This window comes from Barbus barbus (assembly GCF_936440315.1).
Source record: "Barbus barbus genome assembly, chromosome: 22".
In the NCBI taxonomy this organism is placed as follows: domain Eukaryota; kingdom Metazoa; phylum Chordata; class Actinopteri; order Cypriniformes; family Cyprinidae; genus Barbus; species Barbus barbus.
Genome location: NC_136750.1, coordinates 14,268,425 through 14,532,141, shown reverse-complemented (window position 1 = coordinate 14,532,141; position 263,717 = coordinate 14,268,425). Strand labels below are relative to the sequence as shown.

Genomic DNA, 263,717 nt, shown 5'->3' with positions numbered 1-263,717 from the left:
AGACAGACACGTATTCATGCGTGTGGCACATCGGATGGAGTGTTGAATTAAGCCCTCTAATCCCAGGGCATCATCAAAGGCGGCAAGTTGTAGACGGAGGTGAGGTGCCAAACCTTGCCGGTAGGCGGTCAACAGGGCTCGCTCGTTCCATCCGCTGGCCGTGGCTAGGGTTCTGAACTGTAAGGAATATTCTTGGATATTGTTATTGCCTTGGCGTAACTGATAAAGTTGATCACAGACAGAGGAATCATAAGCGGGTTTACCGAACACATCTCTGAAGTGTTGGATGAAGGCTTGGGAGGATTGGGTGACACTGCCTCCTTGTGTCCATATGGTGCTAGCCCACTGCAGAGCTCTACCCTGGAGATGCTGGATAATGAACGCAATCTTGGCCTTCTCAGTGGAAAACAAGTGGGGCTGCATCTCGAACGCCAGGTCGCATTGTAGCAGGAAACCATTGCAATCTTCCGCCGAACCAGCGTAGGGCGCTGGTCGGACTGTCGAGTGGTTCGTGGGCAGCGAAGAGGAGATCGCGGAAGCACCTGGGCTGGAAGGGACCGCTGCTGGAGCGAGTGTTTGTCTTAAAATGTCAACCAGGTCCTGGAATGCGTCCGGATTGCTCATGCTGTTGATCGTTGATGTTAGGGTCCAGTCTTCTGTTATAATGAGAGGACAGGAAGACAGAATCACAAGTGAAGGTAGGTTTAATGATCAACAGAGGTAATGGTAACTGGTGAGTGATGACAGAATCTGGAGCCGCTGAACGAACAGGTTGTTGATCTTGGGTTTCCTTCTTGCAGGAGAAGAGAGGGATAGGAGAATGTGTCAGACACACACCGCAGACTTGGGGTTAATCCGGAAACGCTCTCGGAACGGATGTCACTGGAGCTGGGTCTGGAGATCGTCTAGGAGCGAGCAGAACAGGTAAGTAATCAACAGGTAAGTTTCTTAGGTAGGTACTGCACTATGACTGAGCGTAGTGAGTTAGTCCTCTTCGTAGAAACGAGACTGGACGACTGGTGTTGGGCGGTGTGTGTCTTTATACTGCGTGGGTAATGAGAAGTGAAATGAGTGACAGGTGTGCATGATCAGTATTCAGGTGAGGGTGAGCGTTGTGATTGGGTAGCAGAACCTGGCCGATCTGTAACAGCCAGGTAGATTACTAACAAATTGTCCATTACTGATTCCAAATCAGTAACAACAAAAATTGTTGTTAGAAATGTAATCCATTACATTACATATTTTAGGTAATATAATCAGACTGCTTTTTGATTACTTTTAGATTAATTTTGAGTTTGTTTGTCAAATTGGTTTATTTAAACAGGACAATCTTGTACCATACTGATATAAAAATACAAAGAAAAAAAATGTTGTTATTAACAATATGTAGTGTTCATAGTTGATGCAATGTTGAAATTTTGAGAAAACAGTTGTAATAAAATTGAAATGATTTTTGTAAATTCAGTGGTTAAATGCTGTGTGACCGTTCACTTTTCTGTGTTTTAGCCAAATGACTACTGACTGGTCTTTGTGTGAATGTCCACAAAATCAGAAGACTTTCTGAATATATATAAGCCATCTAGGCTATTTTAGAAAGGAAAATTCAAAAGATGAAAAAGAAGAATTAGGGAGAATCAATAAATTGTCCTAATAATTAATCATTTATTGCTATTGTATGAATAATATGTAATCATGTAATCAATAAAAATGTAACTGTGATTACAAGTATTTTAAAATGTACTATTATCTAATTACAAGTACTACATTTTTTAAATCTGATTACATAATTCAGATTACATCCAATCAGTTAATATCCAGCTCTGTTTATAACGTTACAAAGTGACAGTAAAGAATAAATAAATGCTATTCTTTTAACCTTATGATCATCAAAGATTCCTGAAAAAAGTATCACAATTTCCACAAAAATATTAAGCAGCACAACTGTTTTCAACATTGATATTAACAAGAAATGTGTCTTGAGCAGTACATCGGCATATTAGAATGATTTCTGAAGAATTAAGTGACACTGAAGACTGGAGTAGGTTCTTAGTGAATTAAAAACACAGATGCAGCCCAATTCTTAAATTAATCTTATGATCCATTTCTTTCAATGACTAGCTCAAAAAGACCAGTCTGAATCTGCCTGAAACACTGCTCTGTCCATTTCACAACATTTGCAGAGAATCTCTTTAAGCAAAATGGACTACAACAGAAATATACCATAATGAATCAGAATTCAATCAAATTAAATCAAAACCAAAAGCGATACTCAAATGTCCTATATGACAACTCACTCTTCATTGACTTTTCATTTGCACTGACGTCACTTTGGCTTCACAGGCTGTTGAATATAATAATTCAAATCAATAGGCAATAGATATTTAGGCATCAAATTCAAATTTAGCACCATTCTCATATGGAACACTCACTTTTCACAATCCAGTCAATTCTCAATAATGCACAAAATCAAACCCTTAGGTGAGTAAACAGGGTCATTTTGGATTTGATGCAGACTTTATTCATGTTCATTCTATAGAAAATCCATCCAGAATTTTTAATCCATGGCAGTAAGCTCTTCATTTTGTTTTTACCCCTCTGACCCACATCTAGATGCTGTTTTTGTAAAATTAAGATTTCTGTTCAATATAGAGAAAGAAGCAGGAGAAAAACATTGTGTTCTGTCCTGGATTTTAACATTAATACGATGGACCTCAGGGGACCCCGATTTGGATAAAGCTGAGTGCTGGGGATGGACATTAGTAATCAATAAAAATCCTCTAGGCTTATCCGGCCTGCTTTCTCCCCCTCCCCTGCCTGCACTGCCGGAGTCTTTCATGTGGCTGTGGTGTTGTTGATGGGAATAGGTCAGTCAACGTAGTGAATATGATGCTTCATTTGTTTGGTGGAGTGCATGGTTAGCATGGATCAATAGCCTTTCCTCTTGCTCACTTCACCCTTTCTGACAACAAACACGAACACCATTTACCTCACACACAAACCAACACGACAAGGGCAGACAGATGAAGAGGGTGAGGTGGGTCAGGGGTGCAGATAATTGGGGAGAACTAAGGAGCGGCTACATATAGAAATACACATTTGCAATGAGAAAGACAGACTGAGGTGACTTTTGTTGATAGATGTGATGAGTACATGAACACATGAACATAATCACCAGAGCTCCTCTGAGCATCACTTCATGAGCATTTTTACAAACAGAAACTTAAATGCCTTTAGTTACTTTAAATTATAGTAACATGTAGCTTGGCAAGTGCTAACAGGTTTAACCAATTTAGTAAACCAGAACAGTACTCCCTATTAATAAACTGCAAAGAGAACACTGAACTCTAAATCCATCCTGCAGCAGAAGGCCAATGTCATGACGTATGCGGTGGCACGCTGACCCATCTCACCCACGCCTCTGAAGAGGTCAAGGTTATTTATTCAGGTGATTAAAGCAGTAATCCATATGGGAAATATGTGATGCTTTTATATGCAGGAGGATAATAGGGAATAGAGCAGTTCAAATTAATTGACCTCACTCCCACATGCAAAAGCTCACGCACACACATAAATGCACAACCTGCATAGATTGAAATGTATGGCAGTGGCATATGTGAGTGCACATGCTGTTTATTCTGGCACACAGAGAGCAGACAGCCTGAAATAATCCCCAGCGACAGCAGAGAGAGCTCACACACCTGACAACACCCAGACAAATGAGCTCAGCGCTCAGCTCCACTCCTGCTCATTACATTTGGATGCACAGAAAAGCACGCACAAGCCTAAAAGAAGACAATAACCTGAAACTGTGAACGTGCATGGAAATTTGGAAATGTTTGGAATGCATATACAGATAGACAATGAAATATCAATATGATCAGTACACTTTTTTTGTAAAATATCATTCAATTTAATATATATATATATATTTTTATGTGCAAACAGGAGCCAGGAGATGGCAAAAAACATCTCTTCACAACTCTTCATTTTATACTGACACATTAATTTCACATTTCACTTTTTTCACATTTTCTGCACTATTTTGGGCAATAATCTGCATTTAAAATGGATGTAAACATGGTGAAATGTGTTAAATGTAACTCTTAAGCTCATTTGACACCTAAAGCGTTAAAGCGACCAGACATCATTCCTTTTCAAACACAGATTATGATTACCAGCAATATGATGACAGTGGTATTTTGTGACATGATGTGTGTCCAGCATCTTGGCAAGTTGAGAAAACTAAGTTTAACTTTATGCAAATTAACTGCAATGATGCATTGAAAATACACTGCAATTCATTCGTTGATAATTGTTTATTGTGTACGTGACATAATTTATTATGAACTGCTGCAAGTTATCGGAAGACATTTTCAGCATTTTCACTCTTCATTGCTTGTAAGTGTACAGTGCCTTCTCTCAGTCAGCACATGCTGCAGTTCAGATAGCTCCAGTTAATGACTTGTCACATTACAATCCTCTTAAGGAAGCTAAGCTGAATCCGGCTCGTTTCCCACTGGTTTCCTGACCCTGTTGTCTAGCATTACACCCACACACACGCACAAACAGCGACCTCAGCAGCATAAAGACCATCCAACCTCACCAAGCTCATTACCAAATCAGCAGCTGAACCAACTTACTCAACACATACTCCATCCCCACAGCACAACATGTGTAAATTGTCTCACTGCTAGAGCAACAAAATGGCACAGCACTGCTGCAGGGAGAGATGCTCCTCCACAGACCCTGATCTAATAGAGCATTTCAGACCTGATGACTTCCATACCTTAAGAGGGTTATATTAGAAGTTTAAATATTACAAATAAAATTCTGTCATTAATTACTCACCCTCTTGTCGTTCCAAACGCGTAAGACCTTCGTTCATCTTTGAAAAAGGTATTATCGTAGCTTCATAAAATTAAGGTTGAACCACTGATGTCACATGGACTATTTTAATGATGTCCTTACTAACTTTTTGGGCCTTGAACGTGGTAGTTCCATTGCTGTCTATGGAGGGTGAGAAAGCTCTTGGATTTTTTCAAAAGTATCTTAATTTGCATTCTGAAGATAAACGAAAGTTTTACGGGTTTGGAATGACAAGAGGGTAATTAATGACAGAATTTTCATTTTTGGGTGAACTGTCCCTTTAATATAAATAGATACCATTCAAAAGTTTGGTGATGGTATGATTTTTTAAATATATTTTTAAAATAGTCTCTAATGCTCACCAAGGCTGCATCTGATTGTTAAAAAAAAGATAAAAATAAAAAATTGTTTAATACATTTCAAAATGTCATTCATTCCTGTTAAAGGCAAAACCATTCTGAATACATTTCAGCAGCCTTTACTGAAGTCTTCCATGTCAAATGATCTGAAATTATTCTAATATGCTAATTTGGTGGTCAAGAAAGGTTTCTCATTATTATCAATATTAAAAACTGTTGTGCTTCTTGATATGTTTGGCAAAAACAATTGAATGCATTGAATGCATCCTTGTTGGGGGAAAAAAGTAATATAGAAGTGAAGAAGTTTTGTTATTATGTGATTTTTTTCTAAATTCACTGAATTTCATGTGTTTTTTTCTGCTTCATTATAATATCAGACATTATGGCCCTCAAACAGGATACATTAATTTAAATTAATGAATTAAAATCACTTATCATACTTTTTTGTATGTTTTAATAAATTAACATATAGGACAAAAAAATGCATCTCTAACCCCAATAGCATCATTGAGCGAGCACCCTATTCAAGGATTTATTAAAAGATAATATTATAAATTATAAATCCAGCCGCTTCCAGTGACTTCACTAACAGTCTATGAGCATGTGCTGTTCTGAAACTATAATAGCTGCACAATAGCTGCACATTTCCAGAGTAGCTTTTGTTTCTCTGTGACCCGATGGCTATATTTTGATGTTTCTGTGGTGGCTGGTGCTTTAATCTTCACTTTCAAAGGGAATCAACTGATGTAGGCCCGTGGACAGACTTGCCGGTGACTTTGAGCTGAGACAAGAGCAGTTCAGTCATCCTCCCGTAGCTAAAACCAAGCCTAAATGCTGACAAAGAGTGTGTTGGTGTAAGTGTGTGTGTGTGTGTGTGGGGGGGTGAGCTGTACTGTGGCTGCAGGCTGTACATCACTGTGGAAGAGATGCTGTCTTTGTGCAATTTTCTGTTACATGCCAAGTATCAGCAGTCATCAGAATCACTTATCTTTCCTAGAATGTTCCAGCGCAGTTCTGTGCCTCAGGAGCCATGAATTATTTATCTCTAAAAGAGGGGGGAAAGTGAAAAATTGGTTGAAAGGATAATCAGAATGGAAGGATGGGATAAAAAAAAGAAATCCCACTAAAATCCCATTGCCTATCCAAATTGTTCAGTCCTCCTCTACGTTTCAATCTGTCCTATTCTCTCCCGGGCTTTACCCCCCTCTGTGAAGCTCTGATTATGTGCGTCCAAGAACGTGACTCGTTTTGTGAGGGATCAAGATGACTCCCATCAACAAATGTCTCGCACGCAAATACACAAACCTGCAAAATGGGGCCAGACCGCCTAGAATCGAAAGCGCATCTCTGTCCTCAATATTCAATATCACTCCAGTCATGCTCAGTCTAACTCACATTTGTTAGGTGTCTCATCCATGAAATTTGCAATTAAGGCATCGTGACGGTCAATATTTAGACAGGCTTCAGCTAACACAATCCATTTATGGAGCTCCCACAGGAGAGATTTATGACTCAGATGCTACTCCATCATATATCGGAAGACATACAGTAATAGGAGATCTCAGTTTTGTTCCATCTACTTATCAACGCTGTAAAAATAATATGATCAATAAGTCATGGCAACATGTTTTTTCATTACTTTAACTCATCAAAATAATTTAACCAATTTCAACTTCATTTTTTAAAGTTATACAAGAATCAGCTAGATTCATTTGAGTATAATTTAAAGGGATAGTTCACCCAAAAATGAAAATTTGTCATCTTTTACTCACCTTCATGTTGTTCCAAATCTGTATGAGTTTTTCTCTTATGTTGAACATAAAAGAAGATATTTGGAAGAATGCTCAAACAGTTGATGGTCCCCATTAGGGGCTTTCTACGGAGACCCTAAGAGCTCATGGTGGTGGAAAGATTTCGGGGTGGGTGAAAAAATTTTTGGGTGGGAGGAAAACATATTTTTCAAATCCTTTGCGTTCTCTCGCAAAACTTTTGCGTTCCCTCGCAAAACTTTGCGTTCTCTCGCAAAGATGTTTGCGTTCCCTCGAGAGAGAACGCAAAAGATTTGAAAAATATTTTTTCCTCCCACCCCGAATTTTTTTCACCCACCCCGAAATCTTTCCACCACCATGAGCTCTTAGGGGCTCCGTACACACAAGAGGAACCTTTTCATAATTCCTACAGCTATTGGTGGAAGTTTCCAATTTTTGGACTAGCTAGGAACTAGGAACGTATTTAGTTGTATGAACTCCATGTGGGGAACTAAATTAGCTCTTACTTCAGAGTAGGGTCTAAAACAGTTCTATAGGAACTCCCAGTGACGTACGTGTACGCTGATTGGCCAAATGCATACGAAACACCGGCTACCCGGCATGTTTAAAAAGCCATGTAAAAATATTTACTCCACGAACATGGAAAACAGCGATAATAACGGCGATTAGCTATCTGTTGTCTGCAGCGTTGTGTTCTTGTCTCAACCTCAATGATATTTAACACTGCAAGTTGTCATAGGAGATTTAGTCAAATTTTCGTGCTCTTTTAATCACATGGATTGTGTGTTTACATTCCATTGCTGTTATCACAAAACCCACGACACGCAACAATAACAAGAATCTGCCTATTGACTTCCATAATATTTCTTTCTCTATGGAAGTCAGTGGGGACCAACAACTGTTTGGTTCTTCAAAAATCTTCTAAATATCTTTTTTGATGTTCAACATAAAGAAACTTATACATGTTTGAAACGACATGAGGGTGAGTAAATTATGACAATTTTTTAATTTGTGGGTGAACTATTCATTTATGTGAACTTTTAAAACACTGCAATGACTTGTACAGCTTGAGAAAACTTAAAGCTGCAGTCCGTAAGTTTTGCCTCTTTGTCGCCATCTCTGTTTGAAACATGTAATTGCAGTTATTTGTGGAATTATCATCTTTACGTGTGTTGTGCTTTGGCACGGCTCCTCAGCTCAGACTAATCTAATGTTTTGAGTTTATGTGTGGCTCTCAGTCCCCGCCCCAGTGTGGATATTCACTGTACGTTGGATTCACAGATTCTATGTCTTAGAAGTCTGACCTAAGTAATAATTTTCACTGGATATCGTCATCTGTACAAGTAAGTAACAAGTCTGCCACTTTTGTTCTGACCAACTGAGGAAAAATAACATTACAATAAATCTCGCTACCAATGGTGATTAAATAACAATTGTTTAGCTCATATCACATCAAACCGTGCAAATTATTATTTTTGTTGTTATACTTTGTTTTCAAATTTAATGTTAACATCAGCATTGCGTGATAACATGTATATAGTGTATATTAGCGTTGCCTTTTTCGATTTATTTACAGTTGTCAGGTTGTTGATATGGTGTTTGCTGATATATTTTTATTTATTTATTTGTTTATTTGTATATTATGATATTTTTCCCATGATATTATGCTGCTTTTTAGATTTTTTATCTTCACAATCAAATTTTACTTAATCTAAACCTAAAATACCTTCATTGCTGCAACATAATAATTTATTCAGGTTAATTTAATCATATTATATATTGTTTCTGCGTTAAGTAAAACCGCTCTGGGATTTATGCACTCTTTTTAACACCCTGCAAAAACGTAAATCTGGTCGCTTAGAAACATAACAGCATCTCTCCTGTGAGCTATAATTCATTCATAAAGCTGAAGTGTATAATTTTTGCACAATGAGCATCAAACAGAATTGCAAAAAACGATTGTTTTCAAACACCCCCACCCTTGTTCGCAAGACTGTGGGGAGGACTGAAACGAGACAGAGAAAGATAAGCCTAAAACTGAAAGGGTCAAAGCATTAGAGAGACAAAATGTCAATTGATGTGTTTACTTTGAACATAAATGAGTAAAAGAAGGCAGATTAGAATGAATGACGCTCTTAAACAAAGGGTCAAATGGTGAACGAAAAAGCAATGTAGTCAGGAGAGCCAGTGAAAAGAGAAAAGGTTTGAGTGAAAGCCTGTGGGCAGCCTGTGGGGACTGAGTCATGAGTGCTTTTAGTCATCTCAAGAGCTATAACCCAAATTAAAGTGAGGCTGCTAATGATTATTTATTTAGCTTCACTCTCGCTCGGTTCATCCCACACAAACAAAACCAACGTCGCCACAGAGCTTTGGAGACATCTCTGCATTCTTATTATATCTCTGTTTTCTGCTATTTAGAATAACAGTAACTATGAAATAGCACAAATTATAAGAATATGGAATAACGTAGAAAGGAAAAATGTTTCAAATGAGTGGTTATAGACACTCAAAGATCATCAGTAACTTCATTTTGTTCAGCAAATTCAATGAGTGTCTCTCAGACAAACACAAATACACATTTGGCTGTGAGTCAGACACACATTGAGTTTCTCACACTGACATAATCGCATTACAACAGATGAGACGGAATGAAACACAGCTGAGAAATGCTGGCGAGGTAACATGCTTTAGGAGACAATACTGCTATTAGTGTGGGTCAGCACTGCCAACGATGATATAACTATCTGCTGCGCTCTCCTCCTCCTCTGCTCTCTCCAAGAGCAACAATTTTTACTTAGCACAGCAGTTTTTCTACTTTCCATTTTTTTTATTATTGTAGAATATCAGAGACTGAATCAGACAAATTTAAGATGCATCAGAACATTGAAACCTGAGGAGCTGGAATTCCACCGAGAGGCCCAAGGAAACAGGACGCTGTAAATCAGATTCCAACTAGTCTGAAGCAAGCAAACTAACCAGCAAGCCTCTTTCACAAAACAGCTTACAATCTTGAGACAAAAGAACACTTATTGATAATTTCAATTCAGGAAGGAGACTGTCAAATTTGGGGCAAGTAATCAGGACTGATGGTCAAAGAGATGGCTATCACATGGGCTCCACGCTGAATTCACGAGCTTCCTTAGACTGACTACCCCCACACATAGAAGACAAAGAACCCGACTGAAATTCCTTGGTTCACAAAGACTGTCTCCTTCCATATGCACCTAAAATCATCTTAAAAGACTTTCATTTTCAATTTTTAATGAAACTAATCATTTCTATGCATAACTGCATATTATGTATGTAACCCACACATTTGACTATCCTTGTTTTAATCACTCATTGTGTATGTCTTGCTTTTAATAAGTACTGAATAGCTTAAGCCTTAAAGGGTAATATTCATGTTTTGTATGTATGAGTTTGAAAATTCAATGCTTTAAATGTTTCTTCCAATCAATTCTTTGTCAAATGCATCATAGTCTTGTTATAGAAATCATGTTCAAAAGTATACTTTGCAAGAGCCTGTAAAGTTCGGACCTCTGACTGAACAGATAACATGTTGATTTATTAATGGGGTGGAGAAACAAAGCAATACCCCGAGCAAGGACAGTATCTAATTGGTCAAGACGTCCAGATCGGACGGTCTGAAAGCCAAGTTTAAAAACTCAGGACACCATCAAACTCTTTTCTTCTTAAAAATCTTCATCTTCTTAAAATGCTCTCTTGGTCCTCTCCCTTCTCCTCTTCTTCTCTTTTGCCACCGCGTTTTGACGCGGCTCTTTGAGCGTGCTCTGGCCCACGTGCCAGCTGCTACCACAATGAGAAGAAAACCACCTAGTCTCGTTACATCCTTTTATTCTTATTATTATTCTTTTACTTTAGTTTATTTTCTTTCCGTGGAGTTTCGTGTTCTAATGTAAGTTTGCTGCAAAGTCCAGCTCCGACTACACTCGCTTCAAACTTCAACCAGACCAACTCCGCATCCTCAGCCAACGCCCAAGACCTCACTTCAAAAACTACTGAACTCTCAACCAATCAGACACTTCGGGGAACCCCCCTGTCAAAGGAAACCCCTTAACATTCAAAGCAAGCAAGTAACACCTCCAAATTCTAACTGAATCAGGTGCAGTTAATATAATTTTAGCCTCATTGAGAAACTCAAAGCGAGGGTTAAATAAGTGATTGATGGTTGTTCAGGTCTATGCAATTGAACATATTGCTGTAAACTTGGGATTTCACATTTCCATTCTCTTAAACTCATCCTTTCCTCACTTTCTCTCTTTCTGCCACGTGTGAATGCTTGTGTTCATGTGTTAGATTAGCTTATGTCTTAGGTTTATATAAATAACATCTTATTTATATTGAAAAGAGAAGTATCTTGTGTTTTGTGCTCACAAGTTAATGTCTTAATCTGCCGATCTTGTTACTGCTATTAAATAGTGTTTTCACTATATTTTGGATTTTAATATCCAGTGCAGAGTTGATGTTATATGGCTTGGTCAATGAATCGCTGCCACCTCAGTGATCAGCCGTGAAACAGTGATTATGTTCAAATTCCCTATAAAATCATAAATGATTCCCTTTGAGCTAAATTAAACTATTTGCTTTAAATTACATATTAATATTACGTTTTTATTACGTTACATTATCCTTAGTGAGAGACCTCATTAAGAACAAGGAGAGAATGACAGCTCAATGGATTAATTCACCCCAAAATAATAATTCTAATGTCATCCTTTATACAGCCTCATATTGTACCAAATCCGTATGACTTTCTTTCTTCAGTGGAAAACTAAAGGACACATTTTGAAAATGAGACTGATCGTTCTGTAAATAATAAATGGGATCTAAAGTTTCAAGCTGCAAAACAAAGCATCATAAATATGATCCACATGACTTAACTAACCACTGCAACCAGATCACTGAGTCAGTGTGTTTAAGAATCATATTAGTCATAATACTGAATCAACCATTCTGACTACTTTTGTGAACTACTGTAGATACATTTAGCAGAAATATCAGAATTTTTTCATGATTCAAACTTGCCATTTTGGGCATCATTCATTTTCATTAAATTGATTAATTAGATAAGAGTAGCCAAAATAATTGTCAAATAAATCTCTTTTTGTGTCTTGCGGAAGAAAGTAAGTCAAACAAACTTGAAACAACATGAGGGTGCTCACTTTAGTATTTTTTTAAAGTACTGTTTTTTCACACACTTGCTGCATGATAATTGCAATTAAATGAAAATATATATAGTTTACATTTATATGAAATGCAGTTATTACTTTAGAGTTCTTTTTTTGACCCACTCTTTATATGTAATTGTATAGTACATGTACTGACAAGCATTTATGGTAAACTAAACTATAATGTCATTTCTATTGAACTTTGTATGCCATGTAAGCTATTTTTGAATATATTTGTAATCAAAGATTAAAACATAATGATTTCAAATACTTTAACGTAAAACTTTTAATTTGACATTATTACAAAGTGCACTTTTTACAAGTAGACTTAAGTGGACTTTTGTCATTATTATTTTCAAAATATGCTTTTAAAATTTTATGTACACTACAAGTCCCCAATACAATTAAGGACATTTATTTTTTAAATGAGTTAAAAGAATGCTATTTTGGGTATACTATCCCTTTAACAACGACAAACCGCATCAGACAAAAACATAAATGGCACGAGGTGATCTTGTAGCTCACTTTAAACCTGCTCTATAATCAATATGCCCTTGAGACTCACTCGTGAGGCTTTTTTATCCTCCCCTCCCAAACACACACCCACACAGAGTACAATGTGTGACTTTATTACTGTCTACCACACACAAACACACGCACGCACACACACACACACACACACACACACACACAGAGAGAGTTCTCAGTATGTGCTATTATCCCGCCCTTCCAAATTCACACACACAGTCACACATTCAAGGGATTTTGTGAGGTTTAGTGGGATTCTGATGCCTGCGAAGTAGATGAGAAATAATTAAATAAATGCCGAAGTGCCCATTTAAGGGGATTTGACTAACAATGGGAACACCTTTCAGAAGAGGGTGAAAGCGGTGTGTGTCTCAGACTCTGTGGCAATTAAAGTGATTAATACTGTGAACCAAGGAATGGAAGGAAGATTTGGTAATGGAGGCAGATTAAAAGTAATTGTCACAAAACCTGGCCCTGGAGAGGAGAAGAGAGACAGGCAGACAGACAGAGTGAGATGATAGAAAGGAAGACATACAGAAAGACAGGAAAAGAACGAATGATGGCATAAATCAAGGCACTATATAGATAGAGGGAATTGGAGAGAGACAAACTTGGGCTTAATGACCAGCGGAGTGATAAAGGGTGAATGAGAAAAGTTCAAACAGAATGATGTCTCTCCTTTAGAAGAATCTCTTTTTTCTGATTTCCCTGAGGGGGGAGTCTGATTTTTGCCCTTCATGTTGGATCAGAGAGAATAAGTCTGTTTTCTTACCGCTACATATAGTCTCCTAAGGCATCTTTACACAGCTTAGTAAGGCTGCTCTGAGGTGGCTCTGTGTTCTCTCCAAATTCTGTGGAAGGATGCAATGACACATAAAAACAGAACTAAATATGGCATATTTAACTATTAAATATATTTGCATTTAGTTTGTCCACAAGGTGGCAACACTGCCCAAAACCAATGTTTCACAGCCAAAAAAGAAACAGGTGAGATAGAAATGACAACAAACTACTATGTTGATAAGGGCTGAAGAGATTGCCACAAATCTAGTTTAAATAAACACAAAGACATTGCATTGGTCATAATTTCTGGAGAAAAAAAGAACAGACATTGGACAATCAGACACCTGTTTTTGCGCATACTATCGAACGAAGTATACTTGGAAAGAGTATATTTGGCTGCACACTTACACTAAGCATTCGCGTCAAAATTGGGAGTATAGTTTGGGTTTTAGAAAGGCTTTTTTTTGTTTCCAAATGAATCAGTGTTTAGAAAGAACTGGTTAAATCAATCATTCAATGACTCCCTCATTAGGTCATCACTCATCGCCACCTACTGATGTAAATATGTAAGATACAGAAAGACTCACTGAAAATAATCCCCACCATTTATGCAAAGTGCAAACAGACAAGCAGAGCAATAAAACAGTGAAAAGTGCAAGTATTGTTGAACTGCATCATCTATCACACCCACAGACTGTTGGCTGAACGTATCATGCATATCACACACAAAATTGGAAACACTCGAGGAGTTTCGAAGCTGTCCCTGGATTGGTTAAATTACCCTAGTGAAAAAAAAAAACTTAAATATGTTTGAAAGACATTTATTTCATGCTAAGTATACTACAAAAACATTTTTTATATGTATGTACTTAATAAAAATGTCCTGCAATTGTACTTTTAGTATACTAAACTGGTATACTTAAAGGAACACTCCACTTATTTTGGAAATAGGCTCATTTTACAACTCCCCTAGAGTTAAACAGTTGAGTTTTACCGTATTTGAATCCATTCAGCCAATCTCCGGGTCTGGCGGTAGCACTTTTAGCTTAGCTTAGCATAGATCATTGAATCGGATTAGACCATTAGCAAAGAGTTTCAATAATTTTCCTGTTTAAAACTTGACTCTTCTGTAGTTACATCGTGTACTATTATGCAGTGCCTGAAAGTAGTCCCCAGCTATATCATAACTAGTTACCTAGCTGGGGACTACTTTCAGGCGCTGCATAATATCATTGCACCTGCTGCACCCATGGTATGGCAGCAAAGTTTCTTGATTATTACACCAGAATGAGAGTATAGTTCCTAGCCATATCGGCCTAGAAAATCACAACTTTTCATTTTCCGTCGGTCTTAGTACACGATGTAACTACAGAAGAGTCAAGCTTTAAATAGGAAAATTATTGAAACGCTTTGTTAATTTTTGATGACCAAATGCTAATGGTCTAATCCGATTCAATGATCTATGCTAAGCTAAGCTAAAAGTGCTACCGCCATACCCGGAGATCGGCTGAATGGATTCAAAAACGGTAAAACTCAACTGTTTATCTCTAGGGGAGTTGTAAAATGAGCCTATTTCCAAAAAAAGTGGAGTGTTCCTTTAAAGTCTGCTAAATTGGAACAACTAGGATGGGGCCGCAGATGGCAGCTACTGTGCTTTGCTCTTCAGTGTTTGTACTGTTTTTGTTTGTTTTTCCTGTTTTCAGTTTCTCAAATACGATCAGTTTTACGGCAGAATACACCACAAAATTTTTTACCGGATTTTGACATTTTGTTGGACGTTGTAGTTGGCGGAGCCGTAGCTCTGGTCAAACGCTTCAGGACGCGCAAACGGGGGAAGCGAGCCAGCGCGCTTGTGGAGCTTCGTCAGCGCGGATTTCGAATGCCGTTGCCTAGCATCCATCTGTCGAATCTCCGCTCTCTACCCAACAAAACGGATGAACTCCTTCTGCTTTCCCGATTAAACAAGGATTTTTCTTGCTCTGTGTTTCATGGAAACCTGGCTGAATGGCGACATTTCAGACAGCGTGCTAAATCTGGCTAACTTCTAGTTGATCAGAGCAGATCGGGACGCGGAATCAATGGGGAAATCACATTGCGGCGGGACGTGCTTTTACATCAATGAGAGGTGGTGTACAGATGTAACTGTGTTAAAGAAGATGTGTTGTTCAGATCTTGAAACGCTTTTCATCAACTGCAAGCCTTTCTATTTGCCGCGGGAGTTCTGCTTGTTCATTCTCGTGAGTGTCTACATTCCACCGCAAGCGCACGTGAGCTCAGCTTTACAGAAACTCGCTGATCTGATCACAGACACAGAACAACAACACCCGGACTCTGTTTTAATCATTCTCGGGGACTTTAATAAAGCAAATCTCTCCCGTGAACTGCCAAAATACAGACAGCACATCACATGTCCCACCAGAGAGAGTAATATATTGGATCACTGTTACACAACAATAAAGGACGCATATCGCTCTGTCCCACAAGCAGCTTTAGGACTCTCTGATCACTGTTTGGTTCATCTTATTCCGACCTACAGGCAGAAACTTAAGTCTGCAAAACCTGTATTAAGAACTATAAACCTTGATTTACAAGCCTGTTTCTCTCTCACTGATTGGACTGTTTTTGAAGTTGCTGCCACCGATCTGGATGAGCTCACAGAGACCGTAACTTCATATATCAGTTTCTGTGAGGATATGTGCATTCCTTCCAGGACTCATTTAACCTACAACAATGACAAACCATGGTTCACTGCAAAACTCAGGCAGCTCCGTCAGGCCAAAGAAGATGCTTACAGAAAGAGGGATAAAGTCTTGTATAAACAGGCCAAATACACACTGGAAAAGGAGATCAGAGTACAAAGAGGAATTATTCTGAAAAGCTAAGGAACAAATTCTCTTCCAGTGATTCTGCTTCAGTGTGGAAAGGTGTGAAAGATATCACCAGTTACAAGACACCATCCCCCAGCACTGTGGAGAATCAACAACTAGCAGACGGCCTTAACGAGTTCTATTGCAGGTTTGAAAAAACACCCCAAACCCGCCCTGAACACCTCTCCACACAACCATTCACACCTCCAGCAACCCCCCTCTCCCCCACACCTACAATTCAGATCAGCAAAGATGACATGTGCCAGGTCTTCAGAAAGAACAAAAGAAGGAAAGCACCAGGCCCAGACGGTGTGTCACCATCCTGCCTAAAAATCTGTGCTGACCAGCTGGCCCCCATCTTCACGCAGATCTTCAACAGATCACTGGAGCTGTGCGAAGTCCCCTCATGCTTCAAACGCTCCACCATCATGCCCGTCCCAAAGAAACCCAAAATTACAGGACTTAATGACTACAGACCTGTGGCTCTAACGTATGTGACCATGAAATCATTTGAAAGACTGGTTTTGGATTATCTGAAGGACATCACTGGACCTTTACTGGACCCCCTGCAGTTTGCCTACAAAGCAAACAGGTCTGTGGATGATGCAGTCAATATGGGACTGCACTTCATCCTGCAGCATCTGAACAGACCAGGGACTTATGTGAGGATCCTGTTTGTGGACTTCAGTTCCGCCTTCAACACCCTTCAGAATAAACTGACGCAGCTCTCCGTCCCCACCTCTGTCTGTCAGTGGATCAACAGCTTCCTGACAGACAGACAGCAGCTAGTAAAGCTTGGTAAATTCACATCCAACACCCACACCATCAGTACTGGAGCTCCTCAGGGCTGCGTTCTCTCCCCACTGCTCTTCTCCCTCTACACCAACGACTGCACATCTAAAGACCCCTCTGTCAAGCTCCTAAAGTTTGCAGATGACACCACACTGATCGGCCACATCCAGGACAGTGACGAGTCTGCTTACAGATGGGAGGTTAAGGAGCTGGATGTCTGGTGCAATCTGGTGCAATCTTAACAACCCAGAGCTTAACACGTTCAAAACTGTGGAGATGATCGTGGATTTAAGGAGAAACACCCCTGCTCTCCCCCACTCACCATCTGTGACTGCAGTGGAGTCATTCAGATTCCTTGGCACCACAATTTCTCAGGACCTGAAGTGGGACAATCACATGGACTCTATTGTCAAAAAGGCCCAGCAGAGGTTGTACTTCCTTCGACAGCTGAGGAAGTTCAACCTGCCACAGGACTTGCTGAAACAGTTCTACTCTGCCATCACTGAATCCACCCTCTGCACTTCAGTAACTGTCTGGTTCAGCTCAGCTACCAAATCTGACCTCAGAAGACTACGGAGGGTAGTCCGGACTAGCTGAGTGAATCATTGGTACAACCCTCCCCACTCTCCAAGAACTGTACTTATCCAGAGTGAGCAAGAGGGCTGGTAAAATCACTCTGGATCCCTCACATCCAGCACACTCCCTCTTTGAACTGTTACCGTCTGGTCGACGCTACAGAGCTCTGAGCACCAGAACGACCAGACACAGAAACAGTTTCTTCCCTCAGGGAATTCATCTCATGAACACTTGACAATAAACGCGGAACACACAACTATTATACATTATTTATTCACCACACGTACTTATTTTTATTTATTTATTTTTTTTTTTTTTTCTCATTTCAAATTTGCACATATCAGACCTGTACACACATAATTGTCTATATTATATATTCTGTTTTTGCTGTTTTGTACATTGCCTATTTGGTTATTTGTATATTATTCTTTATTATCTGTGTCCTGTACTGTTGCTGTCTTTCTGTTGCACTGTAGAGCTTCTGTCACTATAACAAATTCCTCATATGTGTAAACATACTTGGTAAATAAAGCTCATTCTGATTCTGATTCTGATTCTAATTTTGTACTTAATGCACTTTAATTGTACAGAAGTAGTGCTGAAGTACGATTAAAGATATGCTGTTGTGCTAAAGTATTTTGCATTTAAAGTCTGATATTATTCAAAGATCATACAATCCTCATCAAAAGTGACATTAAAACACAGTTTAGACTTAAAATTAAGAAAAGTGCATTGTGCACAAGTAATATGCCAAGTAAAGATTAATTACAATTTTTATATCAGTAAGTCTCGAGTTATTCGTCAGTAAATATGTTAATAGATTTTGAAATAAATGTATTTTAAATATATGACTTTTTTACTAGGGTATACAGGGTTTCTGGGAGGCATGTGTGCCATGTTCTTTAACGTTCTGCCTTGAAACAAAGATGCTGTGATGCCAAACCCCCTTATGGAAGAAGAAAGTCATTGTGTTTGCAACTGTGATGATGAGCGCTTATCAGGATCAACTAAACGCTAGATTTTCAGTAGTGAAATATTTGAAGTTCGGGGCATAGAATCTTTAAAATATGTCCAAGAGTTTTACACACCGGTCTGCTATTGTGGGGACATTTCCATGCCCTAAACATGACGTGGCACAAAACGAAACGTGATTGCTTGCTTTACCTGTCAGTCATAAGGCCTCGTGGGTGGGCCTTGGCCATTCAAAGCGGCCAAGGTTCCCAGAACACCTTCTGCTGTCAGTCAAAAGGTCTGGCTATGTGAGACTACTCAAAAACTGGTGCTATATCTGTCGTTTATTGCTTAATTTCATGTTCCTATATTCAAAGTTTGATTTAAACACATTCATTTCATCGGGTATCATTCACTAATAATTGAGTGGATTATTTTGTATGTACAGGAGATCTTTGTCTTTGTACTTCCTATTTTTGCTAAATTTCTTGTAAATCTATAACATGCCTGTGCAATATCTCAGTTCCTGTGTATATGCACCTAGGAATATTTGTTTTACACTGATGTTTTCACTGCAATGCTACATGTGAGCACAACGGGATGGACTATAAAGTTGTGGAGAGAGAAAGAAGGGAAGTGTGGTTAGAGTAGGAGCAGGTGAGTGAGAGTAATAGATGGAAATGTGTCTCATGAGAGACATAGAAGAAGATGGAGACACAGGAAGAGGATATTTGTGGATGTGGAGGTCTTTAGCTGTGTTCTCCTCCACTTGCGGCTGCTGTCGTCCTGAAATTCTGAATGATTTATTAAAGAACGGTTGTGAGAGAGGAAAGGAGGGACGGAGAGGGCAGCCAGACAAGGCCTGATTAACCGGAGGAGGGAGAGAAGACAAGCATCCCTCTATTATTCATTACTCCAGGGGAACAGAGAGGGACAGGAGGGTGTGAAGAGCAGAGCTGGAGATAAAGGGAAAAACAGGGAGAGTGAAGAAAAGACAAAGATGGGAAGATATTTTTATATGGCACTCGCTGTCTCTTTTGCCCTATTTTGCCTCACTGACTCATGCATGCTGAGAGTGTATGTGTGTCATACAAGAGATGTTTAATATCTCTCCATACAGCGCTTATTGGGAGGGGGAAAAAGCGTGGCAGGGTTCATATTTTTTTTTTTTTTTTTTTTTTTTAATGCCAAAAATGAAAATGTAACAAGTACATAACAACAGGAACAAATAATAATAATAACAACAACAACAAAAAAGACATAGATCACGAAAATAAAGTGCCAGAGGGAAGAAAAAAAAAAAAGAAAAATTATACAAGGTTAAACATTGAAAGCAATCTTTGACTTTTCAAAGACGTTTTGTTTTTTATGCCCATCAAAGACAAAACATAGGAATTATAGTCTACTAGAAAAATAGACAGTAACGGGATCTTACCCAAAAATTTGCATTTGTGAATAAAAAATTTACCAAGAATCATAAACAAATTAACAACGTACTGAATATGAGAATTTGGATTATGATAGAGAAAAATAATACTAAAGGTGTTAATACATATTTTGTCATTTGTTTTTTCTGAGAGATAGGTACATAACTCATTCCAAAAAGCTTTAACACAAACACATTCACAAAAAAGATGTACAATTGTCTCTTCAGCATCACAGAAAGTGCATTTATCTTCTATGTTATGGATATACTTATTGAGTACACTATTACAGGGGTAACATCTATGTAATATTTTAAATGTAACTTCTTTTATCTTGTTTGTTAACAAATATTTGTGTGGAAGAGACCAGACCACTCTCCAATTAATATTGTATAACGCCATCCACTTGAAAGATGATACTGGAATAGATTTTCTGTTCAAAAGATTACGAACAAAATGGTTATTGAATTTGTCATCAGTAATCAAAATCCCTTCAATTGAAATAGAAGTGTTATATAAAGATGTAGGACTATAAGTTTGCTCTCCTTTCAAGAGAGTTTTTATACCACTAGGAATGGCGTTGAATACAATATTATATTCCTTTAACGAAGCCCCAAAAACAAATTTTCTGGAGAATTCTTGAAATGAATAAAACTGACCACAGTCATCCATCAGCTGACTAACAATATATACGTTGTTTAAATACCATTTCTCAAAAAACAATGATTTGTTTCTGTAAATAATATTCTGATTATTCCAAATAAAACAACGGTGAGGTGAAAAATTATGTTTGTAAACCAGTAACCATGATAATAAAACCTGTTGGTGAAATTTTGCTAATTTAATGGGTAGTTTACCAAGTGAGAAGGGGCACTGCAACAAAAATTCAATACCTCCAATTTTCTTAAAAACAAAATTAGGAAATACATTCCATATAGAGTCTGTTTTTTTAACAAATCTTTTTAACCAATTTACTTTTAACACATGGTTAAATAGGGTAAAGTCAACAACTCCAAGACCTCCATCACTAATCCTATTTCTTAGAACCTCCTTTTTAATTTTGTGTGATTTATTTTTCCATATGAAATTATATAATAATTTATCTAATAAGGAACATAATGACTTGGGACAATCCATTACAGAAAATAGATAAGAAACTCTTGATAGACCCTCTGCCTTTGATAATAAAACACGACCAGTATGAGATAAATCTCTTGCCAACCAAGAATTGAATTTCTTTTTAATTACATCTTTAATAGGGTTTAAATTAATTTCTGTTATAACCATATTTGAATTCAAGGATACTTTTACTCCCAAATAATTAATTACATCTTTAATTTGAATTCCACAGATCGCTGTTTTATCAATATTTTTTAAAGACAATATTTCACACTTTGAAATGTTGAGAGAGAGGCCAGAGACCTCAGAAAAATCTTGAATGGTCTCCAATGCTTTAGGAACTTCCGATTGATCTTTTAGGAAAATTGTGGTGTCGTCTGCAAATTGGGAGATTTTTATTTCTTTATCATGAATTCTAATACCTTTAATCATATTATTCTGGTTGATCATTACATTTAAAACCTGAGTAACTATCAAAAAAAGAAAGGGTGAGATAGGGCAACCCTGTCTTATTCCTCTGTGAATAGGAAATTTAGGTGTTGTTCCAGAGCAAAGTTTAACACAACTACTTCCTCTTACATATAATGTTCTCACTGCATGGATAAAATAATTATTAAAGTCAAAGAATTGTAATACACTAAAAATGAAATTATGGCTAACTGTATCAAAGGCTTTTTGGAAGTCTAAAAACATAATTATAGCAGGGTCCAAAACCAAATCACGATAATCAATCAGATCAAGAACTAACCTTACATTGTTTGAAATGTGACGTCCCTTCATAAATCCTGACTGGCACTCATCAATCAAATCATCCAGGCCATATTTTAGTCGTTTTGCCAGAACAGATGCCAAAATTTTATAGTCGTTATTTAATAATGTGATTGGGCGCCAGTTATCAATCAAAAGAGTGTCTTTATGGGATTTTGGTACTAGAGTAATAACACCCTCTCTCATTGATGGAGGTAGGCATCCATTGACAAATGATTCTTCATACACTGCCAATAAAAATTTAGATAAAGGGTCACAAAAAGTTTTATATAGCTCTGAAGTTAACCCATCACTCCCTGGAGATTTGTTATTTTTCAAGTTATTAATCCCTTCTTTAACTTCTTCCAATGATATATTTTTTGAACATATAGAATTAAAATCATTACTAACAGTTTTTATTGAAGTAATAGAATTTAGAGTAGGAAAAGGGTCAATAACATTAACATCCTTTTCATACAATTTACCAAAAAATGTTGTTATATGGGATGAGATAAGAGTTGTATCCTCACAGACAGCACCATCAATTTTCATTTTCCTAATCGCATTTACCTCCACCCTTCTTTTTTCAAGATTAAAGAAATATTTACTATTTTTTTCTCCCATCTCTAACCACTTCTTTCTCGATCTAATAAAGGCCCCCTTGGCTTTTTCTTCATATATTTTGTTAAGTTTATTTTGAAGTTTATTCAAAGTGGCCTGATCCTCAACAGTTAAAGTGTCTCTCTCCATTAAATTATTAATTTCAGCTGAAATTTCAATTAAGTCTGCCCTTCTTTTAATAGCTATTTTTTTACCATAGGTCCTAACAGCACACCCTATTTCAAATTTCAAATGTTCCCATTGTTTACCAAATTCACCATAATTAATTGCAGAGTTCCAGTGATTTTGGATAAGTATTTCTATAATGGATTTCAAAGGCAGGGTTCATATATAGTTTTAATAAAAAAATAATCTACAAAGATGTTATTCACTTAGTAGCTGCCTACAAATGATTAATATACACGTATAAATTTGTATAAATAATTAAATTTTTATTAACAATAAGTTGTGCTGCGAGAACAATAAACAGAGAGGCAATGTTTTCTAGAAATGTGATTCTCATAATCTAAATGTAAGTGCTTCTTGCCAAACAACAGAATAGCAAAGCGTTTGATTAAACATAATCTGTTCAAAATGGCATTATATTTGTTTCTTGAAATTAATAACATAGCAAATAAATGACATAACTAACCATTAGACTATAAGTCAGTCACCCAGATTATATATTTTTTCTCAACACTCAAGTGTTTTTTATTATTTAAATGGAAATTGCCAAAATAAAAACACTGTCATTATTTATCCTTTTATTTGATTTAATTACAAGTATTTAAAAAATGGGTTTTGTGTAAAAATATTTTGTTGCATTATTTAGACCTACACACGCACAATGTCTTCTCATCTGCAATGTTACTGTGCTGTGTACTTTGGTTTGCCATCATTTTATCATAGGGTTTGTGTTGCCACAATTACTGACTGCAGTCATGTAAATCATGTTAAACAAACAAGATCTAATTTAATTTTTTAATTAGATTCACTGAATTTGTTCACTGAGGCACAAGCATTGATTAAACACTCTTAGAGGAAACAGAAGCATTATAAGATGTAGTAAAGGCATAATTTGTAATTTTGCAGTCAATCAGAGTGTGTTTGTGTGACTCATGCCAGCCTCCATCTACGCATGTATGTGCGCCACTCGCTGCATTGTCTGTCCTGTGCATAATGCACTGAGAAATTGGCTTGTTTACAGAAAGATCTCCCAAGTGTCCATCTTATAAAGCCAATATCTTCTGTGGTAATTACTAAGCACATGATCTTTAATACTTTAAAGATGAACATTCAACATTTATGACTCCAGGGACAAGGATCTGAGGCAAGGAGGGGCCATCCGGGTGATGTGATAGCTTGCATGAGGGCCAGTGTTGTTATCGTTAAAGCTAAAACTATTAAACATCATTATCTGTATTTGAAATAAAGCTGACATATAAAATAAAATTAAATAATAAAAAATACAGAACTGTATCTAGCAACTAACTGAAAAAAGTCATGTTTATGCACTTAAACTGAAATAAAAATAAATTAAAGTTAAATATAAAATAGGATGTTAAATAGGATGTGCGTTGTGTCCAAGTAATTGTAATGCCCTGCCACTTCTGCCAGTGTTTATATAATTATGCAATATATTTAACCTAATCAATCAAAGCTAGAATTGTTTTGCGCTCCAAATATTTTTTAGTGAACGTTGAGATTTTTTTTTTTTTTTTTTAATGGACTTTTTTTTTTTTTTTTTTTGAATGAAATCAGCCATGTTGTTAATCAATATTTTGAGTTTTATCTGTGGTCATGTCATGTGCACATGTCAGATAATTAGAATTTATGATCCATTTGGTCATGTACGCCAATGATTTATCCCTCTGCTATTAATTTTAAACTCCAAATTATGGATTATCTTCATATTCAGCTGACAGGTTTCCCTTTCTCCATTTACACATGAAGAGGGAGGAGGAGATAAAGAAAGAGAGCAGCCTTTCATTTCACCGTGCATTTTTCCACTCTAATCGTTTTTCTTTTTCTCTCTCTTTTTTCTTTAGAGACATCGGAAAAGCCCATCTGTTGGAGGCTGATTACACATTTATTTGTTTTGAGGTGCACGTACACCGTCTTGTCACGTCAAGCGGGCCTGTCAGGAGCTGATGGGCCAAAATGCCATCTCTAATAATGGCCAGCTCATCTCTAGACTAACAGTGTGTGTCTGAGAAAGAGGAGGGGAAAATAGAGGGAGAGACAGACAGAAGAGTAAAAAAAACCCACAGAAGGAACAAGACAGTGTGAGAGAATCAAGAGAGAATGAAGCAGATGATGGCTGGCAGTGGAGTGGAACTCAACAAGGCAAAAAAACGAGGTATGGGAAATAAAGGGATGAGGTCAGAAAAGTGGGAGAGACTAAAAAAACAAAGCTGAAAAGCATTGAGGTGTGCCTGTGGATATGAGGTTTGTTTCAAAAGGGACACGCTCTCTCTGTTCGAGATTTCCAAAGCACTCTATTCTCTCTACCCTCCAACATAATGGGGTTCCAATGAGGCATCAAATGAGTTCTGCCTTCACACAATCACCATTCAATACAACGGCCCTTCCCAACAGCACCAGTCCTACATCAAACACACCTCTCACAGAGAGGAATAAACACTGGTTTGCTCTATGCATAGTTTATGTTATCTATACAATTGTAGTGTTAGAAGCAGAATACAATTAAAGGGGTCATATGATGCGATTTCAAGTTTTCCTTTCTCTTTGGAGTGTTACAAGCTGTTCGTGCATAGATAAAATCCCTAAAGTTGCAAAGACTAAACTAAATTTAAACACGCCCCAACATGTCTACATCAAGATGTGGGGGGAGGTGTGATTTATATTCTCACTGTAGTATTGTTGCTGCCACCGGCGCCATGTCCTGGAGATGCTGTGTTTCATTGTGAAAGGGAAAATACTTTGTTTGGGCTTACAAAAGAGGACACAACTAGAAATCAGTGATTAAGTTGTATTTACAACACTATTCCAGAACAGTTCAACCCAAATATTAGAGTGTGTGCAGTGCATTTTACGGAGGACTATTTCCTACAATGCTGGCTAGCACAAAGGCTGTTTCTATAAAGTGGGGCAATTCCAACTTTGCAAAGACAGCCTGGCACTTCTGACTCACAGCCTGTGAGTATGTTTTCATATGTAAAGAATTTGCCACTGACTATTCAAACGTGAGTTGAGCATTAGTAGTGCTTGTTGTTTTTCATTTCTCCGATCACAGATGCAGACATGGTAATGTTTACGCAGCGCGATGCAATGCATCACAACATGGTAAGGGGCATAACATTTCCGTCACACGCTTTAGGTATTCGGCCAATCACAACGCACTGGATAACTGGCCAATCAGAGCACACTTCGCTTCTCAGAACGATGAGCTTTGTAAAAATCGATGCGTTTCAGAAAGGCTGAGCATAGAGGAGCAACAATAATGTACAGTATGTGGAAAATAATGTGTTTTTTGAACCTTAAACCACATAAACACATTGCATTACACCAAATACAAAAAATAATGTTCTTTTTAGCAACGTCATATGACCCCTTTAGAATTTGCATTTGGATACTTTTTTGAGTTGTATGTTGCTTGACAGGAAATGAGATCAGATGCAGAAATCTGATGTAATTTGTAACAAAATGCTTTGAGAGATTTTCATTTGTGTGTTTAAAATACATGAATCATTATTAAGGTATGTAATTTTATTCTCAAACAAGACAAGAACTTCAATCAGCAAGCTTAAATGGACTAAAATGGACAGTTTTTGACTAGATGCAAGTAAATCACATGACACATCCTGTTGGGTCCAGCGAGCTGTGAGCAATGCTTTCCTTGACCATAAACTAAAAAGTTAGTTTCTTTGTGTACGCAAATTGACTTTAAGTGATAGTTCACCTAAAAATTACTTGTAGCAAGCTTTTCTTGCGAACTTTCCATTTCGCATTTGTATGGTAGATACTTCTTTTGCATGAGAAGTGTGTTCAACACAAGTGGTTGCTTTGCAAACTGTGGTAAATTGTCTTGCATTTGAGGTTATTACTTACTATTGAGAACAAAATGAGGAAGCAACAGCACATGTAATATTCCCTTCCAGGATCTCGAGCTGCGTTGGAACGCTAGGGGAACGCCTCCAGTGTGACCGCGCTCTGAATCACATGTGTAATCTGTCCAATGGAAGGGCGAGACGTCACGGGCGGGTGACGTAATCGATCAGGAAGCATAAAAGCACGTGCGGTGGAACCGGCGTTTGCTTTTTGTCATACAGCAACCGCTAGTCTGTGTGTGTGTCTGTCCATCTGTGCTGAGAGTCTTATTTAGTGTTGTTTATCCCTCACAATCACTTGAAATAAGCTCCACAATGCAAGAGCAGATCGCATTACAGGCTGTATGTTCCTCCCTGCAAACGTTACATCACTGCTGGGGATACACACAGTCCGTGTGTGGTCTGCTTGAGAGCAGAGCACGCAGAGTCAGCTCTCGAGGAAAAAAAAAAGCGGGACGGCGGCTGCGCTCGTGGGAATCGCACATGGATCAGGTGGAGGGAATGAAGACGGGCAAGCCCCTATCTTCTTCCTTTCCCATCAGATCCAGCGCCCGCTCTCTGGGATCGTAAGCCCGCCACACGGTTTCTTCCCCCCAGAGAGAGGGCTCGACGCTTCGCCTGTCTTCCTCTGAGGAGGTGGACGTGAAGGACGTCGATGAGCTTTGTAAAGCTGCAGTGTTTGCACAAGCAAATTATGAATGACGACGCGCTGTCCGCTCTAAAAAAAAAAAAAGGGGCTGATTGTGCTTCTCCCTGCCATATGATCACGCGGTCCCACAGCTGTTGAGGCACGGTGGCGAGTGAGATCGCAGGGATTGCAACATGGATCTAGCGGACAGGTTGGAGACGGGTTTGCCCTATCTCCACCTGCATTCCCCAGATCTACTGCTCTCGCTCGCTCGGTTCTTCCCCTTTTGAGTGAGAGCTCGCTGTTGCAGCACGCATTGCCGAGGCGAGGCGTCATTCTCATTCATATTATGAATCCTTTTCATATCATAAGCGATGCCTCGGGTGGAACAGACACTCACGAGCTATCTGTCCCCTGGCGCGGCATCGTCTCTGAAGGCTCCGACCTTGCCCAACAAGCCGCTGCGCACAACTTCAGCGCTGGTGGGCAAGGGGTACGCGGCTGCAGGTCAGGCTGGTGCGTGTCTGCACACCATGGCGGTGTTACAGGCGTACCAAGCCGACGCACCTGCTTAAAGAGCTAGATGAGTGAGAGGAGCTCAAATCTGCTGATCTCTGAGCTCTGTAGAACCTCTGATTTGCCTCTCCGTGCAACCAAGGAGACCACCCGTGCATCGGCAGGTCTATGGCAGCTCTGGTGGCTGTGGAGAGACATCTGTGGTTGACCCTATCTGACATGAAAGAGAAGATAGGGTCTTCCTCATGGACGCCCCACTTGCGCCTTCTGGCCTGTTTGGCCACGGCGTCAATTCCATCATCGACAAATACCAGGAGGCCCATAATCAAGCGGCGGCGTTCCAACGGTTCCTCCCTCGCCGATCTCTAGCTCAGGGGGCTGCTGGGCGGGAGCAGCCCTCGGCGGGTACCAGCTCCTCGTACAGAACAAAAACAGAACGTTGCTGAGGTGGCAAACGCTCTGGATCGGGGGCCTCTAAGACTTAGCCGGATCTACGGACCGTCCTTCAGTCTGGGAGGTCCTCGACCGAGAAACCCTGATGGGCGTGGCCCAGGGTTTACGAGGGCAGGCCCCTCTGGGGACGAGCAGGGTTACACCGCATTGCACGGTGTCCGTGTCGCCCTCAGTGCCCTCGGGAGACCAGTCTGCCAACCCTGCCAGAGTTCCAGGGCGCAGCTGGCTCCAGCGAGCGCTTCTCTCAGTTATTTCCGCCCGGAAACGTAGCGGAGCTGAGAAGCTCGCCACCCCTGCGGGGGTCTCTAGAGTAGCTAGTTCGGTCATCTCCTGCCGGTCCTCCGCTTCAGGGCACCGAGCTAGCAGCTCTAGGTACACCAGAGGCCAGTCTCAAGAGACTGGTTCCCTCAGTAGGCACTTGGCGATGTGGGAGCCCATGCCAAGCGTGTCTTATTGGGTCTTGCCTGAGCAGGCTCTGGTTCTATCAGTCTAGTCTTCCTAGAAATGACGCAGGTCTGAGGACCGTTGTTTCAATAGGAGGCTTCAGCTGAGGCAGTCATGATGCTATGGCCCAGGACTTATGAGGGCAGGCCCCTCTGGGGAAGAGCGGGTTACACCGCATTACACGGTCTCCGTCTCTCCTCAGTGCCCTCAGGAGACCAGTCTGCCAAACCTGAGTTCCAGGCCGCAGCTGGCTCCAGCTTTTCTCAGTCACTTCTGCCCGGAAAACGTAGCAGAGCTGAGAAGCTCGCCACCCCGGGGGTCTCTAGAGCTGCTGGTTCGGCCATCTCCTGCTGGTCCTCCGCTTCAGGGCACCAAGCTAGCAACTCTGAGTACACCAGAGGACAGTCTCGAGAGACTGTTTCCCTTAGTAGACTATTTGGCAGTGTGGAAACTACTGGCAAATGTGTCTCAGTGGGTCCTGCACACTGTAAAGAAAGGCTGCAGAATCCAGTTTGGTTCTCCTCCGCCTCTGGTGGGCCCCGAGCAGGCTCTGGTAATGGAACGAGTGGTAGAGTACTCTCTTGAGGAAGGAGGCCATCGAGGTGGCCCCTCCTCACGAAAGAGAGTCCAGGTTCTACAGCCGGTACTTCAAAGTTCCCAAGAAGGATGGAGGGTTGCGTCCCATTTTAGATCTGCATCAGTTGAACCGCTCAGTCAGCAGACTGAAGTTCAAGATGCTCAAACAGGTCGTATCTCAGATCAGGTCCGAGGACTGGTTTGTCACGAACGATCTAAGGACACACACTTCCACGCCTCCGTCCTTCCCACTCACAGGAAGTCTCTGAGGTTTGCTTTTGGAGGCAAAGCTTACCAATATCGGGTTCTTCCCTTAGGCCTTGCACTCTCACCCCGCACTTTTACATCAACGATTGGTTGATTCTAGCTCAATAGGAGCAGCTGGCAATTCAACATCGAGGTGTCATTCTCGTGCACATGAAAGAGCTGGGGTTGAGACTGAACGCCAAGAAAAGTGTGGTTTCTCCAGTACAGAGAACCACTTACCTAGATGTGGTGTGAGATTCGACCACGATGCAGGCACGCATGTCCCCTGCTCGGATCGAGTCGATTCTCACGTCAGTCAAGAGAGTGAAAGAAGGCCGGTCACTCACTGTCAAGCAGTTTCAAAAACTGCTGGGTCTGATGGAAGCTGCGTCCAACGTAATATCTATTGGCCTGCTGTATGAGACTCCTACAGTGGTGGCTCAGAACCAAGGGGTTCTCCCCGAGGGGAAACCCACTTCGCATTCAAGGTCACAAGGCGATGCCTACGTGCCTTAGACATGTGGAGACGTCCTTGGTTCTCGTCTCAGGGCCCGGTGCTGGGAGCTCCTGGTCGCTGCGTAATGCTAGCGACGGACGCATCCCTCACCGGTTGGGGAGCGGTCATGAGTGGCCACCCTGCCCGCGGTCTGTGGAGTGGTCGCCATCTCACATGGCACATCAACTACCTGGAGATGCTGGCCGTGTTTTGAGCACTCAAACACTTTCTCCCAGACCTAAGAGACCACCATGTGTTGGTGCTTAAGAGAGCAGACATCCTGTCAAGGCAGGGGACTGGAGACTGGAGGCTATGGTACAGATTTGGCCGAGGCTTCGTCTGTACGCCTTTCCCCCGATCGCTCTGCTCCCGGGAGTTCTGGCGAGAGTGCGCCGGTACGAAGTCAGTCTACTACTGGTAGCACCGTTCTGGCCGGGCCGAGTATGGTTCTCGGACCTGATTTCTCTCCTCGAGGGTTCTCCATGTGAGATTCCTGTCAGGAGAGATCTCCTCTCACAGGTTGGGGGCACTAACGTCCACCCTCGCCCAGAGCTGTGGAAGATGTGGGTGTGGCCTCTGAGGAGGCACAACTCATACCTTCCGGTCTCTCAACCGAGGTTGCTGAGACCATCCTCCAATCCAGAGCTTTTCACTTTTCACTTCATGGTGCAGAGACCGCCACCTCGACCCAGTTAACTGCCCGATTGGTACAGTGCTGGAGTTCCTGCAGGCCCGTTTCTCCGCAGGGGTAACCCACTCCACCCTGAAGGTTTATGTGGTGGCTCTATCGGCCTACCACACCCTTCTTGGTGGCCTCTCAGTGGGTAGGCACCCCCTAGCTAAATGTTTTCTCCACAACAAAGGAACCTGTACGGGGTTAACCCACTCCACACTGAGGGTCTACGTGGCGGCTATACCAGCCTACCGCGCCCTTCTTGGTGGCCTTTCAGTGGGTAGACACCCCCTAGTACATGTTTCCTCCAGAGGCTGAGGCCTCTGGCCAGAGAGCTTATGCTATGTGGTGGATCAGGATGCTATTCCATAGCCTCGAGTCCTCTGCCCTCCTCCTTCTTGGGGATCAAGACTCACTTCTCAGATGTTGGCCTTTGGGATGCAGGCCCTGCCCACTTTAGCCACTCATGGCCCCTTTTTTCTCTCGCCCTTGTTGTGCTCCTGAGGGATACACACAGGGCAGGGACTTGGAAGTCTGGCGGCATGGGCATCTCATAGCATTCCGACGCAGCTCGAGTTCCTGGAAGGGAATGTCTCAGGTTATGTATGTAACCCTGGTTCCCTGAAGGGGACGAGACGCTGCGTCTCAAGGCCATACTTCCGGCATCCCTGCCGGCGGTTGCTTCATTCCTAGAACGTGCTTTTATGCTTCCTGGTCGATTACGTCGCCCGCCTGTGATGTCTCGCCCTTCCAATGGACAGATTACACTTGTGATTCAGAGCGTGGTCACTCTGGAGGAGTTCCCCTAGCATTCCGACGCAACGTCTCGTTCCCTTCAGGGAACCAGGGTTAGATACGTAACCTGAGACGTTTTTCTACATGTTGTTTTAGATCATGCATAATTCTGTTAAGGACCTAATGGACACATGCACATTTCCTCAATCTTTCCATATTTTTGTATTTTCAAATCACAAATTACTTGTATTTTAATTATATAAATTTTAAGAGGTTTATTTTGCCACAATGACCGACTGACTGATGTACAAACCCGATTCCAAAAAAGTTGGGACACTGTACAAATTACGAATAAAAAAGGAATGCAATAATTTACAAATCTCATAAACTTATATTATATTCACAATAGAATATAGATAACATATCAAATGTTGAAAGTGAGAAATTTTGAAATGTCATGCCAAATATTGGCTCGTTTTTGATTTCATGAGAGCTACACATTCCAAATGCAATAAGAGCAATAAGAGGCCGCAAAAGTTAAATGTACATATAAGAAAAGGCTGGGGGACCAATTTGCAACTTATTAGGTCAATTGGTAACATGATTGGGTATAAAAAGAGCCTCTCAGAGTGGCAGTGTCTCTCAGAAGTCAAGATGGCAAGAGGATCACCAATTCCCCCAATGCTGCGGCGAAAAATAGTGGAGCAATATCAGAAAGGAGTTTCTCAGAGAAAAATTGCAAAGAGTTTGAAGTTATCATCATCAGTGCATAATATCATCCAAAGATTCAGAGAATCTGGAACAATCTCTGTGCGTAAGGGTCAAGGCCGGAAAACCATACTGGATGCCCGTGATCTTTGGGCCCTTAGACGGCACTGCATCACATACAGGAATGCTACTGTAATGGAAATCACAACATGGGCTCAGGAACACTTCCAGAAAACATTGTCGGTGAACACAATCCACCGTGCCATTCGCCGTTGCCGGCTAAAACTCTATAGGTCAAAAAAGAAGCCATATCTAAACATGATCCAGAAGCGCAGGCGTTTTCTCTGGGCCAAGGCTTATTCAAAATTTGAAGTTCTTTTTGGAAAATTGGGACGCCATGTCATCCGGACTAAAGAGGACAAGGACAACCCAAGATGTTATCAGCACTCAGTTCAGAAGCCTGCATCTCTGATGGTATGGGGTTGCATAAGTGCGTGTGGCATGGGCAGCTTACACATCTGGAAAGGCACCATCAATGCTGAAAGATATATCCAAGTTCTAGAACAACATGTGCTCCCATCCAGACGTCGTCTCTTTCAAGGAAGACCTTGCATTTTCCAACATGACAATGCCAGACCACATACTGCATCAATTACAACATCATGGCTGCGTAGAAGGAGGATCCGGGTACTGAAATGGCCAGCCTGCAGTCCACATCTTTCACCCATAGAAAACATTTGGCGCATCATAAAGAGGAAGATGCGACAAAGAAGACCCAAGACAGTTGAGCAACTAGAAGCCTGTATTAGACAAGAATGGGACAACATTCCTATTCCTAAACTTGAGCAACTTGTCTCCTCAGTCCCCAGACGTTTGCAGACTGTTATAAAAAGAAGAGGGGATGCCACACAGTGCTAAACATGGCCTTGTCCCAACTTTTTTGAGATGTGTTGATGCCATGAAATTTAAAATAAACTTATTTTTCCCTTAAAATTATACATTTTCTCAGTTTAAACATTTGATATGTCATCTATGTTGTATTCTGAATAAAATATTGAAATTTGAAACTTCCACATCATTGCATTCTGTTTTTATTCACAATTTGTACAGTGTCCCAACGTTTGTGGAATCGGGTTTGTACTTCAACCCACTTATTATACTAAGGCTGCTAAATACATAATTGTGTGGTAGTGAAATGAAATGTTAATTTGAGCAGAAATTAAGACACGAGAAAGATGCCACTAAAGGGACATGATGAGAAGGGAAGAAAATCTGTATTTCAGAGCTTTTGTGTGCACAAAATGTTACACTAAAAAACTTTGCAAACACAAAACTGGTGATGGAAATAATGTGAGGTGGGAAGAAAAACTGCATTTCAATGCTTTTGTGATAGAACTTTTCCTTCCATCTCATATTTTTTCCATTACCATGTGCCCTTAGATGTTCCATACATTAGCATGAAACAGGAGCAAATCCACCGGGTGAAAGTAAACCATGTTCACACCAAGTTCAAATGTACAACGATAAATATAACAATGAATATAAAGTTATAAAAATCATTTTAATTTTAGGAAAATATACAGGGATGTTCACACTACAACTATAATGATAACAACAAAGAGGAACAATATCATTATTAATTTTTTTTCAGCTCAAGAATGATAAATACATACAGCCAACGGGAATTCACCCAGCTTTAAAGAGCTTTGGGATAGGTGACAAAACTGCAGTGCATGCTTAAAGAGAATGCTAGAGAATGCCAGCTCAATAAATATAATGACTCACAATAGAAGATTTGAAAGAAAAAACAAACCTATTTTTGGTATATTTTAGTATAAACACATTGCTAGACAGGCAGTGAACATTGGCCATCCAAGATGTATAGCTAATAATGTTGTAAATAATGCTAATTTTTTTGCAAAGACCACTTGTGTTGCTTTATAAGACCTCAATGTATTGTCAGGACTCAGAAGCCATGGGTATTAATTTTGCGTTGCTTTATGTGCTTTTTTTTTTTTACTCTCAAAGTGATGGCAGCAATTGGCTTGCATTTTATGAATCAACAAGAACCATGGTTTTAGCTAAAAAGCGTATTTACTGTTCTACTGAAGAAAAAAAGTCACCCATATCTTGGATGGCCTGAGGATGAGTAGCCTAAATTAACAGCAATTGTACATTTCGAGGGGCTAAATAGTTTGGTAAAGTTGGCACGATATTCACAGATTCGACTTTTCCGGATCAATAACTCACGAGCAAAACGTTTTTACTACACAAATGACAACTATCTTCTTTCGTAGTGATGTAGTAAACAAGCTACAAGCATGTTTTCCTCAAAACAAGCTTTCCTCTGCTCTGTACAAAATACTGGCGTCCTAAGGGACCGTCTGCAAAGTGCGAAATGCAAAAATTTTTACTAATAAAATACTCAATAACTTCACAGTAACACACTGTAGTGTCACCAAATTCAGTTCACACATCACTGCTTTCCTGCTGGTTGTACTAGAACACTTATTTTGAAAATTATTGCTTGTACACATTTGTTTATGATTTCTTATTATGAATAGCCTAATAGTTATTAACTTCACTGTAGCACACTGCATTTTCACCAAATTCACTTCACACATCACTGCTCTCCTGCTATTTATACTACAACACTCATTTTGAAAATAATTGCTTATACATATTTTTTATGATTATTTATTATAAAAAAAGAGTTAATAACTTTACTGTAACACACTGTACTTTCACCAAATTGAGTTCACACATCACTACTCTCCTGCTGGTTATACTACAATAGGTTATTTGAAATTAATTGCTTTTACACATTTTATATGAATTTTTATTATGAAAAATAGTTAATAACCACTGTTATCGGACATAATAGTTAATAACTTTACTGTGACACACTATAGTGTCACCAAATTCACTTCACACATCACTGCTCTCCTGCTGATTATAATACGACACTCATTTAGATATCAGCAGAGCATTGATGTGTGCACTGAATATGGTTAAAGTACAGTGTGTTACAGTAAAGTTATTCATTATTATGTCCAATAGCAAAGTTATTAAAAATGGTTCATAATACAAATTCATAAAAATATGCCAAAGCAATTACTTTCAAAATGAGTGTTGTAGCATAACCAGCATGAGAGCGACGATGTGTGAACTGAATTTGGTGAAAGTACAGTGTGTTACAATAAAGTTATTAACTATTTTTCATAATAAAAATGTATAAAGAAATGTGCCAAAGCAATTACTTTCAAAATGAGTGTTGTAGTATAACTAGCAGGAGAGCAGTGATGTATAAATTGAATTTGGTGACACTACAGTGCGTTAGTGTAAAGTTATTGAGTATGTTATTAGTAACATTTTTCACGTTTGGCACTTTGCAGACGGTCCCAGACGCCAGCGCAGAGCGGAGGAAAGCTCGTTTTCTACATCACTAAAAAAGAAAAGAGGCGTCATTTGTGTAGTAAGTTATTGATCCGGAACAATCGAATCTGTCAATATCTTGCCAACTTTACCGAACTGGGCTAAACTATCCCTTTAAGAAGAAAAAAAAAAGGTCTGCAACATAAAAACGCGTTGTTAAGCCTAGTAGCAATTGGACTTAGCATTAGTTTACACTACAATACAACTTTGACTTTTCTATTATGTTTTCATACATTTTTTGTGTCTTACCGGGTTATTTACTTCAGAGCTGGTTTCAGGATACTCTTGAGCTTCTAGCCATCTCAAAGCTTTGTTCACCATAAAATAAATAATACTGAAGGGTTATTTTAACAGAGCCAGTAACCGTCTCACACGGAAAAAGGCGCAATTTCCTATTCAAATCTGCCTTTATGTAAGCGCATGCATGAAGAGCAGTGTTAATTTAGTTGACGAAGACGACGACGAAAAATATTCGTCAACTAACCTTTTTTCTGTGACTAAGACAAGACGTTGACGAGCTAAAACTATCTGATGATAAAAACTATGACGAAATTTATGCCACATCTTCCTTAACAAGACGAGACGGGACTAAAATGTTATTTGAGGACTACCGGACATTCAAAATACATCCTATAGGCTAAATTAACTGTCTTGTCATTCAAAATGTGGTCTCTGTCATTGGATAAGGGGCGTTTGCATGGCAGCCGCAGTGGACGGATAGGCTACCAAAACGCGAACTAGCGATCTGAAACAATGGCCTCAGCACCCGGGTTAGGGAGTGGGTGACCAGATGTCCCGTTTTTCCCGGGAGTCACAATTCATTGTCGATTAACTCAAAGTTTGTGAAAGTGCAATAGGCGGAAACGTGCTGATAGAAGTGCTCTCTCTCTCGCGCACGCTCCACTTCTTCAGTTCTCATACAGCGCGCGATCAGTTCTCAGTGCTCAAATACACACACAGCAGTCCAAATGTCTCTCATGTAGAGCATCTCACGGAAATACAGTCCGTTATGGTTTAAGTGAGCTTAAACAGGTGGGTGAAAACTGAATGTGTGTCAGTAGGCTATTACATGCACCTTCCGTCTTAAATGGACAGCATTCCTAATTATCTGTCAAAAATGTTAACCAACAAAAGATGTTAAATAAATGTATACTTGTTAAGTAAACCTACTGTATCTGAAAAATGAGTTTAATTTATATCTCTACCAAAAAATGAAAATTTATTCCAGTTTTTCCAAATTCAACCCTTGATTCAAATTTCTCATAACTAAGCTTAATTGATTTGGTCTAAAGAGAGAAGTATTGATGACTATTTTTCTTTGAATACTACATATATAATAGCTTCCAAAATAAATGTTGGCAACTGCAGTTTGACTAAAAGTAATGACTAAAAGTTGACAAAAATGCAATGTTTTCATCGACTAAAACTATGAAAGACTCAAATGACTAAAATGTGACTAAGACTATTAACCATTTTCGTCTCAAGATAAAGACTAAGACTAAAACAAAAATGCCTGCCAAAATTAACACTGATGAAGAGCGTTGATCTATTTGATATAAAATTATTTAAACAATAAAAATGTATACTTTTTACACTTAACAACAGTGTTTTTTTCACAATGCGCTGATATGTGCCTTTGTTATACAATAGGTTACAGATCTTTCAGTGATGTTTACTTATGGCTCTCAGAACACTGTATTCGGGAGAATAAAAGCCCCTCGAGGCTTATGTAATCTAACCACAAGCATAAAGATATTACAAGCAAACAGAAAATGAAAAACTTTGTTGGACGCTCCAGCTCTTGCAGTGTAGCTGGTGGCTTTAATTATGTTGGGCTATGCCCAGAATTATATTTGCATGAGTATATGAAATTCGTTCATTAAAGTAAGCATACATCTTTTGAGTGTGGTGGAATGAAAGAGGCTATCTGATAGTAGGCTGATCAAAAGAATCCTCTGGAACTTAATTAACAAGATTAATTACTAGCTTGTTTGGCCTTAATTAAACTAAAGTAAATATAATAATGCTAGATCATTAATTAAATATGCTTCAAATCATATATCATATTTTCCCCATCTCTATAGAATGTTTAAAACTCATTAATCAAAATACAGAAAACATAATAATGGATTTATACCTGACCAAGGGGGTGAGGAAAATTAAGCTCATATATCATATGCAGTCCTCGCAACTGACGTTTCCACGAATAAATAAAAATACTACTACAGTGACCTCTAGAGGTAAAAATGTATTTATAGTGATATCAAGATTGACTTAGCTTTGCCCTCTGCTGGTGGCTTTGATGCACAAAAATCATTGCTCAAATCAAATAAACACATAATCCTGTGAGCTTTATTAACAGTTATTATGCATGTCCTAACAAACCGCAAATCTACAATGAGTATTTATTTAGTTTCCTTTTGTGCAGAGAGTATTACAGAGAGTAACAATTTGTCATTGTCTTCATAACAGTCACAGTCAGTGGATTCAACAAGGCAAATAAAAGAAACACTCACACACCTCGAAAACAAACTTCCCTCACATCAAAGCAAATATTTCATATACAACCCACATGGAGAGTACATTGTTTCGAGAAGAAAACTTTCGCTCATATTTCATACTACATAAAGATCACTATGAAAATAGACAGGAAAAACTAGTTTAAAAGTTACATAAAGGCTAACGTTTTAGTTTGGAATACTGTAAATTATCCAAAGCTGAGCTAGGACACCAGTTATTCAAATACATTTCTAAGAAAACATTTTTGTATCTATGAAACATTAGTGATTAACAACTGATACACTAACATGAAAAGTATGCATAAACAAAAACAATACTGACAGACTGACGAATTTTCTTCCTGCTCAGTGCTGAAAAAATCAGTCAAGACAAAGAATGACCCTTTCCGAACAAATAAATTACGAGACTATGCATTTATGCATCAAATCCAGTTCAGTTTGTTCATACAATGAAACTGAATCCTCAAATAAAATAGGTAGAATGCTTAGCTTTACAAGCTGTTTTTAATGACAATTTTTCTATTGTCTAAGTCTATGTAAACCTGCATAACCACTATTCCCAGTGAAGCGACTTTGTCATGGTGGTCTATAGAGAAAAGTTGTACAGTGTGCATATTTAAAATCCCATCATAGCTGTTCATTAAACACAAAAAACTCACTAAAGAGAACAAAACCTCACATATTCAAACACACATGTGAAACAAACAGACTTGGCCTGCATGATTCAGATGCATTGATCGCTGTTGTTTTGTATGCTCGTGGATGCGCTCAGCAGAGTGATTAAGGCCGCACTTTTGGAAAAAGCTGCATGAGAGAGAACAAGAAGAATGAGGTTAATTGAAGACCTGCCAAACCTCACTGTCCACTGCATGCTTGTAATAGTATGACTATTAGGACATAAATGACCTTGTATTAACCAAGTAAAAATTAAGGGAACGTATGAAAGACAAAGGATTGTGACACTTCACCAGTCGAACGGCATTTTAAACACTGCAGTGGAAGGCACCAGCACGTTTTGTATTTTAGGTGACAAATCTGCATAGGAAATGTTTTCATGTTAAATTCTCAGTCGACTGGATTCCCAAATAAATGACTCTGTCACCTGCAAAATTTTGCAGAACAACTTTAAGTGTGTATGTACCCCTAGACCAGTGGTTCTCAAACTTTTTTTTTTTTTTTTTTACTTAAAGGCCCCTGATTTTCCAACAAAAATTATACGAAGGCCCTCTATATTGGCTCAAATATTTCTGTTGTAATCATGAAAACAATGCTGGTTTTTAAATCTTTTTACTACAATGATCTGGGAATTATTCAACCACAATTCATTTTGTGATCCAGAAGCTCCAAGACTTTGATTCGGTATTTTCTTTAATTAAAACTTTATAGAAACAACCCATATGTAGGGAAAGAAAAGAAGAAAATAACAGCTTGGGGAAAAAACATATGATTTCAGTCAATCTTGATTTTGTGTGTTTAGAGTTTAAATTAAAAATATCTTAATTTGAATTCAGGAGATGAACGAAGGTCTTATGGGTTTGGAACGACATGAGGGCGAGAAATTAATGACGGAATTTTCATTTTTGGGTGAACTAACCATTTACGTTACAATACATATTTAATTTAATAATTTCTTGTCATCCTATCCCCCCCTTTTGGAAGTTTGCCAAGACACTCTTTTGGAATGTTGACCCCTTGACCTCTAGCTGACCACTATTTTTCTTGTAAATGAGTGCTTCTTACCCCGAAGTAGTTGTTTGGTACGAAGCCCTCCCTGCCACACAGTGAAGCCAACCACCAGTCCACCCCTTCAGGCTTCTGCAGGATGGTCACCATGTCTCCTTCTCTAAAGCTTAGTTCGTCTGAAGCCTGGGCAGGATATCCCCACAGAGCGTACACCACCCCACTGTTCTGTACACCCATCGCTTCCTCCACACCTAAACAAAAACACACGCTTAGTGGTGGCTAAAGGAATTTAAACTACTTCATACAGTACAGCACTGTGCTCAAATTACTCATTGTTTATGAGTTAATAAGGGTGTATCACATGTCATCTCCACCCAATAGTTTATGAATTAGTTGACTTAGTACTGACAGTTGTTTCCAACCCATATGAGACGATGATACTATTAACTCAGGAATGTACAGCTCATTGTGACATGCCAAGTATAACGCTGGGAGTTAACACACATGTAGGTGTTTGCCTGTAAAAACTTGTTGCGCCATGTGGTTTACCGGAGTACACAAGTTTTCATTTTTCTCATGATATCATCCTCACCTCTCAGAAAGCTATCACACTCCTCGAAGCCCGGGGCGTAGGGGTCACACTTCTGCGCTGCTGTGGCCCCATCGCTGTCTGTCACGGCCATCACCGCTGCTCCGTTCCACACCAGAAAGCGACACATTTGCCAGTTATTACAGGATGCAGCACAATGCAAGGGCGTCCTGGCAGTGAGACGAAAGTGAATATGTACTGTACACGTATACATAATACATAAGAATTTAGGCTTGTTAAATAGATCATCTCACCAGCCGTGGCTGTCTGGAGCACTAACGTTAGCCCCTATCTGCACGAGGAACTCCACCACTGAGATGTGTCCACCACAGATGGCATTGTGAAGGGCTGTGATGCCTTCATCGTTAGCCTGGCTTGGGTCACTCACCTATACAGGGACACACAAGTGCAATCTTAAAATGACAAACTGAAGAATTATTTAACATTGTGAAACATTAACAAGTAGGATGCATTTTGCATTTTAACTACGTGAAAGACTTAAAATTTTGAAAATGTCCCTATTTTTTATTTATTTGTATTTTGGTTTTCAATACACATTTTATGTATTTTTTAAGCATTTTATATATGCAATTTTTTTTATTATTATTATTTTCATATTTATTATAATTTAAATTATTTTAGATTTAGATTTTATCTGTGCTTAAGTATTATTATTATTTTATTATCATTATTATTATTATTATAGATTTTTCGTTTCTAGTTAGAAAGGCCTCAGAACATTTTTATAAACATCACAAAATCAGTTTTTGTTCCCATTTTAGTGCACACAAGTAGTCATTTCTAAGTAACCTCAAATTTTTATTTTATTTCATTTTAAAAGAATTTGTAGCTAGCTAATTCACTGCTATTTTTTATTTGTCATTTGTTTAAATCATTTTTAAAAGATTTATTCAAAAGTAAAAGCAAAATACATTAAGACTTGGTCCGTCATAATATTAGATTTTTATTACACAATTATCGTGGTCAAGAGAATTCACAATAACAATATTATTGTGATATCTACATACATTTTTTTTTTTTGGGTGGGGGTGGGGTATTTTTTCTGTTTTTTGACAGATGGCAACCAGCATTATGATGCAAAATTCCTACGCACCATGTTGGAGTGTCAACCAGCTACTGGTGCTTTATTATTTACAGTAGTATTTTATGTGCAATAATATCATAGTATTTCATTTTCACTTTTATATATCTATATATATATATATTTGGGGTTGACATCAAAAGATGAATATGAGATGACAGATTAACATTTCAGCTTTTATTTACAGGTATTTTCATCTGGATCTGATACACAATTTAGAAGATAGCACCTTTTGTTTGAACCCACCCATTTTTCATGTTACCAAAAGTATTGGAACATGTGACTGACAGGTGTGTTTTGTTGCCCTGGTGTGTCCTATTAATTAATTATTCAAACAATAAATAGCACTGAATGTCTTAACTCAGTTCCAGATCCGTGCAGACTGCATTTATAGTTAGTTAGACGTGTAACCAACATGAAAACCAGAGAGGTGTCTATGGGTGAAAAACGAGCAATTGTGAAGCCGAGAGAAGATGAAAAATCAATCAAACCATTGCACAAACACTGGCAATAGCAAGTACAACCATTTGGAATCTCCTGAGGAAGAAAGAAACCACTGGTGTACTAAGTAACACACCTCAAACGGGTAGATCAAGGAAAACATCTGCAGTTGATGACGGAAACATTGTGACAGCTGTAAAGAAAGACCCTAAAAGAACTGTTAGTGACATCAGCAACAACCTCCAGAGGGCAGGAGTGAAGGTATCACAATCTACTGTTCGCAGAAGACTTCATGAACAAAAGTACAGAGGCTACACCAGAAGATGGAAACCGCTAATTAGCAAGAAGAATAGGAGACGAGCCTCAAACATTCTGGGACAAGGTTTTATGGACTGATTTTATGGACCAAAGTGATGGAAAGGCTAAAGTTTGGAGAAAGAAAGGATATGCTCATGATCCCAAACATACAAGCTCATCTGAAACACAGTGTACACAGGTGTACATTATAGTACACATTACACAAGTAATGTAATGGCTTGGGCTTTCATTTCTTCTTCTGGTACAGGCTCATTAATCTTCATTAATGATGTAACACATGATGGCAGCAGCAAAATTAACTCAGAAGTCTACAGAAATATTGTGTCTGATAATTTACAGAAAGATGCTCTAAACTGATTGGGAGATCCTTCATCATGCAGCAAGATAATGACCCAAAACATAGTGCCAAAACAACAAAGGAGTTCATCAGGGGCAAGAAGTGGAAGGTTTTAGACTGGCCAAGTCAATCTCCACACTTAAACCCTGTAGAGTATGCATTTTACCTGCTAAAGAAGAGACTGAAGGGAGTAACCCCCCAAAACTGAAAGAGTCTGTGGTGAAAGCCTGGAAAAGCATCACAAAAGAAGAATGCAAAAGTTCGGTGATGTCAATGGGTCACAGGCTTGATGCAGTTATCGAAAGCAAAGGATTTGCAACTAAATATTAAGTCTTTTTCACTTTAATATGTGTTAATTCTATCTGTTCCAATACTTTTGGTAACATGATAAATGGGTGGGTTCAAACAAAAGGTGCTATCTTCTAAGTTGTGTATCAGATCCAGATGAAAATACCTGTAAATAAAAGCTGAAATGTTAATCTCTCATCTCAAATTCATATTTTGATGTCAAACCCAAATGTTTTCAGTCTACAGCAAAAATAAAGGAATTGGCCTTACTGTTCCAATACTTTTAGAGGGCACTGTATATATATATATATTGTGACGAGTCGGCTGCCTCACCCCTTTCTATCATCACCACCCCGTCCCGTATTCGCCGCCCTTCACCAGGCTCCCGACGGGAGTGGGTGTGTGAGAGAGGAGGGGCGCTGAAACAGCCAGGGCTGGCGGCGTGTGATGAGGCGCACCTGATGTGAATAGAGCCTCATCACCGCCGCCGTTAAATGCCGAGCGCGCCTCTCCTCGGGAGACCGGTCTCTTCCCCCGAGCATGCACGCTGGTGTCCTCGTGGGTCCAGGAAGGGAGCGTTGAGGGATCTCCTGCCGCCGCCAGAGACGCGGGCCGCCGGACCCGCAGTCCAGATGACGCCGCACTCGTGATACGGCCGACGGGCCAGGAGGCCGGGCCGTAGAGTCCCCCAGAAGTGCCGCGGCCAGCTGAGGATGAAGCCGCCGCCCCTCGCGCCCCGGACCAGGAGGGGAGCGCGTGCGGCCACCGGACTCCGCCCCTTCCCTGGACCCTTCCCTTCTGAACACTGCCCTCCTTCACTAGCCCCGCAGCACGACGAGGACACCAGATCCCTGTTTATTTTGGACACTTTTCCCCCTTTGGACACTTTATTTTTAATATTTTGTTTAATAAAAACCTCTCCGAGGCGCCCACTGTGTCTGTCGTTTGCTCCTCCCGCCACAATATATATATATATATATATATATATATATATATATATATATAGTTATCGTCAATAGTGGTATATACTGACACACCCCTACCCTGTGTTTCACTCTATTCAGTTGTGTGGTGTCTGTTTTTTTAGTGGATTATGTTGTGTGCATTTACCTCAGACTGAAAGTAACCCTAGACAGTTCTGATGCAATTTGCCATCACCTCTAAGCTATCATAGTGCAAGGTACCAAAGCAGTGGGACATACCTCCTGCACAGCCCTCTGCACAGTTTCTAACTCTCCTACTAAAGACCCATCCAACAACAGCACCAGTGGGCTCAGGTAAGCCGTACGGCTGGAGGATTTACCGGTTTTGCTGCCCTTCCGTAAGATAGAATGAATACCCTGAAAGAGAAGACAGATTCAAATCAAATATCCTCTTAACGGTCACTGGTCTCTACTGTATCGGTGTAATCTGTCTGCCCCTAACCTTCTGGTCAGAAGACACCTGTATCTCTGTAATTGGTACTGGAACTATAGCTACAGCAGATTTGGAAGTGTCTTCTCCATCTGAAGAGCTGCTACTTTCAGCAGTTGGTTCTCCTTTGGCACGGATCGTCTTCCTGCGAAACAGTTTATTGATCATATGCTTGTAATGTTGGTGCGAAATGATCTGAGGAATTTCGACTGAGCCACGTTTCTTCAGGGCCCTGGGGAACTCGGCCCGGATACGCATTACTTCGTCAGTGTCCAAGTCCGCCTGTGGGGCCACCACGGGCTGCAGACGTGTGGGGCTGAGAGGGCGAGGAAGCATCTCTGTATCCTCCACTTTACCCTCTTCTTCTGCTTTCATGCCTTGGTCAGTCAAGTACACAGGGCCTTCTGTTTTGTCCTGTCTCTCAAGCTCAGCATCAACATCTCCAGGGTAAAGTACTGGTTATAAGAAACAAACAAAAACCATATATTTTTTAATAATTTCGCAAACACATACATATTTTCGCTATACAGTATGAGCCAAGTTCTTTGAAATGTGATCTTTGTATTAATGGTTTTAAAAACAAATGATTAATTTAAAAAGATTATGTTTTGGGGGAGTTGCACAACATTTTGAAACTAAACTTGGACATAAAATGTAACAATTAAATTATCTGATATTTTAATAGACTTACTGACCTTGACACAGTCATGAGGGTCTGCAGGGATCCACTATGATATAATTTCCTGATTTATTTTTATATTTCTATGCATGTTGGTTGAACCACATGATTGTGATTTGGCAGACAGTTCAAATATGAATAAATATACAACACTAAATACATATTAAATATTTATTTAATGAATTTTGAATGTTAATAAACAGAAATAATAATACAAGACTACATGATGTTTAATTTAAATAATTAATTTGAAGATTCCTTTAATGAGTTTTTAAATTGATTTTACTGTGTCCCCTCAGAAAATTGAAATTAATTTTATTTAAAAAAATAAAAGCACTCATGACATGTTGTTTCAAGTCACTGTACATATGAACTGCATTTGTTAATGTATTTTTGAATACATTAACAGATGCAGACAAAAAAATGTGTGCCAAGTCAGTGACTCGTATACGAGTGTCTGTCGGCCCACTCATGGCTTCTGAGTGAAGGTACCTTCTCTATAGTAGGGAGGTTGTCTTTGAGGTTGCTGAGGTTGAGGTGTCTGATTTAGAGGTGTCTGAAACTCTCGGAGCCGGGAAAGAGGCTGGTGAAAGATCTTTTGCTTGTGCTCTCCCATTGGCCCAGGGGCATTTCTGCTGACACCCTTGGCATAGTCGGGGTGTTGGAGACTAAAGATGACAGAAAGTGGGATCGACTTCTCCTTTTGGACTCCAGACCTTGCAGGTGGACTGGACATATGGGTAATGATTTGTTGAGGGATGTAAGGTGAGCTGGTGCTTGAGGCGTGTTCAGGGGGCACTGAGATACGAATGTTCCTCGGGAGCGAGCTGTGAGATGATGGGAGCGAACAGGACACAGTATGCTGATGAAAGAGACAGAGAAAGAAGCTATGAGAATTAGAGAACGACACATATTTTGTCTGATATTTTTTTTAAGTGATAACTTAAAGCTGATTTGTGACCCTGGACCACAAAACCAGTCCTAAGTCATAAGGGTCAATTTTGTGAAGATTTATACATCATCTGAAAGCTGACTAAATAAGCGTTTCACTGATGTATGGCTTGTTAGCATAGGACAATATTTGACTGAGATCTAACTCAAAATCTGAGAACACGATATTTACTTAATATACTAATGATTTTTGGCATAAAAGAAAAATGGATAATTTTGACCAAAACAATGTATTGTTGGCTATTGCTACAAAATACCCCAGCAACTTAGGGCTGGTTTTGTGGTCCAGGGTCACATTTCTGCCACAGAATAAAAAATAATTTTCGTAATTACGATCTGCAATTCTGACTTTTTTCCCCTCAAAATTCAAAATTTATATCTTGTGATTTTGACTCAAACTTCTGACATTTCTTTCTCAATTTTGAAGTTGCTCACACTTCTGCTATTTTTTTTTCCACAAAATTGCAAGGAAAAAATTACATTTTGAGTTATAAACTCAGAATTGTGAGATCATAATCACCTTTTTTATATTTGTATTCCATTCCAGCTTTAACAGGAGAGTGCAAGATAGTAAGTAACAGGCTTGTAAGAAAATGTGACAGCAGCTGTTGCCTGTTTCATATGGGAATAGTCTACACTTGTTTCTATGTTTCTTAAAACATAATTATATACAAACATGAGGTTTTTTTTCCTATTGGTTCAACCAGTCAGAGTGGTTAACAAGCTGGCAACAAACCACTGTAAAGGAACTAAGAAGAAAAATGTAAAAGTAAATGAAAAGACAGGTGAGAGAGAAAAAATAAAAATAAAATGTCAACATATTTGTTCTTAATCACCTTTGGCTCAGATCCCGAGTTGATTTGTTCAGTTAATTCAACAATGACATAGTGCCCTGAGCAAATGCACATACACCTACAAACATGTTCACACACAAGACAAAGTCTGCATACCTTCTTAGCGGCAGGAGGTGCGTCCTGGTTTGATTCTCTCCAGTTGCTGTTTGGTCTGATCAATTCATTCTCTACAACAAAAATAGGAAATCATGTGATTAAGAAATAATTCACATTGAGAGAATGACTAGACTACAGATGCTGGTTTGTGCTTACAGTCAATCCTCTATTGCATGATGTTACCTTGTGGTAACAGACACATTGTCTTCACATTGCAAGCACATGGTGATACATGATTCATAATGATGTATGGTTAAAATGGTTAATAATGGAGATTTGAATACTATCTTGGATTTTTTTTTTTTATAATTATAAAAGAAATTATAAAATAATAAAAGTTTAAAGATTGTGTAGAGCACTCTAGAGAAAAATAAATCATGTTTGTTAACTTTTAGTATATTAATTATAATATTGTAAACTTTTAGAGCACTGAAGTCATATGAATTATGTGTATATTATGAAGGCTTTAATTAGTTTGCTACAAAGAAGCAATGCTAAGTGACGGAGGCATAGACTGTAGAGAATTGATCATGTTTTATGTTTATTTAGATTTGTTTTGCACTAACTATTTCAAATATTTTCAATAGTTTTTTAACCTTTTACTTTTTTAGTATATACACTTAGCATTTTTGTAAAATTAAGCAAGTTAAGAATTCTGTCATGTAGCAGAAAAGTAAAGTCTGTTACACTGAAGTTTCGTTTAATAAATGTTTTTCTTTATCATTTTTTATTCTGATATCGATATAAAATAAAAAGGCACTCAATTTCAATGAAAATATTTGAATGAACAGAAACTGCCTCGTTTAATTGTTGCCTCCAGCTTTAGTAATGAGTAATGCAAATTCATGCAATCCAACGTGAGTTTAAAATGCTTTGGTCTTTTAATGTTGCTATCAAATAAACATGAAAAGTGTGCAACTTACTGTCATAGGTGTGGCGAGGCTTTCTTTCATATGATGCATTCAAGCTCTCATTCCACTTACGGGAGTTATTCTGCCACTGCATTCCTTCCTCTGAAAGAAGATAGAAGCAGCAATGAAGAAACAAATGATTAACAAATCTGAGAGGCTCTACATTGTTTAATAAAGAAACAAACTGAATTTCATTATAGCAAACACACAACTTCAACTTTTTCAAATGTGAGGGAAATTTAAAGTACAATGTGCAATAGAAACGTTTTATGGATGGAAAAGGTTCTTCATGGAACCATAGATAACTTTTATTTTTAAGAGTGTATATTTTTATGCATTTGAATACACTTAAATCCCAATTACCGAAGTTTTTGAATAGATGGAAGTTGCGTGGTAGCGTACTGGCTGCTGGTTGACTAAAAGGCCGAGTAGAAGGTGCTCGATCCAACCTTGGAGATCTAGGAATCGAAGAGAAAAGGCTCGCTGAGGGGTGCAGCGAGCTGCGAGGACTTTTGTTTTCATAGGTAGAGTTGGATAGCTCCCCATAGCTCAACGATCCTCTTGTGCTTCGATCTTGAGGCCTCAGCGGCATCTCTGGCATTCGTCTTATTGCATTTGGAGACATATTAGAGGGAGTCATGTGGTCAAAGGAATATCGTGAATCCGAGCTGTCTTTACGGTTTGAGGAATGCTGCTGGGTTAAAGGACTAGGAGATGAAGGCTTGAATTTCATACTGTCTAGGTGAGGTGCAGGAGATGAAGATCGATTTGTGACTGCAGGAGGAAGGTCCAGGTTGGATTCCTTCCTGCTGATGCCGGAGTCTGAGCTCAGGCTGCTCATGGAGCTCTGGGAAAACGAGAAGTTTGTACCGATGCTCTCATTTCTATTCTTGTTTGCGCTGTACAAACTGCTGTTGTCATTGCTGCTGCTCTGGGGTTTGGGGCCAGAACTCTACAACAAAAATACCCAGGGAAACATTCATACATGATTTCAGTGTGCAGATACACTAAAACAATATAGCCACATCTGCACCATCTAAAACTGCAATGTAGATGGAAACTCTGCAGGATTGTTTGACATTATTTAAAGGTGACATATCATGAAAATCTTGTGCTATAATCAGGTCCCCGGTGCATCTACCAACCCAGAAAACATGGGCTGGTAGATGCTACGCTAATATATTACTTCACAGGCATTACTGGCTTCTACCTTTACATCCATAATATTATAAATGTACAGTTTATTGCTGGTCTGTGTTTTTACACTGCTGTTGTTTTTTAAAGATTTCATATTATTTTAAGGTGAGCTTAAAGGGTGCACTACTATGAAAATGAGATCAATAAAAAAAAAGTATAATTTCATAGATATTGATAATAATACTTGTTCATTATCAAATATGTATTAACTTAATACATGACCTAGATTATCTTGTCATTTTAATAAATATTGCATGAAATGTATTGAAAATTGTTGCTGCTCCCATTAAGCTCAGTGTGCTCTCTTTAAGCTCTTCCACATTGAACGTCTATCGAAATACTTCATAAACAGACTTTAAATATTAACTGATGGTTGTCACTATAAGTTAATCTTTATAAAATTATTTTATTTTAATTATAATATTTTCACAGCTTTAAAATGACAAAATCTAGACATAACTACAGTTTATGCCAAAAGATGAAAGAGGCATGTAGTCCATTCAAAGAAGGAGCCATCTGTCCAGGAAAAAAGCAACTAAAGGCTGGAATACACAACATGACTTTTCAAATTTAAACCGATTTTTAAAACACTAGATTTCATAAACTTACTGACTTTGTAAATAGTTTGTTTGATTTTTGAATATGTGTTACTTAGCTGAACGTGAACTAGTCTAGATGTTGCAATGTGCTTAAATGACACTTCACTGTGAATATATAACTTTTAATGCCTTTTTGCATGATTTTAGTGTTCTGTTTTTTTGTGATTGATTTTGTACCTTCAAATAAAACATTCTTTCAATTCTTTAAAAAGGTTGTTTAAAATAAACAAGAATTTTTAATAAAACATGATGTGAGCTTAATAGGATCAGGGGTGTGCTTAAAGGGTACAACAATGTACCCATTACAGTTTTTCTCGATTGCTTAAACACATTTCTTGAAACTATGTCTCGTATTCTCAAAACAGTAAACACGAATCCATAACTTCTAACTCAATTCCCCAAACTTCCTATATTCAGGACAAAATGAAGCTCTCCAATCAAAACAACTCAATCTTGCTGAAAAACCAAACTTTGCTCTCAGACACGACACACAAACAGTCAAAAACACACACACTACAGAACAGTTTCACACACTGATGAGATCAATTCAAAACAATACTACAAAAATTAGTTATAAGTGTGGTACTTCCCAAATGTTTTATTTCTCAATTTACAGTTTTTCTCAATTGCTTTGGCACATTTTCCGAAACGGTCTTAACATTCTCTAAACTGTGAGCGCAAATGTCACAACTGTTTGTTGGAACTTCAGAACTTTATTGCATGTCTGCATAATGTAGTTACTCACCCAAAACATTTCATTCATGCTTCAAAACCTAGTTGTCGTGTCAGTAATTTGCCCAAGGCCACCAAAATATAAAGTATTTTTGTCATCGTGTGAGCCACATTGGTCAAAATGTTTAGTTGTTTTTTCACCATGACTGTAGAAAACTGTGTGTAGTATTACCTGAGGCACACTATGACAATAGTTTAATGACAGTTACTGTAGGCCTACTGAAACGCAGAAGGCTGCACATATATGTGGTGATGGCGCAGTGGATAAGACACATGCCTTTGGTGTGAGAGACCCGGGTTCGAATCCACTGTGAGATACCAATGTGTCCCTGAGCAAGACACTTAACCCCTAGTTGCTCCAGAGGCGTGCGACCTCTGACATATATAGCAATTGTAAGTCGCTTTGGATAAAAGCGTCAGCTAAATGAATAAATGTAAATGTAAATGTATATCCGTTTCAAAAGTACAAATTTACACATTACTGTATGTGGGATATTGATTGAAAGAGACTGTTTCGAAATGTTTGAATTATTGAGGATATGGTTGATCTCCCAATATTTAGCTGCACACTTCAGCCATTGTAAGGCCATGATTGACAACATGGTCCACAATAGTGGCCCTAATTTCATCTGATATGCACCTTTGTCCTTGGCCTCTTCTGCCTCTTCCTCTGTTTTACCTGTGTACCCTTTCACCATGCATTCCTCTCGGCTGTTGACCCTGATCATTCACTCACATTCACTCCCCCCACCTACAATCCCTGCCGGCCCGAGACTCGAACCCGCTACCTTTGGATTACGAGTCCGACTCTCTAACCATTAGGCCACGACTTCCCCTGACTTTCCCACGACTTCACGACTTCCCAAACATGCACCTTTGACCTATTTCAGAGAACTGGTTCTTCATTGGTTGATTTATATTCTCTTCATTAGTGAAAGTCAAGATTCACTTGAATTCATGCCAAATTTATTACAGTAAAAGTCTAATAGAGATGTGTAGAAAATATGCTTGACAGTTTATGACAACTAGATCAACCATTTTGCATTTACCGTAATGACTTATACGATGAACTAATGACTTTTGAGGTTTTGAGGGGTAAGACAATAGCACAGAGAACTATATAATACATCTTGAGCAACATGACAATAGCAGCTGATAATGTAGGAAACAGCAGTCAAATGTACATAATCAATTGCATGAATGTACCAAAGCAATCGCAACTTGTTCAAAAGAATGAGAGACTTTTGATGATGTGCACAAGTGACTAGATGATGTGGAGGTTGAACAAGTAGTTTTGAGAATTTCATTTCTGATCTGAGACATGCACCAAAGCCACTGAGAAAATCTGTAAGCTGACTTTAGCCCTTTATCCATCGAAGGTTCTGATTGGTGTGTGATACATTTTGACTCCTAGTGTTTCCACTTGGGTAATTGTGTGCTAATTGAGCTCAAACTGTGCAGACTTGAGTAAACAATATTGAATGCTAGTGCTTTCTAAATGGCCACATGGTGTAAGCACTGAGAAATGTAGGGATTTGTGTGTAGAATTTTGCAGTAACAGTTCACCAAATCTGACTCGTGTTAAAGCAGGGGAATAGTGTTTATAGTTCAGCAAAATGTGTGTGCTTTTTGAAAAATGGCGTTATGGTTTTGAAGTTTTAGTTCAAAAGCCTGGTTATAGTGTTTTAGCAATCAAGAAAAACTGTAAGCACAGCCAGACTTTTTGCATTTAATGATGTACATCTTAATTGAAATGCTTTTGTCATTTAAAATAAAATTAAATATTTTTGTGTCAGAGATTAATATTTTATTTTAACATAACTCCTTGTTCTGAAACCAATATCTTGTAAACTAAAAATGACTCAATGTAGATTTTGGTGAGCTTAATGGGTACGTTTACCCTATATTATATAATAGCATAATAGGTATAATTTAAATGATATAATTAATTCTGTACCTCTGAAGTAGTGGTCTGCACAACAGGAGTGGCTTCTGACAGGAGAGAGCTGAATTCCCGTGAAAGCTCATCTGCTGTGGCAAAAGATGCGCTCAGTTCATCGCTGATGGACTGAACTACAACAAACACACAAACATGGTGTAAACACCCAACAGGATGCAACAGGCCACTCCAGACCTATGTAGAACCATATATACCATTTTGAAGACACCCAAAAATATTAGCATGCTTAGACATGTAACCACTATTGTTACTGTTGCATTATGTCCAACCAAACATCGCCTACACATTGGAATGAAACATTGCTGGTGTAATAAAATACTCACACATCTGCCTGCTGCCAAAGCTGCCCTGGAAGTTCATGGTGTTTGCGTTTATGTTTGTGTGACCTCCAATTCATTCAACAAACAGCCTGAGTGAAAAGAAGAAAATCAGATCAATCTGGCATTCTCCATTACAACCTCTAACAGCATACCTGATATAAATGAATTGTATCATTGTTTGGAAGTTAATGGTTTCTGACTCAATGCAGAAATATTAAAATCTATAATATATAAATACATTTTTGTTGTTTACCAAGACAGATAGATAGCAGTGGGGATTTATTTAAGACGGCAAGGGAAGCTCGGCTTCCCCTATAATATCAAAACATTCATGGTCAAACACTATTGTGTTAACATTTTATTGATTAAAAATGCATTAGAACACGTTAATCTCGAAGACGTGAAATTCGTTCAGAATCAGCTACATATAGCAGGTGACTCGATTTCCTTCTCATATATTCCCGTAGCATCAGTGTATTTGCCTGTTGAAGCCCAGCGTCCATTGACTTCAATGGGGCTGCTTTGAACAGTTTTTTTCAGTGCTTCGAAACTAGACGCTCATTGGATAAATGCTGCGATTATGTCCCGCCCCCGGACGCTCAGCGTCTCTGGGGGTGAATGGAGGAGTGGGCGGGGCTGGACGCCGGGCTTCTGCGTGATGATTGGAGGGTCTGTCGAAAGACTGCATCTCCTTTTGATTGACAACGATTTTGTTCTATAAGAAGTCATTGAAGCTATTCGAGCTCAGTCCCATAGCGGATTTTTGCAAGAGTAGTCGAAAGAAACTGCTGCAACCTATTTCTTGGTATTTGATTGGCGAAATTGCCAGTTTTCATCATAACAGGAGAAAGCTGTGTGATTACTTGGTGTTCCTTAACCTCGCCTCACAGACATGACAAATACATGTATAGAAAGCTTGAAATATCTACTTTTAAATGAAATCACGTCCAAAACAAATATTCTATGTTAAAGTAATCCGTATGAAACCAACACAATGTCCAGTTTTCTCATCTCAACTCATTATATCTAGTGCTGTCAGCGGAAAACAAACAAGATACTTTCTGTTTCTGGAAGAAGATCTGCTGAGAGAAATAACCCAGAATTTCAAAATGTGTTGTTGTTTTTTCCCCTTCAGAGCACATAAACAATATACACTATGAAAATGCCAGGTTCAAAAGCTTGGAGACAGTATATATAGAAATGAAAACTTTTATTTAGCACACAAGTGATGATAAAGACATGTATCATGTTACAAACGACAACAATAATAATAATAATAAGAATAGTTTTTTTAGCAGCAAATCAGAACAGAATGATTCCTGAAGCATCATGTGACTGGAGTAATGATGCTAAAAAGTCAGCTTTGAAAGACAGTTTTGATTGTTCCTAATAAAATGTTTAACTGCACTCACAAGTGAATCTCAAGTTATTTTGTGTGATAGCTAAATATATACTTAATAAACTACAAAAAAAAAAAAATATTTTGTCCTCATATTCCTTCTTGTAACTCTTCCTCTCAGTCACATACTTGACTAAATGGCTCATTATGAAGCTCGTCATGCGGGCCTTTGTCTTCTCAGGTGTGAATGTGAAGGTTGACGCCTTCTCGCATAGACCCTTTTTACTCAAAAAGTGTCTTAGGAAATTTAAATCAATATATTGTTTTCTGGGAGCAAATAAACAAGATGATTTTAACGTTATTTTGAAGCAAAAATTCTAGGCTACAAGATTCAGTTCTCAGAAGTCTTGTGAACAAATGTTCTGTATGTTTTTATGGCTTTATTTCAGTGACTTCAAAATTTTAGTTTTTCACTAACCACACATAAACGTTGCTTTCTCAAAAACAAAATCAAGTACATAAATGCTGCTAACATATTATTATAGCCCAGTTTGTGCTGTTTACAGTGTTATTAGACTTTTATTTATATATTTATAAGCTACTGAAAAAAGCACAAATGTCAGGGCATGTCAAAAAATCTCCAGGCCCCCAAAACACCCTCAGACCCCAGAGGGTTAAAGACATGGAGCTGGACAGTGTTCTTTACAAACTGTTGTCATTAGTGGCAACAATTGGAGCTACATCTGCAGGTGTAGAAAGGAGCTTCTCCTGTTTAAAGCGGTTCAAGTCCTACACCCGTAACACAATGGGCCAAGACCGTTTAAGCAGCCTAGCTCTGCTGGCCATTGAGAGGACACTGGTCAAGTCACTGGAAAAGACGCCTAGTTGGTACGACAGCGTCACAGAGCATTTTCATGAAAAGGAATGTAGGGCAGAATTTACGTATAAATAAATGGACAATTTTTATGATGTAGGCCGAAAATGAGCTGCCCCTCTTTGAAAGACCAGCAGCTGCCACTGACAGACAGACAGACAGACAGACAGACAGACACACAGACACACAGACACACAGACAGACAGACAGACACACAGACAGACAGACACACAGACAGACAGACAGACGTTTTCTTGTAAATTTAGTAGTAATGCATCTCTATCTATCTATCTAGTTACTTTGAGTTACCAAGTAATGCAAGCCACATTGTTTTCCCATTTATTCACTGACACCTCTCCTTTCCTATGTTGGGAGCGAGATGCAGGTGCAGAGGCACTTAAAGGGTCTTTACTGTTGCCAAAAATATAACTTTTTAGTTTTTTGGTTATTAAAAATAAATAAACAAGCCCAGCTCAGGTGACGAAAGTAACACAAAAGTAATGCATTACTTTTAAAAGTAACTTTCCCAACACTGAAGGCAGATGTAACAGATTCCTGCGTCGTCATGATGTTATTCTGCAACTGTGAAAAGAAAACATAGCCACTCCTCGATCGACTCAAGATGGCGGCGCGATCAGACGCAGCGGCTGCTCCGAGTCCCAAAGACGGTGCTTTTATGTCTTTTAATAGTGTATGTATTTAATAGTTTATGTCTCCAAATAGTGTAAAATTACCGCTAACGCGCAAGGAAATCAATCCGAAACACATCTATGATCGCCAAAGCCTTTTGGATATCGGCAACGCGCACAAACAACAACTCTCGCCGGCGGCTACTGAGAAGCTACGAGGCCTTTGTTTACTGCTGGAGCCAGACCTCGAGACCGCGGCCTCGCCTACTGACGCTACCCGCACAAGGCAGCGTCACAAGCGGTGTGAGAGAAGACGGAAGCACGGTAAGCGCGGAGGTATACGAGCTAGGCTAAGAGCTAACCCCACAAGACCGGCTCTTCCAACACTAATGCTCTCAAACGTTCGCTCTCTGGAAAACAAACTGGACTTAATTCAACTCAGTCGATCTACACATGAGGCAAGGGCTTGTTGTGTGTTTGTTTTCACCAAAACATGGCTAAACGACAACATCCCGGACTCTGCCATTCAGCAGCACGGGCTAACCAGCTTCCGAGCGGATAGAGATTCATCTGGTAAGACCCGCAGAGGTGGCTTGTGTGTGTATATCAACAAAGACTGGTGTAACAATGCTGCGGTATTATCAAAACACTGTTTATCGCTGGTGGAGTTTATGTTTGTGAAGTGTCGACCGTTCTATCTGCCGCGGGAGTTCAAGGCCATTGTTATCGTCACGGTTTACATCCCCCCGTGTGCAAATACTAAAGACGCGCTTTGTGAACTGTACAGCGCCATCAGTGAACAACAAACAAATAACCTTGACGGCTTTTTCATCATAGCCGGTGACTTCAACCATGCAAACTTAAAGACAGTTTTGCCAAAGTTCTACCAACATGTGAACTTTGCAACAAGGGGAAACAACACACTGGACTTTGTTTACACAACAGTAAAGAACGTTTACAAGGCTGTACCCCGCCCCCACCTCGGGTACTCGGACCACATCACTGTTATGCTAATCCCAGCATATAGACCACTTCTCAAACTCGCCGAACCGGTTCAAAAGCAGACACAGTATGGCCAGACAATGCCACCTCAGCACTACAGGACTGCTTTCAGTGCACAGACTGGAACATGTTTAAAGAGGCAGCCACCTACAACAACCACACAGACCTGCATGAGTACACTGAAACTGTGACTGCTTACAGTTTGTGTTATTAGAGAATGCTTTCAGAATGTCCAGTTCTGCTTACAGAATGTCCAGCGCTCTCTCCACCCTCAATACCACGACTGAGGTGACCTTGAGCAAGACACCGAACCCCCAACTGCTCCCTGGGCGCTGCAGCATAAATGGCTGCCCACTGCTCCGGGTGTGTGTTCACGGTGTGTGTGTGTGTTCACTGCTGTGTGTGTGCACGTTGGATGGGTTAAATGCAGAGCACGAATTCTGAGTATGGGTCACCATACTTGGCAGTATGTCACTTCACTTCACTTACATCAAAAAGTGCACTGATGATGTGACAGTCACCAAGACCATCACCACGCATGCAAACCAGAAGCCATGGATGACAGCAGAGGTTCGTGGGCTGCTAAAGACCAGAGATGAAGCATTCAGATCAGGATATAAAGCAGCCCTCAAAACAGCAAGAGCCAATCTGTCCTGTGGCATCAAAAAATCAAAACGGTCATAAAAACGACCGGGTGCTCTGTCTATCTCCAGCCGATGTAAGCAATACCCTATCTAGGATTAACCCACGCAAGGCTGCGGGTCCTGACAACATACCTGGCCATATTCTGAGAGACTGTGCTGCACAGCTGACAGATGTCCTAACAGATATCTTCAACACCTCGCTGAGCCAGGCAGTCGTCCCCACATGTCTCAAATCCACAACAATCATACCGGTACCAAAAAAAAATCACCTGTGTCCTGTCTAAATGACTACAGTCCCTTTGTAATTGGATCCTGGACTTTCTAACCGGAAGACCTCAGTCAGTCCGTGTCGGCCACAACACCTCGAGCTCTACCAAGGCAAGGCAAGGCAAGGCAAGGCAAGTTTATTTATATAGCACATTTCATACACAGTGGTAATTCAAAGTGCTTTTACATAAAAGAAAGTGAAATAGACATTAAAATCAATAAAAACATGGAAATAAAAATAATAAAAACAAGGAATTTTAAAATGATATAGAAAATGATTTAAAATAAATTTAAAGAAAATGATTAAACCTCAAATTTATTGCAGTCAGTTCGGACATATAGCACAGTGCTCATTCAACAAATGCACAGTTAAACAGATGAGTTTTGAGTCTTGATTTAAATGTGGCTAATGTTTTAGCACATCTGATCTCTTCTGGAAGCTGGTTCCAACTGTGGGCGGCATAATAGCTAAAAGCAGACTCCCCTTGTTTTGTGTGAACCCTTGGTATTTCTAACTGACTCGATCCTAATGATCTGAGTGGTCTGTTCGGTTTATATTCAGTGAGCATATCAGCAATATATTTAGGTCCTAGGCCATTGAGTGACTTATAAACGAGTAAAAGTACTTTAAAATCAATCCTAAATGTAACTGGAAGCCAGTGTAAGGACCTGAGGACTGGTGTGATATGCTCAGATTTTCTGGTTCTAGTCAGAATCCTGGCAGCAGCGTTCTGGATGAGCTGCAGTTGTCTAATGGTCTTCTTGGGAAGGCCGGTGAGGAGACCATTACAGTAATCCACCCTGCTGGTGATAAAGGCATGAACAAGTTTCTCCAAGTCTTGATTGGAAACAAAACATCTAATTCTTGCAATATTTTTGAGATGATAGTATGCTGATTTAGTTACTGCTTTGACATAACTACTGAAACTAAGGTCTGTCTCTAGAATCACTCCAAGATTTCTGACTTGATTTTTAGTTGTTTGATCCCTAGAGTCAAGGTGTGCATTCACCTTGAGAACTTCATCTTTCTTTCCAAATGCAATGATTTCAGTTTTCTCCTTGTTTAACTGAAGAAAGTTCTGGCACATCCAACTGTTAATTTCATCAATGCATTGGCAGAGGGAGTCAATGGTGCTGTAGTCATTTGGAGATAAGGCTAGGTAAATCTGGGTATCATCAGCATAGCTGTGATAGGCAATTTGGTTCTTCCTCATTATCTGACTTAGTGGGAGCATATACAGGTTAAACAAGAGCGGTGCAAGAATTGAGCCTTGTGGGACTCCACATGTCATGGCCTTCCACTTAGACTTATGCTCTCCTATACTCACATAATAACCTCTCCCTTCTAAGTATGACCTGAACCATTTGAGTGCCATCCCAGAAAGCCCGACCCAGTTTTCCAGTCTCTCTAGAAGTATGTTATGATCGACAGTGTCAAACGCAGCACTAAGATCTAGTAGTACCAGCACTGATATTTTGCCAGAATCAGAATTGACGCGAATATCATTTATTATCTTAATGAGTGCTGTCTCTGTGCTGTGATGTGCTCGGAAACCAGATTGAAAATTGTCCAGGTATCCATTTGAGTTTAAGTAGTTGTTCAGCTGATTAAAAACTACCTTTTCAATAATCTTACCTATGAAAGGAAGATTTGATATGGGTCTATAGTTGCTCAACAAGGTGTTATCAAGATTGCGCTTTTTCAGAAGGGGCTTAATAACTGCAGTTTTAAGGGAGTTTGGAAAAGTCCCAGAAAGAAGTGAGGCGTTCACCACTTCTAAGAGATCAGCTTCTAAACAGTTAAGCACATTTTTGAAAAAGGATGTGGGAAGTGTGTCAAGATAGCAGGTTGAAGATTTAAGGTGCTGTACTATTTCTTCCAAAATTTTGTTGTCAATTTCTTTAAAAACACACATAGTCACTTCTTTTATAAATTTCGGTCGAATCTGTGTGACCTCTGCATAACTTGAGGATGTGCCAATCTCCTTTCTGATATTATTGATCTTCTCAGAAAAGAAGGAAGCAAACTCATTGCATTTGCTGTCGGAGAGCATTTCACTGGGAATCTGACTTGGGGGGTTTGTCAGTCTCTCAACAGTCGCAAAAAGAGTGCGAGTGTTGTTTAAGTTACTGTTTATAAGGTTTGAAAAGAAAGTCTGTCTAGCTGTGGCTAGTTCCACATTGAAAGCATGAAGGCTGTCTTTATAGATGCTATAGTGGATTTCGAGTTTCGTCTTCCGCCACATCCGCTCAGCTTTTCTGCATTGTCTTTTCATGCTCTGAACTGCTGTTGATTTTCTCCAAATTGATTTCTGTTTCCCCGTCTTCTTGCTGACCTTTATCGGGGCAATATCATCAATAACATTCTTAACTTTTGAGTTAAATGACTCAAGGAGAAGATCAACAGAGTCTGCAGAAATGCTTGGTGTTAATGATATTGCCTCCATAAATAGCGCACCAGTGTTCTCGGTAATGCATCTCTTTCTGATAGAGACAGATCTAGATTCAGTGGTGACTGAGATCAATATATCAAAGAAAATACAGAAGTGATCAGATAGTGCTACATCCTTGATTACAATGGATGAGATGTTTAGACCTCTACTGATGAGTAAATCTAAGGTGTGTCCACGATTGTGTGTGGGTCCGTGCACATGCTGACTCAGGTCAAAAGTGTTTAAAACAGTTATAATTTCTTTTGTAGTTTTGATTTCTGCATTATCTATGTGAATATTAAAATCCCCTGCAATAGCAAAACAGTCAAACTCTGAGGAAATCATTGATAACAGTTCAGTGAAATCATCAACAAAGGCTGGAGAATATTTTGGAGGCCTGTAAATAATGATAAACAGGGTGCGTGGAGCACCTTTCAGCACAATACCTAGGTATTCAAAAGATGAATACTGACCAAATGACATTTGCTTGCACTGATAAACATCTTTAAACAGAGCAGCTACACCTCCACCTCTCCTAACAGTCCTGCAGACACTTATAAAATTTAAGTTAGGAGGGGCTGTTTCAGTGAGGACTGTTGAACTGCAGCTGTCTTCTAACCATGTTTCATTTAGAAACATAAAATCAAGGTTGTTTGTGGTTATTAAATCGTTGATCAGAAATGATTTATTTTTAAGTGAGCGAATGTTTAAAAATGCTAACTTGATGGATTTACATTTTGTCTCTACAGCAATCTTAGATTGATGCATTATAGGCCGCAGGTTAGATGGGTCAGCCGTACGGCTTGAGAAGGCCTTAGACTTTCTATCGCGTGATAAAACAGAAATAGAGGAGGCTACAGGCACACTGGGTTCCCGCTTGTTCTGTAAACATTTGTGAATGTTGTGGCTAATATAGCGGGGACCCGACACATATCACTGAGAGCTGTTATCAGTTGTTTTTGGTTCACCTACACCAGATGGAGAGGGGTTTGGGCCCTGGCGGTTTGGCAGCGGCCGGAGAGCTCTCGCAGGAGGAGGAGGGTGAACTGGGCCTGCAGTCTTTGGTGGTTGTGGGGCCCGCCGTTTTTTAGTTGATATCTGGGGGCTTGCAGCGAAAGAGTGGGAGAGTTTGGTCCCAGCATACACCAGTTCCTCCATTTTCTGTGAGAAGCTTAGAAGTGGAGATTCTGGAGAGAGGGAAAGTGTGTCTGGTGAGCAGGGCTCTGGCTCTGGTGTTTCCGGTGGCTGTGAGATGCTGTTTTCCAGAAAGTCGTCCTTGGGTGCTGAGTCTTGGAGCTGTTGGAGCTGTTGTAGTACGTCACAGTCTGCATGTGATGAGCTCTGTGGGCAGGGCTCAGCCGGGATGTCCATGAGCAGTGCTTGTTGTGGCTGCGTGGTGTTATCAGTATCCTTGTGGGATGTGTCAACCACATGTTGACTCAGAAGCTGACATGAATTCCTGTGGTCACTCATATTCTGTCCAGGTGTGTGTGTGCCATTCAGGCCGAGTAGATTGGCACACACCGCTGAAGGATGACAGAAGGAGAAATAGATATTGTCCTTAAGCACTCTTGCACCGAGTCTGTTTAGGTGGAGGCCATCCGGTTTAAACAGTTGTCTGTGGCCCCAGAAAAGATTGAAGTTGTCGATGAAGTTGACTCCTTTTATACTGCAGGTCCTTTGTAGCCATGTATTCAGCCCAAGCAACCGTGAGAACATGTTAGTTCCCCTTGCTGGGAGTGGTCCACTGATGAACGACTGAACTTCAAGACTTTCAAAGAGTTTCAAAGAGTTCACTGAAATCCTTCTTAAGGAGTTCTGACTGCTCCTTCCGAATATCATTCTTCCCCACATGGATGATGACTCGATTTGCAGTCTTGTGCTTCATCAGAATGTTCCGAAGTTCTTTGTTCACATCAGAGACATTTGCTTGAGGAAGGCAGTATGTAGTTGTAGTCCTGCTACTGATGTTTCTGATAATAGCATCACCCACTATCAGAGTCCTGGGCTCGGCTGTGCTCTGAGCTGAAAGCCGCTGTCTGCTCGACCTTGAGCGCCTGTTAGTAGCGCTGAGCACAGGTGCCCCACAAGGCTGTGTGCTCAGCCCGCTGCTCTTCACACTGCTGACCCACGACTGCACTGCCAAGTTCAGCTCCAACCACATCATCAAGTTTGCTGATGACACAACAGTGGTAGGTCTCATCAGCAACAACGATGAAACGCACTACAAAGAGGAAGTGGCACAGCTGGCTGAATGGTGTGGCACTAACAATCTGTCCCTCAATGTGGAGAAGACAAAGGAGGTTGTGATGGACTTCAGGAGAAACTCCATTGACCACCCCCTACTGACCATCGACAGCTCGACTGTGGAGAGAGTCAGCAGCACTAAATTCCTGGGGGTGCACATCACAGAGGATCTCACCTGGACCACCAACACCATGTCACTCTACAAAAAGGCACAACAGCGCCTACACTTTCTCCGCCAGCTGAAAAGAGCAAGTCTCCCTCCACCCATCCTCACCACATTCTACAGAGGCACCATTGAGAGTGTGCTGACCAGCTGCATCACTGTCTGGTACAGGAACTTCAGTGCTGCTGACCGCAAGACCCTCCAGCAGATAGTGAACACAGCTGCAAAGATCATCGGTGCCCCTCTCCCCTCCATCCTGGACATGTTCCTTACACGATGCTCCAGCAAAACCAATAGCATCGTGAAGGACTTCACCCATCCCTCCCACAGTCTCTTCCAGCTCCTACCATCAGGAAGCATGAAACATGGATATGAATGAATGAATGAATGAATGAATGAATGTATATATATATATATATATATATATATATATATATATATATATATATATATATATGTATGTATGTATATATATATATATATATGTATATATATATATATATATATATATATATATATATATATATATATATATGTATGTATGTTTACATGCTCATGCACTACAAATCATCCTGCACTGTTCCCCAACCAGCGGCTTGACTCAAAATGTTTCTCCTTGCACATGTACAGTATTTGTGAAGCATTCGTATAGTTTGTATTTTTTATCTTTTATTTTTTAGTTTGTATAGGGTAAATACTTATATATAGTATACTTATAGTTAAAATCTGTCAGTAGGTTAGTTGTGTGTAGGTTTATAGTGTTTTTTACTTCATTGTTGTACGTCTGTATTTATGTAGCACCGTGGTCCTGCGAGGCACGACATTTCATTCCACTGTGTGACCCCACATGTAGCGGAATGACAATAAAGCTCAACTTGAACTTGAACTTGAAAAGCATGCCCAGCCTACTAAAACATTGACATACAGCAGGACTTGGGGGACAAGTGAACTTTTTTGAACCTCCAGTTCAAAAACTGCCTACAGCATATTGTACACAGAGAAACACATTTTGTGATTTATGAAGTAGTGTGCTGTCCACATCTGATGCTGCAACTCCTTCTTTATACTAGTTTAAATCACTGTGCGCTGAAGGCCTTTGAATGAAGAGATCCGACCCCGAGGCAAATGACAGAAACATAACTTCCGACTTTCACATGCTGATTAAGCCCATGTGTCTACACGCTTACCCAACATGTGTAAAAATTAGGGGTGTAACAATACACCAGTGGCATGGTTCGGTTCGGTTCACGGTTTTGGAGCCACGGTCCGGTTCAGTTCAGTTCGGTTTGCTGTGGGGGTAGGGTTCATGTCATCTTACCAGCAATGCTAAGGAACAATAGATTCACTTAACTCAATAATAACAATAACTTGACCTAACTTTTTCTTTATTAACTTTGGCTTCACATTTTTAGTGCAGTCAGCATACCGGAGTAAACAAAAATGAAATAAATACCTCCAATGTAGACTAGTCAGAATAAAACATTTGTCTCTTTAGTGAAGTCAGCTTACCTGAAGTAAACTAAAATGAAATAAATAAACTCCAATGTACTTTAGTCAAAAATAAACACTGGCTTGTCCACTCTAAGAAACATTTGGAAGTTCAATTAAGTTTCAAGTTATTTTTCAAAAACACCATCATGCAGCACATTCTGACTGAAATGCGGTCGCCTCATTCGCGCGAATCGCACCACAGGATGTCTATATTGCATCTTTGCATTGATTTAACATGTAAATCACTCGCACTTATCACGCTTCATTCGCGTCTGGTGTGAACGCACCATGAGATGTGTTTCCTGTCATATAAGGGGCCATTCACATATCGCGCCTAAAAACGCTTGGAAAACGCTAGGCGTGCCGCTTTCTCCTTTTTTTGCCAAAGCTCAGGCGGTTGCGCTCCGGAGGCGTCGCTGCGCTCTCCATTACAACAAGGAAATTTCAGCAATGGATTTCCACCACTGAAAAACCCTTGCTGTAACTCTGTTACAAGGGTTATTTACTACGAAAAGTAAAAAACGCTGCAGTGTTTGGGTGCACTCCATACTTCAAAAAAGCTGCTGAGGTTACAAAGTAACGGAAAAGGCGAGGATGCTGATTGGTTGGTTCTCGTCACATGACCTGCGGCATTCTGAAAAGTTGAGATGTTTTTATCTCGATGTTTTATCTGGAAAAAACGAGCGCGTCGCACCGCGACCGCGTCGCTTCCATTATGAGCGTGCATACCGCGCGTCTACATTTGAAGTAACGAACTTGAGCGCGCAAAAGACGCAATATGTGAACGGGACCTAAGAGAGTTTTGTGAAACAGTTACGACAGATTGTGTGCGCTTTGTCTACGACACGAATTCCATTCCTGTACTCCACTGGAAAACCAAAGTGTTCCCACACAGGAGACTTAAATGTGTCCGGGGATCTGCAATTTCAGTACTATGTGAAGCAGCCATCCTGCATATACTAGCAACCGAGTGTGACGCTCACTCCCAAGTCACGTGAAATGACATGCACTTGGAAAACAGTAACTTTAGAATATTTAGAACAAAATTTAAAAAGCTCTTATTAGTCGTTACTAATACAATTTAATCAAATGTAAGCAAAGAAAAATTTGTTTAAATTAATAGTTAGCTAGAGATAAGTGCCATTAACCTCAACAATGGGAAGCAGGGGGCGTGAGAGTACCGCGGTACGCGACGAGAGTACCACGATTCGTATCGTGGGTGGTGTATCGCAATCTTTCGGTACGGTTTGTGATATCGTTACACCCCTAGTAAAAATATAGACATGAGCACTTGTGGGACATTTAGACACAGATACAAAGTCATGCGTATATCGGAATCAAATAAGACACGTTTTGTTAGACTTTCACCCCTTTAAAAACATATGTTTATTAGTAATGTGTCTGTTCTTTGTGCAGTTTTCGATGAGCCAGTCAGTTCTTCTGGCTTACTCAATATGGAGCCACCCAGCTGGCAGAATAACTTTTCCCACACACAAGGTCAAGCTGCTGCAGGTTATAGAGAATTAGGTGTGAAAACATCAATCATCTTAAGTTAAAACATGCTACATCATGCCACTGTTGCCATTTGTGATAATAATGATTTATCAGAAACATTAAGCTTATATTTGGCGAATGTTGAGTGGGGTTATATGTGTTAATAGGGATGGGTACCGAAACTCGGTATTAAATCGGTCTCGGGGCTAAATTATGAAAGACCGGAGTATCGATAAGCTCTGACGTTCTGTCGGTATTGGAGAAATTAAGAAAACACACATACATTTATTGTTGCTCTCTCTCTCTCTATAGATATATATATATATATATATATATATATATATATATATATATATATATATGTCGCCAGCTGTTTTTATGTGCAATAATATTCAAACATTTGTCTATGATGCATTTTTGCTATGCGCAATTCAGAAGCCAGATCGCGCTCACGCGGAGGAGCTTCAGAACACGCAACATGAAAGTCCTGTTTAATTATGATAGAAGAGAGAACCAACTATTCAAACATCTGCTCACACTTTAGGCCTGTGGCTGTTATATTAAGCATTAAGCAAAGTATTTTTTTTTTTTTCGATTTTGGCTTCCAAGGATTATAGCCGCATTTCTCCCTTCCCTTCATAGCGGCGCGGATTCGTTCCTCCGAACCAAAACTTATCTGAATCAGCTCAATCAGTGATTGTTATAAAATGCCGTCTTTACTGTTGCTACATTGCAGGACATATTTGATAGTAAAACGTTGAGAGTACAATCTGAACAAGTGACGCTGTTCAGGCTGAAATGTGTGTGCGCGCGTGTGCCTGCGCGGCGGCGTGCTCCAAAACGGACAAGCAAAGTACACTTTGAGCTTCGGGCGCGTCGAAATAACACACAAAAATATGCCAAAAAAATACACACTGTGTCAAAATGGCCGGTTATGAGAGTCTTCACTTTTATGTTTTAAGTGGACGAGAACAGTTGGGAGAAAATCCGATGCGTGTCAGTATATTGTCTTAAAGTGTTAGACTGGAGCTTGAGCCATCAATGTTAATCAAAGAACAAAATGCAAAGAGAAAAATCACCCACAGCTCTTAATCTGAACAACGTTATAGCTTTAATAAACATAAATCTATCAGTACATGAAAACTATGCAGTGCTCATTTACATCTGATTACTTTTGCAACTATTACTTACCTGAACATTCATATTAGTAGACCTTCATGGAAAAATGAAAGCACTGTTTATTTCATTTCGTTTGTGTGTTTGTTTTATTGTATTTGTCAGTTTGTTTTACTTTGTTTCTTTGTTCATGTTGTTACTGTATCTTATCTTATGTATATAAAACACAAAAAATACCTGCACACTGGTGCATTTACAAATTGATGAAGTGCAGGCATTTTTAGTGTTTTATATACATAAGATAAGATACTGTAAGAATATGAACAAAGAAACAAAGTAAAACAAAAAGTACCGATAAGAATACCGTTAAAGTACCGGATCGATAAGAGTAGTAATACCGTTAAAACCTTAACGATACCCATCCCTATGTGTTAATAACGTTTAAATTAATTACCTGGCAGCTATTCACTTCCAGAAGATTCTTTGATTCTTTCTTTAATTTGGAACTTTCACAGAGTAATAAACTATGTGTACATGCGCCTTTTGTAATACACTCAAGCACAGAAGGGCACTGACTCAAGCCACTCTGTCTTGTTTGTTTTGTCAAGATCAATAGAGTCTACTAACTCTTACTGGCTTATTGACTCACATTTACAGCATGGCCTGGGTCACCTCCACAAACTCAACCCAAACCCCCCGCTCCATTCCTAAAGGTGACCAGTTTTCTTACTTGAGCAGTCAGTATATCACTGAAATTTTCAATCTTATCTTATGAATTGAAAAACATATAGTTTTATTTTGACCATAAATGTATAGGTTCAATGACCAACTCTTTGTCTATTTATGTCTGTCTCTGTATATAAAAAAAGCAGTTCACACATACAATGACTTGATTACACCTGATTTTAAATTAATTTTCATGAATTCCAAACCTGTTACATGCTGTGGAATTCATACTCTAGTTTGTTTGTATCAGTTACCGGATGTTGGGGTGATACAACTGTCTTCATATCATCATGAAGAACAAAGCCTTGTTAAAAGAATGAAAGCTTTATTTAAAGAGGTCATATGACGTTGCTAAAAAGAACATTATATTGTGTATTTGGTGTAATGCAATGTGTTTATGCGGTTTAAGGTTAAAAAACACATTTTCCACATACTGAACATTATTGTTGCTCCTCTATGCCCCGCCTTTCTGAAACGTGTCGATTTTTACAAAGCTCATCGTTCTGAGAAGCGAGGCGTGCTCTGATTGGCCAGCTATCCAGTGCGTTGTGATTGGCCGACTACCTCAAGCGTGAGACGGAAATGTTATGCCCCTCACTGTATTGTGATGCCTTGTCCTGGCGCGACGACACAAAAACAATAAAAACCCATTATGGCATTTGTTGCATCCAGTGGGGACATAATTACTGATTATAATGACTCATGCTGTCTTTTAACACGTCACATTGCATCATGCCGCGTAAACATTACCATGTCTGCATTTGTGATCGGAGAAGTGACAAACAACAAGCACTACTCTACACTGCTCAAAACTCGTGTTTGAATCGTCAGTAACAGAAACGTACATACAGGCTGCGAGTCAGAAGAGTCAGACTGTCTTTACAAAGTTGGAATTGCCCCACTTTATAGAAACAGCCTTTGTGCTAGCCAGCATTGTAGGAAATAGTCCTCTGTAAAATGCGCTGCACACACTCTAATATTTGGGTTGAACTGTTCTGGAATAGTGTTGTAAATACAACTTAATCACTGATTTCTAGTTGTGTCCTCTTTTGTAAGCCCAAACAAAGTATTTTCCCTTTCACAATGAAACACAGCGCCTCCAGGACATGGCACTGGTGGCAGCAAAAATACTACAGTGAGAATATAAATCACGCCTTCTTTCATTGCGTATACATTTGGGCGGTGTTTTGCAAATCTTCCCACACCGTGATGTAGACATGTGGGGGCGTGTCTCGCCCATGTGGGGGCGAGTCATGTCTCTTTGGTTTTGAGACTTTAGTCTTTGCAACTTCAGGGTTATTATATATGCACAAACAGTTTGTAACACTCCAAACAGAAAGGAAAACTTGAAATCGCATCATGTGACCCCTTTAATTTGTTTGGTATAATCTTTTATAATTATGTCTATTTAAAAATAAATAAATATACACACATATATATATACATATATATATATATATAAATTATTATTATTATTAACAGTGCACACCCACAACCATGCGTAAGCAGCTAGTGACAGCTAGTACACGAAAATGTTATGAATGCAACTAGAAGAATAACATGAGTCCGACATAAAATAATTATTTATATGATGTAACTAATGTAATAATCTAAAGAGACAGAAACTAGTAAATAACTACAATAACTTTTTACATGTGCTAGCGTTTAAAAGATTGGGGTCAGCAAGATTTTTCAAAGACACAGTAAAATTGTCAAACATTATTACACTTTTAAATGTGTCTATTTTAGTATATTTTACACTGTAATCTATTCCTGTGATTGGAAAGCTGATTTTCCAGCAGCCATTATTTCAGTATTCAGATCCTTCAGAAATCAATCTGTTCTGCTTAATATTTGTTTTTGTCAAAGGATCTGTTCATGAATAGAAAGAACAGCATTTCTTTGAAAGTATTAATTTGTAACAATGTTAAAAGAATTTACTGTCCCTTTTCATAAACTTAATACATTCTTGCAGAATAAAAGTTTAATTAAAAAAATAAATAAAGCCAAATATACTGTATGCAGAATGCAATTATCTTCTGTTCATTGAGTTTCAAGTCAAGTCAAGTCAAGTTGAGCTTTACTGTCATTCCGCTACATGTGATGCAGACAGTGATGCAGCTGGTCAGCACACTCTCAATGGTGCCTCTGTAGAATGTGGTGAGGATGGGTGGAGGGAGACTTGCTCTTTTCAGCTGGCGGAGAAAGTGTAGGCGCTGTTGTGCCTTTTTGTAGAGTGACATGGTGTTGGTGGTCCAGGTGAGATCCTCTGTGATGTGCACCCCCAGGAATTTAGTGCTGCTGACTCTCTCCACAGTCGAGCTGTCGATGGTCAGTGGGGGGTGGTCAACGGAGTTTCTCCTGAAGTCCATCACAACCTCCTTCGTCTTCCCCACATTGAGGGACAGATTGTTAGTGCCACACCATTCAGCCAGCTGTGTCACTTCCTCTCTGTAGTGCGTTTCATCGTTGTTGCTGATGAGACCTACCACTGTTGTGTCATCAGCAAACTTGATGATGTGGTTGGAGCTGAACTTGGCAGAGCAGTCGTGGGTCAGCAGTGTGAAGAGCAGCGGGCTAAGCACACAGCCTTGTGGGGCACCTGTGCTCAGTGTGGTAGTGCTCGAGGTGTTGTGGCCGACACGGACTGACTGAGGTCGTCCGGTTAGAAAGTCCAGGATCCAATTACAAAGGGAATTGTTAAGGCCCAGCAGGTTTAGTTTATTTATGAGCTGTTGTGGGATTATTGTGTTGAATGCCGAGCTGAAGTCAATGAACCGCATTCTAACATAGAAGTCTTTATTTTCTAGGTGGGTAAGAGCCAGGTGGAGGGTGGAGAAAATTGCATCGTCTGTAGAGAGGGAGGCTGGTTTTGATGTTGTGCATGACTAACCTCTCAAAGCACTTCATCATGATTTGAGTGCTATGGGACGGTAGTAATTTGTGGTCCCTTTAAAAAACAAAAGATGAATTCCACACTATACAGTGTGTGATGAATGATATAATGCTTCTTTTTAACAGGCATGTAGCATGTGACATCTAGCACATTAAGTGTTGTTTCATGTTAAGTGTTGTTAAGTGTTAAGATGTTTTGAAACATCAGGGACATTTCCAAGGACAGCACCAGCCAGCAACAGACGTCTAGTCGCCCTTTTCCTAAAAGCACAATAGTCTTCACCCCCCTGGTGTATTTGTTCTATCTATCCTCTCACATACTCTCTTTTTGTTCCCTGACAGATCTTAATCTCTGATCTCCACCTCTCATTCACTGATTCGCAGTTATTTGCCTATTGAGAGGTTAAGGCTTTGCGTGACTGATAAATTAGTTATTTTGTTGCAGTGCCGTTGGACTCAGGCCTGGTACAGTGAATCTGGAATGTGGAGTCGAGAGAGACACAGGTTAATAATAACTCTCGTCCTGTGCTGATAAGAAGACCTAGCCCATTCTGAGCCTGGGGCGGAAAACACAAAGACTAAAAGATTAAGGTGTGGTTACAGAAACCATTTGCTCATGTTCTCTCTTTCTCAACCCAATTTCACAATCAGTTGTTAAGCTTGCCCTTTGCCCTACTCTGCAAGATATTAAACAAAAAACTAAAATTAAAAAAAAAATTGCATCTTATTTACACCATTGTTTAATCTCAATCATTAACTAATTGATAATAATTGGTAATGAAATAAATCATGTTTTGATTATCAATTATATGCATCTGTGTGCAGTGCAAGGAATTCATCCTTGCATGTGTGAACGTGTGCTCCTTGTACCAGTTAACCAGTTTGCTTTTGTTTATTATAACGTTTACTTTAGTGATTTAAATTCTGCTTTAAGAATTTTTTTTTTTTTTAAATGTAACATTTATATGTCAACTCTTTTATGCATAATGTTTATCATAGCCTACATCAATACATTTACTATATTTGTTTTCAAAGCCTTCATATTGCACTGGGCAGGATGTAGAATAACATTTTTGTAAATTATTAATTAGTTTTATTATAACTTTATTTAATCACAATTATAATTTATTTATAACAACAAACAATTAATGCATTAATTTATTTATTAAAAACAAACAATTAATGCATTAAATAAAACTAAATAACTTTAATCATAATTAAAATGTATTTAGTTTTATTTAATGCATTAATTGTTTGTTTTTTGCCATCCAATTAACCAAAGAAATCAACAGATTAATTATCAAAATAATCATTAGTCAACCCAAGATTATGGCTGAGTATTTAGGCAGACAAGCTTCTTCTTGGTGGTGAATCATTGTGAATGGAATAATTATACAGACCAATCACTATCTTCAGACATGACAACAAATATTACATTTTCATGAGAATTTCATTCATCAGTATGTCACAATGAAACAACTGCTGTGAGACTGACATCATGTGGTATAATATACTGCTCAACCCAAGCTGCATTTAGATCGCCACAGTTCTCCAGATGCTCAATTAAAGAGATAGTCCAGTCACCATTTACTCACACTCAAGTCATTCTGCCTTTCTTCTGTGGAGATCAAAATATATTTAGAAAGATCAGATCAGTTTTATTCATCCTTGGAAATCAGTGTGGTCCACTGTTGATATGAACTCATTTGACTTTCATTGCATGTGCAATTCTTTTGTGACCAACAGAAGAAAGTAAGTCACACAGATTTGGAGGAACATACAAGTGAACCATTCCTTTAAGTCATAATACTAATTATAAGTAGCATATCTTAGACATGACGCTATCTCATGGCATTGAAACCAACCAAAACTGTCATTGTAGACCACAAGAGTGTTTCATTGTCTAATTGAGAAGAATGAATTAGAGCATGAATTCAAACAGCATGTAACAGGTTTGCAATTCATGTAAGGCCTTGCCAAAAAGGTGTATAACCAGCTATAAGACAGAGCAGATAGGAGTTTCATCAGATGAAGAATGAAATCTATTAAACAAATATGTCCAAATATGGCCTGTACAAATGCTCAGAACTTTAAAGAATTAAAAAGGATCAGCATTGATTACAAGGATCTTTTAGATGACAGCAAGTATCAGTGGAGCTTACAGGATTTCTTCGGAAGGTGAGCGGACACTCAAGCAGTTCATTCTGTTCTCAACAACCTTTATCATTACATGGACCACTGAGCGGATACAACACACTTGGATCTTACGAGCCTCACCCCACTGTCACACTGATGCACTCCTAAAACTGTGGGCGGAATGTTCCTGTGAAAAACGTACAAAAAAAATCACTTTCACACCCTCATGCTTTATTTTCAATTAGTCTGTGGAACACTAAAGAAGATATTTTGAAAAATGTCTTCAACTGAATCATTGACAGTCATCGGATGTTCTTCAAAACATTCCACAGAAGAAAGTCAGTCCGGTTTGGAACAAAATGAGGATGAGTAAATGATCAAATTAATAATGTGAAATAAAACTCCCAATACTGAAAAATCTACACAAAATCACACAGATCAGCCTACTGCATCTCCTGACACGGTTGAAATGTCAAATTATCAACTCAGAAATCAAGACATGTTATCAGATTTGGGTTAACAAGACTGGGGTGTGACTGGGTGTCAGGTTAAATTTCAGACAATGACGGCCATTGGAGAACATTCTGACAAAACCCCGTTAGTCATCCTCATACCATGGGTGGGTTTTATGTATATATATATATATATAAATAACTCACACTATGTCTGACCTATGATACTAGTTCTTCTAGTAACTTCTGTTTGCTGTTTGTTTTTGGGCAGCCCTGCGGCACTCTAATAAGGTCTCAAGTAACGTTTGCCTCTGGAATCTCTCAAGTCTTCAAAATTACAAGCTTAACATTCCTTGTGAATCGCACAAGATATCCAAGACACAAGAAATCCACCCTGCCTGCATCTAACCTTTAAAACAAACCACAGTGCACACAATGTCTGGCTGGCATGCTATTGAACCAACTTGCAAATTGTTAGTGTTTACAAAGTGCCAGAAAAGCCACAAGGGAGCCAGAAAACTCAGAACATGTTGTAGCAGGATAAGACAGATATGCAGCTCAGCTGGCTCCAACAGCTTTTAGTCAAATGGTAAATCAGGTTTGTATGCTGGACCCATTCCAACACTGCTCAAAAATGACATGAAGGCTACGGAGTCTGACCTGCTTCTGAGCAATGTATCATATTAGAATCAGTCAACATGTTTAACCCTGTGAAACCTTATAGTCAAGTCAGAAAAATCTGATTATTGAACCTTTATTCAAAATATAACAGAAAAAAATTGGCTAGCTATATAAAAAAGTAACATAAATAATATTTAAGTAACACTGCTAAAAACGTGTAACAAAAAGCATCTTGACAGGCCTTATATTTTCAGGACGCTTTATTACTATCCTGAACAGCACAACATACTACAAACTACAATATTACTAAATAAATAAAGGCTCGAATAAGCTTTTGGGGAATTCAAAGACATCATTCAGGTTGAATAATGAATAATATATGGTTCAATGAGCACCGACTTCAAAAGCTCATGCGAAGACATCTGCTTTGCATTAAAGCGCTCTGACTCCTCCTCATACACTTCTTTAAAAACACTTTCGATATAGTAAACATTTTTTTAAATAATCCTTAAAACGGTTGCTAAAAAAGGCCTGGCATAACAGACACGACCGAGTCCACTGTAAAAACCACATCGCCGCCTTCTTAAAGCCAAGTAAAGCTGCGAGCTGGACTTTCAGAGAAGACTCAAAAGCACAATAATATTAGTTTCCTCTAACGTTACCTGCAATAGCTGTAGTAGTTGTGAGGTTGTCGAGCCGTGAAATCCTAGCACTTAGTCCCGCCGAGCATGCATGTGTTACATGACTAACGTTAGATGGAAAACATTTCAGCGGTGTTTAACTCTTGTCTGTGAAGTCCTGAGATATTCAGTCCAGCCCACTGCTTCTGAAACCCGACCCAGGTGCTTCAGACGCACAGCTGGCGCAGGTAAACAATGCACTGTGATGGGCGCTGAGAGATTTATTTCATTTCTTTCTTATTTGTATCGTGATTGTTTTCATGCATTTATTTTAGAGCGATTTAGAATACATTGTTTTGTAAAACTGTTCATGTACTATAAATGTAAACTACGTAACAAATGGGGGAATGATCTTTAAATAAAAAAAACAAAAGGCGATCAGGGTTATATTTTTCCCTTAAAAACAACAACAATAATATTACCGGTAATAATATTGCGCGAAACGCGCGTTCTATATCTAATGAATATTAATACTGCGTCATTAATATTACACAGGAGCGTCGTCCAGATGACGTCCTTATCCTCCCGCCTCCTCAGGTGACGCATTTTCCGCCAAGATGGTTGTCGGTGCCTTTCCAATCGCAAAGCTGCTCTATCTGGGCGTACGACAATTGGGCAAACCAGTGGCTAACAGGATAAAAGCAGGCGCGCGGAGAAGTGAATTCTTTAAGAATTATGTCTGCCTTCCTCCGGCTCAAGGTAAGCTGGCTTTTGGTTGTTCGTGTTTAACGATGTGATTGTCAGTCCATATGATAAAGGCTTTTGTAGGCGTTAACGTCAAGTGAACACGCAGCCAATAGCCGTTTGCTTGTATTTGCTATTTAGCCAATCACAACTGCTGCGATGTTGTCATTGGGTGCTTTCAACAACAGATATACCGAGAGACCAATAAGATACTAGAGGAAGCTTCCCTTTAGACCAATGAGGTTCGGGTTTGTTTAAAGGGGGCGGGACTCAACTGTCATTGAGGTTATTGCAAGTGCCTAATGTCTTTGATCATTTCATATAACAAAATAATATCTAGTTATATTTATATATAATATGAAAGCAATACGAGTTGTTATACTATATGTAGTCTTGTTTGTACACAATGCTATTTCAGACAGAAGTAGTAATGTAATGTAATGAGTATGCCTTTTAAAAATATTTTTATGATTTTAATGTTTTTTTTTATATTGCAGTTTTTATACACTAGTCTGTCTTATGTAGGTTACCTTGAGCATAAAAGTAAAACCAAAATGTGTCTTAACGGTTTCTAGAGTGAATTGTTGAAATAAATCTGTCAAGTAATTCAATGTGGTGCCTCTTGTTTTCTCCATAGCATATCACTGGATCGAAATGAGAACAAAGATGAGAATTATGGGTTTCCGTGGCTCCACCATCAAACCCCTGAATGAAGAGTCAGCTGCGGAGCTTGGAGCAGAGCTGCTTGGTGAAGCTATCATTTTCATCATCGGCGGAGGTTGCATGGTGCTTGAGTACAGCCGTCAGGCCGCCAACTCCAGACGCAAGGAAGAGGAGCTCGCACAAACCATTAACAGTCTTCAGACACAACTAGGAGAGCTTGCACTAGCCACAGAGACACTGGATGCCCAGATCAGAGAGGTTAATAGACTTCTGTTGTCCCTCCCAGCGGCTCCAAGTACCAAGTAACAAAATGCATCTCTAAAATACGCCATTTCTAAGAAGGGCAAAGAGACTGATTTATTCTAACATATCAGTAGTGGTGCAGCACTGCCATATATACACACAAAGTCTTGGTTAAGCCATCCCACACACACAAGGAAACCCCAGGCTACATAAACGAGGAAGGAACAGAAAGTTTGTGTGTGATTGAGTGACTGGCCACCAGTATAACACTTCCTATTTTTATTTGTTTGGTTGGATAATGCTGTTTTCAATTGAAAGTTCTAGTTATTTGATGACTCTGTTAAACCATTGCCAATGTTTGACCACTTACTATTGTGCTCATCAGTTTGGACTTTGTCATAACATTTTCTTCATATTATATGCTGAGAGAGTTGGGCATTCATCATTTATTAATGATTTGAAAATGCACTTGAATTTTCGATACTTGAACGACAAATTTCATATAGTAAATATGGATGTGTCCCTCAATATAGGAAGCAGAGAGCAATCCCCATTACATTAAAAGACTGCTGTGTTTAATATGGCATGTGTATATGGGTGTATATGTATGATGGTAAAATAAAGTGAAATATCCTGATGCTTGTTTTTATTTTTCTTATATCTTGAATGTATTACAAAGGGTAAAAACATTGTAGTTGTGAAATGCCATTCTCAAATAATCACATGTGAATATTTTAGCACATCAGTTTCACTTTATTCAAGGCACAAAATTCTGTATTTACAAACTTTTTGTAAATACACAAAAAAGCTTTAGCAGGTTTTAAATGCTATGCAAACTGTGTCATACTTAATTTTTTTCTATATACCCCTGACGTGTGTGTGCGAGTGAGAGAGAGGGAGATCCTGTAAGGAAATATCCGTTTTGTCTGGTAACAGAACAACTACTCAGCAAAATTGCCTAATACCCAAAACCTGTGTTTAAGTCTTCTATCAGCCAAGAAGTTGACTGAGCAAAGCCAACTGAAGAGCAGAAGACGAAGTGATGATAATAAAGGCAAAAGCAATGGAAATTACTGCTTCTTGAATTTTCATAAATATTCGCTCTTACTCGTGAAGACAAACATCCCTTAAAACCTAGACTTGTTAAGACTAAACAACAATGGAAAAATCATATAATATAAAAGAATAATCGATTAATGAATCTATGAAGTGAGAATATAAACAGCTATAATGATTACTATAAATTATTGTACAATTAAATGGAATTTAATATAGACTTTAATTACAGAACATTAAGAGGTCACAAAGCATAAACTAGTGTAATAATAAGAAGAAAGACTTTTAATTCATTATTAGCTTTTCATCAGTTTACAAATCCCTGCTTGGGAAACTCTGACAATGTAATGTTTCATGCACTTCATGATGTGCTATATTAACAAAAACAGTTCATAATATCATTCATGTACGAAATATTAACAAATGCATATCTTATATTTAATCGGGTAGAATTAGATTAAAAAGAGTAACATTAGTAAACATTGACGGGGCTTGATAATGCTCATAATTGATAATGATAACTGCTCCGGGTGTGTGTTCACGGTGTGTGTGTGCGTGTGTGTGTGCATTTGTTCACTACTCACTGCTGTGTGTGTGCACTTGGATGGGTTAAACGCAGAGCACCAATTTCGAGTATGGGTCACCATACTTGACAATACGTCACGACTTTACTTTACTTTACTTTACTTTACTTTACTTTAATGAATAGTAAAGGAATGTATCGGTATATTCTAGATGTGTCCAGTAGTTGGCAGCACTCAAACACTATGGACAACATTCAGAATGCCTGTGTTCTCCTGCCTCGCGCTGATGTTGAGCTGAGGCCCGCGCTGTCCTGTGTTGTTTACACCACTCAAAAACTCACCTTCAACTAACCAAGAGCTGTGCTGTGGTAAGCCCATGACACCTTTTTAACTGACATTTTAGAATTTGCATTAGATAAATGCACGTCCATTTACATGAGCTGAGTTAGCTGGCATAGCTTGACAAAACAGTGCATGTGTCATTTCTCAATATATATTGCATTTACTGAATTACACTAGATGTGCCTGTTTGCTAATGCATTTACTACACAATTTATGTGTGCACATGATTTAGCAAATTAGCTGGGTAAATGTCCCACCCTGTCGGTTTAAACTGGTAGCTGTGTTTTTGGAAATGAAAGCTGGTTTCTATCTGGTCTAACCTTGTCATTAGTTAGGTATTAACTGATTAAAGCTGATAGACCAGCTATCACATGATCCTAAAGTGGTCTAGCTGGTTTCTAGCAAGTCTGAGCAGGTCATTACGTGAGGCCAGTGGTGTAGTCTAGTTTTTTTGTAGTGGGTATAATACTCTCACTCATACAATATGCCTCTACATGTAACTGAGAGCATTCTGAAAGACTGCTTATGTGATATCAACATGTCAATTTATTATAAGCAACAGAAGACTTTAACAGCCAATCACATTTACAGCTGGGGAGACTGGACTGATTTTCTACTGTTTAATGTTAATCATTTAACTCAGCCAGTTACGTTTATCTTAAGAATATGGTCCCTGGAGCACAGGGTTTATCAGCTGGCAATTTTCAATGCACATTTAAGAGTGCCTGTTTATAAATTCCCTTGCCTGACTTTCAATCCACAAGACGGGTCAGGAGTTCTCATCTCTCTCATCATCTGAAGCAAGGGTATAAGCATTGTATTAAGTTTAACTGCTGTACAAAGACACACACATTCTCAGTTTCTGTGTTATCTCTCCCCTTCTCCCACATTCACTAATCCACCACACTAATGTTACTGAAGTTATTAGCTACCTTGAGAAAGCCAACATACTGTTATGCTATTTAAATGTTGCCTTATTCTTCTGAGACTGTAATTTTCAACTGTACTGTATATCCTCCTAGGGCTTTAATGCTACAGGCACCAAACTCGTCAAGAGACCTTGGACCTGATCTCTAGTTTGTTTCTTTATCTTTTCTAACTGATGTGACTTACAGTTGTCGTATAAATTATTATCAGAAATCAAAGATTTCCCATAGACTTGCATTGGCTGAGCAAAGACGAAGTGAATTTATGAATGAACATGTGAAAGTTCTGTTACAGAACAATGTTGTTACGTATCATTGCGCTTTTTAAAGTGGGTATACGGAAATCCTTGACATTGTCTAGTGGGTACACGGCGTATACCTGCGTATCACGTAGACTACACCACAGCGTGAGGCCAACTTGGATCAGCAACAAGGTTGTTAAGCTGGTTTTTGATTCAGTCAGCTAGTGACCAGTTTAGCCAGATGCTAAAAATCAGCTAACATGTACTAAAGCACAGATGTGGATACTGTTTTGACAATCATAGTTCATTTTGGCAGGTTTGGGAGCAAGAGCTCCTTGCTATGTCATGCAGGATGAGTGTGGATGTGGAGAAACTGAAAGTGAACGAGCTGAAAGAGGAGTTGCAGAAGCGTGGGCTGGACACCCGAGGCCTTAAAGTGGATCTGGTGGAGCGGCTGCAGGAGGCTCTGGAGGCTAAAAAGGAACCCACCTGCAATGATGAGACAGAAGCAGGTACTCGAGTTTGCATGCATATGCAGATCATTTAATGCATGCTTTGACTAATGAAAATGAAAAAACATTCGGCTGAAACATTTGTGATCTCATTGCATGTTTGCCTGTGACAGGTGTTGCAGAGGCTGGGAATGAGTGTTCTGACCAAGGGCAGATGGCTGCTGAGAAAAAGGGCTCTGATATAGACCCCAGTGTTTCTGAAGTCTCTAAAGATGAAAATAAACCAGGGACTGTGGCTGTACAACAGGCAACCGTTGAGACGCACTGCAAAGAGGGTAAGACTGCAGCTGGCATTTGTGGGTTTGAATGCATTTTATCAGCAGTTTTGAATTTTGTGATTCGATGCTTGTTCATGTAACCCTAATTATGAGTTATGATATTTTCTAGCAGTCAAATTATGTAGATTTCTTTAGATTCTTAGAGAGCAGGGTGCCTGATGACTGATATAAAGCCGAAATATATACATGATATAGAATATAATTTTATAGGTAGCAAATAACACATGCTTTAATACATTTTTCATCCATTTTACCTAATGTTTACTGAATGTAGAATGAATCAATATGAAAAATTTAATTTTAGCTTGTTATTTTCACATTCTATTTTCTTAGAGTTTTCACAAATAAAGACACATTTAAAAACACAAATAAAAGGAAGTAAACACAGTAACCAAAAGTGCACTCAGTAATCTGGTAAATGTGTGGACAAGTCATGTTTACTCAAATAAAGACCAAGTAATTCTAATTTGACATAAAGTACACAGTGAATATAACAGCAGCCAACTGGATTAGCCAGCGTTGTGTATCGAGTGACCGCAGAACTCTCCTGTCTGCATCCAATTTGCACGTTCACGGCGCTGTAATAATAAAAATAAAAAATGATAAATATTAAAATCCCGCTTCCAACACTTATTGACCAAACAGAAAAACTTAAAGGCTGATGTCACTCATTAAAAAAATCCTGAATATCAACCTTGGTAATATATCAGTCTACCACTAATATTTTTGTCTCCACTTCATGGGATGTAAAAATAGGTAAAATTATAGTGTTATTTAATTATTGCAGATTTATATATAAAGTTTAGCATTTGCATTTCCTACATGTTATTTGTTTATTATTATTATTTTTATAATCATGAAATTAATCACAGTTTGCCTTTATTTTTTACCCTGAGGCCCCCTGTTGTTAACAAACATATTTGACCCCAGGACTCTTCCAGTTGTTTGTGATATTGTAGAAGAATTAAGGTTAACGATTTAACAGTTTTTACTCACAATTTCTGCCTTTATTTTAGATCTTGGCTTAATTAGAAATGTGTATTCATGATAAAAATAATTTTTTAAATTAATTTACTTTACATCATTTACTATAAGTTTTACTAATTTCAGTTGTTTTCATATAATTTAATGCTTGTTTTGTCATGTTTTAAATCATTTTAAGTCATTTTTTGAGGCCCCTTTGGAAGTTTGCTGAGGCATAGCTCGCTCTGCCCCCTTGGTTGAGAACCTCTGCTTTATATTGAATATTTTATTGTTTAACAAAACACGAAGGGGCACCAGTAAAGGTGAAAAATGAGGATGAGATGAAGACAGAGCAACAGGATCCGAGATCAGCGATCGAGACCAAAAAGGAAGGACATGCACATTATGGCCACAAGAGGGGCTATGATGAGAGCCACGGTTTCAGCTGTTATGAACACCATGAAGACAGGAGGTGAATTTACCACAATGCTTTTGATTTAATCCTATAACAGCATATTTGATTTAATGCACACTAACAAGTGCTGTTACATTTACATTGTGATTTTCTGTTTTATCACAGGTCCCGCTCATCTCTGCCACCTGCTGAAGAGGATGAGGAAGACTTTGATGGCACTCTTGTGGTCATTGACACTTGTACGTGAGGGCTTATTTTGTGTAATTATGATTTATGGTAGTCATAATAAGAATGGAATTCTCTCTGTAATCCTCGACAGATAACTGTGACTTGCACTTCAAAGTCTCTCAGGACCGTTGCAGCAGCTGTCCTTTAACCATCGAGGGATTTGCTTACCTATGGTCTGGAGCACGAGCAACGTTTGGTGTAAACAAGGGACGCGTGTGCTATGAGCTGAAGGTAATGTTTATACTCTTAGGCTTACCAAATCTGCATTTATTAGTCAAAATAGTAATATTGTGAAATATTATTACCATTTAAAATAACTGTTTTCTATTTCGATATATTTTCAAGTGTAGTTTATTCCTGTGATGGCAAAGCTATCACCATTGTTGAGTATTCAGTGTCACGTGATCCTTCAAAAAAATCATTCTCATACAGTGCTGCTTGAAAGTTTGTGAACCCTTTAGAATTTTCTATATTTCTGCATAAATATGACCCAAAACATCATCAGATTTTCATATAAGTCCTGAAAGTAGGCAAAGACAAGCGAATCAAACAAGTGAGAAAAAAATATTTTCTTTGTCATTTATTTATTGAGAAAAATGATCCAGTGTTACATATCTGTGCGTTGCAAAAGTATGTGAATCTTTGCTTTCAGTATCTGGTGTGATCCCCTTTTGCTGCAGTAAAGCTTCGTTCAGACTGTCAGGCCAAATCCGATTTTGTGCATATCCGGATGGAATCTGATTTGAATAACTCACTGTCCACACAGTATATCGCAAGAGTTCACATCCGATTTGTGTGTCCATAAGCGCTCTTTCGTTTTTACTGAATGTGCATTGGTTTCTATTGTAATGCCGTTGCGTTGTTATGCCTACGCTAAAAACAACAGTAACAGCAGTACAGTTTGCAATACAGATGTTGTCTTACCGTTGCGGTTGCGCTGTAGTATTATATTCTGTCTTGTGAGGCAGAGGCAGAAACGCAGGAAGCTTGAATGTGCGGCTTTATCCTGTGCTGCCGTCTCCGCTACTTTGCTTTTTTTTTTTGTCTCCACTACTTTCAAAACACAAAGAGGTACGTATACTAGCAGTATATTGTTTTTTTTCCACTTGACTTGCACTTCGCAATAACAAAGGGGTTGTTGTCTTGCTGAGACACGTTCTCTTGAGAATCTGTCCTTAAACAGATGTCCTGACGTTTTCCTTTAGAATTTGCTGGGATCATTCAGAATCCATTGTTCCATCAAAGATGGCAGGCTGTCCTGGCCAAGATGCAGCAAAACAGGCCCAAGCCTTGATACTACCACCACCATGTTTCACAGATGGGATGAGATTCTTAAGCTGGAATGCAGTGTGTTCTTTTCTCTGAACATAATAGCCTCTCATTTAAACCAATAAGTTCTATTTTGGTTTCATCCATCCATTAAACCTTTCTCCAATAGTCCTCTGGCTTGTCCACATGATCTTCAGCAAGCAGTTTTCTTTTTTGGAGAACAGTGGCTTTCTTTTTGTAACTCTGCCATGCACACCATGGTTGCTCAGTGTTCTCCTGATGATGGGCTCATGAACATTAACATTAGCCGATGTAAGAAAGGCCTTTAGTTGCTTAGAAGTTACCCTGGGAACTTTTGCAACCTTGCAGACTATTACATGTTCTGCTTTGGAGTGATCTTGGCTGGTCGACACTTCTCGGGAAGGTAACAGTGGTCTTGAATTTCCTCCATTTGTACACTATCTGTCTGACTGGATTTGTGGAGACAAACTCTTTAGAGATGGTTTTGTAAACTTTTCTAGCCTGATGAGCAACATCAACTCTTTTTCCGAGGTCCTCAGTAATCTCCTTTGTCCGTGACATGATTCACTTCCACAAACATGATCAGACTTTGATAGATCCCTGTTCTTTGAATAAAACAGGTCACGTACTGACATTTGATAGTCATTGCACTGACTGAACACACCTCTGCACAGATGGACTCTAATTTCATTTTTAAATTAACTGCTAATCCAAGAGATTTACATACTTTTGCCACTCACAGATATGCAATATTGGACCATTTTCCTGAATAAATAAATAACAAAGAAAATATTTTTGTCTCATTTGTTTGATTAGATTCTCTTTGTCTTCTTTCAGGACTTGTGTGAAAATCTGATGATGTTTTGGGTCATATTTATGCAGAAATATAGAAAATTCTAAAGGGTTCACAAACTTTCCAGCAGCACTGTATATTGATTTGGTGCTTAAGAAAGATTTCTTATTATTCTGAAAGTTGAAAACAGTTGTGCTGCTTAATAATTTGTGTAAACCGTGATACATTCTTAGGATTCTTTAATGAATAGAAAGAACAGCATTTCAAATTGTATTAATTTAATATGTCCTTGCTGAATAAAAGTATTAATTTATTTCCAATCTTACTTACCCCACACTTTTGGTAATTCAGATCAGTTGTTTCTCTTTAATTAAAAGGATATTTCTCCCAAAAATGAAAATTCTGTCATTAATTACTCGCCATCATGTCGTTCCAAACCCATAAGACCTACTTTCATTTTCAGAACACAAATTAAGATATTTTTGATGAAATCCAAGAGCTTTCTGACCCTCCATAGAAAGCAATGGAACTGACACGTTCAAGGCCCAGAAACGTAGTATGTACATCGTTAAAATAGTCCATGTGACATCACTGGTCCAACTGTAATTTTATGAAGCTATGAGAGAACTTTGCTGTCTATTGAGGGTCAAAGAGCTCTCGGATTTAATCAAAAATATTATAATTTGTGTACTGAAGATGAACGAATGTCTTGCAGGTTTGGAACGACAGGAGGGCGAGTGATTTCCAGAACTATCCCTTTAACTTTCAAATCTACTTAATAGTTTACATAATCTTGTTTTTTGTCTCCAGGTTATGGAGTGTATACCAGTCAAGCATCTTCCCAGCAGTGAGCCTGACCCTCATGTCGTGAGAGTCGGGTGGTCTCTGGATTCCTGCAGCACACAGCTTGGTGAGGTTTCACAAGTACACTCACATGGATTTGTTTATAGAAATGATCTTTCTGGGTTCTTATGTAGGGAATTACTTTGTTTCAGGAGAGGAGGCGTTCTCTTATGGGTATGGTGGAACAGGGAAAAAGTCTACCTGTTGCAAATTTGAAGATTACGGAGAGAAATTTGGTGAAAGTGATGTCATTGGATGTTATATTGTGAGGGCTATTCTTACTTATATTTTGGAATCTGTTAAATCAGTGTCTCTGTTGCAAAACCTGGTCAAACCTTTTCTGTATACTGCAAGATAAAGGTGCAGTCACATTTACCACTACTTTAAATTTCTCATACAAAATCAAGTCATGAAGAATTTAGCTTGATACACTTCCGGTGGTTAAGAAATTATATTATGTGAATTTTGCGTTGGTTTCAAATTTGTTTAACGTTCACACGAATTTACAGCGCTGAACAATTGTAAGCCTCTTGGTTTGGCAGTGATCTCTGTTTGGGCAGAGATTCGTAGCGCAAAGTAAAACCGAGGTTCACTCATTCTAGTAGTATCTATCTAGTTTTGTATTCACTTAAATATTATGAAGTGATGAATAAAACAGAGGCTATTTTGAAAGCACTTATTTAGGATTGGTTTGTTTGCTAGCAGGCAGAATAGCTTTGGATGTTTATTTCATCATTGTTTTTTTGTATCATTCGTTGTCAAGCACTTTCTTTGTCCTATGAAATTTTGTCAAGCAACAGTAAATGTGACCATACCTTGTCTCGTCATCTTACTGTATCTATCATCTTAACACCTATAAGAGACTGATTTGGAACAGACTACATAGGCCGCAATTTCCGGTGTTGCACAAATAGATTCTAATTGAGTCTAGCATTAGCATGTTGCTAAGCTAACACCATGACACACTATTCTGAAAATAAAATACATGAAATGCTCTAATTTTAATTTGATTGAACAGCATTGGGATGGGACCTACTGTAGGATGCCTTCTGTCTAGATAGGCAACTTACTAGGTTTTGGAATCGAGAGAATAATTAAATAAAACCAAAATAACAAGCATGTAGCCTCCAGTAGGTAGGTACCTACTGTACCTAAATAAAGTAGTTGGCATAAATATATACAGTGGGGATCGAAAGTTTGGGAACCCCTTGCAGAATCTGTGAAAATGTGGATAATTTTACCAAAATAAGAGAGATCATACAAAATGCATGTTATTTTTTATTTAGTACTGTCCTGAGTAAGATATTTTCCATAAAAGATGTTTACATATAGTCCACAAGACAAAAAATAGCTGAAATTATTAAAATAACCACATTCAAAAGTTTGGGAACCCTTGGTTCTTAATACTGTGTGTGGTTACCTGGATGATCTACGACTGTTTTTTGTTTTGTGATGGTTGTTCACGAGTCCCTTGTTTGTTCTGAACAGTTAAACTGAGCACTGTTCTTCAGAAAAATCCTCCAGGTCCTGCAGAATCTTCAGTTTTCCAGCATCTTTTGGATATTTGAACCCTTTCCAGCAGTGACTGTATGATTTTGAGATCCACGTTTTCACACTGAGGAAGATTGAGGGACTCAAACGCAACAATTAAAAAAGGTTCAAACATTCACTGATGCTCCTGAAGGAAACACGATGCATTAAGAGCCGGGGGTGAAAACTTTTGAACAGGATGAAGATGTCCAAATTTTTCTTATTTTGTTGAAATATCATATTTTTCCATTTAGTACTGCCCTTCTGACGCGACAGAAGATACTTGCATGTTTCCTGGAAAACAAATGAAGTACAATTTACCTTGATCTTCAAATTCAAAAAGTTTTCACCCCCGGCTCTTAATGCATCGTGTTTCCTTCAGGAGCATCAGTGAATGTTTGAACCTTTTTTAATTGTTGCGTTTGAGTCCCTCAATCATCCTTAGTGTGAAAAGGTGGATCTCAAAATCATACAGTCACTGCTGGAAAGGGTTAAAATATGCAAAAGATGCTGGAAAACTGAAGATTCTGCAGGACCTGGAGGATTTTTCTGAAGAACAGTGCTCAGTTTAACTGTTCAGAACAAACAAGGGACTCGTGAACAACCATCACAAAACAAAAAAACAGTCGTAGATCATCCAGGTAACCACACACAGTATTAAGAACCAAGGGTTCCCAAACTTTTGAATGTGGTTATTTTAATAATTTCAGCTATTTTTTGTCTTCTGGACTATATGTAAACATCTTTTATGGAAAATATCTTACTCAGGACAGTACTAAATAAAAAATAACATGCATTTTGTATGATCTCTCTTATTTTGGTAAAATTATCCACATTTTCACAGATTCTGCAAGGGGTTCCCAAACTTTCGATCCCCACTGTAGTCTTATATGTGTCTTTTGCAGGACTTTAATAGTCATGAGCAGGTGGAAATGGCTTTCTCAAAGAACGGGAAATGGCTTGATGTGGCATTTCACGTATCTAAAGAAGAACTGGCTGGTCGTGCACTGTATCCTCACGTCCTTGTGAAGAACTGCTCTGTTGAGTTTAACTTTGGCCAGCGAGTGGAACCTTTCTTTCCTTTGCAAGATGGCTACACTTTGATTGGGGCCGTCAACATAGAGAACAGGGTCAGAGGAACTGTTGGTCCCTTCAACAAATCTGATTGTGAGGTACATTTTCCTGATTAGCTACATACAGGTTGTGTGACCATTTGATTTTATGTTTCACTTTGCTTTTGCAGTGAAGTTTTATATAACATCTTTAAGACAAACATTGTCTAATTTGTAGATGGATGCTCTGTTCAAAATGTTTGGGTCAGTAAGATGTTTTGTTTTGTTAGCATCAAATCAGCAAACTGAAACTATTGAAAATGTAGCTTTGCCATCATAGAAATAAAATGACATTTTAAAATGTATGTTTTTTTTTTTAGTAGTTGTTTTAATTTAATAATCTGTTAATATTTCACAGTATTATTTTTACTATATTTTTTATCAAATAAATTCTCCCTAGGTGAGTATAAGAGACTTTTGAAAAACAGTAACAAAATATCGGTCCCCTAAACTTTTCATTGGTAGTAAATATGGTCTCAAATAAATGTGTACAGTCGAGAGAATATCACTTTTGTGTGTAGGTACTGATGATGGTTGGTCTTCCTGCTTGCGGTAAAACCACATGGGCCACTAAGCATGCAGAGATGAACCCAGAGAAGAAATATAACATCCTGGGCACAAATGCCATCATGGAGAAAATGAAGGTAGGATCACATGTTTAAATGTGTTTTATGGTTCACATTTGAAAAGAAATCATGTTCTTGGGTCCAAAAACAAGTGCAATTGAATGGAACAGGTGTTTGGTTTTTTACTTTATTTATAAATTTGTGGTGTAAATAATTGTATAAAAATATACATTTACTGTTAAAAAGGTTAGGCTCAGTTAGATTATTTTTTGTTTTTTGAAATAAAGAAATTAAAACTGTTTTAAATAAATGCTTTTTTTTTAACTTATTACTTTATAATATATTACATATTAAAATAGAAAAGTTATTTTAAACTAATAATATTTCACAGTATTATTTTTCATTTATTTTTGATCAAATACATGGTGAACATGAGACCTTGTTTCAAAAAAATATTTAAAAATCTTACCGACCCCAAATTTATTAACATTAGTGGATAATGCTTAAAAAAAAAGATGATCTTTTGATGTTTCTGTTATGATCTTAGGTGATGGGATTACGTCGCCAGAGAAACTATGCTGGGCGCTGGGACATCCTGATTCAGCAGGCCACTCAGTGCCTGAACCAAATGATCCAGATTGCTGCCTGCAAAAGACGGAACTACATCTTGGATCAGGTACTGCAAACGCATTCCTATGATTCCCAGTGAAGATATAACTGTGAGTGAGCTCTTCTGTTTTTCTTCTAATTTGTTATTTATTTATCTTTCAGGAGGCCACAATATGAAAGAGTAGAAGCAGCTTTTGATTGAATGTTGTATAATGCAGTGTCAGAAAAGTCATTAATGTCAAACATGTTCGTTTTTAGCATTTACATTATCTTGCATTTCCAATAACATTGAATTGTTCTGTGAGCCTCTCTGATAATGTGCCGGTAGCCCAAGACTGTATTTAGATGTTGAGACAAGTAAGCTCAGCCTGGTGAGTGAGAAAAACACATTTTGTTGCTATACTAATTATAAAAGGAATAGACTAAATGACCTCCATTATCCTGTGGGTTGTTGTTGTTATTGTTTCAGTAACAAGGTAAGTGGCTTATTGGATTTTCAGGGCATAGCTGGTTTTTAAGGTAGGTAGAGTCGCACGGCTCAAACTAGTCTGAGTATTCTCAGGTAAGTGATATATGCCTATATGTATAGACCTGAAGCACCACAAAGAGACGCATGAGTCAAGGCAAGTGAAGGAGACCCTTTTAGAATGGGAAAGCTTTTTTCTTAACTCTTATTTTAAATATTTTGTATGTATAGATGACATTTCCATTATATTTTAAGAAGTGTGCAGTTATTGTGTTGAATTGAATTTACAGTTAAACTGGTTATTGTACATGAGCTAGACAACATTCAGCGTTCCCATGGACATGGATAAACCTGAGAATTTAAAAAGTGAGAACTGGTTCTAAGTAAAATGATGATAAAATAAAAAACTGGAAACCAAGTTATTCTTTCTCATGGTGTTTTGTTTTGGAATATTGGTATTTTTTGCCAATGCAAAAATTCACTAATTTCTTGCAAAAAAGGAACATAGTTTAACATTGTGGTACATAGTTTACTTTGCACAAGGTGGTGATAAAATAATCTCTGAAATCTGATTATCAATTTTATTTTGTGGGCATGGTATTCCATAATAATTCAAAATTACTACTGATGGTCCAACACACAAACACATAAAATGTCCCTCTCGCAATGACATATGATCACAGATCCAGATTCCATTTCATGTCGACTTCAAACTAGAAAATTAAGCTTTCAAATATTGAATCGGTTTAAATATTGTTCTTTGTGCCCATTATTAACGGTTACAAAATATTAACTGTTTTCAAAGGGAACAAAGAGTAATCTTTCCTAAGCAAGTATCCATTAAGTTGGTTCAACTTTTATTCTTTTGACAATAAAAATTATAGACATAAAAATTTGTGTGTCCAAGGGTTTGGAAAATATACACTCAAGGAAAAACTCAACATCCAGTAATCCAGTAATCACGACTGAAAAGTTCGGGAGCCCTCAATAGGAATACATTTATATATATATATATTATATATTAGTGCTGTCAAACGATTAATCCCGTTTAATCGCATTCAAAAAAGTTTTTGTTTGCATATGTGTATACTGTGTATATTAATTATGTATATATAAATACAAACACATGTATGTATATATTTAAGAAAAAACATGTTTATATATTAATTATACTTATAATATCAAATATAAGAATATAAATGTATATACATGTAAATATTTTCAAAATACATACTTGCATGTGTTTGTATTTATAGCCACATAATAAATATACACAGTACACATACTTATATTATGGAAACAAAAACTTTTATTTTGGATGCGATTAATTGTTTCACAACATAAATATATATATATATATATATATATATGGCCAATTTAGAACTAAGGGTCTTTAAAGGTTTTTGTTCCAGGATCCAGGTCCTGACAAACACCTGTGTAAGGTAAGTGTGAGGTCTTGTAAAGGTTCATCAGTAGGTACAGGTAAAGAAAGAAAAACCACTCTCACTTCATTGCAGGGTTCCAGATTTCCTCCGGGGGAAAAGCAAAGCCACACAAAAGAAACAATAATGAACAGCTTTTACTTCTTTCTTTTCACTATTGCTAGACAAATGTATATGGATCAGCCCAGAGACGAAAAATGCGTCCTTTTGAAGGGTTTCAACGCAAGGCTATTGTAATTTGTCCCACGGATGAGGGTTTAAAAGACCGAACATTAAAGCAAACACATGAGGAAGGGAAGGATGTGCCTGATCATGCTGTTTTAGAAATGAAAGGTAGGAGTGCTGCTATATGGAAAACTGTAGAAATCAGAAAAATAACAGATTTTCGCACTTTTGCTTTTGCTTTTTGGTTTGTAAACTTTATGTACTGCATGTACTGCTTCATCAAAGAAAACAGCTTTATGTCTAGGACCTTTGTCCTCAGTTTGATTGGATCCTTTTGATCATCCCACCCTCACCTCCATGTCTTAATGATACACGAGATGCTGCAAACCAAGCATGTGCATTATCATTAAAAATGTCATTAAAAAATAAGAATTCATACTAATACCTTTGTCACAATACAGTGGTGGCCAAAATTATTTTCACCAGCTAAAAAATGGGTTTAAGTCAGTTATTTCTGTCTTTTGCTGTATAGTGTATCTGTAGGAAATATCAGTTTACATTTATAAACATTCATTTTGCCATTAATTGTAATAATCCAGTGAGATTTTTGTTTGCACAAGGAGTCTGATGACAGCCAGTGCTCCACACAGAGATCTGATCTCATCATCATCCAGTCTGTCTGGAATAGCATGAAGAAACAGAACAAACTGAGACAGACTAAATCCAGAAGAACTGTGGCAACGTCTCCAAGATGCTTCAAGAGATGATGAATGTTTGGAAATGTAAACTGATTTCCTACTGACACACTACAGCAAATGACAGAAATAACTGACTTAAAACCATTTTTTAGCTGCTGAAAATACTAGTGTTCTAATAATTTTGGCCACCACTGTAAAGAGAGACATCCTTTTTTCCAAGCATGTTTTTGAGACTATACTTGGTTTGCTCATGGTTGTGTTCATGATTTACACTTTTGAAATGAAAATATAAATTTTCCCATCTTCTTTTAGCAATATTTTGTGAGGTCATAATTTGATCAAGTTTCTCTTTGTGTCTTCTGGTGGTGTGATCTGTCCCAACTTCTCTCCCCTTTCCATGGCTTTGAAGCCAACTTTGTGCTGCCAGAGGTTGGAGACTTCCTGGATGAAGTGACCTTCGTTGAGCTGCAAAAAGAAGAGGCTGTTGAGCTGGTCAAACGGTACAATGAGGAGGGCCGGAAAGCCGGGCCTCCGCCTGAGAAACGCTTTGATAACGGGGGACACCGTAGACGCGAAAGTGGCTACCAGCGGTACGACAACCACAGAGGGTCGAGAGGAGGCCCTCAGAACAGAGGAGGACCTGGAGTAAGCTACAGGGGAGGTGAATTGACCTTATTAGGGTGTCAAATAATTTAAAAGTCTGTCATTAGTGCTTTTTGAGGTTTCACCTTGCTCTCTGCTTTTGTCAGGTTATAACCGTGATGGCTACAATCAGAACCGCTGGGGAGGGAATCACAGAGACGGGCGAGATGGATACAGCAGCGGCCATCAGTCTCGAGGAAGCTACAATAGCAACCGCTATAGCTCTTATAACAAAGAGGGCTATAACCAAGTGAGTCTGTAAATAGCTATGTATCTGTGACAGACATTTAGCTTCATCAGATGTGTTTGTGTTTTGTTTTGTTTTATTTTGTTCCAACATTTCTTTTAGAGCTATAACCAGGGTTACAATCAAGGCTACAACCAGGGCAACTATCGCCAGGGAAACTACAACCAAGGCTACAACTACAACCGGTACCCAGATTATGGGCAAGGTGGCCATGACGATCGAGGATCTGGACAATCATATAACCAGCAGAACTACAATCAGCAGTATCAACAGGTGAGTTGCAAGGAAGGATTAAAAACAACTTTTGCTCTGATAACTTCTCAAATAACAGGTTTGACAGCTTCTAATCTGCTTTTCTTGGGGAACAAAATAGGAATATGCATCAACTATCTATACTATCTAACTATCTATATATATATATAGTGTTGTGGATATAAATGAATGAAGCAATTTCTGAGAAATTGTATTATTGGTAGTAAGAACTCAGTTACTAAAGCTTACGGCAGATGGTCAGCACCCAAATGTTAATTTTCCAAAGGTATGGACAGTGCCCATCAATTTTAGATTTTGTAATGAAGAAAAAGAAGTCTTTAAAAACAATTCATCACTACCCTAGTAATAAATATTTCCGTTCAACCAAAACTTTTGTTCTTTTTGAAAATAGAAGAAAAAACTCACTGGTTCGCCGCCACATCTCAGATTTATCGGGCTCAGCAACTGACCCCACCCTCTTGCCACAGTCCTCTTCACACAGTGCCAGACCCAAAACGGACGAGTAGCTTGTCCGTGTGATGATGAAGGCTGTCAATGAGCTCGGGCTCGAGTGGTCTCCGCTGGGAGCCATCTCGTAGCAGGCTGGATGAGTGGTTTCTCCCGGGGCGCCAACAAGCCCAACCCCAACGGACCTGGCCCTGCGCACCACCAAAGCCACCGCCCGGGCCATCGTGCTGTCAATGTCTAGCGTGGTAATGTTGGAACGCCACATTTGGCTTACGCTGATGGAGATGAAAGAGGCAGCTAAATCGTTCCTCCAGCCCAGAGCAAGTCAGGCTTCTTCAGCCGCTACTTCCTCGTCCCCAGAAAACACGGTGGCCTGCGACCTATTCTAGATCTCAGACTCCTGAATCACGCCCTGGTAAAAAGGTCGTTCAGGATGATCGCATTGAAACAGATCCTCTCGTAAATATGCCCAGGGGACTGGTTCATGTCACTGTATTTGAAAGACGCAAATTTTCACATCCAGGTAGCCCCCCATCACAGACGATTCTTGAGATTCGCATTCGAAGGGGTGGCATATCAATACAAGGTGCTCCCGTCTGGGCAGTGTTAATGTCGTTGACGAAGACGACGACGAAAAATATTCGTCAACGAACCTTTTCTCTGTGACTAAGATGAGACGTTGACGAGCTAAAACTAATATCTGATGATAAAAACTGACGAAATTTATGCGCGTCTTCATTAACAAGACGAGAGGGGACTAAAATGTTATTTGAGGACTACCGGACATTCAAAATACATCCTATAGGCTAAGTTAACTGTCTTGTCTTTCAAAATGTGTGTCTCTGTCATTGGATAAGGTGCGTTTGCATGGCAGCCGCGGTGGGCGGATAGGCTACCAAAACGCGAACTAGCGATCTGAGACAATGGCCTCAGCACCCGAAGGGTTAGGGAGTGGGTGACCAGACGTCCCGTTTTTCCCGGGAGTCACAATTAATTGTCGATTAACTTAGTCAGTGAAGGTGCGATAGACAGAATTGCGCTGATAGAAGTGCTCTCTCTCGCGCACGCTCCACTTCTTCAGTTCTCATACAGCGCGCGATCAGTTCTCAGTGCTCAAATACACACACAGCAGTCCAAATGTCTCTCATGTAGAGTATCTCACGGAAATACAGTCCGTTATGGTTTAAGTGAGCTTAAACAGGTGGGTGAAAACTGAATGTATGTCAGTAGGCTATTACATGCATACCTTCCGTCTTAAATGGACAGCATTCCTAATTATCTGTCATAAATGTTAACCAACAAAAGATGTTAAATAAATGTATACTTGTTAAGTAAACCTACTGTATCTGAAAAATTAGTTTAATTTATATCTCTACCAAAAAATTAAAATTTATTCCAGTTTTTCCAAATTCAATCCTTGATTCAAATTTCTCATAACTAAGCTTAATTGATTTGATCTAAAGAGAGAAGAATTGATGACTATTTTTGTTTGAATACTACATATATAATAGCTTCCAAAATAAATGTTGGTAACTGCAGTTTGACTAAAAGTAATGACTAAAAGTTGACAAAAATGCAATTATTTTTCGTCGATTAAAACGACTAAAACTATGAAAGACTCAAATGACTAAAATGTGACTAAGACTATTAAGCATTTTCGTCTCAAGATAAAGACTAAGACTAAATCAAAAATGCATGGAAGCGGCTCTCTCCCCTCTGTGACAGATGGGAATCCGCATCCTCAACTACCTCGACGACTGGCTCATTCTGGCCCAGTCAGAGTCGGTTTCAACATCGCACAAGACCCTCCTTCTCAGCCACTTATATTGCCTGGGGCTCAGGGTCATCTTTGCCAAGAGCATACTGTCACCCAGCCAACGAGTGTCGTTCCTGGGGATAGCAACTGTCTCAGCTGAACGAGCCATGCCTGTTCAGCGCCGCACGGCCTCCTTCAAGGAAGGGACCGTCCACCTGCTCAAGGCTTTCCAAAAAATGCTGGGCCTGATGGCAGCAGCTTCGCCAGGACTTCGGTTGGGCCTGCTTCACATGCAGCCCATCCATTTCTGACTGAAGCAGAGGGTTCCAACTCTATGCGTTCCCTCCAATCGCTCTGCTACCGCAGGTACTCAGACGAGTCAGGGAATGACGGCACAGGCTTCTTCTAATAGCGAGGAACTCTGGAGGAACCAGCCGTGGGTGTCTGAGTTAGTCCAGCTGCTCGAAGCAGCCCCGTGGCCCATCCCCTTGAGACGGGACCTCCTCTCTCAAGCGAACGGCACGCTGTGGCATCCACGGCCCGAGCTATGGGCCCTGCATGTGTGGCCGCTCAACGGGAGCCTTTCGACCGCCCAGAGCATGTCTTAAACACTATGGCAGAAGCTAGAGCCCCGTCTACCAGGCGCCTCTATGCTCTGAAATGGTCCATTTTCTCAGCTTGGTGTCAAGACCGCCACTTAGATCCGGTCACCTCTGAGGTATCAGTGGTTCTTTCGTTTCTGCGGGAGATGCTGGATAAACAGCGTTCCCCATCCACCATCAAGGTTTACGCTTCAGCCATAGTGGCTTTTCACGCCCCTATTGCTGGCCGATCGGTGTGCAGAAATAGTGTGGTGGTCCAGTTTATACGAGGCTCCAGGAGAATAAACCCCCCGCGCCCTCGTACAGTTCCAACTTGGGACTTACCAACCGTGCTAAGGGCCTTGAGAGGCCCCCCGTTTGAACCATTGCAATCCGCGAGCCTGAGATTACTCTCGTTTAAAACCGCCCTGCTGTTAGCACTGGCGTCGGTTAAGGGAGTAGGAGACCTATAGGCCCTGCTTGCCTAGAATTCGGGCCTAACGACTCCAAGGTCGTCCTGAAACCAAGGCTGGGTTATGTACCTAAGGTGCTCTCCACTCCGTTCAGAGCCCAGGTCATAGCACTTTCTCCGCTGGCCCCCTCGACAGATGACCAGAGATTGTCCCTGCTCTGCCCCGTCAGGGCCCTCAGGGTATACATCGAGCGTTCCTCCTTATACAAGAGGTCGGAACAGCTTTTTGTCAGCTTCAGTAACTGTGCTAAAGGTCGCCCTGTTACAGAGCAAATGATTTCCAGGTGGTTAGTGGATGCTATCACCCTAGCATACTCCTCCTTGGGCTTGCAGTGCCCCATTGGAGTCAGAGCCTATTCCACCAGAGGCATCGCCTCTTCCTGGGCGTGGTCCAGCGGGGTGTCCATTTCGGAAATTTGTGAGGCGGCTGGCTGGTCCTCGCCATCCACATTTATAAGGTTTTATAAGGTTAAGGAAGTCGTGGCCTAATGGTTAGAGAGTCGGACTTGTAATCCGAAGGTTGCGGGTTCGAGTCTCCGGCCGGCAGGAATTGTAGGTGGGGGGAGTGAATGTCCAGCGCTCTCTCCACCCTCAATACCACGACTGAGGTGTCCTTGAGCAAGGCACCGAACCCCCAACTGCTCCCCGGGCGCTGCAGCATAAAATGGCTGCCCACTGCTCCGGGTGTATGTTCACGGTGTGTGTGTGTGTGTTCACTGCTGTGTGTGTGCACGTTGGATGGGTTAAATGCAGAGCACAAATTCCGAGTATGGGTCACCATACTTGGCTGAATGTCACTTCACTTCACTTCACTTTTACAACCTGGATGTCCCCGCCTTGCAGGTCAGAGTCCTTTCTGCTTAGTTTGCCGCCTCCGGCTAGTTAAGCAGTCTTAGGGGTTCACTTGACCAACATTGCTCAAGTCCCTCCCTCTCTTGGACAGTCCATATTATATGGGCACAAAGTGTCAATTTACAGGACGACAACCAGGCCACGGATTACCCTGACGGCTCAGCCTGTGCTTGGTGTATTTTTAATTCCCCTGGGTCTTCCCCATGTGAGTTATGGTTTTGAGTCGTTCCCCATCATAGCACGGCGTAATTATACAGGTTCCCATACAAGCGTCTTACAACGCAGTGTCGAAATATTGACAGGGAACGTACTCTGTTACTATCGTAACCTCAGTTCCCTGAGATATGGGAACGAGTACTGCGTTCTTGGCCGTGCTATGAGCTGCACGCCTCAGTCGCTTCATTCAAAGAAATCTGAGATGTGGCGGCGAAGCGACACAGTACTCGTTCCCATATCTCAGGGAACCAAGGTTACGATAGTAACAGAGTACGTTTTTAAGTGCTTGCCTCGGATTAATAGATACTATAATACTAGATACTGACATTATCATCTTTAAAAACATCCGACAATACTGAACAACTTTATTTTTCTTTTTTTTTTCTGTATTTCCTCACTTGTTCTGGTTCTCTCTAAATTCTTATTATAAATATGACCAGATTTAAACAATATTTGAACAAGCTTGAATCTGATGTTATGGAATCAAATCCTGTTGTAGCAAATCCTTTCACTCATAACCAGCTAGGAAAAAGAAACCTAGTTATTTTGGCTTGGTTTCCATATTATTAAACTAGGAAGTGACATACAGTAATACAAATAATGTGATATAACAGTCAGTGTTTACATAGTGGTGAGTTAGTTCCTTACATTCCACCTGCATTAATTACAAAGGTAATTTCATTGACCTAGAAAAGTAGTTTCATCTTAAATGGACAATTTAGACAACTTTACAGGTCAAACCTTTTATTGAATAACCTTGAGCAACAACATAACAAGCTTTCTACTTTTAAACCTTTTGATGCTGATTCTAAGTGCATTCATGTACATTATATGCATTTTCTGTCCTTTTTTATAAACTGAATGACTGTTCATAATTGTCTGCATGCCACAGCTGTTGATAGAGTTTACTTTATTTCTAAATATTCCTTGAATGTGTTGTATAATCTTTTTTGGTCTTGTAACATTTAAACTCATTTTGTTTTATTAGATCAGATGATTGAAATTTAAGACTATATTCATAAAGATCCCTATGTACAAACAGTAAAAGTTGCCCTTTTATTGATGCGTGATGTTTTTCTCCATTATGCACAGCAGTGGCAGCAGTATTATCAGAATCAGAACCAGTGGAACCAGTACTACGGTCAATATGGGAATTACTCTGGACAACAGAGCAGCCAGAGCTCACACGGATCACAGTAAACAGGAAGTACGCTCCGTTATCACAGACACCATGGTAAAGCTTATGTCAGCAAAATACATCCTTCCACTTTAACTACCATCATTTCATTCATTTTCTCTTTCGTATATCTTGTTAAACCATTTGCATATTTTTCCAAGACATAGTAAGCTGACTGTTATGTCAATGATTTTCGATTGAACTAAATGACTCTGTGTAAACTTCACTGAAGCAATTATACTAGCTAGTACAACCAAACCACTGCATTTGAAATAAGAGCAGAGATATAACTGATTTCTAGTATATGTGAAAAATACTATTATCGCGAGGTGCTTCTAGTTGTAGTACCACAAACAGCCTGCAGGTGTAGAAGCTGTGAGATGCTTCCTCAACACTAATTGTTTTGCCTAAATTCCATTTAGTTTGGAATGTAGATGCTTGTCATATCAACTATTTTGAGTCTTAATTTAACACATTAAGACGTGACCGTAAAACGCATTTTTTTTTTTTGTAGTTCAGTATTTAATATACGCATTGCCATCATAACCACACAAGATGAGAAGATGAAGAATGTTGCATTGAGAACTAAAAAGTTTTATTCATCTTGATAATACAAAATGCTAACCGTTATTAAGAGTGCTGATGATCATACTGTTTTTTTCGGAACTGTTAAGATTGTTTAATGACGTTATATGTTCTGTCTTGTTCAATCCATTTTTGCTTTGAGAATTAAATTATAAAACATCACCGTGACTCTGATGATGATGATGATGATGATTAAAAAAATTCAAACATGATTTACAATAGTGTCGTTGTTATAGCCGGACTCATGAAACCAATGAAACACCTCAAATGCTTTTTCATTTATATTTTAATCACAATCAGGCAGTGCTTTATGGAAAATACTTAAGCTTTATCATCCCTCAATAAATAAAAATCTATAGCTTAAACTCAAGATTTAGTAAAACAGACATTCAAGCTGGAGTTGACAAAAGATCTAACAGAAAACATATTAGAAAAACAATTTAAAATAGGTCCACAGTGTTTGTTTTAATCGACCCTTAATGTCACTCTCCCGCTCTTTTTCATTAATGCTCATGCTGTAATACACTGAATGGACACGAGCACTAACAAAGCAGATTGTGATCATTTTGAACTGAGACAGGACTATTGTTTGATCTAAACAGTGATATAACACCCTTTGTCTCCTACTCAATGAATTGTTCATTACATAAGGCACAGTGATGCATTGTGGATATTATATCAGCACCGAAATCACGTCCCTTAACAGAGGAGGTACATGCTTGCTCTTCAAGTTCAATACAGTTGGTCACAGTGTATATTTTCCATCAGTGTGAATATTAAGGCAACAGTTTTGTACTCAGTCGAACTGAACCTCGCTCTCCGTGATAAAGGTACAAAAGTCTGTCTGTCTCATATAAAGATGAGCGGTAGTGAGATCCATGATGTAGCAGTCCACTTTTGAGTACTTGTGGAGATGTGAAGTCCATTGATATGGTCTTCACTGGCAGTTGACGCTGGTGCATAGAGAGTTCTTACCATACGGATCCACCGACAGGGTTTTAAAGAACCCCGAGGGAGCGGGCCATCTGTAATTCCTTATATAAAATCCCTTCTGGCTAGAATTTAATGAACGTCATGAACAATCTGTTGAAGACAATAGAACAAGACAGTTGGCGAGAAAGATGAGGACATGTTCTTCAGTCTTTTCTGTCCAGTGTATTTAACAGTTCCACCACACACTAAACGGCCACATGCACAGACTAGTTCAGTCTGGTTCCTTTCGTTTATCTTTGTTCAGCTTCAGTTCATCCATTTTCTCCTTTAGGAGAGAACTAGGGGCAGATGAACCTTGCACCCTTGCTGGTAGCGTAGCACTCTGGGATGATAAGGCAGGCAGGTAACGTTAGTCTCAAACGTGTACTGTATGCTACCCAGTCTTGCTCACCAAATTAGCTTTCTATGCAATATATTATGAATAGATCCAACATACTCGCTGTGAAAAAAATTTAATAATATTTATGCAAGTTATTTTATGGCAATACCTTTTCAAGGGGTGGATGTTGTTTCTGGGAAGGAAGGCGATCTTTCCGTTTGGCCACCGGTGTCCAAACTCCTGGGTCCGTTTGAGTGGACCTGTCGGATAGTGTGGCCGCCTCTGCATCACTGTCTGATGAAGTTTGGCCCTTGGAGTGTTCGGATCCGTTTCCATTAGGAAAGACAAATGTTTCCTCTTCAGAACCTGATTGAAAGGCCGGGAAATAGGTTAAGAGCCAATAAATCATCTGCAAGCTTAATATTTCATTTAAAACTTGTGTGAATTCAGACCAAGAGTATTGAAATATTCTGCACTACATAGTCTTCTCTCCAACCAAATATTTTCTAGAGTAACAATACCATTTACAATTGAAAGCAAGTAATAGTTTGTAGCTGCATCCCAAATGACGCACAAAGCACTTATACACTATGTTCTCAACCATGTAGGGTATGAATTATATAAGGCTATTTTGTCATTCATAATTGTAGTCTGATAGCCCCTCCCCCTTCAATATAATAATTAAAGCTGCGACAGTTGAGTGCATGAAGTTTCCAACATTCCATGCTTCATTTTTCGATTGTTTAAGTGCATCATCTGTGCACTTTTTCTTTTTGGAATTTTCAGTGTGAACGCACTACTCACTCTATTTATACTACAAAATGTCATAGTGCATAAGTCCGCGGTTTGGGACGCACCTTATGTCTATCACATGGTTAAAGCCTATTAGCTATTTTATAGTGGCAATGCAATGGAAGTAACGATGGATGTTTTCTTTCGTATTGTGACTCTTCATCTTTCTTCCACATCTTTATATGCTTAAAATCCCCATTAAATAGTTTTAGTGCTGTCACACGATTAATCGCATCCAAAATATTTGTTTTTGTTTACATAATATATGTGTGTGCTGTGTATATTTATTATGTATATATAAATACAAACACAAAGTATATATTTTGAAAATATTTACATGCATTTACATGTATATATTTTATATTCATATCATTTATATTACATAAAAATATATTTAATATATAAACAACATTTTTCTTAAATATATACATGTATGTGTGTGTGTATTTATATACATAATAAATATACATAGTACACACATATATTATGTGAGCAATTTTTTTTATTTTGGATACGATTAATCGTTTGAGAGCACTAAATAGATGAATGAACAATAGCATAGTAGCATCCCTTACATGGCAGAAATTGTAAGACAAGTTTGCTAGTATGCCATTTCACATTCAGCCTGGCTTCATCAAACTATTTCATAGGGTTTATAAGTAGGCTTTAATAGAAGGTGCCGTGGAACACAATTATCTTTATTTTTTTTTATGACTTCTAAAACATAATTCACAGTTGTTCCTGGCAACCGATTTCAATCACATGACATAACGTAACAGTTTACAAGATGGCAATTTCGTATGATTTGATTTGTGTAAAAATTTACAGTTTTTAGCAAGCATCAAGGTCCACTCCAGACCGGACTGTAAGCGGATTGTACAAAAATGTAAAATTGAAAATCTGTGAATTTGAAAATGTAAAAATTTTAAATAGCAACAAATTGACATGAGTGTGTTGGTTTTCCTTTTGCTGTGCTAGTTTCATATTTCATCATCACCCCATGGTCTCTTTTTTGGTCCATAATAAAATGGTTCTCAAATGAGTATTTCATACCTATTTAATTCTTTATTTGATAAATAAATGGTATAGTTCACAGCCAAAAGTTAGCAAAATAAACCTCTTCTTGTACTTTTAAGTACAAGGTTCCTGCTATGATCACTCTTTTGGGTGTTATTTTGCTGTAACCAGCTTCATTAAAAAAAAATAAAAAATACTCACTCCAGCTGTTGCCCTTAGTGTGGAGGCCTGATATGGGGCCCGGGGTGCAGGGACAAGAGCTACTGGTCACCTGGAACCTCTTCATACACTCCATTCCCACCACATCCTTACAGTGCTTATGACAGTTTACTCCACAGTCTGCAGAGAGAGAGAGAGGCAGCAGGGTTACGATGGTCCTGAGGTGACTTCTAGATGCATTACATGTAAAGTAAATCATTTCAAAAGTTATTTTTGTTTTAATTTTGATGATTAGAGCTTACAGCTCATGAAAGTAAAAAATCCAGTATATCAAAAATATTAGAATATTTCCTAAGATCAATCAAAAAAAGGATTTGCCAAACAGAAAAGTTCAAGTTCTTTAAAGTATGTTCATTTATGCACTCAATACTTGGTCGGGGCTCCTTTAGCACAAATTCCAGCATCAGTGAGGGATGGCATGAAAACGATCAGCCTGTGGCACTGCTGAGTAACTACTGAGCTTTCAGCTCGTCTGGATCGTTGGATCGACTATTTCTCTTGAAAATATCCCATAGATTCTATATGGGGTTCAGGTCAGGCATGTTGGCTGGCCAATCAAGCACAGTAATATCATGGTCAGCAGATCATTTGGAAGTGGTTTTGGCACTGTGGACAGGTGCTAAAGTCCTGCTGGAAAAGGAAATCAGCATCTCCATAAAGCTTGTCAGCAGACGGAAGCATAAAGTGCTCCAAAATCTTCTAGTAGACGGCTGGATTGACTCTGGACTTGATAAAACACAATGGACCAAACACCAGCAGACGTCACGGCACCCCAAATCATCACTGACTTCAGAAACTTCATACTGGACTTCAAGCAGCTTGGGCTCTGTGCCTCTCCAGTCTTCCTCCAGACTCCAGACCTTGATATCCAAATGAAAAACAAAATGTACTTTTATCTAAAAAGAGGACTTTGGACCACTGAGCAACAGTCCAGTTCTTTTTCTCCTTAGCCCAGATAAGATGCTTCTGACGTTGTTTCTGTTTCGGAAGTGGCTTGGTAGCCCTTTTCCTGAAGATGTCTGAGCGTGGTGACTCTTGATACACTGACTCCAGCTTCAATCCACTCCTTGTGAAACTCTCCCAAGTGTTTGAATCAGCTTTGCTTGACAGTATTCTCAAGCTTGCGGTCATCCCTGTTGCTTGTGCACCTTTTGCTACCTAATTTCTTCCTTCCAGTCAACTTTGCATTTAATATGCTTTGATACAGCACTCTGTGAAGAGCCACTCCTTTCAGTAATGACCTTCTGTGACTTACCCTCTTTGTGGAGGGTGTCAGTGATTGCCTTCTGGACCATTGCCAAGTCAGCAGTGTTCCTCATTATTGTGGTTTCAAAGAACAAGAGATACCCGGAATTTATACTGTAGGGATGGTCATTTATTGAAACTCAAATGTAAATATTCTAATATTTTGAGAGACTGGATTTTTGACTTTCATGAGCTGTAAGCGCTAATCATCAATATTAAAACAAAAATACTTGAAATGTTTTATTTACATGTAATGAATCTAGAATTTTTTGAAATGAGTTACATTAAAAAATTAACTTTAACGATATTCAAATGTTTTTTAGATGCACCTGTATATAGGAAACTGATTGATAAGTACTGTATGTTCTAACCTTTGCAGTGGTAGCCTTGTTTTATGACTCCCCATAGCTAATGGAAAACGAGGAAAAAAGTTAGATAATGTACAAAGACAAGTCATAAACGCACAAATGAAATGGTCCTTAGTGAAACACTCACAAATCCTCCGCAGGTGTCGCAGAATGTGGGCCTTTTGTATGTGGTCTCATGGAAGTTGTGAAGGTTGTGGAGGTTGAAGCCGAGTTTAGCACACACCGACATCCCACGCATGAAATATGAAGTGATTTCCTCCCTACTGATCTCTCCTTCCCTGAAAATAAAGAACAAAGCATGATGAGAAGTGATTTGATTTCATTTAATGATTTAACATACAGTAAGTCAATCAGGTCTGAAAATTAGGATGTAAAAATTCACAGAAAAAAAAAAGTTAGATTTTTGTAATGTGATTTTTATTTTTTATTTTATTTTTTTTTTAATTTGCAAAGATTTCAAACAGACTTCATTCACGTTGTCATTATGGGGTATTGTTTGCAGAATTTTGAGGAAAGTAATGAATTTAATCCATTTCGAAATAAGGCTGTAACTGTGAAATGTGAAAGAAAAATATATATATATGACATTTTTACGCTCAAATTTTAAAATGATAAATCTTTAAACTGTGGGTATATACATTTTAGGGTTAAGTATTATCGATATCCTAGAATTTAGCTTCGCTTTGCCATAAAATGGTTAATCTGAAATTCCAAAGTTCTAGAGGGGTCATCTGTGATATTTCCTGTTTTATATTTTTCTTTGTCACATGACAACAGAATGGCTTCCTGCATGTTGGTTTCACAACACTCACCAACTTTGATTTGCCAAATTAAACTTCGCTTCAACTGCGTTTGAATAAAATAAAATGAAATAAAACAAAAATCAATTTATTTAAATACCAGCTTACACTTCAGCCTGTTAATAAGCATCTTGTTTATATATATATATAGTTGACTCCAGAAATGGAAAATATGTTCATCATAGAAGTTGTTTATGGGGTTTGGGGTTGGTTTTTTACTTTCTATTCATCAAAGAATCCTAATTAAAAAAAATGTATCTTGGTTTCCATAAAAATATTAAGCAGCACAAGTGTTTTCAACACTGATGATAAGAAATGTTTGTTAACGTTTCTGAAATCAGCATATTAGAATGATTTCTGAAGGCTCATGTGACACTGAAGACTGCAGTAATGGCTGCTGAAAATTCAGCTTTGCATCCCAGCAATAAATAACATTTTAATATATAATAAATTTGAAATCAGTGATTTTAAATTGTGTCAATAGTGACCAAATAAATGCAGCCTTGGTGAGTGAGCATACATATACATGACTTCTTTTCAAAAATCAAACCGACCCCAAACTTTTAAACAAAAGTGTTAATATATCAGTTTCATTTCTGTCATTATCACAACCCTGTTTGTTTTCAGTAGTCGTGTCTATCAGAGCGTTAAAGAACTCGTCTTACCTATCGCTCTCATGTGTGCAGAAAGAGAAGGGGAAATTTGCAGCGATCTTCTCAAAGTCCTCCAGAGAAATGTAGCCGTCCATGTTCAAATCATAATTCTTCATGATAGACTGTAGGGGGCAACAAAATCATTGTGAGCTTTAATGTAAGACACTGACTTCTAAAATTATCAGCCTGTGACATTTGGTCTTGAAGGGCCTACACTCTATTAAGGAAGTGAGAGTGGACAGCCAGGAACTGGCCATCGCAATGTCACACTAAGGAACTGGCCCTAAAAGTGGGAATAAACGCATGTTTCTCACTTACATCCACCATCTGTTTAACGTGTTTCGAGATGGTGGCGGGATCCAGACGCGGAGTCACTCCTGATCCCCACTCGGCTACCACCGGGGGCTTCACCGGAGCTACGGGCTACAGAAAAAGGGTGGTTAGAGACCTGACAGTTTTGTTTTGACACTCAACACCAACTCGCACAAGATCAGCAACTGAGAAACGTTGCTATGAAAACACTATACAAATGATGCTGGCTTATTTGTAAAACGCGAATGCTGTCACAGGCAGAGGCTTTATAGGAAACAATCAAAAAAAAGCTTGTACGTAACAACACCCACACTGAAAGCGACGAAGATAACGATCATGCGTCTTTCAGCAATGTGTGTCTTTTTTGTGGTTTTCTTTGAAGTGTGCTTGCACAAAGAGGAGTGCGCTGAGCCCTGTACCCACACATTAGCACGGGATACTCCCTGTCTATAAACAGGTCACATACAAGGTCAGTATATGAAAATACTGGCTAATGTTGTTAATAGCAGCCTGTTGCATATGTAAAACAAGTCAACGTTTGACTATGCAGTCTTTAGATGTTAGAGACTACTATATTTTCATATTTTCTGATGAAAATCGGAGTGCTGCTTGTTTCTGATAATGCCAGGGTGCTGTTTGAGGTTACCAGGGTGTTGCAATGTGGGTGCTAACATGTTCTGAGAGGTTTTAAAGGCGTTTCTATATGGTTGAGAGAGATTTTCTACTGGTTTCTTTCTGCTCCATGTAAAAAGAGCACACCTTTAGTTCTCTGATATGATGGCCCATATATATGGGATGTTTCACCTATGTTACTGTTCGAGTGATTAATGCACCCAAAAATAACTGAATTTGAAGACTCTTTCGCAAAAATTGTGATGCCATTTGCCATATTTAAATATAAATCTTTTTTCTTTTTTTTTTTTTTACAACGTGAACTAACCTCAACTTGACATAAAAGGTCAAATTATATAATATTTTAAGAGCCATTATGATATTTTAATGCATTTTCTATGTGTATGTGTGTGTGTGTATATATATATATATATACCTGTATATACTGTGTGTGTATAAAAGATGTGTATTCAAGTCATTGTACACTGCAAAAAAAAGTATTTTTGATGCAGCAAATAAAACTGATTATTTGGAGTACAAGAATATACTATTTCCATCTTTCAATATGTTACTTGTCATTTCTTTTTTAAATATGTGTGAAGTTTACTTGCAATCGTAGAAGTGTGGAAACTGTAATCAAAGTAAATCCTACACCATTTCTCCAGTGTACGTGTTAATGGCATTGTTTGTGTAATTGTTTTCCAATATAATTTGTAAATTAATATATAAAAATATGAAAATTAATATAAGAATGAGAAACATCATTGATGCTAATATCTACACTGAAAAAGAACTGCAGAATCAGTTTTCACTTTTTCTGAAATTGCTAATATGTTTCCCAATTAATTACAAAGAAACAGCAAGTAACATTACAATAAACATCAAATTAAAAAAAACATTATAATCACAAAATGTAAACAAAAGTAGAAAGACGGAAATGTTTTGTTATAAAACACTCTAATAATCTTAAAATAATGTTTCATTTACAACTTTGAAAAATAATTTTTTACAGTTAGTGTTGTGGGGTTAATTGAATCCTGAACCCTGAGCAGGACCTACAGCGAGACTATATATGTATGCAATATACAATGCAATGTTTATTTTGAAAGCCTCACCTGAATCTTGGGGTTTTTGGGCTCCTTGGTGTAGGAGAGCTCGTATATCTCGTCCTCCGTGTAACACAAGTCTAATGAGAGCTGTGGGCAAGGTGGGGCAGAATGGTTACACGTGAGAGGACACCCACTGTTTGTAATCCACATCTCTCAGTATCACACACAAACAGCCGGGCATAACCACAAAGATGCGGGCTGATTTTAAAAATACTCATTTAGACTTATAAATAGATGCAGGCTCTCTGTGCAATGAAATAAAGGCATGTTTACACGCTTCTAAATTAGGCCCCATCAGTACATGTAATAATTGGGCCTGTCAGGTATTCATAACCCACAGCATGAGGTACAACAAACACTTCCAAGAAGAGAGGCTTCCCAGTAACACATTTCTCTGACAACAAATCACTCAAACCACCGTTTTCCCTCTGTCTCACCGTTAGCAGGTGCAGCAGGTCTTTGTTGGCCTCAAACGGTGGGGTGCAGTCATGGATGGCCAACAAGTCGCTAATGTTGCTGTATAAATGCTGCATTTTCCCCAGGTTGATCTTATCGTCCTCGAGGTAGTCAGGCAGCGCCTCGTTGAGGGAGATCAGGTCTTTGAGGTGAACTCCCAAGATGGGCACCTTGAATCCAGTGCAGTCGTTGTACACGCGCCTGTAGTTTGAATAGTTGCTGTAGGACGACAGCAGCTCTGTGAGCTCACTGAGAGTCTGTGAGAAAACAACATGGATTAGATCAAGTTAGATCTCGTTTTGTTTTTAGCACTTTATGGCACTTTTTTAGTTCTTTATGGCACTTCTAACATTATAGTGTACTATACTAACATAAAATACCAATATATAAAACATGTTTATGTCTCGGTTAAGGTAAAGTCAACATATACTAATTAGTGTTGTCAAACGATTAATTGGGATTAATCGTATCCAAAATAAAAGTTTTTGTTTACATAATATATATGTGTGTACTGTGTATGTTTATGTATATATAAAGACGCACATATACAGCATATATTCTGAAAATATTTACATGTATATATTTATATTCATATAAAGTATATCATATATAAATATATTTAATATATAAACGTAATTTTTTTCTTAACTATACACATGCATGTGTGTGTATTTATATATACATAATAAATATACACAGTACACACACGTATATTATGTAAACAAAAATAAAATTTTGGATGCGATTAATCATTTGACAGCACTAATACTAATACATCAAATTTGAAGTTGTTTAATATTAATTTGAACAAATTAATATTAGCATAATGTACACTACTGTTCAAGCATTTGCATTTTAAAATATCTCTTATGCTGTAAAAATACTATAAAAATAGCAATATTGTGAAATATTATTACAATTTTAAATAACATTTTCTATTTTAATATATTTTAAAATGTAATGTATTCCTGTGATGGCAAAGCTGAATTTTCCAAATTTTTAAAACAGTTTTTCTGCTGAAATAGAAATTTGTAATATTATAAATGTCTTTACTTTTGATTCATTTTATGCTGAATAAAAGTATTTTTTAAACTTTTGAAACAAGAGGTAATGATTGCTAATTGTTAGTTTATGATACCTAATGCATTATTTAATATTAACAAATCTAGACTTTTTTTAAATTGTAATGTTTTTATGCTAAATTATTACAATTTTTATAACACATTACCATTTTTTCTTTATTTTTTGATATTTAGCATTTACTATTTAGCTTTTGCATTATGCGCCTTCATCAAACACCGCTTTGACATTTTTCTTTGCCAAATAACTTGTTTATTGTATTTTTAAAAGTCATTTATAGTACTCCTGAAGCAACTTGTGCTGTACCTTGCTCAAGGTCAAACAGCAAGATTGTTATTTCAATTTTCCATCCGAAATAGGACAGCAACTAAAACATTTGTGTAAGAAGCCTGAATCCTTAAGCATGAACAGGCCCTTTTTTTTTTTTTTTTTGCACTGAATTTGAGGATAAATCTAGATTTCTGTGGATTTGTCTCTAATAGACACCACAACTGCAAAAACTAATACTGAACATTGAAAACAGTGAAAATGATTCACTTCTGGTTGTTTTTCTGTTGAAAACGTGAACCAGTAGCTTTCATATAAATTTGAGATATTTTTGATATTAATATGAATGTATTGTATATGACTTTTTCGCAACGTGACCTCTGAGCAAATATTGGGATGCAGGTGTTTCTAACTAATCAAAGAATCAATATAAAGATCAATATACATCAATAGCTAAAAAAATCAATGGCGTAAGATCATGCCATTGGTTAAGCCCTTATAATAACAGTTGCATGAGAGCAAAAAGGATGTGGGTAGCAATTGTGGGGGTCAGACTGACCTTTGTGACATCAGAGGACAGCAGGCTGGCTGTGTCTTTGAGGCGAGAGATGGAACTATGACACAGACCTCCTATCACCGCCATCAGAGTATTGAAATTCTGTAGGGCTCTCAGCTTCTGCTCAAATGGGTACAGATGAAAAAAAAAACTGAATCGTAACCTTACATTCTCTCTATGAATGGAAGGCAACATTGAGTTGCTTACATCCTCTTTCCTGTAAAAAGCACTTGTAAGCAACAGTTACGCAACAGTTCTCCCAAGCCATTTCCCAATACATGAACATTACTCTCGATGGCACACTTATATTAGATTTCCTCACTATCAGATCATTTGACGCATTTGCTTATTTCCTAGGTGTTTTCTTTGGTTTGTCTTGTGGTGATGTTTGTGTGGTTAAAAGCAGGGCAGCACACAAAGTACATGTGATGTAATCTTTTCCTCTGAGCTAATACATCTGCTTCAGACATCCTTAGCGTGAGCTGTCTTACTGGCATGTCCTGATAGACGTCGATCATCAACCCATATGATGAATTTCAATTATTTTGAATGTTGTAATCCAATAAACGTCATGCCTTCAGTGTCATCCCCTAAAATGTTTTAAAATGAGTCAAACACCTCACGCACAGATATCACAGGCAACCTTAAAAACTAATTGCCCCAGGGTTGGAGTAAAACCACATATTTTGTCATGCCAGGGCCTCTGTCTACAGAGCATTATTGAAACATATGTGTTTCAACATGCGCTGTACAATTTTTTTCATTTTCAGATCCACAACATAACACAACATTGACTGCTCACTTTTGTAGTGACTTTGGTTGCGGAAGTATTTATACAATAAATTTTTATCCATAGGCATTTAAAAAATAAATAAATACATTTAAGGGTTAAAAGCCATGAACCAAACCAACCAGCTGTGAAATGAATTACACATTACAAATGTTGATTTGAAGCAAAAGTTTAAAAATCTGGGGGGGAAAAGACTATTATATTATATATATAAATATTATTTTCTTGTAAAATGTACACCAATTATCTTTGTTTTATCTACATCCCTGCTAAAAAAAAAAATCCTGAAACCAGCTCAAGATGGTGTATATATATCTATATACACATGTATGTATGTGTGTGTGTATGTGTGTGTGTGTGTGTGTGTGTATATATATATATATATATATATACATATATACACGAATATGAATGTATAAATGTACATACATGTAAATATTTTCAAAATGTATACTGTATGTGTGTGTATTTATGTATACATAATAAATATACACAGTACACATATATATTATGTAAACAAAAAACATTTATTTTGATGCGATTAATCATTTGACACTGACAGCATATTATATATTTTTTTGTGTGTGTGTGTGTGGGGGGGGGGGGGGGGGGGGTGTATGAGTAGTGTAGTTCTTCATTGAGAAATTGGCTGATCGACAGTTTTTTCCACAGAAACATACACCAACATTTAACTACCTCCGAGTTCATTGTAGGTGTCTTGAATATTGCATTCATATAAATGAATTTCTCAGGAGAAACTGAATGTAATTTGGTTATTTGTATTTCCTGAACGCTACCAATGCGCTTCGTTGAATGTATGTTTGTAATTACCTGTGCTACATGAATGAACTTGGTGAAGACCTCTGCTCGCTGCTGTGAGGTGTGTTTGTTGAGGATCATGAGCTGGACCCACTGGGAGACTCCGTTGCAGAGCATGACAGAGCGCTCGAGCGCCGGATTATCCCTCACAGAGCCATGGACCACGTAACTGCGGTAGTCCAGAAACTAAGGTGACACAGAACAACAACAGGCACAGCTGAATCTGAAATCCAGATGTGCTAAGCACTCACGAATGTGATCAGCAAGACATAACGATCCTCTGATATGAACCGACACGTCCAGGTATGATGAGTGCAATGGGTGTGATCATGGTTGTTTTATTAGTCAGCTTCAGCGCTATGAGACTGTGCCGTCACTACAGGGCCATACTGAGGTTAGACCATCAGATAAACTCACTTTGCACTAGCAACATCTGGTCAGAGAATCTGAGTGAAACTGTCATGATCCTTCAGGGTGAGTGACTTACTGAGACGTTGCAGAAGTTTTTGAACTCCAGGTAGCTGAGGTGTTCAGCCATCTCATCTGGTTCCATGTGGTCAAACAGCAGTGAAACTTTCCTTTTCTTCACAGAGGGAGAGGGAGTCTGGGAAACATTCACTGGAGGATTACTGTTTCAGACATAGTGATGGACAAACAGAAACCAAACAGATCATCACAAATCAGACAGGTGAAGACAAGAATACAGTCAGGAACAAATACAGTCCAAATTACTTATCGAAGAGCACACAAAACCATTTTTTCTTTGTTAATATGATAATTATTTAATTATATATATATATATATATATATATACTATGATTATATATTAATATAATTATAATATTTCCATTTTTAACAATTACTTTTACTTTAAATTATAATAATAATTTATAAATTTTCTGTAATGTCACACAAATGTTATATATACAGTATATATATATATATATATATATATATACTTAGTGCTGGGCAATGATTAATTGCGATTAATCGAATCCAAAATAAGTTTTTGTGTACATAATATATGTATATTTATTATGTATATATAAATACACACACATGCATGTATTTAAGAAAAATATGTTATCTTTATATATTAAATATATTTATATATAAAATAAATTATGTGAATAAAAATATATACATATAAATACATGTAAATATTTTATGTGTGTCTTTATATATATACATTATAAATATATACAGTACACATATATTATTCACAAAAACTTTTATTTTGGATGCAATTAATCACTGCCCATATATAAATATTTATTTAGTTATTTAACAGACTCTTTTATCCAAAGCGATTTACAAGTTTTATGATTTACATAATCCATAATATATTAAATTGATAAAGAATTTAATTACAGCAAAAGACTTTTCATTTGGTACAAAAGATTTCTATTTCAAATTGACACTGTTTCTTTTTAACTATTCAAAGAATCCTGAAAATAATGTATCATGGTTTTCATAAAAATATCAGGCCGCACAACTTTTTAAATTATAAAACTATTTTACACTACATTACTGTTTTACTACATTATTGATCAACCAAATATGTGACCCTGGACCACAAAACCAGTCTTAAATGTAATTTTTTTTTTAAATAAATAAATAAATAAGCTTTCCATTGATGTATGGTTCGTTAGGATAGGACAATATTTGGCTGAGATACAACTATTTGGAAATCTGGAATCTGAGGGTGCAACAAAATATCTAAATATTGAGAAAATCACATTTAAAGTTGTCCAAATGAAATTCTTAGCTATGCATATTATATATTTTTATATATGTTTTTATATATTTATGGTAAGAAATTTTCAAAATATTTTCATTGAACATGATCTTTACTTAATATCCTAATTATTTTTGGCATTAAAAAATCAATAATTTTGACCCATACAATGTATTTTTGGCTATTGCTACAAATATACCCCAGAGACTTAAGACTGGTTTTGTGGTCCAGGGTCACATATTGCCTTCGTGGATATAAGGACAAAAAAAATCTTACAGACCCCAAACTTTTAAATGGTTTTAAAGCCTATTCTAATTTGTATAATATCTTACTGTATATTGAATAAACATGGACTCTTTAAGTAAACCAAATAGTTTTCTGTCCTCACACTGTACTGGCCTTGAAAGTGAACTTTGATGTCCTGCAGGGTTGGAATAGCCACAAAAAGCATTTTTTTTATTAAATGTCAATCCAAAATGGGATCAAAATGACAATGCCAATATGTAAAAATCACCAACTGGCTGGTGGCAGGTGTTAATTTTATACCCTGCTTAATAATATATTAAAAATAGCATTATGATAGAACAACCAACTTATATATATATATGTATGAAGAGTTCAGATAAAAAAGCCTCTAAGTGGCGTTTTAAATTTTCTTTTAAAATAAGCATTTTTATTAGGCTACTATGTGTAGGTTCAGTAATTTCACTTTAATGGCAATGGATATGTTATTTTCATTGCCATTTAAGTGAAATGACTGAACATAAACATATGGAGGCTGACAAAAATGCTCATTTTAGAAGAAAATTTCAAATACCACTTAGAGGCTTTTGCATCTGAACTCTTCATACATATATATACATAAAGATAGTGGATGTTTAATACATGGAAAGTGTTTTGCCATATCAATAAAGCTATTTGAATCTCAAATGTAAAAACACTCACATGTATGGTGTAGTGATGAGATGACCGATTGGACTGATTACGTCACCCCTGACCAGAGCCCAGAGATCTCCCATCACTTCTTCTAACTGATGATCCACCTCAAACATTATTCGGAACTGATTAATCCACTGCCTGAGACAGACACAGAAGAAGCAGAGGACATGAATCCTTTCATTCATTTTGGGATCTTTAGGTGCACGTGTGAATGTTGTGGATCCACCAACCTGATGAAGTTGCAGATTTGTAGGCGCCTCTGTTCCCTTTTCTCTGCAGGACAATCCTTATATGTTATCACAAGTCAAGGAAGAATCACACAACAGCGAGATTACAAACCCTTACACTATGAGAAAATAATCCACCTTCAATAAAGAGGCTAAAGTAAAACAGGGCAGCTCTTGTTTCTTTGTCAGTGGGATTAAGAGCCATGTGAGGCTGCATGTTGCTGTGACTGAACCCTATGAATGATGGACTCAGCTGTTCTGGGATCAGTTCTGGGGTCAAAGTAAAATATTAGCAGTGGGGCTTGAAAAGGATATAGAGAAAGAAGCTTTTGGACAAAGATGCGGGATGGTACGACCCAGTTATGCATCATCAGGGTCATATGAACAAGCTGCGTCCCTCTGATCAGCTTCCCATCTGAGTCTAAAAAACAAAATATTTAGAATTAGAAACAAGATGGTTACAACATTTATATGTGGTTACAAAGATGTTACTGTGCTGCTATGCAGTTGCTACGGTGTGCATCAGGTGTATTGCTATCAAATGAGCCCAGCTTCAAGTCTGTGTCTGTATTGTCCTTCATGAGTATGGCTTGGAATGCTCCTTCAATAAAATCTTATTTCTTGTTATATGGTCCGTCAGCTAAAAATCACACATCTGATCACTTAAAAAAGTAAAAACACACCTCTCCTCACTATGCCCTTAGTGAACAACAAATATACTAAAATGTATTTGAAATATATTTATTTAATGCTAAGCATACTACACATAAATGTACATATTTATGTACTTAATAAAAATATCCTGCAGTTGTACTTTTGGTTTACTAAACTGGTATACTTAAAGTCTGCTAAATTGGAACAACTTATTTTGTACTTTTGTAATTGTGTGGAAGTAGTGCTGAAGTCCAACTAAAGATATATTTATTGTGCTAAAGTGGAACTATTGCAAGTATACTTTAGGTACACTTAAATATCTTGCAAGGTCTAAAGACCTTTTATTATTCAGAGATCATATAATAAATCCTCATCAATAGTGACATTAAAACATGTCGCTTTATATTAAGAAATGTACATTGTGCACCATTAGTACTCCAAATAAAGTTGAATAATAATTTTTATAACAGTAAGCCTCAAGCAATATGTCAGTAAATGTTAATATATTTGAACTATACTTAGTATAAAATAAATATATTTTAAACATTACTTTTTTACTAGGGGCTGCATGAGTTAAGGAATCATTCGTCCTTAGCAGAAATAGTGCAGGACGAGTTTAGTATTATTTTAAAGTTGTAGCCGATACATTGCTGATATTAAAATCGATTCTCTCTATTTCGACTAGTTCCCTTTCTTGTCAGAGGTCAGTAAAAATCAATACTATTTTATCTAAATAAATGGGGGGAAAAAAAGCTAAAACCATGTGTTTCCATTTGTGAATTTAGGCATCACAACATTATGTGTGAAAATGGATATTCCTTGTAAGATTTGCTAAAGTTTAATATTCAGTTATCTTTTATTAGGAAAAGGTCATTAGGAAATTGGGTAAATTAACATGAAATATAAAGTACTGACTGATATTTATGAATTAAAAACTCTTTAATATCAGTCAATAACCAATATAGTACAAATACATTGTGTATCTCTAGTCCAAAGACTTGAGCACATTTCAAATAAAAAAGGCATAAGGGGATGATTAAAAACCAAATGAGAGAGAGGGTAGGTCTGTGAAACCGAGGCGCACAATCAGGCTTTGTCTCATTAGCATAGAGAGACAAACACATTCCCAGGCCCTGAATGCTAGTAAACCAAAAGATTTCTCTCTGTTTCTCTTTCTCTCTCCCTCTCTCTTTGACAAGAGCTGCTGTCCCTCTGTCCCTCACACTACTCGGCAGACTTACATAATCCGGCTGGCACATGGAAACTGGGAAAGACGGGCACATGAGTCCAGAGACAGGGCTGAGAACCCCAGGAAAGTGGAATGTAGGAGATCTATGACTTTATAGATCCTTTAACTACCCAGAAGTCAATATTTGGTGATATTGTCTTCATGAAAACAGTGCCTGACAGATGTAAATGGTTGTCATGTAGGGTGGGGCTTATTGATTGACAGATAGAGGCAAGTTGGACACTGACCGAAGCAGTGGAGGCAGCGGAGGATGAGTTCATCCAGGCTGGCAGAGCGGAAACAAGAGTGAGTTGTTGGACTTTGAAGAGCCCGGCTGATCTCATGAGGACTGGGGCATGTCATCCTCCTCTGCACCGGTCTTCTGCTCTTTATCACACTTCCTCCTTCCTGACGGGACTTCCTACTGCTGGAGACACATGAAAAAAATTGAGTTTTGGGGCTGCTGAAATACTCAACTCCGTGCCAACAATGTACAGGTGTATTCAAACAACCAATGTGATCAACCGTAGAAGTTGGGCATGGATGCCAGCATGTATTCAAATTGGCTTTCACAAATAAACAAAACAAAGTATCCATAGCAACAGACAGTTTACGTAGTTTTAGCCACTTGTCAGACCACAGATGTTTCGCAGTAACCGCTTGTATTTACCAGACTAAGCAGTATTTTGATCTGTTTAATATTTGCGATGTTGATGTCGAAGACTTCATCTGTGGTTCTTTAAAGCGACAGTTCACCCAACAAAGGAACATTCTGTCCTCATTTACTCACCCTCAAGTTGTTCCAAACCTGTATGAGTAAAAGAAGATATTTCGACTAATGTGGGTAACCGAAAAGTTGCTGGTGACTTCCATTGTATTTTTTTCCCATATATCAATGGCGATCGCCACCTGTTTGGTTACACAAATTTTTCAAAATATCTTCTTTTGTGTTCAAAAGAAGAAAGAAACTTTCACAAAGATCAGAAAGAAACTCAGATTTAGAACAACATGTTATATTTAAATTATAACAGAATTGTCATTTTTGGGTGAACTATCCCTTTAATGTTGCACAGAAAACCACAGCAGTGATGGTTGGGCTTTGATAATGTTTGCATGTCATAGGTTATATGTAAAGCTGATGAGATCTGGTCATGAGAAATGCTCTATTTTGCTAAATCCATCCCCTAAGTGTTACCACATGCAGTTAAAGATACTACCACCTAAAGGCCAATTCACACCGCACAGACAAACGCCAACAAACTCCAACAAACAAGTTGGCCGTTGGATTTAGAATCTTATGAAAAATAACTGTCATGTTCACACTGCGCCAACAGACACCGACCAACTCTATATCTACAAGCATGTTCAGTCGGGTGAAAACAAACTCCAACCAACACCAACAGGGTCACACACTGATCCAACAAACTCCAACAGACTAGTTTGTTGGCGTTTGTCTGTGCGGTGTGAATTGGCCTTAACACGTCTGTCCAGTTAGTTTTCTCACAGATTTGACATTAGGTTTCACATGGCAGACATCATAAAAATGCTCATAGTCTAATACTTTAGGAGAAAAGCAAGTCACATTTAAGAGCGAGAATATCGTAGAGGCATGGCTCTTTTGACTTGGACCAATAAATAAATGTCTGAAATGTCCAAACAACCAGCTAAAACAAAAATATTGTACTTAGAAATGCCCTAGCATCCAGCCAAAACATCCCAACACCTTAGTAAAGTGCCAAAACACACCAACAACTACTTAGATATGCCCTAGTAACTGCACAGAATACTTTAGCAACCCGTTTTACATGCCCTAGCAACCATCCAGAACACCTTAGAAATCAATTATAAATACCCTATAGCAATCAGCCAGAACACCCTAGCAACTACTTAGAAACACCCTAATTGTTGTTAGTGTGGTTGGTCACACTATAGAATAGGTAACACTTGTTAACTATTAACTATGACTTTTCCCTCAATAAATTCTTAATTTGCTGCTTATTAATAGCTGGTAAGATAGTTGTTAAGTTTAGGTATTGGGTAGTATTAGGGATGTAGAATAAGGTCATGTAGAATAAGGCATTAATATGTGCTTAATTAGCACTAATACATGGCTAATATTCTAGTAATATGCATGCTAATAAACAACTAATAGATGTAACTGTAAAATAAAGTGTTACCGTGTGTTTCTGACAGTTTATTAGGGTGTTTTTAAGTGGTTACTAATATGTTCTGTAATATGCTCTTAGAAACACTCTAGTAAACTGTCATACCACCCCAAAAACTACCTAGAAATGACTTAACAACCACTTATAAACACCCTAGAAACCATCCAGAGATGCCCTAACAACCATGCTTTTTAACCATTTTAGCAAGTATTTATAAACACACTTGTAACCACTTGCACAAATAAACAGCCACAACACTCCAGCAACTGCTTAGAACCACCTTAGCAACCACTTAGAACTGCCCAAGCAACCTGCCAGAAATGGCACCATGATAAAGCCCCCTCAGAAGACCTTATAAGTGACTGAAAAGCAAAACCCTAGCAACCAACTTAGCACTTTTGCTGTGAGTTTCACACCAGCGCGCACAGGGAGTTTGATTGACAGGCGATCTGACCAATCATAACGCAGAATCTTCCATTTTTGTCCGTTGGATTACCGTTGGTGGACTTGAACTTGAAAAAAATGTATCAATGTCTTTGAAATAAAGTTGAAATAAAATACCTTCTGAAATAAAAGTTGAAATAAAATACCTTCTGATGTTCATTCATGTTTATTTCATGCTATAATAAGTCAGACACAGCAACAGTAGCTAAGGAGGGCAGATCTTTGCGAAAGGTCAGTTGTTTAGATTAAAACCTGTAGGTGCATTTACTTCAGATTTGAAACGAAATATCACTCAGATCTGCTGTAACATCCTTTTTTATATCCCCTGAAGCCTTTGACATTATACCTGAGAGCGACGGGTTCCCCTTGAAGTCTGCAGCACAGGCTTGTGTACATGTGAGACTGTTTGCGCCCTGCAAGCCCTACCGGTAGATCAGGTATGTTGATGTTTATATGTAAGGTTGTGTGTTGATATCTGCCACCCTATACAGTAGGTGTCACTATTCAGGCCGTCAATGTCACAGGAAGAGAGACAGTTAGAAAGTGTAGATAAGCATCTGTCTCATTGCTTTGCTCTATATTTTGTCAGTCACACAAAGAGAACAACAACATTACACTGTACATCAGGGTAACAGTCTTTAAAACTCACAGCTGCTGCGTAATGTAGATGCATGAAGCATAATGTCAAATTTAAAGGTGTGCTTTTCTGACTTGGACATTGAGTTGTGTCTGTGACAGCATCAGCATGAATCACTGTGGTCTGTGACGGCAGTGACATGAACAGGAAGCTGGCCGTGACTGCAGAGAAGTAGCGAGGAGTTCTTAGAACGTCCAAACCCCTCCTAACCACTCTCTCTCCCTTCCTCCTGCACCAGAGTCCAGTTCAGCACACTCGTTTTCAATTCTCTCCGCGCACAGACACACTGACGTTTACTTTCTCACCTCATTAAGCAAACCAAACACCTAACCACTGAGATCAGGCCCACACAAATACACACTCCAGACAAGAGCGTAAATTCACTTCGGTTGAAGTTTGTAGACTAGGAAGACATTTTCTTTTACATGGCCTAAATACACCTCATATTTCCTTCTCTTCGGTTCTTTCTATATCTGACAGGCCGAATATTAAACATGACTTCAATATGCAAATTCCCCATCGTATTTTCACCTTTCTCTCTCTCTCTCTCGCTTATTTGCATCAACCTGCTCTACAGCTGATGACAATACACAATACACACTCTGCAGCCCTCTCAGGCCTGAGAGAAGCACGCATGCACATGGATACAGACTCACGCATACAGTAAACAAATAAGGGAAAATGCACTTGGTTAATGTAAATGAATTTGTAAACAAGTCTATGCAAATTTATATGCAGCGTGGAATCAGCTAGGATCTGGTGATTTCGATATTTGGGTCATGATACAATAACGATATTATAAAGTTACAGCGATTCTGTTTGTTTATTAGAACACTGATAATTGAACTCAAAAACCAAACTGGTTTCTCTAACCTGTTTTAAAAATGATCGTAATTGTGACTTTATTTTTCACAGTTGAGACTTTATATCTTATATTGTGACTGAATATAAGATATGACTAGGTGGAATACAAGACTTTGTAAAAACCCAGTCTGCAGATTTGAGTTGACAGCTTTCATAGAAAACTGAACAGGGCACGTGTTTCTGTGTGAGTTTATTGTTTTCGGAACAACTTGGTCTGATAGTGTGCGATCCTCCATCGTACAGTTTTTTTTTTAACTATTTACAGTCAACAAGTGTGTGATGCCTAATATATTTTTTAAGTCATTCAGCCATTAGTATTGTGGTTTCATATCACCCACTTGTGACTTATCTGGTAATGTTTACTTTTTTTGTAAACAATTGCATAATTCCGTGTTTTAATTTTAATTTGAAGTGATATTTCAGTGAAATTTAGCGGACAAAAAGGTCACTTTCAAACCAAGCAGCTTTCTGATGGTCAACATGGAAAACTTGCATGACCAACTTCAAATCTGCATGGGAAACTTTATCACCCTCACACAAAACTAAAAAAAAAGCACTGATAGTCAATGAAACTGGATTTTGCCCAAGAAACATCGCAAACCAAATGTGAACACACAGGCAGAAACAGGTTTCCATAGTTTGGATTGTGGTCGACAATAAATAATTAAACATCTGTTGATCTAATGATCTAATATACAGTAGTATATATCACCTTGATTCTTTTTACAACAAATATTCATGTGTAAAAAGCTACATGTGCTGTTTTTAGCACAATGAACGTAAGATTTTTTTGGAGCAGCAGCATGGTTTGTTTGCATTCGCATATGACACCGTGGCATTTAGTATCATAATCCAATGAAACATTTGCAATCATACAGCGTATGAGCATTTCGGCCATGCATAGCACCTACTCGCTCACTTTCTCTTCCTCTCCTCCTGCAGCCTTTGCTCTATTCATGTCATTCAGAAAACAACTTCTCCTTTCTCTTTGGAAATCCCCCCAACATCCCCCTACCCCTTCCCTGCCACAGTAGCCAGTGTTTTACTCCCAGTTCCTGGCTACATCTCCAGCTCCATTACCCTACCCCCAACCCTCTCCCTCCTGCCTCCTACTTTCTCCTCATCTCCCTCTTTTTCGTTTTTTCTCTCTGCGCTAACACACACACACACACTCCTCCCTTTCTCTCGTTAATTGATTAATTGATGCCAGAGCCCTTTGAAGGCCTTGTTTGTCGCCCACCATGTACCTATAGATGTCATAGATGACAACAAAATATGTATATTTGACAAATACTGCTATTTATATGTATGAATTTGAAATTAATTTAAATACATTTGTTTTAAACTATTTATTTTAAACAATATACAGTTTTTTTTACTATATATAACATTAATCTTAGATATAACACTATATATATATATGTTAAGTATATATTAAAAAAAGTATTATAATGTATAATTATATAGAAATAAAATTCATATATATATATATATATATATATATACACACACACACACATTTGTATACACACATATTTATATATGAATTTAATATATGAATACCGTATATAAAACAAATGTATACTTTACAGTAAATGTGTTTAATATATAGTAACATGATACTTTTATTCATTTATGTATAGGCTACACACACACACACACACACACACACACACACACACACACACACACACACACGACCGGCCAAATGTCCTCACAAAGTCAAAAATCTCAGGCTTTACTATCCTTGTGGGGACATCTGGTCCTCACAAGTATAGCTAAACACGTACACACACACACACACACACACACACACATATGGGCATATTTTATAATATATCATATATTTAATATTCCACATTTCATTATATTTTAATTCTGAACATGAAATATTAAACATTAAATATCAAATATTACATGCTTGCAAAAACTTGCTTTAATAAGATTGTAATATGCTGATAGCATCACTGTAGTTGCTGCTAACTTGTCATTTCCAAGCAATCAGATAAGACCTTGAGATAAAATACACAAAACCGACGCCCCCAAAAGCTGCTAGTCGGAGCTATCGATTCTACCGTTCTCACGTAGCTTTATGTCAATTATCTTGTTATACCAGTAATTCTAGACAGGCAGAGTTTTTATATATACTGACACTCTCACATGTAGCCTATCATATATATTATCACATATATTACAATTTGACTCCATATGTAGCGTTGGCTAACTCACTGATTAAGTTTTCAATGAGTTGACACTAGCAATGTTTCTTCACAACACCAACCATTATGTTCCTGCTAATGCCTCTTATGTACTGTAAACACATCAAGCGAACATACCTCTATCCACAACAGGTCACACAGGAGAATAACTAGGTCAAAAGCAATTCTTCTCCCTAGTGCGAAATCCCCTCTTAAAGATCAGAGACAAGCACCACTGCTACTTCACAGCAAACACATGTGAATCTACACAATCTTTCAAATGCAAACCTAGTCTGAGCCCCAACGGGACAGTCTGAATGATGAATGTGCAGTTTGAACCGTTTTGAGAGTGACTAGCCTGTCTCTCGCAGAGAACTGAAACCTAAACACAAAGTTCTGAAGAACAAGTTCTGAGGAGAAACCACAGCATTGTCAGATAACCACAGAGATCACTTTGCAGTGCGCTGCAAAATGAGGCACAGACAGACTTATCAAACCTCAAATGTGCATTAAACCCAGTGACACGAAGAACTAAAGCAGATTTTTGTGTTGAGGCGACATCAAATCATTTCTAAAGAGCATGGAGACCTGTCAAAGCACAGTCAGAATTGAAAAGACAGTCAAAAGTATGTACCTCTTTGACTCCTTGCGATTCATGGTGCCAGATCTTGTCTACCGGTGTCCTGTTGGTGTCCCCCGGGCTGCTTAAACCTTTACTTGTCCCATCGGGTCTCTTGCAGTCTCTCTCCTCCAGCCAGAGGTACTAAGTGACCTCTTACAGGCTAGGACGCACAGTGGCTCTTCAGTCACGGCTGTCAAAACTTAAAACCTGAAAACCAGCTGCTCAGAGCTTTCTCTCTCTCTCTCTCTCTCTCTCTCTCTCTTTCACTCACTAACTCACTCACTCACTTACTCACTCACACCCCCTCTTTTCTTTCTCTGTGAATATTACCAGAGAATGTGAACCGCAGGGCACAGAGTTAACCAAAACAATAAATAAAAGAACCCCTATTCAATGATAGGGCATTAAAAATAAAGAAAAAATTAGAACTGTAGGCTCAAAAAGTTGTCAAAATCAGCATGATCACAACAAACAACTAACTGCATTCAATACAAACAAGTCCCTATTTGAAATACAGGCACTGGCTCTGACAGATAGGGGAACTGACATCTGTGTGCATGTGTGACAGAGGGAGGGGAAAAAGTAAGCGAGAGAGAAGAGAGGGAGGGATTGAGCTCTTTTGAAAGAGTTTGAGAGTAAGTAATACAAAGTAAAAATCATTGAAAGGCCGATTGAAATCTGACAGTGTCCAAACAGACATCACAATGACAAATCAGTCCCAAAAGACCAACGTTTGTTCTCATTCGCTTCCCGCATGTGTGTTTTTACAAATATTTCAGCTTTGTTTTAGTCAGTACTAGTTCCTTGCCTTTAGGCTACAGGTAAATGAGCGAGCCTTCGGGTGTGTTTTCCATGAATTTCCGTGTACAAGGTGTCATAAGTATAGCTGCATGTCTGTACCTGCTGTATCTGTTCATTTGCTAGCCTTGGGTCTGTTTTTAATAGTCTTCATCCCTTCTTTTTCTCTCTTTAACAGTAAGGTAGTGTCTCCAGGGTTGAATCCCTCCACATGCAGCTGGAGCGGGACGCTGAAAGGATGCCTTGTTGAGGATGGAGGAGAGAGGAGATGATAGGAAAGACTGCTGCATGTGTGTTCGTGAATGTGTCTGCATGCAAACTCTGTGGGAACCTGTGCCCGTGTGTGTCTGTGTGAGTGTGTTTTCACACAGAGGTGGGATTCTCATGCAAGCCAGACGAGGGGGGCTTCTCTCAGTTGAAGGATGGGTGTGAATGAATCAACTGCCATCTTTCAGAATGACACCTAGAATATCAATTCTGTGAAATGCGGGCTGTCTGTTCTGTTTTAAAGGAGACAGAGATATGTCTGGGTTGTTGCAGTTGTGTGTTTTTTTTTTGACGTTTTTTTTCACCACAAATGAGCTTGCAAAAGGGCCCTTGCTCATCACTCCACCTTTGTTTACTTCCTGAAAATGGTTAAGCTAATCTAAAACTTTCACATAGGAAGAAGAACTTATTGTACAAAGTTATTTCTGAGAGAAGATGGTGTTTTTGTCAGTAACAGGCGAAGCTAGACTTGTATTCTCCTGAAAATATTTTTTTTCTTGCTCGACCATGTCATCTTCAGTAAGTTTCTTGCTGCAAATTCTGCAATTGTGATTGCATAACTGAAGAAACCACATTGACACCCGTCATCTGCCTTCAGTGTTTTAGTGTTTAAAATGACTACGGTATTAATAGAAATTTAACTGATTTGCCCCTTCAGTTTACGTAATGTCTTTAAGTAGAAATTGGTTCTATCAAGCCTAAACAGGCTGTTAATTGCTTCATCTGTTCAGTCATTCAGAACATAAAAATTCCCATATGGTAACTACCATTTCCAACAAAAACCATTGTTACTATGGTTATTGCTATGGCAAAATCTGTGGTAACTTGGCAAACATTCTTTATTTTATAAATATTTATATGATTTATTCACAGTTTTAGAGAGCTCTCATATTGTATTATATTATATCCCATTTTACATATAATACACTAATACAACTGATTTTCCCACACACTTGTTTTAGCGCAGAACTGTTCAAGTGATGAGGAAAAACACCTACAAGGTGATTAAAATGGTGAAACACTTAAAATAAATGATGACCAGTCAAAAATGGATAGATAGATAAATAGCTTTTCATTTAAAATACGTCATGAAACTGGCAAGTCCACTACAGAATATGAATACCATCGGGTAGTGGTTTGTTAAATGGTAGTTTAACTAGTTAGACTAATTCATTATCATTTAAGAGTATTGTGTTATTATGTAGCCTATTAGTGTTATTCATTATAGTAACCTTATACATTATCTCACATTTAAATAGGCCTATAGTTGATACTGCAAACACCTGTAGTTCTAGCTTCAATGTTATCTCCTTAGTGAGCTTGTGAGATGCTACGACGCCATCTATCGGTCACTTAACACGACTACAGGCCAGCACGCAGCAAACCTGCACTCGGCTTCCCAGTCTTCATTACGTGCTGTCTGAGCATGCTCTCTGAAGTTCAGCCCTCGGCTGCCAAGAAGACCCCCAAAAATCCATCAGCATCCTTCTTACTCCATACTCAGATGTAGTTGCAGGTGGACTTAGGAGAGAGGAGGGACACGCTCAGAGATGACACATAGATGGAGATTGTGGAGGTGAGGAGAGATGCCAGCTGTCATCTTTGTATGTGTTTGTGGCCTGTGTGAGAGAGTGTGTGTGTATGTGAGTGTGTGTGGTTGGGTGCAGCATGTTGGCTGTATTTTCCTAGAGTAATTTTAGGGGTGTGTTGCTTATGCAGCTGTCAGACTGTCTAGCCGACTGATGGTCTCTATGTGTGTCTGTGGATGCAGAATACGAAAATATATGATTGAAAATATATATCTTGTCTGCCTGTCCATCTGCACTTCTACTGCACATCTATCTATCTATCTATCTATCTATCTATCTATCTATCTATCTATCTATCTATCTATCTATCTATCTATCTATCTATCTATCTATCTGTCTGTCTGTCTATCTGTCTATCTGTCTGTCTGTCTGTCTGTCTGTCTGTTTATATGGTATATTGTAATTATAATTTAATATAATTTCATAATTTATACCCCTCTTGTATTTCCAAATGAAGGTTAAGCAGATAATGTAATAAGTAAGTAAGGCTTCAGTGTTATATTAAAAAGGAATTTTACTTTTCCAGCACCCAAATTTGGACAAAACTGCCTCATCCTGCATATAGCTATTTGTGTTCTAATCATTATCCTAATTGTTCCCAATTATATTTAATTTTCATTAATTTTATTTTATTATTAATTATTTTTATACAATTGTATAAAATGTTTATTCTGTTTATTAAACTATATTTATATATTATTAATATATTTAAATATAATTGTTGTTATGTAAATGCTGAACTATACATAATATATATATATATATAAACAGAACATCCATATTCAAATGCAGTGCCTGAATAATTCAGTTTAGCTGTTAATTTGCTGTCTGTATTCTGTTTCAGTCACAGCGCGTGCTGAGTGCACATATGTACCCAATATATCCGGCTGTGTTCAGCTCACATTAGGACTCCTCTGTGTTCAAGCTGTTTACTGTGTTTTTGCACAAATATTGTCAAAGAATATCACAAGTTCTGCAATCTAAACAAATGTCATTATTTGATTCATTCTGATGTAATTCAGGCTTCTCGTATGGCTGAGTATGCGTGTGTGTGTCTTAGTGTCTTCTGCCAGACATCATCACACACAAGCACATTTTCCATTTATAGCTCATTAGACCTGTGGGAGGATCAGTTTTAAGCAAAGGGGGTGGCCCAGTTGTGCAAATATGGTTGCGGTGTGAATGTGTAAGAAGGTAGAGCACCATCCACAGGATCTGAGAGCAAGGAAGCTGAGGGAGAGAGAGAGGGAGAGAGAGAGAGAGACAGGAGCAGAGCTGAATCTTCTGTCACTCTCTCTCACTCCACCGTGAGAGCTACAGGACTCATGCTGTCCTCCAGCACACCCACACACACACACTGAGAGAGAGAGAGAGAAGACACTGAAACACACTGAAGAGAAAACGGAAGGATTTTCTGATTTCTCCTGAGGAGCTGCAAATAACCCTCGGAGAAGGATGGCAGAGGGAGAGGGGGGAGATGAAGAGATACAGTTCCTACGGACAGTAAGTAATGCCTTTTTGACCTATTTTGATTTCATAATACTTTTAATAATGCTTTTTTAGGGGTGACACAAAGTTATATCTCAACGTAAGAGTTTTAGCTAGTTTTTGCCTGTGCATTATGGGTATTTTTTGCATATACAGAGCCAAATCACCATAGACATTGAGGGGGGCACTCATGTTTCCATGTTTCATATTTAATTCCTGTTGTTAAAGTGTTAGATATGTCCCTGCATGTGATTGGTGATCTGTTTGTTTGTTTTTAAGAATGCATGCTCATTTTTTGTCAGGTGCTTAAACTGCGGCCACATTAGTGAAATTTAGCTGGCAAAAATGTCCATTGTCAATTTTGTCGCTATGTATGAACATACTTTCAAACAAAGTAGTTTTCTGAAATTTGCATGAACATCTTGAACCCTTTGCAAAATCTGTGCTGGGAAATCTCTGAAGAAATTTCCAATCTTGTAGATTCCAATATAATTGCAAGGGAAAATTCGCCCAACAATGGTAAATGTGATTGCACTGTAATTGATATTTTGTGAACTTCCCCTTCCACACTTTTGGTCTCATCTGTTGGGCTGGTTTGTTGAATTGTTATACCGTGATGTTTTTTTGTACAATTTTTGATGGACATTTTTGCAAGCCTGGTTCTCACCCTGTATTTAGTTGACTATTTTTATGGTGGCCCACATGTCTTTTGACCTGCTTATGGAGTTGATAGTCTGCCTAACAACTCAGTGAGGGACAACGTCTCTAATCAGGGACATGTCCTGCTTTTATTGTTGCTGACTGTGAACTCATATTGAAAGTGCTGCATTTTTTCGCTCATTCTTCTAGAAGATTCTGTTATTCAATGGATGTACGTGAGTGTGTGTGGATAGACAGTGGCTGGTGCATCTGTTTGCATCGTTAGCTATTTTTACCTCAGGAAAGGAGAGACTTTCAGAACAGGAGTGAAAGACGCAACAAGCAGGCCAGCTCCTTGAGGGGGGACAGCTGGCCTCTGCCCCCTCATCTCTTAAACTGAAGTAGAGCGTAAGCGAGCAGCGAACTGCTTAGACAGTCTATAGGGTTGGACATACAGACAAAACCAAAGGTTTGAGAGAAAAGTACAAATAAGAAAGAAAAAAAACAAGCAGGATTGGAATTATACAGCATTTGTGGCATATATTAGGAGATTGAAAGATTGTGAAGAAGAAAGATCAAGTGGATGATTTGGAGCTGAGATTGTCAAAGTTGTTAATTGCTAAGTCAGTGGTTCTTACACAGGGGGCTTGGGCCCACTAGGGGGCCTCAGCCAATTTCCAAGTAGGACGCAGGATAACTTAAAAGTTAAATAGAAAATATTAATAAAAAAAAATATTAATAAATAAAAAAAATTAAAATGCTTAAAAAACACATGAACTATCAATAACTACATCAATAATTCAAATATGTAATAATTGCTTGTATCAAAAAATTTACAGTTCTTCAAACTTCTGGAATCACAAACTGAATTGTGGTTAATTATTGTTAAATTTCAAGACCCTAGGCCTTGAAATTTTGTTAGAAAAGAAATGGGGCCTATTTTTTTTCCAAAAAGCACAATATATGAGCAGGTTCAGAATTATACATTATCGAATGTATTATAGAAATCCTATAACATCCCCCTTGACTGAAGTAAAATCACTATACACATAGATCCATTTTATTTTATTGCTCTTAAAATGGCAGCAACAGTAATATAATGAAAGTGAAATGTACCAGTGTTCAATAAATAGTTATTATTTATCACTAGTAAATAAGAATTATGAGCTATTTCTTTTTCTTTTATAATAACATAATTCTATTGGAAAGAAGTTAATAACAACTTTTTATTTTTTTATTTTTACATTTTTACATACATTTAGTGGCCTAACTCTAGGCTTTTAATTAGTTGCCAAACTATGCAGCATCCAAATAGAATTTAGAGTTGTAGCTATCAGCATAGATATGTATAGATAGATGCCCTATTAGTGGCTTTTTCTATGGGCAGCTATAGTAAACTGTCGGCCATATTGGAATGATCAAATTAGGTCAGAGAATGCTCAAGAACAAGTTGCATGTATGTCTGCAACCCTAGTTATACGCATGTATGAATATCTATATTTCCAATAGACTTCAGCAGATGATTTTGCTAAACTAACGCAATACAACTGTCAGGTGTGGGTGAAGGGATGAGAGCGAAGACTCACTTGCAGGAGGAAATAGGGCTTTATTAATAATAAAATAAACAAACAAACAAAAACTACCCTGTAGGGGAAAACAGACTGACAAGGCAGGACAAGGCAAGGCAAGGCAAGGCAAGGCAGGACAGGACAGGACTTCAGACAGGGAAACATTGACGATGAACTGGCACAGGACTGCAAACACAAGGAGATTATAAAGGGAGCAAATGAGGAGGGTAACGAAAAAACACAGGTGGGCAAATTAACCAATAATCAGGAAACAAGGTGGGTGGGGTCAAGACAATTGACATGAGAGCACATGGAACATAGAACCAAACAAGACAAGCCATGTACTCACACAAAACAAAAACACAAGCACATAGCCAGCAAAACAAAAATCACTAGCCATGTGCAAAACAGGACATGAACACGCAGCTAATGAGGAGACTCATAAGCTGCATGTTCACAAAACATGACAAACATGAAAGCACGCATCCAGTGAAAAAACACAAGCTGCGTGCCACACAGAACAAGACAAAACAAGAGAAAAAAGCAGGCCGAAAACCAAAACCGCAAGCCCGAACAAAACAAACACACAGAGAACAGAGGAGCGCACGGCCCGAGTGAACTCGAAATCGCACAATCCAACAGCGAGAACAAACCTGGAGCGTGAGTGTCCGAACCCGGACACGAAACCAGAACTGAGCCTGAACAAGACTGTTCTGGAGTCCTGGCTGAGGGCCAGGGTGGAGCTGGAGGGACGGACCAGTGGGGCTCCAGCAGTTCAGGAGTCCTGGCTGAGGGCCAGGGTGGAGCTGGAGGGACGGACCAGGCAAGCTCTTGCGCCTTTGGAACCCCGGGAGGAGGCCAGAGCGGGACCAGCAGCTTGGCAGGCAACAAGGGCGGCCCCAGCAGGACAGGAAGCAAGGGTGGAGCCGTCAGAGCAAGGAGCTTGGGCAGAGCTGGCAGGTCAAGGAGCTTTAGTCTGGACGGAGCCTGCAGGGCAAGGAGCTTGAGCGTGGCCCGAGCCAGCAGGGCAAGGAGCTTGAGCTTGGGCGGGGCCTGCAGGGCCAGAAACTTAGGCGGCGCCGGCAGGGCAAGGAGCTTGAGCAAAACCGGCAGGGCCAGGAGCTTGAGCGGAGCCTGAAGGGCCAGAAGCTTAAATGGCGCCGGCAGGGAAAGGAGCTTGAGCGGTGCTGGCAAGGCAAGGAGCTTGAGCGGTGCCGGCAGGGCAAGGAGCTTGGGCGGCACCGGCAGGGCAAGGAGGTTGGATGGGGCCGGCATCAGGGCAAGGAGCTTAGGCGGCGCCAGCAGGGCAAGGAGGTTGGACGGCGCCGGCATCAGGGCAAGGAGCTTGGGAGGCTCAGAGATGGCCTCCAGGTCTTGAAGGGTGGAAGAAGCCTTCCTCCTGTTCCTCCTCCTCCTCCGTCTCCGAGAGTGGGGCACCGCAGCATCGTCAGCCACCACTGGGGGTGCTGCAGCTCCATCGATCGACGCTGGGGGCACTGCAGCTTCGTCGGCCACCACTGTAGGCGCTGCAGCTTCGTCAGCTGCCACTGGGGGTGCTGCAGCTTCGTCGGCCACCACCTGAGGCACACCAGCCTCCTTAGCCGTGGAACGTGCTAGGAACTCCACAAATCCCCCAAACGTCAGGTGGTCCAGCCCCCTCATCCTCCACCAGTTGAGGGGCTCATCCAAGGCACTATTAAAGAAATCCTTGAGGTCCGGATCATTAAACCCCAACCCCTCTGCAGCACCACTGAACTCCAGGGCAAACCTCCTGACATCGGTGCCCTGCTGACGGAGGGAGCTCAGGGCCTTAAATTGGAGGATGCGTTGGTAGAGGGGGCTGGAGAGAGTGGAGGGTGGTGGATGGCGTAAGGACGCTGAGTCCTCATAATGGCCTGTTCATTCTGTCAGGTGTGGGTGAAGGGATGAGAGCGAGGACTCACTTGCAGGAGGAAATAGGGCTTTATTAATAATAAAATAAACAAACAAACAAAAACTACCCCGTAGGGGAAAACAGACTGGCAAGGCAGGACAAGGCAAGGCAGGACAGGACAGGACAGGACTTCACACAGGGAAACATCGACGACAAACCAGCACAGGACTGCAAACACAAGGAGATTATAAAGGGAGCAAATGAGGAGGGTAACGAGAAAACACAGGTGGGGCAAATTAACCAATAATCAGGAAACAAGGTGGGTGGGGTCAAGACAATTGACATGAGAGCATATGGCACATAGAACCAAACAAAGTTAGAACCAAGCACATGGCCAGCAAAAAAAAATCACTAGTCATGTGCAAAACAGGACACGAACACGCAGCTAATGAGGAGACTCATAAGCTGCATGTTCACAAAACATGACAAACATGAAAGCACGCATCAAGTGAAAAAACACAAGCTGCGTGCCACACAGAACAAGACAAAACAAGAGAAAAAAGCACGCGGCCGAAGCTGAACCGCGTGCCGAACAAAACACACACACAGAGGACAGAGGAGCGCACGGTCCAAGCGAACTCGAAATCGCACACTCCAACAGCGAGAACAAACCTGGAGCGTGAGTGTCCGAACCCCCGACACGAAACCAGAACCGAGCCTGAACAAGACAGGAGTGCCGGAATCCGAACACCACACCCTAACATGAAACAGAGCACGCAGATAAGAGAGCGCGCAGCTCCAGCACACTCAAAGCCACGCGCTTAGCAGAATACAAGACAAGAAGGGAGTGTCAGGGCTCCGTCACAAAACCATGAATAAACTAGACCGAAGTGACAGAACCCTGACAACAACAAGATGAAGCCATTAGCTAACACTGCATTTAAAAGGTACTATAGTTTAAAAACTTGGAATATCGAGGCACAGTAATACATATAAAAAAAAAAACAAATCTGTGAAAGTTTATCAAATTTCTTCAGGAATTTTTTACATCCAGAGGCTGTGCAAAGTTGTGGCATCTTGAGTTTTATTGAGTGACGACAGATTGACTGTTCCAAGATGTGGCATCTACCTAAACATATATATGGCTATCAGTTTTATAAATGGATGTATTTGATTTACTGGATGTTTAAGAACATTCCGTTGTCTTTTGAGACGTCTGTCTGGAAGACTGTCAATCCATTTGTCCAGTGGGATCAACTGATATCTCATAATACACCCTCATGCCTCTTTTAGGAATGCTAATAAGAGTGTCATGTGGATGACAATGCTGCAGATAATCCAGTTATGATCAAAGGTCAACTTTTTATATTCTTCACGAGACACCAAAACAAATTCTCACAGCTGTTCTTTGGCCACACATGCGTAAACATAATTTTTTGTATTGTTGTCAGAAAGGAAAGAGATAGACTTGTACGTAGTGGAAATTATTCTTTACAGGTATGAAGGCTAATAAGTGATCTTTGAACTTTTTGCTCTATTGGTTACATAATTAATTTAGTGCAGGGCTGTCCAAACTCGGTCCTGGATGGCCGGTGTCCTGCAGAGTTTCGCTCCAACCCTAATTAAACACACCTGAAGCAGCTAATCAAGCTCTTATAGGCATACTAGAATGCCTATAACATCTTGCATGCAGGTGTGTTGAGGCGAGTTGGAGCTAAACTATGCAGCACACCGGCCCTCCAGGACCGAGTTTGGACAGCCCTGATTTAGTTGGTTTTTAAATTGTTTTATGGTTGACGTTTAGTGTCATCTGTTTTGTGTGTGTGTGTAGGTGGATGGTAGAGGTGACCCACCTCTTCCTCTCAACACTCCCACTTTCACTTTCTGTTGTTTTTTATATCACTGTGTGGACTGGAGAAGAGAGGGATAAGTGGAAGGGAAAGAGGAGTGTATATGTAGTACACTTCAAAATAGTTTTTACTATGAGAGGACATATTCTGTCACTACGATGTAAAGTCAACATGAAATTGCAGACCCTATTTTACTTTACTTATTGTGAACAGTGCATGTTATTTCAAATCAAATTGAATATTTTAACTTAAACTTAACTAAACCTTTAACTAAAACTATTAGAAATAATTTTTGTTGATTCAAATAAAGCTAAAATACATATAAAATATAAGATTAGATTTGACTTAAAAACTTAAATGAAAATAATACAAAATATAAAAGAAAAGAAAATTGATGGTTAAAAAAAAACATTAAAACAAACTAAAATGAAAATTAAAACACAATTTATCATTATTATTAAAAAATACTATAATATAAATATAAATAGCCTAATACTAGTCTCACAATAGTAATCTTCCTCTGAAAGAATCTTCGGTCACTCTTTATTTTAAGGTCCAATTTTCTCTATTAACTGACTAATAATCAAGATTTTTACCTGAATAAACTCCTAATTACTGCTTATTATTAGTTAGTAAGGTAGTTGTTAAGTTTATGTATTGGGCATGATTAAGGGGTCTAAAATATGGTCAGGCATACTATGTGCTTTATAAATACTAATAAACAGCCAATAATATGCTAGTTATATGCATGCTAATAAGCAACTAGTTAATAGTGAGAATTGATCTCTAATACTAAAGTGTTACCGAATCGTCCTTTTCCATTTGGATAATGTAATTATAGGCTAGTCATAGCCATAAATTGCCATTCAGATTACAAAAGTAAAATGGATTACTAACAGGGACTCACCTTTAAATTACAGTAGAAAGACAGTGAAAAAGAAGACTGTATCAAAGCGGCATCCAACATTTTGGGGGCTTTCTTACCGAAATATGTTTGATTTTCTTTATCTGCATGTATGACAATAACATCATAACAGGTGCAGGTTATGTGAGATTTTCTTTGTATATATTTCAGAGGTGCAATATTATGTGCTGTGTGGAGAGTGTGCGACTGCTGTAATCCATACAGTGACTCAGCATGTGTGGGTCAGTCAAGAACCGGCAGTTTTCTGAAGGGCTCAACAGTGTGTGTCCTTGGGGGAAACCTTTCAGGAAAGCCCTTTGCCCTTCACCAAATGTTTCTGAGACTGTTTCTTTTTCCTTTTGTCATGCCATGCCACTCTTTCATACTAAATGCTGTGATATGAAAGTAGTGTGACACCCCTAGTGTTCTAATAGAAGCATTGACAGCATTTTCATGCAGCTTCAGAATCACATGGCATTTACAGCTCAGGTGATTGACTCAAACAAGTGTCCACGGCCAAAGATGGCATATTGCAAAGGGGGTCCTGCACCAGCCAAGCAACTGCCATTGAGATGAATGCAAATGCTAACGGATAGCTTTCTTCAGATTTTACTGAGCTCCTTAGGGGTGTTGAAAATAAAGAGATGGAAAATAGAGAGAGAATAGCATCAGTGGTGTTGGAGTGCATTTGAGGGGGTATTCGGGTTCCAAGCTATAACAGCAGTTTCCTTTTATAGTTGTACCACTATAAGCGTCTGACACTCAGGAGGGAGAGCAAGAGAGTCTGTGTCCTACTTCGTCTTTGCCTGAATCCATAGGGAGGAAAGCAAGTGTGTCTGTGTGTATATGTGTTTTTACATGTGTGTATTACATGAAGCATAAAAGCAATTAATAACATCTGTTAGCAACTCTACACTCTTCAAAATATTTTTTTTTGTATTGGCATCTGTGGTTCCATGAAGAACCTTTAACATCCATGAAACCTTTCCATTCTGCAAAAGGTCCGTTACACTCTTCAAAATAAAAGTTCTTTATTGGCATCTGTGGTTCTATAAAGAACCTTTAACATCTGGTTTAGAGGCTGCTGTGGTGTATTGAGCATTTAAGCATCTCACATTCTTAGTAATATGGGTATTTAGGGGTTTTCTGCTGTGTTACTCAAAAATGTTGCAAATTTTCTTTCTAAACACACACATCTGTGATGATCGGCCTCAGAAATGAGGAGAGAAGGATCTAGAAGCACTACTTTTAGTGCTCAGTTATGCATATAGAGCCCACAATAAGGGCCTGTCTGTCACAGGGGACTCTTCATGGGCGGTGAAGAGAGGTGTGTGTGTGTGTGTGTGTGTGTGTTTGATGGAGGATTAGATGAGGAACTCTTCAGAAGATTCCTCAGGTCTTGAATGTATAAAGCAGGAGTCTTCCTTAGGCTTATGTTTTGCTTAGCCCACAGATGATCAAATCTACACCTCAGCCCTAACAGACCATCTGTTCATTGACAGCCAGGGTTCACGTGCGCTGTCATGACCACATCTTTCACAATAAACAGGTGTTCCTTCTGCTAGTACTCCAATGCCTTTAAAGAGAAGAATCATTTACGTCAGCTAGAAACTTTAACTGACCCCCGAGTCCATTACTGTACTGTAATGTGTGAAGGAAGAATATAATGCAGATGTGCCAGGTTCATACTGTAACTTTTCTCATGTTCCTTGTTTGTAAGTTGCTTTGGACAGTAGGGTCTGCTAAATTACTGAATGTAAATGTAGATCTTGGCATCAAAATAACATAAAAAATTGTATCACTGTAGAATATTTTATCTGCTCATTAATATTATGTAATTATTAAGTCATTAATAAGTCATAATTTCATGATTTTGATTTGTAACAGAAAGGGCTCATTTCTTTCATTTCTATGTTATTTTCACTCTTAAAAATGAAGGTTCCAAAAGGGAATGTGATGCCATAGAAGAACCAATTTGGGTTCTCCAAAAAACCTTCAGGAAACCAGGAAACTGTTCATATATATATATATTTAGTTTAATGATCTAAAAAACATTTTTCCCACAATAAAGTTGTGCAGTGGAAACGTTCTAATGGCGTTAATGCCAATGCCAATAAAGAACCTTTAATTTTGTGTTCACATAGCAGTTATTCATACAGTTATTAATATACACTGTAAAAAAAAAATTGAAATTGAGAAAATATAATAAGCTTGAGGCAACCAGCTTTAGGACTTTTTTGTATTTAATCAACTCAGCTTATGGAAAAAATGAACAATTAAGACTGGTCTGTGCTTTCATCAGATTTAATATAATACTCAAAAATAATAATGATTTTACTTGTGAAACCAAGTTCATAATCAATTCAATTCAATAATCATGTAGAACCAGTTTGTCTAAATTTGCATAATGGTTTGTTGCGCAAACTGAAAAAGGCTGAATAGTTACACCAAGCCTAGTTACAACTTTTACAACAAAATGCAATCAAAACAACTAATTAAAGCTAAAATATCAATTTATTTTGTATAACAAATATGTTTATTCTAGTATATTATTCAAGTGCATAATCAGTGATACATTTAATTGTCATGTCTTTGTTTTGCTCACTATTTTGGTCCTTATTAAAAATAAATGTACTTGTAGAATACTGACAACATTAAAGTAATAGTTCTCTCAAAAATGAAAATCTGTAATCATTTACTCATTCTCATGTCTTTCCAAACATGTATGACTTTCTTTGGAGCAAGATATTTTGAAGAGCCGATCTTTGCTTGTTGGGTAAACAAAGATTCAAGATTAATAGGCTTATGTTACATTTATCTAAACAATGACCCATAAGCAAGGGTTAGAGCTTCTATGAGTCAAACATTTTGAAATTCAGTTGGCGAAGTAATGGTTATGACTCATAAAACTGCAGATTTTTCATGTTTAAGAGCTCTAGATGTTTTCAACTGTTGATGAAACTGCATCAGTGATGAGAACCTTTATAAGTGGCTCTCATGTAGACCCCTGGGACCGAGCCATGCTACAGTTATTACGCTTACTGAATGAGATGCACACAGTTTGTTTGTTCAGTCAGCCAAAATTTTCATCACTGTGCCATTAGTCTGTTTTTGATAATATCAAAAATATCAAAAAGTTTTGTCAGATTTTCCACTGTAAATGTAGACTGTAAATGACTTTTTCTGTCTATATGTTAAAAAAAATCTCAAGTTGTTCCACTTGCTGAGCAAATATATTCATATTGATATTGCAATGATTTTAATGTACTCTCTATTTGACCAGTTCGGAATGACTTTAGTTTTAAAATCTGTTCTTGAAGTGTAATTATGAGAGCTGTAGGCTAGATTAACCATTAGATATTACCATTTACGGTAAGTTTGATTAATTTCTGTCATTCAGTTGAACTTACTATGAACCCTTTATCTATAAATTGGGGTTGGTACAATTTTTTTCAAGTTTTTCAAGTCTCTTTGCTCAAAAAGGCTACATTTAGTGGTCAAGTAACATTTATTTATTATCAGTGTTGAAAACAGTTGTGCTGCTTAATATTTTGTGGAAACCGCAATACATAAGAACAGCATTTATTTGAAACAGAAATCTTTTTTTAAAAAATGGGTGTTTTTCCTAATACTTTCTACAGTTCCGGTTGTTACAGGTTTCAGTGTTTGAAATAATTGTACTTGGGATATTGTAGTTAATGCATGGTTTTCTGTGTGGCTGTGGGATCAGAGACTCTTCTGCCCTGAAAGAGCCTCTGAACTATCTGCCAGTCAGCAGTCGAGGGGAATGTGAGAATGACAGGTGCACTCACCCAAAATAGCAATGCTAAGGAGTGGGGGAAGGCCCACAGCAGAGCGAGAAAGAGAGAGAGAAGCAGGAGAAGTGGAAAGATGGATTAAATTGGAATGAATCAGCAAAACATGTTTTGGACCAAAATAACTGCAATAATGTTTCAAGTGAAGTTAATGCTGTATTAATGGCAGAGAGGTACGTCCGAAGTGTAGGGTTTATGTGTGTTTGGAAGTGACTCATAATTTTCCTGTCAGGTAGAGTTATAACCAGAGTGGCCTCATAAAATACTTGGACACTAAAATCATCTTGAAATGAAATCACCTTCAAATGTTTGAATGCCATTGAATTAAATAACATATCAAAACAACAAAAGCTAGATAGCACAAGCCCAGTTTTTGAGCAAATTGGTAGTTTTTGGTTGTAAATGAGGTAATACTATCCACAGACAAAGCATTTAAACACTTTCTAGTTGTCAGATAGTGAAATGCGTTTATAGTTAATGCAATAAACTACTAATGGACATGAACTAAAATCATCTTGACATTAGTCGGTTGTATGTAACCGGAACAGTGGCTCAGAAAATGTATTTTATTTGTAAATGGCATTTGGTATGATATTTTGCATCTAATACTATTACATTTTTAAAGGTGTTTAAATACTTTTTGAGGCCACTTTGTAAAAAAAACAGACTCGTTCTTTGTATACAGACTCTTTTCCCCCCTTTTGTTTTCATTCAAGACGGTCCATCTATGAACACAGACATGCTGCCCGTTTCTGTGTGCATTTATGTGGCTGTCAAAATGCTGCCAATCTTTAAAAAGCTGTGAAGTATGACACTGACAACCATTTTATCGTCCTCTTCACCTGCTGTGGTTCTGTCTTCATGGTAAGTGATATCTCCTTCCTGGAGTGACTGCCTGCAGTACGATCTGCGATCAAATCCCAGTCAACTGAGCTACACTGATGTTATGACATGCACACACGTTCCTCTGAAGCTAGGTGTCTTAAAAGGCGTCTTATTTCTGGAGCTGTAGGAATGATAAGGTGCTGCATGGAGCCACCAAAGACATTTTTGGGGGCTTTTCCTCTTTTAACTTTCAAGATATCATTGGACATGCAAAACAAAAAGGTAAATTGTAAAAAATAATTTCAACCAGATTTCTCAAACAAACTAAAGTGGCCAAACTAGAGTCTAGCTGGTGCAGAGAAAGTATTTTAACATCCTCACAGCTCACCCAAAATGAAAATGCTGTCATCATGTTGTAATAAAAGCTATTATGCAACTTACTCTATTGATTCGATTAAAATTCAAAAGATGTTTGTTAATACAATATATCGTTATTGTCTCTTACATAGCCTAATACATAAATATATTTGACCGGTTCTGGAAAAATGAGTCACAATGAGCAAATTTTCAAAAATGAGTTATTTTTTCCCCCATTCTCCTTTTTAAAGACCTTCAAATTGATGTATTATTTGTTGGAATCGAATGAAATTTGACTGAGCTACACCCGCAAAGTCAATTTTGAGAATTTTCAGAAGGTTCCAAAGCAAAATTTCATCTTTTCCTCCAGTTCTTTTCTTAATAAATTACTGTATTCATAATCACAATATAGCTATTTTAATTTTATCTTTGCTATTAGAAATAAGAACAGATGCAAAAAAAAAAAAAACAGTATACAAATATAAGAAAGTAACAAATAGTGCATTACATTTTTCATTTTACATCTAAACAGAAGCATTCAAATAAGAAAAACAAATAATCAAATGTAAAAATCCATTTAGTGTGTGCATTACAAATGAATTGATTATTAAAACTACAAAAGCAATTCAATCGGGAGCAGCGAGTGATTCCCTTTTTATTGTATCGTTAGATTAATATTAATGAGACATAACACGGCCTATATTAAAAGGTTAGTTTTAATAAAAAAGTCTGTCATTAATTACTCACCCTCATGTCGTTCCAAACCCGTAAGACCTTCGTTCATCTTCGGAACACAAGATATTTTTGATGGAATCTGAGAGCTCTCTGAGAGCATCTGCGTGCTGTCTGCTGAACGTAAACAACCCTGATTATGTTCAGTGAGAACGTGCGAATGCCGAACAATGTTATTATTGTTTTCTTTGTGCACAAAAAGTATTCTCGTAGCTTCGTAAAATTATGGTTGAACCTCTGATATCACATGGACTATTTTTCCGATGTCCTTGCTGCGTTTCTGTGCGTTGTTCGTGGTAATATCCTTGCTGTCTATGGAGGGTCATAGAGTTCTCAGATTCCATCAAAAATATCTTAATTTGTGTTCTGAAGATGAACGAAGGTTTTACGGGTTTGGAACGACACGACGGTGAGTAATTAATGACAGAATCTGTAATGCACAGATCTAATATAATGTTACACATCAGATGTTTTTCCCCAACAGTTCCCAAAATGTTCACTTAAGACATAACAGATTATGGTGCTTGAACACTTAAATTCTGTAATTCTGTATGTATATACTTATGTGTCGGAAGTGTCTTTATGCGGGCGCTTCGGATGACAGTCAGCGCGAGAAGCGAGCGGAGAAAAGGTAATCCTCTCAGAAAACATACAAATAAAGACAGGGGCGTAGATTACGCGGGGGACGTGTCCCCCCCACTTTTTATAAAAAGTAAAGTCGTCCCCCGCACTTTTTCATTGGACAGTTGTGTTCTCGACATGTTGAGGTTTTAATGGAGCAATGTATATAAATGCAGAATGATTTAAAATTCAAAGAGACAAGATATACATGACGTTTACGTTTCCATGGCAATCAGTCACTTAGTTTGTGACGTCACGACATGCCCAGGCTCGCGCCCGCGGTCCCGGGCTGTATCCATCATTCATTAGAGCGCCTCGAGATGAGTTCAAAGCGACAAGAAACTCTTCACTCCTTTTTTACGAAGTAGTCAAGCAGCGTAAGTTGGCATGTGGGATCCGAATAGTGTTGCACAATGTAGAGTGACTCTGCCTATTGCTCTTGTTGAATAATTAGCAAGTTTGGATGTTCATTATATGGAGAAATAGAAAAGCTGCCTGGACAAACATGCACTTATTTATTTTCAGTGTATTTTTCCGTAACTCTTTTGTAACGTCTTTTATTTTAACACGTATGTATGTTATCAGAACCCTTCAAATAAGAATAAAGATAATGTTGAATGAGATTTTACAGCGTTTGCAGCATTGTGACACTCTGCCAATTCTACATGATGTATTTCAATCAAGTATGCAAGCACTGATCTGATACAGGACCGATTTTCATTTAGGGGTGCTCTGTCATTATTGCACTAATTTGACGTTTTTATGTGTTGTCAAGAATAAACAAGAAACAGTCAGCCTAGGTTTGTTAGGACAGAATCAGGACGACACACAAGAAAAACAAACTTCACAGCTGAGAAGAACTGATAGAGTGGCTTTTAACACCTGGCTGTTTTTATATTGTATAAAATCTATTAATACACAAGCGTTTGTAGGATTATATATGGACCAATCATAGAAAACACATAATTAGTCAAATATAGAAAAATAAAAAATAACATTAGTATGATGAACAACTTCTCAGCTATCATTTTTAACTACAGTAGGTAATTATTAGCTTGCATATTGGTTGTTTATTAGCACTTAAGCACATATTAATTCTGTATTCTTCATGACCATATTCTGCATCCCATAATCCTAAACTTAACAACTACAACGACTACCTTACAAGCTATTAATAAGCAGTAAATGAAGAGTTTATTGAGGCAAAAGTCATAGTTAACAGTGAATATGTATCTAACGTGTGTAAATAATAATTTAGGATACAAATGATTGGTTATTGTCCAGCAGTGTACTTAATTAGTTATTTTCTTCTGTATGTCACTATTCCCTGTATGCACATGTTTCAAACACAGCTTTATTTGCTATAGACAGAGGCAGAAGTGAGAGTGAATGAGGCAGAAAGTTTCAGTGAGGCTTCAGAGGTAAAGATTATTTACAGCATTGTCTATGATAAGATATTTATTTTAACAGATTAATCAGACTAATGTATAATAGAACAGAACAGAATAAAGTAGTATGTGAATGTGCAAGTATCCATTACTGTGTGCCACGTACTGTACATACAACACACACAAAATACAATCTGAAATATGTAAACAATAGTACCCTTATAAGGACATCTTTGTAACTTATACTCAAAAAGGTGCACATATAGAGTACCAATATGTACCGTAATGTACAACTATGAAACTCTTTGGGGTAAACAAGGTACAAAGATGTGCTTTTAAGGGTACTGTCCCAGTGACAAGCTGTTGTATTTCTTTCTTTCTTTTTCTTTTTTCTCTTTTTCTTTCATTCTGTTTTATAATCATATATAACAATATAATCATAAAGCATATTAAGCAAAAAGGTATGATTAAAAATAAAACCTGTCAATTAGACAAGGGTTAACTGAAAAAAAAGAACAGGTATAACACTAGACATTCCGTCCCCCCCACTTTTGAAATGATGGCTACGCCCCTGAATAAAGATCATTTTAGGTGTTTAACTAGACGATCACTAGATGAGGGCCTAATGAACTCATTTTTGTGAAAACCTCAAATTCGACTAAAATCAACTTGTAATGTAATTTATCACTTCTTTTGCCCGTAGCTCAAAATTAGCCTGTGCGCATTCCGACTCATTTTGCCAGCACGGGTCACATACACACTTTTTTTGTATTGAGCATAATGATTACATGCTTACTGTGTGCTTACTTATGCATTCAGATATTCACAGGTAATAGTACTCCTACTGTAAATGACACTAATTACATAATTAAACATAATTATTGGTAAGTTTTGATTGCAAAACAACTCAAAAAGGTAAACAAATATTTTTTGTTTAAACAGTGAGACAGTGGTGTTTTTCTTTAGGTATTTTCAATATTTTTGGACCAACATTCTTTAAATAAATAAGTTTGTACCTACACAAGTAAATTATGATAGTATTGAATTTTTCAGTCAGCTGTCACATGACTTAATTAATCTGGTGGTTTATAGAGAGTATTTTTATAGCCCAATCTGGAAGTTAAAATCACATAGGTTCCCCGTTTATGATGCTTACACGTTTATTCATCGATAATCATGATAATAAACGAACAGAAGTTTTATGAATTTTGAAGCCTAAATACAATCGCTAGAACTAAACAGTTAAACGTACTGTAGAATATAAAGAAACTACACCATGGTCACATGACTTCAATGCCCATCATCGTTAATCTTCCAACATCCTTTTCAGTTTATTTAGTAAAATAATAAATAAATTCCTGAAAATGTGAGTTAGAATAATTTGCAAGAGCATGATTATAAACACAACAAGGCTGTGAAAGTGGACTAGTGAGTAGATTAGTTTTCTTGTTTGGTTGTTGATGACACTAACGCAACTACCGCTTTCAAGACAAATGAAAGCTTTAAAAAAAACACATGGGCGCATTATTGATGTATTTTATGTTGTAGAATAAAACATGAAAATATATTGAACTTGTGTTAACCACAGACTCTAGTTCAGGTGTTTAATTAAAACTGTCGCTTTGGGGCGACAGAAACGGAAACTTGTTTCCGCGTTTTGACCTACAAAGATACATCATCCCTGCAGCACTCTATATATGACAAGCAACTTTGTAATTCCGGTGTGCCAAAACGAAAACAATAACCGTCATCCTAAAAATACCACAGTGTCTGTATGACCACAGACAGCCCACCTAGAGAGGAAGTGACATTTTGTATTGGAAAACAGTCGCAGGAGGTCCTGTGTGTAAAGAGTGATGTGCCTTTGTGGTCCAGGTTATTCGAGGCAGACAAAAGCATTTTACAAAGGGACAGTCTTTAATGCAGCAGCCTCTCCTTCTCCTCCATATCGAACCACACTATTAATCCACCCACACCGTCCCTCCATCTGTCAGTGTCAGCGGTCAGTGATGGCTGGAGTGAGAATGAAGGGATTTGGCTTGATCAGCACACTGGAGGAGAAGGGGAATCCCCACACTGATTCTAATTATAAACTGTGTTGTGTGTTTTGATGGCGCACTTTGCCTTTCCTCTTTCCCTTGTAAAGCTTGTTTGTGTAGCGGCAGCTTGTTCATCTTGTCAATGAGGTTATGAGGTAGTTTTTAGGTTTATTACAGTGTTTTCATTTCTTATGTCACTCTAGCGATGGATAAATGACTGAATTAAATAGAAATACAGTTAATTCTGTCAGTGTGTGACTTTAAATGTAGTCTTGCAGACTGTAGACTGCTAACGTGAACAACATCTAATGATGAATGACAATGAATGTGAGTGTTTTTGTTTAGAAAAGAGATTCTAGTCCAGGATGCTGATACAATAATACAGTGTTCCAGTTGTGATAATGAAATTAGAGGACTGGAACTAACTGTTGTACAGTATAATAAAAAAGTTATGATACAAACCACCACCTGTGTGGAGTTGGTATGATTTTTAAGTGTTTTTAAAGTCTTTTATGCTCACCAATGCTGCACTGATCAAAATATAGTAAAAACTGAATTATTGTAAGATTTAGTTTTGCCATTTTTGCCTTTATTGTTATAGGACAGTGTAGATAAGACAGGAAGTAAAAGCAGGAAGTGTGCTGCCCTCAAGGCTATTGGCGCCAACATTATAAAATACTATTACAATTTAAAATAACTGTTTTCTTTTTAATCATCAATTTTAATAATATTTCACAAAATTACATCTTTTACTGTACTTTTCATCAAATAATAACAGCCTTGGTAAGCATAAAATGCAATAAAAAAAAAACAAACAAACTTAATTATCCCCAACTTTTGAGCAACATTAGCACTTGTGCAAACTGTACAGTAGGGCTGTGCAAATAATCTTCGATGTATCGCATGCAATAATGAACGCGGTATTGCGTAGCTTGTCAGTGAACTACAGCTCTGTGTAGTAAGTAAATGCCGCTCCATCTGAAAGCACGTGATGGAGATTTACTACGAATCACAGAACCGGCTTTACTGACGAGATGCGCATGATCATCGCATTCGATTATTCGATTCTTTATCATGTTGGTTTTTCTATTTTGCAAGTTGTTTGAGCATTACAGCCAAACTAATTTCCCTATTATAAAGACAGCCTTTTAAGGTAACAAAATATAAAAAAGGATGGTCGATATTTAGGTCAAAGTGGGTAAAGATACAAATATTTTGTCATTATTTTGTCTTTGTTATTAACAAATGAGAACAAAGATACAAAGACCTGCTCCCATCAAATATACAGCTCTCAGCTGTTTACTTTCATTTTAGACATAATCAACTAAGTCTATACATAAACCTTGTGTGTTTTGACAGTATTAGCACAAGAGATAACTTAGTTCAGTAATCAGGCGCTGTTTGACAGACTTTTTTTGTGCACGCGCTTTGGGTGTATGCTCAGAAAAAAAGCCCATGTCAGACCAGAGCGTGAATGATATGTTTTACCGGCAAGGCTTTAAAGCAGATGCAAATAATGTACTTTTGTGATTGTGAATAAGTGTAGTGTCCCGTGAGAGTAACTCTACCGCTGAGTTAACACTGATGTGAATGTATGTCGCGTTGTACAGTAAGTTACATAGAGACGGCGGCACCAGAACTGCAGCTGATAGAATGTGCGCAGTAGCACGATACTACGATATTTCTTCAAAAAAAGCAGATCGTGGAGACATTTTTATCGTCCATGATCAAAAATCATCATATCGAACACCCTACCCTCTGCAGAAATCACAGACTGGGGCACCGGACCGCAAGGGCACTTTACCGTCGGACCTCTAAGGGGCAGGCGCTCGAGCCCCATTGTACTCTTACTGACAGTAATTACATTATTTAATTGTTATTTGTGAGTTTTAATTGCAAAACCTCTCAAAAAGGTTACAAATGATATAATTTCATGTATTTATTTAAAAGGTTAGTTCACCCAAAAATGAAAATTCTGTCATTACTCACCCTCATGTTGTTTCAAACCCGTAAGACCTCCGTTCATCTTCGGAACACAAATTAAGATATTTTTTATGAAATCTGAGAGCTCTGAGACCCTCCATAGACAACAAGGGTCCTTACAAGATCAAGGTCCAGAAACGTAGCAAGGAGATCGGTAAAATAATCCATGTGACATCAGGGGTTCAACCATAATTTTACAAAACTACGAGAACACTTTTTGTGACGACTTTATTCAAATTAGTCTCTTCCGCGACACCCTAGCGCCATTTTGGAGAATATCCACTGAACACAAACAGCGTATGCTGTTCTGTGTCAGCTGCGCCACACGGATACGTTTTCTACATTGTACGTACACTGATTTGAGTGAAAACAACGTATTTGTGTGGTGCGACTGACACAGAAGAGCATACGCTGTTTGTGTATACACCAGTATAATGGGAAAACACATCAATAAGTAACAGCTTAGAAACATTCAGCTACCGTGGTCTTGCACAACTTTGTTCTCATCAAGTAACACCCCAGCTTCCTCTGACCCCACTGAGACCTTTGTGACATCAGTGGTGATCAAGCACCTGTGCCTCTCGAGCTCTTTGACACCTACAGCTGCCACAGCACGTCTGTAAGCACACAGTTTGTGCTCTTCAGAGAGCTGAGCCAATTTATTCAACTCAAAAAGCAGCTGTGTCAGCTCACAGTCATTAAACTCAGTCCATTAAATTGATGTATGATGGAAGTTATTATTTTTATAAATTAAATGTTTGTTTATTTATTTAAGTTTACCATAAAAGTATTAAACAGCAAAAACGGTCTTCAACATTGATAATAAATGTTTCTTGAGTACCTTATCAGCATATTAAAATAATCAAATGTGTCACTGAAGACCACAAGTAATGGCTGGTAAAAAAAAAAAAAAAAAAAATCAGCTTTACCAGAAATACAGTAAATTCATTTTGGAATAAATTAATATAGAAAACAGAAATTTTAAATTGTAAGAATATTTCTCAATATTACTGTTTTTTTATTTTGATCAAAAAAAGCTTTGGTGAGCATATGAGACTTTCAAAAACTTTAATTTTAATTATTCCAAACTTTTGACCATTAGAACATGTGTTATTAGAAATGAAATTACTGAGTGAGTGTTTAAATATATTTCTTATTTTATTTTATTATTATAAATTTTTACTAATAATAAAAAAGAGCTAAAAAAGGAGCCTGTTTTTGCATATGCAAACCTGACAGATGAGATATCTGAAATATGTGCATGTGTAGCCTAGACCCATATAAAAACTTGTGCATTTTGACGGGTGTAAGAATTGGACACTTTTCAGTGTAGACGCTAATATAGTTATCAGTTCTCATACTTAGTGTGAACAGGCCTTAACAAGACATTTATGTGTGTACACACCTGTTGTGAATCCACAGAAATAATTGGTGAGAACTGACCACATAAATGCGCAAAATTTACGAAATTATTACTGAACTTGAAATTGTTGAACGTACAGTATATCTCTGCCCACTTATATTATAACATGTTCAAAATGACCCCTAAGTCTATTTACGGTCATCTTGCTGTGAATGTAGACCTAAATATGGTTTGGCTGTAATCTTATACCTGTCTTAAGAGGCAGAAATAAGTGTCACATATTGATAAGGATCCGGTTTTCAGGTCGGTGTTCATCCAAACCTTCCTAGTTTGTCCTCTCACACTCTTTGTTCACTGTAATGCGCATGAGCTCTGAAGCATTTAAGCAACACATTAGCGCTGATTGTTGTTGTCTTGTGGTGTAAAGTGTTCTGCATCTGCCAAATCCCAGCGCTGCTCTGGGCCTATTTATACAAGGATGAGCTAAGCCTGCAGATCATGAGGCTCAGCAAAGCAGCTTACCATGAGACCACCATATCAGACAGCAAAGGCTCAGAATGCTTTAGTGCTCACTGCAGATGTTATTAATGGGTCTGCTTCATTCATAAAAGATTTGTGTATGATTTTAGTCTTTCACATAAGGATCAAGTTTTCATATACGTGTAACATTTTTATAGGGACCCTTGATTGATATTAGAGTTGTTTTATATGTATCCTTAGTAAACAATATTGTACAACATATACATGTATAATTGTGCTATTTTTATTTTTATTTTTTGCATTTTAGTAAATATTTTGTCATCTAACACTCAAATAAAGTTAATCTGAAAACTTTTATAATTGTGCTATTTTTATTTTTATTTTTTGCATTTTAGTAAATATTTTGTCATCTAACACTCAAATAAAGTTAATCTGAAAACGTAAATACTGTACACTTATTAACACTGTAAAATGTAATGGTTTAAAATATAATTATAATTGAAAAATTGACATTTATGACTGGTTTTGTGGTCCAGGGTCACATATATATTTGTTGTGAATTTAAAAAAAATATTGTGTGAAATGTGTTCCTTAAACATTAATTTCATAAACAATAAGACAAAAATACATATTGGGTATCTGCCACCCTGTACTTTTAATATTAGCATTTATGATACATTTTGGATGGTTGCTTTTGTCTCTGGTTTTTGAATTTTAAATTTTTATATTCCTCATTACAATTATCAAGTTTACAAAACATGTTTTGGCTGTTTATAATTGTGCTATTTTTATTTTTATTTTTTGCATTTTAGTAAATATTTTGTCATCTAACACTCAAATAAAGTTAATCTGAAAACGTAAATACTGTACACTTATTAACACTGTAAAATGTAATGGTTTAAAATATAATTATAATTGAAAAATTGACATTTATGACTGGTTTTGTGGTCCAGGGTCACATATATATTTGTTGTGAATTTAAAAAAAATATTGTGTGAAATGTGTTCCTTAAACATTAATTTCATAAACAATAAGACAAAAATACATATTGGGTATCTGCCACCCTGTACTTTTAATATTAGCATTTATGATACATTTTGGATGGTTGCTTTTGTCTCTGGTTTTTGAATTTTGTCCAAGGAGTGTGAATCACCCAGTGTTTTTCTATTTTTAAAAAATTCAGATACCTGTAACGTATTAGGGTTGTACTCTCTCTCTCTCTCTCTCTCTCTCTCTCTCTTTCTCTCTCTCTCTCTCTCACACACACACAAACACACACACACACACACACACACACACACACACACACACAAACACAGTGTTCCTTCTTCCAGATTATACTTACGGTATAACTTGATTATACCTGGCTATATCTGCTTATCCTGCCCCATTATTACCTTATGGTCCAATTCGGTCTACTTTAAAACACTAAAATGTGACCAACTATTAAAATCATTGTCAATGTGATCTCTGTAAATTAAATAGCTTAATCTCTGGATATGACACATCATATGGGCCATAAGTAGTAAGCACTGTATTATTGACCATATAGCCTAAGTGACAAAGGCTTAAATACCAATCATATACAGCCATCTTCTTTCTTCCTAGATGTGTTTTAGTGACTATAAACATCTGGAGTTTTAAAGGCCTCTGTGCCCTTACAAAGGATAGACTGGCCCCATTTCCTCTGTGCAGGGGATTGTGGGACAGAATGTGCCAGCAAAAAAACACAACTTCTCTGAAACCTACTGTATATGAGGGTAGAAGATAAATAGAGAGGTTTGAGTTTTTTTACAAAAGTGCTGTTGCAGAAGAAGGAAAAAAACACTAGGACACAGTAAAATATGAAGGAGAGAGACAGAGAACAAATGATGGAGAAAAGGAGTTTGGAGAGAGAGAGGAGAAGGGAGGGAACAGCTGAGAATGTTATACGTGACAGGTGTATAGTGTTTGGAAGCGGGTGTGTTTATTACTGTATTTACACGCTGTGCTATGAATGTACCAGCCCTTGTGTGTGTTTGTGTCTCACTAATCAGTGTGTTATCATTCAACATGTTTGCACGTCTCACTATGAATAAGTATTTATTAGACCCCATTGTCACAAGTCGTTGTCACCTTTGCCATGTGGCTCTGTTCATACTCTCACTTTGTATTCCTTCTGTTTTTTCTTCCTTTTTCACAACCTGCTCTGCCTCACAGGAAGACCAAGTTGTGCTCCAGTGCACCGCGACTGTTCTGAAGGAGCAGATCAAACTATGTCTTTCCTGTGAAGGCTTCGGGAACCGTCTGTGCTTTCTAGAGACAACGTCAAATGCCCAGGTATAGTATTCAAAAAGTGTCAGGGTGTTGATATTCTGGACAGGAAAGCCACTCCTCATTACAAATATCTGGAGTACAAACTATTTCAAACTATTATGTTTTTTTGCTATATCGCAGTTATTTTATTAATAATAATTAACTATATATTAATATATAAAATAGCTATATGACAGTTATTTTTGTAAGGCAAATAATACTTAAATATTACATTTTATATAAATTTTTATATTCCTCATTACAATTATCAAGTTTACAAAACATGTTTTGGCTGTTTCACAATTGTTTTTGTCAGACAAATAATACTCTACTAAAAATGTAAAATAATGGTAACTTTTGCATATATATTTAAATTTGTATATATTTTTACTAAAATTATTACATTTTTATTGTATATTTTAAATGATCTAAAAGTATTTTTACTTAAATATGGCATTTTATTAACATTATGTTATTTTATTAATGTTTCAATATTCCTTATTACAATATCCAGTAAACCAGATTATTTTACTATATCACAACAGTTATTTTAACTGTTTAACTGCAAATAATACTCAGTGCTAAAAAAGTACAATAATGCTAACCTTTGTATATATTTTTATATACTTTTGTAGATAGATAGATATATTATCTTTTTTATATTTTTATTCAAAGTATTACATTTATTAAATTATTATTGTATTGTCATATTTTATATCACAAGAGTCATTTTTGCCAGGGAGATAATACTCAGTACTAAAAAGTAGAATAATGCAAACTTTTGTATATATTTTTATATACTTTTGTATATGCAACCCGAATTCCGGAAATGTTGGGATGTTTTTTTAAATTTGAATAAAATGAAAACTAAAAGACTTTCAAATCACATGAGCCAATATTTTATTCATAATAGAACATAGAGAACATAACAAATGTTTAAAGTGCCCCTATTATGCCATTTTTAAGGTCGCTAATATTGTTTTATGAGTCTCCTAAAACAGGTTTACATGCATCCAAGGTCAAAAAACATTTTAGTTTTCTCAAAAGTAAAATATCTCTGTTTAAACATTTATGTTCTCTATGTTCTATTGTGAATAAAATATTGGCTCGTGTGATTTGAAAGTCTTTTAGTTTTAATTTTATTCAAATTTTAGAAAACACCCCAACATTTCCGGAATTTGGGTTGTAGATAGATAGATAGATAGATAGATAGATAGATAGATAGATAAACTTCTATACATTTTTAATAAAAGTATTAATTCTATTAAATTATTATTGTGCTGGTTTGTATTGTTTTGCTTTGTTACTTTGTACAGAAATTAATTGTACATGCTTTTAGACAAAGAAAATGTGCTGTGCTGCTTATATTTAAGCACTGGTGAAAGCACACACAATTTTTTTTTTATTTTGGTGTTCAAAATGTAGCAGTCAACATTTTTCATCAATAAACATTATTTCCTAAAGATCCCATGAGTCTGTAAGGTTATGATGCCAGTGTAACATCCTTATTTGTTCTTTTATCCATTTATTATGCATGAGTCCAAACATTTGTGTGTTTCTTTGTCTTCGTCTGCAGAATGTGCCGCCTGATCTGGCAATCTGTGCCTTTGTACTGGAGCAGTCGCTGTCAGTACGAGCCCTGCAGGAGATGCTGGCCAACACCGTGGATATGAACGAGGTGAGAGTTTCCATGAAGCAGAGAGAGAGAGAGAGAGAGAGAAAAAGAGAGAGAGAAGGATGGAGAGGTGGAGAGCAGGGAGAAATTTGAAAAGCAGAGGGTCAAAAAGAAAAGGAATGATGAACAAAGAATATTACATCCTTTTACAATTTACAAATACATACAGTTAACTGTAGCCTGTAGAGCTAATACAGAAAACTTATAGTAAAAATGTGGTTTTAAAATTAAACCAAGTGAGAAAGTAGTGATATAACATTAAAATTGCATAAATCGCTCATTTTTCTAAAGAAACATTGTCCATCAGCGACACCAGCAGATAAAGTTACAGTGGGAGTTCGCGTCTCACTCGCCTCCACTGAGCCCATTGAGTTTTAACAGACTCCCTAAAGCATGTGGTGAGTTTGGTGGGGGGGAATTGAGAATGAATGGGGTAAAGTCACATGAGAGGAGGCAATGCCTCCATTGCGAAATGATTGGATTTGACTAGTTATGATTGGCTGTGATTGGTTCATGCGTTAAATCCTGCCTCTTGTGTTTGTGCACGTTTTCGCGAATCAGTCTGAACAAACAATAAAACGGCGTTAGTGCGAAGATTAATTTTAAAAAGTGAGTAAACAACTCACACACTTAGTGATAGAGTTTTTAGTGAGAAATCATGACTGATGATCCCAAAAATTCAAAAATAGTTAAAAGTTAATTTGATTTAAAAAAAAACAAAACTTTGAGAACTTTGCCTTCTTATTTCAGAACACCACCACACACCACTGATTGATAGATTTTTTTTTATTGTATTGTCAGACTTTTGGACCACGTTTTAAATCCATTTTCTATTTAATATGTGACCCTGGACCACAAAACCAGTCATAAGGGTCTGTTTTTTTTAAACTGATATTTATACTGTAACGGGCTGAAGAATCACACAACCATGCAGGGTGAAGAAAATTCCCCGGAGGGTGAATTTATTGAATAAAGTGAACAGTGCCGGAAATGTGCTTGTCGTTGGTGTGCGGTGTTTTCTTCCTCTCGGGTGTTGGTGTCCTTCTTCCCCTCTGCGTGATGTGCTCGGTGACTTCGTGCAGGTGGCGGGCTGAACGGCTATCCAGAACTGTCTGTGAGGCACAAGAAAACACACATTAACGGCTGTACTTGCTGGAGGCATTGCTCACCGTCCTCTGTCCTCTCGCGGCTTATAAAGCGCTCCCCTAAGCCGCGGCAGCTGGGTCCGATCAGCCCGCTGTGATGAGAGCAGGTGTTTCTCCTCGGTTGCCAGGGCGACGCTGATAGGCTCTCGGGACAGGCGTCACACTCCTCCCCCCTAAGTGTCGTCCTGGTTCCTCGGGCTAAGGGGGAGGTTGGGGCTGGAGGAGGAAGTCTCATTGACAGACCTGAGAAAGCTGTCCCCATGCGGGAGAGTCCGTCTGCGTTGGCGTGGGCGGCGCCGGCCTGATGACGCATGTCAAAGTGGAAGTCCTGGAGCGCCAGGAACCACCGGGTCACCCTTGCGTTTGTGTCCTTAGCACGGGCCATCCATTGGATGGGAGCATGATCGGTGACCAGTGTGAAGGACCGTCCTAGGAGATAGTACTTTAGCTCCAGGACTGCCCACTTGACTGCCAGCGCCTCCTTCTCGACCGCTGTTCGGCGGGGGACAGCTTCCGGCTGATATAGACCACCGGGTGTTCCTCACCGTCCTGCACTTGCGAGAGCACGGCTCCCAACCCGGTGTCGGAGGCGTCCGTCTGTAACAAGAAGGGGCGGTTAAAATCGGGGGCACCGAGTACTGGCTCCGACGTGAGGGCTGCTTTGATTCTTTGGAACGCCTCTTCTTCTGCTTCCTCCCATCTCACAGTCTCCGGCCGCCCCTTCTTGGTCAGGTCTGTCAATGGGGTGGCTAAGGAGGAGAAGTTAGGAATAAAGCACCTATAATATCCTGCCAACCCCAAAAAGGCCCGTACCTGTTTTTTCGTGCTCGGCCGGGAAGCGTTGTGGATGGCTGCCACCTTGTCCTCTTGTGGGCGTACTAGTCCCCGGCCGACCAGATACCCCAGGTACCTGGTTTCGGGTAGGGCCAGGTGACATTTCCTGGGGTTGGCGGTGAGCCCCGCCCGGCGCAGTTCCCCGAGCACCCTACGGAGCCGCTCCAGGTGGTTTTCCCAGGTCTCTGAGTGAATTACCACGTCGTCGATGTAAGCGGCTGCGTACTCCTGATGAGGCCTCAACAGGATATCCATCATTCGTTGGAACGTTGCCGGTGCCCCGTGCAGCCCGAAGGGGAGAACCCGGTATTGATAGTGGCCACTGGGGGTGGAGAACGCCGTCTTCGGTCTGGCCCGGTCGGTCAGCGGTACTTGCCAGTACCCTTTTGTAAGGTCCAGAGTGGAAATGTACCGGGCTCTCCCCAGCCGATCTAGGAGTTCATCGACGCGTGGCATCGGATATCCATCAAACTCAGAGACCTCGTTTAGGCGGCGGAAGTCATTACAAAACCGGAGGGTGCCGTCGGGCTTGGGGAGCATCACGATGGGACTACACCAGGAACTGCGGGAGGGCTCAATTACTCCTAACCTCAGCATCTCCTGGACTTCCTCCTCGACGGTCTGTCTCCGGGCCTCCGGGATTCTGTAGGGCCTCTGCCTTATGACGGTTCCGGAGGGAGTGCGGATGTCGTGATGGAGGACTTGAGTCCGCCCGGGGAGAGGAGAGAACACATCCGAGAATTGACCGACCAGATGGTGAAGCTCCGTCTTCTGGGCGGCCGACAAATGGGGGCTCATGTCTACAACCACAGGAGTGGAAGTGGTGAGGGCCACTAGCTGGGGCCCTGTTCCAACCCATCGTTTCAGCAGGTTGATATGGTAGATTTGAGTTTCTTTCCGACGCCCCGGCTGGCGGACCCTGTAGGTGACCGGACCGACCTTTTCTGTGACGACGTAGGGGCCTTGCCACTTTGCCAGGAATTTACAGGCGGACGAGGGTACCAACGCCAACACATAATCTCCGACCTTAAACTCCCGTGGTTGGGCCGCCCGATCGTAGTTCCGACGCTGAGCTTCTTGGGCCTTAGCCAGCTGCTCCCGGACTAGGGCATGACGCGCTCGATCCGCTCCCTCATCTCCTTCACGTGCTCGATCGTGGACCGATGGGCGGTTGGCTGCTGTTCCCAGGCCTCCCTGGCGACATCGAGCAAGCCCCGGGGCTGTCGCCCGAACAACAGTTCGAAGGGGGTGAATCCGGTGGAGGCCTGGGGGACTTCACGGATACCGAAAAGCACATACGGTAACATCTGGTCCCAACTCCTGTGGTCGTCCGCAGCCACTCGACGAAGCATTTGCTTTAGCGTTTGGTTAAATCTCTCGACCAGCCCATCGGTTTGAGGATGGTAGATGGAGGTGCGGAGCTGTTTCACCTGTAGGAGGCGACAGAGGTCCTTCATCATCCGGGACATGAATGGCGTGCCCTGGTCGGTCAATATCTCCTTTGGTATGCCGACCCGGCTGCACAACAGGAAAAGCTCCTGGGCGATCGTCTTGGTGGTGGCTTTCCGTAGGGGGATGGCCTCAGGGTACCGGGTCGCATAATCCACGATGACTAGGATGTGTTCATGTCCCCGGGCTGACTTCGGCAAAGGCCCTACCAGGTCCATCCCGATTCGCTCAAAGGGGACCCCAATAACCGGTAGCGGAATGAGGGGAGAGGGTGGAGGGCGTCGAGGGGAGGTACGCTGACATTCAGGGCAAGCTTGGCAAAACCTTTTCACGTCCCCATCCAGTCCTGGCCAGTGGAAATGATCACGGATCCGTCGGCTAGTGTTGTCCGCCCCCAGGTGGCCAGCCATGGGGTGTGAATGGGCGAGCTCCAGTATCGTTCCCTTTTGGGACCACCAGCAGCTTCATTTCCTCCCCTCTCCACTGTGCGACACAGTAAAGCAGGCCACTTTGCACTATGAAGTGGGGGGTCGGATGTGGCGATGGTTGAGCGTCCTCTCCTTCGACCACCCGCACTTGAGCCCAGCAATGTTTCAGGCGCTCGTCCTCCCGTTGCTCCTTGGCGAAGTCCCCACCCCCTTTTACCTGCTGGAATACATCAAAGAATAGGTTAGAAGCGGGGGGGAAAGACTCACCATCGCGGGCGCTGTTCCGTCGTCAGGAGGACGGGTGGTTGGCGGCGACTATGGCTGGGCTCTCGCCTTGGGCGGTTCCCGGCAACGCTAGCCGTCTGTGCAGTGGAGGCAAGACAGCGTTCCAGGCCTGGCCAATCTCGGCCCAGGAGCACGGGGACTGGCAGGTCCTTTACGATCCCCACTTCTATGTGCCAGGTACCGGGTTTTGCCGAGATGGCCACACGTCGGGTTGGTACCTGGTGCGTGTCGCCATGCACGCACTTGATGGCCATCCTCGCCTTTGAGTCACTCCGTGGGGGTAACACCGCCGGTGAGACTAGACTGACTGCGCTCCCCGTATCCAACAGCGCCTGGAATGGGCGCCCATTGACCCTGACGCGGGCGTGTCGAGCTTCCTGCGGGGGTTCCCGATGTACTGCACAGCCGGCTAGCCAGGTCCGAGTAGGGGAGCGATTCGGTTCCGTTGGCATGGGTTCATCCTGGTTGCCGGGAACCGCTGGCCTGCTCACCATTCGTTGGGGCCCCTCTGGCGCGCGTCGCTCCTGGTACACCCTCCGGGGAAACGGCGAAGCTCTCTCCCCACCCTCCTGTCGCAGGGTTGCCTCGGCCAGCTCGACAGCTTCCACCGCCTCTCCCACGGTGCGCGGGTTCCGCATTCCCGCCGCTTGCCAAAGTGGGCGTGGCAGGGCCCGTAGGAACCGGTCCACGACGACGCGTTCAGCCACTTGCGACGCGCCGGGATTTCCCGCGAGGAGCCAGTGTTGTGCCAGGCGGGACAGTTCGGCGGCCTGGGCGCGGGCTGGCACCTTCCCATCATATTGCCAACCATGAAACAATTGGGCCGCCGCGATCGGGGATAGGCCGACACGGGCCAGGATTTCCCTCTTCAAGTCCTCATATGCGTCACTGGAAATAGAGGCATCGAGAAATAGGCTTGCTGGGGTTCTCCTGTTAGCAAAGGGGCCAGGATCCGCGCCCAATCCTCTCGTGGCCATCCCTCTCGCTCCGCGACGACCTCAAACATTTTTAAATAATTCTCCGCGTCGTCGTGGCCGGTCATCTTCGGCAACAGCTGGGTCGCCTGCACTCGCGTATCAGCTGGCGGGACCCGCGGGACGGCGGCAGCATGCAGAGCGGCCATCTCCCTCTTGGTCTCTCCCTGACGGGCCGCCATGTGCTCGACAATCTGCTGCTGTCGGATGCTGACCTCGGTCAGGTGTTTCAAGAGCTCTTCCATGGCTGGGGAGGAGTCGCCGCCTGAATCCATAAACCAACGGGGAAACAGAGAAAAAAAAGTTAGTCCGGTTTTTTCCCGTGGGTGGCGGTGATTCTTCAGTCTCATGCGCGCATTCTCCACCAGTGTAACGGGCTGAAGAATCACACAACCGTGCAGGGTGAAGAAAATTCCCCGGAGGGTCAATTTATTGAATAAAGTGAACAGTGCCGGAAATGTGCTTGTCGTGGTGCGCGGTGTCTTCTTCCTCTCGGGTGTTGGCGTCCTTCTTCCCCTCTGCGTGATGTGCTCGGTGACTTCGTGCAGGTGGCGGGCTGAACGGCTATCCAGAGCTGTCTGTGAGGCACAAGAAAACACACATTAACGGCTGTACTTGCTGGAGGCATTGCTCACCGTCCTCTGTCCTCTCGCGGCTTATAAAGCGCTCCCATAAGCCGCGGCAGCTGGGTCCGATCAGCCCGCCGTGACGAGGAGCAGGTGTTTCTCCTCGGTTGCCAGGGCGACGCTGATAGGCTCTCGGGACAGGCGTCACAATACATTATCTGAAAGCTGAATAAATACGCTTTCCATTGATGTATTTGCTAGGATAGGACAATATTTGGCCAAGATACAACTATTTGAAAATCTGCGATCTCAGGGTGCGCAAAAAAAAAAATGTAATTCCAAATATTGAGAAAATCTCCTTTAAAGTTGTCCAAATGAAGTTCTTAGCAATGCATATTACTAATCAGAAATTAAGTTTTGATATATTTACAGTAGAAAATTTACAAAATATCTTCATGGAACATGATCTTTACTTAGTATCCAAATGATTTTTGGCACAAATGATTATTGCTACAAGTATATCCGTGCTACTTATTATTGGTTTTGTGGTCCAGAGTCACATATTTGTTGGATCTACACCAACAGTATTTTGCTGCTCTTAATTTTAATCCTTGTCTCTTTTGTTATATTTGGGTGCATGGGGTCATCTAAAAGCCAGTTTATTAGAGGTATGTTCTGGTGTTGGAGTGTAGATTTGTTAGTGTAACTTAATTTCCTGTACTTTTTGTCTCTCTCCTGACCCTTCGCCTCCCTTTCCTGCCAACTTTAGGCAGTCGATTTGGATAAATGGGTATGTCTCATGTCTCATCGTAACCTCAGCACCCTTCCTCTCCTCTGTACCTACGTCTCCTACTCAGTGTCCGGTGTGGATGAAATAATGCTGTAGCTCTTCTTCACCCCTAAACCTTTACTTCTGTCTGAACTTTGACCGCTGTCATCTCTTCCTCTCTTTGTCTGGTTTGTTTGGAGATGGAATCCCATTTGCTATCCAAATGGCATTTCAAATGACACCTCGTCCGTGTGTATAAGTGTGTACATTTGTAAGAAAGAGAGAGAGAGAGAGAGCATTCCAGCGTGTAAGATGAGCTCAGTGTCACTGAATCCTGGTTAAGGATAGGATCTTCAGCGGACGGCCCACAACCCTAACACTCATTCCTAGCTAACATGAAAGATGATAAGCATGATGTGGGCCACACATATTTCCAGGTTATAAAGGGATAGTTCACCCAAAAATGAAAATTTCAATAATTCAATAATTACTCACCCTTGTGTAATTACAAACTCGTAAGACCTTCGTTAATCTTCAGAAAACAACTTAAGATATTTTTGACGAAATCCAAGAGCTTTCTGACCCTGTATAGAAAGCAACGCAACGAACACGTTCAAGGCCCAGAAAACACTTGAATGCACGTTGATTGACACGGAAGAGAAGGATTTTTGAATAAAGTCTTTATTTTTGTTTTCTTTGCTCACGAAAAGTATACTTTTAGCTTCATAAAATTACGGTTGAACCACTGATGTCACATTTTAACAATGTCCTTACTAACATGGTAGTTGCGTTGCTGTCTATGAAGGGTCAGAAAGCTCTCGGATCCACAAACAAATAAGCAAACAAATAATAAATAGCTAGCAGGTTCTATGGGCTTCAGATCCATAGAGAAAATCTCATACAAACTCATTTGGAGATGCTTATCTGGAAAACAATCAGCCCAATTTTTGTTTTTCTTTTCACTACTAACCTCCTTAGTAATATAATCACTTATGCTAACATCAACCTCTTCATCTCACCTCACCTCACCTCATTGGCTCCATGATTGGGTGATTGTACTAAATTATACAAACCAGCTGAGAAAATGTCTAAAATCATTTGATTTGTGGATTTAAAAAAAAATAACATTACTTCATTTGCCTGAATTTGACCAATATTCTTCAATTATTTTTCAGAGCATAATGATATTTTCAAATCATTACCCCACAGGTTCTGATCATAATAGCTAAGACATCAGCATACCATAAAGACCTCAAATAAACCTTGCAACCATTTCAGCGTATGGAAAAATAAATTGGTAACATTTATAAAAAATATAGATTGTATTTAAAATTATAAATATTTTAGGTAGATTTTGATAAAATGCACAAAGTGCTTTCAAGTTTCCAGGTGATGCTCTTTCTGCATACTAAAGAGACAGAGTTAACCAAGACACTATGGTAAAATAATTTTAAACAATCATATATTTTTATTTATTTATTTTAAATCTATCTATCTATCTATCTATCTATCTATCTATCTATCTATCTATCTATCTATCTATCTATCTATCTATCTATCCATCCATCCATCCATCCATCCATCCATCCATCCATCCATCCATCCATCCATCCATCCATCCATCCATCCATCCATCCATCCATCCATCCATCTATCTATCTATCTGATTTCATTTTATTTATTTATTTATTTGTTTTTTATTTATTTAAATTACATGTACCTATTCAATTTATAGTAGGAATAAATATTTTCAAGGCATTCAAGAACCTTCCTGTAGGTTATTACCATGGCAGTTTTAGTTTAAAATATGTAAAATTAGGTTTATCTTTAACATTTTTGTTTTTGCTTTTATTAAAAAGCTGACACATGGGCAGCTGAGAAGACGCCTGAGCCAGTTCTAATGTAGACAGGCAAACGAAGAAATAACATGCTGACCCATTCTAGATGGACACAGCTGTTGTGGTGAATTCAACCAAAAATTACAGTTCTGGGATGATTTACTCACCCTTATGTAGTTCCAAACCTATGACTTTCTTCTGTACATTATAAAAAAAAATGTCCTTTTGTGATCCAAAAATGGATTTGAAGCAACATAAGATTGATAAACAATGTTCGAATTTTCTTTTTTGGGAGAATCGTCTCTTTAAGGACTGCTATGGTGTGCTCTCTCTCTCGCTTATGTATTCATACTCATAAATGGTATGAGACTATAGACAAAACTCACTAATAGCAACAATAATCGTTTTCTCTTGCTTTTAATCCTTTCTGGATGTTGAGAAAAGGTAAGCCGTCCACAGGATGTGTTTGTTTCCCTCTTGACGGCTGAATGTGACCTTTGACTCGTTGACAATTCTGTTCATTGGTTGTTTCTGTACTTATGTATGCTCTCTCCATGGTACTGTAACCCACTTCCTGTGAATGTGAACTTACAGTATGTAAAGAAAATCTCTAGTAATTTATCCCTCTGTCCATTCATAACAGTTTTTGTTTTCAGTTTACCTCTTATGTCTCACTGTTGTCGCCATGTGAAAACGGTGGAGCCCTTTCCTATGTAAAACACTGGCGTTTATCATCCAACGTTGTCCACTTTGCTGAGTCCTTACAGCACTATTTGAGGACAAATAGGTTGTTTTAACTTTATTTTCTCTGTTATTCCTCAATTTCCAGTCATCTCAGGGAGGGGGACACCGAACGCTGCTCTATGGCCACGCCATCCTCCTGAGACACTACCACTCTAGCATGGTGAGGGATGCATGACGGGTCCTTTTCATTATTAACTGATGTTTAATGTGATGGCACTAATTTTAAGGAGACTCATTTTTTTTGTCCTAAATTACAGTATCTCAGCTGCTTGACGACATCACGTTCACTCACAGACAAGCTGGCCTTTGATGTGGGCCTGCAAGAGGATTCTACAGGTACATGTTTTTAGTAGTACTAGTGGTTTATTATGTGTTTTCCTGGTTGTATTTCTTTTTCTTGAGCTTAAAGGGGTCATCGGATGCCCATTTTCCACAAATTGATATGATTCTTTAGGGTCAAGTCTATAACATACTTTGTTAATATTTCTCAATTGTAGTGTAAAAAACACCTTCTTTACCCTGTCAATATAAGCTCTGTTTTCATCAAGCCACTTTTTAGTCCATGTTGCTTTAAATGCTAATGAGTTCCGCTCGCCCCGCCCCTCTCTTGGATTGGATTGGATTGGATTCAATTTATTGTCATTGCACATGTAGGTACAAGGCAACGAAATGCAATAGAGAAGAAGAATACAGCACAACATGAGGAAAGAAAGGAGAAAAAAATAATCTTCACACTATGCTCCTGAACGGGAGTACAGTGTGAGAACAGACAAAAAACCCCAGCATAGAGCACAGTCAATACAGGAACACACAACTTGCAGAGAATAATCCAGTTCAGACGAACAGCCATCTGGTCTGCAGCCATTACAGCGCTAACACAGACCCGTTATCAGACTGACGGGAAGAAGCGGCAAAGGCGTTGGATGGGGGTAGTGGGAGGTGAATGAATATCTGTATGTATGAGCGTATGAGTGTGTGTATGTGTAAGTTCATGTGCCTAGAGATCCGCCGCGCTGGCACTCCAAACAAGTTGTCTCAGTCCGCAGATTGTGGTGCGACACAGCAATTGCCATGGAAACGACCTTGGCCGGAACCCAAACGCTCGACAATCACAAGGTGTTTGTTGAGGGAGGAGGGAAGAAAGAGCGTCTCCCTGCAGCATTCATCCGGGGAGTTAGATTCCAGAGCAACCTTGCCAAGCTGTTCTGTTGTTTTGGGAAGCCGAAAAGAGATAAGATTGTTTGGTCTTTGGGCGAACAGCTGCCTTCTAATTTCACAGCTATTCTCATTGTCCATTCTGATCTCCTTGTCCATCAATTTTCCTTTCCAAAGCCGAGAGCTTAGCCGTGATCGAATCCATATTGCGGTTAATAGTCTCTGTCTCAGAGCCGACCGCTCTGCCAACTGCTTCAATCATGACGGGCAGCCTTGTGAGGTTTTGGACAGCTGTTCCCGTCTCCTGAATTCTCCGATAACTCAGGGCAACGCCTAATCCAAACAGCAGAAACCCAGTTATCATGGTTCCGAATAGGTAGATGTCTTCAATGTCCTCCACGGAAAGAGCCGCCAGACACACGACCCGCCACCTCTCCCATGCGTCCATCGTGTAGCCAGCTGCGAAAGTCCCAGCAGGACACTTGGGTTCTCCCGATCCCAAACTTCTAGTCGAGAAGATGGTGTCAATTGCGTTAAGAGACCAGTTGATCAGATCCATAATTTCGGTTTTGTAGAATAGTGCAGAGAGAGTCTCTTGAGTGTTAGACAAGGACAAGACGAGAGAGCAAGCAGGGGAGATAAGGGTAGGGAGGGAAGAAAAATGCGACCGCCTTCGCTGAGAGCAAAACGAGAATGCCATCTCTTCCATGGGGTGATGAGCTGTACTGTTTACTTTAGCCGCGAAACTGGCTAACTAGCACGTTATTAAGAATTATAAAAATCAAGATTCATAAGAAAACGTTATACTCACTTCTTCTGTAGATGAAGCTGGATCACGAATTATTTGCGTGAACATAGACGCATTTAGGCAGATCGGGGATCGGCGCATTCACTTCAAAGCAAAAGTAACATTAATCCTCTGCGTCTTCAGCGGTTCAGATGTCAGGAGTAAATGGTGACTGCTATATTCATTATTACATCCAACAACAAAGCACTCCAATCGCTTAATCTGAGACATAATAGGGCTTTTCACACTATGCTTAACCCCGGGTTATCTACGTTCTAAACACCGCATTTAACCCCGGGTAAAGACGCGTTTCACACGTCAGTGAACGACACTTGTCAGTGTGTGCACTTGCTTGGCCATTTGTAGTTGATAAACAGGAAAGTGGGTTCAAGCGCCAGCAGAAGGCAGTGTAATGAAGTGGTCTTTAAGAGAAGCAGTCTATCAGCGGAAGTTTAAAATCAGCTCGTAAGTGTATTTACTTGTCTCAGTGTTTAGCGCATTTGCCGTTGCTAGGAAACGCTTATTTTGTTTACTAGGATGAGAGTTGCTGAAATCGCGTTTGGTCTCGTACTGTATCGTGTATCTTGTCAGTGTGTGCACTTGCTTGGCCATTTGTAGTTGATAAACAGGAAAGTGGGTCCAGCTGAATTGAAATGATCATTTGTTGGTTTGGTATAATAAAGGTTATTATACCGCGGCAGCGGTCGCGGCAGTCGTCGTGTGAAGCCCTCTTAGTGTGAAGACCAAAGAGTGTAAAGACCATCGACTCTACCGTGCGACTCCACCGGGCAGGGACACCGGCAAGGGATAGTAGTAGCTTTTTATTTAATTTTTTCATTGATATGTTTATTATTGAAATGTTGTTGTTATATGCATGTGTTAATTTTATTTAATTTCTTTATTTTCTTAAATATGTGGGTAGATAGTATTTATAGAGTTGTAACTTTTTAGTTTTAGTTACTTTTTCTTATTTGTAAGTCGCTTTGGACAAAAGCGTCTGGTAAATGACAAAAGTAAAGTAAAGTAAAGTAAAGTAAAGTTTCACACCTGTAATTTGAAAGCGGTGTTAGCACCGCATTTTACCCGGGGTTATGAAACCCTGCTCCGGAGCAGGGTTAACACCGCATTTGCGGTGTTAAACCCGCATTGCGGTGCTAAGTTTGTTCAGTGTGAAACGGAGCGGTGTTTGCTTGTTGCTGCTGGATGCTTGGAAATTGAGCGGCGAGGCGTACGTCACGAAACGCGTGTGTTGTAAACAGCAGCAGGTCAGTAGTGAAAAAAGTGAAAAGTAACGTAAAGTAAGAACTTCAAAAGTAAGAAATGTCAAACGACGGAAAGCGTGTGAACTGGAGTGACGAGGAGACTGAATTATTTTTACAACTATGGTCAGAAAAAAATATTCAAGACAAATTGGACAAGTTTTCTTTCTCTTGGACATTTGTCTTTGTTTTCTTGCCTTTTTGCGTCTCAGTAGGCTTACAAGGGCTAAACATCTACGCGGCGACATAATTTTTTAATAATTAGCAAGATGCGGAAATGCCGTGTAAACAGGTTGCCTGCTGTTCGTCCAATCAGCGACAGTGACACAGCAAATATGCGAATAAGAACGTTAACCCAGGGTTTAGGAATGTACAATGTGAAACGTCTGTTAATGAATACCCAGGATTAACAGTTAAACCCAGGTATATTATGAGCAGTGATTTAATATTATTATGATCGAAACGTGATTACGATAATTACGATTCCGTTTATCCGGGGTTTAGGTTTACCCAGGGTTAACAATTTCAAGTGTGAAAAGCCCTAGTGACACAATGGTGGACAGCTCTCAGCTCACTCAGGGTGGGTCTAAGGTAAGACGGCCTTGTCAATCATGGTAGCGGTCTGTATAGAACTACGTCATTCTGACGAGAATCTCAGAACAGCCTGATTAGGAATAGGAATAATAAAAAAAAAACACTGGGGTCATTTTTATCATTATAGGATGGATGTGTATACACACTTTCAACACACATTTACAGAGCCTTGCGAATGTATTCATACCCCTTCATTTTTTTCACGTTTTGTTATGTTGCTGCCTTATGTTAACTGCTTTAAATTTAAAAAAAAATTCTACATCAGTCTACACTCCATACACCATATTGACAAAGCAAAAACAGAATTGTCACAACTTTGTGAATTAATTACAAATAAAAAAAACTGAAATAAGTTCATTGCATAACTATTCATACCCTTAACTAAATATTTAACTGAAGCACCTTTACAGCCTTAAGTCTTTTTTGTTTGATGCGACAAGCTTTGTTCATCGGTATTTGGCAATTATGTGCTATTCTTCTCCTCACCTCTCAAGCTCTGTCAGGTTGGATGGGGGCAGACGCACATTTTCAGGTTTCTCCAGAAATATTTTAATGGGTTCAAGCTCAGGCTCTGGCTGGGCCACTCAAGGACATTCATAGAGTTGTCTATAAGCCACTCTTGCTGTGTGTTTAGGGTCACTGTCCTGTTGGAAGGTAAACCTTCTGCCCAGTCTGAGGTTCTGAATGCTCTGGACTGGGTTTTCATTAAGGCTATCTCAATATTTTGGTGCATTGAGCTTTTCTTCTATTCTGATGAGTCCCTCAGGCCCTGCTGCTGAAAAACAGCCCCACAGCATGAGGCTGCTACCAGCCAGTGTTGGGTAAGTTACTTTCAAAAAGTAATTAATTACAGTTACTAATTACTTCCTCAATATTGTATTTAAATTACTTTACTAATTACTCTGTCTGAAAAGTAACTTAGTTACTCAATAAGTAACTTAATTATTAAAATCGCTAATTAGGCTACATCTTAAAATCCATATAAACCTTAATAGAAATTAAACCCGTTATTCTTTCAATTTGAGTCAAACATAGAATAGTTTAGCCTTTTAGCTGTAAAACAACTGTAATACTTAAAAATATACATTTTAACATTTGGTTAACAAATAGAAATACTGTGCAAAATATCTGAATAACAAAAAAGCTTAAAAGTTAAACAATACATTTCAGTTTGGCAAGATGTTCAGGAAAAGCCCAACTAGTAAAATCCGTACAGGTTTATGTAAAAATACCACTTAACCAATGTAGGTAAGAATAAATGACAGAAATGATCTTTTCTGCTGAATATAGCCATGTCAGATCGCGCTGTTCTTATGAGGTAAATTCCTCATAGTAGGTCTTCTTACAAAAATTATGAAAATTAAATTAATCTTGATTTTTTTTGTTTTTAAATTATTATTTTTTGTATCTAGGTGAGGGCGTTTGCATGCAGGTGACTGCATATAATGAGCTCAGATACAGGAAAAACTGTAGGCCTACCTCAGTTTCATACAGATTACATAATCAGATAACATTCGTTTTCGATTTGAATTCGTTCATTTAAAAGTAGACACTTCAGGCTTTCAGATACAAGACTGTCGCTTTAGTTTCATACGGATTGCATAATCAGGAATATTCGTTTTCGATTTGAATTCGGCCATTTAAAAGTAGAAACTTCAAGCTTTCAGATATGGGAAAGACTGGTCTCGCTTTACTTTCATAGGGATTACATAATCAGATAATATTCGTTTTCGATTTGAATTTGTTCATTTAAAAGTATAACTTCAAGCTTTTAGATACGGGAAAGACTGTACCTCGCTTTCATACAGATTACATAATCAGGGATCGTTTTTTATTTGAATTCGTTCATTTAAAAGTAGAACTTCAAGGTTTTAGATACGGGAAAGACTGTACCTCACTTTAGTTTCATACGGATTACATAATCAGATAATATTCGTTTTTGATTTGAATTCGTTCATTCAAAAGTAGAAACTTCAAGCTTTTAGATACGGGAAAGACTGTACCTCACTTTAGTTTCATACAGATTAAATAATCAGATAATATTCGTTTTCAATTTGAATTCGTTAATTTAAAAGTAGAAACTTCAAGCTTTTAGATACCAGAAAGACTGTACATATCTTTACTTTCATAGGGATTACATAATCAGAAATATTAGTTTTTGATTTGAATTTGTTAATTTAAAAGTAGACACTTCAAGCTTTTTAGATTCTATTGATTTTAGTCTTATAAGTATCTGAGTATTTAAGGTTTCTCTGTGAATCAGGAAAATCTGAGAGTGAGCACGCGGAGGGTTAAAGCTGTAAAAAATACTGTAATTAAATTACCTAAAAATTAACAGTAATCCCTTACTTTACTTTTTCAGTGGATAAGTAATTTAATTACACCCAACACTGCTACCAGCACACTTTACTTTTGGGATGGTACTCTGCAGGTGATGAGCAGAACTGGTTCCCTTCAAACATGATGCTTAGAATTGAGGTTCATCAGACCAGAGAATCTTGTTTCTTAGAGTCTGAGGGTCCTTTAGGTGCTTTTTTGTAAATTCCAAGTGTGTTTTCTTTTGTCTTCACTGAGGAGAGGATCCACCAAACCGCCATAAAGCCCAGATCGGTGGAGTGTTGCAGTGATGTTTGTCCTTCTGTAGATTTCTCCTATCTCCACATATGATCATGGAGCTCAACTAGAGTGACCATCAGGTTCTTCGTCACCACTCTAACCAAAGCCCTTCTCCATAAATTGCTCAGTTTGGCCAGGAGGCCAGCTCTAAGAAGAATCCTGGTTGTTTCAAGCTTCTTCCATTAAGGGTAACAGAGACTACATGCTTCTGTGAAGCAGACTTTTTTTCTGAACTCTTCCCCAGATGTGTGGCTTGGGGTTTCTTAGCTCTACAGACAGTTTGTTTGTCCCCAAGGCTTGGTTTTTGCTCTGATATGCATTATCAGCTGTTGGACCTTTTATTAAGACATGCGTGCCTTTCCAAATCATACCCATTCAATTGTATTTTCCACATGTTGCCTTCACTCAAAGTCTAAGTAACACCTACAAGCAATATGAATGCTCCTGAGCTAAATTCCAACTGTCCCAGATAAGGGTATGAGTACTTATGCAATGAAATCAAGTTTTTTAAATTTGCAAAGATGTTAAAAATCTTTTTTCTTTTTTTTTTGCTTTACCATTATAGTGTATGAAGTGTAGATTGATGTGGAAAAAAGTAATTTAAAGCAGTTTAACATAAGGCTGCAACATAAAACGTGAAAATAAATGAAGGGGTATGAATACTTTCGAAAGATACTGTATGTTCAAACAACTTGAAAAGTGAATTTTGCATCCAATGACCCCTTTAATAACAACAACTACATAATAATAATAACAATATTAACAACAACAACAACAATAATAATAATAGTGTAAACCTGACATTATTATTATTATTATTATTAATAATAATAATAATAATATAACCCTGACATTATTTATTATTAATATTATTAATAATAATAATCTATACCTAACAATATTAATCATTATTATTATTGTTGTATTATATAATAATTAGTGGTGTCAAAATTAGTGTGTTAATGCAGACGATTAATTTTTTCAGTTTAACGCGTTAAAAATATTTAACGCAATTAACGCAGGGGTGGAGCCTAGGGTTGGCCTAGGTCACGGTGCTGTTCATGATGGTGAGTGGGGGGGGGGAGCAGGGGGGTTTCTCCTGAAGTCCACTATCATCTCCACAGTTTTGAGCGTGTTAAGCTCCAGGTTGTTAAGACTGCACAAGACAGCCAGCTCCTTAACCTCCTGTCTGTAAGCAGACACGTCACCGTCCTGGATGAGGCCGATCAGTGCGGTGTCGTCTGCGAACTTCAGGAGCTTGACAGAGGGGTCTTTAGATGTGCAGTCGTTGGTGTAGAGGGAGAAGAGCAGTGGGGAGAGAACGCAGCCCTGAGGAGCTCCGGTTCTGATGGTGTGGGTGTTGGATGTGAATTTACCAAGCTTTAGTGTGTGAAGACTTCTTGTGTTCTTCCTGAAGACCTGGCACACATCTTCTTCACTGATTTGAATCGTAGATGTGGGGGAGAGAGGGGTTGCTGGAGGTGTGAATGGTTGTGTGGAGAGGTGTTCAGGGCGGGTGTGGGGTGATCTTTCAAAACGACAATAAAAGTCGTTCAAGTCGTATGCCAGGTGTTGATTCTCCAGAGCACTTCACGAGCACTCCGGCTCTCTTCCCCCGTCGGCGCCTCCTGTAGCGTTTGACCAGAGCTACAGCTCCGCCAACAACAATGTCCAGCAAAACGTCCGAAAAATATAAATCCGGTAAAAGATTTTGTGTTGTGTTCTGCCGAATGTTCAGCAGGTCATCCCTGGTAAAACTGATCGTATTTGAAAAACAAAAAACAGGAAAAACAAATAAAAACAGTACAAACACTGGAGAGCAACGCACAGTAGCTGCCATCATCGGCGCCATTTTGTTCATTTAATCAAAGGACAAAGAAAAAATAACTTTTAAAGCTTTAAGGATTCATTTATAATTTAGTGTTTGATAACTTCAATTTCAATTTCTGTATATTTCTGCTGAAGGGCACACGTAAATATGACATTTATTATAATGGGTTTATGTGAAGATTGTTTTAAGTTCACTTAAATCAGAAGTAATTTTTTTAAAGTCTAATAAATTTAAAAATTAATAGCTCTCAATTATACTGTAATATTGAATGGCTATAGTCAATGGTTAAATATGGGTGGGGGGGTTGCAATTTTATAGAGAAATCAGTGATACTGGCCTTCAGTCAAAAACAAATATGCCATTAAACAAATATAAAAAATATACTGTCTTTATGTTGTTTGTACATTAATTTGAAGATTGAATGTGAAATTATTGCAATATAAAAGTATATTTAAAACTTTAATGTTAGGTGGGATTAATCGCAATTTATTTCAGAAAAATGTGTGATTAATTAGTTTTAATTAATTAAATTTTTAATCGATTGACAGCACTAGTAATAATGTAAACCTGACCTCATTTATTTATTTTGTAGTACTAATAAAATACAATAAACTAAACAATAATAATATATTATATTATAAATCTATTATTATTAATATTATAAATAGATTTTTTTATCTTGTTATTATTATATGTACAATCGTAAATGACAATTGCATTTGAAATATGCATAATTTACAATAATATTATATGAACAGTGTTACAATTTACAACTGTAAAATGCAAATATAGCAGGGTTGACGGGAGCACCCTGTAGCATCACATTTATTGACAGTTCACTATCGAACCCCAGACTTCAGGGATTCGAAAAGCAACAACAATGCAATGTCCGATGGACTCCGATCCCACTATAGCAACCCTGGAAGAAGAGTATTGTCTGAACAGTGTGAACCAGATGGTGAAGCTAACGAATGTCTGTCTCCCACCGTCTCCTCCACAGTCTGCAAATGGCACATTTATATCACCATGAAACACATTGAGTGCTGGTGCACCTCAATGACAATCAGCTCTCTGGTTATGCACACTTGAGAATAAAAAGACAGACAAGAACATCCAACACGGAAACATTTACACAAACAATACCCACACATCACAAGAGTCACATTGTCTTATTAAACCTACATTTGTATGCATTTGTTTAGATCATAGCAGTATCTGTAATAATATGTATTTTGAATTGAATTGAATTAAATTGATTTATTTTTACTGGACACATTTTTTGCGTCTCTATATGTTCAGGGGAAGCTTGTTGGTGGACCATCCATCCTGCATCCAAGCAGAGGTCAGAGGGTGAGAAGGTCAGGGTAGGAGATGACCTTATCCTGGTTAGCGTGTCATCAGAGAGATACCTAGTAAGACTTTTAGATCCTTAGTGACCTAATAATAATATCAAACATGATTCTCTGTGCAGCTGACAGCTGGTGTCTGTGATATCTATTGCAGCATCTGTCATACGCCAGCGGGGACCTGATGGTAGATGCCTCCTTTATGCAGACCTTATGGAACATGAATCCAGTCTGCTCAGGCTGTGAGCTGGCAGAGGGTAAGTGTTCAGCAAATACAGAAAATTCCCAATCAAATAAAACCAAGATGTTCTGAAATATATCTGTAATTTGTAGAGATAATGTAACCTATCTGACTGTGTTCTGGTCTTTATATTTGATCTTTTCAGGGTACTTAACCGGAGGTCATGTCTTAAGATTGTTTCATGGTCACATGGATGAGTGTCTGGCCATCTCAACACCTGATCAGGGAGAGGAGCAGCGCAAGTAAGAGAAGAATATCTATCTATCTGTCTATCTGTCTGTCTATCTATCTATCTATCTATCTATCTATCTATCTATCTATCTGTCTGTCTGTCTGTCTGTCTGTCTGTCTGTCTGTCTGTCTGTCTATATACTGTAATATATATATATATATATATATATATATATATATATATATATACTGTAATCTATATTTGTGGAACTGTTTTTTGTATTCTTTGATGTATAGAAAGTTCACAAGAACAGCATTGATTTGAAATATAAATCTTTTGTAACGTTCAAATTTTTTTTACTGTTGCTTTTGATCAATTGAATGCATCCTTGCTGAATGAAATAATGAACTTTTCTCTGAACTTTTGAACAGGGATGTATACACACACACACACACGTTTGTTTTTGTGAAAAGTGGGGACATTCCATAGGCGGAATGGCTTTTGTACTGTACAAACTGTATGTGCTATTGCCCTACACCAGGGGTCTGCAACCTTCAACGTCAAAAGAGCCATTTGGCCCCTTTTCCACCGAATAAAATTCACGTGGAACCACAAAATATTTGATGCGCAAATAAAGATAACACGGCATATAGCTAAAGTTTTATATTCAGTTATGTTACAGGGCAGGGGAGTAGCAATCATTTCAGAAGTGAAGGGGACATAACTGTCAAATGTAATAATAATAATAATAATAATTATAATATTTATTTATACAAAAAAAAAATATTATCTCTTACTTTTAATTGGCTAAGAAATAAAATACACTGCTGGACAATAACCAATAATTTCTCTTCTATAATACGTTTGATAAATATTATATTAATGACAATTTTATGGTTATGATTGTACAATCAGTATATATACTACAAACACTTTTTCCATTTTGTATCACAGAATAAGGCAGAACATATATTTTATTGCTTCTGTACTGTAATTAATGCTATCAATTACCACTGTATAATTCATATTGATTACCTGGAGAAGACACACATAAACCATATCGTCTTCACATTTCATCAGTTAAGTTTTATGCTTGTTATTTAGCTTAGCTACAGCGATAGCGGGATTACTTGTCATTAGGGGTGTGCGATATTGAAAAAAAATAATATCTCAGTATTTTTGGGGATTTTTTTGGTAACGATAATTAGACGATAATTTGCGATATCTGACTACCAATGGAAAGCTGCAGTTTTTGATATTCTTCATATTCTGTGTGGTCAGTTCACATCAGTGATAGAAATGAATCTTTTCATGTAAGTTGAAATAGATTTTTACCTTTTACGGGCAATTTTACCTTTAATAAAGAAATGTTTTTCTAAAAGTATGCATCTTTTGAGTCAAATTGTTACATTTAATCAGTCAATTAGAATAATAAGACATTTAGGCTGTTACCAAACAAATGAAACCAGTAGCAACAAAATTAATCTTTGCAGAACTTGCATATGAAGTGGCATTTAGATGCATTTACACACTGTTTAATGCAGCTCAGAGGGACATGGAGTGCTTTAACCTGCAGTTACAAATGCATAATGTTTTGATATTTTAAACATAAAACATTAAATACTGATATTTGAAATTGTTTTAAAATGAACAGGTACTTTGAATGTGAAAATAAATCCACCAGTAGATGGCAGCAAATCACAGTGGGTTTTACATTTGTACAGCTGCTTTTTGTTTTGTACTACTGTTCCACAAAATAAAACTTAATAAACAGTTATTAACAAAGAAAGAACGCACTCTAAATGTGCACGTGCCCTAGTCTAGACTTTACGTACTGTACACGTACACTCTAGGTGTGTTTTGTTTGGTTTTTGTAAATTACTCGATAATGTCAAATTGCACATTGTTAAAACAACAATTACGGTATTATCACAGACGATTTATATTGCACACTCCTACTTCTCATATGAGTCTGTTTTGGACTTTCTGCGTGAGATCGCCCTCCGGCTTCGAGTATGAATGAAACATACAGCGCATGAGATTGTTCAGCTATCTGTGATGTTCACATCGTTTTGGATATGAATGAAACGTATCCAAAACGACGTGACTATCTTTTCTCTTTTAATTTAAATCTAGATTTATTCACATTGGCTCTTGAAAACCTCTATTTTAACACACTTGGCCAAGAAAAAGTGCAGGGGAAGAGTTTAGGTTTTATTAAAAGTCGGGGGGACACCTCACCCGCGTATTGTACACCAACCTTACACCTAAACTTAACCCTCACAGGAAACTGCATTTTTACTTTATTCTCAAAAAAACTCACTCTGTATGATTTATAAGTGTTTTGAAAAGTGGGGACATGGGGCAGTCACCTTCACCTTGTAATACCTATGTCATACCCATGTCATTATACAAATTTATGTCCACATTTGTCACAAAAATACGCACACACACACACACACACACACACACACACACACACATATGTATGTCAGTCTTGTGTTTGTCTTGTGTTTTGTTTCCTCGTGCTCAGTTTCCTGAACAGTTTCCTGTTCCTGTCCTCATTGTGTTAATTTGTATCCAGCTGTGTTTTATTAATTATCTTGTCTTCCCCTTGCATTTAAGCCCTGTGTTTCCCTGAGTCTAGCGTCTGCTGTTAAACGTCATGTTTTATGTCTTCCTGTGTTCCTCTGTTGGATTCCCTGGTGATTGTGAAATTAAAGAGATTATATTTGAAGAATCTCCGTGCTTCCTCGTTCCTTGCTCCAAGTTAAACGTGACAGTCTAGTAGTATATTTATACAGTGCCCTCCAAAAGTATTGGAGCAGTAAAGACAAAATTGCTCTGTTGGCTGTGGAGTCAAGACATTTACAAATATGATTAAAAGATGAATATGAGACAAAACCACAGAATGTTACATTTTATTATTGGGTGATTCAACACAGATGTTTTACCAGCTGAGAAGTTCAGTACCAGCTGAGTTTCATCCCTCTATCTGATGTGAGCATAAGTATTGGAACAGTTGCCTCACGGGTCTTTCTAAGTGATCAGCTGTGTCCTGTTGCATTAATTCTTCAGATATTAAAAGCAAGGAATGTGTCGTATCAGTTATATCCATTACTTCTGTATTCTGAATCTTGCATTTGATGATGACACACACAAACCAGGATGAAGATGAGCTGACTTTGAGAGAAAAGTAAGCAATTTGGATGCTAAAAGAAAAGAGGAAGTCAATTAGAGACTTTGACACAGAATTACAGATGCTACACAGCAAAATGCAAACTTCTGACCAGCACCAAAAAAAGAAAGACAAGTTTAGAGTTTGCAAAAAAGCACAAAGGTGAGCCAGAAGAGTTTTGGAACTGTGTTTATGGACCGACGAGACAAAGATGAACCTTTATCTAAGTGATGGGAAAGCAAAAATGTGGAGAAAAAAAGGGAACTGCAAATGATCCCAAGCATACAGCCTCATCTGTAAAGCATGGTGGAGGTGGTGTCGTGGCATGGGCATGCATGGCTGCCTCTGGAACAGGCCCTCTCAACTTTACTGATGACTTAATGTATGATGACAGTAGCAGAAAGGATTTGGAAGGGTACAAAACCATCTTGCCTACCAATATTCAAGAAAATGCCACCAGATTCATTGGGAAGTGCTTCATATTGCATCAGGATAATGACCCAAAACACCCTGCCAGTTCAGTCAAGGAATTTATAAGGGCAAAGAAATGGAAAGTCTTAGATTTCCCAAATCAATCTCCAGATTTAAATCTGATTGAACATGAATTTCACCAGCTGAAGAGGAGAGTAAAGGCAGAAACTCCCCAAAACAAGCAACAATTGGGATTGGCTGCATTAAAGGCTGGGAAAAGCATTTCAAAGGATGAGACCAAGAGTCTGGTGATGTCTATGGGTCACAGACTCACTGCTGTGATTGTGCGCAAGGGATCTGCAACTAAATAATAGCTTTTAATCTTTTATATCTGCCTTATGTTCAACTTTCCCAATACTTATGCTTACATCAATGAGTGGGATGAACTCTAAAAGTGCTGTTCTTTTTATTTGGTAAACATGTATTTCACGAGTTCACACTTACATATATTTAGCACGAGTAAGGTAATGCGTATTTGGCGAGTATAGTAATGCATAGTTGGCATGCTGTCCTGGGGAAGGGCTCCGGGCTCAGGAATGGCCCGAACCCAGAGTACCCCCCCATAGTGTGGTGAGAACTCTAGTGATACCTCTTGAGTGGAGAAGGGATGGTGGAGGGTTTCTGATTATCCGTCAAATGAATAGAGGTATGTCAGCTGTATTTATATCCGTGCATTGATTAACTTGAGTGCAATCTGACACGCTCCTCTCGAACTTTGTTAATGTGTTGAAATGGCTAATAATAAAATGTGACATTCTGTAGTTTTGTCTCATATTCATCTTTTAATCCTATTTGCAAATGTCTTGACTCAACAGCCAACAGAGCAATTTTGTCTTTACTGTTCCAATACTTATGGAGGGCACTGTATATATTGAATTATTTAAGAAAGCTGTACTGTATGTACAGTAAATGAAGTGTTATGATTGGCTAACCTCCTCGTACTGTGAATGCTTAATATAAATGATAGTAATGTCATTCCCTCTCTAGGATTGCACAATATGAAGGAGGGGCGGTATGTAGTCAGGCCCGTTCATTATGGAGACTTGAGCCTCTGAGAATTGGGTGAGAAAATCTCTCATCTCTTAACTGTGACATAATTATAAATTGTTTGCATATACCTTTTTAATACACATCTGTTATTTCTCTGCAGTTGGAGCGGTAGCCACATGAAGTGGGGCCAGGCTTTCCGTGTACGCCACATCACAACGGGTCGGTACATGTGTCTGGATGAGGAGAAAGGTCTGATGGTTCTGGATCCAGAGAAAGCCAACACCAAATTGTCTGCCTTCTGTTTCCGTGCATCAAAGGTAGGTTTGAACTTTTATAAATAAATAAAAATATCTGCTTTTTATTTGACTAATTATCGAATTCTAATGGCATTTCTCATTCCTGGAGAACAGGAGAAAGTGGAGGGGGCTCAGAAGAAGCGAGATGTGGAAGGAATGGGTGTTCCTGAGATCAAGTATGGCGAGTCCATGTGTTTTATGCAGCATCTTTCCACAGGGTTGTGGCTCACATACGCTGCTTTAGATGCTAAAGCGGCTCGCCTGGGAACCATGAAGAGGAGGGTATGAAGCAAACCACATGATCATTCATTATACCAACTCATATATCTGATGTCAAGCCTTTAAAACTGTTGTATTTCTTATGATCTTACATTTCAACAAACTCTTTCTTTATCTTTCTCTCAGGCCATATTACATCAAGAGGGCCATATGGATGATGCACTGACCTGCTCTCGCTCTCAGATGGAAGAGTCTCAGGCTGCTCGTATGATCTACAGCACCACGGGCCTTTTTACACAGTTTATCAAGTACGACTGTACATCACATACAATCTAACATTCATTTATACTGTATATTGTACTGTCACTGAATATTGTTTAATACTTTACAGGCAGAATAAGAATTCAGTGATATTCTATTGTTACATTTATTGTTTGATAAAAAACAAAGTGGAAATATAAGCAATGTGACATTTTATTATGCATAACTGCACCAAATCTGCACCAAAGTATTTTATCTTAATTTTTTAAATAAAATAATACTTTTATTAAGCAAAACATTAATAAAAAGATGTATTGAATAATAAATAATTAAATAAAATAAAAATACAATTCTGTTATTTTGAACTGAAAATTAAAATGGTTTCCACAAAAACATTAAGCAGTACAACTGTTTTCAACATTGATAATGTTTCTTGACGCAGAATATTAATATGATTTCTGAAGGATCATTTGATGTGAAAATTCAGTTTTGGCATCACAGGTATAAATGACATAATACAATATATTAAAATAGAAAACAGTTATTTTAAATTGTATTAATATTTCACAATAACAATTTGATTAGATATAATTTTTTCTATTGTTTTATATTTATATATGTATATATATATATATAAGCATTATATGTATGTATGTATGTATGTATATACATACATACATATATATAAAATAAATAAAATATTTTATATTGTTTTAATGAAATAAATGCAGCCTTTATGAAGAGACTTCTTTCAGAAACATTAAATAAACTTACTGACACCAAACTTTTGGTTTGCAAGTATGAATGTATATATGTATGTCTGGATAAATAAGCAGTTTAATGACTGAATTAATTAATTTGACAAGTTTTTTTTTTTTTTTTTTTTCATAAAGGTATTCCTTTTTTGAAAAAGAGTTAAAAAAAAAAGCTTACTGAAAAGTTGACTATTCAGACTGAGTATTTAAGAAAATATTTGTAGACAGTTGCCTTATATTTTCTTGTGTGTGTGTGTGTCTGTGCATCCATCTTCTTCTCTCTCTTGTACATCAGAGGTCTGGACTCTTTGAGTGGGAAGAACAAATCCCCCGGTCCAGTGTCCCTGCCATTGGACGGAGTGATCCTGTCCTTGCAGGATCTGATCCATTATTTCCGGCCTCCAGAGGAAGAGCTGGAACACGAGGAGAAACAGACCAAGCTGCGCTCTCTACGCAACCGACAGAACCTCTTCCAAGAAGAGGTGTGTGTGTTTGTGCCTCTCTGTCTCACAATCAGCCATGATTCCCTTTAATTAATGTCTCTTTTCTGTGGCAGGGGTTGATCACCATCGTGCTGGAGTGTATCGACCGCCTGAATGTCTACAACACTGCTGCACACTTCTCTGAGTTTGCCGGAGAGGAAGCTGCTGAATCCTGGAAAGAGATTGTCAACCTGCTCTATGAACTTCTTGGTGACTGAATATAAATAAAAATACATTTTCATTTGAATGATTTTTAAAGAGATCTCTTATACTTACCAAGGCTGAATTTACTAATACTGTCAAATATTACAATTTAAAAGAACTGTTTTCTATTTTAAAATGTCATTTATTCCTGTGATGGCAAAGCTATAGTGTCACATGATCCTTTCTGATTTGGTGCTTAATTATTCAATCAATCATTATTAGTGCTCAGCTATTAATAATGGTTATGATTACATTTTAAAATAAATTGAAATAGAAAACAGTCCTTTTAAGTTGTAATATTTCAGAAAATGACAATTTTTACCATAATGAGCATAAAATACTTCTTTAAAAAACATCAATAAATTATTTAAATTCTATATTTATTATATAAGATTTATTGAATATCAGCTAATAGGCATCATTTATGCAAAAATAAATATGCATATATTTTTCTGTTATTTATTTATTTGGACTGTATTGATGGATTAGATTTGTGAACGTGTCTCTGTTTTCACAGCGTCGCTGATTAGAGGAAACCGTTCTAACTGTGCTCTGTTTTGCGATAACCTGGACTGGCTGGTTAGTAAACTTGATCGTCTGGAGGCTTCTTCAGGTATATATAAAACCTTCCTCAAGCACACAGTCAACAAATGCCAAAAAAATGACTAACAACCCCGTCTTTAAACCTTGCTACATTCTTCTTGCTCTTTCTTATCTGTGGGTCTCCAGGCATCCTAGAGGTGCTGTATTGTGTTTTGATTGAAAGTCCTGAAGTCTTGAACATCATTCAAGAGAATCACATCAAGTCTATCATTTCTCTCTTGGACAAGCATGGTCGAAACCATAAGGTCTGACTGCAAACATGATTTAGTAATACTAACATTTATAATTTTGCTACACATTGAAGATCTCACTGTCCTCTGCTTTTGTCTGGACAGGTTTTAGATGTATTGCGTTCTTTGTGTGTGTGTAACGGTGTCGCTGTGAGGTCCAATCAAAACCTCATCACAGAAAATCTGCTTCCGGGCCGTGACCTCCTGCTGCAGACTAACATCGTTAACTATGTATCAAGGTAATATCTGTTGGTTTTCATCCAATTAAAAATGCTGCATTGCACTTTGTTTTCTTTTACTGCAGCTTTTATTCTTGAAGGTGAACTAAATCAAAGAAATTGAAAACATTTCAAACCCTTTAACTACATAAATGTGACTTACTCCTTGTAGCGTGAGGCCCAATATCTTCTTGGGGACTTGTGAAGGTTCTACACAGTATAAGAAGTGGTACTATGAGGTGATGGTAGACTATGTGGAACCATTTGTGACAGCTCAGGTTTCCCATCTGCGTGTTGGCTGGGCTCTGACTGAGGGCTTCAGTCCATACCCAGGAGGAGGAGAGGGCTGGGGTGGCAACGGTGTGGGTGATGACCTATATTCTTATGGCTTTGATGGCCTTCACTTGTGGTCAGGTAAGTGTGGTGATCTTCTATATTCTGTATGTGTGAGTATTTGTGGTACTTAAACCATATTTTTGCTCTGTGTAGGTCATGTGTCACGTCAGGTTGCTTCGCCCAACCAGCACATCCTGGCAGCAGATGACGTTGTCAGCTGCTGTCTGGATCTGAGTGTGCCCAGTATCTCTTTCCGTATCAATGGCCATCCAGTCCAGGGAATGTTTGAGAACTTCAACTTAGACGGCCTCTTCTTTCCCGTTATAAGCTTCTCTGCTGGAGTGAAGTAATTAACATTATTGTTTTGCATTACATAACCTTTACTTAAAAAGATCATTCATCCAAAAATTAAAATTGCCTCATGATTAACTCACCCTCAAGGCATCCTAGGTGTATATGACTTTCTTCTTTCAGACAAATCCAATCAGTTATATAAAAAATGTCCTTGCTCTTCCAAGATTTATAATGACATTTTATAATATCCATATTTAAAATGTTATAAACAGTAATACTAGCTGATTTTGAACATTAAATATTTATGTTTATTATTTAAAAAAAATAAATTAGTACTTTTATTTAGCAGGGGTACATTAAATTTATCAAAAGTGATGTTAAAATAATTTATAACGCTTCAAAATACTTATGCTTACTCTGTATGCTATTTTTTTCAACTTTAGCAAATAATCCTGAAAAATTATTTCCACAAAAGATATTGTAAGAAATGTTTCTTGAGCACTAAATCAGCATATTAGAATAATGTGACAGTGAAAACTACGGTGGCCCAGCAGTGCACAACACAACGAAATCGCCACAACACAATGCATAGGACTAATCTCATTGCGTTGTGTTAATTTCTTTGTGTTGCGACTTATTTCTGTTGTGTTGTGCTAATTTCATTGTGTTGTGGCTCGTTTCCGTTTTGTTGAGCTGATTTCGTTGTGTTGCAACTTATTTCTGTTGTGTTGAGCTGATTTCGTTGTGTTGCAACTTATTTCTGTTGTGTTGTGCTAATTTCGTTGTGTTGCGACTTGTTTCTGTTGTGTTTCGGTTATTTCTGTTCTGTTGTGCTAATTCCGTTTCCTTGCGGCTTGTTTCCGTTGTGTTGTGCACTACTGGGCCAACGTAGAATACTGTATCAATGACGTTAAAAAAAGAAAAGAAAAAAAAGTTACTTTAAATTCTAATAATATTTAACAAATTGACTGTTTTATCGTTTTATTGACCAAATAAATGCAGCATTGGTGAGCATAAGCGACTTTTCAACATTAATAATCTGACCAAACCCAAAAATTTAGACAGAGAATCATTTATAAATGAAAACAATAAAAAAAACTAAAATCACCTTTTTTCCATTTAATTTTTCAGAGCTCGCTTCCTTTTGGGTGGTCGCCATGGGGATTTTAAGTTTTTGCCCCCTCCTGGTTACGCACCATGTTATGAAGCTCTTCTCCCCAAAGACAGAATGCGCATTGAGCCCATTAAGGAGTATAAACATGACTTTAGTGGAGTCAGAAACCTGCTGGGCCCCACGCAGTCCCTCACACACACCTCATTCACTCCCTGTCCTGTTGACACTGCCCAGGTAAACTAAACTAACCACATACAACTCCACAGTTGCTTGCCAAAAACACTTTGACTCAGCAGTCAGTGTATGTACTGTGTATGTAATGTCATTTGTAGATTGTTCTACCTCCTCATTTGGAGCGGATCAGAGAGAAGCTTGCAGAAAACATCCATGAGCTCTGGGCTGTGACTCGTATTGAGCAGGGTTGGACCTATGGAGTGGTGAGCACCTTCTTTCTCTTTTCGCAAATAAACACCAATGCGAGCACAAACATACTGTACATACAAACTCAAGATCCTTATTAAAGTTAAATGCTCTCTCTCTCAGTTCAGGGATGATAATAAGAAGCTGCACCCGTGTCTGCTGGACTTTCAGAGTCTTCCAGAGCCCGAGAGGAATTATAACCTCCAGATGTCTGGAGAGACCTTGAAGTGAGTGTCTGATGAATATCAAATGTCTAAAGCTTATTGCTTATGCATCCATCTGTCCATCCAATTTATTCACCAACTTTTTTCTCCTTGACCTCTCTAGAACCCTCTTAGCTTTGGGCTGCCATGTAGGCATGGGAGATGAGAAAGCAGAGGAGAATCTGAGGAAGATCAAATTGCCCAAAACGTAAGAAAACCCCAAAATGCTCCCAGGTTTTTGACTTGTGTAATGTATAATGTTTTGGTTTTCACATTTTTTTTATTTTTCTTGGTCAGTTATGTGATGAGCAATGGGTACAAACCTGCTCCTCTAGACCTCAATCACGTCAAACTGACGCCCAATCAAAACCAGTTGGTAGAGAAGTTGGCAGAAAATGGGCATAATGTTTGGGCACGGGACAGAGTGAGACAAGGATGGACCTACAGCATTGTCCAGGTAGATATGGATACTGTGCTGACTCTGTCATAATAAAACATGTTTCTAAGAGAGAAAATTGTCCTCAGTCATCATCAGTCGCTGTGTTAACTAGTTTTCTGTTTAACTAGTTTACTGAAATTTAATTTCAGGTAAATATAACAAAGTACAGTGTATAAAAAAACAAACAACCTTTGCTAGATTTACAATGTTAATAAGTATAAAATATGCCGTCACAGTCTGTGAAACGGGGCAAGCCTTTTAAATTACAATTCAAATCCTGAATTTCATTTAAGGTAGCAGACAAAGAACATGATTAAAATTCAAATGAAAAGTTATTGAAATTTTTATAATATTTGTAAGTAATAATACTTCTAATAATACTAATAAGCATGAATTCAGCATGAATTGCCCATAAACATTTATGGACACAACATACAGTGCCCTCCAAAAGTGTTGGAACAGTAAGGCCAATTCCTTCATTTTTGCTGTAGACTGTAAATATTTGGGTTTGACATCAAAAGATGAATATGAGATGACAGATTAACATTTCAGCTTTTATTTACAGGTATTTTCATCTGGATCTGATACACAATTTAGAAGATAGCAGCTTTTGTTTGAACCCAACCATTTTTCATGTTACCAAAAGTATTGGAACATGTGACTGACAAGTGTGTTTTGTTGCCCTGGTGTGTCCTATTAATTAATTATTCAAACAATAAATAGCACTGAATGTCTTAACTCAGTTTCAGATCCGTGCAGACTGCATTTATAGTTAGTTAGACGTGTAACCAACATGAAAACCAGAGAGGTGTCTATGGGTGAAAAACAAGCAATTGTGAAGCTGAGAGAAGATGAAAAATCAATGAAACCATTGCACAAACACTGGCAATAGCAAGTACAACCATGTGGAATCTCCTGAGGAAGAAAGAAACCACTGGTGTACTAAGTAACACACCTCAAACGGGTAGATCAAGGAAAACATCGGCAGTTGATGACAGAAACATTGTGACAGCTGTAAAGAAAGACCCTAAAACAACTGTTAGTGACATCAGCAACAACCTCCAGAGGGCAGGAGTGAAGGTATCACAATCTACTGTTCGCAGAAGACTTCATGAACAAAAGTACAGAGGCTACACCAGAAGATGGAAACCGCTAATTAGCAAGAAGAATAGGAGACAAGCCTCAAAAATTCTGGGACAAGGTTTTATGGACTAAAGCAGTGCTTCTCAAAGTCCGGACTCCGGTCCGGATCCGGACCCGGAGGGAATTCAATCCGGACCCGCTTCTATTTCATATTTCAAGAACACTAATTATATTTCCTACTTTGATAAACGCACGTTAAACTTGTAAATCATTTGTTTATTTATTCTTATTTTTTTATGTCTTTTTGGAGAAGGTCCGAAATTGCAGGTGAGATATTGAAACTTTTCCTTCATGACATTTGTTGTCATCATGACATCCAGTGAGCGTATGACGTTTGACATAATCGGGCGACATTTCACCGCTAATATTTTTTTTTTTTTGTTTTGTTTTGCTATCACTTATATTATGGCAATTTGTCTTATAGCAGTGCCCAGTGTATACATTTATTTGTGGCGGCTTGTCACAATATCAAAACTGACTGCTACAAATAGATTTTCCAAAAGGCTTATACTTCGTTGAATAAACTGAGCACTGTGCGTTTCAAAAATAAAATGCTGCGCGGGTGTTTTTATATGAATGTATCTTTTAAAAGAACCGTCCGTTTTCTTCAGAAAAGCTTTGATGTCAATTTTCATTTGGGCTGCGTCCGAAATCGCATACTACTTGTGTAGGTACTACATTTGAATTCAAACGTACTTCTCGACCGTTAAAAAAGTACGTTCTATATAGTATGAATGAGGGTAGTATGAATGGAATTCGGACGTACTACATCCGCCATGTTCATGAAGTCATCTCATCGATTTACAACGTTTAAACTTTAATAAGTCGGTCGTTTACTTTGATTATTTTAAACAAGTGCAATTTAACCACAATGAACAATGTTTTTCCTTGAGGTACTTGCACTTGAAAACAGCCGCGTCGCCGCTTTCCGCCATTTTTCGAATATGACGCCTCCTCTCCCGTGGCATCATGGGATAGTAAAGTGTCCATCGAATGCCTACTACAGAATTCGGGCGGAAGTAGTAGGTCATCCGGGTAATTCTCACCTACTGTTTTTCGAATACTATGAATTCGGACATACTACTCGCCTCGCATACTGTTTTTCGCATACTATATAGTAGGGAAGTATGCGATTTCGGACGCAGCCTTGGTCTTTCCTGTAATGGCTGATAAAGTAGCGCTTATTTGATTACAGTCGTTACCGGGGAAACAGCTATATATCACGCTACAACAGCGCCTCCTGCTGGCAGAGAATCAACTTGCATTTGCTAGTCTGCGGGAAACACTGGTGTCTGTCAGCAAACATAAACAAAATAGCATGCTTCAGAACTGTTTTGAGAAGGTGCTTAAGTTTTGAGCCATGTATTATTACTATGAATTAGGCTACTACTACTACTATTACTATCTTGTGCCCTGCAATAACCATTTACGCAAACTCTCTTTTGATATAAAGGGAAAAAAAGAGAAAATCGGCCCAAAAAATCAGCATCATATATCGGCCATAGGCTGCCCTGATTTCTAAATGTCGGCATTGGCCAGAGAAAAAAACATTATAGGTCGACTTCTACTGCTGACACTTAAATTAATTGTTTTGCCACATTTGCACTTGTTATTAAAGTATTTTGAATGCAAAGGGAACCTTTTTTTTAAAATGAGTGTTTATTTGTTATATGTTATGTATGTTTATTAAAAACACGTTTTGTAATAACCAATTGTTCCGGACCTTTGACACTGATGAAAATTCAGATTTGGACCTTTGAATGTAGACTTTGAGAACCCCTGGACTAAAGTGATGGAAAGGATAAAGTTTGGAGAAAGAAAGGATCTGCTCATGATCCCAAACATACAAGCTCATCTGAAACACAGTGTACACAGGTGTACATTATAGTACACATTACACAAGTAATGTAATGGCTTGGGCTTTCATCGCTTCTTCTGGGACAGGCTCATTAATCTTCATTAATGATGTAGCACATGATAGCAGCAGCAAAATTAACTCTACATAAATATTGTGTCTGATAATTTACAGAAAGATGCAACCAAACTGATTGGGAGATCCTTCATCATGCAGCAAGATAATGACCCAAAACATAGTGCCAAAACAACAAAGGAGTTCATCAGGGGCAAGAAGTGGAAGGTTTTAGACTGGTCAAGTCAATCTCCACACTTAAACCCTGTAGAGTATGCATTTTACCTGCTAAAGAAGAGACTGAAGGGAGTAACCCCCCAAAACTGAAAGAGGCTGCGGTGAAAGCCTGGAAAAGCATCACAAAAGAAGAATGCAAAAGTTCGGTGATGTCAATGGGTCACAGACTTGATGCAGTTATCGAAAGCAAAGGATTTGCAACAAAATATTAAGTATTTTTCACTTTAATATGTGTTAATTCTATCTGTTCCAATACTTTTGGTAACATGATAAATGGGTGGGTTCAAACAAAAGGTGCTATCTTCTAAGTTGTGTATCAGATCCAGATGAAAATACCTGTAAATAAAAGCTGAAATGTTAATCTGTCATCTCATATTCATCTTTTGATGTCAAACCCAAATGTTTTCAGTCTACAGCAAAAATAAAGGAATTGGCCTTACTGTTCCAACACTTTTGGAGGGCACTGTATGTATTTCCAGAAAAATGATAAAATAATAATCAGTGTTTAAAATGATACCTATATGAATTTATAATTAATTTATAATAATCATTCATTATATTTATATTTCAAAATCTTTTGCTTTATTTCACACACCATACCATGTGATAATAGCTCAATGTTATATAATCAATAGATTCAAATTTGAATGTCAATATATTTATTTTGATAAAGTTTATGGCAAAATTATGATTCAAATGTTTTGTTGGCTTTGTTAATTGTTACGACAGTATAATATGTCTAGGTAAAATATAAAAATATCTGGGGATTAATAACTATAATTGGTTAAAAATTAGGGTCACACTTTATTTTAATATCCAGTTCTTGCTATTAACAAACCATTAACTATGATTTTGCCTCAGTAAACTAATTTGCTGCTTATTAATAGTTAGTATGGTAGTTGTTCAGTTTAGGTGTTGGGTACGTAGGATTAGGGATGTAGAATATGTTCATGCAGAATATGTGCTTTATAAACACTAATAAACAGCCAATATGTTAATAATAAGCATGCTAATAAGCAACTAGCTAATAGTGAGAATAGGTCCCTATACTAAAGTGTTACCAAATTAGATATCATATTTTGGACCTGTCATAATATGGTGTTGATGAACACGCATGAACATGAAGAAGAAGGTGAACAGTCTTTAATAGATCCACACAAGGGTAGGCTACATTCTACACAAAGGAAAGCTGGTGATACACATAACATTGATGTTCAAGACCCAACAAACACTAACTGAACAGACAGGAACTTAAGTGAACAAACCAAAAGAGGATAGTTAACAAGACAGACATGAACATAATGACAAACTAAAATGTGCAGTAAAAACAAACAAAGTCCAAACTAACAGAAACCGTGACAGGACCTTTGTTGTGTGACTGTTGAATTTCTTTGAACTGGAATTCAGTTAATAATACTTCAAAAACATACTCTTGTTACTAACCTTGTGACCCTCAGGACATTTTGAATAAGCGTAACCCTCGTCTGGTGCCATACAACCTGCTGGACGAGAGAACTAAGAAGACCAACAGAGACAGTGTGAATAACGCTGTGCGCACTCTGATTGGCTATGGATACAACATCGAGCCCCCAGATCAGGAGAGCAGTGAGTCTTTGTTTTAGTGCGTTATTACCAGTGTCTTGAGGTTGAGAGTGCAGATGTCAAAATTATCACTATTAGGATCCCAAATATGGAACAGACCTTAATGAAGTCATCGCCCAACCTACATATTTGTTTCGTATTGTTTTTGCAGTCCTAATCTCTCTTTTCCCCCACAGGTGGTCATGGTGTTGAGAACACACGTGGAGATAAAGTGCGTATCTTCAGGGCAGAGAAGCAGTATGCTGTTACCTCAGGAAAATGGTACTTTGAGTTTGAGGCCGTAACGACAGGAGAGATGAGAGTTGGCTGGGCTCGACCGAACGTCCGCTCTGACGTTGAGCTTGGTTGTGATGAGCTGGCCTATGTCTTTAATGGCAACAGGGTCAGTGGTGTCATACTAATCTCATTCTGCTGTGCTATATGGTACCAGGCTGTAGGCCATCTTTCCGGCTAATTGGACCAATACATTTTGTGTGCCACACAAGCTGCTGACAAACTATTTTGGATAGCTGCAATAAACGCTGAATTACTCTCCTCTGCTCTTCCTGCAGGCTCAGCGATGGCACATTGGTAATGAGCCATTTGGCCGTCAGTGGCAGTCTGGTGATGTGGTCGGGTGCATGATAGACCTCACTGAAATGAACATTATGTTCACTCTTAATGGAGAGATGCTGATCAGCGATTCTGGCTCTGAAATGGCCTTCAAAGACATTGAGATTGGAGACGGTGAGGATTTGGGCTATAACATTGTTTATCAATAGGGTTTCAATGAGTTGTTTTAATGTGTTGTGTTTAATAAGCTTTGTCATTTAGCTGGTCATGAAAAGTCCATAGTTAGTTTTTGAATGAGTCTCACAAGGTTTGTTTTCATAGACACAGATCAATTCTGGTCTTGGATTTAAAAAGGTGCGTAATGAAAATTTATTTATGATTACCACTGATTGATCTATTTTTTCTTTTTACATTAAAGAAAGGGATTCCAGATAATAAATGGATTATATTTTATTTTCCCCATCAAACACAAAACCTAAATTTTTGAAGAATATTGTGGCCTTTTTTTTTGGCTCCAAAATTACAAAAAAGCATCATAAAATGTGTCCATATGATTAATAAGCTACATTTTAAGCCATTCAATAGCTTTGCACCTATAAGGAAAAAACAAAGCAAAATTTAAGTTATTCTCTGGGTTTTTCCTCAAAATCTAATATGACACCTTTGATGTTGATGACATTTTTGGCACAAGATATGCAATAATGAATGTGGTTTGACATCAAATAGGGTGAACATGTGGCTTTAGTAGGCCATTTCATGACTACAAAAGACTTTAAATATAGTGCATGTAAACTATTTTAAAGTTTGTTATAAAAAAAATAAAATAAAATAAGGAGTTTGCAATTATAACAATTTTGAAAGTTCAGATGAAAGTTCTGTCAAAATACCATCTCGAGGCAATGCAAAATTCCAAATCACTCTTCTCCTCTGTAAGTAAGTGAAAAGAGTGGAAATTTGGTTAAGTCATGATACGCTATTATTGCAGTTCTATACATTTTGTTACATGCTGAGTGTTGTGAACTTTTTCTACTGAAAATGCCCCCAAAGAAACTGATTTACCATCCTTAGTTAAAGCTAACGCTACTACCAGAGCCCCCCCCCCCCCCCCCCCCCAAAAAAAATAGCATGATTCTTAAGTCACAATGAAATTATTGCAATTGTACACATTTTGTGACATGCTGAGCATCACGACACCATATATTATGATTTAATACCTTTTTTTCAATGGTAGAAGTCCCAAAAGTAACTGATTTATTGTCAACTTTGCCACCCTTTGCTAAGGCTAATGCCATCTCTGGATGGTGGAGTGTGAGGGGAGTCCTCATGTTCAAAATATTTGTGTTTTATTTTCATAGCACACTCCACGCAAATCTTATGTGTCATATCCATCTTCTTCATCTCTTCCTTGTTAAAAAATCCTAAGTAAATTCATACTTTGGATTTAATTGCTGGAGGATTTCTGATTTATTTCTCAGATGCATCCATCTCTGAAAAAATTAAACTGCACTATAGTGTAACGGAGCTGACGAGACACTAGGCATGCGGATCCATATGCAAGCTTTTATTAATAGACATGGTCAAAACACAGGCAGGGTCGAACAAATGGAAAACAGGTATATAGAGTGCAAGACAGATGAGTAGTCAAGTAAACAGGCGTGGTCTTCGATCGGCGAACAATATCCAGAGGGCTTGACAAGAGGGGTAATCCAGGTACACGAGCAATGGTCCAGGCAGGGGCAAACAGAGTAGAGCCCTGCATTTCGGCCCGGGTCCGACGGGCCCCGACTTTTTTTTATGCCTCTAGGGCCGGGCTTCGGGCCAATTTCCACGTCATAGTTCAGACGCAGGCCGGGCATCGGGCCTGTTTTGGGTTTCTCCTTATTTTATATTGTAGACATCTATCGATTAGCCATGAAAAAAATTGCCGCGCTGGTGGAAACAACAGGAGACCGTGCCGCGACTGAGAGCAGCTCGATGGTGTTTAGTATCCCGCAGCAACAGCGAGCGCAAATGACTTCAGCGCAGCTGAATAGTTCTGCGTTCAAATGCACGCAATAGACTAAAGCTTGCTGAAAACCCCAGCAAACATAACCATGAATGTGTCTGCGGGAAATAGTAAGGAGATATTTGAATTATTTACTAATAAACTAATGTTTTCTGAGTCTGTGTCGCAAGGATGAAGTTGCTGATCCTGACTCGCCGTCTCCTCATTAGACGCGCCTTTAGAGAGAAATATGCATCTTTATTGATTATGATTAAAATTATAATAAAAGAGTTTTTGTTTTCAATTTTTTTATTTCGTTAAGTGATAATTTAAAGCTTTCTATAGATATATTTATCATGTCTGTGAGGCATGTATTCGCTCAGCTTCGGTTCATTTTTGTGAAGCGCTCCTGTTCAAGACGGCAGAAAGCGCATCATGTTTGTTTTCTTTGTTTTATAAAATAACTACCTTTTGTTGGTATTGTGAGTGCACACAAATACAAGTAGACCCTTTACAGGTCCGATTCCGAATGATGTATTACTCTTACCTTTTGTCAAAAAAAAAAAAAAAAGACGGTGTAGGCTATTTTAATTTGTTTCCACTGAAAACAATCCAAGTGTTAGCGCTGGTGTCTCCATGTCCTGCAGAGCACGCTTTAGCTTCCACTCTCCGCACAAACTTAGATATAGCGCACATTATTATTATAGCGCAGGTTTAACGTTTAAACATTGTTATATACTTGAACTGTTTTAGTACATCTATAGATTTTATTTTAGGCAAGTCGTGATGATATGAGAAGGCTAAATTGATCAAACATAGGCTATGATTAGCTCATGCGGCTGGCCGCTTGGTCGTTACTTAAAAAAAACAAAAACGTATAGGCTATTTAACGAACAAAAATACTCCAAACGTTTTTCTAATTTAACTTAATAAGGAGAAGGGGTAAAAAAGACGGGCTCGGGTCGGACCCGGGCCGGTAATTCTGATAAACTGTCGGACGTGGGCCGGGCTAGGGCCTGAGCGTCTCGGGCCAGGGCCGGGCTAGGGCCTAAATTTGAGGCCCGTGCAGGGCTCTAAAACAGAGTCCAAATGTCAAAACAAGAGAGAGAGATCCAAGGCAGGCTATAAACTTCAGGGCAGGTGGAGATCACACAGAAACGAGATATACAGGCTAGGATCAAAACACGAAAGACTAAGGCAATAAACAGGATTAACCCTCTGGGCCCTGAGGGTGTTTTGGGGACCTGGAGAACTTTCGACATGCCCTGACATTTGTGCTTTTTTCAGTTGCTTATAAAAATATAAATGGCTAAAGTCTAATAACACTGTAAACAGCACAAACTGGGCTACAATAATATGTTAGCAGCATTTATGTACATGATTGTGTTTTTGAGAAAACAACGTTTATGCGTGGTTAGTGAAAAACTAAAATTTTGAAGTCACTGAAATAAGACCATAAAACACACACAGAACAATTGTTTACAAGACTTTTGAGAACCAGATCTTGCAGGCTAGAATATTTACTTCACAATTATGTGAAAATCATCTTGTTTATTTGCTCACAGAAAACAATACATTGATTTAAATTTTTAAAGACATGTTTTGTGATCGAGAGCCAATATGCAAGGGAGTGGTAATAGCCTTGAATATTAAGTGGTTCTCACCTGAGAGACAAAGGGCCCTCCCCTAAAGGTGCTAATGGCCCATCAGTGTGACTGTGACTGAGGCAGGTAAGAGAGTGTGAGGAGACTGAAAAAATGGGTTTCTTAAATGATTTGTATTTTATTTACAACACAGTATAATCAAAACATACATAATGAAGGTCAAAGACACATTATTGTGCACTGATCTAACCACAGAGATGTGAACAGACTTTGACATGTTCCTGCAACAGATTCTTCTGTTGAAGTTGAACTTCTGATGTTAGTGCAGCGCTCTCAGAGGAAAACAGTTTGAAGAGACTGAAAGTCAGCAGGATTCATCATCTGTGGTGCAGGTGTCTGATTCAATAAAATACAAACAACCGAAAAAACATTTGTGAGCATGTTTATATCAGGAGCATCTCTATATATATTTTATATAGGTTTTGTAGTCATAGACTCATTCATGCTTTGTATTATCGTAAAAAAAAAAAAACATTTTATATCTGAGAAACTAATTATTATTGTTTAGCACGTTATTAAAATCTATTTTTGAACAGAGTAGGCTATTAATCATAAACATGTTCTAAACATACTTAGACTCATAGCATTCATCATGTTACAATGTACTCTTATATTACTTTTATTGTTTTATACTCGCGCCGTAAGAAATTTAAATACAATGAATTGCCCATCATATTCACAATGTTTTACTGGATTTCAAACATTTTAGTCAGGAATTATAGTCATCCTGAACATCATGTATGATTTTATAGTATAAAAGATATGATTCTGCAGTCATAGACTCTGTACTATAAAAGGATATACTTCGTACTATAAAACATATATTTTATATCTGAGAACTAATTGTTATCGTTTAGCACGTTATTAAAATATATTTGTGAACAGATTATTAATAATAAACATGGTCTAAACATTCTTAGATGAGTAGCATTTATCGTGTTGTAGTTTGGGAACAACCCAACTAGTAATGTGTTCAAGTTTATGTCACAATAACACGTTAACTAATGCAGAAAATAAAATAAACATTACTTACTCATCAGATCGATTTTGAGGGAAATCCAGCCTTTACTCAGCGCGTCTTCTTCCAGAAAGTAACAGTAGCAGCGATGAACTCGTCACTGACGCTTTGTTTATGCTCCGCGCGCGCGGGTCACGTGGTTATTTGCATGTGAACGAGAGGGGGCGGGATCTCATTAAAAATAATGAGTTAGACGGGACAGACTGGACATCGTGTTGGTTTCATACGGATTACTTTATCACAGAATATTTGTTTTCGATATGACTTATTTCATTTGAAAGAAGACACTTGAAGCTTTCTATAGAGATAACTCTCATGTTTCTGTGTTGAGTATTTGCTGAGTTACACTTCATTTTAGTGACGCATTTCTGAAAACAGATCGCGGAGACGGAGAAGACCGAGAGCGCACGCTGTTTGTTTTCTTTATTCTTCAAAAGCACAAAGTTTAGTTGTTATTATGAGTGAATACAAATAAAAGAAGACCCCTTACAGACTCGAATGGTGTATTGCTCTTATCTGAACGATCAAAAATGGCAGAGTAATTCAAGCTCATTTCTGCCTTATCAGGAAAATCTGCCCCAAAACGGGTATTCGCGTTTGTCGGGCTCAGAGGGTTAACTAGACTAAAACTCAGACAATAAACTGGCTCCGTAAAGTGCTATCACTAGGAGAGCAATAAACGCAGACATACTCGGTAACTTGTGCAGGATCTAAGTGGGTGTTATATAGTGTGTGTAATAGTTTTCAGGTGAGCGTGTGATTGGTACAGCTGTGTGTAATCAGTGCAATGGATTATGGGAAATGCAGTCCAGGGTGATGTGTAACAGTCTCTGTGGTGTGTAAGTCAATATAATGGAAGGGCGACCTCTGGTGGCAATCGGACAGAAGGTCACGGACCGGATTCGTTACATATAGACTGAAAAAGCAATTAGGCTATTCTAGGATCAAAAGATCAATCAGATTAAATATGCAATGAATGTACATAATAAAAGATTAAAACAATATTGCCTTTTAAAATATTACCCCCCTCCCCCCACCTCTAATAAATCAGCTTCTTCTCTTTGTTCTTCTCCCTCCAGGTTTTATTCCAGTCTGCACTTTGGGTCTTTCTCAGGTCGGCCGTATTAACCTGGGTCAGAATGTTAGCAGCCTACGCTACTTCGCCATCTGTGGGCTCCAAGAAGGCTTTGAGCCATTTGCCATCAATATGAAGAGAGACATCACAATGTGGTTCAGTAAGAGCCTCCCCCAGTATGTTCCAGTGCCCACCGACCACAACCACATTGAGGTACTGTGTTTAAGCAATTTTTGTGTCAGTTTAAAGGTATAGATAAAGTTTATGAACCTTATTATTGTTCTCATGTGACCTGTAGGTCTCTCGTGTGGATGGAACCATAGACAGCGCCCCCTGTATTAAAATAACCCACAAGACTTTTGGATCCCAAAATGCCAACACAGACATGCTGTTCTTCAGACTAAGCATGCCTGTAGAGTTCCACCTGACATTCAAGGTGCCTGCAGGCACCACTCCCCTCACACGAACCCTCACCATCCCTGAAGAAGAGGTGCTAGAGGTGGACCCCGACTCTGACTTTGAGGTGCTGAAGAAGTCAGCCAGTCGCAAAGAGCAGGAGGAGAAGGAAAAGGACCCATCCGTGCCCAAAGATATCCCAAGCATTAAGGAAAATGACAAAGACACTGCATCCGAGAAAGGAAAGAAGAAAGGGTGAGATCTGAGGACTTTTATGAAGTTTATGCTAACATTTGTATGTTTACCCTTGTGAAAGAGAAGTACACTTCAGCATACTTTTCAAAAGGAAATTTTATACTTTAAAAGAAAGCACTTGACCCACTTAATTAGAACTTAAGTTCATATTTATATGTAATTTCATAATAACGTCTTTTGTTTTGGAAATATGGTTAAAGTGTACTGCCAAATGTACTGACAAGCATTTATGGTAAACTAAGATAGGCTAAAGATAAGACAACGATAAGATTTTAATATCATTTTATTGAAACTTGTATATTATGTTCATGTATTTAAATATATTTGTAATTACACATTTGTAATGATGAAGTTGCAATTTAGTACATTTAAAATATATTAATTTTAAAAATGTTAAATGTTGAAAAACACCCTCAAAATTCTTCCCTCAGATTCCTGTTTAAAGCTAAAAAGGCAGCCATGAGTGCTTCTCCTCCACCTCCACCTATTATGCCCCGTTTGATTGAGGATGTGGTGCCTGACGATCGTGATGACCCAGAAATCATCCTCAATACGACCACAGTCAGTCTTCATTACAAGATCTGTAAAATATAACACACTCTTTGCTCTTTTTTTTACTTATGTGTCTCTCTCTCCGTCTCAACTTTGCAGTATTATTACTCAGTCCGTATCTTCGCCGGTCAAGAACCTAGCGGGGTATGGGTGGGTTGGGTCACCCCAGACTTCCACATGTATGACCTCAACTTTGACCTGTCTAAGGTCCGTACTGTCACTGTGACTGTTGGAGACGACAAGGGCAACATACATGACAGGTGAGGTGATATAAAAATTCAGCTCACTGATCTGCCATGTCAAATTACTGAAATGTGGGCCAACGAGGACAAACACAAAAAGCTGCAGTGCGGAGAAGCGTTTAGTTAAAAATAAATGTTCGGTATAGTGAGGTGATGTAGGTGAATATCGATTTTGGTGATGTAAGAGCAGTGCATCAGTGGCCTAGTTCAGTCACTGACCATCAGAATTTTAAAGTGTAATGCCTATATTTATCATATTTTCAGTGTAGTATTTTGGATGTGCAACACACATTTAAAACTTTTGGATCTAGAAAAATAACTGAAATAAAATGTATTTTCACTAAACAGCCTTGAAACAAGATAAATGTATTTGAGAACCGAATTAAAAAATATATTTTTCAGAGAATATATTTTGAATTTCTTGTGCCATTGGCAAATAGTTCTTATTTTAAGCACAAACCTCACTATTTATTATGCTTGAAATGGGTTAAGAAAAATACTTAATGAAAAACATATTATATGCAAATAAGATTTAATTAAAATTATTAAATTATGAATTATGATTTTCTATTGAAGTAAATGGATATCAGCTAAAAAATATATATATTTTTAGTGTCTCTTATGCTTACCAAGGCTGCATTGATTTTATTGAAAGTACAGTAAAATATCAATGCAATTTAAAATAATTTTAGTTTTAATTTAATATAATTTTTCTATTTTCTATTTATAAAACAGAATTAATTGCTGTATTGTCAAAGCTGAAATTTCTGCAGTCTTTACTTCAGTCTTCAGTGACACTTGATCTTTCAGAAATCATTCCAATATGCTGATTTGGTGCTGAAGAAACACCATTTATTTTAAAAAGAACAATATTTATTCAAAATAGAATTCTAAAATAGAAATATATAAATCCTTTCTAAATAAAATGTCTCATTACAAAGAAAGAAAGACCACAAACTTTTTGACGGTATTGTATTATTGTATAATTTTGAGTAAGCTACAAAATATTTGTTCATTCATCCCTTAAGAAAACTTGCAATATTCTGTTTGCTTATCAGTATGAGGAGGAGTAACTGCTATATGGTGTGGGGAGGAGAGTTTGGCAGCAGCACCCAGCAGAGGTTCAGCCAGGAGGATCTGGTGATTGGTTGCTTGGTTGACCTGGCAACAGGTCTCATGAATTTCACAGCCAATGGCAAAGAGATCAACACTTTCTACCAGGTAAGTGAAGATAATCTCTTCAAAGGAGGAATTGTAGTGGCACTCAAAAAATCCCTGTTAGGAGTGCATTTTCTTCATTTGAACTCATATGTATACATATGCTCTGTCAGGTGGAGCCAAACACTAAGCTGTTCCCAGCTGTGTTTGTATTGCCGACCAGCCAGAACATGCTGCAGCTGGAACTCGGAAAACTCAAGGTCTGCACTATCCTCTGCTTCTGGCACTAAAAGTCATCAGTTTTCTTTTATAAATACTTTTACTAAACATTTGTAGCCTTAAATTTCTCACTTTTTTCTGCATCCCATAGAATATCATGCCTCTTTCGGCGGCCATGTTCCGTAGTGAGCGCAAGAACCCGGTGCCCCAGTGTCCTCCTCGGCTGGATGTTGAAATGCTGACCCCTGTGATCTGGAGCCGGATGCCTAACCACTTCCTGAATCCAAAAGTTGGGCGAGTGAGCGAGAGGCACGGCTGGATGGTGGAATGTACAGAGCCTCTCACCATGATGGCTCTGCATATACCTGAAGAGAACAGGTACAGGAGAACGAGACAAGAACAAAATAAAACTAAAATGAAAACAATACCCCACAGGAAAAACAGCAAAAACCAGCCTTAGCTGGTTGGCCAGTCTTAGCTGGTTTAAGCTGATCTCCCAGCCTAGCCAAGCGGATTTTAGCTGGTTGTTCAGCTGGTCTCCCAGCCAGCCTGACCAGCTAAAGAAGAAGAAATGCCCTCTAAAAGCATCCTGTAAACCAGTTATGACCACGCTGGAAGACCAGCTAAAACCAGCCAACCAGTTTAGGCTGGTTTTAACTGTTTTTGTTCTGCAGGGAATTGAAAAAATCTATCTATCTATCTATCTATCTATCTATCTATCTATCTATCTATCTATCTATCTATCTATCTATGCAACTACCTTGCAACCATGTAGCAACCACCTAAAACACCCTAGAAACTAGAAACAACACCCTATCAATGGCCCATAAAACCCTAGCAACCACATAGCAACACCCTAGCAACCACCTAACAATGACAATGAACACCCTAGCAACTGCCTACCAACCACCCAGAAGATTCTAGCAAACAAATAGCAACACCCTAGCAAGTCGTGACTATGAACACCCTAACAACCACCCAGGACACCCTAGCAACCATGTAGTAACCATCTAGAACACCCTAATAACCACCTAGCAGCCACCTAGAAAGCCACCCTAGAAACTGCATAACATCACCCTAGCAACCACCTAGTAACTACCCAGAACACCCTATATACCACATGGCTATAGCCTAGAAACCACACAGCAATCACTCAGAACACCCTAGCAACTGCATAGTAACACCCTAGCAATCACCAAACAGTGACTACGGACACCCTAACAACCACTCAAAACACCCTATTAACCACAAAGCAACACCCTAGCAACCCCATAACAAAAACACCCAAAACACGCAACCAAACGCATAGCAACATCTTAGCAATGATCCAGAAAACCCTAGCAACCACCCAGAACACCATAGCAACACCCTAGCAAACCACCAAACAATGACCCAAACCCACCTTAGCTACCACGAAGTAACACTCAGAGCATCCTGACATCCACATAGCAACACCCAAATGCCTAGCAGCCACCCAGAGCAATATAGTAACTTCCATAATCTGAGAAGAGGGCGGGACTCGGGAGAAACAACTCTCTCCAGTACTTTCAGTTTGGACTGCAGTACCCATTTCAACCACTAGCTGTCAATATTAAAGGGATAGTATATCCAAAAAAGAAAATTCTGTCATTAATTGCTCACCCTCATGTCATTCCAAACCTGTAAGACCTTCGTTCATATTCAGAACACAAATTAAAACAATTTTGATGAAATCCAAGAGCTTTCTGACCCTGCACAGACAGCAATGCAGCTGACACATTCAAGGCCCTGAAAGGTAGTAAGGACATTGTTAAATTAGTCCATGTGACATCGGTGGTTCAACCTTAATTTTATGAAGCTACAAGAATAATTTTTGTGCGTAAAGAAAACAAAAATAATTCATTCATTCAATGATTTCTAATTATCTGGGTCAGCCTCCACCGCCATTCACAAGAGTACCACGATGCATGCACTGCAGCTTGGAATGCACACGCATATGTTGTGGTACTGTCGTGAACATGCATCGAAGACTGACATGGAAGAGAAAAGTTGTTGAATAAAGCTGTTATTGTTTTCTTTGTGCACAAAAAGGTTCTGTCTATGGAGGGTCAGAAAGCTCTCGAATTTCATCAAAAATATCATATATATATATATATATATATATATTCTATATATTTGTGTTCCACAGATGAACGAAACGAAGGTCTAATGGGTTTGGAATGACACAAGGGTAAGTAATTAATGACAGAATTTTTGGAGGAATTAACCCTTTAATATACTGAAGCATTAAAATCTAAAATTTCTTTCTGACCAGGCTTTCTCAAACCGACATCAAAGTTTGTCTTGACAATATTTTTTTTTTATCTAGTTGTGTATTGTTCAATAGTGGAAATGTTTCTCTCTCACATGCAGGTGTATTGACATCCTGGAACTTTCCGAGCAGCATGACTTACTGAAGTTCCACTATCACACTTTGATGCTTTATTGTGCCGTGTGCGCATTGGGCAACAACCGTGTGGCCCACGCCCTCTGCAGCCACGTGGACGAATCACAGCTCTTCTACGCTATTGAGAGCACCTACCTGCCTGGTCCTCTCCGCAGTGGCTTCTATGACCTTCTCATCAGTATCCACCTGGAGTCAGCCAAACGCAACCGCTTGGGAACCAATCGTGAGTTTATTGTTCCCATGACAGAAGAGACGCTCAGCATCAAACTTTTCCCGGATGCAGAGGCGGCCAATGACCTGCCAGGAGTTGGTCTCACGACCTGCCTCAGACCCAAGCTACACTTCTCCCCCATCAACTTTGTGGGTACTGACCCAGATCTGTACACCCTAAGCCCCATCATCCCTCTGCAGGTACAATGAGGATACAGTGGAGTCCAAAACTGATTGCTGTTAGACATATAATATCTGTTGATGTTAATATCTGCACTCTTTCTTCCCTTACAGGAGCTAAAGACCAAGGCTCTAAGCATGCTTACCGAAGCCGTGTTCGATGGCAGCCAGGCCATGCGCGATCCTGTTGGGGGCAGTGTTGAGTTCCACTTCGTTCCTATTCTCAAACTCATCAGCACCCTCCTCATTATGGGCATCTTCAATGATGAAGACGTCAAGCACATTCTCAAGATGATTGATCCCAATGTGTTCGGAAAGAAAGAGGATACAGGAGAGACAGAGGAACCAGGAGAGGAAGCTGCTCCCAAAGAGGAAGGAGAGGAGGTGAAGGAGAAAGAAGAAGCGGCTGAAGGAGAGGAGGAAGCCGTGGATGAGGGAGTTGGGGAGGAGGAGGAGGATGAGGAGCTGAAAGCTCTGAAGAAGGAGGAGGGACAGGAAGGAGAAGAGGTTGAGAAGGCAGTAGAGGAGGAGGAGGGAGAAAAGGTGGAAGGAGAAAAAGCCGAGGAGGAAAAGGAGGCAGAAGAAGTAGGCGAGGAGGCCAAAGAGGAGGAAGAGGAGGCACTGGAGGAGGGACTACTTCAAATGAAGCTGCCAGAGTCTGTAAAACTGCAGGCAAGTTTAATAGCTAGATCTATCTATCTATCTATCTATCTATCTATCTATCTATCTATCTATCTATCTATCTATCTATCTATCTATCTATCTATCTATCTATCTATCTATCTATCTATCTATCTATCTATCTATCTATCTATCTATCTATCTATCTATCTTTCTGTCTACATATTTGTATATGCTTTGAATATAAATACTATATTATTGTATAAGTCCAGGTGATATGTGAAAATTCTCTGAAACTTTTTCAGAGAATAAAAAGGTGAAACAGAAAAAAAGGTGATGTCTTAATTTTGATGGTCAAGGATTACAATGTTACCATATACAACAACCTAAACTTTTCATATGAGCAGTTAATGGTGAAGTCAGCAAGTGTGAGAAGGAAATCACAGTATCTGAGTATCACAGCATTTACAATAGACCAGATTATTGCTATTAATTTTTTCTTTCTTTGATAACTAATATTTTATTCAATAATACATTAAAAGATTGTTTTCAAGAATACAATAATATATTTCAGAAATATAAAAAAATAATCTCAAGTAAGTGTTTTTTCTCTTGCCTCTCAGGTAAAGTCAGGTAAGGAAAAGGAAAGGAAAGGAAAGGAAAGGAAAGGAAAGGAAAGGAAAGGAAAGGAAAGGAAAGGATGTGACATGACGTGTCCCAAACTCAGAATTTGTTCTCTGCATTTCACCCATCCAAGTGTGCACACACAGCACTGAGTAGTGAACAAACACACACTCACCATGAACATACACCCGGAGCGGTGAGCAGCCATTTTTTTGCTGCAGAGCCCGGGTAGCAGTTGGGGGTTTGGTGCCTTGCTCAAGGGTCTCACCTCAGTCGTGTCGTGGTATTGAGGGTGGAAGAGAGCGCTGGTCATTCACTCCCCCACCACCTTTTCCAAATCTCTAACCATTAGGCCACGACTGCCCCTAAAGGTGGTAGGCGGAAACACTCTAATACATTCTTGTTCTCGCTCAACAACGCTCTGACATCAAACACAGATGGCAACGCAATCCGATGAACAGTTAATAGTGAATTCAGTGACTTTATGAGAAGGATTACAATGAAATCGCAATATCTCAAAAGATGCGGAATGAAATTTCAAACATATTTCAATCACTCTCTAGGGCCAGAATTGTCTATTATGTTGTCCACAAGGGGGAAGCCTGGGTCCTGCCCACGGGCGGGTACACACAGGTGAACTGCTAATATTTGATGTAACGGGTGGAATCATTTTTATGTGTAGGGTACAGGTGCGGGCCGGACTGTGACAAGCACGGGCAGGTTGCGGGTTCAATAGCCAAGACTATTTTGACTCAATCCAGTACACGCTAAGCAATGTAACCAATAGCGCTGCCACTGATTGACAGCTGTAGTGATCATATTAAAGGGAGCACTCTTTGCTTGCTTTCTGTATTTACTCTATTCACGATTTGAATAAAAGTTATAATAAATGATTTTTTTTCTCGCTCATGTAGCAGATTTAATGCGGGTGCGGTTTGGGTTGCAGTTTTTATGTCAAACGGGCCGAATTAGGGCTTAAATGAGTGTTTCTGTCGGATAACGTGTCAGGTGTTCTTTTAATTACTCTGGATGTGGGAAGACCTTTCCACCAGCCAGGAACGGTGAATGAAAATGTTCTGGAAAGTGATTTTAGATCTCAGGCTTCTGGAGGGGATATAGATTCGTAAGAGTGAGTGGAAGTAGGAGGGTGCTGAGCCTGTGGCTGTTCTGTATGCAAACATCAATGTCTTGAACTTGATGCAAGCCGCAAGCGGTAGCCAGTGCAGGAAGATAAAGAGAGGTGTAACGTGGGCCCTTGTGGGCTTTATGAAGACCAGTCATGCTGCTGCATTCTGAATCATTTGTAGAGGTTTGATTGCGCACGATGGAAGTTCAGCCAGAAGAGCATTGCAATAGTCCAGCCTAGAAATGACAAGAGCCTGGACAAGAAGTTGTGCCGCATGCTCTGTTCGGAAGGGCCTGATCCTCCTGATGTTGTGCAATGCAAACCTGCATGATCGAGCTGTCTTTACAATGTGGTCCTTGAAGGTCAGCTGGTCACCATAGAATAGTTGTTGATGTTCCTAGTTGGATGGTGAAATCATGCTGTAGAATTTGAGTGGCAGGGAAGACAAGAAGCTCATTCTTTGCAAGGTTGAGCTCCAGGTGATGTTCCTTCTTCCATGCCGAGATGTTTGCCAGGCAGCCTGAGATCCATGCAGCTACTGTTGGATTGTCTGGTTGAAATGAAAGATAGAGCTGTGTGTCATCAGCATAGCAATGGTAGGAGAAACCATGTGCTTGTATAATGGGTCCCAGTGATATAGTATATATGGTGAAGAGAAGGGGTCCAAGAATTGATCCCTGAAGAACCCTAGTGACCAGTTGATGTGCTTTGGATACCTCTCCTCCCCAGAAAACCCTGAAAAACCTACCTGTGAGATAAGATTCAAACCAGTGGAGTGCAGTTCCTGTGATGGGAGAAAGGAAAATCTGATGATTTACAGTGTCAAAAGTGGCAGATAGAACCAGCAGAATGAGAACTGATGATTTGGAATCCGCTTTCGCAATCTGCAGGGCTATAGTGACCGACAGTAAAGCAGTCTCATTTGAAGGGCAGCTTCTGAAACCTGTTTGGTTGATGTTTAGTTGGTCATTCTGTGAAAGAAATAATGTAACTGTGTCTATAAAGGTGTGAACCAAATGATCCATTCTATTAGAATAACAAAGGAATAGCATTCCTCAGGAATGTCTTGTAGATTGCAGGATCTCCAGCGGGAGGTACTAACAGTATCTGTTGTTTGTAGCCCTTTTGCTTCAGGTATAAAATTCTAGGGTTAAGATTGTTTGAAGTATTACGTGCTAACATCGCTACTGAAGAACTGCTACACGACCTTCTTCAAAAAATTCTTCTCCAAACAAGAGTTTTGGTTAAGCCTACTTAATTTTTTGTATTAGAGAAATCTAGTACATTTGTGAGCCAGCCAAACAGCTGCTCAGCAAAATACACTAAAGTTGATGATACATGGGGCTACTTTTTAGGTTAGAAGGGTGTGAGAGAAAGGGAAGTGGTTAGAGAGAGCAGCTGGGGTGGAGTCTTCTGGACGAATCCAGGTCTCAGTCAAGCCCAAGATACTAAGTGTATACTGAGAAGCAATGGTTGAAATGAAGTCTGTTTTTGACAGCTGACTGACAATTCCAGAGACCCACAGAAAAAGAAAGAGGTGCAATAAAAGAGGTTCAGATAGAACACAGGTTAGCAAGATTGTGTTGCTGTCTGCATTTGATGTTAGAGCATCTTTGAGAGAGAACAAAATTACCGCCTACCTGATTCTGCATGAGAGGTAAGAAAAAATACATTTACCTGAGATATATATATTTTTTATATCTCTGAAATATATGAGTGTATTCTTGAAAACAATCTTTTATTGTATTACTGAATAAAATATTAACTGATTATCAAAGAGAGAAAAAAATAATAGCCATAATATGGACTATTGTAAGTGCGGTGATACTGTGATTTCCTTCTCACACTGCTGATTTCACCATTAACTAACTGTTTAACTGAACAGTTTATGTTGTTGTATATGGTATCATTGTAGTCCTTGTCCATCATAACATAGGGGTAGACATTACCTTTTCTGTTGTCATATTTGGTTCAGGAGATATGACACAAAATACATAATTTGATTATGGCAGAAAGTAAAATGGTTGCCATAGCCCACCATGAGGTGTTTTTGTGATGGCTCCATTTCTGAAAGTGTTCAGGGCCCCAACCTGTACAATTGTACCAAGTTTCATGCTTTTATGAAAAAGTGAATATTTCACCTCAGACTTTGCACATATTACCTGGACTATATAATATATTATGTATACTTATATTTACTGTATCTATGTGTTTCTTCCTCTCTTTCAGATGTGCACCCTTCTACAGTATTTCTGTGACTGTGAGCTCAGACACAGAGTTGAAGCTATTTTGGCATTCTCTAATAAATTTGTACAGGATATCCAGTCAAACCAGCGTGAACGATACAAAGAACTAATGAGAGCATTTACTATGAGTGCTGCAGAGACCGCTCGCAGGACCAGAGAGTTTCGCTCTCCTCCTCTGGAACAAGTATAATACACAACTCTTTACTTTAAACCCACATACTGCATGATTTTAAATGCTTTCAGAGAGACTAATCACTGATTATGTGCATATACATGTAGGTTTTCCTGTTGACTAACTTCAAGCACAGCCCTGAAGAAGAGGATTGCCCCGTACCAGAGGAAGTGCGAGAAACCCTCCAGAGTTTCCACAATGAGATCCTGAATCACTGTGGTCAGTGTTCAAAATATGTAAAAAAATAAAAAAAGACTGCACGGCCACATTATAAACACCAAGCATTTTGCAGTTGCAAAATCATCTTGTGAAATTTTGTACAACTAATTCAGTGTCTGGTTTTTCTTCTGAAGATTCAAACTGAAAAATTATGACAAACTAAACAAATTATGAAGAGTTAATGACTGATCGAGACAAAACAATATCTACTGGACTACAATGTGGTTCTTTTCTATATTTGTTTTTGTACCTCAGGTGTCCATGTAGAAGAAGAAGCAGAGGAGGAAGAGGTAGAAGCGTCTCTGAAAGGGAGACTGCTCAGTTTAGTGGAGAAGATCAAGACCTTTAGGAAGAAAAAGGAGGATGAGGAACCAGAACCAGAGGAAGAGCCCAAACCTAGTAAGTAAATGTAGTAAAATATCTTGAGAAGGTTGTTCAGATTCACCTCATCTCATTAATGCAATTGTTGAAAAAAAATATTTTTGCTTTTAGTTCAAAATGTTACTATTTTTTTATTTTTAGTGTTAGTCTAACATTTCCAGAACATTCTATGCCTCAGGTACTTTACAGGAACTGATATCCCACACAATGATCCACTGGGCTCAGGAGTCCTTTATTCAGAACCCTGAGCTGGTGCGGCTCATGTTCAGTCTTCTTCACCGGCAGTATGACGCACTGGGAGAGCTGACCCGGGCCCTGCCAAAGGCCTATGCCATTAGCGCTGTGTCCATACAGGACACAATGGACCTACTGGAGTGCCTGGGACAGATCCGTTCCCTTCTCATCGTCCAGATGGGCCCAGAAGAGGAGAGACTTATGATTCAGAGCATCGGGTGGGTACTTCAAATGACTGGATATCGTTTTTGTTTTGTTTTTTTGTTTTTTTAACTCTCTCATGCGTGTTTATTTGATAAAAATATATTGTGAAATATTATTATAATTTAAAACAACTGTTGTCTTTTTTAAATATATGTTAAATATTTTAATATATGATTCAATGTAATGTATTCCTGTAATGGTAAAGCTGAATTTTCAGCAGTCATTATTCAAGTCTTGAGTGTCACATGATCTTTCAAAAATCATTCTAGTATGATGATTTGGTGCTCAAGTAACTTATTTAATTTTTTCAGGATTCTTTGATACATAGAAAGTTTAAAACTTTTATTTGAAATAAGAACGTTTTGTAACATTATAACATTTTATTAGCTGAATAAAAATAGTAAACCTCTTTCTTACCACAGACGGTAGTGTGCCTTGTTTTTTATAATGCCCTGAACTTCTCTAGAGTCATCTATATTTAGCATCTGTACTTTTTCAAATGCATATTGTCTCTTGTCTCATAGGAACATCATGAACAACAAGTTGTTCTACCAGCACCCTAACCTGATGCGAGCACTGGGCATGCATGAGACGGTCATGGAGGTTATGGTCAATGTACTGGGAGGTGGAGGAGACTCTAAGGTACTTTCCTGTTTATGTTATATAAATACTGAACGTTTAAAACTGTTTTTCTTGGACACAGATCCGACTCTGTCATTGAAACTGATGTAAAGGGAAACAAATTTTTTTCTGTCTATAGGAAATTCGATTCCCGCAAATGGTGACCAGTTGCTGTCGCTTCCTGTGCTACTTCTGCAGGATCAGCCGTCAGAATCAGCGCTCCATGTTTGACCACCTCTCATACCTGCTGCAGAACAGTGGCATTGGACTGGGTCGGTCGCTTTGTAAAATTTACCTGACATAGATAGCATATTTTTATTATTGTTAGGTACGTTCACACCAGTGATAACTATAATGAAAACTCAGTGCAACAACACAGAGGAAAGATATCATTGGAATCAGATTCAAAATTATTTTTTTGTAGCTGATGAATGATAAAAATATTGACAGCCAATTGGAATCCGCGCCGTAAATTCAGTGCGTGCTTATAATAAATCGAACTTCATTGTGTGTTGATGTGGATGCTAACATGGTTATTGTAATTCTTGGTAACACTTTAAAATAAGAATCCATTTATTAACATTAGTTAACATTAAATAAGATTAATGTTGTAGTCATTGTTCATTTCAAATACATTTTTAAATCAATGTTGTATCTGTTGATATTGGATAATTCAATTAACATGATGACTAGCCAATGGATAATTGCATTTTTATTGACTAGCATTGATAAAGATGAATAAATGCTGTAAAATATATTGCTCATTGTTAGTTTATGTTAGCTAATCCTTTAACTAATGTTAACAAATGAGACCTTATTATTAAGGGTTACAGAAATTAGTAAATAATTACTTAACGCATCTAGTTCTTTTAAAAAAATGCAATTTAGGACCATAGTATTACTCTTTTAGTTTTGTTTTGTTATGTTTGAAATCATTTGTAATGTTTTGTGTTGCTTTTTTAGGGATGCGTGGATCTACTCCTCTGGATGTTGCTGCTGCGTCTTGCATCGACAACAATGAACTGGCTCTGGCTCTGCAAGAGCAAGAACTTGAGATGGTGATGCTCTGAACAAATTGTATTTTGTAACTAATTATTTTATGGTACAGTGCATTTATAATGTACCACAACAAAAAATATTCATTGGTTCACTGTGCTACTAGGTTGTGACGTATCTGGCTGGATGCGGCCTTCGGATGTGCCCCATGCTTCTGTCTAAAGGCTACCCCGACATCGGATGGAATCCAGGTGGAGGAGAGAGATATCTGGACTTCCTGCGTTTCGCTGTGTTTGTAAACGGTGAGCATATTAAGTGGAATTCTGTTTCTGACTCCTCTATTTGAAGGCATTCATAATTAAACTTTGTGTTTGTGTCTCCCCCTGCAGGTGAGAGCGTAGAGGAGAATGCCAATGTGGTTGTTCGTCTGTTGATTCGTCGGCCTGAGTGCTTCGGCCCCGCTCTGAGAGGAGAGGGTGGTGCAGGTCTGTTAGCTGCCATCGAAGAGGCCATTAAGATCTCCGAGGACCCTGCCAGAGATGGGCCAACTCCTAAAAAGGACAGGCGTTTCATGTAAGATGTTTCAGTGGAAGTGAATGCTTGAATTTTGATTTTCATTTAAACAATAGTTTAACAATAGTTTAGTATATCATGTTATCTATATATTCTATTTTTTGCCTTGTGATTGGTTCACAGGTTTGGAGGGGAGGAGCAACATGAAGATAATAGAGAGCATCTTGGAAATGCTATCATGTCATTTTACTCTGCTCTTATTGACTTGCTAGGTCGTTGCGCTCCTGAGATGCATGTAAGTAAAATAACTTGAATAATTTACCTGTGGAGTCCATGACAAATGTAATGTTTTTTTTTTTTTTAAAGTATCTTATGCTCCACAAGGCTGCATTTATTTTATCGAAATACAGTAAAAAAAAAAAAGTTATATTATGAGATAATATTACAATGTAATTTTTTTTATTTTTATATAATTTAAAATGTAATTTATTCCTGTGATGGCAAAGCTGAATTTTCAGCAGCCATTACTCCAGTCTTCAGTGTAACATTATTCTTCAGAAATAATTCTAATATGACACATTTCTTATTATTCTCAAAGTTTTATATTACTGAATAAAAAATGATTTCTTTAAAAAACAAAATCTTACTGGCCTCAAACTTTTGCATGGCTGAAGGTCATGTAAGATGAAGGTCATATTTTTACAGAGGACTTCAATTTTAATCCTGCTCTTTACCCACAGTTGATCCAAGCAGGTAAAGGTGAAGCTTTGAGAATCAGAGCCATCTTGAGGTCTCTCGTACCCATTGAAGACCTGGTGGGAGTAATTAGCCTTCCTGTTCAGATCCCCACCTTTGGCAAAGGTACACGAAATGGTCACCATGTGACAATTTCATATTTTAATCTTTATTTTTCTGTCTGTTTTACTTTTTACTCTCAGGTGGAAACAGGCTTCCATACAACTTCTGTATACTCAACTCTTCTCATTTTTCCTGTGCTACTTTTCATAGATGGTCAGGTTGTTGAGCCAAAAATGTCAGCGAGTTTCGTGCCAGACCACAAAGCCTCCATGGTGCTTTTCTTGGACAGAGTGTACGGCATTGATAACCAGGACTTCCTGTTGCATGTGCTAGAGGTGGGCTTCCTGCCTGATATGAGAGCCACAGCCTCTCTAGATACGGTGAGCTATATATAATATAATATAAGATAATATAATATAATATAATATAATACACTGATTACTGATCTTAATTGTGATCCTGCAGGCGGCATTCAGCACCACAGAGATGGCTTTGGCTCTAAACCGTTACCTGTGCTCAGCTGTGCTTCCTCTGCTCACAAAGTGTGCCCCACTGTTCGCGGGCACAGACCACCGTGCCATCATGATCGACTCAATGCTGCACACCATCTACAGACTGTCCCGTGGCCGTGCTCTTACCAAGGCTCAGAGGGATGTCATCGAGGACTGCCTTATGTCTCTTGTCAAGTTAGTTCACTCTGTAACGTCCATACTCAGACGTAAAAATGCCAACTTAAAATTGTATAGCTAATAAAGTAATGTTTGTGTGTTTTAGGTATTTGCGGCCATCTATGTTGCAGCATCTGTTGAGAAGGCTGGTGTTTGATGTGCCAATCTTAAACGAGTATGCCAAGATGCCCCTCAAGGTATGCAAGTATAGTTCGCTTAATTAGTTACATTGATTTTTTGGTTTCTTGTAGTGTTGTCAAAAGTACTAACCACATTACCAGTCAGTACTGAAATTTTAAAAATGTCCATTTCCCGCTAAGATTTGAGCGCTGTTGAGCACATTCTTAAACTGATTGGCCATTGTGTCCAAGCGCTAAACAGATATGACTGTGATTGGCTACACAGAAGCACACGAGTGTTTGAAAGCCGCATCTATCAGTGGATCCCTAATATATCTGCACACAGACGGATCCATGTGCAAATGTTAGTGGGAAATGGACGTTTTTAAAAGTTCAGAACCGACTGGTATCGCAAGTCAGTACTTTTGACAACACTAGTTTCTTGTGCTCATATTTTGTGTTTTAATTTCATTTAGTTGTTGACCAATCACTATGAGCGCTGCTGGAAGTATTATTGCCTGCCAAATGGATGGGCGAACTTTGGAGTCACATCAGAGGAAGAGCTGCATCTCTCTCGCAAACTCTTCTGGGGCATCTTTGAGTCCCTTGCACACAAGGTTTGACAAACATGGATAGTCTCAACAGGCATCTTTGAACTGAAATGTCTGTGTACACTTACATGCCGTCTCATCTCTGTAGAAATTTGATGCAGAGCTGTTTAAGATCTCCATGCTCTGCATCTGTGCCATTGCGGGTGCCATCCCTCCAGACTATGTGGATGCTAGCTATTCATCTATGACTGAGAAGAAAGCATCTGTCGATGCTGAGGGAAACTTTGACCCCAAACCAGTGGAGACAACAAAGTGAGAAAATTATCAGCTAGTTCAATTACAGTTTAAGTTTTCTTCTTTGCAATTATATATGAGCATTGTGTATATTTCAGATATCTGATTTAATGTATTTATACAGATTTATGGTCACAGTTTAGTTTAGGGACCAATTCTCACTATTAACTAGTTGCTTATTAGCATGCGTATCACTAGCATATTGGCTGTTTATAAAGCAAATATTAATGCCTTATTTTGCATAATAATTTTAATAATCCTACCACATACCTAAACTTAACAACTACCTTACTAACTATTAATGAGCTGCAAATTAGGAGTTTATTAAGGCAGAAGTTGTAGTTAACAATGAAATCTGGTAACCAACAACATTAATTATTATTAAGTACTTTTTAAAATATTATTTGTATATTATAATATTAAAATGTTTATAGCCTGGTTTCACAGACAGGGTTTAGACTAAAACAGGATTGACCATAGTTCAATTAGGACATTTAACTATTTTTTTATAAACGTGCTTTAAAAAAAACATTACTGGTGTGCATCTTGAGACAAAACAAAGGCACTGATATATTTTAAGATCAGTCAGTGCAAGTTTTTTTAGTTGAAACAGCTCAGACTTACATTTTAGTCTGGGCTTAGGCTAAAGCCTTGTCTGTGAAACTGGGTGTGTATGTTATAAAGTTGTATAGTCACATTGAATAGGGGTAAAAAAAAAAAAAAATCCATCCTTAGCTGATCACCTTTAACCTCATTAACATCAACAGAAAGAATTGTTTTGAGGGAGTCAAAAAAAAAAGATTTGTATTCGAATGAACAACAGCAACTGAACGATTATGTTTCCTTTTTGTTTTTTTGCAGCACCATCATTCCTGAGAGACTCGATACCTTCATTAACAAATATGCTGAGCACACGCATGATAAATGGGCCTTTGAGAAGGTTAGTATCAGCATTCATGCTCATTTGTGAAAGTCAAAAGCATTGTGGGACTTGGAATAGGCTTTGCAACCTTTTGCTTCCATCTTCCAGATTCAGAACAACTGGACATATGGTGAGATTCTAGATGAGAACAGCAAAACTCACCCCATGCTGCGGCCATACAAGACTTTCTCAGAGAAGGTCTGAATGGATCTTCTTTGAATCTTCTTTGTCAGTTGGTTGTTACAGTTGGTTTTCCAGAATCAAGGTCAACTTCTCTTTTGAATTCTCTCTCTAGGATAAAGAGATCTATCGCTGGCCCATTAAAGAGTCCATCAAGGCCATGCTGGCATGGGAATGGACTCTGGAGAAAGCCAGAGATGGAGAAACTGAGAAAACTGAAGTGAAGGCCACCAGAAAGATCTCCCAGACTGCTCAGGTAACAGAGAGATGGAACAAAGAAGATGGAAATTGCATGTTTTATGAACACATTATCCATAGCTATATATTCATCTCCTGCAGGCCACCTATGATCCCAGCCAGGGATACTCTCCCCAGCCAGTGGAGCTGACATGCATGGCCTTGTCCAGAGAGCTACAGGTATATTATTTATATTAATTCAGTATAAGGGTATAACTTTGGTATTCAGAAACTCTTGTGATTGATTCACATCTCATGTTTCCCTCTGTTCAGTCCATGGCAGAGCAGCTTGCTGAGAATTACCATAACACTTGGGGTCGCAAGAAAAAGATAGAGCTGCAAGCCAAGGGTATAATTGTTTGTTTTATTCACCGTATCATGTTGACTGCACAAAATTATGTTCAGGGCCTGTATTCACAAAACATTTTATCTTACCACTAAGAGTTCTCCTAAATAGCAGTAAAAAATTTTGACTGCAGGTTTAAAAAATAATGTTAATTGCCACATTCAAGTAAAGATTTTAACATGCAGGCCAAGTGTCACTAATTAAACAAATATATGCTAATTTGCAGGGGTGGTTCTAGGATTTCATCTTTAGGGGGGCTTAGCCCTCAGAGAGACCTTTATATACAACGATACAAATTACCTAAATAAACAGTATTTTACTGTGCTTATGAAAACTGTATTACAATTACCTATTAAAGTTACAGATGTTACTTAGTGAGTGATTCTCACTTTTCTTTTGTTGTTTGATTAACATTATTAGCCTTATATAAGAAATGCATACTGACACACATCCAATATTTTCTTAACGGTTTATGTTTAAGATGTAACCGACTGCGTTTACTTGGATACTCAAGACAGGACATTGTGACATAATATTTTGTGTATTTTCTTATTTGCTTGAGAGGATGCGAATGTGAATGACGGTCTCATGCAAGTGCGTTTCAATGGCATGATTTTCTGTTTCTATTTGGTGTGCTATTTATACGCAAAAACTGACTTTGGCGTGCATACGAGACGCAATGATTAGGTATAGGGGTGTGAGGAAGGTGCGTATCATAAGCACACCAAATAGAAACAGAAATTAGTGCCATTGAAACGCACTTTCATGAGACCATGCTGGTGTGCTGTCCGTGCAGTGCCTCTCAGTGCGTGCACGCTTCATTCAAATGTGTGAGCGCACATTAACGGTCTATCAAAGTGCGTGATTACCACATTGAGATCGATAACCGAGCGAGAATTATAAACTTTCTTGAGGAAGTAGCACTGCCCTGATCATTCAGATAGCTGATTATTGTTTTAGGGGGGCTGAGACGACAATTAGGGGGGCTGAAGCCCACCTAAAAAGGGTCTAGAACTGCCCTTGGCTAATTGTCAGTCTCTTACATGTATGCTTCTTGTAGCAGATGCATATAAATCGCCTTTTAATTAACAGAGTAGAATAATTATGGCTGATAGTAAGACATGCAAACGTAAAAGAAAACCAAACTGGACGCAAGAACAGCTGTAACTTCTTGCCCAACTGGTTAATGAAAAGGATATAATCAAAGGAAAATTTGGATTTGGGATAACCTCCAAACCCTAAAGGCGATACGTTTTTAAAAGCTCACTATCGTCAAATGTTACTAAAATGTTTATATTCCGAGGCAGATTGCCGACAATAGCCATTTTAGGATAGTTGAGAGTCGGTCTTAGTGACTTAGGAGTCATCTTCACTACTCTTAACGTTTCAGAGATTTAGGAGCTAGTATTAGTGCTCAAATGCTTTTTTTAAATACTCTTAGAGCAAAAATGTAGGAGTCCTAAATTTAGGACTGACACGCCCACTATTTTTAAGATTTTCTAAAAATTGGCAAGTTAGGAGCTACTTTCAACTTAAGATGTTTTGTGAATATGGGCCCGGTTTTATTGTTCATTAAATTATCTCGTGGGCTGTCTCCTAGTTTTTTGTGTTTTTTGTGTTAATAGGTGGTGGCACCCATCCTTTGTTGGTACCATATGATACATTGACGGCCAAAGAGAAAACAAGAGACAGAGAGAAAGCCCAAGACCTGCTCAAATTCCTTCAGTTGAATGGATATGCTGTCACCAGGTACACAACTGATGCAGTACAACAAGAATTTTATAGTGACTAAGGTCTAAAATTGCCATTTCTTTTTGCTGTTCTTTGGCAGTAGTTTTTGGTAGTAGAAGTAGTTTTGGGCAGTAGAAGTTTCTTAGTTTTTTTTAAGAATGCTGACAACCTGTGAACAAGAAAAAGAGGGCTGTAAGATAAGAGCAACAAATACAGAATAAAATGTAAACTGTTGTGTGAAAAGTTTGCCAAAGCTATGCACATCCATTGCAGGTTAATTCAAACATTTTAATTGTATTTATAGATCCTAGCTTAATAAATCAGGCTGTGTGAGTATAAAGAAGGATTACAGCAAAATATACATCTGTATTCAGGTTCGAGGGACTATATTTAACTGTAACACACACACACACTGTAACAGTGTCAACGAGACGGGAGTCGAGCAGATCCAAGTGCAAGCTTTTATTCTTTAACATGGTCATAACACAGGCAGGGTCGAACAACAGCAAACAAGTATGGCACGGGCAAGACACAAGAGTATTCCTAGGAAAAGCGTGGGTCTTCGATCTGCGAACAACATCCAGAGGGCTTGACAAGAGGGGTAGTCCGATAACGTGAGCAATAATCCAGACGAGGAACAAACAGAGTCCGAGCGGTGAAACAAGGGTTAATCCAAGGAACATGGGCAGGAATCAGAAAACAGGAAACAAGGCAACATGAAATGACAAGACTTAACTAGAACTAGAAACTAGGCTCTTGGTGAGTGATAAATGCAGAACAATGCTAGAGACTAAACAGAAAATAAACACGGAATGGCTTGGTAAATTAGCTAACACTAGGAGAGTGATAAACGCTAGACAATACTCGGCGATCTGAACAGGATCTGAGTGGGTGTAAAATAGAGTGTGTAATAGCTCTTAGGTGAGCGTGTGATTGGTGACAACTGTGTGATCAGTGCAATGGATGATGGGAAATGCAGTCCAGTGTGACGTGCAACAGTCTGTGTGGTGCGAGTCAATATGATGGAAGGGCGACCTCCGATGGTGAGTGGATGGAAGACCACGAACCGGATTCATGACACACACACACATACACACACACACACACACACACACACACACACACACACACGTGTTTGACATCCCATAGGCGTAATGGTTTTTATACTGTGCAAACTGTATGTGCTATTGCCCTACACCTAAACTTACCCCTTTTTTACTAAGATTTTTTTTAAATTTTTACAAAAAAAAAGTCACTCTGTATGATTTATAACCGTTTTTGAAAAGTGGGGACAATTTTTTCATGTTGAATTGGCTTGTAATGGAGTGATCTTAATGTGTTTTGTCCTTATTTTGTTTTCTCTCTTCCTCACTGTTTTTCTTCTCCAGAGGTATGAAGGACATGGAACAGGAGATTTCCTCCATTGAGAAGCGTTTCGCTTATGGGTTCCTGCAGAAGCTGTTGAAGTGGATGGAGATTGCCCAGGAGTTTATTGCTCATCTTGGTATACGTTCATAGATCCATAGATACATTTCTCGGATCCAAAGAACTGTAGATGTTAGTTTGCACTTGAAGTTGTATATTTTAATGTTACATGTGTTTGTTACTCCAGAGGCTGTTGTTAGCAGCGGAAGAGTTGAGAAATCCCCTCACGAACAGGAGATTAAATTCTTTGCCAAGGTGAGACACATTTGACTGGAATATGAGTGCATGCTGAATAAAACTCAGAGGGAATTATTTGGAAGAGATACAGACGTTCCATCCTATGGATCACAGCCTCTCAAACTTTGCTCTTCCTGTTTATATTCTCTTCATGTAGATTCTGCTTCCATTGGTAAACCAGTACTTTAAGAATCACTGCCTGTATTTCCTGTCCACACCTGCTAAAGTCCTGGGAAGTGGTGGTCATGCCTCTAACAAGGAGAAGGAGATGATTGCTAGGTAACTAATGCTACAGAGCTTCATTTTTCTGTGATAACCAAGTCAGATTTTATGTACCTTAAAGGTTTAATTTGATTATGTGAATGTTTACAGAACTTCTTTAAATGATGCTAGTTTTGATGTTGCGACCTGTCACATCCTCTCTGCTCCTCACACTTCTTTTTGCCTGTGGTTTTCTCTCTACCCCTTCCTGGAGTATTTTCCCATGGGTTCCCTCATCCTTTTTTTTTTTTTACATTTATCTTTTACGGATCACATTATTTTGCTCTTACTTTTCTTATCATCTTAACCTCACCCTTTTATTCCTTTTCATGCCATTTCCTCTTTCCCAACCCTCCATCCCTCTTTTTTCTTCTTTTTCTATCTATGTATTTTCTATCTCAGTATCTTCTGTAAGTTGGCCGGTCTGGTGAGACACAGGGTTTCCCTCTTTGGTAAGAATCCTGCATGATGACCTGATTGCACATTTAATTTTTTCACCGCATCATCCCCTTTTACTTTAATGTTTTACATCATCAGTACATTCATTCCTAATAGTTCCACTTATTTGCTCTGAGTTCATTTTTGTTTTTTTTCTTTCTTTCTTTCTTTCTTTCTTTTTCTTTCTTTCTTTCTTTCTTTCTTTCTTGAAATGTATTTTTCTTTAATTAAAGCAAAATAACTATTAAAATGTCATAAGTAGTATTTTTTAATTTCCTTAAAGTAAAATAACAGTATTGAAATTGTGAAGTATTTTATTTTATTTTATTAAAAATTGTGAAAATGGTGTAAATAAGTTTTTTATTTACTTTTATTTAATTCAAATAACATTAATGAAAATGGCATAAATAAGTAGAATTATTTGATTTAAGTAAAATAAAACTGAATAAAGCATAAATATGTGGAATTTAATTTTAGTCAGTTATTTCTTTTCCTTTCTTTCTTTCTTTCTTTCTTTCTTTCTTTCTTTCTTTCTTTCTTTCTTTCTTTCTTTCTTGCTCTGGGTGGTTGTTTAATGATTTGCTATGCTTTGCTTACGTTGGTGCATCATTTGCAGTGTTGGCTCAGTATTCCTATAGTAAGAATCCTTATCATAGTACTGTGCAGGTTCATTTCAAAATTAGAATATAGTGGAAAAGTTAATTTTTTCTTGTAACATATATAACATATATTTTAGATTCATTACATGTAAAGTAAAACCCTTCAAAAGTTTTTTTTTTGTTTTAATTTTGATGATTAGAGCCTACAGCTCATTAAAGTCAAAAATCAGTATCTCAAAATATTAGAATATTTCCTAAGATCAATCAAAAAAAGGATTTGCAAAACAGAAAAGTTCAAGTTCTTTAAAGTATGTTAATTTATGCACTCAATACTTGGTCGGGGCTCCTTTAGCACAAATTCCAGCATCAGTGAGGAATGGCATGGAAGCGATCAGCCTATGGCACTGCTGAGTCACTATTGAGACTTCAGCTCGTCTGGATTGTTGGATTGACTGTTTCTCATGTTTCTCTTGAAAATATCCCATACATTCTATATGGGGTTCAAGTCAGGCATGTTGGCTGGCCAATCAAGCACAGTAATATCATGGTCAGCAAACCAGCTGGAAGTGGTTTTGGCAGTGTGGGCAGGTGCTAAAGTCCTGCTGGAAAATGAAATCAGCATCTCCATAAAGCTTGTCAGCAGACGGAAGCATAAAGTGCTCCAAAATCTCCTGGTAGACGGCTGCATTGACTCTGGACTTGATAAAACACAATGGACCAACACCAACAGACGTCACAGCACCCCAAATCATCACTGACTTCAGAAACTTCAAACTGGACTTCAAGCAGCTTGGATTCTGTGCCTCTCCAGTCTTCCTCCAGATTCCAGACCTTGATTTCCAAATGAAAAGCAAAATTTACTTTTATCTGAAAAGAGGACTTTGAACCACTGTCCAGTTCTTTTTCTCCTTAGCCCAGGTAAGATGCTTCTGACAATGTTTCTGTTTCAGAAGTGGCTTGGTAGCCCTTTTCCTGAAGATGTCTGAGCGTGGTGACTCTTGATGCACTGACTCCAGCTTCAGTTCACTCCTTGTGAAGCTCTTACAAGTGTCTGAATCAGATTTTCTTGACAGTATTCTAAAGCTTGCGGTCATCCCTGTTGCTTGTGCACCTTTTCCTACCCAATTTCTTCCTTCCAGTCAACTTTGCATTTAATATGCTTTGATACAGCACTCCTTGAACAGCCACCACTTTCAGTAATGACCCCCTGTGACTTACCCTCTTTGTGGAGGGTGTCAGTGATCGTCTTCTGGACCATTGCCAAGTCAGCAGTGTTCCTCATTATTGTGGTTTCAAAGAACAAGAGATACCCATAATTTATACTGTATGGATGGTCATTTATTGAAACTCAAATGTAAATATTCTAATATTTTGAGATACAGATGTTTGACTTTCATTAGCTGTAAGCTCTAATCATCAAAATTAAAACAAAAAAACTTCTGAAGTGTATTACTTTACATGTAATGAATCTAAAATATATGAAAGTTTCACTTTTTGAAATAAGTTACAAGAACAAATGAACTTTTTCACCATATTCAAATTTTCGGAGATGCACCTGTACCTCAGAAGAATATCTGCTCTGGCTTGATTCTACCACTTCATGCTATATCCTTCTATGTCATATATTGTAGCATAGTATCCTCAGTCCACATGTAACACAAGGTAAAAGGCCTGTGTCATGCTCTGAATGTTTGTGTGTGCAGGCACTGATGCCTCAGCAGTGGTCAACTGTCTTCATATTCTTTCCCACTCACTGGATGCCAGGTATGTTTGTTGACCACATGATTCCCTGTGTTTTACTGATGTTTACATCCTTAATTTGTTTATGAATTAAATTTCATTCTTACTTTTATTTGTGTCCCTTGTCTTTTATTTTGCTTTCTCTTCCAGAACTGTGATGAAATCTGGGCCTGAGATTGTGAAGGCTGGTCTGCGCTCTTTCTTTGAGAGTGCTGCCGATGATATTGAGAAGATGGTTGAGAACCTTAAACTGGGGAAAGTGTCTACCAAAAACCAGGTCAGATGTAAATATAGCCCTGTTCTCTGAGATGTCCCTTTGTTCTTTGCCAAAGTTGTTAAATTGAGCCTCTTTCCCTGCCTCTCTCTGTCTCTAACAGGTGAAAGGTGTATCTCAGAACATTAGCTACACCACCACTGCTCTTCTGCCAGTGCTCACCTCTCTGTTCGAGCACATCGCCCAGCACCAGTTTGGAGATGATGTCATGCGTGAGTTATTTTCATAGGTTTGAACAGAGTCATTTAACTTGACTAAATTTAACTTACATCGCAGAGTACATTTACTTAGTTTATAAATAGATGAACAGTAATACAGCCCCAATTCCAGAGAAGTTGGGATGCTTTGTAAAATGCTATAAAACCAAGATTCTGTGATTTATTAATTCTCTTTAACTTTTATTTAATCGACAAAAGTGCAAAGAAAAGATTTCCAAAGTTTTCACTGACCAACGTAAATGTGTTTTGTAAATATGAACAAATTTAGATTTTGATGGCTGCAACTCACTCCAAAAAAGTTGGGACAGAGGCAAAATAAAAGGGAAAATGTTATAGAATATCCACGTTAAACTGTTTTGAAACAGTTCACAGTAAGGCAGGTGAATTGGTAATAGGTGAGGGGATCATGTTTGGGTATAAAAGGAGCATCTCAGACTTTGCAAGCAAAGCTGGATCATGGCTCATCACTTTGTGCCAAATTTCATGAGAGAAGTGTTCAAACAAATCAGAAATCTCATTTCACAATGCAAAATTGCAAAGAATTTAGGTCTTTCACCAACTATACTATTGTGAAAAGATTTAGGGAATCCATAGAAATCGCAGTACATGTAGGGCAAGGCAGAAAACCTCAGTTGAATGTGATTGACCTTTGAGCTCTCAGATGGCATTGCATAAGAAACCATCATGCTGTGATGTTAAATATAGCCACATGGGCTCAGGAGTACTTTGGAAAACTGCTGCCATTTACCACAGTCTGCTGCTGCATCAAGAAATGCAATTTGAATATCCTTTACTTCAGGAGAAAGCTATACATCAATTATATGCAGCGATGCTGCCAGGTTCTCTGGGCCAGAGCTCATCTCAGATAGTCAAAAAGACAATGAAAATCTGTGCTGTGCTCAGATGAGTCCACATTTCAACTTGTTTCCGGGAAAAATGGATTTCGAGTTCTCAGTCCCAAAGACAAAAGAATCCATCAAGACTTTCATCAGTGACAGAAGCAAAAGCAAGCGTCTGTCATGGTATGGAATTGCAACAGAGCAAACGGCATGGGTGACATGCATATGTGCAAAGGTACTATTGAAATGGAGTCATATATTGGAATTGTACAGAGAAATATACTGCCATCAAGATGATGTCTTTCATGGGATGTCCATGGTTATCAGATCAAGACAATGCCAGCTCTCATTCTGCATGTGCTACAACAGCATGGTTTCATACACTGCGAATGTGAATGTGCTAGACTGGCCTGCCTGCGGTCCAGATCTGACTCCTATTGAAAATGTATGACCAGTCATGAAAAGGAGAATCAGACAATGACAGTCACAGACTGCTGAGCATTTGAAGCCTTGTTTCAAGCAAGACAGCACAAAAATTTTGTTTGCAAAACTTTAACAATTAGTATCCTCAATTCCCAAACAATGAAAGATTGTAATTAAAAGGAAAGTTGATGTGACACAGTGTTAAACGTGCCTCTGTCCCAACTTTTTGTATGTGTTGCAGCCATCAAAATCAAAATTTGTTCATATTTTCAAAATACATTTGTGTTGGTCAGTGAAAACTTTGGAAATCTTTTCTTTGTACTTTTGTCAATTAAATAAAAGTTAAATTGAATTAAATTGAAAAGGCAGTGCTTGTTTATCTCTTTCTACCAATTCAGTTTCCGTTTAGAGTGCTTCACTGACAAAAAAAGAAACAGTAAAATAGCAAAAGTGAAAATGGCATAAGTTATTTAAATTCTATTTAATTTAAATAAAGTACAATAATAAATGGTGTAAAGTAATATTATCAAATTTAATTTTAAATGATAAATGGTATAAAATGAGTAGTATAATCATATTTAATGTAATTTAATTTAATACAATTTAATTAAATTAAAATAAGTATGAATGGTGTAAATAAATAGTTATCGAATTTCATTTTCTTAAACACAATTAAATGTAATATATATATATAGTTATACAGTATATAGTTATATTTAGTATTATTATAATTGTAATTATGGGGAAGTCGTGGCCTAATGGTTAGAGAGTCGCACTCGTAATCCAAAGGTTGCGGGTTCGAGTCTCGGGCCGGCAGGGATTGTAGGTGGGGGGAGTGAATGTCCAGCACTCTCTCCACCCTCAATACCACGACTGAGGTGCCCTTGAGCAAGGCACCGAACCCCCAACTGCTCCCCGGGCGCCGCAGCATAAATGGCTGCCCACTGCTCCGGGTATGTGTTCACTGCTGTGTGTGTGCACTTTGGATGTCACTTCACTCATATGGTGGATCGCTCACTGTCCCTCATATTATGTATCTCTCTCTTCATCACTCAGTGGATGACTTGCAGATATCCTGTTACCGTATCATGTGCAGTATCTATTCCCTGGGCACTGTAAAGACCCCTCATGCTGAGAAGTAAGAAACAGCTTTGCATATACAGTACGTGTTTGTTTCTATATGAGCCATTTTTACAGAATGCGCTAATGGATGTTATGTTGTGATATCACAGCCAAAGACCAGCTCTAGGAGAATGTCTGGCTCATCTGGCTGCTGCTATGCCTGTTGCATTTCTGGAGCCTAACCTCAACGAGTTCAACACATACTCAGTGTACACTACCAAAACCCCACGAGAGAGAACAAGTCAGTAGCTCACTCTGAATGCATTCCATTTATAGGTGTTGTTATCAGCTTGCGCTTACTTAACTGCTTTATCATCCATGTTTTAGTCCTGGGTCTACCCAGTCAAGTGCAGGAACTGTGTCTGGACATCCCTGAGCTGGACGTGTTGATGAAAGAGATCGGGGATCTGGCAGAGTCTGGGGCCCGTTACACAGAGATGCCCCATGTGATTGAGATCACGCTGCCCATGCTGTGCAACTATCTGCCCCGCTGGTGGGAGAGAGGACCAGAGAACTTCCCAGAGCAGGAAGGCCATCTGTGCACGGATGTCACCTCGGAACAGCTCAATCAGCTCCTGGGTAGCATCATGAAGATTGTCGTCAATAACCTGGGCATTGATGAAGCTTCCTGGATGAAGAGATTAGCAGGTGAGTGGAAACCAAGCATGCAGTCTTTTAAAAAATGTCAGTCAATACTAAGAATTTACTTATGGAGTTCCTCCTGATATTCCTCTGCAGTGTTTGCTCAGCCCATTGTGAGCAGGGCGAAGCCTGAGATGCTCAAGTCCCACTTCATCCCCACCATGGAGAAGCTGAAGAAACGTAGTGGAAAGGTGGTGGCCGAGGAGGATCAGCTGCGTATGGAGGGGAAGACAGAGATGGACAGTGAGCAGGGAACCATTCGTGATGAGTTCGCTGTGCTCTGTAGGGATCTGTATGCTCTTTACCCGCTACTCATCCGATACGTGGACAACAACAGGTATCTCTCATCCGCAGGATGATTTTATGGTCCAGGTACTGGTCTGAGATTACCAACTGAAGTAACTTCAAATACTTTAAAGCCTTTATTAAAGGGCCATTCATACCAATAGCAATAACTATATTAGCATCCACACCGATGGACAATTTTGTAGTCCAGGTACTGTGTTTAGGTTTTATTTTTTTGTACAAGACCACCAGCAAACATACATCTAGACACTTTGAAGTCTTTGCAGAGGAAAGCCCTATCACACCAAGAACAATAACTGTATTAGCGTCCAAACCAACAGACAATAACGTTCTGTTTATTATAAACGCATGCTACAGTTATGTAGTCTTCTGCCTGAAATACATCAAGGGATAGTTCTCCCAAAAATGAAAATGTCCTGTTGATTTACTCACCCTAAGGAAATCCAAGATTTAGGTGATTTTATTTTTCTTCAGTAGAACAGAAGATTTAGCTGAAACCATGGTCCTTGGTATGATGGCCCAGTATTGCACAACACGCTGAAATCTCCACAACTCAACAAAATCACCAAGACTATCAGTCAAATCAATAAGACTAATTTTGTTGTGTTTTTCTAATTTCGCTGTGCTCTGGCTTGTTTCCATTGTGTTGTGCGCATTTTGTTGTGTTGTGGCTTGTTTGCGCTGTGTTGCAATTTGTATCCATTGTGTTGTGGCTTTTTTCCGTTGTGATGTGCTAATTTTGCTGTGTTGTGGCTTCTTTCCATGGTGTTGTGTGAAGTTTATTTTGTTGTTGCTTGTTTCTGCTGTGTTGCGACTTGTTTCTGTTGTGTTGCGTCTTGTTTCCGTTGTGCTGTGGAGATTTCGTTGTGTTGTGCACTACTGGGCCACCGTACCTTGGCGATTCATAAGTCGTGACGTATTGTCAAGTATGGTGACCCATACTCGAAATTGGTGCTCTGCGTTTAACCCATCCAAGTGCACACACACAGCAGTGAGTAGTGAACAAATGCGCGCGCGCGCACACACACACACACACACACACACCCGGAGCAGTGGGCAGCCATGCTGCGGCGCCCGGGGAGCAATTGAGGGTTCGGTGCCTTGCTCAAGGGCACCTCAGTCGTGGTATTGAGGGTGGAGAGAGCGCTGTACATTCACTCCCCCCACCTACAATCCCTGCCGGCCCGAGCCTCGAACCCACAACCTTTCGATTACGAGTCCGACTCTCTAACCATTAGGCCACGACTTCCCCATGCATGTTGACAGCTTACAAAAAAACAGGAAAAACTATATTAATATCTGTGGCTCCTGACAATATACTGAGGTCTTATGAAGCCAAACGATCATTATTTACAACATTATAAAAAAAAAAAAAATTATCCTTAAAGTGATTAAAACAATATTGTTGCTCTGTAGCTGTGGTGTGGACTGCCCTATTCTCATAGAATTAGAACTATTATTAAAACTATGGTTATTGTTATAGTTAACATCCTTGGTGTGAATGACTCTTAAGACTGTCATTTTGGAGATTTGGTTCTTTCTGTCGTTTAAAGGGCGAGGTGGTTGACCTGTCCTGACCCTGATGCTGAGGACCTCTTCAGGATGGTTGGAGAAGTCTTTATCTTTTGGTCCAAATCTCACGTAAGTCTGTTTTCCCTCTCTATAATTAAAATTCCATTGTCTTGTTTCATGTCTAGTTTCTTCTTGCCTCTTTGTCTCCTTGTCTCCTCCAACACATCTTTAACACGACTTTGTCTTATCTCATCTTGTCTCATCTGATTTCTTTTCATCGCGTCTCCTCTTGTTTATTGTACTTTTACTTCTCTTGTCTCCTTTTTTCTGTTCTTGTCTCTCGTCCCATTTCTTTCCACTTTTCAGAACTTTTAATAACTGTTTTATTATTGATTGCAGAATTTCAAGCGTGAGGAGCAGAACTTTGTGGTGATGAATGAGATCAACAACATGTCCTTCCTCACTGCTGACAGCAAAAGCAAGATGAGCAAGGTGAGTTTGTCCACTTACTGTTGCTCACATCGTGGCAAAATTGAGATTTGAGTTTAAACGTAAATGTAAAAGTTGTGTACCTTCTCCATCATGTCAAAATGTTATTTAATAATTGATTTCTAGAATTGTTTTAATGAAATGAAAATGGTTAGATTTGTTAAAACTCAATGTCTTCAGTCGATTGCTGACCTAATGTCCTGTTCAGGACAGACACTGTTTCTACTCTCACAGTGGGTTTATAGATCCATTGATGTTTTTCCTGTCTGTGAGGGTTTAAGTTTTAACAGTGCTGTCTCTCTCTGTGTCCTGTCTCGCTGTGGATTCGGGGTGTGTAGGCCGGAGACGGAGAGGTCAGACCGTGTTTCTGCACGATAAAAAAAGAGCTGTGCTGATCGCATGGCGCACAAGCAGGGCTTTTCATCAAACTCCCACACACTGGCAAACACACATATTCACAACAGCCAGAAGTCCATACCCTCATTCATTGCCAGTGTGTGTGAGGTTTGTTGGTACCTTGTTTGATGAAAGCCCTCAGCCATAGACTCTAGTCTCAGGATCATGGCACCCCTTTTCAGCTGGATCTTTAACTCTCGCTGGATCTGAGTTCCATTGTCCTGACAGTGATTTTGATTGATGTGCCTCTGATGGATTTTGACTGCTGCAAGTTCTTGCAGACTTGTCTGGTTCCTTTTCTTCTAGTGCTGATGTCCAGTTTGATGTTAATGTTTGATGTTACTGTTTTTTCCCCACAAGCTCTGGTGGTGATGCTCCCTCACTAGGAGCAAAAAACTCATTATCAAAAATACATTGTCAAACCATTACCCATCACTTAATCTTCACAGATTTCAGGGAAATGTATGAGCACATTGATAATGTAGGGAGGGAACATGACTTTTCCTATAAAGGGAACAGTTCTCATTACATCTCTCATCTAATATTTCCCTCCCTGTTTAATTCACTGTATCCAATTAAATGGTACTCTCCGCTTCTTTCGTTTGATTAATGTGACGTTTGTGTCCATTCTGTTGACAAGTTATTAATTGATATGTTACCCAAACCCAACTCACTTGCTCACTTCCCTAAAAAGTTTGTCTCTGTTAGGTGTTAGCTAGCACAATGATACTATTCACCTTGCAGGATACCACCTCCTCCTCTGTGCTGTGAGACGGCCATTACTGTAGCACCATCTGTTATCTCCTCTCCATGGGTGCCCCTCTCTGCCTAATACATTCAGAATACATTAATTTCATCTCTTTTGTTCTCATCTCCCTACTGATATCTGCTCTCATCTAGTCTAGTCTCTTCTCATCTCTTCTTTTCTCATGTCTCTTCTCCTTGTTTTCCTCTCCTGGCTTGTCTCATCTGCTTTTATCTAGGGCTAAACGATTAATTGGAAAATAAAACTGAACGTGGTGATTATCAAATGTGTATCAAATTGCAATGACTGTGCAATGACAATATGCACTATGTTTTTCAGAGTAAAGCACTGTGTTTATTTACACGCAGCTCATGAGCCAGTGTTTTTAGTATCTCCATCTCTGCATGTGCTGAGTTTGCATCTTTTATAAAATGCATTTAAAAATGCAGCACATGCCAAAATGTTACCAGAATTTAAATGAGAAGCATTTATAAACCTTTTTCCAACAAAGGAGAAGCTTTAACCCTGTGGTTTTCCAAAATAAAAGCTCAGGTGGTTTTACATCTGCACATGAAGAAAATAAGACCCAAATATTAGTATTGTAATTTTACAGTACTGTAAAATAAAATAATTATATATATTTTTAACTTTACAGTTAAATAATTGTATTACAATAATTTTTTCTTTTATATATTTTGTTACATAATAATTATAATGATGATTTTTTTACAAAGGGAGTGCTGCAGCTCTGACGTCAAAACCTGTAAGACTAATTTGACACAGGTTCCTTGAGATTTTTCAAAAGGGGCTTTTCGATTCATGTGTAAAATAAGGTCTGTGGTAAACTTGATGGTTTAGTGTTCTGTTGTACAATGTAAATTGCACACACTCACAACCTAAACGTTCTTATGTAGTTACCTGTTAAATATATGAAGAGTTTATTTGCAAAAACAGATAACTGTTTTTTTTTAAAGGTTCAAACTCATGTTTTTTTATTATATCATTTTCATGTTATCACAAATTAGTTTTCCAGGTCTTGATGTCACAGCTGCTGAACTCTATTTTGCAGCCCTACAAACAGGCACAGCACACCTGGAACTCTTTAAAAAATTAAAAAATAAAATAAATACCACAGTTTTTATCAGACAAAAAAAAACACAATTTGATTTTAATGTGCAGCCCTAGTCTCATCGCTCCTGTCCTCTTATCTTGTCTAGTCTCCTCTCATCTTCTTTTTGCTCTTGTCTTGGATCTCATCTCATGCTGAAAGGCCAGAGGGAGCTCTTGTTGTAGAAGGCAACAGTCATTAATGACGTCTTACAGGCACAGATTCAGAGAGTGTGTGTGAGGGATGGAGCGGCCCCAAAGCCTAGTGTTGTTTTTAAGTGTGCAGTGCTAAAGGGTTAGCAAACTTACACCACTAACAATGAGACTGCTGTATGTTTAGCTCTAACATTTCCTAATAGACTGACTGATAAAACATGAAGCATGGTGTTATTTTCCCTTCAGTGCTAGTTTGGTAAATTTCCCCATTTCCTTGTTAAGCTATAAAACATAGAAAGTAACTACCATTAACACATTATTTAACAATGTAAAAGCTGTAGCTAATCATCAACTATTCAGAAAGCAAGACACTTACAGAAGGGAGATGTTTACCGAGAATTGTTTCTGTATTCACATTATTCACTTAGAAAGCATCCCTCTAAGGACTGTTTTTGTCAATAAAATCAGTCTTTCCTAAAACAAATCCATATTCTTTTCCCAAATCAGCCTGTTTGTGGCCAAACCTGTCTTTCTAGGTAAGCGCATCCTTGTGTCAGTCTAACTCTGCAAAGTTTTTATAGGGTGGAGGCTCAGATGTTGAGCGGACCAAGAAGAAGCGGCGTGGGGACCGTTATTCCGTTCAGACCTCGCTAATTGTAGCAGCCCTGAAGAAACTGCTCCCCATCGGCCTCAACATGTGCTCCCCTGCAGACCAAGAGCTCATAAACATGGCCAAGATCCGCTACTCTCTGGTATTTAGCCACATGTTTAGCCATATAGTTTGATTAGGATGGTTGATTTAACAACACAACAAAAACTCTTATACTACTATTCAAAAGTTTGGGGTCAGTAAGATTTATTCATGTTTTTGAAACAATGCAGCAAGGCTAAAAGTAAAACTGTAATATTGTGTAATATTATTACAATCTAACACAACTGTTTTCTATCTTAATATATTTGAAATAGTGATTTATTCCTGTGATGCACTATAAAAAATGTCCCTGTAAAAAATACAGTAATCTACTGGCAACTGCTGTTGCCAGCATCATACTGCTAAATTACAGTAGAATACTGTAGATGACAAAACAGCATTTTACTGTTAATTTCAAAAACTGTAGCACACTGTTTTTACAATATGACATTTTTTTACAGTTTCAGCAGCCATTGTCACAAGACACTTCAGAAATAATTCTACTATGCTGATTTGATGCTCAAGAAACATTTATTATCATTGTTGAAACTGTTGTGCTGCTTAATATATTTTGTGGAAATCATGATTTTTTTGAAGATACTTCAAATAAAAATTTCATTCACTTTGAAATTTAATTTCAGTCACTTTTGATCAATTTAATGCATCTTTGCTAAATAAAAAATTAATATATAAAAAATAAAAGTATTTCTTTAAAAAAAAAACAATCTTACCCCAAACCTTTGAAGGATAGTGTGCACTGAGTAGTATCAATTCTGTTGACTCTTTGGTGATTTGAATGTTACAGAAAGACACAGACGAAGAAGTGAGGGAGTTTCTGCAGAACAACCTGCATCTACAGGGAAAGGTAAGTACAGACACAGCCAAGTGAAGAAAACATCTTAAGTACAGTATAAGTGTCTGTGTACACATCTCTGTCTGTCTGTAGGTTGAGGACCCAGCTATGCGCTGGCAGATGGCTCTGTATAAGGAGACATCAGGTAAAGCTGAAGACGCTGATGCACCGGAGAAGGTTGTGAAGAGAGTTCAGGAAGTTTCGGCTGTTCTCTACCACATTGAGTTGGTGAGGCCTGTTTCCACATATACATAAAGTTACACGCTTATTTTCCTCAATGTTAAGCAATTTCTTCTTCTTCTTCTTCTTCTTCTTCGTTATCTTCTTCTTCTTCCTTCAGACTGAGCATCCATACAAGTCCAAGAAGATGGTTTGGCACAAGCTTCTGTCCAAACAGCGTCGCAGGGCAGTAGTAGCCTGCTTCAGAATGACACCGCTATACAACATCCCCAGGTGAGAGACACATAACCTTACTTTAATGCTGTCCAGGAGTATAGTGGGATGCGCAGACTTATTTTTCCTTTTATTTCAGGCACCGGGGATCTAACATGTTCCTTGATGGTTACAAGCGCAATTGGATTGAAAATGAGGGCTACTCTTTTGAAGACAAGATGATCGATGATTTATCTGTAAGTCTGTATATCCATTTACACTCCCTGAGTACACCCTCTTGACTGCAGTTTTTTCATAGTGTTGTTTTTTGCAGAAAGCAATGGAGCAGGAAGAAGAAGAAGAGGAAGAAACAGAATCAAAACCAGACCCCCTTCATCAGCTCATCCTTCACTTTAGCCGCACAGCTCTCACAGAGAAAACGTAAGCAAATCGCTCTGTGGTGCGGGATTTAGTGAATGGGATTTCTTGACAGGATTTCTTCTCAAGTAAAGTCACAATTATCTACTGTATAGAGCGCTTTTTATAATACACAGAAATAAACAGGAAAATAACAGTGTTTCAAAACTGATCAATTATGAAATTACTTTAATTTCAGATGAAAGCAGCTCTACCGAAGACATTTGCAAATATTCAGTTCAAATTAGTTCAAAGTTGATTCAGTTTAGTTTTTATAAGAGTGTTGCAACGTTTGTCAATTATGAAAGAAATTCTATTCAGCTAATAACAGCTCCACATTGTCATTATTCAATTCAAATTATTTCAGTGTTGAACTAAGAGCTGAAATTAGTTCAATAACAGTGTCAATGTGGCTAAGTTAATCAAATATTAAATTCAATTCAGCTGTAAAGCAGCTCTACACAAGAGATTTTATTATTGATTCAGCTCAGTTTAATGAAGTCAAAAGCCCCTTTCACACCATAATAGAAGTAAATTGGCGTAAAATTACCGAAACGACTTTACCAGTAAATAGAAAAATATGCTGTTCACACAGTCAAGAACATTTCATATATAACAGTATATGATTATAACAGTAACAGTCATAATTTTACCAGTAAAACGCCATTCACACATAAACTTCGAAATACCGGTAAATTCTGTGATATCATTACTGGAAATGACCTCTAAACAGCTGCGCCCCCTGGTGTTGTGTTTGTTAATATGGAGGGGTTTACGCAGTCAGTGTTTTTGTTGATGTTTTAATTTTTGTATCAAATGTTCACATTCATGCAGCTGCTTTTGGCCCAGAGACATCACAGTAGATGACTTCAAACCGAACTACACAGAGCAGAGTAAATGCGTCATCTGCATCAGAATGTTATGATAGGTCCAGAGTAGATGTCTTACATCAGCATGTTCTGAATTCGTAGTCTACATGCACATACCGGTAATCTTGTTCTGCGTTCACACAGAGCACATTACCGGTAATTTACTGGTAATGTTACAACTTCTCATACTGGTAAATACATTCCGGCATTCGTTCAATATTTTTTAATTACAAAAGGTCCTGTTCACTTAGGGTGTAATAGTGAAAAAAAAAATCACGGTTCGGTTCGATACGACACAGTAGTGTCATGGTTCGTTCGGTACGTTTGGTACGGGGGTATATTGGTTACGTCGCAATGTTGGAAATATTTCTGTTTGAAACCATGAAGGCGAGCCAATGGATATCACACACAAGCAACGTGCAAACTTTGTCTTAATCTCAGTCAATTCACTATATGCAGAAAGTGAAAGTAAAAACAGAATGACGGAGCTTTCAGGCATCTAGCGCGGCATATTCTCTCAGAGACAATACTTCAACATTATAATGGTATATAGCTAACTGTTTTCATTTATTCTCTTAATACTTCTCTTGTGGCCGTTCATAGTGAAAAAAAATGAGAAGAAATGTATTTTGTGTTAAACAGGTTGTTTTTGAAAGTTGGTGCTTGAAATAGGCTAAAGATTTTTATTTCAATTATTTTTATTGATTACTGCAGTGTTAATATTTTAATTGTAAGCATATAATTTATTCTATAATAGACCTGTTTTAAGATACCTTTTTTTAACATTTTAATTGAGGAGTAGGCTAAATAGCCTAATCTTTTGTTATCCTCGCAGCACGTCAGTTATTTGGTAATTATTGTGGGGGAAATTAATTGTCATAATACTTCATAATAAGAATGTAACAGGCCTACATTAATTGGAAATGGCAAATATCTTAATATTGCCAACAATTGATGTTTTTGACTATCTCTGGCTATTGTCAATACGAGATCATGCCTTTCGACGCACCCCAGCAAGGGGAGGTTATCGCGGGGCAGACAGCACGTTGCCTGTTACGTCGTTTGGACTGCCTTGTTGAGCGCAGTGGCACTGAGAACATTATATTTCCCACACTATAAGCTCTTTTATTTTCCAAATGTAATAGGATTAGTCCAACGAATTGAGTCGTTCGGTTTGTAATGTGTATCAAACCGAAAGCCTCATACCGAACGGTTCAATACGAATATGTGCATCATTACACCCCTACTGTTCACACATGATCTCTTAATGGTAATTTACCAGAAAAAGACTGTATGCGTGAAAGGGGCTAATGTTGCAAAGTTAATTAATTCTGATATCATAATCCAGCTCAATTCATTAAAAAAATTCACTTTTTTGATCTCATCCGATAGTGTCAATGCAGTCAAACTAAGCATACTTCTGATATTTGTTTCATCCCCACTGCAGTAAACTTGAAGTGGACCATCTATATATGTCATACGCTGATATTATGGCAAAAGTAAGTCATAAATCTAACTTTAAGACTTTAAACTTTGCCTTTGCCTTTGTTTATAGATGTATTGCGAGCTAACCTTACGTATCTCTCTGTTCAGAGCTGCCACATTGGTGAGGAGGACGAAGGGGGAGAGGAGGGGGGCGAGGAGCCAGCCTTTGAGGTGCGACAGACAGAGATGGTATGGGGGGGCCTGGGGCTGGGGCCATGGGAGTCAGCGGAGCCAGCAGCTACAGCTACAGCTCCTGCCACGCACTGAGTGAACACATCCAGAACCACTGCACCCCGCACACTCGATGTCTCTCACTGTGCCTCTCATCCTTTCAGCTCTCCTCTGCCTCTCTCTTTTCTTTTTATACCTGTTGTGGACTGATCTGTGCACTCCTTTGCTGGATTCTGAGTCTTTGCCTCTTTAACAGTTTATCTTTGTGTTTATTGCATGACTTGAACGAGTGCAGAGAGATGGCTGCACACAAAACAGATGAAACAAAAAGCAGACCAAGACATGCTGAACACAACACAGTTTTTACCAATTTGGCTTCATTTGTAGACCGGCAACAATAAACAGGAAGCTAATAGAGGTGTGAATAGTTTTTCTAGCACTTTCTCCCCAGCTGGGAGACCAATAATGCAAAATATTAGCAAAATAGGCTGCCTCAGCCCTCAAAACAGCATTGTTGTTCTCCCAGGCTATTTAGAGTAGTGTATTATTAGTGCTGTTGATCATTTCTGGAGTGTGTGTTTGTGTGTGAGACTTAAGTACACACTCATACACACACTCACCAAACACCTTAACTGGTCTCCTAATACATTACCAGTCCCACCTCTCTAGAATCCTTTTTTTCTCTGTGTTTGTAGGCAGTCGCCTGTAGTTTTCCATTCTGCCTGCATCTTTTGTATCTCACAGTTTGACTGACCAACTAACACTAAGGACTTTTTTTGTCCTTGCTGATATGATTTAAATTCAGAAAATATATCTTCACCTTCTCACCTGGCCAAAAAGATTCAGGTTGTGGGAGCTTCAGTTGCTCCATTCCATAACCTTGTGAGCTGATAACCTATGCAGCATTTTAAAGAGATAGTTCACCCAAAGATTAAATATACAGCTTCATTTACTCACCCTCAAGCCATCATAGTCATCAAGTCATAAGTGTATATGATTTTCTTCTTATAGATGACTCCAATCGGAGTTATATTAAAAATGTCCTGGCTCTTCCAAGCTTTATAATGACAGTGAATGGGTATTGATATTCAGTAGTCCAATAGAAGTCCAATAAAGTGTAACCATCCATCATAAAAAGTACTCCACACGACTCCGGGGGTAAATAAAGGCCCCCTGAAGTGAATTGATGCATTTTTGTAAGAAAAATATCCATATTTAAAAGTTTATAAACCATATTCTCTAGGTTCTCTTAACTGTCGTACGAGACATGCTTGCTGTTTTTCTAAAAATCATATTGTTTTTGTACGACCCTCATCGTATGAATTTATCTAAAATCAACGCCTCAAAATATAGTTACACTTTCCCTTCAGAATGGGTTGGAAATTCTCAACCATAAAATTGCTTCAACCATAAAATTTAGTTTTTAGAATATTTGCAATATGTTTAATAATTATTATTTCTTACTATTGTTAATATCTAAATAATGCAAGAATAATTAGAAAATAAACATAAGACTTGCGCCATCGCAAACTGTCTTTTGGCGTTAAAATTGTACTAGGATTGCTAAAGATGCGCAGTGAAGAATTAGCGCTGAAAAGGCATGGACAGTTATTTTTGCGCCTGACCTTATTGAATATGCATTTGTAGGAGATTCTCTTTCAGACGCAAAATAAAAATTTAAATGAATCACACAACGCGATTTACTAACATTTGCGCTTGTCAAATTACTAGTATTTGCACCATTATTTAACGCCCAAAAAAGCATGTCTTAAAGCAGGCGGTAATTTGCGCTGCTCTTGGTAGATTGTACTGATCATTATGGAAGTGATCTGGCTGTCTGTGGTCTTCTTTAATGTGTGCATTCTCAGTAAATCAACCGCAGAATTTTCCCCTCCCATCTGTGTTTTTATGGAATTGCGATCTAACGCTAATTTGCCCTGTTTAGTAAATCTGGCCCATAATATCTATTGTTTACTCAAATTACACAGATTAATTTTGGCCTTAATATTATTGTAACATAATAAGGTTTTATGAAGGCTGACAGAATTTTCTGGATTTAGATCAGGCCTGTATGTGAGGACCTTGTGTGTCTCCAAAAGTGTCTCCATGTCTTGTTTTTTTAATTGGAAGAAATCTTTTTCTCTGTACTCACCAAAGACTACAGTAAAAGCCTGCACAGACACACACAAAGACATTCAGAGCATCACATTACAGAAAGAACACACTTGACATATTTCCATCTAAAACAACAGGTAAAAAAATGCACATTTAATTAATTACAAAGATTATCAATACAATTTTAAGTCACACAATTTGTAGGACATGGCCTGGCTCTCAGGGCGGGGTGGGAGTGGGTGGGGCTTCATGCTGGGGTTGGGACGCTTGGGTGCTTTTAGAGGTGGGTTCAGCTTAAAAATCAGCCCGCTTGATACATTGTATGTACTTGTATAATCCTTTTTGTCAACAGGGTATCATCACCGCCAAATTTCAAATGGGTCACTTTGATAAATGTTCAACTCTACAGAGAACATTTTCTTCTATTTATTGTGAGACATATTATTGTTGTGAATATGCTGTAACAATATGCTACATACAATGCAGTATGCTAAGTAGTCTCTAAAGCATTGAAAATTAATCTCAGACAAGAATTCACAATACAATAACTTGGTAGCAAATACTGCAGTATAATCAAATGCTTTTAGTTTTGGTTTTCACTAGAGCATTTTTTTACATAAAAATAAATATTTTATACACTACCGTTCAAAAGTTGATAAATTAAAATAATAATAATAATAATAATAAACTTTTATTCAGCTATTTTATTCATGTTAAACTGATCAAACATGTCAAGTGTTAAGAAGATTTGTACAGTATTTTTAATCAAATGCTGTTCTTTTGAACTTTCTATTCATCATAGAATCCTAAAAAAACAAAAATTACAGTTTCCACAAAATATTGAGCAGCACAACTTTACTTTTATTTATAAATTGAAAATACTTTTTTTATGTTATACTTTGCTGCCATAAGCTGATTTAGCAGTCGTGATGTGAGGGTTTGTAAGAAAGTACAGCACCCAGCTGTATAATGTAGTTAAAACAGAGGGAAGAGCCAGTAGTATCATACAAATGTGCCTCACTGTTCATGGAGAGCAGGTCTGCTTGCTGTAGTCTAACGTTTGTGCCAGTCAGCAAACGTGAACGGCTCAAATAACGGACACATAACTAATAGCACTTGTGGTTTGGATGAGAAAGAGTGTGTAAGCTGTGTGTATGTAGATGAATGAAGAAAAACAAACATAAACGCTAATTAAGAAGTAAAAACTGGTTTAAAAATAGTGATTTTCATTGTAATGTAATAAAAGTAATATTAATATGTAATTTAAAGAAATAGTTTAATTTTTAGACAGCTTGTCGAGGTCTTTGATGGTCATCCCATGTGCAGCTCCGAGGTCTGCTTGGATGGGAGGTTTTCTTTCATTGACAGGAAAGAGTTCTGTGGCGAAGGCAGGTGAGGTTTTGGGTTGTGGCTCTTCGCTTCTTTCGCTGTATACCAGTTCTTGGATGTGGGACTCTGCTCTGCTCAGCAGAGGTGAGGCTGAGAGCTGTTTCTCTCGCCTTGGCTCTTGTTTCTGCTCATAAGCATGTTTAAGTTCTTTTCTGACCATGTAGAGCTGATCGTTGGTATCGTCTATTTGTTGGGTCAGATTGTCTATTTTAGAACTGTACCTTTCAAGGTGGTCTTTCAAGGCACTGATTTCAGCATTCTTGTTGCTGATGTCATTCTTGGCTTTCTCTAGGAGCTGTTCATCATACTGGAGTCTGTTTACCAGGTCTTTCTGGGCAGCCTTTGCATGTTGTTGGTCGAGCTGGGCTGCTGTCAGAGCTGCTTGGAGCTCCTTAACTTGTTCCGTTGTTTCCTGCTCCCTCTCATTGGGTACTTTGAGTTGATCTTGAACTTTCACTTCCAGCTTATCTATGCGGCGTTGAGCACGTGTCAGCTCCTCTTGAAGGTGGGTGACGTGCTTGTCGCTCAGTTTCAGCTGGGTTGTGAAGGCATAGCTTAGAGAGCTGGTGATTTTGACTAGCTCCTCGTGGTTGTTGTTCTGGCTTGAATCTTGTGTCAGGAATCTTCTCAGGATTAGGATTATTATTAAAAATAATAACAGTTCAAGGGTCTTGGGTGTAAGGCTGTCTGTCGTGCCTCTCAGCCAAGTGTTCCCATCTTCCCCTTGGGCAAAGGGGTCTGCAGTCTGCGGCATGTTGGCACGCTAGGGAGAAGGGAGACTGACACAGATTTGTGTGGAGTAAAAGCTTATGTGTGGTGAGACAACTAAGTGTTGTGTCAGTGATTTTGAACCACTAGTGTAGTCTGGTGAGGACTGTGTTGGTCTCAGGGTGTCTAGGTGGTAGACTAAAGATGTGAAGACGTCGTCACTCTAATGAGTGTCTTGATTACTTGCAACAAATTTGACAGTCTCCTTCCTGAATTGGAATTATCAATGTGTTCTTTTGTCTCAAGGTTGTAAGCTATTCTGTGAAAGAGGCTTGCTGGTTAGGTTTGCTTCAGCTAGTTGGACCCAGGAATCCGATTTATGACGTTGTCCTGTTACAGCTTTGAGGCCCCTCTTTCTGGAATCTCAGCTTCTCAGGTTTCAATGTTCTGATGCATCTTAAATTTTTCTGATTCAGTCTCTGATATCTTACATCATTAATAATTTTAATGTAAGACATTTTCTCAGGTATTCAGGGAGAAACCAAAAATAGAAACTCAAAAATAGCTTTATAAACTTTACTAGATATAACTTTTTTAAACTTTACTAGATACAATTTTAATCATCCTTCTTGTCATATATAACATCTAATTTGTATAAAAATTGTGTAAACAAACAACAAAAATGAGTGAGTAGGGGTGTGTGTGTGTGTGTGTGTGTGTTGGATGGTCGTGGGGCAGGGGTATTTAAAGCTGGGCATCATTATGACTGGATTGTTTGGTTTCATCTAATAGGAGAAGGAGATGGAAAAGCAGAGGCTTCTGTACCAGCAGGCCCGTCTACACGACCGTGGAGCAGCTGAAATGGTTCTGCAGATGATCAGTGCTTGCAAAGGTGCACACACAATCACTTACAACACATGCATTTGGACTATGACAAAAACAAAAAGTAAATGACAAGTTCTATCATGAAACTCTAGATGGCGCAGGGTGATGGGTCGTTAATGCAAATTGATGATATTCACAGCATTAAACTACTTGGCACAAGCTGATTGGTTCATCTTATACGTAGCAAATGAGCTTACTGCTTTACATTTAAATGGCTGGTTTGCATTCACTAGAGCAGTTTACGGCACACTTTCAGAGTTTTTTTCTAATTCTTCACCTTCCCCAGCTCCACCTGTGTAGATCTGCTACGGTTATTATATATGTTATTTGTGCAGCAGCAGTATGTTTAAAATACTCACAGCACTGTATTAGCAGTAACTGGATTGGCAGTAGCAAGTTTCTGTACTTGCTATGCAGCAGCAGCAGCAATAATCTACAACAATAGTAATAACCAGCAGCAGCGTAGTACATCTATTCTTCCAAATACATTAATATCGTCATCTCCAGTACCATGCTAAAATCTTCAGAGAGTTGTCATGATATAACTATTTTTTTGTATTTTTAGTAACTATTCTATTTCAAATAAATGCTGCTCTTTTGAATTTTCTATTATTCAAAAAATCCTGACAAAAAATCAGATTCCACAAAAACATGAAGCAGCTCAACTGTTTTAAACAACATAATTAAGAACTACCCTGCTTGGCATTTCAAGCCCAGGTTTTTCCCATAAACAAACCCTCCAACATGCAGCTTGGCTGCTTCCTACCTGGTCCGACATCACTCAGATCTAATGTGATGGGTATTTAATGACCCCCTCCATAGCACACTCTATCGGGGGCCCCTTGCCAATCTCTAGCACCCCATTCAACAGGCAACAAAAGAGCTGATTAGAGCCCCTCTCGGTGGAAGCCCGAGGAAGGTTCTGATTTGATACTTCCAGGGGATTCCGGAGCCCCAGCAGTGCATTCACACAGCCCTCGTGCACGCTTGGCTTGGTCCTTTGCTCCAGACCTTCATTGTACGCAGAGCTCGGCAGCACCTTAGAACTAGCGAGGGGGAACCAACACGTCTTCTTTCATGTCGCGGGAGCCAGAAACCAGATGCTAAATAATAAGAAATATTTCTCACATACCAAATCAGCACATTAGGATGGTTTCTTAATGATCATGTGACACTGAAGAGTGGAGTAATGGATTCAGCTTTGGTTTCATGGGAATAAATTACATTTTTAAATACATTCAAATAAAACACATTTTAAATTGTAATAATATTTAGCAATATTAGTGGTTTTACTATAGTTTCGATCAAATAAATGCAGCCTTGGTGAGCATAAGGGAGTTTAAAATATATATTTATATATATATTGGTCCCAAACTTTTGAACTGTAGTGTAGATCTTTCTAGAAAATACTCTTACCAGTTTGACTAACAATCACACAAGCTTTGGTCTCTTGTAATGTTTTGTTTTAGGTGAGACGGGAGCCATGGTGTCCTCTACTCTCAAACTTGGCATCTCCATCCTCAATGGTGGCAACAGTGATGTTCAGCAGGTCAGATGATAGTACTCTCTCTATTAGTACAAGTAATATACCTATTTCTATAATATAATATACCTAATATAATATTTCTTAATGAAGTTGCCATGCTAAGCTTAACTCATTGATCACAGCATTGACAAAACTGTCTTGATGTCTTGTGACAGAGGATGTTGGACTACCTGAAAGACAAGAAAGATGTGGGCTTCTTCCTCAGCCTACAGGCTCTCATGCAAACCTGCAGGTACATGGCCTTCACTTTCTTTTATTTTATTGTTCACTTTAAAATGATAAGTATTATTTCTTTGATAATGATGTTGAACTATAGCAATGCTTGTCTTCTGCAGTGCTGACTATAGGTATTTGGCAGACTGTAGATGTATGATATAAATATGGTGTTTTGTTTGTTGACAGTGTTCTCGACCTGAATGCGTTTGAGAGACAGAATAAGGCCGAGGGTCTTGGAATGGTGTCAGAGGAGGGCTCAAGTGAGTCTAACTACACTGAGTACATCACATAGATTTGCATCCTCCGATCTCTCGTCTTTTTAGTGATGAAAGTTATCCTTGGGTTTAGGACCTATTCACACTATATCTGAATTTTCAACATGAAAAATTCAAAACATTCACAACAGGATTTAAATGAGAACAGGAGTATATACTCCTCCGTGCTGATTCAGCATACTACTGTATGATGATCTGTTGGGGTTTTTTCATTCTTAGGCTAAGCCTTTTTTTTTTTTTTGTGTGTTTATTGTATGAAAGCTGGTGTGAACAAACCTTATCAGAAACAGCATAAGTTAAATGAAATGTTCTTGTTTTCATAAATACAATAAAATATTTTCACAATTATTGCTGATAATAGATTGTTGGTTTAGTATATACCCAAACTGCAAAAAATAAAAAAAATATATATTTTTTTTATTTCTTAATCACTATTTTTGTCTTGTTTCTTGTATAAATATCTATCTTACTTGAGAAGACAAATTGTATAGTATAATTAGACTTTCAGAAAATATATATTTTTAAAGTTTATTTTTACTTGTCTGAAGCATAAATCTAACAAAATTTAATCAGGTGCATGCTTAAAAAGAATTTGCCGTTGGTGTGAGAAAAATAAACTTAATTCAGTATATATTTCTTTAAAACAAGTATTAATATTTCAGCTTTGCTTGTTTAGATATTTTTACTGCAAAACTATACAAAAATATTGATTAAGGACATTATTTTTTGCAGTTTTGTACTTTATCATGTGCTTTTTGGTCCACAGGTGACATTTCCACTCGGTATGTGTAAGACTTAGACTCTGTTTGTGTAAGAGTGTTTAATGTGCATTATCTTTGTTTCTTACAGAACCATCATAATGTATGTGTTTGTATTGGTCTGTTTAAATTTCCCCATGTCGGAAGCCTACAATCCTACAATGTCCAACTCACTGCCTCTTTCTCTTTCTCCCTACCACCATCACTCAATGCCCAACCTCCCCGTATACGCCTCTCCTCTCCTTCTTTCCTCCTTCTTGTTTTTCAGACATCAAGCTAGAACGTGGTAAATAATCTTGTCTCTATACATTTATCGTCACTCCCTCTTTCCTTCTGTCTCATCTCCTCCTGTCTTCCTCCTTTTTTCAGCTCTTACATTGTGAAGATCTCCTTTCGTTGGCGTGTAGTTTACCTGCATTTCATTTCGCGCTCAAGGGAACTTAAAAGATAACTTTTCAGTCATTACAATGGTTTTGGGGCAGCCAACTCCTTTACGATTCTTATAAAACAATACATGGATTCTACATTATGCAACTTTGATGCAATTCTTATGATTTGAATTATAATTCTTATACAGCTTGTCCTGTTATATGCAATGGCTGTAAAGTTTCTTTGCACTTTGCCCTTGAGTGCTCCGTCACAGATCTACTGTAACTCCAGCATTCCTTGACTGATTCAGAGGAAAGAAAGACATTTGTCCTTTCTTTTCTGATCAGTTTTCTCTGAGGAGATCACAGAGAACTGTGGTGACCAGTGTCAACAAAACCATGAAATGATTTGCAGATTCAGGAAACTCCCCAAGTCCTTTATCTCCTGAAATGAGCCATCTAACATTATTTGAACCGTTCTTTCAAATAATGAGGTGCCATGTTTACTTCAGAAGAACAAACGTGTCTGACATGGCACAGTATACAGTAGAAATTACCTAGTGTTTAGTCTCTAGAGCATTTGTTATCCTTCATTAGTGGTCATCAGTAACATTAACATAAACCCATCTTCCATTTCATTCTTATAAAGTTTGCCCAGATTTGCTCTCTGTAAATTGCTCTCCATAAAATCTTCCAAATCTTGCTTTACACCTCTTGTGCTTTGGACATGATTGATCGAGTCATTTTGAGTACCAAGTCATTTTGAGTAGAAGTGGGCTATTGGTTTATTAAGTAGGTTTACAGTCCTTTTTGGCCTGGTGGACATTAAAACAATTGTAAACCCAGTCACCCAAAATACCCTAGCAACTGTCTTGCAACACTCTAAGAACACTCAAGGGGCCAGATTCATGAGAATTTTTAGTAAAATTATTTTTAAACTGCTATTTTCTTCTTATTTTTAATTTAAGAATACAGTATTTTTTATATTGATGGATTAAGAAGGTTTTTAAATTAAAAATCTTAAAAATCACTGTAAATTACCTCTTAAAGTCCTCTAGCTTTGTCTTAAATCCCCCAAGGTAAGATGTTTATTTTGGGGGGGGTTGTTTAAAATACTAAGTATTACACTTTGCATTACTAGTGATGTGCATGTGTACTCAGAAGTACGGAAGCCCGTTTCCGCCACTGAATAAAAAGTTATAAAAAAAAAAAAGTTATAAAGTCAGAATTGCGAGATGTAAACTCACAATTCAGATTTTTTTCTCAGAATTGCGTGATATAAACTCACAATTGCGAGCTATAAAGTCAGAATTTGGATTTATAAAGTCACAATTGCGAGATATAAACTTGCGATTGCGAGTTAAAGGGGGGGGGCTGCTATGTTCTCAGAATTGCGAGTTTATATCTCACAATTCTGACTTTATAACTCGCAATTGTGTGTTATACAGTCAGAATTGTGAGATATAAACTCACAATTCTGAGAAAATTCTGTGAGTTTATATCTTGCAGTTCTGACTTTATTCCACAGAATTGCGAGTTTATATCACGCAATTCTGAAAAAAAAAGTCAGAGTTGTGAGATAAAAAGTCGCAATTACCATTTTTATTTTTTATGCAGTGGTGGAAACGGGCTTCCATACAGAAGTGACACAAATGATTGATAAATTAAACAATGATCGTACTTGTGAAAACAAGGAAAACAGGGACCTTGTTTTTAGTTTTTACAATTATGACAAATTTTTGCAGGATGATTCAGTCTAGAGAGAGTACAAGAAAGACAGAGCTCAGACAGCTCATCTTGAAGCAAGCTCTTTAAAAAATAACTATTTAAAACCATGATGCGATAAAAAAAAAATGTGACGATGTGCTGAACCACGTCAAGCCAGTTAGAATGAATAAAGTGTGCACTTATGACTATTGTGCTTATCTGCAGGCAGCACAAAATGACCACTTTTGAGTAGTTGAACAGCAAGTCTTGGGCAAGAAGCGCCAAACTGCCGTTATTGTATGGAAAAAACTAAGAATCTTATGATTTTTGTTCAAGAATTGCTATTCGGAACATTTTTGTTATATCTTAAGAAGATTTTTGTGAATTTGGCCCCAGAACACTCAAGCAAATGCTTAGCAATGTTAAACCCCAATGGAGTGATCCAATTTTGAGAGCTTTATGGAGAGCATTTCAAAGTGAACATCTTGAAGAGTTGAACAGGCCTACAAATTAATGGACATAATTGAACATTTAAATTAACAGCTTGCTGATTTAACATTTATTTATGCTTTATAGTTAGTATGACTTGACTTATACCCTACTAGCCAGTGTATCCTGAAACTAGATGGCCAAAATGTAATGCATGATATCTATGACAAAACAATAGTATTTTATTAATTATTATAATTGAATTAAATGATACTGTAATTAACTATATATTTGCATAAGTCAGTTATTTGAATTGTGTTTTAATGACATAGCAGTGCACTCATAAAGATGTAACCAGTGATTTTTTTATTATTATTATTATAATTTCTATTTTTTGGGGATTTGAAGTTGTGTGACACCTGTTTTAAACAGGTGTCAAACACCTGTTTTTTTTTTTTAGCTAACCTCGTTTCCAGATACTCACTCTCTGACTGACATATATTGAGCACTAAATCTGTGTGATGTGTATTAAATGTATTACTTCCCATTTCTTGACATCTTTGCATGTATTTTATTCAGAAAATAGCTTAATTTTTATGTCCTTTTTTTTCCACACAATGGTATTTTTCATGTTTTTCTTATTAGTCTTACTCTTGTCAAATAGCGTCTTATTCCACCACTTATATTTCTTAGCACATTACCTCTGGCTCATCTTTCCCCTCCAGTTCTCTCCTACACCTCCAGGAGTGCAGTAGATCTGTTTTGCATGATTGTGTGTCTGTGTGCTGTTTTTTGTTCAGGTCTTGTTTCAGAAGACCAAAACTCTTCTCCATTTGTGTCCTTCATGAAGATCTCACTGTGTAGTGTCTCATTTCAGTGTCGGTTGCGTTTATCCATGTTCCATGTCTGTTATATCCCTGTGTATTTCCATACATGGTGATGTTTTCTATCAGTTAGTGTATAAATGTCCCAAATGTCCCTTCAAAGTGGCTGTACTTTCAATGTGTACTCTATCAGACTGTATGGGTGTTGCCATTCTGGGAGAGGGGAGGGAGGGCTTTAGTCTGGATTCAATGTGGACGTCAGGTCTCTGCCTCCCCTTTCCACGTTTGCTGGTCTGCTCTGCAGTGAACAGCAGGTTTTTGTGGTTCACTAACATGCTAATAGCTGGGCTGGAAGTGCTGTGAAGTGGTTATCTCACAGAACACAGACACCCTAATCACCCTGAATAGTGAAAGGATAGTTCACCCAAAAATGAAAATTATGTCATTATTCACTCACCCTTGTGTCGTTCCAAACCCATATGCTGTTGTTGTTGTTGTTTTTCTGTGAAACAAAATTTATAAATGTCAACTAGAATTCAAAAGATTGGGGTCAGTAAAAAAAATATGCAGAGATTATTCAGAAATGATTCAAAAAGGATGCATTAAATTGATCAAAAGTGACAGTAAAGACATTTATAAAGTTAAAAAAAGATTTGTTTTAAATAAATGCTGTTCTTTTGCACTTTCTATTCATGAAAAGTCCTGAAAAAAAACGCATTATGGTTTCCAGCACAGACATTTTCACCATTAATAGTAATTAGAAAGGTTTGAGCAGCAAATCCGCATATTAGAATGATTCTAAAGGATCATGTGACATTGAAGACTGGATTAATTATTCTGAAAATAGTTTTTTTACATCACAGAACTAAATTAAAAAATCAAAACAGTTATGTTTAACTGTAATAGCATTTCACAATGGTACTGTTTTACTCTATTTTAATCAAATAAATGTAGCATTGTTGAGCACAAGAGGCTTCTTTTAAAATCTTACTAACCCCAAATGTTTGAATGGTTTTGAATGACGCTACATGCTGTAAAAAAAACAACAACAACTCATAAGTAGTTCAAACCTATATATGTCACGGGTTGGTGAGGTACAATAGCACGAAAACGACATAGATAAACATAATTGGCAAATCCAGGAGACAGGCAAGTAAACCAACATAACAGACGAGAACGGACCCAGACTAAGGGAGAACTGAGGACTTATAAAGCATGAACCAAAAAAAGGGAACTAATGAGATAATTAAGACAACGGGTGTACTGAATGACTAATTAAACAGAATGGGGAAAACTAGGTCACACAGAAAACCACAGACTTAAAAGTTTGCACCCTCCCGGAAAGGCGCGTCCCTGCGTCGTAACATTCCAACTGAAGGGGAGCCCAGGATGGAGCCGAACAGATGGAGAGCCAGAGCGATACTGAGGATCCAGAGGGCCAGGGCGGAGCTGAAGGCTCAGGCGACCGAGGCGTGGGCGGGGATCTGGAAGACCGCGGTGGAGCGACTGAGGAAGAAGGTGGAGCAGGAGGGAAAGAGGAGCCTGACAGAGGCAGAGGGATGGAGTGACAAGGTGAAGCCAGAGGAGTGGAGTCCCGAGGCGGCGGATGGTCGACGACTGACCAAGGCAGAGCAGGAGGGACGAGGGAGCCCGGTGGAGATGGTGGGATGACGGGCCACGGTGGAGACGAGGGAGCTAGGAGCCAAGGCAGAGCCGATGGGTCGAAGGACCGAGGTGGAGTCCAGGGCACGCGGGCTGGAGGCGGAGACAGGGGATCCTCACGCTTAGGCAGAGCTGGAGACTGGAAGTCCCGAAGCGGCAGATCAGAGCGCCCAGCTGCCGCTGACTGAGGGCGAGCTGAGAGAACTGGCAGGAACCAGCAGAGACAGAGCAGAGTAACTGGCTGGATTTAGGAGAGGAGGTGGGAGAGGGAGGCTGGGAGGGAACACAGGAGCTGGGCGGAACCAGTGGAGACACAGGAGATTCAGGAACACTGGGAATCACCTCCCCAATCCAGTCGATCAAATCCATATCAAAGATGTCCATAAGTTCCTCAATATATAATCCAGTGGCCAGTTGCAGCTCACCCTCAGCGGCGGGAGTGTGGGCGGAGCTTCCCTCCAAGCCCTCGATCTCCACTAAAACTCCCTCAGGAACAGACAATGTTGCCGGCTCACGCACTTGGTCAGAACACTCCTGAGGCTCAGGATCCTGGGTGACGATCGGCTCAGTCGCGGGTTTCAGCACTGGCTCACGTGTCACGGCAGGCTCAAGCTCTCTGTCTAGAGTGGGCTCAGGCGATATCTCCATGCAGCGGGATGACGGCTGGCTGGTCACTGATTTGGGAGTGGGGCTGGAGATGTCCTCATCTGCGGGGCAGACGGAGAAGTATAGTCCATTATTCTCCAGCACCCACTCCTCACATGCGGCAAAATTGTCCAGAGGGACCGCTCCCGGGGAGACGTGCCTTAGACCACTCTCTGAGGCTAGAGATGTAGAACACACAAAGCGAGTGGTCTGGATAGTGCGTTAGGCATGCCAACTCCAAAAAAATCCCTGGTGTGAGTCTCTAGGGAGCAGTCCCTCTGCTCCAGGCATAGCAGGGCAACATTGGGATTGTCCATAGTGACAGGGAGTGGGAAAAAAAAGGAAACAAAAAATTCAGCAAAAAACTGTAGAGGTCCGTTCTTCTGTCATGGGTTGGTAAGGCACAATAGCACGAAGACGACAGAGATAAACAAAAATATATTTTAATTAACAAATCCAGGAGACAGGCAAGTAAACCAACATAACATAGACAAGATAGACTAAGGGAGAACTTCCAGACTAAGGGAGAACTGAGGACTTAAAAAGCAAGAACCAAACAAAGGGAACTAATGAGATAATTAAGACAACAGGTGTACTGAATGACTAATTAAACAGAATGGGGAAAACTAGGTCACACAGAAAACCACAGACATATAACAATATACTAATATCAATATATTAGTATATCAATATACTATCTATTATATCAATATACTAAGTATAGTTCAAATCTATTAACATATTTACTGACATATCGCTTGAGACTTACTGATATAAAAATTAAAATGAAACTTTATTTGGAGTACTACTTGTGCACAATGCACATTTCTTGCCTAAAATGTGTTTTAATGTCACTATTGATGAGGATTGTATGATCTTTGAAAAATATCCGTCTTTAAATGCAAGATATTTAAAGTCTATCTGAAGTATACTTGCAATAGTTCTACTTTAGTACAATCAAATATACAGTACTTCAGCATATCTTTAGTTGGACTTCAGCACTACTTCTGCACAATTAAAGTGCATTAAGTACAAAATAAATTTGTCCAGTTTAGCAGACTGTAGGTAGTCTACTAAAAGTACTATTGCAGGGTATTTAATGAAGTACATAATAAATATGACAATGTATTTGTAGTATACTTAGCATGAAATAAACTTATTTCAAATTTATTTTAATATATTTACTTTTCACTAAGGGTATTATATTTTTTTTTAACAAAATTCAAAACTTCCCTTCTGCCGGAACTCAGATTACATGGAAAATAGCTTATGGGTTTAAAATAATACAAGGGAAGTAAACAATGACATGAGTTTTATTTTTGGGTTAACTATCTCTTTAATATAAAAAAGAAAAGAAAATTGTCCATCTGCATAAGAATGGTCTGGTTATATTCTTATCTAGAGATATATTGTCACATTTTAGTTCACAAATTAACCATTTTAATCTTTGAAATTAATTGTAAAAACTATTTATGTCTATTAATTCACCACTTTATTTTGCATTTAGAGGTCTAGTGTAGTTCACACTCTCATACAGTAAAGCACTGTTCAGGAGTTCTTCTCGCACATTCATGCTGTGTGTGTCCCTGTTTAGAAGAGAAAGTGATGGCAGATGATGAATTCACTTGCGACCTTTTCCGCTTCCTGCAGCTGCTCTGTGAAGGCCACAACAACGGTGAGCTTCCTGAGATGCAGACTAATGCTTCTGATTACTTCCTCCACCACTTCTGTTTACTCACTGTAGTGTTTTAAAAGAAAATCATGAAGTCATAAAAAGATGTGTTCCAAAAAACATGAACATCTCAGTTCAAATTTTGCCTTTACATATACACTACATATACTGTACACTGTAACAATTTAACTTGTATTCACCAAGGACAGATTAAACTGATCAAAATGAACAGTAAAAACACTTTTAAAATGTAAAAAAAAAAACATTCAACTTTCTGTTCATCGAAGAATCCTGAAAAAAAAAAAAATTGTATCATGGATTCCATGAAAATAAGAAATTACATTTGAATATTTTATTTAAAATGTAATAATATTTCACAATATTACTATTTTTTGCTGTATTTTTGATCAAATAAATGCAGCCTTGGTAAGCATAAAAAAATCCCAAGTTGGTAATGAAAATGTGTGAAATACCTAATTATTTAAAAGAACAGCTGGTTTTGCATTACCATCTTTCTCCAGATTTCCAGAACTATCTGCGCACACAGACAGGCAGCACAACTACGATCAACATCATCATCTGCACTGTTGACTATCTGCTCAGACTGCAGGTATAGCTTCATCTCGCCTGTCTTCCTCTACATACACCAGCACCAAAAGTATTTGGACATGTGTTAATGTCATTGCGTTTGAGAACAAGAAAACAAATAAAGTGAATATGTGTCCTCACTCTGTTGTTTTTTCTGTCTCAGGAGTCTATCAGTGACTTCTACTGGTATTACTCTGGGAAGGATATAATTGATGAACCAGGCAAGAGAAACTTTTCTAAGGCAATGACGGTTGCTAAACAGGTTTTCAACAGCCTGACAGAGTATATCCAGGTACTGACGTCACCGCTATATGCAGTCGAGCTCTTTCAAACTTGCAAATTTCCATCTTTAACATAGTTTTATCTGTTTTCTGTTTGTTTCTTCATCATAGGGGCCTTGCACTGGTAATCAGCAGTCTCTGGCTCATAGCAGATTGTGGGATGCCGTGGTGGGCTTCTTGCACGTGTTCGCACACATGATGATGAAGCTAGCACAGGTAGGAACACACATGTTGAGCGCACATACCCCCCCCCTAACGTGACTGATAAATCTTATTATATTGATCAATGTTATTGCACCTAGAAGACCCCGGATATTTCCTGGAAAGGTTCCGTCAACACTGAATCAGTATCACCTGTATGTTGGTTTATTTTGACATTAAAATACTTGTCATTGAGTTTTGCCTAATCTAAAATCTAAACATAATTTCACCAGCTTTACACAAAGGAAATCAGAGAAAAAAATGCATTATTTATTTATTTATTTAAGTATTGCTGCAATAAATGTTTGTGAAAGTGTTTTTAAGAGCAGGAATATCCGGATGTTAAATCAGATGAAAGCTTTTTTCAGATGTTCCAAATGTTCATTTTTATAGTGTTTGAGTTGCATTGAGCTTATAATTTGTGCAACAGAATAGAAATCAAATGCATGTCATACATGTACATACTTATATATTCTATATAAGTATGATCAGAGTAGACTTATTGTCTCTGTTTTGGAGGTTGCATTTTTTTCTCAGTACTAATGTTTAGTTGTTACTATGCATAGTCTAATTAATTTATTAAAATCTGTTTTATTTAATACTTTTTTTAATAAGTTACTGATCCATTTGCTAATTTGGTGTTGACTGGTTATTAACTCCCTGAGTCAGTTTCTACCTGTTTATATCATAAATTATAGATTTAGAAGAAACCGTATTGGAGTTACTGGAGTATTGGAGTATTAAAACATATAAGGAGATATCACTTTTACTAAACGGCAAAACAGCGCTGATGGGTGTGGAAATTTCTGCGGGTGATTTACTAACAAATGCACAAATTAAAGAACACGGATGAAACATCTCATTTACATATCAACCAACACAATATACCAAGCGCAGCGCAAATTAGCATCGTCGCAAATAAAGAAATAAAGAAGCCACAGTACGTTGAAAAGAACCAGAGGCCAAAAAAATTAAGGGTTGCAAGAAGTTTTGATAGAACTGGTATTGGGTGACTCCTCCTAGTTGAGGGTTCCAAGTCATCTTTTATTTCCTGAAGCAAATTACAAATAACAGCTTGGCAATTGATTTGTTCAGATAATGTGTTCTTCTGGCATTCCAAATAAATTAATACGTATGGAAAAACATCATCTCCCTTCTACCACGCACTCTCTTTTTTCTGCTGTCCCTCCTCCTAGCAACAACAATTGCAGCCATTTCTTTGCTTTTTTTGGGCTTTAAATAATGGCGTAAATACCAGTAATTTGATAAGCGCAACCGTAGAAAATCACGTTGCGTGATTAATTTTAATACTCTCCTCCCAAAAAATTAGCATCTAAAAAGGGAAACTCCTAAAAATGCATATTTGATAAGGTCAGGCACAAAAATAACTGTCCACGCATTTTCAGCGCTAATTTATTACTGCGTGTCTTTTGTAAATCCTGACTACTATTTTAAGGGCAAAAGACTGTTTACGCTGGTGCAAGCTGTTAGTTCCAACTGGCCCTTGGTTGTTAAATTTCTAAGTATCATATATTTTATGGCAAGCTTTTCTAACATGTAATTATGATTTTAATTGTGGTTTAAATAGAGTAAGCAACAGCACGCACATCGATCTCAAATGGGTGCTCGACTAAAGAACCAGTAGAAACGTCTTTTAAATGTAAAGTCGGCAACACCAAAGCTCCAAAACTATCAAACATGTATCTAAAAAACTTTCGCATAGTGTGTGACGTTTCGACCAGACCATTATTTAAAACATATACATACATAAAAGGTTTAAATAGAGTAGAATTTGTCTGATTGTGGTGTTTATCGGTTAATTGGTTGATCATTATTTCCAAACTTGATCATAGTGGATTATCGAATGGATTGTATTTCACCCTGTTGTTATTCTATTATATAAATGTTTAGTCCAGTATTGCCACTAATGCATGAATGTGGAACATGTTCACTGTGTGACGTGAATGTTGATGCTCTAGTAATCTTTAATCATGCGTTGTTTCTCTTAACCTCTCTGTTGTGTTGTTTGATTTTGTTCTGTGTTTTACACATCTGGTACCTGTGTACTGCATTTTTGTATTTCTTAAAATTGAGAATCTCTCCCACTCTCTCAGGTTTCAAAAATGTGAATATGGCTGATTTACTTGTCTCCAGTCTGTCGAAAGATCAGTGCCCACTAGGGATGGGCGATATATCGCATCTGGTTGCATGCGCATCTCGTCAGTAAAGCTGGTTCCTTGATTAGCGCTAAATCTCCATCACCTGTTTTCAAATGGAGCGGCATTTAATACACGGAGCCGTAGTTCACTGACAAGCTATGCAATATCGCTTTCATTATTGCAGATATATCGCCTTCGACAATGAACGCAAATTGCGTAGCTTGTCAGTGAACTACGACTCTGTGTATTAAATGCCGCTCCATTTGAAAACAGTTAATGGAGATTTAGCGCTAATCAAGGAACCGGCTTTACTGACCAGATGCGCATGCATATCGCATGCGATATATCGCCCATCCCTAGTGCCCACCTGTCGAAGTTGGTTCCTAAAAGACAAATTGACACGGTTGAGTTTTATATTATAGGTGAGGCCTACAAAAGGCCAACTTAATTGTAATGAGCTTATTTTTCAACTAAACTTACTTAATTTTACTACAAAACAGCTTTGCCTTGGTTGTCTGCATAACTAGAAGTGAGAGACTATAAAAAAACAGACATGCAAATAAAAAAAAATGGAATTAGTGAATGTACTTAAAAGGAATTGAGTGAATGTAAGAGAGTGGGAGATACAAAATCAATACAAAATACAAAAATGTATTAAAAATGTCGATGGGTAACATTTTTATTCTGATGTGTAACCCTGCCAGATGCACCCTGACTCTGGACTCCGAAATGGCGTAAGGATCTTTGTTTTTGCTTCCATCTTACGCACTTGTGCACTGCTTTCTACACCCGTATACAGTACACAGAACAGTTTCTTCTTTGCTTCCTGTTTCCGTTGAATTGCTTATGCGTCGGCACGTTTTCTGCAGGTGTTTTCACTTGCTTTTTTTGTCATGTACATTCCCTCTGTCCCCACTGTATCAGTGTTGAATTTCTGAAAGCAGTCTTAACCTTGTTGGGTTTATTTTGATATACTGGAGCTGAGGGAGGTGTCACTATGCCATGTTCCTGCTGTTGCTCACTCATAGAGGAAATGTATTTCCCTCGACCTGCACTGTTACTCTTTTCAAATACAGACATACATACAGTCTCAAGAAAATCTGTACAATACTTCGTAAATCTCACAAAACCTGTCAAGATCACGTCTGGGTCACATTTGAAAAAGTATCAAATTATTTTATATATGTTTTATTTTCATTGCAGAGTGTGTGTATGTGTATATTTTTCAATTACAATTAGCCTAAACCAAATGATATTCATTGTAATATTGTATTATGAACCTATGAATATAATATAAATTAGTTTCTTTGAAGCAATATACCTTTTATTTTTTTCTTGCTTTTGATTTTGCAGTTTTGTGAGATTCATCTAATCTTTCTTAATGTGTATGTGCAGGCCTTTGTGCTCTTTTGTTGTTAAACGTGTTAGTGTGTATACTGTGTTTGCAGGTGTGTGATATTGTTCTGTATGAAAGACTGTTGATGAGTCTGCTGGCATTCCTTCATATGCTTTAGACCATTAGCTAGGCACGTATAAAATGTGCTTGCAAAGAACCTAGTTATTTATTGAGAATTACATATTATGCCACTTTATGGCAATATGTTGCAGATACAAAGTCATAAAGAATATGATAGTCCGCTTCTGGCTGTTTTATCTTCATATCCGTCTTTAAATGTCCCTGTGTTAGATGTTAGGTTACAGTATGTGATGCTATGTTTGTGTTTGTTTATAAACGCAAACCCAGGATCATTTCTGGAGTAGAACACATTCTGAGGTAAGCTGAGAGTAGGTGGAATTTGTCCCAATTGTTCCATCTCCCACATCACCCCCCAAAAATACAGATTTTAGTTATGTCACTAAAATCAAATTTAGCCTCATCAGGATACTTGGTGTTCTCGGTAAATCTCTTTTCATGGTTCCATGCTGCATATCATATTAAAACTTATGGAGTACCAGCAATATATGTGAACAGAAAGGTCCTTTTATGCTCTCTATCAATGAGAGTTTGAGACATTTTTTGGATAATGATTTTTTTTTTTTTTTTTTTGTGTCTGAATCTGGTTGTGTGAAACAGGACTCCAGTCAGATTGGTCTGTTGAAGGAGCTTCTGGATCTGCAGAAGGACATGGTGGTGATGCTTCTCTCTCTATTGGAGGGTAAGAAATATTTGTCCATCAAATTTAACTTTAATCTGTAAAGCCATTTAAAGGATTCACTTCCAGAATAAAACCCAAAGCAGATAATCGAGTATCGGCAGCAGCAATAATCGGAGACCAACGTCTTGGTGTGCGAATTCCAGGACAGAGTTCTATCTTCACAGCTGAAGCTCGTGCTCTACTACTGACTTTGGAAAATATAGAAAATTAACAAGAAAAACATTTTTTAATTTTCACAGATTCAAAATCCTGCCTTCAAGCACTTGAAAATGTAAAGACTGATCATCCCATAATTATAAAGATTTTAGCCAAAGCAGACTGTTTTTTCTTCTGCTGGGTTCCAGGTCATATGGGTTTTTTCTGTTAACAAGAAGGCAGATATCACTGCAAAAGAAGTACTCTAACTGAATATTTCCGAGGTTTTGTGATGTCAAACCTGTGATAAACTCTTATATTAATGACATGTAGACATGTTCAGATAGAATGGAATAAATTACATGAAAATAAGTTATATGAAACAAATCCTAGTGTAAGAATTTTTTTTTTTTTTTTACTAATTTTAAATCTAGGTATGACCAAGTTGTTTTTACAAGGTGTCTTTTAGGTCATACAAGATTTACAGATGGATATTTATTAAACGGAGTGTCTATTTACACTAAGTGCAAATAGCCCATCTTGTTGGCAAAGGCTATTTACACTAACTCCGCCCACTAACGTGTGATTGCGTTAGTCAACATTAAGAAAAGAAGCTATATCAACATCAGTTTCAGTGGCGTAGATGGTAAGGCGCATGCTTTTTGACGCGAGCGACCCGAGTTCGAGCCCACCTTTTGCCAAACATTTTTTTCTCCCTTTTCAAATCTCATATCGCATCAGAAAGGCATTTATTTTCAATAAAAATGAAGGAAATAATCAAAAAGTTGAAAATAAAGTATCGGGTAGGTGTAGGGAGGGCTTTATTGTCCCAATAAGGTGGCATCCATTTAATAAATTTGAATTAAAATTATAATTTACACTCAGTATGTTATTATTGCGTACTGTTTTATAATGTACTACAATACTGAGGTGCAGATAATTGCCACTATTTGCAATAAGTAGTATAAATAGCACAAAATCTTGCTATTTTAACATAGTGTACATAGAATCCATCGCTATTTGCACTTAGTGTAAATAGCATCTGTCACTAAAAATTATGCTATTTGCACTTGGTGTAAATAGCATCTAATTGCTATTTACACTGAGTGTAAATAGCATCTATTGCTATTTGCACTTAGTGTAAATAGCGTCTATCGCTATTTACACTTAGTGCAAATAGCCGCTGCCAAAAAAATATGCTATTTGCACTTGGTGTAAATAGCATCTAATTGCTATTTACACTGAGTGTAAATAGCATCTATTGCTATTTGCACTTAGTGTAAATAGCGTCTATCGCTATTTACACTTAGTGTAAATAGCCGCTGCCTTTATTAAAAGGTGAAGAACCACCATCATGCCTTACTTGCCAAACTAAAATGACGTTAAACATATTTTATTGGATTGTACTGTTTTTAAAGTAAATAGACAACTGTTTTATTCAGAGGTGTGTCTAACTGATTTATTTAAAAATGTACCATCTGAATGTATTTTAGAATTTTTGTCTAGTGTATGTCTGAAATGTCTTTTATAACCTTTTGTTAATTGTATACCTTGTATAATCTGTTCATAGAACACCATGAAAATAGCCTTGATGCTGGCATGGTGTTAAAAATGGAATAAATAAATCCAATAAAAGTGCCCTGATAATTTTCTCACCCCCATGTCATCCAAGATGTTCATGTCTTTGTTTCTTCAGTCGAAAAGAAATTAAGGTTTTTGAGGAAAACATTCCAGGATTTTTCTCCATATAGTGGACTTCAGTGGTGACCAACGTGTTGACGGTCCAAATTGCTGTTTCAATGCAGCTTCAAAGGGCTCTACACGATCCTAGACGAAGAAAATAAGGGTCTTATCTAGCAAAAATATGTCTTGTCACATAGGAAAGGTAGGCAGAAGTACCGACCCAGTGTTTACAAAGGGAACGTGCAAAGAAAGTCAAACGACCTTTACATAAAAAAGGTAAAACAACGATGTTGGACGATTTTGAAGTTAGAGGAGAAAATGAGAGGGAGTTTTTCATCCTACCCTACCTTTTTGAACCGAAGTACAAGAACTAATGTGTGTGACCTTTCCAACGTGATTACGTAATGTGTGAAGTCATGGACACGCATCTCGTAGCTAGTGCAAGACAAACATTTGTAATTAAAAAGTATATAATCTTTTTTTTTTTTGAAAATTAAAGATTTCACTAGATAAGACCCTTATTCCTCAGGTGGGATAATGTAGAGCCTGTTCAAGCTGCATTAAAACTGCAATTTGGACCTTCAACCCGTTGGCCACCATTGAAGTTCACTATATGGAGAAAAATCCCGGAATGTTTTCCTCCAAAAACTCTTTGTGACTGAGGAAAGAAAGACATGAATATTTGATGACATGAGGGTGAGTAAATTATCAGGAAATGTTTTATTCTGGAAGTGAACTAATCCTTTAAGTCATGATCTATAGCCTATTTCTTCTTGTATTATTACAGGTAACATTGTGAATGGCACAATCGCTCGCCAGATGGTTGACATGCTGGTTGAGTCATCCAGCAACGTAGAGATGATTCTCAAGTTCTTCGACATGTTCCTCAAATTGAAGGACATCGTGGCATCAGATGCCTTCCGTGACTATGTGACAGACCCTCGTGGCCTTATCTCCAAGAAAGACTTCTCCAAGGCCATGGACAGTCAGAAGCAGTACACTCCATCTGAGATCCAGTTCTTGCTGTCTTGCTCTGAAGCCGATGAGAACGAGATGATCAATTTTGAGGAGTTTGCCGATCGCTTCCAAGAGCCAGCCAAAGACATCGGCTTCAACATTGCTGTGCTACTCACCAACCTCTCTGAGCATGTTCCTCATGACACTCGCTTGCAGAACTTTTTGGAGCAAGCTGAGAGTGTGCTGAACTACTTCCGACCCTTCCTGGGCCGTATTGAGATCATGGGTGCCAGCAAGAGAATAGAACGTATCTACTTTGAAATCAGCGAGGCCAACCGCAACCAGTGGGAGATGCCTCAGGTTAGAGAGTCAAAGCGGCAGTTCATCTTTGATGTCGTCAATGAGGGTGGTGAGTCTGAGAAGATGGAGCTCTTTGTGAACTTCTGCGAGGACACCATCTTTGAGATGAACATTGCCTCACAGATCTCAGAGCAGGAAGAGGAGGTGATCGAAGATGAGGATGAAGAAAATGAGGAGGAGAGCAGTGGTGGTGGAAATGGAGAGGGAGAAGGAGAAGAAGGTAATGGAGAAGCAGCACCACCTGAATCCAGCTCAGCCTTTGCAGACTTCATCAAGAGCGTAATGAACTTCATTAGTCTCTTCACTTTCCGCAATCTCAGACGTCGTTACCGCAAAATCAGGAAAATGACCATAAAGGACATGATTGTTGGTCTGGTCATGTTCCTCTATACTGTCCTCTTTGGCATCCTGCACTTCATCTACAGCGTTTGCAAAGGTTTCTTCATGCTCATCTGGAACACTCTCTTTGGAGGAGGTCTGGTGGAGGGAGCTAAGAAGATGACATTGACAGAGATTCTGACTAGCATGCCCGACCCAACTCAAGATGAGGTGCACGGTGACCTTCCACCTGAGCCAGGAGCAAGAAAAGTACAAGAATCAGGTGGAGCTGGCGAGGGAGAGGAGGGAACAGGAGGAGGAGAAGAGGAAGCAGAAGAAGGAGAAGAGGATGATGGTGGAAGACCTGGTTTTGGTCCTCACGGCGGTTTAGGAGATATGGGAGAAACTGAGCCAGAGGAGCCTCCGACTCCAGAAGGCAGCCCACTCCTGAAGAGGAAGCTGGTGAGAAAAAGAGTTTTGCATTTGTAGTCACAGTCACAGTTATCATTATTCTGTGAATTTTCACTGGCGAAATCTGGTAATTTTAGTAGGAATTAGTCAGGAATTACTCAGTCAGGAGGCTAATGTGAGGGTAAAATATTTCCCCACAGTTTCCCAATGGTTATAAGTTGATCACATGGATATCTGTGACTTCTGTGTGAGTGGTGCTTCATACGTACATCACAACACTGTAGACAATAGACTATGGACCTTTTTAACCTGTGAAATTTTGCCCGAATTGTACTGATGTGGCCACACATTAAGACTGAACATCCAGCATGTGGATTGTTCATCACCCCTTTTCCAAATTGTGCTCCTTCTGTTTGTCAAATATAATGGTGCTTCTTGCTTTGTAGACTCGTCATCTAAATCTCTTAGTCTACATATTCTTCTCCTGTGGGTATTTCAGGTGGTTGAAGAAGGAGCGGGCGAAGCGGTAGAAGAGGAGAAAGTAGAGGAAGAAGCAGCCCCTGAACCTGAAAAAGCAGAGTAAGTAATAGGAATCAAATTTATGATTGACTTTCATTGGTGAATGTTGTGAAGTCCTATTCATTACAATATAAACATTGTGCTGTTGTTGCTTTGACTTATCCTTCTGTCCATCAAAGTGCTGAAAATGGAGAAAAGTCAGAGAAGGAAGCAGAACCTGAGCCAGAGGAAAAACCAGATGTAGAGCTAGAGGAGAAAAAAGCAAAGGCTAAAGCAAAGAAAGGCAAGAAGCAAGAGGAAGAGGGCTTTGAACTCTGGAATGAACTTGAAGTCCAAAGAATCAAGTTCATGGTAATTACAGTTATTTATCTATATACATCTTTCACAGTTATGTAGAATGAATGTATGTTGATTCATGTTTAATTCAATTATATTATGTTACATTATATTGGTAATATTTTTCATTCATTATTTTTGACATCTAAAAGGTAAACCACTTTCTCTTCTAGAATTATCTGTCTCGCAATTTCTACAACCTGCGCTTCCTGGCTCTCTTTATCGCCTTTGCACTCAACTTCATTCTGCTCTTCTACAAGGTGATGTGATAATAAAACAGGGCTTTTCAAACTGAAGTCTTGGGAGCCCCACAGGGCCACAAGGGTGGTCTGGGAATATTTTTATTGATTTATTTTGCATTTTTAGTTAACCTGCTGTTTTTACACATTCACTAAATTCATTATGCATTCTAAAGACTGGTCAATGAGTAGTTTAATCACTATTTAACAGCAAAAAAATTAACAAATAAATTGAACCCCTACAATAAAATACTTTACAGCCATGTGATTCGCTGTAATTTGTTTCAAGAACAAATTTGTCTGAAGCTAGCTATTCTTCCCTAGGTATCTGACAGCCCACGTGGAGAAGAGGAGGAGTTTGAGGGTTCGGCTATTTTTGAGGGTTCTGGTGTATTTGAGGGCTCTGCTGTGTTTGAAGGCTCTGGTGTGTTTGAGGGCTCCGGGATCTTTGAGGGTTCTGCTGGAGAAGCTGAAGGTTCTGGAATGGAGGAGAATGGAGAGGAAGATGAGGAAGAAGGGTTTGTCCACTTCTTCCTGGAGGAGAGCACTGGATATATGCAGCCCGCTATGTCCTTCTTTTCCATCTTACACACCATAATTTCCTTCCTATGTATCATTGGCTACAACTGTCTGAAGGTCAGGAGTTCCCTGGATTTTGTTATCATTTACTAACTCTCATGTAATTTCAAACCTGTATGACTTACTTTCTTCTGTGAAATGTGAATAAATATTTAGTAGCGTGTCAATGCTGCTCTTTTCCAAACAATGAAAGCATTAAATGACCACTGAAAGGACCAAAAAGTACCATGAAGTGTCATAAATGTGGTCCATACAACTTGTACACTATACTCTATATTTTTCTGAAGCCTTCAGTCGTGCATTGAGTAAATTATGACAAATGTAATTTTGAAGTGAAATATTTATTTTCATTTGGTTAAGCTAGTGTGAACTGCTAACCTTTTCGCATATGTCTAGGTTCCTTTGGTCATCTTTAAGAGAGAGAAGGAACTGGCCCGTAAACTGGAGTTTGATGGTCTGTATGTAACTGAACAACCAGAAGATGACGACATCAAGGGCCAGTGGGACAGACTTGTTCTCAATACACCGTAATACTACTACATTATTATTATTTATAAATGTATAAGCAAGTATCCCTGTGAAGACTGTGTGATCTGTAATGGCATTCCCTTTTATTCTCCACTCAGGTCTTTCCCGAACAACTACTGGGACAAATTTGTGAAGAGAAAGGTCAGGAGCATACTATACTTGTGTGTGTGGATGTATTGAGAGATGACAGTGACTGACCGTGTCTACGGTGTGTCTGTGTTGTAGGTGCTAGAGAAGTATGGTGATATCTACGGTAGAGAAAGAATCGCTGAGCTGCTCGGCATGGATCTAGCATCCCTTGATGTCAGTGCATTGACACACGAGAAGAAGCCTCAGATTGATCCCTCAATGTTCACATGGTACAGAAAGACACAAAACACACTCATAAGTGTCACCAAAATGTCAACTGCCAATACAAGTAACAAAAATGATTCAATACCAAATATGCCATTAGGTAGGGATGGGAACTGCTCTAACGAATCCAATTACTTTACTGTTCCATTGATGATTTTTGAAGCGGGAATATTTGGAAAGTGAAATTTAGTTGCCAAATGATGAAGAAAGAAAGATAGAAAGAAAGAAAGAAAGTTGTAAACTAAATGCATGATTCACTACAGTTACAGTTCACAACAGCTCATTAAAAAATTGTTTGGGAACTGTACTACTCTTTATTTTCAAATCACTGAAAATGTGGCTCAAAAGAGTCATTTGTTTGGGAATTGAACTACTCTGGTCAATCTAATTTTTTGGATTCATTTGTGTGAGATTCAGACACTCTTCACTGCTCTGAAACATGATGTAATAACAGGATGGAGATTCTGTTTCTCATTATAAAATTTAATGAATCCACAGGTTGACATCTATTGACATCAAATACCAAATCTGGAAATTTGGAGTGGTGTTCACTGATAATGTGAGTTTCAGTAAAGACAACACTTTTTCCTAAGTTGTTTCAGTTAGATGAGGATATTTATAGCAATGATCATTCATTTGGATTCTGTTTTGCTCTTAGACGTTCCTGTATCTGGTTTGGTATATGGTAATGTCACTGCTTGGCCACTACAACAACTTTTTCTTCGCCTGTCATCTGCTGGACATCGCTATGGGTGTCAAAACCCTGCGCACCATCCTGTCCTCTGTAACTCACAATGGCAAACAGGTACAGCTCTCAGATAACATCATATTTGACTGAGATTTTATAGAAGTCTCTTCCAGATGTAAATGTTAATCTGGTGACTGTGGTTTAGCTGTTGATGACGGTGGGTCTGCTGGCTGTGGTGGTCTACCTCTACACCGTGGTGGCCTTCAATTTCTTCCGGAAGTTCTACAACATGAGTGAGGATGAAGACGAACCAGATATGAAGTGTGACGACATGATGACTGTAAGTGTTTCTCCTCACATATCTATATTTGGTTCAATTACACTTTCTAATTTCATGCCTGACTGTGATCATGTCTTCTCTCTCAGTGTTATCTGTTCCACATGTATGTGGGTGTGCGAGCTGGTGGTGGTATAGGAGACGAGATCGAGGATCCAGCCGGAGATGAGTATGAACTTTATCGTGTGGTCTTTGACATCACCTTCTTCTTTTTTGTCATTGTCATCCTGCTGGCCATCATTCAAGGTAAGGAACATTTTTAGAGAAATTTAGACACTGTGGACAATTTACTACTTTGTAAATTTAATGTTTAAAAAGTTTGCTCATAGCATTATGAAATGATGTTTGTGTTTTGTGCAGGTCTGATCATTGATGCCTTTGGTGAGCTGAGAGATCAGCAGGAGCAGGTCCGAGAGGACATGGAGGTACAATTTTTTTTTATTATTATTATTTTAATACACAAAGGAATAGTTTACCTGCAATTGACAATGTGCTGAAAATGCAGGCCATTCAAGATGTAGATGAGTTTGTTTCTTTATTAGAACAGTTTTGGAGAAATTTAGCACTTGTAAATAATGGATCCTCTGCAGTGAATGGGTGCCATCATAATGAGAGTTTAAAAAGGTTATAAAAACAAGTAATCCACAATGCATCCAGTGCATCAATTAATGTCTTGTGAAGTGAAAAGCTGTGTGTTTGTAAGAAACAAATCCATCATTAAGGTATTTAACTTTGAACTGTCACTTCTGGCCAAAATATGAGTCCGTAATAACACTGTTCCTTTAATACTTAACTGAAGTACAGGTGCATCTCAATAAATTAGAATGTCGTGAAAAAGTTCATTTTTTCTTGTAAGTTATTTCAAAAAGTGAAACTTTCATATTTTAGATTCATTGCATGTAAAGTAAAACATTTCAAAAGTTTTTTTGTTTTAATTTTGATGATTAGAGCTTACAGCTCATGAAAGTCAAAAATCAGTATCTCAAAATATTAGAATATTTACATTTGAGTTTCAATAAATGACCATCCCTACAGTATAAATTCCGGGTATCTCTTGTTCTTTGAAACCACAATAATGAGGAACACTGCTGACTTGACAATGGTCCAGAAGAAGAACATTGACACCCTCCACAAAGAGGATAAGTCACAGAGGGTCATTACTGAAAGGTGTGGCTGTTTACAGAGTGCTGTATCAAAGCATATTAAATGCAAAGTTGACTGGAAGGAAGAATTTGGGTAGGAAAAGGTGCACAAGCAACAGGGATGACTGCAAGCTTGAGAATACTGTCAAGCAAAGCCGATTCAGACACTTGGGAGAGCTTCACAAGGAGTGGACTGTAGCTGGAGTCAGTGTATCAAGAGTCACCACGCTCAGATGTCTTCAGGAAAACGGCTACCAAGCTACTTCTGAACCAGAGACAACGTCAGAAGCGTCTTACCTGGGCTGTGGAGAAAAAGAACTGGACTGTTGCTCAGTGGTCCAAAGTCCTCTTTTCAGATGAAAGTAAATTTTATATGTAAATCAAGGTCCCAGAGTCTGGAGGAAGAGTGGAGAGGCACAGAATCCATGTTGCTTGAAGTCCAGTGTGAAGTTTCCACAGTTAGTGATGATTTGGGCTGCCATGTCATCTGCTGGTGTTGGTCCACTGTGTTTTCTGAAGTCCAGTCAACGCAGCCATCTACCAGGAGATTTTAGAGCACTTCATGCTTCCTTCTGCTGCCAAGCTTTATGGAGATGCTGATTTCATTTTCCAGCAGGACTTGGCACCTGCCCACACTGCCAAAGGTACCAAAAGCTGTTCAATGACCATGGTGTTACTGTGCTTGATTGGCCAGCAAACTCGCCTGACCTGAACCCCATAGAGAATCTATGGGTTATTGTCAAGAGGAAGATGAGACACACCAGACCCAACAATGCAGATGACCTGAAGGCCGCTATCAAAGCAACCTGGGCTTCCATTACACCTCAGCAGTGCCACAGGCTGATTGCCACCATGCCACGCCGCATTGAGGCAGTAATTAATGCAAAAGGAGGCCCAACCAAGTATTGAGTACATATACAGTAAATGAACATACTTTCCAGAAGGCCAACAATTCACTAAAAATGTTTTTTTTATTGGTCTTATGAAGTATTCGAATTTGTTGAGATTGGTGGGGTTTTGTTAAATGTGAGCCTAAATCATCACAATTAAAAGAACCAAAGACTTAAACTACTTCAGTCTGTGTGCATTGAATTTATTTAATACACGAGTTTCACAATTTGAGTTGAATTACTGAAATAAATGAACTTTTCCACGACATTCTAATTTATTGAGATGCACCTGTATGCAAAATGTACATGTGAGTGTACATGTGAGTCTGTTGCACTGGCATTAACAAACCTCAGTGTAGAAACAATACAAACCAGCCACAACACAACAGAAACATGCCACAACACAATTAAATTAGCACAACACAACGGAAACCAGCCACAACACAACAGAAACAAGCCACAACACAACAGAAACAAGCCACATCACAATGGAAACATGCAACACAACAAAATTAGCACCACACAACAGAAACAAGCCGCAACACCCACGAAAAATTAGCACAACACACAAAAACAATTCGCAACACAATGGAAACAACACAAGGAAATTAGCACAACACAACAGAAACAAGCCACAACACAATGAAATTACCACAACAAAAAGAAATTAGACCTATACTTTGCGTTGTGGAGATTTTGTTGTCTTGTGCACTACTGGGCCACCGTACTTTGTGGCCAGAAAAATCTGAAAAATGCAATTTAATTAAATATTTCCAGCCATGCAAACTATAGCTAGCTACAAGCTCAGTTAACTTGCTATGAACATATCTGGTGCATCTGAAATTGCATGCTGTCTAAATAGGTACTACATTTGATAAGGAAAGAACTTTGAATTCGTTAAAAGTACATTTAATATAGTTTGAATGTGTGTAATGTATAAACAAATGTGCTAAATCCACCATGTTGTCATTATCGTGTGACTTCACTGTCATTCACAAATTCTCTCTTGTGGCCTCATGGGGTACTAAAGTGTCCACTGGATGCACACTTCAGAATCTCTGCGAAAGTAGTAGGTCATCTTCGCCTATTGTTTTATACTAGTGAAAACTACAAATACGGACATACTATTCATTTTGAAAACTTTTGAAAGTTTTTCGGCTACGATATAGTAAGGAAGTAGGCACTTTCTGATGCAAGGAATAATAATAACTAGCTTTCTCAGCGAGATTCTATTCAAACCGTTGCTTCGTCATGACAGTGGTTGACGTTAATAAAGGAGAAAACTGACTGTAGAAGATGTTTTTGCTGATTTGTGCCATAGCGCCCCTTGGGGCAACCGCTGAGAATTAAATATGTACTTGTTTTGCATTATGGATTGTGGTCTTAAAATTAAGATCTTTTTATTTTTTTTTAAAGACTAAGTGTTTCATTTGTGGAATTGGAAGCGACTACTTTGACTCGACTCCGCATGGCTTCGAGACGCATACGTTGGAGGAGCACAATTTAGCCAATTACATGTAAGTGTTTTGTTTATTCAGAAACCACAAGAGCTAACATTTGGTTCCTTATTTTGAAACCATGTTTTTTTTCTGCCATTTAGGTTCTTCTTGATGTATTTAATCAATAAAGACGAAACGGAGCACACAGGACAGGTCAATATTGTTTTATTCTTATCACTGTCCGAAAATGTCTTTCTGAAACAAACAAATAAAACAATTCCATCTAAAAGGGTAGACATTATAAATATATGTACACTACCATTCAAAAGCTTGGGTTTATAAGATTTTTTATGAATACCACGGCTGCATTTATTTGATCAAAATGCAGTAATATAGTGAAGTATTGCATTTGCATTTTAATATATTTTTTAATGCAATTTATTCATGTGAAGTAAAGCTAAATTTTCAGCAGTCTTCAGTGTCACACAATCCTTCAGAAATATGCTTAAGAAATATTTCTTATTATTATCAGTGTTGGAAACAATTGTGCATCTTCATGTTTCTGTTGAAACCATGATTGACATGACATTTTTTTAAAGGTTTGATTAACAGAAGGTTTAAAAGAACAGCATTTATCTTTATCTCATTATGCCAATTATATATTAACATTATAAATTACTTTACTTTCCTTTTTAATCAGTTTAATGTGCCCTTGCTATTCATTTCTTCAAAATTTTACTGACCCTAAAATTTGAACAGTAGTATTAAAAGAAAAAAAATAAAATGTGTAATTTAAATTTTCTCAATATTTTGCAGAATTGACTTGTAATGCAGCGTATTCGTTTGATTTCTCTCTCTTTCTAGGAGTCCTATGTGTGGAAAATGTACCAGGAGCGATGCTGGGACTTCTTCCCAGCTGGTGACTGTTTCAGGAAGCAGTATGAAGATCAACTTGGCTAATTCTACAGCCTTGAAAGTGTGTGTTTGTGTATAAGAATCATTTTGAGGAATGAGGGTCAAAGAGGGAATTGTGAAAAATAGCCAAAAGAAGGGAACAAGAGATAAATGACCGACTGTAGCCTTGATTTGACTCTCACAGCCCTCATCTTCAGCCAACACATCACACAGACCACACAAACTCACTCATAATTCTTAAAACCTTTGATTACCCTGTTTGACTAAACGAGAGAGAAAAAGAAACTAAGACTAAGAACGTTTTTTTAAACTGTATATACACACTACATGGCCTTTACCTATCCACTAAGGACTTTTTAAATCACATCAAGCCAAAATGAACAAACACCCCTAAACAAAGCCTTCCTTTCCTCTCTGTTTTGTCTGTCACTATCAATCTAAAATAATCTCAGTGCCTAATGTTGAATCTTAACAGTACAATGAGGATTTAAGTATGATTTTATTGATAGTCTGTAGCGATCTTTTTATGTGTAGAGTAGCTGTCTAGATCTTTTAATTTTAGCTTACATAAAGCTCTGTTTATGTTTATTTATTCACGTATACCACAGAAATATAGCCATCATGCTCTGTGACTTGTATATAGAGCATTTTGACAAATATCAAGCCAGGCTTTTTCCCTGGCGCATCGAGCGAATTTGAGAATGCGTGCAACTGAAATATCTTAATACCATTTTATTCTAAGTATTACAACCCCAATATTTCTCTCCCACCTCTTTTTCAAGTTTCAGAGAATTACAAATGGTCTCATGAGAAGTTTTAACTTTGTAAAAATGTGAAACCACCTGTTTTGCACTCTAGAGTCTTGAGTCTAGAGTAATGGGACACTGTGTCCAGTCCTGCTACACAATGCTGTATTACAAATATAGAGAGGTGGAGAAAGTTTGTGGGTCATTCGTTTTATTAAAAACCCCCTCTCTAGATTTACAAGACGTCCTTTTACTCTGATTATGGGAAAGAAGTACTATCATGACTATATGCACAGTATTATTTATGTTGCTATACTGTGTCATTCAGATAGAAAGACTGCAACTTACTTTATTCACTTAAATACATAGATGATATATTTTTGTTGGAGCTCTAAATAATTAAGACACTCTGAACTCATTATGTCACAAGTGAGTATTTATTACGTACCTTTTTTGGGGGGGGCGGGGTATATAGGTCAGAATTTAGTAGAAAAGTGGAAAAGGAATGTGAGCTAGATTAAGTTAACATAGAGGTAACAAAGATGATGTGTTTTTGCCTTTTAGATTTTTATTCTTCTTTTTGGCGAAATCTCATACTTTATTTTTGTCGATATAGGTGAAGTATGTAGTCATAGGTCTCTGATATTTGTGCATCAGACGTCTCAAAGCGACTGAAACAAACTCACATGTGCATGTTCCACCTTGTGCGTTCTGCTGACATGTTGTGACAGCACATTAAGAGTGTGTGTTGAGGTCTTTTGGTGTGCCCACAGAGAGAAGAAATCAACCGTCTTCTCTGGATCTGACTGTGTATCAGGCTGAATCCTGTGTTTCAATGCACATTAAACAGATTCCAATATTTTAAGAGCACTGTTGTCTATGTCTTTTATGCTCGATTTGTGTCTGTAGGTTCTTATAAGCCTTAAGGTCCTTGCACACCGAGTCCATAATTTTTGTATGCGTTTTTTCGTATCCATCATCCTTTCCTATCAAAATGCTTGCTACGGATGCAAAAACAGAAAATCAAACCTGATCTGAATTTTTTATGATGGATGAAAGTTTTGGAGGCTGTGTGTAAACGTGATTGACACAATGTGAGGTCATATTTATTTTTTAACGTGCGAAAATTTCGTACTCAGAGTGTAATGGCCTTTACTCTATAATAACATGTCTTCAGTAATTGTATCAACTACCGTGTAATTAACACGTATTTATTGTAAATATGAAATTCTACAGGCATTTTACAGAAGCATATGATTTCGTATATAGTACAATCATTACACCAGTTGGTAGTCTTCATGAATGAGTCACTGAATCATTAAACCAATTCATTCAAGTGAGTCATTGAATAATTCACTCAACTGATTTGTGTTATATGCACTGGAACAAAATAAGTTGCTGAATTCAGAACAATATATTAGCATACTACTCTTATTTTTATAATGTCTTTGTATGACAGGAATAGTAATAGTAGTATACTAGTGTGCAGTTATGAATTCAGCAAGTGACTGTTTAGGAGTCATTGAATTTACTCAACCGCCACACTGATTCATTCAAGAAATAAATAAAGAGGCCGAGTTTATAAGAGAGTCATTACATAATTTACTCAAGTGATTCATTTAAACACACTGTCACTCGGAATCACAGTAAATAATTCTTCCGTGGCTTTGTTTGTAAAACAAAGTTATTGGCGACAGTGTACCTAAAATGTTAATCAATATTAACATCATGTTTATGGAACTGCTGAATAAAAAGAAATAATCTTATGATGATATTTGAAACAACAGCATTCTCAGTCATGTGATATTTCTTAGGTACTATTATACCACAATACACTATATATAAATTGAAGTCTTTTATTATCATTATTCAGTGGTGCTTGGTTATCCTGGCCATCCTCAGCATATGAACAATTCTGCATTCACATACTTTGGGGTGTGTTATCTCAGAGCATTATAACTGCATTATAGTATTAAAACAGTTATATAACTGACTGACATAACAATAAAAGAATAAAAAATAATGGTGATTTGGACCACCCTTTCTCAAACCTTCCCAAACGGCTCCTGAAACAACAAATGCCAGAAAACACCATGGCTGTACATGTTGGTGCTTGTTTGCTGACTGGATCTCAGGAAAGGGC

General features: G+C 38.5%; 5 protein-coding genes across 8 annotated transcripts; 3 read left to right on the top strand and 2 right to left on the bottom strand.

Moving 5' to 3' along the window:
* Window positions 1-37,786: 37,786 nt before the first annotated feature.
* On the bottom strand, window positions 37,787-74,517 carry LOC306888509 (uncharacterized protein). Of its 2 annotated transcripts, none has more exons than XM_079446859.1 (13): window positions 73,730-74,310; window positions 52,543-52,628; window positions 52,217-52,332; window positions 48,095-48,683; window positions 47,744-47,833; window positions 46,821-46,891; window positions 45,412-45,781; window positions 44,253-44,695; window positions 44,030-44,167; window positions 40,596-40,729; window positions 40,345-40,511; window positions 39,810-40,003; window positions 37,787-38,873 (listed from the first exon to the last, which is right to left on the bottom strand). In XM_079446859.1, the coding sequence occupies exons 2-13, from the start codon at window positions 52,577-52,579 to the stop codon at window positions 38,850-38,852; spliced, it is 2,373 nt and encodes a 790-aa protein (XP_079302985.1). In that variant the 5' UTR covers window positions 52,580-52,628; window positions 73,730-74,310; the 3' UTR covers window positions 37,787-38,849. The 2 variants fall into 2 exon arrangements, with proteins under 2 accessions (XP_079302985.1, XP_079302986.1); XM_079446860.1 differs by having other exon boundaries at window positions 37,877-38,873; window positions 74,239-74,517.
* On the top strand, window positions 73,497-76,393 carry LOC306888510 (optic atrophy 3 protein homolog). The gene is made up of 3 exons (XM_079446861.1): window positions 73,497-73,935; window positions 74,243-74,446; window positions 75,069-76,393. Exons 2-3 carry the CDS (start codon window positions 74,305-74,307, stop codon window positions 75,398-75,400), a joined length of 474 nt encoding a protein of 157 aa, XP_079302987.1. The 5' UTR covers window positions 73,497-73,935; window positions 74,243-74,304; the 3' UTR covers window positions 75,401-76,393.
* A 756-nt stretch (window positions 76,394-77,149) lies between these two features.
* On the top strand, window positions 77,150-97,800 carry LOC306888403 (heterogeneous nuclear ribonucleoprotein U-like protein 1). Of its 2 annotated transcripts, none has more exons than XM_079446666.1 (16): window positions 77,150-77,285; window positions 78,744-78,939; window positions 79,053-79,214; window positions 80,490-80,652; window positions 80,761-80,834; window positions 80,915-81,054; window positions 83,717-83,816; window positions 83,902-84,014; window positions 86,185-86,451; window positions 86,913-87,035; window positions 87,505-87,633; window positions 89,639-89,807; window positions 90,747-90,998; window positions 91,087-91,229; window positions 91,329-91,499; window positions 96,916-97,800. In XM_079446666.1, the coding sequence occupies exons 2-16, from the start codon at window positions 78,768-78,770 to the stop codon at window positions 97,021-97,023; spliced, it is 2,286 nt and encodes a 761-aa protein (XP_079302792.1). In that variant the 5' UTR covers window positions 77,150-77,285; window positions 78,744-78,767; the 3' UTR covers window positions 97,024-97,800. The 2 variants fall into 2 exon arrangements, with proteins under 2 accessions (XP_079302792.1, XP_079302793.1); XM_079446667.1 differs by having other exon boundaries at window positions 77,185-77,285; window positions 80,939-81,054.
* A 73-nt stretch (window positions 97,801-97,873) lies between these two features.
* LOC306888404 (RAS guanyl-releasing protein 1-like) lies at window positions 97,874-122,236 on the bottom strand. Of its 2 annotated transcripts, none has more exons than XM_079446668.1 (17): window positions 121,721-122,236; window positions 115,027-115,205; window positions 113,212-113,317; window positions 112,900-112,962; window positions 112,676-112,807; window positions 110,480-110,621; window positions 110,005-110,178; window positions 108,387-108,503; window positions 106,462-106,737; window positions 106,031-106,111; window positions 104,310-104,414; window positions 104,004-104,113; window positions 102,666-102,816; window positions 102,542-102,578; window positions 100,908-101,045; window positions 99,067-99,263; window positions 97,874-98,900 (listed from the first exon to the last, which is right to left on the bottom strand). In XM_079446668.1, the coding sequence occupies exons 1-17, from the start codon at window positions 121,741-121,743 to the stop codon at window positions 98,790-98,792; spliced, it is 2,142 nt and encodes a 713-aa protein (XP_079302794.1). In that variant the 5' UTR covers window positions 121,744-122,236; the 3' UTR covers window positions 97,874-98,789. The 2 variants fall into 2 exon arrangements, with proteins under 2 accessions (XP_079302794.1, XP_079302795.1); XM_079446669.1 differs by having other exon boundaries at window positions 97,874-98,668.
* A 3,368-nt stretch (window positions 122,237-125,604) lies between these two features.
* Window positions 125,605-262,443, top strand: LOC306888329 (ryanodine receptor 1-like). Its single transcript, XM_079446545.1, has 109 exons — window positions 125,605-125,865; window positions 148,487-148,606; window positions 150,159-150,260; window positions 156,708-156,728; window positions 159,375-159,449; window positions 159,547-159,625; window positions 168,831-168,943; window positions 169,035-169,134; window positions 169,264-169,360; window positions 173,927-174,001; window positions 174,090-174,246; window positions 174,340-174,507; window positions 174,631-174,752; window positions 175,756-175,942; window positions 176,017-176,152; window positions 176,664-176,759; window positions 176,876-176,994; window positions 177,085-177,218; window positions 177,370-177,611; window positions 177,687-177,879; window positions 178,959-179,175; window positions 179,274-179,378; window positions 179,485-179,588; window positions 179,689-179,772; window positions 179,862-180,021; window positions 184,750-184,897; window positions 185,071-185,276; window positions 185,446-185,620; window positions 191,192-191,400; window positions 191,486-191,838; window positions 192,270-192,399; window positions 192,490-192,650; window positions 193,691-193,853; window positions 193,964-194,050; window positions 194,161-194,387; window positions 196,401-196,845; window positions 196,939-197,496; window positions 201,425-201,625; window positions 201,721-201,832; window positions 202,088-202,231; window positions 202,392-202,665; window positions 203,176-203,293; window positions 203,412-203,544; window positions 204,236-204,330; window positions 204,435-204,570; window positions 204,658-204,841; window positions 204,965-205,076; window positions 205,522-205,642; window positions 205,790-205,959; window positions 206,045-206,265; window positions 206,354-206,444; window positions 206,843-206,983; window positions 207,066-207,229; window positions 208,073-208,151; window positions 208,242-208,331; window positions 208,429-208,569; window positions 208,653-208,730; window positions 208,824-208,899; window positions 210,522-210,645; window positions 212,016-212,131; window positions 212,240-212,307; window positions 212,447-212,568; window positions 212,953-213,002; window positions 215,291-215,351; window positions 215,478-215,604; window positions 215,705-215,813; window positions 218,138-218,219; window positions 218,314-218,444; window positions 218,531-218,851; window positions 218,942-219,182; window positions 220,705-220,792; window positions 221,063-221,155; window positions 221,491-221,505; window positions 224,138-224,308; window positions 225,053-225,112; window positions 225,194-225,328; window positions 225,441-225,553; window positions 225,633-225,729; window positions 225,807-225,913; window positions 228,206-228,257; window positions 228,352-228,432; window positions 233,419-233,518; window positions 234,981-235,060; window positions 235,213-235,289; window positions 235,460-235,533; window positions 236,575-236,592; window positions 243,536-243,616; window positions 244,135-244,223; window positions 244,365-244,493; window positions 244,594-244,698; window positions 247,547-247,576; window positions 248,587-248,616; window positions 248,917-248,998; window positions 251,604-252,913; window positions 253,362-253,441; window positions 253,561-253,732; window positions 253,891-253,977; window positions 254,281-254,592; window positions 254,932-255,062; window positions 255,162-255,204; window positions 255,289-255,422; window positions 255,916-255,976; window positions 256,076-256,222; window positions 256,311-256,445; window positions 256,532-256,688; window positions 256,803-256,867; window positions 259,891-259,991; window positions 260,075-260,126; window positions 260,778-262,443. The coding sequence occupies exons 1-109, from the start codon at window positions 125,818-125,820 to the stop codon at window positions 260,871-260,873; spliced, it is 15,339 nt and encodes a 5,112-aa protein (XP_079302671.1). The 5' UTR covers window positions 125,605-125,817; the 3' UTR covers window positions 260,874-262,443.
* The last annotated feature ends 1,274 nt before the right edge of the window (window positions 262,444-263,717 follow it).

Coding starts and splice junctions, on each gene's coding strand:
- LOC306888509 (XM_079446860.1), bottom strand. CDS start 52,579: ATGAACTTCCAGGGCAGCTTTGGCAGCAGGCAGATGT. Junction 44,168..44,252: donor AGGTGTCTTCTGACCAGAAG/GTTAGGGGCAGA, acceptor CTTCTCTTTCAG/GGTATTCATTCTATCTTACG. Junction 40,730..44,029: donor TGCAGAGGGCTGTGCAGGAG/GTATGTCCCACT, acceptor GTCCCTGTATAG/GTGAGTGACCCAAGCCAGGC.
- LOC306888510 (XM_079446861.1), top strand. CDS start 74,305: ATGGTTGTCGGTGCCTTTCCAATCGCAAAGCTGCTCTATCTGGGCGTA. Junction 74,447..75,068: donor CTGCCTTCCTCCGGCTCAAG/GTAAGCTGGCTT, acceptor TTTTCTCCATAG/CATATCACTGGATCGAAATG.
- LOC306888403 (XM_079446666.1), top strand. CDS start 78,768: ATGTCATGCAGGATGAGTGTGGATGTGGAGAAACTGAAAGTGAACGAG. Junction 78,940..79,052: donor CAATGATGAGACAGAAGCAG/GTACTCGAGTTT, acceptor TGCCTGTGACAG/GTGTTGCAGAGGCTGGGAAT. Junction 81,055..83,716: donor GCGTGTGCTATGAGCTGAAG/GTAATGTTTATA, acceptor TTTTGTCTCCAG/GTTATGGAGTGTATACCAGT.
- LOC306888404 (XM_079446668.1), bottom strand. CDS start 121,743: ATGAATCGCAAGGAGTCAAAGAG. Junction 104,114..104,309: donor ACGTTAAACAGATGGTGGAT/GTAAGTGAGAAA, acceptor TGCCCCCTACAG/TCTATCATGAAGAATTATGA. Junction 101,046..102,541: donor ACAAGGCTACCACTGCAAAG/GTTAGAACATAC, acceptor CTCTCTCTGCAG/ACTGTGGAGTAAACTGTCAT.
- LOC306888329 (XM_079446545.1), top strand. CDS start 125,818: ATGGCAGAGGGAGAGGGGGGAGATGAAGAGATACAGTTCCTACGGACA. Junction 168,944..169,034: donor TGTCATCAGAGAGATACCTA/GTAAGACTTTTA, acceptor TATCTATTGCAG/CATCTGTCATACGCCAGCGG. Junction 185,277..185,445: donor ATGTCTTTAATGGCAACAGG/GTCAGTGGTGTC, acceptor CTCTTCCTGCAG/GCTCAGCGATGGCACATTGG.